Here is a 261,926-nt window from a genome sequence, read left to right as displayed (position 1 = left end):
AGAAAAAAGTCAATGGAAAAGAAAAAAAGAAAAAAAGAAAATGGAAAGGGAATGGGAAAGGAAAATAGTCCCAGAGCTTGGAGAGCATTTAGAGCTGAAGTGGACAAGCATTTATCTTTTTCACATCAAAATGATAGAACTAATTAGTACCTGATATGAAGCCTACAATTACTGAAGTGAACGGAGTTTCACCAAGGTCAGGTAAACCTAACCTTTGTCAACTGCTTTTGGATTCAGCAAACAGTTGACTTCAACTAACCTAAGAGGACTTTTTCAGATACAGTCCAGACATTACACTATCCCTAACAACTCCTATTTTCTAAATAACTCCACCTTTTTACTATTTCCCAGTGTGTAGTGCATGATGAAAAATCTGTGATAGAACAGATCATACGTGTTCACTTAGTCTTATTCAAACTAATATGAAAATCAATTAAAATGTATTTGTTTATATTTGTCACAGAGGACATGAGTAGGTCAAAAGATACAAGGAAAAACATGCAGATATTGCTATATCTACAGGCTTGCTTTAGACTAGTATCAGGTCTTGATTTATACCAAGATGACAGAAGGCCAAATATATACGTTTATGTTTCAAAGTGGAAAGTGCTCCGGCATCTTTGCATTTCCTTCAGCATTATGTCCAGCAGCATCCATTTTAAATAAGGTACCCCGGGACACTTCTCACTTGAGAACCAAACAAACATTTCCTGTTTGTTTATTTATTTTCAGACTGAGCTGCTGGCCTCCAGACAATTGTGCCATCAAATATTGATCAGGAGGACATGCAGATGAATGATGGCAGACAGAGAGGTGAGTTTGGACAGCTGGGTACTGCTTCAGTACCAGCAGAGGGCTCCACACCTCAAAGAGTTCTGCATGCTTGCAGGTTGAGGCTGGAAATCACAAGCAGAGTCTGTGACCCAGAGCACAGGTAAAACCCTTCAGCTCCTCTGTGGCTTCAGTCTTCCCTTCCCCATACTCACTGGGCAGAGAAGCTAAGAGGCATTCCCTCTTAGTAGGAAAATTTCATTCCTGATCCCACTGCAGGTGACCAGTGAGGTTTGCAGCATCCCAGCAAATACAAATTCTTGTAATACAGTTCTGTGAAAGACATCAGAAAAAAAAAAAAAAAGAAATTTGAGTGCATGCCTATAAATATTTTGGGGTGAAGAAGGAGGAAAGACAGAAATCAGAATGTATGTAAGCTCCAGAACCCTTCATTCTTTGCTGTGTTAAATCATACTTGCTACCCATGAAGTTCAAAATGAACCTTTTATCATGAAATTCTACATGTGTTTGGAAAAAAAAAAAGGACATTAAAAGCACATATCTGTGTGATTTGAGAAGAAAAAGAGTTTCTCAACTTTTACATCCATCAAGGTACATCCTTTTATTTATCTGGTGACTTAATTTGGAATTCCATACCCTAATAGCAATGACAAGGGTAGTCTGTTTGGAAAGACGAGTTAATCTGAATTTTAAAAAAGCTTGTTTCCCAGCTGGCAAAGAATCTGTAAGGTCAAATCAGCTGTTTCATTGGCCTAATGTCTCAGGCCATGAAGTGTATCTGACAGACACTCCCCAAAGGGAAAAGATGTTAGGGTAGAGGCAGCCTTATAGATGGAAAGTATGAAATAAAAATACAAGACAATAAAAAAGGAGAAGTACGGTGCTGCTGTATGTCAGGAATCCATTGGGATTTAATATATCCTAAGATAACACATACCAATTAGCAAAGGATGGATGGCATTCTGGTCACCACTCTTCTAAAACACAATTTTAAACACTTATTTGGCGGTGTGTTTTGTTCCTTAAACCATTACACAGGTAACTGCTGTTGTCACTTGGAGAAAAAACAACTTTTTAGCCCTAAATACTTTGCACTTATTGTAGCTGCAAATAGTAGCTGGAGAGAAGAGGAAAACTCCTCTCAGGAGTCTCGGAGCTCAGACAGCTCCAACTTAGATGGCTCAGACTTAACTCTCCTCAGATTTTACACAAGGTATTCCAGAACAAATGAGGAGAAAGCTTAGTCTTAAGAAGTGAAACCCTGGGAGTGTGGTAGCAGGTAAACCTTACCAGTGTGTAGAAATACCTGACATGGAGACTAAAGATGGTCAGATTCTTCCCAGGGGTACCCAGTGACAGGATGAGAAAACACTTAAATCAAAACAGAAAATTCCACTCCGAAATAATCGTGTGCATTGCTTTATATGAGGCTAGTCAAACACTAGCAGTAGTCTTCTAATAGGACTTCAGAGTCTCCCTATTGGACATGGCCATAAGCTACCTTGCTGTAGCTACTGCTCTTCTGAGCAGGGGTGTTGGACTAGACAAGCTCCTGAGGCCCCTTCTGACCTCAGCCACTCCACAATTTTGGGAAGTTTTCCACAAAGAAGAGGTTAAAATCCTAGATGGAAGTAGTTGTAAGAAGATATGCTGCATCTTTAAGTATGAAGTTGCTACATAGGTAAGAGATGAAAAGGTAGCAGAACAATGCTGACTTGCCTTTTTTTGGGAAGTTGGCTCCTGAGGTAACTTACAGGACAGTGAACTGAATTTGAGCAAAACCATCTTCAAAACAGACAAACTTTTCACAAGCAGTGACGTTTTGTTAAGTCAGTGTGACATAGAAAGCAAAGCAGAGAAAATGGACTATACAAATATTTTGGGTAAACTGATGTAGTAAGACACGGTATAGGAACTAGCTGCATAGCAGAGAACAGTCTTTTAAGTCCACAGCCATCTGCCCATTGCCATTTCAAAAATATCTAATGATACTGTTTCTCATTTGATTTTGCTAGGAACACGTCTTGCCTTTTCTAGTAAAATAGACGCTCCCCAAATTTTGGTGAACCTCAGCTGTGTTACAATTTTCACTCATCGTTTTGAGTTCTTTGCTACAGCACTGATTGGTTGCACTGTCATGATACAGTCTCATTTTTTACCCCAGAACTGATTTTGGGGAAGATGGTCCCAAAACACTGTGTAATATATTCTACAGTTGTCCAAGCCCAGTTTAAATATACCATTACCATTGAATTCCATGGAAAGAGTCAGAGCACATTTTTAGCTTTAACCTTTTTTAGCTTTGATCCTCACTCTCTCTCTTTCTCTCCAGTATTTGGGTAACAGTGCAAGCAGCCAGCAAAGAAAAACTAAATAACTCAAACAATCGGGCACTGCCACACCTTTCTTTTGTAAGTTTATGCTTGATGATTCATAAAAGGAATGTCTACGTCAAAATGAAAAACTTCCTGGTTTTGATAGAGTGTGAAAATCCCTATCTGAACTTTGGAGTTGAGGGCAACTGCAGTACTCTAGCTACTGCAATTGTTAAGAAATGGGGATACTCAGAGAAAGTAGCACTACCTCTTAAAAAGAATGGCTAAATCTTGGCCCAAAAGATATTATGAATTATGACCACACCCTGAGGGATGAAAGGATAATTCTAGTTTTAAAATAAGAATCACTGCACAGTCTTAATGCAGTGTTAACTGCTGAGCTGTAGAGACTACTAAATCTCTCAGTACACCATTTTACTTTAGTATTTTGCTATTCACTTTTAAGGATGTAACTTTTTTGCAGAAGATTAAAGAAGTCTTGTTTGTTCTAATTCAAGGCAAGCTGCAAATCACAGCAAATCCTTTTTAATAGTGATTAACTTCAGTCCAGTTTTAAACAAGTGTTTATGTATGGTTGCAGTTCTGCATAAAGGCTAAAAGCAAAAAAGATACTCTTAAAAATGCAGAATATAAGATTGCTAGACAAATTTTGAATCATGTGATTAAATTCTTAAAGAAAAACGAGGAAGACAACCATAGATAAACAACCATAGATAAAGCTGTAAAATGTCTTCAAACTTGTTTTTCACCCAAGTAAAAATACAATCTTTAAGAAAGGACACAACAGGTTTACATTTTCTGACTTCTGAAACCCAAAAATGACAAGTCATTATGACACTTGTGCTGTTATACACATGAGAAGTGCTGTCACAGCTATTAGAACTAAAGTAATCTCATGTAATTGTGCTTAAAAACAATAATCCAAGGAAAATAACTGCCACTCTGATGGACAATCTAACTGAAAGCCTTTCTTTCTTAAACTACTAAATAGTAGAAGGCAGTGATTTTAGTGACCTTGAGGCAAAGCATAGTTGGGGAAAAAAAGCAATTGAAGTTCAAAAGAAAGTAGTTTGCCTGTAGAAATATCTATATAGAAGCATTAGCACTTAAACTGGCCAGATGCTATAAAAAGCAAACAGACTTGAAGTAATCTTTGTGCACAATACAACAATTCTATCGTTTTATTGGACTAAATAAACACTGAGTATAAAACCATTTTTGTGGCATAGTAAATGAATGTGGAATGCATCTTGGAGGGGCAGACATTTTATTACATCAAGACTGATAGAGCATTGTCAAAAAAATCAAATTCACTCATAGTAATCAAAATTGCTTGAACATAATATGAACTATGGAAATTGATAATGTGACTCAAGTACTATACTACGGAGCTACGGAGCAGCCTTCAATACCGCAGTTTACAGAACAGTCTTGCAAAGCAAAAGTTAAAAAAAATCAAATGTATCTGAATGTGAGGAGCTGAAAGTCCTTTCTTCTGGATTGATATGTACAAGTAAAGGATAGTCTAGAAACAGAATTAGCCGTATGCTCCGTAAGGAGCTATGAGCTTTCGACAAGACAATTACCATAACATAAGCTTTCAGAAGAGTCATCATAATGAACAGCTTAAAAGTTTCTAAGTTAAAAAAATGAAAAACAAAATTTTGAATGTCTGTTTTATCAAAAGACTGAACACTTTGTTTCATTTCCTAGAACCTAGGAAAAAAACAATACTGATATGTTGACCCTCTACTTGTTCATCTCCCAAGCCAAGACTATTCAAACACCATACTTACTGATAAAATTCTTCTTAAGGTACTTAAGGAATGTTGAGGAATGAAGCATTCTGCATGAATACAGACTAAAATGGTAAAATAACTAGTGAAGTGATAAATTTTACTAAAATTTTACTAAATGAATTTTATAATTTATTTACGAGTCCACATAAGCAACATAGGATGTCTAAGCTAGTAACTTTTCACTGAATGAACGTGTTAGGTAGTGATAAAAGAAACCATGATTGTGTTTAAAAACCACACCAAGTACTTTTTTCTTCCCAGAGATGCTTGTTTAGACAAAAACAGAAACAAAGCAAGCTAACAGAGCTTTATAATAGTCATACAATACAGACAATTTCTTTCAAATAATCTTCATTAGATAAATCTGAATCTAGCACGTTCCTTATTTTCACTAATGGGCTGCTGCAGAACAAAGAGTTCTGTCTGAAGTGACCTTTCACATACTGCCAAGCGAGTATTCCAATTCAGAATCATTACTTATATCACTGGCATTTTCCTAATACACTTTTTTTAATCCTGTACATTGCCACTTCATTTTCTTACATTTTTCAGTAATTCATTATACAAAGGATGAATGTGTATGCACATTTAGAGAACTGTTTCCATAGCAAGTAAAGTGTTCCATAAAGGAGGAAGGAAGCAGCCAGTTCTCCATTTTAGAATCAAGATCATTAAGATACTAAAAGCCAGAACATAAAGGAGCTCCATTTGAAAGTATTTCACCATTCAACACCACGATTTTTCTACAAAGATTCATTTTATAACTATTTACTCTTATCACCACCTATCAAACAGTGACTCAGGCATTAAGTCTCTAAGAATTGCTCAAAGTATTCCCCAGCAATTAATCACTAATAATAAACAAGGATTTGCACACTTCGAGGAGACTGAATGCTATTAAGACTCAGTCTAACATTTTAAACAAAACTCCAGAGCTTAGATCATAGATTAGCTCATACTTTTTTACTACTGCAACTAAGTTACATCTAGAAAATTACATAGAGAAGGATCACTAATTACTCCAAGTCCTTTATAATTTTTTTCAAAAGTTGCAAAGTCTCATTAAACTTTTTAAACAAATTAGCTGCACAGACAGACCGCACAACTACAATACAGAATGACTATTTGCCATTTCTAGTCTTTAAGAAATAAGATAATGGAAACATGCCAAGTAAGACACTTTACTTGAAGCAGTGACTTGGATTTTTACTCAAGTCCTTTATCTCAAAATGATCCCTTAAATACAGGGACTACACGCCAGGTACTTGCTCATTTAAGATTGAAATATTTCAAATTACAAGAGGTAATGAAATACAATAGCACAGGGCTTCTGTTCATCTGATTAAATTGAGATGAATCACTATACGATATATCCCGTAGATGTAAAACAAATGTTTGATACTTCCTACTTGCCAGTCTGAAGTTAAATCAGGTCCGTCTAAGCTTCAGATATCTTTCCAAAACAAAGATCTTAGGTAAATTACAACAGGTTTTTGTGCCTAGTCTAATTGATCTTTGTAGATTGTATTTCTTAAATTGTATTTCCTAAACATCACTCAGGCTCAACTTCTCCAGTCAGTGACATAATAAATCAAAATTACTATACTCCACAGTTTGACGGTCATGGCCACTTTAAATTCATAAGGAATTTATGAAGAGAGCAAGCCACAAAGAAGATAAGGAAAGTGCTTAAACAGAACAGCAATAGCTCTTCAAACAGCCATTTAGACATTTGAAAACTAATCTGTACAGGATTACATTGCCAAGACACAGTGAAGATTCACACTCTGGTAGAGTCCCAGAGCTTCAGTCTGGTTTTCATTCTGCTGTTGAATTTGAGAACTAAGAACAGGAAAAAGCACAGAGGTTACTCAGCAAAAAAAAGTCTACCTTTACTGGCAATTTCTCCAATAAAAGAGGTATTTAAGGAACTGGAACTTGAACTTACTACACAAGCTTTTTATGACATACTAGACAGAAACCAAAAAGTGGCCTTACACCATTAGTCAGAGTGTTTATGTTAACGCATGGGTCCAGTAAGCTTACTTGTTTGAAATCAAATAAACAAATTTCATGTTTAGTCAAGAATTTTTGCTGTGTATCTATATCTATTCAAGAAGTACAAAACAAACAGACTTTGCAAATGCTCCACTAGCTACTTAGTGTATTTGTACAGATATGCTTTAAGTAGTTTAGGAGATTAAACTCGCTTGTTAAAGCGATTTACAGTCCAAGTGAACTTCTACAGGTGGCTGAACAGGAAGATTATGGTAATTCCAGGTTAGCTAGAAAGGTTAACAACCCATACAAACCAAGAAGCAAGGAACATGGTTGGGATGCAGCTTCATTTCTGGTGTGCTACAGGCTTTCAAAGAAGTTGTAGGCAGCAACCAAGCTTTAAGTGTCCAGTTCTAAGTGTCAGGTAAGTCTGCATGTCTAATGGATGCATCCCTCATAGTGCTTCAGTGGAAGGATAACAGACCATGGACAAACAAATCAAAGTTAGAGGTTCAGACTAGATAAATGCTCATGAGGATGGTTATGCTTTGAAACAACTTTCCCAGAGATCATAAAGCCTGTTGCTGAAGGTTTAAGAGCAGAAGGCCACATGAAGGCCTGAGCAACCTTGTATGACCTTGCTTGGAGAAGGATATTAAGCTTGACAACCTAAGAACCCTTTCATCTGAATTTTATAATCCTAAACTAGTTAAACCCAGTTTTAATTTGTACCAATCCTTACTATGATAAATTAAAACAAGCCTTTAACACAGCAACTACTAGAATACACGTTTTCACTGACATTTGAAAACAAGTTTATACAGGATGGCACACATGAAGATTCATTCTCAAAAGCATACACCAACAACATAAGATGCCCAAATATATTTATTGGTCTCTTAAAAAGTATGTTACTCTTTAGAAAAAAGACAGCTTAGGAAGTTTCAATGCAGATTAGAGTACATCCAGTCTGGCACATACTTCATGCAATGTTTAAACATCAGTACCATCAGACCAAACAAGATAAGACTTCTGAAGCCAGTAGCAATAAGATACCAGGACAGAAGAAACCTTTAAAATTTAAAAGGAGCTTCAAAGCCTTTCAGCCAAGCAGAGCCAGAGTTCCAGAATATATTCAAGAACTGTCGTCTCTCTACTCCTTTTGATTTTCATTTGCTGCCAGAAATGCATATGAGTTATAATAAGGAAACTTGAGCACAGAGAGCTACAAACTGGTAAGCCAGTTCACCAGCCCTGAGTAGTCAGAAGAGTGCAGCACTGTTCTAAAATTGAAAAAAGGTAGAGCTTTGTGTTTGATAGGCTAGAAAGAAATAGTTTAACTGGTTCTTTGATGACATCTCTCCTTCTCTCAGTATTCAGAACCATCTCAAGGCAGAAGAAAAGAAGCAAGTTGATTATCACAGGACAGTAAGTTATTTACTTTATGCACTCTTGCTAAAGTTTTAAGTGTTAGTGCATGAAAAGGTTTCTGGACATTTCTAGGTGTGCATATGGGTGAAATTACCATAATTATAGTTGTGTCAGAAGTACAACTGTATTCATTAATGTGTTTCACAGGTAAAGTAATAGCTGAAAATATTCTGCTTTAATTAGCTGGAGATGCATTTTTGTTATCATCTTTAACCATGCCTTTCCCATTAAATACAGTCGTTTATCCATCTTGTTCTTACTCTGTGGTGAAAGCAGTCTACTCCACTCAATCCTGGTGAACCCACTAAGGATGATATCTCCTGTCTGTCATTGTCCACTTCAAGATTTCTGGAATGTCTCGATCCAGGAGAACTAGCAATGAGACAGACCCTCATGGTGGGGATAATAAATAAGGACAGGTGTGTAGGTGAGAAATCAGGCTAAAGTGGGACATTACTGGTGACAAAGGAGAAGTATTCAGAAAAGGTGCAAGTGTCTGTTCAGCTAAAACCATGAGTGAGTCCTATTTGGAATGTACCATATGTTCTAGAAGGAAAGTAGACACTGAATGTAACTTTATTCCTTTTTCAGGAGTGTAACCACTACCTTATGTTCTCAGGTAAGAAACTAATCAGACTTAGACGCAGCCACTCAAGCAAGTGGAGTGACAGTTCACAAGTTCCAGGCTAAACAAGAATATGTAAATGCCCACATGAATCACCTGTTCAGATAATACCAGACACCCCATATGGATTGTCACAATGCAGCACCATAGCAGCAGTTTAATTTAAAGAACAGTCTTGCTGCTCATTCCATCACATTTGCTGAACAGTGGTAGCATTAGCAGCACTGTGATTTACTCTCCGCTTTCAATGGGTCTAGGTCCAGTTTTGGTTTCCCCACATCATTCTCTTCATTAGGAAAGGTTTTATAGTTGGCAAGGATGTTTTCCACCAAGAATCGAGCAGCTTCATCTATGTTGATGTTGTCCTAAAAATATTGAAAGCAAAGAAGTCAGTCTTATTTTAAGAAGGGTCATACATTCCTAGTAGAAGCTGTCCAAATACAAACTTCTCCGCAGTCACCAGCATGATGCAAACACCTTAGATGCATGAGGTTATGGCTCAAACACTTGTTCTTTTGCAAAAATCAGTCAGAAAGGTTTGATACAAAAGTAATTCACCCATATTACATATAGAATACTTTGACTCTAATCTAGTGTGCTGTCTGGGAATAAGCTTCATCTACATTTGGAAGAGTCACAAGTGCTGAATTGGATTTTTGCATCAGGAAAGACAGATGGTTACAGTGCTCATAGTAGTGAGACACCTTCTAGGGTCTTTTCCTGTTTCTGCTGCAGTTTGGATTTTATCATTTTTCGAAAAAGGACCTTTCGAATCAGCCTGAAACGCAGCTAAATCTGGGTGCCTCATCTAGCTACTCTACATTTTCTTACGCATGCTTTGAAAAGTACCTTAATTTACACTCCAAAGAAGTCATATATGTAGGATACCTAGAGTTGTATTTCAGCCTGGTGCCTCAGTTGCTGTGTACTTTCCTTATTTTAAGGCAATCAGGAGAAGACTTATTCCTCTTACAGAACTTTTAAGGAAAAGCATCTGTGCATCATGCCAGAAATGGCTATTGCTTACAAGATAACACTGTGCCAGTTTGTCAGCAGCAGCTAAAGGAAGTGGGCAAAACAAGGAAAGAGAGGGACCTTGAGGTTTAGCTTACAATGTAAAGGAGTTATCAGCCAGACCAGTAACTTGGTCTGCCAGACACATTGTCTTCATCTAGAAAGAAACCTTACATTTCAAGCAATCAGGTTTTAAACTGTTGGATTTCACTTCCAACTAAGCTACTGCAAGTTTATATGTACATTGACCAAATTGGCAGACAAAAACCAATATAAAACATTACTCATTTATTTGAATAAAGCAGCTATCTTAAGTTGCTACACTGAGCAATTTGCTTTTCCCTAGTTCAGTCTTGCTACTACCTGATAAAATAGAAGAGTAGTTTAGTAACATTATCATCAGGGTGGGTAGTAGCAAGTGAGCAAATAGCTTGTTCACTTCTGAAGTCTTACCACTTCCTTCATGCAACAGGAAAGAAAAGCTGCAATATGAAAACCAGCACCTAAAGATAACTTGCCTTTTTTTTCAGTAGTTCAATCAGTAGAACTAACATCTACTGAATGATACTGATCCTGACACACACAAGATCAAAGCAGCTTATTGAACTTGGTTAATTAAGGCTTCCAGTTAGTTTTAAAGCTGAGTTTACAGTGCAATTCTCATCTAATCCGTATATGTTGGAAGTTTTCTGTAGCTGTAAGCTATCCTGCACACCACATCTAATTTTTGTGGAACACAGTCACATCCTATATCTTAGTTTTCTTCCCCACATGGCATTAGAAGAGATGAACATAACCGATACTTAGCAGTTAAAACATCTTTATTTATGCTTACCTTGGCAGATGTTTCAAACCACCCAACAAAGCCACCTTCCCTGCAGAACTGGTCCATTTGAGAGGGATTCTGGCTGCCATCTTTCTTCTGGTCGCACTTGTTTGCAAGAAGAACAGCAGGGATGGGGCTACCATTGGGAAGTAATACTTTACTGTCCAAATCATGCTTCCATTTTGAAACAGCTTCAAAAGTGGAGCCTCTTGTGACATCAAACACCACAAATGCACCAACTGCCTCTTTGTAGTATACTCTTGTCATATTTCCAAAACGCTCCTGGCCTGAAAAGAAGGGAGTAGCAGTAGTTATATTTTTAGCATAAGCTGTAGTGAATATAAGTAGACTTCTGTACCAGGTTAGTATACATCAGTTTAGCATTTCACTCTAATAGCCTAGTCTCTTCCATCCTGTGGAAGCTGATTACAACAGGGCCATTATGTACATCATACATGACAAGCCAGATGCTAAAAGTCTGCAACTCCAGCTACCACTTAAACTTTTAAATCTTATTTGTTAAATAGTGATTTTAGGCATTACCTCTCAAAGAGCACTATCAGCGCAACTAGACAGAAGTTATTTCCACAAAAGACATTTCTGCATGATTTAGATAAACCTAGTCACTTCAGATACAAATTTAAGCAAACCCAGAGGCTTTAAGAGGGGGACAGATGTAGCTTTCTACAAGCTCTGAAGCCTAATACCCTTCAGTGGATCTTCTGAAGGAATCACCTGCATTATATATTTTTTCCTTAGGGACAAGCTTAGACAGAGCTACTTTAATAGTTCTAAGCTAAACTTCTCATCTTTGACTTTGCCTTTCAAGTCAAAGACCTTCTCTGTAATAGTTTCCAACTATAGGAATCCTACCGCAGTCCCAGGATTTGGTGCAAGGTGACCAGAATAGTTCAAGTACAATTGAACTTAATAAAAATCTGGATGAAAGCCAATGTCCGGTACTAAAAAACCCTTTTCTTCATAAATACAGCTCTTGTAGTCAGTATGCTTGAGATGTAGACTTAAAATACAGCTCAGCTTTTCTTCTGTTTGAAAAGTCACACTATGTTTATACTTGAGTGAGCAAAACAGTATCAAGTGTGAGCATATCACTTGGAAGTTTGGGCTACTAAAATGATTTTCTGCTTTGTTTAGAAGTCTCCACCGGGAAAAGTGATCCTTGCACTATGCACTTAATACACTGTAAAACTACTTTAGCTGTTAGCATTTAGTTCACATGCAGTTTTAGAACAAAGTTAGGATTTTAATTGGGAACATTGCTGTCCTTTGTTTATAAACATTTCAGTCTGTCTTTGATTACCAAGGACAGTTACCAGAAGAACTGGGTATTATCTTCTCACAAAGAACCAGAAATCACTAAGTAAAAGAACTTGACAAGTTCTGCTGCTCAACGTGATGCTTTCCTAGCTCAATTGCTTCGTTTTCATGTCAGTACTTCAGATTAGCTCATTCTTTACAGAGATTTTCAGAAGAGACAGACAAAGCATCTGCTAGAAATGCCTGAAACCAGCAGTAGCCACAAACAGTAGCTTCCATAGAACCGTGAAGTTGTAGAAAGGATCTTTTTTTCCTAACTGTTCAACTTTTAAAGTATGATGCTGCATAAAGCAGCATCACTAGCTGACACTGAGGAGGAGAACAAGTTACACGACTTTCTTACTACCAGCAGAGTATCCCATGTGAGAACAAGGAACACGCAGAAGGGGAAAGATGAACCAAGCCTGCATCTCAAACTGTCACTGAAAGATGCACATTCATTACACACTGTTTAGGAAACTTGTACACAAACAACTTGTTGCCTTTCAAGCACAAGAGAAAGCCTGGAAAGGCATAGCTAGGTAAATTTGGTATCATCACCAATTCCTGTTACGCAGGCATGTTTCCCTGCTAAAGTGCTAAATGCTAGAGGGCTAAATCCTGTCTTCAGTTCAGGAAGCATATTCCTCTGCACCAGAGGATGGGCTCACAAAACAAAAAGCATTCTCTGCATATTCTTCTATAATTCAAATTTGCATGACAGCAAACAAGAAGACACACAGCAGTGTAGTATTACAGATTAATGCCTTTTATAGATCAAATACTCCAGTCTGAAAGCTGCTCTTTTCTGAAGTAGCCCCAGCTCCAAAACAGTTCACTACAGAGCTGCCCTCCCCTCTGGAATTTGCATATGCTATGCTGTCAGACCTGCATACTAGCTTATGACTGCTCTTTCATCTGTTTCAAAGTCCTATAAGGATGGATAGGATCTTCCTATTCCATAGACAAACAATAACACACGACCTGCCTAAAAGATAATTTTTCCTGTGTTAACAGGTATGTGTCATGAGGCAGGAAGAGAGTTCAGTATAAACCAGGTAGACTTCCTGTACAATTCTGTTACCGCTGACAATGCGCAGGCTTTAGCCTGAGCCTCTTGTATTTGCAAGTTTAACAGGAATTTGACACAAAACAAGTGCTTTTTTGCTTGCAGAAAACAAGCTATAGAACACTACAAGTCTGAACATCATTCTCTATGTAAGATATTCCTATATAAGCTATTAAAACTGATTTTACTTAAATTTTGCCATGCTCAGTTCAGTCAGGGATTTCTCATTTCCTAAGTCCAGCAGGATTTTTGCTGTAGTAATCTTACACTGTGAGAACAATGTTGGCAGTACAGAAAGAGGATCATACCCACAGAGGGGAAAAGGCTAGAAGTGATCAGACAAAACTAGGCTTAAAGCCTCTAGTGCACAGAGTTGCAGAAGGAAAAGGACAGGAATGTAACTGCTTGCTTAGCACGGTGCTACAGAGAGGACATTAGAGGATAAGTCATGCTGATAGGTCTGTCATTTTGCTGTAAGCCTGGTGGTAGCACTGAGGTATCCTTTCTGTTTCAGGGGTTCAGACTAAGCTGCAGGACAGTCATGGGGATCTGAGGTTTTATTTGGGGGTACTTCCATTTATATGTAAGTAGCTGTGTGCAATGCAGAGTTCTGCATTCTCTAACCACAAAGTTTTTACATCTAAATGACTCAGCACGCATTCTCACCATATTTTCCAGTAATTGCAACAGCATCAAGTGAAATAATTGCATAACGTCCTGCACTGGGATCTAATACAGTTCCCTACAGCAGCATCACAGGAATGAAGTTTAGTTTAAACCTGCATCAGACCTTGGGAGCTACTCTTGCTTCCCAGTTTACATCAAAACAGACCTAAAGCATAGCTAGCTACATGAAAAAAGTTAGAGCCTGGTCTGATATCTGAAGCTTTCTGTCCTTTACTTAACTACAAGAGATAAAGTTATCACCATAAGATTCAGGAAGTGCCAGCCTTGCCTTGAAGTATATTTTTACAAGTTTCTACAGCAATCTTTCCCAGTGCAAGGAATATACAAGGGTGTCCTGTTTATCACAGCAGCGTGACTTATTGTGGCAGTTCTTGCCTTTAGTTAGTGGGAGATGCCCTGCATTCCTACCATTACTGGAAGTCTTAATTCCTGCTTATGAGATGAGAATTGAGACTAGAAAAAGCATGTTAAATGTGCAAGTGACTGCTAGATATGCATGGTATTGGACATGTCTGGTTCCTCCAGAAAAATTCTCCCATACCTTAAGAGTTAATAGTGGTTAATATGAACAGGAACCTACTCACTGACAGGAAAGTGGCCTATCTAGAAGTTTCCCTCAGCTGTTTTCTGCTAGGAAAGGAAATGTTTACCTCTGTCAATATCAGAAGTACAGCACAAGTTCCCCTACCTTGTAAGATCTAGTCTTAGTCTATTAAGAAGCCACACTACTCTGAGAAACCACAGCTTTGTTACTTGCATTTAAACCATTTTCTTGGCACAAGCACTACTGCTGGAGAGAGTCTCAGCTCTCTCAGACAAAACTAATTCTGACATACTCCAAGAACTATCATTAATGAGGAAGGAAGAGATGACCACAGGTTATAAAAGCCTGACAACTAGAAGAATGATGAAACAGTTTCTCTTGCTGAAGAGATCTTTGACAGGCTAATCAGCTTAATGGATGGCCAGAGCTCAAAATTTGATTTTAAACAAGTCTGGCAGTTCCACATCAAATAATCCTAGACTGGAGAAGCAGGCTAAAGTCACCCAAAAGTAAACACAACTAGATGAAAAGTTTTATTTCAGACTAACAGCAAACAACTTTGAGGACCACTGCAATGAGCTTTGCAGTTTTTCCCCTGGACACAGTCATACTGATTTGTCAGAATTCCAGCATATAGTCAAAGCCCTCAGTTTATGAATAAGGCCAAGCAGCTGTTTCAGCATTCAGCTCAGTGTCCAGTTAGTTTAAAAGGCAGTTTAAGTAGTAAAGGAACATACCACACAAGAAATCTTTAATCTATAAAACCAAGCCAAGAAATATCCAGCAATACTATAGTAGCAAAGAAAGTAAGAGACCTAGTAAATCAAATTAGGCGAGTTCAAGAAGCCTAGAAGTAGAATCCTGCAGAGGTCTTCCTGTTATTCTGCTTTTCTGTCAACAGGTGAATCTCAACTACAGTACTATATATACACACTATATCACAGGATGCTTAATTAAATCATAATGAACAGTTGTAATTGATCAATGTTAGTCTGGGAATACTTTAATGTTCTCCTTCCCTTGTGAGAAGGGTTATCAAAGACCAGGTATTCACCATGACCATCGACAGTCAATAGGAGTCATGCCAAAATTCAAGAAGTTCAGGAACGGTCACTAATGGCAGCCTGGTGAAAGAACTCCTCAACTGTCTTGGCTGATGATCTGAACAGCAGGGTAAGACCCCATGCAGGTACAGAGAATTCTGGTTTCTCTCACCACAGAGAGAAGAGAAGGAAACTTATGGTCAATGTTTAGCAAGTTAACAGATTTGGAAATACATAAGTATCTCAAAGTTGATACATGCTTCCTCCAAAACAGAGAAGTCCAGTGCAAGCCATAAGCAAAGCCCTCTAAGTAATGATTCTGCTCCACTGTCAGCATTTATCAGTGTTACAGTAGTTAGCAACAACACAGCCTGAAGTCTGTGAGGACGCTAAGAGGGGTACCTGCAGGGGCACTGTAGAACATCTAAATGCAAGTTTAAGACAACTTTTACTGAGGAAAAAAGCTGGCACTGAACTATTGTGATATAAAGAGCGTAAACACATCGGGCTACACTGCAGTCCATATGCGATGTTTTGTGTACATGCATAAACAATAGACCACTGAAAATAAATACTTTTGAAGTAGAAAAATAAGTAACCTCTAATGAACTATTCAAGTTTTAACCCAGAGTTCTGTAAACATTTAGGATAGACTCAGACTGGCACTATGCTCAGGTTTTGGTACCTGTCTCCCTTGGGGAAGTCCTAGGTCCTTTATAATGCACTAAGCATCTCAGATTTAGATCAAGAATATCCATTTCACTTCCTAGGTAGCCACTACAGTTTGAATGTCTGATGGTCCTACAGCTAGGTGTTTGACACCAGATAATAAATAGCCCGGATTGCCCCATTCTCCAGACATTTAATGTACATTTTAGCACCATGGGGTTCAGGTATGAGCTGACTGGGGCTGCTTTTTAGTGAGATATACCGATGTTACTTGCAAGCCACCACTGCTGCTGGTATTTCCCCCACCCACCCCCTGAGCCAGGACAGCTTGTCCCAGAACTGTCTTACCCAATTAGACTGGATCTGTTATTCAGCAGGAAGTAGGTTAACCAAACCACTATCAATATTACAGGACATGCTCAAGTGACTGCCTGCTTTTTCACATGGGCAGCAGCTGTAGATTGAGAAAGAGACAGAGAGACTCCGGGATAGCCAGTACTAGATGTCTTCCTGTTCCTCATCCTTACCCACATAAGCTATCAGTGCAAGACTGTCAAGTGTTTAAACTACAGAGGTGTTGAGCAAGATCAGTAGCATAGCAGGTATTAGGAACCTGTAGGAGTTGCAAAAGGCACATCAAGCTTCACTCTTACTTTTCACCACTGTGAAAGTAATACTTGGTATTTGTGGTTCTGATGACAAATGCCAAGAGGTTAAAAAGGCAAGAACATGAATATGACATTTTCCTGTATTAGACAGCACTAGAAATAGTTCCACTGCAGCTCTGGCGGTTGAGTAAAGAAAAGAAGTCTCAGATAATTTAAGTGAATTGGTAGTGTCCTTTCTTACTAAGGGTGGTATGGGAAAGATAATGACCACTGGATGGACAACTTACTGACAATAAGTGTCCCACACCCTTCAGAGAAAGGCTTTTCACTGAAAAAAAGCCAGTTAATCCCTACTTGACTGACTCCCACTTCACTATAAGAGATGACCTTTGGTACTCTGGTTATGTTTACATTAGAAAGCAGGGAAGTGCAATAAAACCAATTCTGTTGAGTGAGACAGTATTGAGACCTGCCATCCACACTGTACTGTACACTACAGGTACAGTATGTACGAGAGAGTTGTTCTAGACTATTTGTGGTCATTGAAGTAACTGATAAATGACAGCTCAGGTGAAGCAGTGTCCTGACTGCTTAGATCAGGACTTGAAGCACTTTCACGGGTTCTTAGAAGTCACTGTTTCATTCTTTAACAGAACGAAGTAGCTTGCTCTAAAGTTTCATTGCACAGCACAGCCAGAATCTGAACTAGTCGTTTATTTGTTAGTCTTTCCATTTGAAAATTCAGGTAGCTAGTCTCACCGATTTTGCTGTTTGTTATTTCTACACCTCAGGATAAAGTCGGACCAATGCAACAGCAGAATCACCTAGGTGCAAGCACTCAGAAGCTGGATACCTGATTTCTATCAGTAAAAACTGACAACATCTGCCATCCTGATAGATGGGGAAAGCACACCATTCTTTTCTACAAAGAAAAAGCTTGTATGTAGGAGGAACTTTCTTCAAGAACCTGCACAGCTCACAGGGAGGTTTACAGTAAGACTGAAACTTTTCTTTGCTGCCTGTAGCCTTAGGCTAATCCAGTGATTTAAGACTGCCTAAACTAGCTTTAACAGCTTAATATCTTGTAATCTAAGATTACCTCCTCTAAGCTTAGAGAAGATGCACTTGCAATTCAGCTAGCTTCATCCAGAATCAAGTCTACTATAGGTAAGAGACCGACAGTCCTGTTCATACAGGAAAATTTCACAGGTTAGTTTTCACTTGTTCTGCTTGCAGTTTTGACAAATTGAGAAGTTCCTGACGAAGCAGTAGATTTCTGATCCATAGAAGAGTATAGTTCAACCAAACTAAATAATTTCTAACTAAACAGATACAGCATGTATAGAAAAAACTCCTTGCATTAGAATTCACACAAAGTTGACAATCAGTGCCAGTAACAGCATGAACAGGTAGTTCCAATTTTGTTCTAAAAAGTCTTAAAACAAGTCACCTGCCAGAGTTAAACTACTTCATGCCCAACGCCCCCGATCCATCTCCTTCAGTGCACTGCCACACAGCCAGAGCTGTACTGTGTACTTAGTGATGCTGCATGGCACTGTGGCATTTCACAACACAAGAGAACAATTCTAAAGTCAGTTTGTCTCGAGATCAACTTTATCACGAGACTGAAAAAATTTTAATCTCTAAAACAGTCAGTGTGTCATGGCACATTGTGTGCCACTGGAATTTTATATCAAGTAGCTGCCACTTTGCTCTGCCCAGCACTCTAGTCTGGGAGCACTCAAAGAACAAGTTCCCATAGCTTTAACAGTGACACTCAAAGGCTTCTTTAAAAATACTTTTTGAAAAGCTGCCAAGATCCACACAATAAGGAATATTGGTTTGCACTTACTGCTAATCTAGAAGCTATCCCTACTGAAAGGGTGTTAGGGTTTTTCCAGCCCGAGTTAAGATGTTTATTTCTAAACAAGGTCCATAAAGCCCTGAAATCCTACAATTCTTCAAAGCAACACACCACCACATCTACCTTTGTTCTGCATCTCTGTAGCTAGGTGACAACTTGAAATGTTGAATATTTTACCACAGGCAGCTTGAGAAGCATGTTGCACTCCGCAGTCACTGCTTATTGCCATTCATACTAGCTTTAACACCTGCAAGAACCTCAAGGAATTATTACTATGCTTCCATAGGAAAATTAACAAGTTTCCTTACTGCAAATCACTTCCTTTTGACCTGGCATGTCACACATCAGAACTTCCAGTCTGAGTATTTGGAGGGAACAGCCTGCAAAGACAGATCAATAATCGCTGCTGAAGGTAAATATTTCCAGCAGCTCTGAAATTGAATCCCAGCTTCCTCACTCACTACTGAAGAGAAGAAACTTATTTTATACAGCATGTTGGAGACTTTTGAGCCAGGCTGCTAAGATTACCTGTCTTATGAAATACAGGTAAGAAAATAATCAGTTTTGAACAACCCCTGTACAGCACTTGTCTGCTCAAATTGTGCTTGTGTACATGCACTTCAGTGACACCCAATCGCAGCGTGCACATAAAGAAAACCAAACTGGTAAAAAGCCAAGTGGAGATGAGTAAGTAAGGCAAAATTACTGAGATTCTGAGCTGGAATACTAATGCAAAGCAAGTTGATAAAGGTCAGTCTCCATTCATGTAAGCTCCATACATTAAGAGAAAAGTGTATATTAAATGTGGTCTATACTGGTTTCTCTCTGAAGGGTAATATACTTATCAAGTAACTTCATTTCTTACTACCTGAGCTAGTAAGACTGGAATGGCAAGAATTCAGACATTTGCCTCAAAAAAGCTTGATGATCAAAGTAAGTTAATGGATTTCTGCACAGATTTCTAGTTTGTTTTATGACTTGACCCAGAAGTTAGTTAAGTCGCGTGACATATGCTATTCTTCCTCATATCTGTCTTCCCTTCCCCCATTTAATGGGCCCATCCATCCTTTGCTCCTGTACCACAGTGCTACAGAAGTATTTTTATGACCTTGTAAAAAAAAGTAAGCCTTCTGAGCAACTGCTATAAAATACAAGCCTTATCCATTTGAGAATAAGGCTGAAGCACCATTTAATCCATTGTGATTAGAAGCTCAATTACTAAGTGATGCTTTCATTGTGAATAGAAATTAAGAGTGATTGCAAAAAAAGTCAATACAGTAATCTTTCCTTTAAAGGTGTACTAGATCAGATAGCCCCATTACCTTTAGGACACCCGGAAAAGCCTATGAAGAAATTCTAAGCTTATTTCCAAGATACTGAAAGAACATCAAGTCTACCACTTAAATGAAACAACTTTGATTGTGCAAGGTACGACTGTCCAGTTACCATACTAAAACTGCCTAACACTAACTTCAAGACTGCACTATTTCCCATGTGCCTGTGAAATTCCTACTTTTAAACTACCAGCACAAAGGGTTTTAACAAGTTTAGTTTAGGACAACATACACAGTGCTGGGTGTTGCTGTATGATGTAGTACTAAGCATAAGAACCTTCAGCAGTCCGCACTGGTAGGACAAGGAAATTGCTTTATCAGCCAGACAACCAACCATAGCTTGCTGGAGAGCATCTGATAAGCAACTACTTAAACAGAAGAATTCTAAGGAAGATAGCATGTTGACACGCAGAATCTGTAGACCATGGAGAATCTTTTCACATCTGTGGTGCCCAGGGATGTCTGAAGGCTGAAGACACACCAAAAAAACAAGTTTAACATGTTTAGCAGTTACTTGGACCACTTAGCTGAAGAGTTCCAAGTACAGCAAGTCATTCTCCAGTGAAAGTTCATAAACCCAATCCTGCTGTTCCAGAGGAGTCACAGGAAAGGACACCCACACAAGATTTCCCACAGTAGGGTGGTTTCTGGAAGGAAATACATAGCACGTCTTCAGTTGTTTCTTGTCTCTACTGCCTCCAAGACAGCATTTCAAAAAGCTTTCAAAATGAGCAGGCCTACTTACCCGCCACCACCACCTTTGCTAGTCCTGCAAGTTCTCAGCCAACATCATTAAGTAATTCTTCTCCTATGAAATGTACGTTTGTGTGTGTGCATGCAAGAAGCATTCAGAGATCAGTCCCAGGTCTTTCAGATCTTTTTTGTCAGTCTGAACTTGATCACATGAGGGTCTGACCCTGACTGGGAGTTTTCTGACCTGCCTCAGCTGTCACCAGAGGGATAGTGCTCCCACCTCCATCACCAGATAAACCAGAAAACAGCTTAAAATCATTTGCCATTTTTTGAAATAAAGCTCTGACCTCCAAGTTTTGCATTCATTTCTGATACTGCTATTTATATGCACATTTTTCACTCTTCCTTTTCAATTGCACTCAGTAGATTTGAGTATTAAGAGTGAGGAAAAGCACAGATGTGGGCATGTTATGCCTACACTCTCCAGCCTCCACCCTATGCTCACCTATTCTAGGCACACAACTAGGCAATTTCTTCACGGTTTCTTTGCAGGAGCTGCCACTTCAATCCCTATGCGGACCTTCAAAACATGTTGTGGGTAAGGACAAGTTGTTACAAGACTACCACCTCCTAGCTCTATGCCTCCAACAGACCTCTCTGAGAAATAATTGCAGTATGCCTCTCTGGCACAGAATTAGGTACATATAGGAAGAAGTTTCCTTGTTACCCCCATGGGCTTTCAGGGATGCATCAACACCACTTAAGGCTTCCTTGGACCTCATTTAAAAAAAACTACAGTTAATAACAGAAGAAACAAGTTGTGCCCTGGTACATTGAAGCAGCTTGACAGTCTTCAGGCACCTCAGCAGCACAAGTACAGACTGAAAATGAAATAAAGTACACAGCTGCTTGAAGCTAGAATATTTTTCACATGGAAGCACACTATCTCACATACCCAAACAACCTGGATGTCTTTGAAACTCAGCCAACAAAACATGCAACAGTTCAAAGTTATTGTCCACAGAAAGCGCATAGCTACTAAGAAGCACACTGCCTCTCCAGCGAGACCTTCTTCCTCTGGGACAGAAAAGATTATCAGGTACAGCCTCACACTCTTGTATCTAAGCCAAAAGGCTTGCATTTTGCTTTGTCTCGCTTTGCAAATCCTCACTTTAGTTTTTCTACTTTGAAATATGTTTGAGCATTCTCCTTCTCTTCTACCACATCCATTGCTTCCTGCACTCACTTTTCCCATTTCTCATAGTTTCCTATAGATGTGAGCAAGTTAAATTCCTGAATAAATTGAAGGCTTAATATCTACTTGCATACCTAAGATCCATTTGTCTTTATGGAAAAAAGGGTTATTCCAGGTCTTCCTCAACTTTAGTATTTGAGGAAGATGCTTCATCCAATATCTCCATCTTCTTCAGGACGGGTTTACATTCTAACAAGATAGAGTTCAGATCTTTTCAAGAAGTCAGACAGGAGTTTAATAATAAATCTGCATGCTACAAGTCTTATCCATCAGCTCTTGAAAGCTTTTGCATCACATGCTTAGAATACCTAAACACAACTGTTCCTTTTCTGTTTGGCCCATTCCACAGCCACAATCTCAGTCAGAGCAATACTTCATTTTTAAACATTGATGAAGAAATTTTAACCAAGTCCTGGAAGAAGGGTACTATTGCAAAATTAATGCAGAATGCCTCACTCAAAGCTTTCAAATTTGTCTACCAGTTGTCATTTGTGACATTTTTCAGGGGAAGCCAAACTCAAGTGGTCATCTTTGACTTACCACTATTACCCTCTAGAGAGTTGCATGTTTGTACAGGCTGGTATGAGTGACAATGCTGCTCTTACTAGCTCAAATCAAAAGTTTGATTGATTCAGGGAAGTCCTTACAGTGTTCTTTCAATCATATTTGAAAGTTTCATCAATACACTATATTCACATCCTACACTGCATTGTGGTCAGTGTACTGATGAAGAGAGCATGCCTGTCAAGTATGAATCTCTAGTGTATTGAGATGGACTAAAACACACTCCCCTATCATTAAGATGCCTTTGATTTTTATCTCTTTACCACAATGACTCACTCCTATCTCCTACTTATTTCACCAGTTATTTATGTCTTTTGAAGAACGAGGTTAACCATTTAACACTTCCAGAATTTATCCTGGAAGAGAAACTTATCATAGCTTCACATGCTGAGATAAAAAACAAGAGTAATGCCCAAGGGCAGCTAAGGTTTAGAAGTTTTGCTCTGTACAGACATGCATATATATAATCTGTTCAGCTTCTTTCAGAATACTTCATACAGCAAACAAGATTATTTGACATTGACTAATCAGTCTAACTCTCAAGCCTTTTCACCTCCGTTGTTCAAAAAGCTACAGCCTGTACCTATGTAACTAAAATGCTTGAGTATTTATTGAATACGTAAATATACACACAACAGTTCCCTTCTTCCCCCTTCACTATTTGCACTGCGCCTGCCCCCCCCCCCCTTGATTTTGCATTACTTTGTACCCTACAATAGGAAGGTTATTCTCACCAGAAAAAAAAAAATTGGCAATGTAACACTGTCATGGCCTATTAGGTAATTATATGGATTTATGACTAAAAACCTGCACTAGCACAAGAAATTGAAGTCATTCATGAACCTGCTGCATTGCAATATACAGCGCAACATTCATCAGTTTGATGTTTGGCTACATTCACACCAGAAGCCAGCACAGTATCTGCATTATAATCTTCAGCTGATGGATTGAGCTACATGGTTAGTTTTTAATCATTGATTTAGTGACACAACCTTAGATTGCAGCACATGGCTCTTTGAAGAAAGCTTTTTATGATGGACTTTAAGTACAAGCTTTGATCTAGTGAAAAAATAACATGCTTTACTATGTTCAAGGGTTTGACTTGAATTCAGAAGCCTTTTTAAAGGCATCAAAATCCATTCAGAGCGCCAGCATCACATTGCTTGCAGGGAAGTCACATGTAGTGTTACTTACCATAAGATTTAGATCCCTTCAAGAGATCTAAAGCTGTTTGTCAGCACACACCAGAAGATAGTTATCTATGTGAGCTGTTGAAAGCCAGAAGACAGTTGGGCTAATGAGTTAAGAGGGAATGATTATCACATGCTCAGATACTTCATTACACACTTTAATAAAATGCTTTAGGGAACATATGCTGGGACTATGTAGAAGCCATCTTCAACCCAGTTCTCTGTAACTAATAACTTTTACATAAGCCTCATCCTCAGGTATTTAGTGTTTAGAAAGATTCATGAAGTAAAGAAAACTGCAGAACACCTTTCCAGCTCAATTACAGTAGCAGTAGTATCCATGATGGTTTCATGGTATTAATAAAATCCTTTTTATTTTAGTTTTAACAGGAGTCTGAACTATTGCTCTCATACTAGCTGAGCACAGCCCAATCAAATATCACTAGAAATACAATTACTTCTGTTCTTGGTCTCTTTTTTTCCCTACTGGAGAAGGGCTCCCAGCCCCTTGGAAACAGAACAGCCTAAGCCACCAGATTCAGCAGAAGAATTTGGATTGCAAATTGCAAGATTGTTGTATTTACCTTCGTTTTTACAAGGGAAAGGCTAGTGAGGAGATTCATATGAAAGCATGTATCAAACTGTAAGATTGGGGAAACATTGCCCATTTAGTTTAGTAGGGCATCATCTGCAGTAGGCCTGGAATTGTTATGAATAATATATAAACAGTGACAGGAGAATAAGGGAATTACTGTTCACTTTATTGGCAATATTAGCACAAGCCTCTACAGATTTATCAACAACTCCAAGATACAGTAAGGGCAATAATCAAGAGTGAAAAAAAAGTCTTCTAGGTCTTGAAATTAATGCATGGCTATATTATTAGAAGTTCCCATAATATAAAATACTTTTTTTTTTTTTTACAAGTACAGCTAAGTTTCTGCTTAGCCTGTTGAAACAGGTTGCTTTGGCAGATCACCAGTCTGCCTGTGTCTCAGAAACCAAGGGTTAAGGAGAAGTTAAACAGAAGTGTGGCAGCCTGCCAAACACCAAGACCCTGAACGGCCTTCCCTCTCTTATCTTCACAACCCCAGACTTGCTAAATTACAGCCAGAGTGTTGTAGCAGCTTGCACCAATACTGCCAATTGACTGGGGGAAAAAAAAGCTTGAAAACTGATTCGAAAAGAGAACCTATCAGGAGAGAAACCCTGCCAATATTTCCCTTGCTCTCCAAAACAAGAATTAAAAAATATTTCAGTTTGCCCTACAGCAGAAAGATCTATGGTCTGTTTCAGCATACTGCAGCAAGAAGCAGATTTTTTTAGTCTGAGGAATTCTATGTGAAGTGTTTTAAGACAGAGGTACAGCAGCTTTGTGTTACCCTTCCTGTTTCATGAACTTCCACTTAACAAAGGAGAGAGATCACAGAAACAGTAACTACCAGTTGTTATCCCAGTATCCTCCAATCTAAGGTTTAAAAACAGTAATTGAAGTTAAAAGCCTACTTGTTTTCATATCCAAGGAAACAGTCTGAAGATGGTGGAAAGGGAAGAAGAGAGCTGCAGGTTAATACCCAGGCCACACACAAAGCCAGAAATGTGGTGCAAACTTGAGATGATTAACAAGTTGAGGACATGGGCTTCTTATGAGACCACAGCAAAATAAAGTTTGCTGCATCATTTAATACCTCAGCATAAGCAGTTAAGCAAGATATGTACAGTGTTTGATTCTCTAAGACACGTGTTAGAGAACAGTTCTTAGTTATACATAAGAAAGGAATGCTGTGCTGTTTGAGAAAGCCCACAGTGCTTTTCTGCCTCTGTGTGCTCAGAGTATCTTTCTGATACACAAACCCACAATCTGAGTGCAGAACTAAGCATGACACAAGTCCCCTTCGCTCACCCCATGCTGCGGGGACACAAGTTGCATTGAAATTAAGTGGATGGCTCCAAACAACCAAAGTTTGAGCATGCCTTATGTGAGGCCAGTACTAGCTATGTGAGCACCTTGAGCCCGTAAGGCATGCTGGCTGAGCACAGCCTGCCTGGAGGAGATATGTATTTCCTCTGGAAGCATTGTGGAGCAGGGGCCACAAGCAAGCTGAAGCAGTGAGCAGCTGGAGCTGAGGCCAGGCAGTAATCAGCAAGCAGAGCAGAGCACAGCAGCTTTTTGAGGACAGCTGCAACAGCCCAGGACAAGCCAAGAGCCACTGACACCAGCTGGCAAAGGCACACACGGCCTGTGGGAAGCCAAACACTAACCTCCCCGACGGAGGCCTCACTCTGCTCAAGCCTCAAAGGCAGACAGGAGTGGCTGAATGCAGCAGGGAAGGAGAACAAACAAAAAGCCAGGCTTGAGAGCGCCCCGTCCCTCACCTGCGATGTCCCAGAGCTGCAGCCGCACCAGGGTCTTGCTGTCCCAGTTGATGACTTTAAGCGCGAAGTCCACCCCGATGGTCGCCCGGTAGTGCTGGGAGAAGAGCTGGTGCACGTACCGCTTGATGATGCTGGTCTTGCCCACGCCCAGCTCCCCGATCACCAGCACCTTGAAGAGGTGCTCCCGGCACTCCGCCGCCCCGGCCACCGGCCCCTCCCCGCCGGCCATCCCCGCCGCCTGCCTTGCCTCGGCCCGGCCCGGCTCTGCTCTGCTCAGCCCCAAAACTTTGCTGGCCGAGGTCTCGCCTCCAAGCAGCACTGCCCGCCGGGCCAGCCCGCGCCGGGCGGCAGAGGGGAGGCCTTAACCACCTGACTGCAGTCACAGGACGCGGAAACTCCGCGCTTATAAATGCCCGGGGAGGGAAGAGGCGGGCGGTGGGGAGGAGCGGCCGGGACGGGCCCCGGGAGAGGCGGTGGCTGGGGTCGCGGTGCTACAGCCCCGTGCCTGTCGCGGCCCGGGGCCCCAGCGAGCACCTCCAAGTAGCTGCGGTTCCCTCCCGCTCCCAAACTAATCCCGCCTCGTTTCGTCCTCGGTCTGGCTCTGGCCTTTCACGAGCCGCACCAGGCCAAGCAGTAAATGGGCACGCACGGCCCTGGAAGTCAGCAGCAAGTGGGGTGTCTGTCCTGCGGAGTGTCTGGTGCCACGTCTGCAGATTGCACGTGCTGGGAAAGAACAGCAGCAATAACAACAAAATAAATAACAAACAAACAAATCATCTTTGGTGTCTTGGAGCCACAGCATCCATCCCGGCCCCAAGAGAGGCAGCTGGGTGGCTCGGTCTCGGTGTCACAGCCGCTCCCCGACACCTGCGGCTGTCCGGGCACCAGTAGGCTTGGGATGTCACCAGCGGGGTTAAAACCCCTGGCAGCTGATCTGGCAAATAATCATCCGTTCACCCTGCTTCTATGCTACTTTACTGCGTACACTGATTCCTTTGCCATGCTTTCAGCTGGTGGCTTGAGTGAGACAAACCTGGCTTCCTCAGCTGGCCTGGAGCACGCTCACTTCGTTGTCACACAAAGGTGATGCATGGAGTATAAATGGAAGCAGGTGGAGAAACTGGCAAAATGAGGCAAAATAGTTAGAGTTCTTGAGCAACATTTGTATTTAGAGGTTTTGGTCTAAATTTATTAATTTAAGCTGTCATGCTCTATTAACCTCGAGACAATTGCTTTAATTAGAATTTATTTTCCAGCAGCAGCAATAACATCATCATATAAACCAAGGACAGATTGGTACTCAAAAATGGGATTTTTTTTTTTTATTTTTTTTTCCAGTGGAGGTTGGCATGGAGTAGCATAGGTTCTCCAGCAAGAGTTGGGATAGACAAGAAACATAGTCATTAGTTAGGAGGTTGGTGGTGAATGCAGGAGATGATACTTCAGGTACACACAACTTAACTAACCAGCATGGGTTCTGGTAAACATCTCTAACTGTATCAGAATTGACCTCTGTGTGCCCAGTCATTGTCTGTTCAGATTGGGATTTGGCTGGTTTCTCTCCTTCTGGCAAAATCAAGGTGGGATGGGAGTACATTGTCACACGCTCAGGTGGTGGTGTGGCTGGGGTTTAATATGGTTGCAGAGGCCTAGTTCCTCAGGCTGAGATATACACTTTGTGTCTTCGTTCCCTACATGTCAGAGGGTGATTATGGTATTTTCCAACCTTACAGGAGCATTTCATTAATGGATTGCTAGGCACACTCTGCCATTATGTAGCCCAGGGTGCAGTGCTTGCTTATTCTAATTGCAGGCTTCTGATAACATTTGATAAATTGGTTTTGCATGCGTAGATGGGATGGAACTTTTAGGCATTTCCTACCATTTGTTAGGCCTGCCCACTACCGTCTTTGTCTTACATGCCACAGAAATTCATTACTGCCATTATTTTCTTCATTCCTCCTCCTCATTTTGCAAAAGTAAGGGAACATAGATCATATCAAACAACTAAGTGAACAACTATACTATTATTAGGGAGCTGAACACAAGTACTTCAGTATACTTGAAACTTGGTATCAACAGTTCAAAAGAAGCCTGTAGGTTGTTGTTTTTCTTTTTTTTTCCTCTTTTGTCTGTTTATTTTTTTTTCTCACATACTGATTTTAAGCAATTAGAACCAACATCAAAAATAAAGAAGTCTGTAAAAATCGTGATCTGCTCACAGAAGACTCGCAAACAGAAACAAGGGCAAAATGTGACTGATAATTTTCCACAATTAATAGCTTGATCATTTCTAATTACATTACAGCATGCCAAACATATAGCAGTAGATCTTGCCTGAACTAGTAATTTGCCTTAATTTCATTATTATTCATTTCATTCAAGCTGGCTGATATCTATGTGGAGCAGCTTGGCAAAATCCAGTCATTTGCAGTCCTGTTATTACTGTTCTGCCCCTCTATGGTGCAGTATAATCAACCATGCATGAGGTTATAGAATAAAGTATAATCACCATCTGCCTAGCACAGGGTAGATAATCTTTATTCTGTGAGTTAAATTTTGGTGTCGCTTGGTCTTTTGCATGTAATTCTACTTTTTCATTGACTCCACTTTACCAGCTGAATGTCAGCAAAAATCCCCTACTGAACAAGGGTTGTTGGCATCACGGTATGGTAATTGGGATTACATTAAATTACATTGTTGCCTTCAGTTGCCTACACTGGCAGACAAGGAAAAGGTTATTATCGTGCCATTTTAACTAGCTTAGCTAGCTGGTTGCCTATAAGTAAGGTGCCTGCTTCATATTTCAAATAGCAATTGTAAAAACTGCTACTTTTTTTTTTCTTCTTTTTTTTCTTTTCTTTTTTTCTTCTCCTTTCCCTGCACTGAAGATGTCAAAAATGAGGAAGAAGAAACATAAATCTTACAAAACAGGCTTTTGGTATATTCTCAACCTTAACACTGAAGGCCGGTCCGAATAAAAACTAGCTAATTTTTTTACACTTACTGTTCCTGGCATTAGTTTGCTCATCCACTGAAGTTATTTGCTAAATTATCAGTTTATCCCTGTTTCAGAAAACTGTCTTCCCAAAGCAGTGGGTTTTGAGGAGCTGGATGCACAATGGAAATGTTTCAGACTTTTAGTAGCCTAATGATCATTACATGATGACTACCATAGGACTGGTAAAATAGCTTTACTTGTAATAAGACATTTTGGCTTCCTTTTTTTTTCTGATCCTCGATGTTTTTTTGTATCTCTCTTCCTTCAAGACAGCCTCTTCTAATCTTTCCCATGTTAGTCTATCCTCTACTTCCTCTACAACATCATTTTGCCTTATCAAACTTCTATTTTCATCATACCAACAGTAATTCTTCAATATCTTCCTTTTTGCCTTCTTTATTTTCTATTTTTATTTCCTTTTCCCTTAAATGTTCCCTTAAACCTCACCTCAGTTTAACCCTTTCATTTTTTAATTTTTTATTTCATGATTTCTCCCTTTCATACTCTCCTTCCTGTTCTTCTGAGCTTTTTATTCCCTGAGGTGAGTAAGGGTTCCTTCATATTTCTTCGTGTCAGACTGCAGTGATTAAGGGATAGCAGGTTCAGCCAGTCAGGTCAAGAAGGCTGCAGGAGGTGCTTTTTTACCTGAAGCGGAAGGATGCATTTTGTTTACTCTCTCCCGTAGTTGCATTAGAAGTGAAATTTGTAGCTGAAGGGGTGGTTAGGAGCTTAAAAAGTGGAAGCTTTGGGCATACAGCCCAAGGAAGATTTCTACATGTCCAGGCAAGGAAACACAGCTGCTTGGGTTTGAAGACTGGGCAGACTTGCACATAACATTATAGGTCTCCATGCGCTTCTCTGGCCAGGCAGAGCATACAGAGCACACTTTCTCTTTTCTGTGTAGATTTCCCAACAGTCATGAAGAAAATAAAAGAAAAAAAAATGTGTTTTAAAATAATATTGTTATAAGAGACAGATTGTACTGCCTGGAGCAGTGTAGGTGACAATGCTTTCTTTTAACTGTGCTTTTCTAGGAAAATATCCCAAAGTACTACTTTTAGTGATAGTAACATACAAACAGCAGAAATCAAAAAAAATGCACGCAAGACTGGGGGTTGGTCAGAAAAATACTGTGGCCAGTAATAATATGGCCAAAGCATATACACAAAAGGATTGAATTAAAGTTATGTGAAAATTATGTATGAGTTTACAGTCTACAAACACATAGTTAGGTTTTGACCACTGAAAATATTCTCCTTCAGTTATCAGAGAGCACCCATGAACATGAAGCTAAGATTATATGTAAGTGTTAGCCTCTGTGGGACTTCACTTCCTACATGTCAATATGATATACTGTCATCTCCTGACCACAAATGTAACTGTATTATGTAGACTTGAACCTGTAATAAGCACACAACCTACATATATAGGACAATTCTACTTACACTTGGAAGATATGACTGTGGTAATACAGATGCCATATTTCTGTCAGTTGCAGAATGTAGCTTGGTTGCCTGCAGGCAAAACTATTATTAGACAATCCTAAATATATACTGGAAAATCTAGAAGAATAAAAATATTAAGTTTTTGTTAAAACCCATAAAACAATGGGCTATACACTGAAGTAACAGATGGGTGCTTTTGTCTGGAAGAGAAAGAGAAACCAACCACAAGAAAGCCATGTCAAGCACACTCCTTGGTAAACCTCTGGAGAGAGGCCTGATGGTCTTCCAAAGAGGACAGGATATTCTCACCGAGACCAACTCCTTTGCAATCCATGCAAATAAATGGGGCAGAGCTTGGACTGCCATGGCAATTGAGTGTGCTTGTTCCCCACTTACAGGCTTCCTGGTAATCAGATTTTGAGCTATGTTTGTTTTACCATGAAGTCTGCTCTTTCAAATGGCCTTTTGTAATAGAAATTTGCAGTAATCAGGAGGTGAATGGATACAGTACTGCTGGGGCTCGAAAAGGGACTGAGAGATTGTCTAGTCTTGCTGTGACTGCTTCTGTTGATGTTGAGATAGGCAACAATGAAATGCTAAGATCTGCTGAACTTTTTCTTGCCTTCTTTTGGTAAATTCAAGTCAAGGTAGATGACAGAATGAAACAGCTTTTGAATTCTCTCTACTGCATTTTTTCCCCTCTTTGCGTGCAAGAATCCTTTGCTTTCATTACAACACTCTGAAAAAGTTAGTAGTTCAATCCTCCATTGTTGAACCAGTGTAATACTCCCCAAATGTCATTGACAGGCAGATTTGTGGCAAAACTGAAGTACTTGCAGATTATCAGTGCAGGGCTAAAGACTGAGGACCAAGAAGGAGAAAAGCAATTGAATGGAGTTCAGAGAATCAAGACAGCCTAATTTATATAGTATTGAGGGAAGTATTATTGTGTGTAGGGGCAGAAACCTCTTCCTGTACTAGCTGTTCCCTTCAGTTTGTATGAGGATTATAGTTCCACAGATTCCCCCAATACCTTTTCCAACCTTCACTAGGCATCACACAAGTTGTCCTCAGTACTGCCAAGCCATGGGATGGGAAGGGAACACAAGCTCTTCCATGCAAGGCCCTTACGTTCCATCAGGGCCTCTGCCTGGTCTCCTCCATAAAGTCAGGGTCATTCTGATCTCTTTTCAACACCGAAGACTAGATAATGGCCTACCTGATGGTGACTAATGGGACCTACAGCCAAATACCACAGCTACAAGCAGCCAAAGGTGGCGTGAGGTGAGGAGATTTACCCTAGCAGCACTGGTAACGTCTCCAGCTGTGCAATGGAGAACTCTGCAGTAGGCACCAACCAGACATGAGCTGCCCTAGGCAAACACTTTTCGTATGTTTTAAACCAGTTCTGATATTTGAGTTATCAGGAAGCAGTAGAAACTCCCAATTATTATGTTTACATTGATGAGTCACCATAATGTTTTGTGTCAATCTTATCTAAAATCCTTATCATTCTTAGCTCTTCTTGGTTGCTAAGAGTACTTTTCCTGTACTGCACTGAACAATATCTGCAGCTGCAGAAGTATGACAGAAGTAAGCTATGACTTGATACACAGATACCAAACCACAACCATACTTAATGCAAAAAGAATGAAAACCGGACACTACTATGAAGAAATACATATTGGTACACATATTTAATTTTAATTTGTTAAAACTTATTTCACTTGTAACAACCCTTTAAAGCAGCAGAATTTGTTATGTATTACATGTAGACCAAAATAGAAAAATTGAAACGAAAAGTATGTAAACTACATTAAGCTAACTCCCCATTCTGCTTGCACATCTAAGCACATGTAAAACTTCAGACGCTGTGAGTCATCCCATAAGCTCCACTTTCTAGAGGTTATTCATGTGCATGAGATTCATCACATGCAGCCAGCTTCTTGTTTTTTGTGGTGAAACACCAGAGAATAAAGAAGATCAATATTACATAAACCAGACCTGCAAATATAGCTAATACACATGTAAGAAAAAATATACATCATACTTACTCATCATGGATTCAGCAGAAAATGTGGATGCTTTCCTCTGCATCCTTTGCTACACAGTTTCACAGCTATGATAGGAGAGATGAAGAAGTATGACTGAAGTATATAATAGTTTCAATTTAATTTATATAAAGATTATGATGGAAGTTAGGTTGTAACTATGTGCCCTTCTTACGGTTGATTTTAACTGCCAATTGCTAAAATAAATGTTCAAACTGAGGTGTCTAAGAATTATGTGACCAATTTTGAATTTTTTTATTTTTTTTTAATAGAGATGTTAAATTCAGTTTGTACTACCCCTGTGCCACTGTTCATGATCCTCCTGCTGACTGTGGGAGTTCAAACCTTTCCAGTGAAAAGAAAGGCTTTTTTTTGGTTTTCTTTGTTTTGTTTTGTTTTGTTTTCCTTAACTTGGACAGTCATTTTTTTCGTCTAATTGAAATGGTTGAACAGGTCTTGCTGACAAGTTCTAGAGGTTTTCAGCCTGAGGCTGACACCTAGCATGGATAAAGCTTGCTTAACTTTCATTCAGCCTACACAGCAATAATGAAGATTGCCAGCTTTCATCATTGGGAAAGCCAATAGAATCCTCTGCAATACCATGTCACCTTAAACCCACTGCTTCTCAGGTCTGTAGGTATTTGGATAGTGGTTTTTTAGGTGTGTCACCACTCCCAAATATATACATATATAGAAATGAAACAACAACAACAACTTACCTGTTTCCATATTGCATGTTCACTCCATCCAAATATTCTGATATTCTTCCTCAGAGACCTCCAGGACTGTTGTATCTACATTAGCAAAATGTCATCATATTAATTTAACCTTCAGCATTCTTTAAGTGTGGAAATAACATGCTTGGAATATAAATAAATTGTGTGACTACCATGAGTGTGTGAGAATGAAGCTGGGTTTAACTCCCCAATTGTTCCACCTGTATTTGGAGACAAAGCAGTCTACAGGCTCTATATCATTCACTGAATAAAGCACTTTTTTTGTTGTTTTGTTTGTTTGTTTGTTTGTTTGTTTGTTTTTCTTTTCTGTGCGGGATTAGAGTGTCCTTGAAGCCAGTTTCTTTCTTGAGTGCATAATGCATCACAGTGCTCCAGTTCTTGACTTGCCCCCAGCCATAAGTGCCTTGCTTGGCAGATCCTTCCTGAGGAGCAGTGCCACTCGGTCCATGGAGAGCTGGCAGACAGGAACTGGGGCTGGGAGCTTCTGCCAGCTGGCTGATCAGCTGAGGGACAAAGACAATAGTTTATCTATCCTTGCTCTGGTTGGTTCCCAAGACATTCTTGTCCTTCAGACTGGCATGACTCTTGGATCCATGACAACTTTCATACCGTACTGCTGACCTATCTACATTTTGCTCCTTCTCACTATAAATACTTATCATTTTTCCATAATTTTACTTTCATTTGTGGGGACCATCCCAGACACTGTTGCCTTTCATCTGCATTGCTACAGTAGACAGTTACATGTAAGCCACCATCACTTCGGTCTGCCTAAGGTGCAGCATTATTCCATCAACTTCTTATTTATTCTGTGGATAACTCATTGCCTATGCATTCCTGAACTGTCTGAACATAACAGAAAATAAAGAATTTATTCTAGGCAGACGTTTTGGCAACTGGAAACCTGTGTTTAATGCTTACAATATATTCTTCTAAAAGGTAGCTGCGGGATTTTTTTTTTTTTTTAAATAATAGTTGTAAACTTTTCCATGCCTAAGTTTTCAAAAGCTCTGCTTCATTGTGGTTTTTTTTGTTTGTTTTTTTGCTTGCTTGCTTTTTTTTTTTTTTTTAATTTATTGAACTCATCAACTAGAAGGTGAGAGAAATGAACTAAGTAAACAAATTAATAAACCTAATTTTTGGAAATTGAATAACAATCAAACAGTCATCCAAGGCCAAACATTAGCAACTGTTGCTAAACCCATAAGCAGCAATGAGTAAGGAAAAGGGCACCTGGTTTATTGTTTGCTATGAAGTTATATTAGAGATTATTAAAGACTATTTATGCTGGTTTGCAAACTACCATCAAGACAGTATGTAAAACTGCTGAGTTACATTGTTCGATTTTAGGATTATTCTTGCAACTGGACAATTAGAATCCTGACCTCGCTTTCCATCTCACAATAGTAAGATTAGTTATGTAGCAAATCTCTTTACTTGCAAATACTTTGTTTTGTGAATACAGTCTGTTTATGTCTGAGATAATGTTCTCAGGCTTTACATTTTACATAATTCACAAGCAATAAATTCAGCACAGCCATCTCACAGTTCAATCATAATGGTTCCCTAGCAGCCTATGAACAAGGTTTTGACTTGCTATGAGATTCCCAACACACATTTGCCTCTAGGTTTACTAGAGGAGACTGATCACTATTAAGGAGACAGCAATTGCCTTTTACTCTAGGAATCTGGAAGATGGTATTTTCCTAGAGCTCTTTGGATGGGGGAAGAACCTTTCATCTCATAGTACTTTAGTTCAGGATAAACCTAGGGCAGCTTAAAGGCCTAGAAAATTTGAAAAGATAGCAAATACGGTGAATTCCTAAATTTGGACCAACCAACACTGCAAACAAATATAGAAGAAATGGGATGTATTCAATTACTGTCAGTTTTCAAGAAAATCAAGGGAAGAAAGACAGACAAAGGAGAGGAAAAGAAGATAACATGCACACTTGTGCCTAATCTCATAATCTTCAGTTTCAGAAAGTCATCATATTGTGAAGAGGGACCCAAAACACACAAATCAAACACACAAATCAAAACCACAAAAGAGACAGAGACAATTGTACCAGGTTCCCAAAGAAAGTAGAAAGAGAACAAGAATTTTCTGTCACTCAATGTAACTCATCACCGATTGAAAAAAAAAAAAAAAAAAAGTTATCGTGATGTTTGCCTGGCCCTCAGTCCTAAATCATCTCTCATTTCTAGGAAGCCACCACAGTGTGAAATGTCAAACTCAGAATCTTGTTTAGTGTTTTATTTTCAGCCACTATCAATTAGTCTGACATTTAATTTACAGAAACAAGAAGTTCTGGAATACTGCAGAAAAGCTGCAGTCTGTGGTTTGTTCCCTCATTTGTTTAATCTACTCTTCTAACTGCTGGTATCGATCTCAGTTTTAAGGGCATCTAACCACATTTGTCAAAGAGAAACTTCCCAACAGCACACAGCAAATTCAGTGGGACAAAGTATTTTAGGCTGCAAAGCACAAAGCCACTCCTTTCCACGCCTTGTGTCTGTGACCTTTCTCTTTTTCTACCAAAATCTTTGCACATGGCTTTCAGATGACATACATTTATTTTCCTCCTGACAATAAGCTGGCTGCCCGTCGATCTCAGGTATCAGCCCTTCTGAGCTACTTTTGCAGTTTCTTAACCAAGAAACAGGTGTAAAACATAAAAAGAATCTGGTTCTTGGCAGAAAGAAACTCACTCAAAGAACAGAGAATTTTTTGCTTTCTATACAGAAGTTCCATTTATTACTAAAGGTGTTTATTTAAAATGGCCCAAAGCTGCAGTCAAAATTACTTCCTTTTGCTGGACCTAGCAAATGGTTTCTTTCTTATATGTGCTTACACGTGCCTTGCAGATCAGAGCACCTTTCTTCAAAAATAGTTTCTCAGATACGTATGAAGTCTTAACAGCCATAAACAGTCTTTCCACATAGCACCTTGTCACATGACACATAGATACCAGCCAAGATGCTTTTTTTTTTCCTTCTTCTTCTTTTTCAAGTCTTTTTTTGTTTGGTTTGGTTTTCAATTGACCTACTATTCTGCTTCTTCCCTCCAGACAAATACCCAACGTGTTTGAAATTTAAAGAGTTTGACCTAATAGTAATTTTGATTTTTGAGAATTACAATGTTTTTGAGACTCCTTGTTTTAGTTCCAGTGATTCTTCAGTTAAGATCAACTACTGTGAAGATCTATTTAAAAAAGATGGTTGTGGCAAATTCAATAGGTTTTGAAAACTACAAGGCTAACAAAAACAGTCCTGATCAAACAATATGTTTCCATAAGCTAGGTATGTATTTAGGTATCCAGGTAAGCTGAGATAGTACTTGAGACTCATGCCTCAAAGTTTACATGTGTTTAAGTGCTTTATCAGATGACCTCTGAGAGAGCAAAGCCTACAGGCAGACCATATACAGCAATGGTTTTTTTCTCCTATTTTACTTATTTTCTGGATTGAAGAATCATTCAGCGATGTCTTGACCTCTTTCATTCAGCAATGTCTTGACCTCTTTGTTGAATATGCCATCAAGTAGTGCCAATTATACTTAATGCAAATTCTAACCAATTGTTGTCACTGTAATGGGTATTCTTCAGTGGACTTTTATGCACAGTACAATTGACTGAAACTAATTTTTGTTTTGTATTATACAGAAAATCCACCAAAAAACTTTAATTAAGAAATAATGTTTCATTTGAAAAGTAAAGCTCTCAAAGTTATGAAATGCAAAAAATGAGGCTGCCCATCCAACCTGAATTTGGAACCATATATGTACATTACAATACAGTCTTTAATAACACAACCACCTCCTTCCCTACCTTCCCCTATTGCCAACTTCATTCACTGTAGTAGGTTGTGCTTAGAGAATCCTGCATCTGTTCAGTGTTTTTATCCTCATCACTTAACTAGTGGCTACACCATGTAATGAATGCAGAATTATTCCTCTCGTTGTGATCCTTTCTAGAGCATTCTTCACAATAGTGCCCAAGTGAATCATAAACTTTAATGATTATATCTCTGCTATGAGATGAAATGCATTTTATCTCTATTTACAGTCTGTGGAAGTGGAAAAAAAATCCCTCTCTGGCAGCCATGCAGGGAATCAATAGCAGAACTGGAACCACAATTGAGGGCCCAATCCAGCGCTTGTTTTCCTGGATCAAACCACTTTGCTCTAGGAACTGCCAAGAAGCCTCAGCTCTCATTGACTTTGCAGTTTTGAGCATTTGTAATGCCTATTCATGCTCACAGAACTGGTAACCTGAAAAAGGTTGACCAGAAAATAAAAGCCCTAACAGGTAAATTTGTACCTGAACAATGAAAATAAATACTTAGATTAAGCAAGTTTTTCAATGAACTGATAAAACCCATTTAAGTTCCATGTTGTCATTGGCATAATGATTCCCTATTCTCATTTCAAAAAATGCAGCTCTTCCTTGTGATTCCTACAGTGTGCCTGCTGGGGAAGAAACCACATGTGCTAGGGCTGGCAGAGAACTACACTTGTGCTCTCAGGCCAGAGCAGATGTGACAACTGACCAGCACACCACTGACAAACTGAATGTGGGGTTGATGAACTCCATCTGCTTTCTATAATTTTGATTTTGATTTTTTTGGATCTTGGGCATGTACTCTGAATCCAGTTCCTGACTTCCATGTGACTTTTCAGGACTTATCCCTGTAATGTCACTTCCCTTTTCTTCATTTACATAAGACTAAAATGAACCAGCTTGTTCAACACCTAGTATGTTCAACACAACGAGCAAATGAATTTGTATACAACGTAAACACATAAGATGTCTTTCCTTAGCAAGCCAGAAGTGATATCAATTTCTTACCTAAATAATTTAAAAAAATAAAAAATAAAAACAAAAAACAGTAAGAGTTTCTAGCCCTGAGAAGGCAAAAATATCTGCAGTCACATAAAGAGATTTTTCTCTTTCTGCCATCTTTTCTGCCATCTTTACATGGAGGCTGCCCAGGTACTTGCAGGGATAACAACACTATAAAGTTCTGGGGTAGGTAAATAAAAGTAGTTTTATTTCAAGTCTCATGTTGTCAACATAGACAATAGAGTGTTAATTGTTTTCAGACACAAAAAAAGAAATAAATTGGTTTTAAAAAAACAGTCTAGAAACAAAAAGCTTTAAATACTTTAGTACCAGTGACTGATGTCATGCAGTTTTTTAACTTCAGAATTTATGATAAAATATGTCTTTTGATTCTTATAATATAGTTCAGTGAAACTTTGTTAAAAAATAAAGATAAAATTTCCTATGATAATCTCTGTATGATAAGTGTACAGTGACCCTGCTTTTTTTGCTAAAATGCATTCCCCAGTGTGATTAGTGTTCATATTTTTCAAAGGAATTTCAGACAGTCAACACATTTCCTGGGCTTGTCTAGAATTTACACGTTCATGGCATAAGAGCTTAGCCAGAAAATTAGTCAACCCTTCATCTTTCTGGAAGCAGATAATTGGGTTTGATGTGGTATATGCCTGAGAGATTTTTCAGATGAGACTTTAAAACTCAAAATCAGATCATATGTGCTTTGATTTCTACACATTTTGAGTAGCCATAACGGTTACATAAAAGGAAGCTTTAGTGGAGACTGGCAACACTCAAGACCAATTCTGCCTGAAAGGCATAACAAGAAGTGAAGTTATTTGGACCTTCTCCCTGTTTATCACTGACTAGCAGGTTCATTTGCTGTCTGTCTCATGCCATGGTCACTGCTCTTCCAAATAGTTCATTATGATCAAAACTTGCCACTGAATAATCATGGAATTGGATTCTGATTTTAAGTGCTTCATGTGCCATTAGATATTGCTCAAAGTTTGGATGATAACTCTGTTTGCCTTAAGCTATCACTGTATTACTTTTGTATTTTTCATTTTTCATTTCTCACACAAGAATTCTGAACATCTGTGAAAACAATAATTTTGGGGCTACTGGTGTCTGCTACAGTATTTTAAAGAGTCCCAAAATGAAACAACTAAATCATTGTTTTTTAAGTTCTTGCAGCCTGTGTACAAAGAGTGGAACTAGAGACTGTAGCATACGTGTGGCATATAATTAAACCTCTTTAGTGACACACACTAAGTTCTCAGTGGAGAAGCACCTCGCAGCAGTGGAAATATTTTCAGTTACAAGGGGAAATTACTGCCATTGTATCTGCCGAGAACTTGCAGCATGCTTGCACATAAAGAAGACAGCAAGGAAGGCAAATGTCCCACAGTATAAAGTCCAAAATATAAACAAGGCCAATGCGCAAGTCAAGCAGAACTACAAAAGGATTTTTACTTAAAGCACATCATCTACTATAATCTATTTTGCTTTATTCTGTGTTTTGCAAAGTAATAAAAACTCACTCCCTTAATTGAATTGAGCTCATAGATATAATAGTAAAAAAAGGAATTCTAAAGAGGAAATTGTTCCCAAAGAACTTAAGCAGAGTATTATTTGAAGAGAGATTGTACAATGAACATGGAAGCATTTAAAATAATTATCACACAGCATGACATGCAGATAGGTTGTTGTTCCTTGACAGCTCTGACTATTTGCAACGAAATAAATCCATTCTGAACCTAATGAGCAAGATGTGGTTGTCCTTTCTTTTCACCTCTCCTTTCTGCTAGCAATGACTGTTAGGACAAGGAATGACTTTTGTTGAATTACGGAGCTTGCTTGACATTATTCCTTGTTTGACAATGGGTTTCTTGAATTGTAGGGTTGCTGTGAAATGTAATGAGCAGACTGCAGATATGAAACTTCACACCAGAGGATCTAATTCCTTTATGTAATCATTCATTTCAACTCTGCGAGCTTTTGCTTCTACACCATGTTTCTCAGCTTTGTCACCCTGAAATTAAAAACAAGCCTGCAGGGACCTATTTCTATTTAATAATGATCTGATTTAGATGAGTCTCATAAGGTATAAGAAGTCTACGGAGAGTGTAAATCTTTCTCACATTCCAGTTCCTCTCTGTAAACTAATCATTTTTAATTTTTTTTAACTTGTTAGAAGAGGTAGCTGTAGTTATTTGAATGAATCAGTTACTTCTTCAATTCTAAAGAGTGATAAACCTTGTTCATAATTTAAAGTGCTTACACTACATTTTCCACTAAACAGCAAGGAACAATAAGGATATCATGTCTAATTGCACAGGCGAATCATTGTAAGGCTCAGGATTCCTGTTGTCACAAGTTCTTTCTGGTAATCTGATATTTTCTCCCTGTGACCTGATTTACAGAAGACTGAAGCGCCAGTGACATATCTAATTATCATGTTATCATAGCACATTGTCATTTCATTACCTGTGTTCAAAGTCTATGTGCACACATCCAACTGTTGAGCTCTTGTCAAGATCTAGGCCAGGAGAGCCATCAATTATTTTTTTTTTTTTTTCCATATGGAAGCTGTCAGGCTATTATAATTTTTAATATGTCTAAAACAGGTGGAAACAAACTTGTGCTTAATCATAAAGGAATGTAATAAATTAGAATCTATTTTCATTCTAACAGCATTTTATAATTTATACTTCCCATTTCTCCATTTCTGTGATCTTTTATTTTTATTTTTTTTTTATTTTTTTTTCCCTGAGAGCAAGACAATGATCATGCAAAAAGCAATTGCAGCATTAACCACACACTGGTTTTCTTCCATTTTCCCATCTTTACTTCTGAAGATAGTGTAAAAGTTTTTATCTTTTCTAGACTATTTTGAGATACATTGAGTCTATAGCTCAGATTCTTTTTCCTACTTATTGACAATATACACAGAGGGTTTTCCCCTTGCCCACACACCAAAAAGACACAAGATCTTCAGACAGGGGAATGGTTCCAGTTTTATGACCAATCATAACAAAACCGATTTATAACTTTCTATCGTACATATCAGACAAAAAGTGTTCTTTGTCCTTTGTTTTTTTTAACCATCATTTCTTTGGCTTTATTCACACAGTATCAGTTTTGGAGAAAGGGATACCAGCATTTCTGTTTGATCAATGAAAATCTTTTCTAAACTGTTATTTTTCTTCCTCTCACCTCACTATATTTTTTGCTATTGGCTAAAACAGGAAAAGGATCTTCTGCTAAAGCTAGGTCAGCCACTGCTGTGCTAAACAGCTCTTCCTATTGATGCGTTTGAATAGAGGATTTGAACAAAATATTTGGGTTTTTTAATAGGGTAAGTTCTAGTTTCACAGCAGTCAAGTCAAATACGTAACAATTATTTTGAGAATAACTAATCATTTATGGTTGCTGGTTTTATAGGCTGACTTACTCTTTTTCTGTGAACTGCCAAGGTTAAAGATGGGTCTGAATCCGGTGGATGCAGAGAGATATGTCCAGTCTGAATGTGTCTTTTTGGCAGGGCAGGTCTAGCGTGAGCTGCACAGGACAGCAGTGTCTGCTGGTGTTGCAGAGTTATACCACCTTACTGGATAACCCTATGCAGCCAACCCCTCCTGGCAGATGCACAGAAGGAAGAGAGTTTTTGTCAGCTCCACTTGTGTTGTTTGTGTAGCTGATACAACCAGATCAGCAGGGAAGCTATTCATATATGCTCTGTTTCCTCTCAGGGGTGTTGCAGAAAGTCTTGTTCGCAATTCAAAATTTTTGGTACCGCTTCTCCCATCAAAATCTGTGTGTGTGAAACAATAAGGATTGTCATGTCTAATTACATATTCACAAAGTATTGTTTGTATACATCAAGCCATCTGTTCTGATCAGCTTTTTTTCCACCTATATGTCAAATCCAAGCAAGACAAGGTTATGATTATCTTTATCTATAATATTACCCTCTTCTCTCTATCATGCTGACATTCACTTGTCATCTGACTTCCCACAATGTAAATTAGCTATAGCAGCAGGAACTCTGTAGTGTGAGCAAGATATCCTTGCCACACCATTCCCAAGATCTGAGGGATGAGCAATAGCTCAGTCACCTCTGTACAGCACATCTGGAGGGGAGCTTCAAAAAGCCAAGGCAGCAGCCCATGTGGCAATGAGGCAGGATCTGGGCCCTGGGTGGCAAAGACCTTTGAAGAAGGCATTTTTCAGGTGAGGCTGAGCTACACAAAGATGAGAATCCATGACTTAGATAGCATTTTGGGTCATTGTTTTTGTTATTGGCTCTATTATTATTTAAACTTTGTGAATAAAATTCCATACCACTTCCTGTGAGAATAAATATTCGAACTTTCTTATTCTTAAACAGTCCAATTTAGTTATTAATTAGGGGTGTCCCTGGACTCTGAGGGTACAATGGAAGTAATTTCTGAAGCTAATAAGAAGACAACTTTCCACAAGCAATTGGAAAGAGAAGAGGGAGCAAAGGCACAGCAAGAAACAAGTACTGAACAAATGAAGTTGAAATTGTCTGAAAGAAGGGAGTGGTTGAAAATGTTCAGCTAAGATGCAGAGCGCAATCTTAAAACTATGCAGTCTTTGCACTAAGCTAGATTAGCTTTGCACTATGTCCAAAGAGAGAAATTGTGAACCAAGTCACCAAGTCACCTTATTTTTTTTATATTCTTTTTTCTCTTTTCATTTTTCTTTTTCCTCTTTTATCTTTTTTCTTTTTTTCTCTTCTCTTTTCTCTTTTCTCTTTTCTCTTTTTACTCTTTTCTTTTATCTTTTTTTCTTTTATCTTTTTTCACTTTTCTTTTTTTTTTTTCTCTTTTCTCTTTTCTTTATTCTTTTCCAAAGGCATTTTGATCCACTTAGTGAATAAGGTAACCCAGCAATCCTGTATACTGCTGGAGTTTATTTTGCAACACACTGCACATATCTTACCAAGAATCCACAAAGTCCATTCTAGTCTATAGACACTCATGGCACTGCAATGGGCACCTTAAAGAGGAAGGTCTCAGATACAGTCAAGAAATGCAGAACTTCACAAATAATGATAACCAGATTTAATCAGTCTTACCCTTTCACATGTGAATAGATTGGTATTCAAAATACAGAGCAAGTGCAAAGAAAATATGGGAGCAGGACACAGCCCCATGTTATAACCACTGGATAATCACAAGAGGATCCAAGGATAGGCAGCACTTGTGTCTTCAAGTGAGCATTGTGTGTATGCCTTCTGGTACTTTTTAACATTGCTGCTTTTATTTTCATAAGTTGTTTACTGCTAGAGCTTATAGGCATGAATGGCATTAAGAAACTGGATTTCTTATCAGTGGAGAGAATCTTAAAATTATTAAATAATTAAGTATTGCTCTAAGCACAAAGAAATAAGTTTACTATGGAAATATTGCTCATGCCATTGTGATACTTGTATCTCTTAACCTAAGGGAATCAGTTTAATGAAGTGAAGACTCCATGTGGTTTAATGAAAACCAATATGACAAAGTCTTAACTGCATTATGAAAATAAGGTCAATAGAAAGTAGCTTTAGTCTGGAATGGCTGTCTCAGGAGCAAAAATGAAAGCTTTATTCAGTTTTAAATATACTGAGAATCTCTATGAAAATACATTCGCCAGATCAAGTTTTAGGTTCTCATCATTCCCGTAATTATTAAGAAAAAAAGAAAGGCTTTTTGTTTGTTTGTTTGTTTTTCTCCACTTGAATGATACTGAATTTATTATTATATATAGTTCAATACCACTTGCAAGATGGGCATTCCACTGTGCCAAGTGTGATGCCTGGGCATAGTGAGGAGGAGTCTCTCTAGCAAAGACAGACCAAGGGTTACAAGTCAGGATTGTTGTTCTCATTTGATACGAAGAACTGAAAGCCAAATCATATTGTTTGCAGAAAACCAGCCCTCACCAGAACAATTTTTTGAAAACAATGTTAAATTCACTTGAAGTTTGGACAAATTGAAAAATGTTTTCCAGCAAAATAAAAATATAAAGAAGATAGAAAGAAAGAAAGAAAGAAAGAAAGAAAGAAAGAAAGAAAGAAAGAAAGAAAGAAAGAAAGAGAGAAAGAAAGAAAGAAAAAGAAAAAGAGAGAAAGAAACAGTATTCTGAACATTTAGAAAATTAAGTAGAAGATAATTTAGGGAAAATAACTTTATATCAGAAAGTCAGACTATTTAACTATCAGAAAATTAAGAGAAAGTCCTAACAGAGAATAAATTTTCTCATTAAAAAAGATTATGTAAAATGTTTTTTTCTTTCCTACTATTTTCTTCTTTTTCTTGGAACAAATAGTAAAACAGTTAAACCCATATATGCTTATATAACATGGATACGTACCCAAATCAATTTCACAGCAAAAGTGTGTTTATTTATGAACTAGAGATAAACTTCAGAGCTAGGAGCTGAATGCCATATTGACCTTCAAGTTCAAGGATGTCTTACAAATCTGGTCTTTCAGCAAATTCTGAGGTTTATGTATGTATTTCCTGGATCTTGGTAATATTCATTTTTAGACAGCAGTGACTGAGAACATGTTAAGAAAACCGTTTTTGTTGGAAATTAATTAGCGGTAACTGTAAGTTGATTAAATAGTTTTGATGAAACTTTCATTAGAAAATAGTCAATAACCTGGGGGTAGCTTTCCTGTCAAAAATCAGGATAATATCACTGATACATAATTGCCAGGGATTAGGTATAGGCAGCATAATATAAAGAAGATCCTCTTGATCCATAACAGGGCCTTGAATGAAGATCCTGCACAGCTTATTATCACATGATGAATGTTAGCCAAGGATTCGCCTGGGGATGAGTATAATTTTGTATAAAAAATTTCAGTAACCAAGTGACTAAAGATAGGAAAGACAGAGGTTTCCTTGTCTACTGGTATTGGTCGCATATGTCTTGAAGTTGTCCTGTCACTGTAATCACAAGTGCTTTTTGTTGTTGCTGTTGTTTGTTTGATGATGATTTTTTTTTTTTAATATTGTTTCATCTTAAATATAATATTAAATTTAATATTGTTAAATTAAAAATAATAAAATTAAATTTAATATTGTTTCATCTTAAATATAATAAGGAAACTTCAAAAATGTGTGCATGAGCAAACACAATGAATTTGGCCATTGGTAAGCGCTGGACTGTTGAGTACTAACTGCAAGTACCAAGCCATACAGCCCATTGCATGATATGGCTCAGAGGGAAAGAGATGCTGCAATGAATTTCAACATAATGCCCCTGCGTGTTGAGCTTCTCATATCTTGTGGGGCTCATTTAACTTGAGGAATGTCTCTAGAGATGCTTTCCGTGGGCTGCTCCAAATACGCAGTATCTTTGAACGTCATTGAGAGACATTTGCATGTCTTTGACCTCTACCTCTTGGAAAAGGAGCAGATAGAGTGTTGCTATAGAAACAAACAAATAAACTAGTATGGCTACTTTTTGCTGAAAATCCACACCTTCTGAGGCCAAAGGACAAAAAAGCCCCCACGCTGCGCCTCAGGCCTTGTCCTCATGACTGCAGGTGCCTGGGCTGTCGGTCTTGGGGTAGGAGGGCATGGCCCACTTGTAAACGCTGCGCCTGCCTCCATGCACAGTCACAGGCTTCAGCTCACAACTTCACAAAGGGCAGAGAGGCTCTGATTTAGTTTTAGGGTAAAAACTGATAGGGAGGGATTGCTTTTTGCACCAATGAGGAATGCGGAAAGTGTTTTAACCAAGCAGAGTCAAAAACAGGAGTATCTGAGTGCAAGGCCTGTGTGTGCACCAGGCCTCTGCTGCTGGACACCACTGCTCTCCTGGCTGTGCCAACTCCTGTCCCTGTATCCTGGTCATACATGGTGGATAATCTGTCCTTTACACCAGGCTTTCTTTCATGCACCTGCCTCCCTTTCATATCTCTAATTTCTCCTATGTCCAGGAGTTTTGTATCAAGCTGGCCACTTTTTTTTTTTTTTTTCCCCAGAACTTCAACATCTTAACAAACCTTGAAAGCCTGCAGTGTCAATAAAAATAAATCAAAGCAGCAATGTCCATACATTAAGAGATTTATAGACTTTCAGGACAATGGAGAGTATCTGATCAACTAATCTGGTCCTTGTGTAGCATCCACAGGTCATAGTATCTTTGCAGTATCGAGCTCAGTAACCAGTTTTGACTGGTTCAGAAAATAAACTGCTTTGCTCTTAACACCAATTGATTTGGAAGTGTGGAAAAGTGCTAAAATATATATCTCCACTAAGGAGAGAAGAAAGTTTTAAAAGAGAGAGGTCTGGATAGCTCAGAGCTTGAGTAAGCACAATCTATAGCGCTTCCAGCTGTCTCCTTTTTTTGCCCAGATGTCTGCCACTATCTAGGTCCTGCTGGCACCCTTGAGCTTGAAAATGTTGTGAAATGTAAATGCCATTATTCTGAATGAAAATGATGCAAATGAGATAAGGCATAGATAGTGCCTGAAACTAGGGCCATAATAAAGCAGGCACTAACAAACCACCATCTGCACAGCCTGAAGAATAATAACACTGAAATGCTAATCTATGGATTGGTGTTGCTATCTGCTGTGGTTTCCAGCAAGCTTTCACTGAATTTTTCACTGCAGCTGATACCTATTGTCATGTATCCTTTAAAAAAGGCCAGTGATTAAGCAGAATTAAATTTTGATTTTGTGCATGACACTAAAAACACAGCAAAGTAGAGAACATCATGTTCCCACCACCATTCAGGTGCAGTCCTTTGCTCAGCTTGCTTCAGTGATTTTTGCATTTCCTTGGTTTGCAAGCTCAAACCAACTAATTTCAAGGAATAAAGAACACCATTAGTTGGTTTGGTCTTTTTTTTTTTTTTTTTCTTATGAAAAGAAATTAAGGAAGATGTCATTTCAACAACATTTAATATGAGAACCTCTGGGGATATTAAGAAAATTATATTTTTCAAATATTGAGCAGTGTAAATTAAATAGTTTCCCATTGCTTTTCACCACCAGAAAGACTTTATTTCCCTTTGAAATTTGTTCTTCACAGCACTTTTCAACCAGCTCAAATATTCTGTATAGCAGGCTCTGGCAGGGCTACAATTCTTTCAATCTACTGTGGGAGTTCTTGAAAGTAATCTGCGATGTATTTTACTCTGCACACCTTTAAATCCTGGCTGCCATGGCTCACTTGGCACTTTTAAAACCGACAGACAACACCTTACGTCTGGAATTACTTCTTGACATTACTGGGCAGCAGCCAATGCTTCAGTAACTTTTTTCCCCAGCAGGACATGGCTTTCAATAGGCTCTGACTGGGGCTCAGCTTTCTGTGGTGCAACCTGTGCTGAGAGGCATTAAAAACTGGTGTGGCCATCCTGGACAAGGGAAAGGGGAGGAGGGGACAAAGACAAAAGCCCAGGAGCATCCTGGCTTGGAGCATGAGAGAGCAGTGCCAAGCTGTGGCAGATGAGGTCTGTACCTGGGAAGGCTGAGATCTCTGCCCTCATCCCCTCCTGGAGCATGGATGGTGCAGACCAAGGCAAAGGCATCTCCCAAGCAATCCCTGGGCATGGGGCATGGGTCAGCATCATCCAGGAACCATTCCCCAAGGCAACCTGAGTACAACTCCTTCATTTTGGAGAGTAAAGGACTTTAGCTGTGGGGCTGGAGTTTAGGTCTGATTCATCTCATTAAGCACCCCTGCATCCCTTCCTGCAGGGCAGAGAATGTTTGCCCGCTATGTGCTGCTCTCTGACACTTGGACCTAGTGACTGCAGTGGTCATCTGTGCTGCCTGGTTTCAGACACCATGCTCTGAAAGCTGCTGGCTGGTTTTGCGTGGTGATTGTAGTGAGGATGAAATGAATCTGAGAGGTTGTATGGTGCCACCTACACCAAAAGCAGATCCAGTGGAAGTGGTCAACCTTGGGCACTTGGGAAGAAACAAGATCAGACCCACATTGTCCCCTGGACCTCCATGCCGGAGGGACTATTCGGTGAGGAGAGCTCTATGATGCTGATTCAGGACATGCCACCCTCTTGCCTGAGACAGACTTTCTCCTCACCCAAACACAAGGGCAAAACTGAAAACTCATTTTCCAAGTGCAAGAAGAAATCGTCTTTTAGGGTAATGTAGAGGGAAGAAACATGACTAGGAACACAGGCGAAATCAGATTCTTCATAACTCTGGTAGGCTTATGAAAGCAGTTGGTGTGCAAAAGCTAATGACCCTTTTTCTATTTAAAAAAAATATATATTTTTTTTGATTTGCCATCCCATGCTTTTGGAATCATGTTATAAATTGTTTCTGTGCCCATATTTGAAATCAGCATTCAGGGGATACTGACACCATTAATAAAAATGGTAGTTCAGATGCCACTATTAATTATGCACTTTGATCTGCGACATTTTCATATTAGTATTACAATCTATTGAACTGACATCACAGAGACAAAAGCTTTTGACAGCTGATTTTGTTCAGCTTGGATTCAAATTAAAGAGTGTTTTATCAGGAATCCAATGAGATCTGTGCCTTTTTTCAATCCTTCTGTGAAATTAATTGTCTTATAGCTAGCAGAAGCTGAATTCTGACTTCTTCCTCTTTTTTTTTGTTTGGTTTTGTTTTGTTTTATTTTGTTTTATTAATCTGAACACCAAAATAATGGTTGAATCAAAAATTGAATGCTTGAATTGTGGTCTAAATTAGAGCACATAATTAAAACATACCCACCTTTAGTAAGACTAGCATTGAAAAGTAGAATGCTAATAATTTCTATTTTTTTACTGACTTTTTTAATTATTTAAATTACATCAATGTTTTGAAACTTCATTTCTTAAACTAAAAAGAGAATGTGAAATTTGTTTCTCTCTACTCGTTATGCAGTTTGTAGACTGGATGTGTAATATTTGCCTCAGTATCTCACCATCAGGATCACATGGCAATTTAGTAAATATGACCAATGGTAGCTGGGGGTTCCAGCTAAACTAATCTCCAAAAGCAATAAGATCATCCATCATTTCTGCCTCATATTCAGGCTAGATTGGCCATTTATCTTGTTTGTTCTCAACAGGTGTTCTATCTAATACTCTGTCAATAGTGTCATTATAAATACCGATTTCCAAGAGTTTATACAAAGACCATCTTTCAGTTTCTTACGTCCCACAGATCTTTGCTGAATTTTATTTTCTGCTAAATCCATGCAGCCTCCATGGGCTGCTCAAAAACAGCAGCAGATGTTGGGGGAGAGATGGAAGATACCTTCTTTATGTTACCTAAAATGTGGTGAAAGGAAATAGTGGCTTATCAGGAAGGTTCAGGTCTAGCTACAAGGTTTTGCCTGCAGAGGATATAGAAAGCTCAAAGCATGCAAACTACAGCTCTCATCAGGAACAGACAGATGCAGACTAATAGCAAAACCACTCTAAAATGAAGCACTCTGATAATTTTTCCATGGAAAGTGATGATAGCTAGCTCCTCAGTACAGAGGAATATTCCACGTGGACAATATTAATTGAACTGAAAATTCATTTTCCTCAAATTAATCAAGGTGTACTTTCCTCGGCAGCTCTACTCACAGACACTCCCCTGTGCACTCTGTGCACCCTGTGCAAACTCTGGACATATGCATGAATTTTTACAATTAAACATTTTAATGGAGCAGCTAGTGGTCTGCTTGGCCTAGAGCATTGTCTGATTTACTTATCCTTTCATTTATTTTTTTTTCAGTTATAATATGTCCTATCTCATAACAAAGTGGTAAACTACCACAGTGGTATCTCCAAGTGTTATCATTTCACGGATTGCTCTTAATCTTCCCTTGAGTACGTTCTTTCACCTCTCAGGGTTACAAAGGCATCCAAACAGGAAGGTCCATTTTCTATTTGTGTATATTTCAATCACAGACCTTGATCCAGTCTTCACCAATAGAAACTCTATCAGCTGTACTAATTTCACATTTAATTTTTTGTCTTCAGTCACTTGTCTGACCCTGACAGAATTACTCCAATAATCTTTCTATGATGCTTTGCATAGAAAATCTACACAACTTAGTTATTTGGAATAACTTTGATTACTGGAAAAAAACAGCAGCTTGAAATCCCTAGAAAACCATCTCTTTCCTTCAGCTATTGTTCCACATGCAGCTGTGGAAATGTCTATTGTGTTCTTTTGTCAAAAGGTGCCTACCGGTGCAAGGATCTAGCTGTGCTGGTTTTACCAGCAGCCTCTTTCAAGTTAGTCACAGTGCTTAACAACAGAGGAGAGCTCAAACCTCTAGGCTCAATTCAGAATACTGCCTGTTGCTGAATATTCAGGATATTGTTGGCTACTAATAATGCCCACCTACAGGAATAATTATTCTTTTCTAAGTCTGAATGTCACATGATGAAATTCAACTCTTTTACTCGTTTCTTCTCAGTCACTCTGTGCAAGTTATTTTGCTAGTTAGCACCAATGTTCTCCCTGTTCCCATCAAGTTTCAGCATTTTATTAAATCATCATGTGACTTGCAAGTGACTGCATGCATGGAGCTTTTAATGAAGTATTTAATTGGAAGGAAAAGCTATTGCCTTTTCAGTCCCAGCTCCCACCCTTCTTTGCTAAATCCATGAGCTCTCTCTCATGTGTGTAGAGGACAGCAATTTAATAAAGAACAAGGTGATATGATGCTAATAGGCATGGCCACTCGGCAGCTTGCCAAGCTGGGCAGTTGTGTGTCCCAGCCAAAGACTGATTTTGATTAGTTACCGCAACCACACTTGCTCATGCTGCCTAGTATCATTTTTATGAATGGAAGAACCACTCATGACTTTAAACAGTATCCTTTTGTCAGATATCTGTGATATTGACTCCCTTTTCAGGAAAACAGGACTTTTCAGATGTGTCACAGTAAAATGGCAATGGAAACTGAGTAGTGATAAAAGCAACAAGTGACTTCAGAACACACTTAGCAAATGACAATTAATTAATAAATAAACTCGGAGCATTTTTCCAGAATTATTAAAACCTAATAGCTGAAAAGTAGGCTCACGTGTGCCTGCAGTCTCACTACCACAGTGAGAGATAAGCTATTGCAGGGTACATGTTGGCCTAAATCTGCAAAGCACTTACAAGCCTTGCTGGAAGAGATATCTTCAGTGCTGTGGTAGTACCACAGGAGACATGCTCAGAGCTTAGGTGTTTACAGACATTGGGTGTCCTCACTTTGGCAAAGTTTCTGTGGACCTCAGATACCAGGGCAAAGCAACACTGCTATTGTGGGACTGATATCCTCTCTGTAGTCTTCACAGTTGTGTCAGTTTGAATCATTTAATATTATTTGAATAGGTTTTTAGATATACATTGGATATTTGTCTGTGTATACAGATATTTTTATCCTACCAGAGACTTAATCCTTTGGCAGTAAACTCTGAAGTGCTTTGGAGCGCAGCCAAGATAATACTTTCTGAAATGTTTTTGAAGTTCTCCTTCTCTTCAGAACTGTGAAGATACTTTTTTTTTTTTTCCACCTCAGACTATCTTTTCTTTCTTTCTCTTATTTGGCAGCCTTGTCAGCTTTGCATTATATATCACCAAGCATGCTTTGTGAACAAACCGAGATGTAAAGAAGTCTGGCATTAAACTGAGTGTGTGCTTTGGCATCCTATGGAGAGGACATTTTCAAGGACTCCTTATGGATGACTGGGATCTGTGTGTATCATTGCAGAATAATAAAAGACTAGCTTCTTTAATGATGTTACAACACCAGAGCACCTGATAGATGACCTTTTTATGAAGATTATTGAATGTCAGTGATTTACCTGTGTCTCCCATTGACCCTGTAGACCCAGAGATGAGACATCAGCTAAAATGGATTTGTGCAACAGACTTGGCCTTCTATCTTCCCAAACCAGCAAGCTCAATTATTTGTGCAGGAATGAGTTATGTATTAATGAAATAAAAAAAAAAAATGTGCTCTGTCTATGGGATGAAAGCTTGTGTTTCAGGGAGGAGAAAAGAAGGGATGCAACACCTAAGCAAATGGCAGAAGCTTATGTTCTGGTTCTTCCTGATTACTGATAGACTTCTCTGTTGCTCCTGGTACTGACTGCTTGCTGTGCTCTCCCTCATCACATTAAATGCTTTTTTTTTTTTTTTTTTGAGGGGGAGGCACGGGGGTGACACTATTTAATTTCTTCCTATTAGATGATATATGCATCTTCTTAACTTCAAACATATAAATCAAGGGAGAGTTAGAATAATTCTAAGCTGATGAAAGGTTTAATTAAAATACTCCTGATCTTTGTGCCTTATTTCAAATAGGTTGCTGAAGCTATAAGGAAATGGCCTAAGATACCAGATTTTAAAGCATTTTCTCTTTTTTTCCTCCCTCTTTTTTTTTTTCTTTTTTTTTTTTCTTTTTTTTTTTTTCAGACAGATGCTTGTCTGTCTTAACAAACACAGGACATGATTTATCCCATTTTTGACCATAAGAAAAATGTACTTGAATTTTCCTTGCTTTCAGATTGCAGATGGAAAGAATTTTTGTTTGCCATGGAGAAGCTAACTGAATTTTATTCTGGTTGTGAGAAAAGAGTGAGCTGGCAACACTAATTATTTGTCATTCATAAATGATTCATTAAGGACTGTAATATCACATTACATCTGTCTGCATTAGATAAGTAGCATACCCTCACGAATAATGTGAATTAAGGGTTAAAATATTAGAGCTTTTTGGTGTCATCATAAATCTGCCTTATATTCCACCCACACACAGACACCGGAGACCCGAAAGCCCCTCTGTGGCTCCTTTCCCCTGCCACCCACAGCAGCTTATGCTCCTTTCCACAGAGAAGTACTCAGAAAACTAGGCCCCCACCACACAAGTACAGATTTAAAAAAGAAATGGACCTGGCACCAGATATATGACACTATCCCACATGATATCCTCGTGCCTAAATTGAAAAGAAAAGGATTTGATGGATGGACCCCTCAGTGGGTAAGGAAATTGGCTGGATGGTCGCCCTCAAAGAGTTGCAGTCAACAGCTCAATGTCCAGATGGAGATCAGTGACAAGTGGTGTTCCTCAGGGGTCAGTATTGGGACCAGCGTTGTTTAACATCTTTGTCTGTGACATGGACAGTGGAATCGAGTGCACCCTCAACAAGTTTCCCAATGACATGAAGTTGTGTGGTGTGGTCAATATGCTGGAGGGAAGGGAAGCCATCTAAAGGAACCTGGACAGGCTTGAGACAAGGGCCTGTGCCAACCTCATGAAGTTCAGCTAGGCCAAGTGCAAGGTCCTGCACCTGGGTTGGGGCAATCCTAAGTACAAATAGAGGCTGAGAGGAGAATGGATTGAGAGCAGGTCTGATGTAAAAGACTTTGGGGGGTTGGTAGATGAGAAGCTCAACATCAGCCAGCAATGTGCACTTGCAGCCCAAAAGCCAACCGTACCCTGGGCTGCATCAAAAGAAGTGTGGCCAACAAGGTGAGGGAGGGGCTTCTTCCCCTCTGTTCTGCTCTTGTGAGGTCCCACTTGGAGAGTTGTGTTCAGCTCCGGGGTCCCCAGCACAAGAAGGACATGGAAGTATTAGAACGATTCCAGAGAAGGACCATAAGTATGACTGGAGGCCTGGAGCACCTTTCCTATGAAGACAGGCTGGGGGAGTTGGGGTTATTCAGCCTGGAGAAGAGAAGGCTCCGAGGCGATATTATAGCAGTCTTCAAGTACCTAAATGGGGCCTACAGCAAAGCAGAAGAGGGACTCTGTCAGGGTGTGTGGTGGCAGGACAAGGAGTAATGGCTGTAAACTAGAAATGGGTAGATTTGGATGGGATATAAGGAAGAAATTCTTCACTATGAGGGTGGTGAGGTACTGGCACAGGTTGCCCAGAGAAGCTGTGGATGCCCCAACCCTGGGAGTGTTCAAGGCCAGGTTGGATGGGACTTTGAGCAACCTGTTCTAGTGGGAGGTGTCCCTGCCCATGTCAGGGGGTAGGAACAAGATAATCTTTAAGGTCCCTTCCCACCCAAACCATTCTGTGATTCTACGATATGGAACAGGGCTGCATAGCTGCCCCTGATAGTATGTGTGGGGAGATACGGGATAGAATAAGTTTTCTCAGTCTTTGCTTTGTATTTTATGTATGTCCTTTGTTTTGTGTCTTGTATATTGCGTCTGGGTATGTGACACAATTAAAAGCTGCTATGGAATTGTCTTTGCTAAGTTGGTGAGAAGTGACCTTATAATGGAACAGAATATCAAAATTAGCACCGCCTAGCAAAGGAAGTTGGCAGATTTCTTAGATGAACTATAGCATAAGAAAAAAATGTGATTGTCTCTCATTTGATTAATTGTAGTGGCAACAAAAGCCCCAAATAACACCATTTATATTGTCAAATGATTCCCTGATGAAAAACTTTTCTTTCATCTAAATAGCACACAGTCACAATAAATGTCAGGGGATAATGGATGCATCTAGATTTTCAATAAGACAGGCTGCTTGACAGTGGCTTAGAACTGCAAGAAATATACTGCTGAACAGAAATCAGAACAGCAAAGGTGCTTTTCTACACTTCTGAATCTGGCTGACAGTCCACCCCAACATGTGTCACTGAGGACTGCTGCCCTGACACTGAAAGCTTTACAGCATCTAGTGCTATAAGGCTTTGCTTGCTGCTGCTTGAAATTTTGTTGAACTGTTTGGGCTGTGATTTTCCAACAGTCCAATTCCAATTTTTCTCAAATTTTAAAAGACAGAATAAAATATTTCATTTTGTCAGTTAAAAAGAAAGTTCAGCAGCTTCTTTAACAAGCACTGAAATTCAGTCTGCATTGACTATGGAGACCAGGCCTGCAATGTGTGTGCCACAGGCATAGGACATAATAGAGATGGAGACCAGGACACTCTCCCCTGAGCAGGGAAGTTTTAGGAGGTCAGTGGGGAAGAAGACAGATGTGTCGGGGAGATCAGTTCTTCCAGAGGGAGCCAGAGACCTCAACACATGCCTGCAAACTCCCTGGCCAAGTGTCCCACCATCTTTAGCTACTGGGGTGAGAACCCCTTGTTGCCACCTGGTTACTGTGAGGAATCTGCAATGAGCCAGCATATTCCAGGTCACAAGCAGCAGCCACTGAGGCTGTCACTGCTCTGCTGCTGTGTGCAAACTTCAGGCTGTGCTGTGGATTGAAAAAGATGGTAAATTCTGTCCATAGAAAGAACATTAACATGGACCATCTACAAAATTAAACTCTTAAAATGCATAACATTGTTTTGCTTCCTTTGCACATACATGTGAAGACTGCTTTAAAAGATGGAGCAGACACCATTTTCCCATGGGCTACTTTCTATTCAATAACAGGATGAACTTGTTTTAGGAATGAATAAGGTTCATGTGGTAAATGAAATGCATGCACTAAATGATGAGGGAGTTTAAGGGTAGACAGAAAGACTGCCTTTCATCAACTTGAAATACTAGGCTTGATTTTCCAGCTTTGGGCAGTCATATGAGGTACTGAAGTAACTGGAAGCTGGGCTTTATGTATGACTTCTATATAACATTATAATATTATGTAAATTGAAGTAGGCTGGCCAAACTAAGAACCTAAAGTTAATGGTTTGACCTTTCTTACTCTCTGTCTCCATTTTACATACAGCTTTTTGGGACTAAAAGTGTCCTTGTGTCTTACAGGAGAGTTCTGAAATAAAATTCATTTGGTTAATTTGAATGATGCATAGTAAAGAAAGCTTGCTCACCTTCTCAACAGTGAAGAGCAAGAAAATATTGAGAAGTTATTCACTATCTGAGCACAATCCATCTTCTGCAATGAAAGAGATCCTGTAAAAATCAGCTGGTTATGTGGTGATGTAATTAAAGGCTTTGTCCCATTGAATGTCTGAAAAGAAATCAGAACTGTAGGTGAGTAAGTAGTCTGACTTTGGGCACATCTTATTATAGAATGCTAGCTGTGGGGCTAGATGGTACCAAGCTACATTACTGTAGCTTTTAATGTTCCAGATCAATACTGATAAATAATCATCCACAAGATGAAAGAGGAGAATCACTCCTGTTTCTGCTATGCTATAGGTCCCCATTTGTGCTACTGTATCCTTCTGTTGGGACAGTAGTTTGACATATTTGCTCAGAGAAGCACCTAAATCCATTTGAAGCTAGATTGACAACAAAAATTTTATATATGTGCTTAATATCTGCTGCTTCCATTAACTCCAGGAGAAAATGGGGACTGAAACAGAATTATTATTATTATTTTTCTTTAAATGTCAAAATAAGAATTTAGTGCTTAGCTTTAGGAAAATATTTGCAAATGTTGGTGTTAGTATGTGATGCATCAGCCTCCTCACCTGCCAAATGGGGAGGACAGTGCTACATCCCACACAAGCATGCTACAATGCAGACAGACTGAATCCATGACTATTTTAAATTTCTAGGAGAGGAGTGCTTGTGGACTTCCAGAAGCCAGTCTTTGCGGAGCACAAGTCCAAGATGTTCTTCAAGGCTGAATAATGACATAGATCTCAGAGGCAGAAAGGACCTGTGACTAAGCTGCTTACATGTGAACACAGCATTTTGGAAGATATCAAGTGGTCAGTTGAAAAACTCTTTGATGCATTTGTAAGAGAAAATGTAGATACTCATGAGGCTTAAATCTATCTTGAGTAACTTCAGTGTTTCACTGGGCATGATAGTAAATATTGGGTAAATATTTTTGCTCCCTCTTACAGTTTCCAATAAAAGTGCTGCTTACTGACAACCAAAAGGTGGGCTCATGTGTCTTAGTGATTAATTAAGACCAGTAACTACTTTTTCTGCATTGCTTGATGGGAATGTCGATGACGAAGACTTACCTGTACAACCATCAGCAACTGAATATTGTCTTATAAATGTCAGGCTTTCTGACTTGAGTGCTAAACCTCTCTTCCCCCCCAGGAAATCAGCTTTACCCTATTTCTTTCTGTAGGGCAAACATGTCTTGGAGGTGGTCTTTTGCTGACAAACATTGAGCATATTTCTAGGAAAAGATGCAGCAGGATGTGTAATTTTTCCATGGGCTTGCACACAGCTCTCCTCTTGAAATAAAGGAAATAAATCAAACCTACTCTTCTGTTACGGACTATTGTTCCTTGTCTGAACCTGTTTCAATGCATATCAGCCACTCATGACAGTTATGAGTTGCCAGGAAGGAAGCTACCTGTGGGGAAAGTTAGCAAAACTGGCCTGACTGGGTGATTCACACCAGGCATTGACTCACTGTGTCAGGTGTTCAACCTCAGCCAGGCAACACAGAAAGACTGCAGACTTGCATCTTTAAATACAGTCATTTTAGCAGAGAGAGAAATATTACCAAGGGCCTCAGGAAAAATACAACTGGAGAATCATCTCCATTTTCTCCTTTAAGTCAAGCAGTACAGAACAGGTGCCCAACGCCTGATGTAAGAGCTGTGAAAAAATTTCTGTGCATACCTGATGATCTTCAGGAGGCTTATTTTTTGCAACATGTAAACTAATAATAAAATAAACATCTCAGTGCTTGAGAGAGCCTTTCCAGATAGGGAGTGATACAAGTTTCCTTTGAAGTATTCTACAGATGCAGTGATGCTTTCATATCTAGGTTAAAGAAGAAAAAGACTTTTTGCCACTATCATTCTATAACTGTCATATTAGAAACAGGATCCTGATGCCACTGTCCTGGCCACTTCACATTAATCACCCTTGTGAAACCTGGGGGTTTGAGTACCACTCAAAAAATAAGAAAAAAGTTCAGATTTCCTCAAAAGTGCCAAAGATGGAGAAATCCTCAGCACAGTGTTATTGCAACACAAATATGAGATTCCTTGTTCCTCGATACCCTGCTAAGCATTGCTCTTAGGTGTGTTTGTTTGTTTGTTTGTTGCTGGACTGAGCCTAAAGCACTAGGAGGAGAATCTTAAAAAAAAAAAAAAAATTGTAACTCTTCAGCTAATAAGTTTGATATCTGATATGGTCCCCTTCAAGAATTAGCTCTTCTAGGCAAGAGATGCACTGGTTGCACCAATGGGGTTTCTTCTCCTTTTGTGTTTTGTTATTTGCAATGTGTTCCACCACAACAGTGGGTACTAACTCAAAGAAAATCACCACTGACAGGGTCATCTGAGCTTGGCCCATCAGGGACAAGACAGAAATGTCTGATGGACAGAGTGCACCCATGCGGCCTAGTCCAAACTCTGGATTTTCATGACGTAGCCCTGCTTTAACACATATCAAAGTGAAACAACTCGGAGCAGCCATTCATGCAGCAGGTACAGCCTCTCTCCCTTTGTTTCCACCTCTGTATGCTGTCACTACAACACCCACATGGAGCCAGCACCGTTGCTCTCTTCTCAGCTGGGACAGTGACAGCAGACCTCCCACTGGCTCCTGTGACCTCAAGGGCAAGCAGCAGTTCTGATTTCGGTTAGTTGCATTTTGGCCAAATAATGCATCAGCGGAGACCCCTGCAGCAAACAAAATAACCAGGCATCTTCACCCACGGCAGGGGAGAAGCCACAGGGAGCTCAGAAGCTGATTGGGCTCCTGTGGGCATGGGGAACCCTCCTGAGGGATGGGTTGCACTTCTGTAAGACAGCGTTCCTGTGCCACCTGTCCTTAAGTACTGAGAAGAAGTCTCTGCACAGAGTATCTTCTCTGTCCCCTGTTTTCTCATTCAGGCTAGCTTCTTTGTGTCACAGGTGAAGTTATTTGTGACAGAGATGATGACACAGAGGTAAGGGAAAGTCCAAGCAATTGTACTAGGGAATTGAGGTTAAAAGGTAAATATTGCTGGCTGCAGTGTTTTCTGCCAGCTGCCTGTTTTTCATGCTGTTGTGAGCAGAGGTGCTGAGGTTCCCAGCTGCCAGCAGAGCTCAGAGGGCTCCAGATGCAGGAGGAAAACGTGCACAACACAAATTTCTCAGCGCAGTGTGCTGTGCAAGGCAGCTTGTTCTCTCTTTGGGCCCTGCTCCCAGGCTGTGCAGTGCCCAGTCTCTTGTGGACAGAGCGTGCCTTGTCTTGCAGGAGATGACACCTATCTCAAAACACAGCAAGGAGAACAAAAAGGCTCTGACTGTTTTGCAAGTGGTGCTATTGCAGCTGACAATGCAGAGTTATGCTGCCTGGGCTGGAACTGGGACTCAAAGCCTAGATCTCACAGGGAAAATTACTTCTTAGATCTACTGCCATTTCTGTCCTCCTGGGAGTTAACTGTGCTGTGGATTGTGGCTTTATTTGATTATTTATATAGCTGTAGCACCTGAGCCAGCCCCAGGCGATGCATCTGTTGTGGTTTGCTTTGTGTGGCCTTTTTATTCCACAAGTTTTCACAGACCTCCAGCATCTTGCTGGTCATGAGGTAACTGGAAATATGAATGAAAGTGAGGGGTCCAATGTCCAGCTAAAACTATTGAACTAGGTGGTACCAATTCTGCAGCCATGCTATATATGCTGTTGAAAAAGGCTGGAAAAGGTAACTAAGAATGAGAAAAAGTGAAATAGCATTCAGATGGAGCTGTGAAAGAGAATAAAAGGGCTATGGAATCCCTAATGTCTTTATACACCCCTGTCTTGCATCTGGACATGAAATGGAGGGAAAGACAGTGGATGAGTTCTCAAAGGTGTCTAAAGTATTTCCATACCCAGCTTTTACTTATATTATTTGTAAACTGCCATCCAGCTCCCTTATTCAGCTTTGAAATACCTCTGTGTGGATGGATGGATGTCCTGAAGTCATTAAATGAGTCAACGGCTCTAATGGGGACAGAGCCTGTGGCCAGGCAGTGATGCACCAAATTTGTCCCCAGCAGCGTGGCTGCTGCCATATATTAGCACCATACTAATGGTTCTGTGAAAATCCTGCTGTCAGGGACAATGGAAGGGCAAAACTTTCTCATTCTGCATTTTCGAAAGTGAACAACTGTATTACCCAAGGGCAAAAAGCAGGATGGAAGGCAGGGCATGCAGCATAGCCAACTCTCTAAAAGGAAATACAGCTCAGAAGGAGAAGCTCTAAGCATCTTTGGGGGACTGCAGCCTAACACACACGGCCACCCCACAACTGAGGTTGGTGAAAGCATGGCACAAAATGATATGACTAACAAGCGCCAGCAGCAAAAAGAGAGAGATCCAAAGATCCTCATGACTGTAAAATGGAGCTTGGAGTGAGAAATGGACTGTTAGGAAACTCAGAAGTTAAGTACTCAAGGAAAATGATGTCAATCAGGGCATAGGGTGATTCATACATTTTGAGAATCACACTCTTAAAGACTTCAGCTTCTAAATGAACATTGCACAGATGCACATGGGAATCCCAGCGCAGTTACTAGTGTTGCTGGATATTCCAGGCAGTATTTTTAAGCAGAAAGAAGAAATACTTGCTGGAGTACATTTGGGTGTACATTTGAAATTACAGTTGAATGGGCTTTGCTTAGGTGTTCAATACATCCCAAGAAAACACATCAGTTCTTGCCTCCTTCCCCAAACAAAAATACTCTATTGGTCATGCCTTTTTAAGTCCATAAGGCGCATTAAAAACCTCCTATGCTATAACATGTTGAAAACATTGTTCAGATTCAGTTCCATGACAGCTGCCACCCCCAGAGGTGGTTTTTATGCATTTTGCTTTGGAAATTTTGTAGTCTGTCCATCTGAGTGTTAGCTAGCAAGGGCAGGAAGAAGGGCCACCTCTTCAGATCTGTCCGAACACGAGTCACATCAGCACAGTGGACTTTGTCAGAAGGTAGGATCTAACTGAAGCCTTTAGGCATACACTCTGGTTCCCTCTCTTCCCCTTTGCTGTTAAGTAGGGTGAAGGTTACAGGCAGCTCTCTGGGCCACTCAGACCTCCAAGTGCTGGCAGCTCAGAGGACAGCAGGCGGGACATTCCCATTGAGCGCAGGTGCAGGATCTGTGCGCACACCACAGGCATTTATTTGGCAGCCTGTGCTGCTGGGCATTCATGAAAGTGATGGTCCACCACCCCCTAAATGAGGAGAGAGGGGCTGACAGGTCTGCTCAGCTGCATTGGGGGAGACAGGTCTCACCTCAGTCTTCATGGTGTCTGTCGAAGGGAGCTGGAGAAACAGCTCTTACTCAGATATTGTCTTCTTTCGAGGCCCTCCGTAGCACTGAATCCCACATCATACATGGTGCCTGCAAGGAGAATACGCTCTTGGTGCATTGCAAAGATGCGTACTGAAAACAGTGCATCAAAGGAGTGGACCAGAGCCTCCTCCACGCCAGCCGATCCCCTGGGCAGACCACCTCTCCGGGGAGGAGGTCCCCTGGGGCCCTACCCCGACACAGATGCAGAGCAGCACAGGACACTAGGAGTCCCACACACCATACCGTGGCGTGGGTGGGGGATGGATCTCATGCCACCTACACGTTGCATGGTGTGCAATAAATAAGTAGGTGGATTGAATGTCATAGATGCATACCACTCCTAAACTCTTATCTGTCTGCACTGGTATCTGTGCCAGCTGCTTCTCCACCTACCTAGAGGCCTTCTGGTTATGGAAACCCACAACTCACAATGATATTTTACTTCTGTAGAGATACACTGCTTACGCCCACCCTTGCAATTCAGTAGATAACAGATGCTCTTTCTCGGTACCAGTGACCTGCTTTCTCAGGTTGGAGCAGTCCTTTTCTGAGTGGTTTACTAGAAACTGGAAGCTGAATTAGCAAAGACAAAGAATACCTTGCTTACTTATTGAGTTGGATAGGATTTACCTGTAGCACTGGAAATGGCAACCAGTCCAATCATACTGTGGGAAAGCATCGGAGGTAGAAGGGTGCTGTATGGAGTCCTACACAAGAGTCTGGGACACTGAAGAACAGCAAAACAACCAGCAAGTGGCTCATGCTGCTAAGACTGAAGTGGGTCAGGTGGACCTGGACTGGCAACATAAGGGTGAATTATTTATAGCTCAATGGGCCCATGACACCTCAGGCCATCAAGGGCCATCAAACAACATATAGATGGGGTCGTGATTGAGGGGTGGACCTAACCATGGACACTATTGTACAGGTTATTCATGATATTGAAACATGTCCTAAAGCAAGTCCTATGGCGACATGGCACCCTGGAAAGAATTGAGTCAAACGGGATTCATTTCCGAAAAAAAACCTCATAGACACCTGGGCCAAACAGCACGGCACTGAGTGGGTATATCACATTCCTTATCATGCACCAGCCTCTGTAAAAATCAGATGATACAGTGGACTGTTACAGCAACTAAACTACACTGAGAGCAATGGGTGCAGGGACATTCAAACATTGGGATGCACATTTTAGCAAAAGACACCTGGTTAACTAGTTAACACTAGGGGATCTGCCAATTGAACTGGCCTTGCCCAATCAAAACTCTTATGCACTGTAGAAGGGGATAAAGTCCCTATAGTGCACATAAATAACATGCTGAGGAAGACAGTTTGGTTTATTCCTGCCTTGTGCAAAGATAAACCCATCCAGGGGATTGCTTTTGTTCAAAGACCTCGGTGCACTTGGTGGGTAACGCTAAAGGATAGAGAAGTCCAATGTGTACTTCAAGGGGGTTTGACGTTGGGTGAAAATAGCCCATGATTTGAATTGTATGATGTTAAGTGCTACATAATACTGTATGTCATCACTACTATGGTTGCTATATGCCATATCAACAGTATTGCAGTAAGAATCACCCAGATTAATGAAAAATGAATTTTGACAGAACTGGAAAAGTGCAGCCATGATGGAACCAGAACCGGCTTCACCATTCAACAACCCAACACCACACACCACCTCTCCTGCCCTGAAGGACTGTTATGACAAATGGAGCCCAAAGTCATGGACTAAATGAACTCAACAGACATTTTAGGGGGGTGGCCCATAGACTAGGGGGATGATATGTGTGTGCATATATCAAAAGCCAGAAAAGATGGTGGCGATTAATTGGGATGTATTGGAAAGTCAAATAAAAAATGGTCCTGAGCATGATGTAGATGGTATGGAATAAGGGGTGGATATTGTTCTGGTTTTGGCTGGGATACAGTTAATTTTCTTCATAAGGGCTGGTATGTTCTGTGTGTTGGATTTAGAATAAAAATATTGCTGACAACACTCTGATGTTTTAGTTGCTGCAGAACCGTGCTCACACAGAGCCGAGGACTTTTCAGCTCCTTGTGCTGCCCTGCACGAGGAGGCTGGGGGTGCACCAGGAGCTGGGAGGGGACAGAACCAGGCTGTCCAGAGGGATGTCCCATGCCATGGGGCATCATGCTGAGCGATAAAACTGGGGGGGTTGCCTGGGAGAGGAAGGCATTTCTCAGGGACATGCTGGGTTTCAGTTGGAGGGTGGTGAGCGATTGCATTGTGCATCACTTGCTTTGTATATTCTTTTATCATTGTCATTATTATTTATTGTTATTATTTACCCATCCTTTTCTGTTCTGTTAAAGTATTTTTATCTCGACCCACGAGTTTTCACCATTTTTTGATTCTCTTTCCCATCTCTCTGGGGGCACTGAGCAAATGGCTGTGTGGTGCTGCGCTGCCTGCCATGTTAAACCACAGCATTTTTCGAGTTGTAGCACTGAAAATGGCAACCAGTCACTCCTGCTCTCATCCACCATCCCTGTTTGGAATCTCATAACATTTGCCAAAACGTGGGCTTGGGGCCAGCCACGGGGCCTGTGGCAGTACCACGCGCCTAGCTGCATGACACCCCGTCTCCATTTTTGCTAATATCCCTTTTGAAAATCTTATGCAGATAAAAATAGGCCTTGATATTCACTACAGAGTCTGCTTCTCCTTCCAAGTGATTTACAGACAGGTACTTGCCAAGTGTCTAGTGACTCATTTATTTGGAAAGAAAACCACCACAACAATACAATCTGCAAAACCACGCTTCTCCCACTCCCATGTAAGAAACATTTTCCACAGCCGCCCAGACCTTGGGCAGGACAGCTATTAGCAACCTGCTTCTCTCTTCCTCCCTGTGACAAACACAACTCCAGGGGCCCAATTCCCATTGCCATTTGCTGCTGGTGGCCTCTTTGTGCGAAGTGGAGGCAACACAGTTATCCTGGGCCCAGTGACCCAGCTTACCAAGCGGAGCTGGAGTGGCGTGGGCCAAGCTGGTGGAGACTCCAACACGCTGCTTGGCAGGAGGCTGAGGCTAAAGCAGAAACATGCTAAGCTGCTTTGCTGCTCCATGGTCCTGGACCAGTGATCCATTTGCTCAGTGCAAAGCTTTTGTAGATGAGCTTTTTTGGCAGCTTGTGAATATTGTGACCATTTCATCTGACCCCCCTGCATAGCAGAAGCCTAGCAAGTCTACCCTGTGAATTCTTCCCTGGTTTGAAATTTTCAAGGAAATTTGCTAAAATCTCCTAGCCATCTGCTACAGTGCCCAATTATCCTGACAATTCAGATTTGCTTATTTCTAATTGAAAGCTTTCAGACTTGTGCCTCCCCAGTTTTGGATTTCATTATGCCTTTTCTTAGTTTAGATTAAGAGAAATGCGGTTGAAGGCATGCAACTCTGTTGCCTTTCTACTTGTCACATTACCTGCTGTTGGGGCTGGGGTCAAAGGACTTTGGAAAGACTCTGTAGCACCAGAGTAGTCCTTTTCTTTGTCAGACTAAAGCACATTTAGAACTGTTCTGGAAATCTAGAGCCTAATAAAGCAGCTTTAGCAGGCTGGAGCATCTGGCCTTCTACATATTTTCCTTTAGCACTTCCACCAACTGTTGTTTGCTCATATCTACTGGAGTCTGTTTACATAGATTTTGCCCAATCTGCTCTTTCTGGTAATGTTCATATTGTTGTATGTTTATGTGGAGAAATTTAAAAAAAAAAAAAAAGTAGAGGGAGAGAGAAAGAGAGAATATGAACTGAAATATTTATGTGGTCTAAAATGACTTCAACTGAAATGATCCTCATCCATGCTGGAGGCTCAAAGCACAATACAAAAACTGTTGAAAAAAGTAAGACTTGCTGGGCTCATTACACTAGTCAGGCTGTTTGGAAAGCCATGCATAAAACAATTAGTACTAACCTCCTATGAGAATACTGCAATTTGAAAATGAACTCATTTGCACAGCGTATGTGTAGCTAGTTAGAGACCAGATAACAATTGTTATATTTCTTCAATAATTCTCAGGTGCTGCCATCATGCTTATTCCCGCATTCATCACACTGGATTTATTCTGCATGTTGGTCTAGTGACAGAATTAGCACAACTTAACATTCCTCTAGGTGAGTGAAAAAGGATTAGGTCCATGATTTCAGGCCCTTCTTAAAAATGCATATATATTTAAAGAAAAAACAGAAAAAAAGAAAAAAAAAAAAAGAAAGAAACCGCAACAAAAATTCCTGCCCCTAATAAAGCAACTTATATTTGAAAATGTTATATTCTAATATAGAAGTGCAGGTATATAGCACTGTTCATTTTCATTGGCATTTCTACAGTAGTTTTTCTTACAGATAATACTCTGTTGTATAGTAAATGTATTAGGACCTTAGAAAGTACAAGGAACTGGAGAGCTGATTAAGATACCAGACATCTGTGTAACATATGGTAATCAGTATTGAATTAGGTTTTAAGTGTTTTAGCATAGACAAGGTTAGACAAAAGCAAGATTAGGCATAAACCAGCAAAACCAAAGATGTGCACCTTCACTATTAGGCTACTTTTCACACATTTTCCAGAGATGCATTGCAGGAAGCATACTTTGTTGCTAGATGGAGCAAAGGCTGTGGGACTGTTTGCTGCTTCACCACAGTCAATTGCAGTCCGCAGGGGGCTTCACCCTGAGGGTGCTGCAGCCTGTGCTGCACTCTGTGGGTGGCCACTCTCTGCCCCTGCCCAGGAGCTTCAGCCCAGCACAAGCCTCTGCCCACAGCCCACGCTTACCTGCGAGCAGGAATAGCGTGCAAGGAGTGTGTTGGGATCCCACCCTGGGGGAGGTCACCTACAGCCCCTGTGATTACACAGCTACACAGGAGCAGCCTCCCTGAATGCTGCAGGTAAGTACTTATACATGCAGCACGGACAGGATCAACTGCTGTGGGCTTGCTCCCCCAAACTGCAACTGGTTGCAAGGGTGGTGCTGGCAGCCCGCTTGGACTGGGTGCTCTGGAGGGGAGTGGCTCTGCTGTGTTAGCCTGAGGATGTTTTTTTAATTATAAAAAATCCACTTGATCAGCAGAACCTTACTAAGAAATAGATTGCCTACACTTAAATAAATGAAATGGGAGAAAGAAAACAAAACAAAACAAAAAAATCAAAACCTCTGTAAGTAAAGAGACCAAACTTGTTGTCACTTACCACTGAGTCTAATGTCATTCTCTGTACTCCAGCAGTGCAGAAGTTGTAGGTGGACTGACTCCTCAGACGTGGGCTTCTGCAAGGCCAGGTCCAAAAAAGGGAGCCACTAGAAACATGCCTAGTTGCAAGCCTAAAGAGAAAAAGAGCTAGATTTTCTATGTTTAGAGTCACTTGGGTCTGAAAAATCTCAGCTGTGCTCCAGAAAAAAGCTTTTATACTCCCATTTTACCGATCCCCTAGATGAGGCATATTACAGTTCAGGGGTCACCAAATGTGTGTGTTGCAGAGCAGGAAGGAGTCAAGAGTCCCAGTACTTTGCTCTAAACAGTGTCAGTAAAGGAGACACAAGAAGTCTGGGATGGGTCAATGCCTATCACTTATAGCTGTCAAAAAAGCACATTCGAGCTTCTCTAATGGGAGCTGACATCACACAGAGTCAAACATACATAGAGGACTTCCAGCAAAGGGCTGATCTTTCCCTACATCCTTGGGAAGCAAAATTTCCTGTCATTTCCTATTGAATTGTCTTCCACAACTTGTCAGCCAAAATGTGCACCTCTGTTGCTCCTGCTTTTCATGAGGAAGCCAAACACCTGGTTTTGTTGTTGTTGTTGTTGCTGTTTTCTAAACAAAAATCCCCCAACCCTGCATTGTCTCACCTACATGACATAATCAATACCTACCTCCGTTTGAGCATCCCACTGTCTCTCTCACAGGATGCTGAAAAGCCCTGGAACAATGTATTACTAGACATTTCTATTTTCTACTTTGGAAGCAAAAATTAACAATCTTGGCATTCTATTTTTAAATAATAAATAGAAAATATTTATTTTACAGCATTTTCAAGATCATTTTGACAAAAAGGCAGTTTTCATCAAGCATTTGACAGACCAAAAGAAAGAACTTTTACAGAAAGCTTCATAGCTCATACAACTACATACACAAGGTGAGTTCTTGCTCTGTAGATATATTTACGTATGTGTATGTTTCCAGTTTCAACAGTTACAAACTAAAAGCTAATATACTGAATTTCAAGAAAACTCCTACTCATGATATAGTTACATTGCAGTAATAAAATCAGTGCTTAATATGTTCAAAGTAGACAGATATGAAAACCATAATACTTTGCCATGTTGCCATCTCCTCACCTATATGAGCCTTTTATGTTTCTTTTTCTCCTATATATCATTTCTTCAAAGACTGGCTTCCTATTACTATCCCTGTGCTACTGACAACATATGTTCTTGGAAAAAGCACAAGAAATCTTATGCTAAGATTATAAGGAGATAGAATTCATTGCCACTGCAGTGATCAGCAAAGAAAATACAGTATTTTTCTCATTGTTTTCATGAGTAATGTGCATTAAATAAAAATGAATAAAATAAATAAGAAACAACAAAAAAAAATTTCCCCCTAAAAGCTCCAAGCAGACAAAAATCAACCAACTGACCCTCAGGTGTCTTTAGTTCGTAATAAAGTAGAGACATCAATCTACTGACAAAGACATAACTGTGCCTTTGGGCAAAGTCAATTCATGCTTTCCACATAGGGATGATGACAGAAAATGGCCACTAGTCATATTGAAAGGAGCAAACATTGTGAAAAGAGGATGAGGAAAAAAAGAATCCATCCCATTTTGAGAATCAGCCATATCTCCCAATACCACTATTATATTAGGTCAAAGTAAAGAGATTTGGATTTTAAGAGAAGAATTGATGACTGGCAGCAGGACTTCTTAAAATTCAAGTGAAAAGAAAGAAAAAGAGTAGAAATATGATGAATTTAGGGGAAAAAATGATAGAATACTCACAGTAAACATGTTCAAAAATATTCCTTAAAAATATCTTTGGAAGTAAATTATAGAATTATGGAATATACTCAGGTAAATTCAAGATCACAAAGTTCATAGCAGCTAAAATTCTGTCCTGGATATATTTAATATGTACATTTATAAATTGGGTAATAATAATAATGATTAAATTCAAGCCGCAGCAGTTAGATCCAGACTTTGAACATGCCAGCCATTAGGGAGCTTTGGATTAGGTCCATCTCTAGGAAAATATATGAAGGATAGAGAAGGAGGAATGAATGGCAGAGTACAGCTACCTCAAAGTCACCTTTAAGATACAAGATTGTATATTAAATAGAAATGAAAATGTATAGAAAGAGCACAAAACTGAACATAACAGATTAAAAGAATGATTTAGAACAAACCATGGGAATTTATGCACACATTAAGCACTGATGAAAGTTCCTGTCCAGACATGATTTTATTTTTAATTATCTGAAGCAACAAAGTATTTTAAGTACTTTTCCTTTCTCACCTTTATAGACTTATACTGTTAAGTGCAAGATTCCTAAAACAGACTTTTTGCTTTTTCTTTTTTTCCTTTGTTAACCACACTTGCTACAAACACATAAAGTAACAAGTTCTCAGTGCACTGGTTATTAATACTGTAGGTCTACTTCATAAAATATCTGCAAAATAAAGCACCCTATTATAAGGGTAACAACTGTCTCAGCTTGTATATGAAAAAAATGTGTTAGCACGGCTTACAAACCTCCAAAGATCTATTGAATATTTGTAACAATGAGATATAAAACATGATTGAAACATAAAAATATTCATAGTATATTTATAAGACAATCTTCCAGTGGTAGTTATTGGACATTACATTTCACACATACTGTACACACGCATACAGAGACACAAACATACACTCACGCTTGCTTCAAGACTGACTCTATAGCCTGCAATGAAGAACGGCCTTTCTTTCAGAATAATAGTTTTTGCTCTAAGTATACAGCTATTTTCCAATGCATTTGATTCCAAAGTAACACAAAGGAATGATGTACTCACATGGCAAATATGTTGTATTATGAAAAGTTAGTCAATAAATATTGTTCTGCTACAGTAAATGTTGTGTAACAGTTTAGCCAACATGGTTTGCGATTGTATACAAAAGGGCAGTTTTTCTAAGTCCTTATCATATTACAAGTACTACAGCAAGGGCTTTCATCAGAAACCTCTCAAGTCTTGGTGATATTCCTCCCTCTGTTCACAATCAGCCTTAAAAAAAAAAAAGCCCAAATCCCCCAAAAAGCAGCCTAGTATGAAGAATAAATTGTTCCAACAAACGTCTTTAAGAGCCATGTGCTTTCACATTATCTCAGCTCCACTCTCTCTAACACGTTATGCATGTATACCACCAGCAGAAACCAGAAAAAGATGATTTATGCATATATGTGTTGTATACAAGTAGCTTTGTTCCTCCTCACCGTGCTCCGCCCTTCCAGCTCCCAGCCCAACTAGTGCCATTGCAGGAAGGCTGCAGTCATGAGATGCGCTAGGGACTTCTCCCAGGTCACACTTCCCAGAGTCCTTTTCAAGCATTGCCAAGAAAGGGTGTGACTAAGTGTGATTTTTTTTTCCAGTCTGTTTATTCATTTTTTGCTATAGAAGTTGTCTTTTGGGTTTGTGCTTTGTTTTTTCCTGTCATTTTCTCAAAGTACAATATTTTTAACAGCTAGAGAATTTTGAGCCCTCAGAATGGATTTTTTTTCTTTATTTATTCTTTAAGTGCAGGATAAAGTTTTTGCCCTGTCATATGTGACTTTGCTCTCCTCTCCCTCCGCTGCCTCTGGGGGATACATCTCCCCAGGACCTAACAGCGGGCAGCTGCCAACATCCTTCCCATCACGTCTCTTGCAGCGTCCGCACTCTACAGGGTGGACGAGCTTTGCTTATAATCCCTCAGGATGACAGAGGCATAGGTCATGTCTGGGGGGGTGCAGAGCACCGACTCCGACACAGGGGAGCTGGGCACGGAGCTGCCCGAAGCCACCGAATCCCGGAAAGGGGACGGGGGCGTCAGCGCCGGTGAGTCTTCCAGGGTGAGCTTGCTGGTGGCCGGCTCCTCCTCCTCCTCATCCTCCGGGTTCTTCTCATAGACATATCCCTGAATGAGCTTCAGCTTCTCACTCTCCGTTTCCTCAGACGGGGGAGACAGGGGCTCCCCGCTGAAGGCAGATGCCTGGAGAGGTGGCAGGGGCGGCGGCTGAGGAGGCCGCACACCGTTCCCCGAGCCGGGCGTGGGGAGCACGGCATTGAAGTCGGGGATGCCGGTGGCCAACTTGTTGACCACCCCTTGCAGCTGCTCCATGAGAGATCGAGGCTGCAGGGGCAGGGTCTTGGGGGACTGGTCGGGCAAGAAGAGGTGGGTCTCCTCCGCCGAGGCCTGCAGCGGGGGTGTTGTCACCACCCGCCTGTGCACCACCATGGAGGGGCTGCCTGGCTGGTTGAGGCGGACGGGCTCTCTCTCTTCTTCCTCCACCACATTGTACAGAGTCTTGCTGCTGATGTCGGTAAAAGTCAAGCTCTTGGTTTGGCCGTGGTAGCTTTTAGTGAGGGGTTTGATCACGGCTGTCTGATTGCACCCTGTCTCCTGGCTCTTCACATGCACTGAGAGTCTGTGCCACATGTGCTCGCCCTTGGGAGCTTGTCTTCCACCTGGTTCAGACCATGACACAGACTTTCCATTAGAACTATGAATAAAATAAAGATGGATTTATTTGCATTTACATTACACAGACATGGGCAATATAGAAAACAAGCTGATGTAAATCCCAATCGTTTTGCCTCTTTAACATGCTCCCCAGCCCCTGTCCCCCCTCCCAGTTCTTCATGTCCTCCCAGAAATACTACAGAAGGAAACAACAGCATCTTTTAACAGCAGCAGTTAAAGCAATTTTCATCCAAAGGCAATTACTCCACACTGCTTATGTGCCCCATGGCCACCCTGGAAAGCCCAGCCCACGGGAAGGGCTCTGGGAAGACTGGCTGTGGTTTGAGGATCCTTAGCCTTTTCATTTTTTATCTAGGTTTCCTGACTGCACCTTGCAGGGGAAAGAGAAAAAGAAGAATAACATCACAGGAAGAACTTTAATTAAGCCTGATTTACAGCTTATAGGAAACATTTTCAAACTGTTGAAAGATAAACAACCCACAGCCTTAGCCTTTGGCACCCTGGATAGCAGGAGGAAGCATTAATAACCCCTCTTTTTCTTTTTATTCTCTGCTCCCCGTCACACTTGGGAACATGTTAGCTATCACAGAAATGACAGGCACCCACCAGGGCCTCCTTCAGGTAGAAGGCTGCTCTGTCTGCCCAGTCCTTGTGTCAGCCCTTTCTCACCTTCCCATGTCCAAACAAAGCCCCAGACAGTGCCCCCTGCTTAGGGACGTGCTCTCACTGCAGGGACCCTTTGCTGGCAGTCAGGACAGACAGACCATAGTTCTTCCCCACTGACCATTATTTACAAACCAGGATAAAATGCTGGGACTGAAAACAGTCGGTTTGTGTGGGCGGAAGGAGGAACAAGCAGCAACATGATCACAGTGAGTGGAACCTGCCAACTGCTCACGTGGGCTGGATCCCAGCATTTGAATGTTTGGCTGAGGGGGAACCTGAGGGTCAGGTCCGTAGCTGAGGAGTGACAGTGCTTTTACAGCTCCCTGGGCCTTGTAGAGAGCAGCACTCAAAGCAGAGTGACATCTCATTAGCAGCTGGTGGGACAGGGAGCTGAGCTTCAGAGGACCAAGCAATTGTTTAATTGCAGGTCAGGCAGTAGAGATCATTCATAAATTATAATATGCATCACCTGGGTGGAAACCAAAGACTAAAGAGAAATCCTGAGATTATTTGTATGAAGCAGCCTTATCTCAGGGTTTCATCCCTCAGGGGGCAGAAGTAAACAAAGGATTAAAATTCAGGCCCTGTGATTGCAGTGCAGGTGGGAGGCAGTCTGGGTGGGAGGCTGGCACAGCAGTGCTGCCTCTTGGTGCTGCACACACCAGAGGAGATCACTTCCCTTACATACAGCCTGCAATATAGTTCTGAGTATTTTGCTTTTTCTTGCGCTTCTCCTTCTCAGGGAGTAAATAATTACCGGTTGAATTTTGTGAAAATATTATTGGCTAACTTTGTCGTAACTGGGAGAAATTGGTACAACACAGATAATGAAAAACTGGCAAAAAGGAAAAGAAATGTACATAATAATGTGACACTTTTCTGCTGAGCAGTAAATTTTCCTAGAGAAAAAGAGAATTTGTGCAGGATCCAAGCAGTGAGGTTCATCTCCAGCTCCAGATTTTGGACCTATGACTCATCACCTTGGTAGGAATTGGCTCACCAGAAGAGGCCAATCTAAAAAATTCATAACTCCCCCAAGCACGTAGCTGGTAGGACCTGGAGATGTTTGGATTTAGAGCTTTAACCTGGAGAAAAACAAAATAGCCAAGTTCCCAGCTGGCTAGAATGAAAACTCTTTATAGTCATTAATGAAAAGATAAGAATGAAGGTTTAGAAGCACTACAGTATTGATCAAAATGAGGTCTGATATGACATTTTTTTGAAGTGCTATAGAGATAAGCAAATGACTATAGCTGTTGGGTGTGAAAGATTTTTAAAGTAATATTTTAAAATATAGAGATTTGCAAACTCTTCACACAGAAACATTTTGTCTGCTTTGAGTTCAAAACAAGTCTGTTCTTGTAGAGAGGAAAATAAGTCAACCGCTCTCATTGTATTTTTGCTGATGCTGTTGCATACAAGTACTGCAAAAGGCTTTTCTGGAAAAACATGATGATTATCTGCTGTCTCTTATGCTAAGTCCACTTCTGCATCATTTACTTCTTCATATCTAGCTCTGGTGCATCATCGCACTTTTGAATCCCTCCTCACACCATCTGTTTAGTATCTATCTTACTTTGTTCCCAAGATCTTGTATTTTACAGCAAAGGCAAGCACTGTTATTTTAAGGAGCTCACTACCTCTGCCTTCAGATCTTCCTCCTATTCAGTTCATTTTCCTCCCCCTCACTCTCAAATTCCACTCTCCTGACTTCTTTCTTCTGTAGCACTCTCTATAACGTACTTAATTAAGTCCAAGTCAACAGCCGTACTTAAACTGTGCTGGGACTACAATACCCACCCGTGAACAAACCACTTAATCAGGTTTCGTCTGTTACCAACTTGCTCTACAAGGAAAGCTGGTGCTGCTGGCACCTTGCCTCCACCTGCCAGGCCTCCAATAGCCTTGTGACAAATAGCTTTAGAGCTGCAGTTGCTCTTCACGGGGTCATTCAGGCAATTTCCACCGGGAAAACCTTTTTCTGTTATGACTCTTCTCAGTCTTTTGTTCCGGCTCTTTCCCTCAACTTACTCTGCTTGCTGTGTCCATGCACCACAAGCCTGTCAATGACTCGTGTTTGAGATGGAGTCAGGGGATTGTCATGGCAGTACCTGGGCTCTGCCTTGCTGGGCAGTGGGCAAGCAGTCACGCCGAGTCTGCCGCATTCAGGCAGAATTAACAATTAACGTGCAAGAAAAAAACACCTGCTATCCTGAAACAAAGACTAGTCACCTTGAATGGTATTAATTGGCACTTAGGCAAAAAGTAAAGGTGGAGCGGGGAAAGCTCTGACCAGAAGCGAGTATTGGCTGGACAGGAATCAACTCACATGTGCAAAGCAATGCTGACAGTCCTAACTGCATGGTCACCATTTGTTAAGTGATTGTCACACTTTTTTTGAAGGATGTACCAACAGGAGAAAGTAAAAATCAAAATTGTCTGTCTTTCATAATGGGGGAAAGGATGCTTTTCCACACAAAGGAGAGCAGCAAGCTGGATCATGGCTGGGTTATAGAAAACGTGATACTCTCTGCCCAGTGAAAACTGGTGTCTTCTTGCTTCTGTCAATATGAGACGTCCATGCAGGTATTTATTTGCCTTTCCTAACTTTCTCTCCCCATTATAACATTTCCTACAGGATTTAGACTTCATACACAGTGCTTGGCAGTGAACTCCTTGGAGTTTCAAGTGACATTAAGGTTTATAGTTGTGTCTATCCAGCATAACTATTTCTTCATATCTTTGTATCTAGCCTAGATGTCTAGACAGGCCCTTGGATACCCTTTTAACACATAAGATGGGTTTGGTTTTACTAGATAGGCAACAACGTACATGGAATTTAGCTGCAGTTTCTGAACTTTTCTCACAGCTTTGTCTAGAGCTTTTGTATTTTAGGGGAATAGGCACAAGTACATTTCTGGTGTGAGTTTGTGTTACGTATGTGAGTTCCATCAGCAAATCTATTGCTATTTTTCCGCAGTAATTCAAAGTGCTATTTTTAATACATGTACCAATCTTTACAATGTTTTCTCTGCTGCACGACTCTGGGCTAGTCACTTTCACATATTTTCAGCTGATGATTATAGACACTAAACAAGCCAGAAAACAATTTCAAACCTTAATAGTGACTTTCAGAAAGTCTTTAAAAGAACTGATGTGCCCAAATCTGAAACAGCAATCCAAAATATCCCTGCCCAGCCATTCCTCAGCTAAGGACATGCCTACAGCTTTTTAGGTGGTTCACTGTCTTTTGCTAAGGGTCTCCTTCTGCCCAAAATCTTGCTCCTGCTTGTGTCTAGGACTGCCTCAGACCCAAGTCCTGTCACAGTCAAAGAGGAAAGTCATGCTCTTGCCGGTGCCTTGGGGATCCGACCTTGTTGGCTTCCTTGGAGCAAAACCTGGGAACCCTGCAACAGGTAGTTCCTCCTCATACAGCACAGTCCTGAAGATGTCTTGCTTCAGACATTGGATGGCAAAGGTTTCTTTATATTTTAGAGACTGAATGTTCCTGAGGTGGAACAAGGTTGCCCCATTTCCAAGAGTCTATGGTAATCTAGTCTGTACAACTCTCTGATCCTATTATCTTTTGCCAGTGAAGTTACAGCCTGAGACCCAGAGCATAAAGAATTTGGTGAATTTTCCATCCTGTGTGCCTGAACCTTTGTCTTTTTTGCCTTGATTTTTTGTGCATAAAAATCCTTAAATGACACCATAAGGAAGAGTTAAATAGAGCGATATTCACAGGTTTCTTCAATGAGGTTTGCTTTAGGAACCCACATATTGAGAAATGGCTCCTCATCTGATGTAGTGCTTGTCACTGCCAGAGTGAAACAGCTGGGGATGCAGTCAGGCAAAGTGCTTGAGGATGAAAAAGAAGGGACATTTCAGGAAATGCTAGACTTCATTCCTTGTTTCTTTTTGAGATACCAGAGCTTCGGTTGGTTACCTTTAGAGGGCAGATATATAGGATTGCTTTTTTAAAGCAGCAGTGGCAATCAATCAGCAGAAAAGATTACAGAAGAAAGAAGTTCCCTTTCTTTCATTATCAGACTGATGCTTTGGTCAAACCTACCTCCTCATAATCACTATAGTAACTGTTTGAAATGCCACAGCTGGTAGGAGGCATTGGGATAACCTAGTGTGAAACTAAAATTTTAGGAATGAACAATAAATGCAAGAGGCTGTCAATTTTGTAAACAAAAATTAGGTCCAAACCAAACCTTGAACTATCTGATCAGCAACCAGATGAGGCCAGTGTCAAGTGCTGCCCAGTCAACAAATGATGCTCTCCCCTTCACAGATTACCCTCCTGGGCAGGGGAATTTCTACACTGCCTGCAGAAAGGCAGCTAGCCATCAACAAGCTTTCTTCAACTCTGCAGACATGAAAGCAGCAATAAAGAGCCCGAGCAGAGCTCTGTCCCGCTGCAGCCTCGCCGCTCCCAGGACCCAAGCTAAATAGTTTAAGATTTAAGGCTAGTGCCTGCACTGCAGCACACTGCAGCACTTCGCTTCTGTCTCCAAGGTCTCCTCCATCGTAGTATCCACTGCAGTAAGGCCGCTGTGGCATGAAATTTGACTAAGGGAGCGAACTGTCTTTCATCCAGGTTAGGGATATCTCCCTGTGCTAAGGAGGACCCTCTCCTCAGGGCCTTTCAGCTAGTGGGAGCAGTCAGCCCCGCCACTCATTAGCAGAGGAGGTCATGTTGGTTAACATGTTCCTGCAAGACTGATTTTTAAAGCATTGCTTCCAAGGGCTCATCTTTTTTACTAACCCAGGTTTAACCTCTCTGTGGCTCACCCAAGAGTGAGGGACCCATCACCCTCCCACCACATTCCCAATCCGGTGTATGCTCACGACTTTTGCTGATAAATATCACTTTTTATCACCTAAAAGAAAAAAAAATAATCACAAAACAACTTCAGCATTAGTCCATCTACAATGCAATCTCTACTTCAGTGATAAGAGGATCTTACAACAGTTCTCACAGCGTGACTCCAACTCTTTCTGTGGTGCTGTATAATTAGAGCAAAGTTTAACCTCCCACTGGTGTTTCTGGAAATTCAAATTACTGAACTAACTTTTCTGTGTTGTTCCACTCCCTTTCTTTAGGACAAAACAAATTGCTTGCCTTGCACATGGGACACAACGTTCCATGTAAATTAGAGAGCTATTTTAAATGTACCATGGAAGTAGCTACACAAAAAGCAGGTATACACAAACTGCAGGAAAACATAATGCTGTCCCACTGTACCACAGGGGCAGAGCCTGATGAGACCTGGGGTTGCAATGGGTGAGCACAAACCCAGAGCCACCTTTCTAATCCCCTGCCTTGCCACAGGCTTGTGTCAAGTAAATCTAACCTAGTTGTTCCTTGTTACTCTGCTGTGAGAGGTAAATGTTACTTTAATAATAATATTTCAGAGAATAATTTCAGAGAATAATTCACTGATAATACCAGCAAAGGTAATTATAATTGCTAGTATTAATTTTTAGTCTCATCTGAAATGCAGAAGCTATGTCACACTTCAGTCATCTATCTAATTATTAGTGACAAAACTTTTGGTTCGCCAGTATGTTTTGTTACACAGAAATGATTAAAAATAAGTTACTGCAAATAATTTGGAGAAATATATTTGCAGAACTTGCAAAGCACTTCTAATCTGATAGCTTTGACATTATGAAAATGTCCCCAAGTTGCAAAGCAGGTTGCAGCTTGCAAACTGTTCATTAAGTATTTTGAAAAGAATAACAAGTAGCTACTAAATAAATATGTGTTGCTTGGAGAAAACAACTTATTCTAACAGATAATACAAAGTTCAGGTTAATGAACAGTTTGTCCCAAATAGCAGGCAAATTCTTCCAGTGTTCAAGAAATGAAGATCAAAAACCTGCAAATCAAAGTGAAATTAAAAAAGTATTCTTATTATTGAAAAAAAATAATAATGAAATCTGTTTATTTTGTTGTTACTGATAATTTAAAAACAGCCAATATTCAGAATGAGTACATCCTACAGGATGACCGTTGTATTTTTTTAAAGGTTTTCAAGGTTAGTTAGTGCACAAGAAATGCATGGTGTAAATCATCACAGATTCTCTGTGGAACCTCTATCATTGGAGAAGCACATTTGTATTACCTGAAGATGTGCCTCATGCTGCACATTTGAATACAGCGGTGCAGTCATTGACAATAACTGAACTGAAACATTTTTTTTCAGACAGGCTTGAAAAGGAACACAGCTAATGTGACCTGAAAACTGAAAATTACAATGTGTTGAGCAAAGGAACCTGGAAAGCTGTGGAACACGGGAAGAAAATGATAGAATGAAATTAATTTAGGAAAAGTGTAGGCAGGAGCAACTAAGACAAAATAGCCTGTAGAACTATAAAGCTATAAAGATCAACAACCTTCAAATACATTATCTTAAAAGAAGTATTGCAGAAAAAAAAATCTAGAGCTGCTGTTGAATAAGAAATCAACAAGGTTTGCACATAAACAAGCCACAAAATAGCCGACAAATTTTGTGTTCCCCACTCAAAAGCACCATACCATGGTACAGAGATTCCTTTAGGAATTTATAGGTAAGACCTTTATAAATGCAGATTAATATTAATTATGTTAGATTTTTCCTTACTTTCTTTAATCCCTCTGTGGTTCTGTGGGCACCATGTTTTTATCCAGAAAGATATTGGCAAATGGGACGTCGTGTAGAGAGCAGCAAGAAAAAGCCCCATCAGGAACAGACAAAAAAGTTCATGAGAGAAAGCTGAAATAACTGAATATGTTCAGTTTGATGAAAGAGCTCAGTAACAGATTTTAAACATCTGAAAGGCATTAACACCGAGGATGGAAGATATTCCACATAGCATGTAGATGCACAGCTGAGAGCCCTAGATGAAGTTACAAAAGGGAAAATTATTCTGAAAATCCGGAATATTTCCTAGTCAATAGCTGTATCATGACAGGACTAAATTCCTAATGATTGCTCTGGGCAGTTGTTGCCAAAAAGTGTGCAGCAGTTTTATAGCAGTAAATGAGGTCTTTCTCCACCATAATTTGGCAGATTCTCTGGTATACTTGTGAATAAAATAAACTCCCAGCAGTTTAAACAGTGCTCAAAGGACCACCAGACTTGTTTTAACATGCTGCCGGTGGGAGGGCCAGCGTTTTGAATGCAGCCTTAACCCAGTTGCCACAGGAAGCTTAGTCATGAGGCACCCCGTTTGTAATAGATCTAGCTCTAATATGCTGCAGGAGATAAACCAGCGAGCAAGGGCTGTGGGTTTTTTGGGTGTATCTAGACATTTCCATGGCAATGAACGTGCAGCTTCGGGAGAAAAGAGCCTCGAAGCTCGAAGCTGATGTTTCTGAGTTTATTAAGATGATGAGCAGTTTTTATTACTCTATATTTTCATGGCTCTGCATTTCTGGCCATCTCCAGGATCACACGGAGAATGGAGATCAATGTTAGTACAATAACTGATGCTAAGTATTGCGTGCATCAAACACAAAAGAGTTTGGGGCCCCTCCATCTATCTGCCTGTAACTGGAAGGTGAGGGAAACCGTAACAGCCTTGGTGATTTCTAGCATGTCAGGGCAGCAAAGTGAGGCTTCCCCGGAGAAATCCAGACTGGCTGACTGCTGCGGTTCTGCTGGCTGAGGCCTGGGCATGAGGCCAGGAGCTGGTGATGGGCGTCCGGTGAGATGGTGGACGCCTGACTTTGTGCAGCTCAGCCTGGTGCCAGGGCACGGGTCACCGGTGGAGGATGCCCCTTCCCCTGGCCGCAGCACAGCACTACTGGGCCTCTGAAAAGCACCAATCCCACTGGAGGGAGAGGGAAGCCTGAAGGGCAGGGGAGGGGGAAGAAACCGAAACAGCAAGCTTCTTGCTCAGGAGGTCTGAAAAGCTCATCTGCTTTTTAAAGCCTTTCTTATCTGTGCAGCTGCCACAAGTGTTTGAAGTCCCATGGACTGCTTGGCGTCTCACCAGAGGTGTTTCTCAGGAGGTCATGTGGATGAGGATTATTTTTTTTTCCAAATTAAAAAAAAAAAAAAAAAAGAAATCCCAAGAACCGTCATGCAAAGAGCAAGAGCTTCAGCCTTCCCCATGCTCAGGAATTTTATTCTTTGTATCCATGCTTTTTGAATATAATCTGTTGTTGCATTCGCCTTTCTTTGCTTCCTAATGGTCAGATTCCCATTCCATCACCCATTTCTGTCTCCAGACAGACAGTTGGCAATCTGTGCCCTGCAAATCTGCAGCATTAGCTTCACACCAGAAAAGAAGGACATATTGTTAGACAGAAGTTAATAACAAAATGTGTGTACTTTTCCTTACACTGGCTTTGCAAAATTTTTGTTTCAGGGAGGCAAATCTTGTTGCTGCCCAGGCCCTGCATAACCATCACTGCTGCACCAAGTCTATGATGTAGACTACCTGTATTTCTTCTGATCTGCGTGCGAGTCAGAGGGGCAGATTTGGTGGAATTAACATCACTGCTACCTGCCCACAAGTTGCACAGCCTGTGAAAGGGCTGGAATGTTTTGTGGCTGATCATAGGAGCTGAACGGCAGCTTGGGCTGCACAGGGACTGTGCTGCTCAAAATGTTGGGTAAGTGCCTCAGAGGCAGATTTCCACCTCGTCACTGCACAACCTTCCCTGAGGCAGGGAGCAGGACTGCTTCACATCTGTAGTTTATCAGATGGAAAAGATCATAAATCTGTCCTGGAAAATAGGAGGCGAGGCCTTTCCGTTTCTGCAAGAGCTAGCATGTTTTCTCCACTGAGTTTGTGTATGCTTAAGAGAAGGCAGTATTTGCACTTTTATTTTTGAACAGTTGAACTTTGCTCCTGTTCACTGAAGGGAGAACATTCAGAAGCTGAACGTCTTTCAAAAACTGTAACAGTAAAATTTTCTCTGCTATTCTTTAGAGATATGCTAGGGCAACTCTTTGTTCCTGTGTCAGATTCTGCAGTTTTTATTTACTGCACATCATTTCCCTGCTCTGTGAATGCCACCAAACCAGCGTTTTCTGTGTTCCCTCTGCTGGCTCTGGAGCAGCAGTTCACTAACAAGCACAGTTAGTGAGAGCTGTGCACAGCAAAGGCATCTTGCCATGAGACAGCCACTGCATTTTTGTTTAAAGCACGCAGAATAATGTCATCTCCATGCAAAACTGTAAAGAAAAAAAAAGTTGGCTAAATGGAAAAAAGAAGATACAATTAGTACAAAAAAGGATGTATTTGCAAAGTTGCAAGCATTTACAAATAAAAGTGAAGGCTTTTTTTTTTAAGTAAAAGCTGCAAAAAATTGTTGAGTGTTCTCTTCATCACATCTGGACAATCAGATTAAGGCATTGTGTGAAACAGGGGACATAAGCAACTTTCCCATCTTTAATGGCATGCACCACATTTGTCCCATCATTAGACATGATAAACCAATGAGAAAGAGAAAGCAAGGGGTAAAACCACTCTTTGTCATGCAGCTTCTCTTACACATTCACTGCAGTGTGGGATTTTTCAAAGCTGCACATGTGCCGACGGACACTGGCTGGTGGGCGAGAACTCTGGCTGCCTCTTCCTGAAGATTGAAAAGAAAAAGATACCCAGTGAGTGGTTATACACATGTGCACACATGGTGGTTATACCACTCAATAGGGTGCCTGTCCCTGACCTACGTCTAAGGCTCACGGTGGTCCTTCCCGTATTTTTTCTTCTTCCTTGGGCCAGTCATCTCGACCTCCATACAGGTTTCTCCTTGGCTCCAGCATGGTATTGTGTAAAATGGGTTCTCATGGTGTTTGACCCCATTTTGTCTGCTGAGCCCTGATGAACTTTACAGACCAGATGGCAAGGGCTGTTGTGCACTTAGCTGTCAGCGGGAACTCTCCCCTGGTATTCTCAACACGGGGTTAAATGATGAAAAAGGAGCATTTGCATTTCTCATCTTATCTACAAAAGCATCAACAAAATTTTTGTTGGTGTAGTTCTTAACACATACAGCTCCTGATTTTTCTCTGTGTCTCTTATTCCCACAATATGGTTTTCTAAGTGTTTGGGTTTTGTTTGTTTGGTTTGTTTGTTTGTTTGTTTGTTTGTTTTAGCTCTAGCTGAATAGTCACTATATGTGATTTCATTGTATGTGCTTCTTTTTTCCCATTGACACATTGGCCTTTTTGAGGTAGACATGAAATGAAGTCTCCCAGCCACTCTATCTCCAATGATAATTCCAAAAAGGATTGCAGATTGCAGTTTTGGACGTTAACATAAGACAATTTTCACTATATTTTCTCCTCTCCCTTGGCCTATAAAGCGGATGCAAGCCCTTGTTTATCTTCCCCAGTATCAATAAAAATATATAAACACGCGCGTGCTTTGACAAAAATGTCGGATATTTTTGCACATGAAATGTATCAATGAATTTCTGCAAAAAAAAAGTTGTCATTGTATTGCAAATAAAATGCAAATAAAACTCAGCATTTCTCCCCATCAAACAAATAACCATCGTGCATGCTTGCCAGACTTCTGTTTACCTCAAAACAACAGATTCATGGATGGTATGTGCACGTACTACATACTCGGTACAGCTGCCAATGAGCCAAAAAAGCCATTCTTCTCACCACATACTAAAGCACAGGAGCACAGCGTGATGTACACAGAATACATGCATACCCATTTTGGAGAGGTAGATGCCTTGAGATGGCTTCTGAACTATTATGAATAAAACACAAATAAGACACACTGCTGAGCAATTTTGTAAACCTACTCACTTTGAAGCTTCTAGAATAATTAAATTCCTTACCAGGAGTAATGACATCTCTGAGATTTGACAATTTAAAGGCGATCATAATTAGGAACTTAGCTACTGTGCTTTCTCCTACATCCTATTGAAGTTACAGATATTATTAAGCTTCTGATTAAACAGAACATCCAACATTACTACAGACCTTTGCTTTTCTTCATCTACTGACAGAACAAGAGCTTTCTACTTTCTGTGGTTGGTTTGTGAAAAGTCAGAAATTAGTAGTTTATTCAGTCACAGGAGCTAATTTTACAAAACATGTAGCAATATGTGATTGATTATCCAAGAGAAAAATACCATTCTGAACATATTTCATACATACACACATGCTGTATGCACAACAGAGGGCACACAGCCACAGAAAACCTTGCTCAAGGACCTTGGAAAAGGTGAAAAACTTCTGTTTCAGAGCACTTCTCTGAACCTGGGTCTTGGTGAGGCAACATGCTTTACTAGTTACTGTCCCTCAGCTAGTGCCATATGCTGCCACTTCTGGCTTCTTGAGCGGCATTCCTTGTTTCCCACCCTGTACTTCTCTTTATACCTCCCCAGAGTGAGCCCAGAGCATTCTGCTCTCCAAGCTCTGGGCATCTGTAGGTCTTGTTTTGAAATCCTGTTATGTGAAAGGAAGAAAGAATCCTGCTTCCTTACTCCATAATGCTTCCTACCATTCAAAACACAGTGAATTATTTTCTTACTGTGGCTGCAGATGCACTCCTCGGCCAAAATCAAACACAGATTACATATGTAGCAGTATGCAACCTCCTAAATGCCTTGTCAGGTTTGCATTCGGTGGGACACTGCTGTTTGAAGTGCTGCCATACTCCATCAAAGCAGTGGTTTGCCTTTCGGTCAAAGTCAGGGGGATCCCCACGTGGCAATACCCAGGATATGCACTACAGAAATCAGAATCTCAAGGTTCACGCTTCAGTAGAATTTGCATTTGGATTTAGAGTGAAATTTAGATTTATAGTGTTGTGGGAAATGTAGTGCGTGTGCTAATTATACTTCGGTGAACTATTCTGCCGTAATTAACCATTGTCAGCTGCATAAGTAATAATAAATGCTCTTGCAATATTCAATTTGAAGTATCCTCATAGGCTTGCTTGCTCTTACTAGTAGTTTATGGCAATACTCTCTTTACTTTTTTTTCATTCTATTTCTAATTAGGATGTATCTCCTCCCTTCTTCCTCCTGGCTTTGCAGGCAGTGATGACATTTCACACACATTCCTCTGGTTACCAGAAATTAGGTAGCCTGCTTTCCTTTAAAAAATTATGTTTAAAGGGCCATTTTGGGGGGCTGTCTTCTAAACAATAAAGGTAATTCCTGTTGAGTCAATGACACTTGTTTGTTTCATGAGCCCAGAGGCAGGATGGATCTTCTGTGTGTTTGAATGAGGATTTGCCATAGTGTAACAAAATATGTGAACAGCTTCCTGATGAAATCCTGGGTGCAGTAACAGGGAGCCTGCCAGAGGAGGCAGGGTGACAGTGCAGAGGGTTCCCAAAGGAAGAGGATTAATTACTTTACTTTATGTTCTTTGAAGCAGCAACATGTTTCTAGACAGTTGGTCAGAACTCAGGCTAGGGAGCAGGGCTGTAGTGAGGGAAGTAAAGGGTCTGAGGGAAAAGTCACTCTTGCCACTGTTTTTTCTCTTAAGTGTAAATGAATCATCCCATGAGGCAAACAGCTGTGTCAGGATCGTAGGAAAGTGTAAAATTGCTATCTATAGTGTTTTCTGTCTGAATAACTATGAAACATTCACCTTCTGCCCTGGAATTACTCTCTCTGTCCATCCAGACTCTCCACACAGATACAGACTGAATGAATCTGTCTGGCATCCAAGATAATATAAATGCAGGATTCTGTATTACCCATCATCTGAAGCCAGTCAAAGATCTTCCACACTAGATGTTGTCTAAGCTGTAAGAAAGGCTTTTGCACTTCCCATGGTCAAAAACATACGGGAAAGCACAGCCCCAGGTTTTACACAACCTAATTTGAAACATCTGAGCATTGATTACATTCGGAAGATAGTAAGTGGAGAGAATTCAAGAGAAGTGATGATGGCATCATGCTGATACTTACAGTGGCATGATAGCCCTGAATCATTTCCTAGTTTTTATTTTTTTTATTAATTTATATACAACCCTTAGCTTCAATAGAGGAAGGGAGAAGGCTTGTGCCACCTGCCCTGTGACAGACTGCCATCACAGCCTAGACTATCGCCTGCTCCAGCATTCAGACTGACTGCCCTCCTCACCCCAAAGGGGCAGCTCTGCAACAACACAAACTTTCCAGCCTGCTGTCTACATCCTTGACCCCCTAGCAGCCTACAAGGTGGCTGGGGAGGTACACATACTTTGGATGTAGAATCAGATCAGTAAAGTGCTCAAGAGAACTCCCACCCCCAATTCTCTTGCCTCTCTAAATCTAACATCTTCCGAAGCAGAAGCATCAGCTTCTGATGTTTGTGTCCTTTAAAGTTCAGGTTTTATGTATAGTTGTCATGGCTGGATCAAAAGCTATCCATTACAAAAGAAGCAAGCCCAGGTCCTTCTCCTTTAAAAAGAGGAGTTGAATTTCAATACCTTTTGCAGGAACCAGAATCTGATAGAAGATTTCTGCAATATTTAAAGCAATAGATTAAGTTGGGAAGATAGACTGGTTTTCAGTATAAATTCCTTTTTAAAACAAAAGCCCTGCCTTCTAACCGAGTGAAGGTTAGAAATAATTGCTCTGAGTTTTAACTTAATTATGCTAATCAATTGGACAGTGGCAGTTTTTGGAAAGAAAGAAATCATTCACAGCTGCAGAGCAGAGAGAGCTGTAAGTAGGAGGGAAGCTATGTTGTCATTTGCCCTTGCCAGGCAGGGTGAGGCACACAGGTAGTTACTACCCATGGAGGACAGAGGAGCAGGACAGATTTTTGCAATGCATTTTCTCTGTTGAAGTGTGGGCATCTGCTGAAGAGGACAGAGGGATCACTGGGCTGAACAAGGTCCTAGTAAGATGCTCAGAAAGACTCAGCACAAAGCTAAGGCTGCACCTCACGTCACCCCAGGCCAGCACGAGCCAGCTGTGTGCCCAGGGGAGCATCCAGCCCTCCGTGCCAGCATGGCTCTGGGTGTGATTGCTCAATGAACTGGCAGGGAATGATGGGGACGACTAATGTGGGTTGCAACTAAGACAAAAAAAGGAAGGGGGGGATGGGGGGAAGATGAGTTCCCTGCTCCAGTTAACACATCCAGGCACTTGTCCCTGTGTAAGTGAAGGGGCAGCACAGGGTAAGGAAGGCTTTGGCTGTCATTTCTGGCTTAAAGCAGCTTAAAGCATTTGTGGATTCACAGGCTATGATAGTCCAAAGCAGCTGCAGACAAATCTCCCGGCTGTCCAGGATGGCAGCAGGAGAGATTTCTGAGGTAAGATATAAAACTAAAGACTGAGCAATGTGTAGAATGGACGTTTCAGAGAGTATGAGAAAGTAAAAGAAAGACCCCACTTCCTGAGGACTACAGATATCCCTGGGGCCACACGTTGCACCTGCCTGAGCCTACACTTCCCCCCCACAAGGTCCCAAGGTCCCAGGGCACAGAGGCAAGCCCCTGCCGTGCACACATGAGCTCCAAGGACCCTTGGGAAACTGCTGGCCTGTCCCTGCACACCCACGGCATTAACCTGCCACTGGGGCACAAAAGCTGGTGGCAGCTCCCACATGCCTCGTCTGCTCACTAGACTGCTCCTGCAGTCAGCTGTGCTGCTGTGCATGCTTTCAAGCATAGCCCCTCATCACTCCCAGGTCTGCTCAAGGTGTCTAATCCCTTCATGGGAGCTTATGCAGACTTTGGGATCTGTATCAGGTTTTTGGTGGTGGTGGTGGGTGCTTTTGGGGTATTTTGCTGCTGTGTTTCTTGTTGGATGGCTGTTTTGGGGACTTTGCAATGTAGAAAAGGGGTAATGTGGAGTAAGTTCCAGTTTCCAGGCAGTCCTTTATCTGGGAATGTAAGGCTTGTAAGTCAGCTCAAAATGGGTGGACCAAACAATCTGAAAGGATCTGTTTTATGCCATGAAAAGAAATGGACATAAGAGAACCCAAAAAGAAGAACGTTTTCTATGGAAGTAGAGTGGAAGACTAATGTCCTGAGCTTGAAGTAAGAAAGTGACAAGAGCAGAAATTCCTGCCTTTAACACACCCCAAGGATAAGGAAAGATTAACAGTTTGCAGACAGCTCTGGGTTGAAAGGAGGAGGGTGTTCTGGATGGAAGGTGGCTCCTGGATGGTCATTTACACTGAGTCTGTGATTCTCTGGGGATACCTGAGACTGACTGGAGTGAAACTGCAAATACCAACAAACTACTGGCGAGTGAAGGGCTGCCAGAATCAGAGCTGGGGCACTTGTCTTGCTGGAGGGTGAGATCAATGTTGACTTCTCCAGCTGTGGTGCTGCAACAGAGCTGAGCTAATCTACTGGTTTGCTGCTGAAAGAGACAACTCTCACCCGTTACCCAAACCAGGGGCAGCAGGGACAGCCTCTCCGTTGCTGACATTAATGCTTATCTAACCCTGAGGAGATCAGGCTCAAGGACAAACTTCTCGGCAATGACTCACTTGACTCACATTTTTTTCCTCTGTATAGTTAATTTTGCAAGGTGGAAGAAAAACACATCCTGCACACCACAAAAGAAGAACCACACAACAGAGAAGGGGAAACGACTTAAGAAGAGATAACTGAAGCAGTAAGCTAGAAATGGTAAATTGTTTGTAATGCAGTAATAAGGATCCTGGAGCTTTTCATTCTCAAGTGGGCTTTTAAGTGACAAATTGTGTGATTACTTCTAGCCTGCACAATTGTTCGCTGTTTACAGTGATAATGCCTTTTAACCTATGCTTGTCAGGTGTGGGAGGCTGAATGCCAGAGCACATATATGCTTTGAAGAATTAGCTGACATGTTATTTCAAAATTAAATACTCCTTAACAACTCTAATGTGGAGGCAGATGTTCTATTGATGCAATATACTTTGCTTTCCATTTCAGCCTATACTTAAAGTGGTTTCTTAGAGTCCATAGGGTCTCTAAGAGAACATAACCCATGTTGCTTTGTCAGTGGATGACCTTCTGTGTAGACATTAACTCTGTCATAAAGTCTTTTCTGCAGACTTCCAGACTTGGGTCTGGAAACACCAAGGAAATATCTGGTAGTACTAATTTTGCCCGTTCAGAGTCTTCAGGATGCAAATCTAATAACCAGGAGAATACAGAAGAACATGGTCAGATCTCTGCTCTGGATGTGAATGGTACTCTGTGCACTTGGGGCTGATGGAAAACTGTATCAGATGGGTGTAAAACAAACCTTATTGTCTAGAAAAAGTATCAAAGTCAAGCAGGAAGTGAAGATGGAGGTTTTATAATTCCTCACTATTCTGTTTACAAACTCTTAAATCACCAGAATAAATAAATAAATAAATAAATAGAGAAATCAACAGCCAAGAAAGCTTCCCCATCACAAACAGCAGTGGGACAGGCACTTTAGCAAAGACTGCATCCAGATTTTAGGCTGAATAGTGCACCCGGAGTTAGCCTCTGCTTTGCCACACATCATAACCAGAACAAATCTCTGCATCTTCTTCTGTGTTCAATGAAAGTAAGATGAAGAATGTAAAACTTTAGGGTGGCATAAAATGTCACGGGAGGTAGTACAAATATCTGTAAATAAATGTGTCTGCGTTTTGAAGTATTTTAGGAAAAAATGAGCTTCTGCAGGTACCTGGATAATGTGCCGTGGCCTCTCCCTGCAATAGCTGGAATTCAGCTGATAATGATAAGGCACAAACATTTGGAGATTGTGGTCTCACAAAAGCTGGTGCAATTGGCAGTGGTTTGTACTGCTGGGACATACGTAAGCTGAGACTACTTGGCATTTGTTTCCAAAGTTTAGTAATACTCCCATTGCCATAAATACTTGTAGCTCTGAGAGTACCATGGGGGAAAGAGGCTGAGCTACTCCTGGTGAGAATTTTTTTCAAAACCTTCCCTGAGATAGGGAAGAGCCTTGGAAAACATCCTAAATTTACACTGATGACCTAAGTCAGGATAGACAGGTTTTTGAGTCTTGGTAACAGCGGGCATCATCCCGACAAATTTGCTCCCAAATAAATTACTGATCAACTGACAAATCAAAGTACGGACCTCTTTATCGCAGCCAACAAAATGTATGTGCTGGTTTCTTCCACCAAGGGCTTCAAAGATATTTCTTTAATAAAATATAGAGTGATATGGGACTGAGATTAATTCTTTATTATCAGCATTAAACCCTGCTCAGATTTCATGTATAACAGTGTGGTAAACCATACGTGCCTGACTAGGGAACTCTTCAGTCCCTTAGCAGAGGTGGACCATCTTCTCTCTCCAGGACTGTGATTCACCTATGCATTACAAGGGCTTTCTAAAAATCTGGTGCTCTGTCAGATGCTGTAAAAACATGCTGTAGTTTGGTTTGCAGCATTTAGTTATATGAGGGAGTTCTGCACTAAGGGGGGTGCTCATTGCAGGCATGTATAAGTTTGGTGGACAGAATATGAGGTGCCTTTTTACATCAGTAAAGAGGTGGAAGAGGTGACATATGAGATGTGGTCCTCTGTGGGCTCCTATGTGCTCATGTGTCCACAAGCACGAAAAAGGATTAAATAAATTAGCAGCAGTTCTGCATTTCACACTAGCAACTTTGCACTAAATTGTTGGAATGAATCAAGAATATTTTTCAGGCTACATCTTAACTTCAGGGGAAAAAACAATACAACAACAACAAAAATTGTATTAACTCTAGACAGTTATGTGTAGTGCTTGTGCTGTTTTATAGCTCATCCAGAGAGTATCAGAGATAGCAACTACATCCTTCAGCACCTGAATTTTTGTTCACCTCTTTATTAGCTCAAAGATGTATGAAATTGCAAGGTGGCTCAGAGATCCCCGCAGAATAAACACTTGCAGAATATCCTACGTGTTTATTCTAGCAAGTATTTGTACATGAATTATCATGTGTCCATGAAAAGTCACAGCTCCATTTCTTTCTGCTGAGGGAAGGTGAATAACTAAAGCACAGGGCTGAAACATCACACCTTTGAGGATATGAAGGAGGTAAAATGCAATCTTGACTTAAAAATCTTAAAGTAGATTCTAGGAGACTTTTCATTTTAGTTCTTTGTTCTGTTTCCATTTTAACATGCTGAATTAAATGAATAAATCTGTTATGCTTTTAAAAATGATATTTTATTCCCCCCCACTGAATATCTTTTTTCTTTTTTTTTTTTTCCCCTTAGTATGTGCTTATGGGAATTAGAGTCTGATATATGTAACACAAGGAAATATCTAGGGTTTTATGTACTTACCAGGATGCAACCTTCAACACCAATTTATTTATCTGATGCTCTGAACAGGAGAATATTCTTTCCTTATTATTCTCACAGAGAGAATTCTAACCAAAATGATGTGAGATTATGGTGCTAAACAGATAAACAGCATTTGCTTATACCTACAAGTGAAGGCAATTGTTTGTATCACTCACTGTTGAGTTAGTGCATTTTTACAGCATCCAAACTGGATTGTTATGACTGCATTTCAGAATAAAAATACAATAAATAATACATACAAGCACAAAAATACAAGGAAATGTAATAAGTGATCCAGTCAAGCAAGAAATTAAATTACAAGTGATGTTCCTATTCCTGTGTTTTATGCCAAAAAAGATGCTAGTCTCCCTCAGGCTTTCTGCAGTAGTGTGTTTGCTCCCTTTACACCAGGAAGCAGAGAAAGTGGTACATAGCTGTAAAGCTCCCCTCTGATATAATTGTGCACCTATGCATCATTGTGTTTGGGTACTAAAATTCATTATACAAGGCTGTCTGGTGCTACAGAAGTGCCCATAAGTAAAACAACGTTTTATGATTCAGCATTTTGAGTGCAGCAAAATGAGACGAGCTGTAAAGTGAAATTCTCCACAACTCCTTTGGTAAGAACCAGGTTGTATTCAGAGACCGTTCCTCAGGTCTATCTCCTGCCAAAAGCCCCTGGGAGAACAGAGTAGTGAATATCCATGAAAAAAAAGTGGCAAAGCTGCCTGGGACAAGGACTTCTGAGAAAAGGAGGAAATCACAGAAAATCTTACACAACAGTTCTTTCACCTGAGGGGACTGCCCAAATGAAATATAGTTCTGACTGGTGACGAAGAAGCATAAGGCTGGATGCGAGCCTGGAGTACAGGTTCTGTGCCCCGTACAATGAATAGTATATCTTGGGTTTTGTCTGAGGTTGGGCAGAGCGGGGAGGCTATCCTCACTGCCCTTACCGGGAGGCCACTAAAGAGCCTTACCATTTTTATATTTCTCTTAAATATAGTCTTGGCTAGCGTTTGCTTGATCACAGAAGTAAACCCAGAGGAATAAGCCTAGATCATCAGAACTCTTGTGCTGCATTGCATGTAAGCTTGTACTTAAAGACAACTGTCCCAATAGTATTGGATATCTGGTCCTGCCCCCTCTCCTCAGCTTGTCTTAGGAGTGACTTGTAATTGGTTATACATGTGTTGGGATGTTCTTTAGCTGGGATAACTTGCAAGGAAAACTTACAGTGACTTACTCAGCCTCCTCCTTATTTGTCATTAGAAGGAAAAGGTAAATTCTCTATCTTCATACTGGCTATATTACATACATATAAGCAGATACATAGCTTGATATATAATTTGGTATACACATTTGCCATATCTGATTTATAAATAAATATGATTTTTAGTATTTATTTAAATCACTAGGAAAAAAAAGTAAGTGTGGAAGATACATCTCTGACTTATTTATCACCAATTTTATGTTTTTTTCAGATGCTTGGAATAGAACTACATCATGTCTATTAAAGCAAATGCAAATTCAAGCTGCATAGCACAATATTAGCTATAACTACATAGCTCAAATTTAATGAACAATGAACAATGTTGCAGCAAGTCTAGAAAAGATTACTATTGGATTATTAAGTTTCAAATTTCCTTATTCTGTGTTTCTTTCCAATTCTTTCACATCAATTGTAAGAGACCCTTGGAAATAGTTAACTGTCTTCTGGGATTTTTAAATATTCACTTAAATCAATACACTGACAAGGACTGAACAGCTTGACTGAGTTTGTTGAATTTTCTTATTTGAAATTCACATCACATACAGGAGAGAACAGGGTAAGGGCTGCTACCTGTCACAGTGCTGTGTGTCCACAAAATCATTAATGGTTTAATCCTAGTAAATAGCCCAGCAAAGCCAGCAAACATACCAACTGCTGAGAGAGAGAGGTTTGGCATTAAAAACCTTCAATTATACCTGTGAGCATGCAGGATGCTTTCCCAAAAAGGCACTGCGACCTCAGAAAAGGGAGAAGGACTCAACTGCAGAAGAATCTAGATGGCCACTGGGGAGGGCTGCAGTGAGCACAGTGATGGGTATAAGCTGGACTGCAGTGGGTGCTGCCTGCCTTCCCCGTGACAACTGTGGCACCAGGGAACCAGACCAGAGCTACCACATCTGCATCGGCGCTGCGAAGGAAGTGGACTGCTCTGTGATATGACCTGGATGGGATGCAGGAGCCCTGTGGACACGGTGCCCTATGTCCTGATGGGGAGACAGGGGCCATGCAGCCACATGCATGCTGCCACGGAGCAGCCCTGCACCAAAAACTGGGCCTGTACTTCACAGGTTTATTGCTAGATTACTGGGGAGATCAACCATACAATGATAAATAAATCATTTAAACAAGCTACCTAACCTGTCCTGTATGATTTTTTCCCATCTTTTTTTTTTTTCTTCTCCTTTTAATCTCCGTATTATTTCCCACTTGCAGGAGCTTACGGCCTCTGCTGTTTCAAAACTCTTTCATAATCTGCCTTACTCCTCTGGGTAAACCTTAGCAGGATGGCTGTGCAGACACAGCATATTTAAAGACTTTCTTGTAAGTGCCTTGGAGTATAGTGTATTCCAAGGTCTGTAATGGTCAAAAAAAGGGCTGTTGTATTGTGCATGCAATACTACCACAGTATATGGAAAGTTTACCCACTGCATACTGCATCAATTCAATTCTCTAAACTGCAAAAGAAGCTGGCCTACCATTTCCTTTTAGATTCAGTGATTGTCTCTGTACTGATCAGCTGTACGATAAGAAGGTAAAATTACAACATACAGTAATTTGTACAACAAATATTTAAAGATAACTCTTACAGGCTAGGAGTTGCAATTTAGGACCAAAGAATAAACTCTGTATTGTAGACATCTCAGATTGGGCTCACGTCCTAAAGTGCAGGAGTCTAGAAATATATTATTTTTTGTAGGAGAAGGTACAATGGTTATTATCAGTCCTCCTTGCACTTCCCACTAAATCCTTATTTCAGATCGTTTGATGCATTTCAACCAGACAGAGTGAAATTCTTTGTACAGCTGTGCCAAGTTGAGATTGTTTTTATTTGATTTCACACATTTTAGCCTGCAGAGGTCAGAACAAAAGTCATTGTTTTCCTTACATTAAAAGTTTTTTCATCTTCTGTTCACACTTCTCTCTGTGATTCTGCTACCCCTTAGCTTCCATAATACCCTTCTTAAAGATAGCGTATTGGCTGCATGGAGTAGAGACTTGAGAATGAGAAAAGGGAATACTCCCAGGCATCTCCTCCTGTGATGAGGTGCTCCACTTGGATCAAGTGAGAAGCTGTGAAAGATCTGCATGTGTATGACTGCAACTGAACATGCTGAACATTTACTCTCTGTTTCTGGAAGCTCCAACTCTTGCCATGCTGCACAGTGCAGTTGCCTCCTCCCACCACCATAAAAACAGTGAAACAAAATGTCCTACCTTCTGGCCATACTTATGCTAAGATTCCCCTCACTGCTTGTCTGTGGGAGGCTTTGAAACGGAAGGAGCTGAAGAGCCCAAAAGCCTTTTTGGACTGTGAGTCGTCAAGTGAAATGCGTCCCAGAAAAACGTGGCATGTCAGCACGGCTTGCTCAAGATGAAATGGCAACTCAGCAAGTCAGTTTAAAGAGAAGGGGTAACTTAAGAATACCTGGAGAAAATTTTATAACTTGCAAGACAAAAAAGCAGTTGGTTTCTAAGTCCTGGTAAGGGAGCACACATGAGTTACTAGAGGTAGCTGAGAAACATGATTCCCAGCTAAAGTTCCCAGTACACACAAGAAAGGATGAAGAACAGAACAGGCTCATGTATAGAAAGCCAGAGACAATGTACGAGGAGATGCTGGGTTACCCAACCCTTTTTATTGGAATAAAATACAGCCACTTTGAAAGACTTTTGGTCCAAGTGACTGCCTGGACACTGCTTAGAGATGCCTGTGTGAGCAGACTAGAGGCATGGACAGCCAAAACAAGTCAAAAGGATAAATAAAAAGTATGTGCTTAGAAATATTTTAAAACAACCATTCATTTCTCAGTGCAGGCAGCTGGAGTAAAAATAACTGAATGCAAGTGTATTAAAATTAGACAAGGGTATACAGGTGGCTCGGGCACTAATGTGGAGTCCTGGCCACACAGTGAGTCTTGCTAGTTCCCTTCCCATCACCTCATATTTTGCCACACAACTTATGCTGACAGCTAAATCCTTGCTTATTCTGATTCAAAATGTACTAAAATGGTTTCCAGACCTGGGCTCTCAACCAAAAATTTAAAATAATTTATATTTGAGGACTGAGGCAGTAGCTCAGCATCACCACAAAAATGGCAGCTAATTACTCAAAGGTGCACAAAGAACTTAACTCCTGTGTCCTCCTCAGCAATCCTCCTCCACTGATCCTTTCTTGTGCAGCCCACAAGAAGTCTCGGGTCTTGCTGTGTGTCTCAAGCTCCATATGAAGTGCAGGTGTGGACTACAGAAAAGCCATGCAAGAGACCCAGCTCCAACCTCCTGTACGCTGAGCAGGGTCCATTTGAATCAGTGGCTGGAGAAGGCTGGAGAAGGCCTCAAGATCAGTATCTTCAATATCACTGGCTACTTTTTTCTGCATGTAGCCCAGAAAGGAGCACTGCTTCCTTGGGGAGATATGTCATAGGCTGGAAGCAATTATGGTGAGGATGGAGGGAGCACACAACAGAGTGAGAGCCACACCAGGCAGGGCTGCATCCCACCTCAGCCCTCCCTCCTTTATACCTGCCCTTGGTATCTTACAGGCACTTTCTCAGAGTGCTACTCTTCAAGCTGATTGACCCTCATAGGCCAAAGTAACATTCATGGTCAAGTACTAGGCTAATGATCACAGCAAGACCCATACCAGAAAGTTCCAATCTCACAGGTGGGAAAAAAAAAAAAAAAAAGATTAAAAAGGCTCTACTAAAAATGCTGTAACAGCCACGATCTTATAATGCCACCAAGCAGCACACTCTAACAATAACAGCCCCCCCACAGCTTCAATAAATGTAGCAGAGATCACTGTCTCGATCTCTCCTGATGGAGCTGTTCCATTTTTTATAAATATTTAAATATTCATTTGACAAGAGGAAGAGACTGACAATATCTCAGTACTGAAGACATTCACAAGGGATCTCTCAGACCCAGATTTGAGTTGTCTCACAGAATAATACAGGGTATTTCTCTAGGGTTTGCATCAGGATTTTTTTCCTCTTTTCCAGGACACACTGCTGCTCAAGAACAGAGAGAAGGGGGAGACTTGCCCTGGAGCGATGTGTTGTCCAGCTATAGGACATCAACCTGGGATGTGAAGGAGATGTTCTTAACCTAAGTGAATATCTTAGCTATTGTCCTACTGGCTATTGGGGTAAAGATCCCTTACACCCTACCAACTCCTTCATCCCTGCATAGGGAAAAAAAAGTCATCCTGGCCCGGAGAGGATCTTTCCCATCAAAATCCAATTCTATGAAACATTTTGAGAGGCCAGAATTTTCTGATGGGAAACATACCCTACTGGAAAGTTCCCAGCCAGCTCTATTTAAAACAGTGCTGTCTATAATCACTCACAGTTCAACTCAGCCAAGTAAGAGAGAGTTCACACCTTCATGATTGCACACAGAATCTTTGGAGTGCCACAGATCAGTAAAAGCAGCACGCTTTGTTATTTTTGTAAAGACCAATGTTACTGAACAATTTATTTTCATTGAAATTGTGTTGGTAGTTCAGCTGGGACATCCATTTTTCAAGTTGACCTCTGTATCAGCACAAGATGTAGCTGAAGGTTTTCTATTGACTAATAGATCCTATGTTAATGGACTTCCCTAGTTAATTCTTCTGCTCTACTTTACAAAGGAGAAAGGAAGAGCAGGTTGGCTGGCTCTGCTTCTAAAGCTAGTAGTTAAACTAACAGCATAACATTGGAGGTTGGTCTTTTAACAAGGTTTATATAAGTTTGATTTGCCCTTGTAAATCTAAACTAGTTTCCTCTGTTAAAGTTAACTCAATTTAACTCTATATCTGCACGCTAATTTAATTTAAATGGATGCCACTTTTCTGTTTAGAGGAAGGAATTGGAATTTACTGGATTAGCAGAAGAGAGGTTCAATGCAGACAGGAAGAGAAGGATGAAAATTGAAAAGTAGTAAAAGAAAAGCAATCTAGCAAGAGAAAGAGGAGATGACAAGAAAATTGAAAGTTTGTGGAAAACAGCTGGAAAACAGATCCTTTGAGTGAAACTGATAGCCATTTACAGGGAGGGACATGTGGCTATAGGGACAGAAAATTACAGTATCAAGAAACATCACCACAGTCAGAGATCTGACTTATTGAAGGAAAACTGGAATATAAATCCCAAGTTTCAATGGGAAAAGAAAAACATTGAAAATCAGTCTGGAGGCCGTTTCTGTTGGCATTAAGCATATTTCAGTTCTTTCAAGCCTTTTTTTAGGAAGGACCTGAACACACATTTTAGTTAGCTGGGTGTTTGCAAAGCTCCAGTGAATTCTACCCTTTCCTTCTTGGTTTCCTCAGTGGCTCCCAGTTCTGTGCCTGTCAGCACATTGTCCTTAGAAGCTTTGCAACAGACTCTGTTAGGAGATAAAATATCCTCCCAAACCCTAAAATGACCTTTTGTACTTCTTTGTGCCCGTGTATGGAGAGGTGTGCTGTCCTTCCTCATAAGCAAGCCTAGTATACCCCTACCTCTGTGTTGGTTTAGGTGAGGAACATAGCAGTAACTGTGCAGGAGGTTTAGATCAGAGATTGACATTTTGCTTTGTAAAATAGCTGGCTGCTTGACCTGAGACAAAAGAGCAAAATTCATAGTAACTAGGTTTTGAGTTTTCAGTTGAGAAGAGTACCTTAAAACTCTGTGTTGGCTTTCTGGCTCCATTCCACTCACTGATGCTCAACAGAGGCACAGAAATGCTTACAAAAAATTATGCATCAAAGAATTTGATAAAAAGCTCAGGAAAGCTCTATTGTTTTATTGAAGTGACAATGCTGAGGGCGAAGCTGTTTTCTCAAGAAGAAGAAATATTTTCTTATATTGTGAACTCTATTCTAAATTTACTATATTTAGATATTTTTAAGCACATTTTTTTGTTGTTTTGTGTTGTTTTGTTTTGTGTTTTTTTTTCTTGTTTGTTTGTTTGTTTGTTTGTTTCGGGAAGGTAAAAGAACAGTGAGGACTCCATGGCACATTGAGTTGCATATTTGGGTTATTTATGTTTCCATTCACTTTTTTTCCAACCGCTTTTCTAGTAACAAAATAAACTGTACTGAAGTAGCATAAAGGAAAAATTAATTACAGCATCAATTCTGTATGGTATTACCTTCATCCTTATCCTTTCCATCTCCAGGACATATGAAAACAGTTCTTATGCAAACTGAATGAAAACCAATTCTCGAGTGACTCAGAGAAACCTACAGATCCTAAAGAGATGGAAATTAACCGAATTTTAATTCTGTCAGGAAACTCACTGATTCTTCATTATTTTGATAAGTTTTTTTAAATTGTGACAAAAAAAAATCTAAGCTCATGTCTAGCCCCATGGTGCTTCTTTAAAGATTAAGAAGCAATAAGATAATAAAGATTGCAAACATTCTGACAGCTGCTCAGAGGGAGATGATGTTTGAAGTTCTCTCTCCCCCTCTGCTGCAGCTGGCTTGTGTTTATTCTTTAACAAGGAGAATAACAGGCTCAACTGATGTGGATGTAAGCTCGTGTTCACCTTCAGTTGACCTCTACAACTTTTCACACCAACACTGGTTTTGGGAACATGGACAAGTTCACACTGCTGATGATTAGGAGACTTGTTCATAATTCTGAATATTAAATAGAGCACAGGCATAGTATGAAGGGTGCTTTTGGATGACAATCATGAGGACTGTAACAAAACACTACCTTACAAACTAATGTTCAAACCCCAGCTTTCACACACAGATCCCAGTGGTCTCAGACAAGTACATGTGATTTACAACCACTCAGACACAGATTTCTGCTCCCCTTTCCCAAAAGGCTACATTTATACTTCAGTTTGGAGAGTAATGCAGAGCATCTGCTCATAGGGGTTTGTGACCCCTGTCGTATGGAGAGAGATGGGAGAAGATGGAATTGGAACTTGGTTACTCCGCCACTGCCTGAGCCACCCCAGTGGTAGAGGGGGTTGTGAACAGGGCTGCCTTTAGAGCAGGAGAGAAAATGAGAAGCAACATGTCAACATCCATCCGAGATTTATATCTAAAGGATCATTTCTACCTTTTCTGCTACATGTGAGATGAAAAAACTTTACATACCTTACTATTCAGCAAACTATGGTCAACCAAGAGAGGACGGCAAAAAGAGGGACATAAAATACGGACAGATCTGTACCTGCAGTCAATCACTTACTTTGGATTTCCAGCCCCTGGTTTCTTTCTCCGGAATATGTTGAGGAAAGTGTTGGACTTGCAAGGTGCCTTGCCATCCCCGACATGCATACGCACCACATCTGAGGTGGTGAAGGCACTGCGGACATTCCTCTCGGGCTTGGCTATGATGATGTACATCTTAGGAGTGAACATGCACCCCAGGGCCACTGTCACACTCAGGCTCACTGCGAAACAAGTGGTGATGATCTTGTAGTTGCTCCCAAAATAGATAGGCACAAAGGCCAGCCAGATGATACAAGTGGTGTACATGGTGAATGCAATGTACTTGGCCTCATTGAAATTGGCAGGCACATTACGAGTCTTGAAGGCATAGTATGTGCAGCTCATGATGAGGAGCCCATTGTAGCCCACAGGAGCCACAACTCCTAGGTTGCTGGTGTTGCAGATAAGGTAAACTTCCTTAATACTGGGGTAGGAGAGGATGGGCATGGGGGGCTCCAGGATGATCAGCGTGACCACCAGTGTCAGCTGCACACTGATCAAAATGGAGGCAATGACCACTTGGGCCCACGCACTCATGAAACGTGGCTTGCGGGTACAGATCTTCTTTTTGCTGCCTGCCAGGATGCGTGCAATGCGGTTGGTTTTGGTCACAAGGGCAGAATAACACATGGCAGAGGAGAGACCCACCAGAAGGCGCTGGAGGTAGCAGGATGTCGTGGTGGGTTTAGCTATAAGGGTGAAAGGGCAGACGTAACCCAGAAAGATGCCAGCAAGGATTATGTAGCAGAGCTCCCGACTGGAAGATTTGACAACAGGGGTGTCCCTGTAGAGCACAAAGATAAGGGTGACAAACATGGTGACCAGGATCCCCAGGCAGGAAAAGACCACAGCCACAATAGACTCTATATTGCTCCACTGGAGGTACTTTACAGGGATGGGTTCACAGCCTGCAGTGTATAGAAAAGAAACAGAGTGTTAGAAAAGTATCTGCTTGAAGAAAGAACTTTTTTTTTTTTTCTGGCTACCAATATAATCTAAATATTAGCTTATGCCTATGTGCCATGGATTATTAAAACCATTTTATAAATGACTGAATAGCAGCATGGAAAGCTTTAGAATAAATATGTTCAAAAACATAGCCATCAATTTTGGGTGACCCAAACATTTGCTTATGATGCTATAAAGGGAAATGAGATTTAGAAAATATCTTCTAATTCATGTTGGAAGGACTGCTGACAAGCCCAGCACATCAAAGGCACAACCCAACACCATCACTTCATTTCAGCATGGATGGGATTATTTCAAATCACAATGGCAGCTTTTTAACCTCCTCAGACTAATTTATTTTAATCTGCATCAAAACAAGAATAAAAACCCACTACATTTTTCTGAGGGTGATTTTATACAGAAAACAGAGTATTTGGATATCTTTTACAGGCAGAAAAATCATAAATCCAAAGTCATAACAGGACTGCAACATGGATACCATACCTTCTCATTATATTTCTGCTTTTTTTTTTCCCTTAACATTACCTTATTTTCACTTTTTCAAACTCTCTGCTCCTTGTTTTTCATCTACACTCCTTTCATCAGCTCCACTAAATAATGTAATTCATTTCTTATGGAAAAGTCAAACCCACAAAACCTCTCTGCCTTCAGAAAATAAATGGAAAAGGACTCCTTTACGACTAGTACAGATGTGCGAGTATAGGTATCAGTTTAAATGGTGTTTAACTGTCAGAGCTCTCTTCCACACCACTCACCCCACAAAGGAGTCTGTGCTGGAGATATAATATCATCAATGAATATTACATAGCAAATAAAATCCTTTATGTTAATGGGATGTTAAGGTTGGGAAGCTGAGCTACTCAGAACTTTCATTCTGGCATTTCCTGATTTCTGTTCTTGACTTAGCAGTGTTAACATGCTTTTTACGTGTTTATGGGTATTTTCTGAGGTTTAAAATAAAACCGTAATGAACAAGAGATCAGTACCTCCATGAGCCATTGGCAGAGCTGGGGCTGTCAGGCCACCAAACTAAAGGTGGTGCTAGTTACCTTGCAAGAGAAACATTTTTTAACTCGGTTTTATTGCTGAATCTTAGCAAGTGTCCCGATATTGTGATGAGCAAAAGTCATGCTCAGCCTTTTCCTCTTCAATATGGAGTATATCTTCAGAAATCATCCTGTATGAGCTAAGAGCTTCTGAGGCCCAGAATTCTGCTCAGTCTAAATGTATCTTCCACATGTTGAAAAAAAATTACCAATTAATACTTATACCAAAATGTAAAGTCCTCCCTTCTAAATACAGAATAAGTAAGCAGAGGTATGGATCAGGGCTGAGCAAACAGAGTTTTGCTGTAACCTCATTGTGAGAAAGAAAAAAATTGTGTTTTTTCTGTTGAAATTAAAAAAAAAAAAAAAAAGAGTAAGCCTGAGGCAAAGTCCTGACATGGAAAATTTCTGCACGAACTTTTAATGTCTTCCAATGTCATATGAACTGAAAGAATGCCTTATAATTCTGTACTCCTTTTATCTAAGAGTGCCAGGCTGACTTAACTACAGGTAACACTATCACCTGTAACATCAAAAACAACAGGAATGATAGTGTGTGCATCTGGATATCTTATTTTATAAAGGAAAGGGATTCTCTTTTGCTCAAAAAGATCTGTTCAAGACTCAGATGGGTGAGGAAAAACTGTTCTTCCAATCAGTATTTTTCTGGTGAAATGTAATTAAGGAAAAGCTTTTTATTAGAAGTAGGAGCCTCTGGCCATTAGCTGCAGCAGCCCTGAGCAGGAATTAGCTATTATTTTCATTTAATAGTGGACTAACAGTCAGAAGCTACTGTTCTTTGATTAATACATGCAGAGGTCTTTTCTTAAACCAGAAGACAGTCTGTGGTTGCTGGGAGGCTTAAGTTTCAATGTGTACTTTAAGCTTAGCAACATAAGCCATACTCATATTATTCTACCTTAACACGTTTGGAGACTTAGCCCTGATTCAGCATGTAGGTAAGTCTATTGATTGCTTTAAGCTTATCCTGTGCAAGGTTTTAGAAACATGTTTTGTTATATCAGTGCAATTCCTGTGCATTGTCAAGCCCCAAGAGCCACATATGCTACAAACATTGCAAAAAACAGCCTGCACTGCTTATATCAGCAAACAGTTGTTGGTTGTCAGCATCTGTGAAGGTGGGTCATTTCCCAGCTAGGAGACAGTAGGCTCAGGAAGCTTGTCAAGACAGGGGGAGGATAGTCAGGAAACAGTGTACTTACAAATTGCATACATGAAATAAATAATAATAATAGCAATGATGATTTTAAAAGAGAGAGAATCAGTGGCAAAAACTTAAGTTACAAGTTTCTAGTAAAAAGCTGTTTGTTAGTTTTCATCTTCTATTGTCCCTGCAATTTAACCATGAATCATTTCCCAGAGCAGAAGACTAATCAATTTTTCTTTATTAAATTTTATTTTTAAATTATGTTCATACTGCAAGGCCAATAAGACACTCCAAGATATTTTCTGAGGTCATTAACACATCCCAGGTAGCTGATGGCCCCAAACCTTTGTAATTCGTTTCATAATAGCTCTATAAAACTTCCTCTCTTATCTTGTTTTATTGCTTGTTCAAGACGGAGAAAAGTGGGTTTACTAGCTTGACATTCATTGCTCTTATACAATTTCTGTTACTATAAAAGATCTCTCTTCTTCTTTGCACAAGACCTTAAGATACTAGTTTTAGTGACAATTTGTCAGGTCAGTCTAAATGTACAGTTTACATCATTTATGGAGAGAAATTTCTTTCTGCCTGCTGACTCCACCTCGCTGAATGCATATTTAGTGGATGTAATCTAAAAAATATTTTATATTTAAAACTAAAATTTAAATCTCTGCAAAGGATTGCTGAGCAGCAGAGACTGATTTCAAATGGAGAAAATGAACATCTCAAAAAGCACGTCTTAGGAAATGGGTTAGTATGCAATCCATGTTTCTTAAAAGGACTAAGGATTTTAAAACCTCCATCTGTGATGGAAAATACGACTAAAACTGCATACATGTTTAGCATTTATGATTTAAGGTAAAGGGAAAAACAATCTGGAATGTGAGATGTTAACGTCTGTGTCTAGATGCTGCAGTGACTGGCAGGGTATGAATACAACACACAAAACCAAATTATAAAAACATATTTGATGGGGGAAATGCTGGCAAGAAAAGAGATTTTCATACTAAATAGTACCAATAGTGACTCCAGCAAAGCCCAAAAGTCAGAGTTTGTGTAGCTCAATTTCCCTTTCTGTAACCCTGATATAAGGGTTAAAAAAGAATCTTTCTCCTCGATTAGAAGGAATGAAGAATCTGTGCAGAAACAGACTGCCATTTTGATGTTCTCTAGGAAATCAGTCGATGGCTATGCTGTCATTTGACTGATGCCACTGTGATTTTAGAACAGCAGCAGCCCAGTCTCCTTGCTGAGAAGAAACACAAATCAGCAGGTCACTTACTGATTTCATTAAAAGTTAATAGATTGCAACATGCCCCTGAGATTTTTTCCAGCACTCATGCTTTCTTCAACTCCTTTCGGCAGTGCCTGTCATTTTGACATGCCCCCTTTCGAGCTATTTTGGGCAGCTGGTAGCACTGAACCATATTCGCTCAAGTGCACATTGATCTCTCACTATGTTCTTGTTCTGCCTTATTGATTGAAAAGAAGTCCTAGTTTTCTTCCCTGAATAGTAGATACAAACAATTCTGTGAACCTCCAAGAATGTGGTTCTCTGTGGATATCCGCTTTAAAATTAGCAGACTTTGGTATCTCAGAAGGTGGGGGTTGAATCTGAGCTTTTCCAGTGATCAGCACATTTATAAAGGATGCTGTAGATTTTCTAGTGTCTAGAAAAGCAATATGTTTTTCCACAACTGGGGAGCTTGTAGAAGGTTTTTTTTAAAAACTCCTCTTCCTTCAACCCATTTACATGAAACTTAAAGGAACTGAATGACCATTGACATCTCTGTATCCTGATAAATATGTTTGAACTAGGTTTTGTTGCACACCACAGAAAGAGGGAAGGAGACTTTTGGGGTCAGAGGTATGGGGTACAGACACACATCTGTGAACTTGGATAGCTTATTTTCCATTCAAAAAACAAAACAAAACAAAACAAAAAAATGGGTCAAATTTTCCATTTTGTTGTGATTAATAATACACTTATTAGCTGGAAAAGTGGCCAGCTTTCCCTCCCAAAAGAAAACCCCTTAAAATTCACTTGGCTTCAGTGACTAGCTATGTGTTTGGTGCTGCAGGAACATCCAGTTGCCACCCAGTTATATTGAAGGACAATGATGTGATAAGTTGTATAGTTGATCTTCAGCTAGGTAGTGAAATTGTTTCTCTGACTATACTCTGATGAATACTGGCAGCAAAATTTTGCAGATGCAGCATGAGGCAAGGTCTTTCATAGTGATACAAAGCAAACCCCAAGGTCAAGGTGGTGCTTCTCAATGCACTATGTGTATTTTCTTGAGGTAATAGTTACTGTAAAGCCCAGAGCAGGTGTGAGCAGTTGACCTTGGTAGGTAGAAAAGATCAGAAGGATGCCATAGCATACGACTCATTCATATTCACATATTCACAGGGGAGACAAATTCTAATTTTCCCTTTCCAAATTTTCCCTTTCTTCTGCCAGCCTTTTTTAAGATTTTATTGATGTTCCTTTTGCTGGTGGATGTAGAGAGAATGATCTTTATAAAAAAAGGAAATTCTGATAGTTACTTCAAGCCTAGAAATCCCAAACAAAGTATTACTAATTGCAAGATAGAACAAGAGGAAAGACTATCATGTCAAACTGACAAAGATGCACCGAGCTCCTGTGATATTCACTGCTAAAATTGCAGCAAATGCTGCTAAGTTCATTGGTAGTTTTAACAGCTTTATTGATGCTTTTGTTAACTAAAGTGGAGGAACAGACAGAATATGTCATTTCTTCTTGGTACAAATTTCACTGTCTTTATTGTCATGTGTCCTTAAATATGTCCCTTTACTATCTTTGCATGCTATCACCTTACTCTCCACCAGATGCCATTCTCATTGTGCCCTGTCAAATGGGAATGCATTGGGAGGGACACATCCCTACCTGTCAGTTCAGCATTCGGCCACCAGCCAAGCTCACAGGCTTTACAAGTGAATTCATCCTGAACAAATTCATTCTCCTTGCAAGCAGTGCAAATCCAGCAGCAGCTCACTTCTCCTTTCCTGATCACCTGTAATGCAGAACATATCCTCAGTGATGAGCCTCTATAAGAGAACACAGAAGCCCCCACAGCAAACAGGTACCACCTGCATTGTTTAAATGACAGGATTCCTGCATGTGGGACATTGCAAACAAATAGAAAATGTGTCCTGGATTTATATCTAACCCTTTGTATTAAAAATTGTGCTTACAAGTTCAAGGATAATCTCTTAGGACAATTTCATTTTTTATTTATTTATGTTTTTTTTTTTCCTGAGTTAAAAGTGTAAAACCATTTTCCCTTTTGGTACAGTGTCACAGTGTTACATTTTCAATCAAACTTGAGAAGAGGTTTAGTCTGAGAGATGACTCAGGTTGGGACAAAGTCTTTCAGCTCACACTTAATATCTGTTGAATAGTAAAAAGCAGTAAATAAAGTCAAATATTAGAATGAAGACTGATTCATGCATTTACATATATATTTCATAATATTATTTAATATATTTTATATATTATGTATATATTATATATATATACAAGCACGAGCACATAATTTCTAATTTACAATGAAAAAGATTCTTGTCAGAAAGGAAGAATCCAGCCTTCTCTCCAGAATCTTCCTATCCATCTATATGCAGAACTAAGAAAAATACAAAATGTTTGTTTCATTGAATGAGATATGTATATATATTTTTTTGGTTAGCATTTCCTCTGGCATTCTGTGGAAAGAGTCCAATAGACTTCAATGGGAGATGAAGCTGGCATTTTGTATGCATGTTGTTTACATATACACACATACACAAACTGCACAATCTCAAAAACAGAGAAAAGATATTTTGGAGGGCAGTAAATACCAGTACTGTTTCCCCTCCAAGACTGCTGGAGTATGTCACTAAGCCTTTGCCAAATCATCAATCATCTATGGCTCATAGTAGCAATATACGATTTAAAAGCCACAGATATGTTTATTAAATGAAATTAGAAAGGAGAATCTTTTTTAAGGTGATATTCCTGAATCAGCTTCTTGCTATTTTAAACTTACTGCATCCATAGCATTTTGATAGTGGTAGAACATGTCTTTATGTCATCCAGATATGGCAGGTGGAAAAGTACTTGTAGCTTGATACAAGTGCTACTGTTTGGTAAACAGAGAGTGATTTCATTTGTTTTTCCATACCTCCTGTTGTGAACATGAGATATAAATGTGCTTTTTAATTATTTTTTTTCTCACAGGTGCTATTTTTGGAACAAAATACTGGATTCCCATGGGTTACATTATTTTAAGGCCCCTGAGTGAATCCCAGCCACTTACCAGTGTAGGCAATGACTAAGTGAAAATCTTGTTCTTTCTCACATAAGGTGAAATTTAATTCAAATCTTGTCATACTGGAAGATTCTGCATCAATGGCAATTTTAGAAAGTATGGGCCTTTATATGGGATTTTAAGAATAAAATGTTGATCTAGGAGTCTTTCTATAATTTTGGCTTTCCTGCAGAAAAGAAAGTTCTAAGTAACACCCTCTGTTTCCCTTGGCTTGAAAGAAGATTGCTCGGATTTAGTGAAAAAGCACTGCCTGGTTATTCACATTTATACGGAAAAAAGGATCTGATGCAAACCTTAATTTGCCCCTTCAAGCAAGGCTCGCTGCACACTGATCGGACCATCCCACTCTTGTTCATCTGAATCCTGTAGTCGTCGATGTTGAGTACACCCTCGTGCCAAGTTCCGATGAGGACATAGTCATAGCGGTTGGGCTCTATGTATTGCAGGTTCATGATGTCGTACCTGAAAGGGAAAAAATAGAAAGCTAGTCACTGCCCTGCAATATGAAGGATAAAAACTTACTATAGACTAGAGTTTCATGGAATCATCAAATAATGTAAGATCTGCAGTAAATAACAGCTCTGATTGTCATGTAATTACTGATTGACTGCCCTATTTACATAAAACTGTGGGTAAAAAGTTGTGTGTCCAGGAAGGACTGTATACCAAAGAAAGCAAGCTCTGCTAAAGATTCACCTGTACTGTTGTACTGTTTGGATGGTGTGTTTTCCAGCCATTTTTCAGAACCTTTAACATACACTTGGTGCCTACATATAGGTTGCTTGCAGTATTTCTTCTGCTGAGAACCCTGAAGTAATCATCCAGTAGAAATATTTGAACTAACTAAACTGGTGTGCCATAAGTTAACTGTAAGCACTAGTTCGCTATTTTCCTCACCTAACTCAGTGAAACTGTGAGGAAAAGTTAGCAGCCCAGGAACAATATTTACTTCCTTGCCCTAGGCATATAGCACAGAACTTCCCAGGACTAATATAGAAGAACCATAAAACACTGTTACAAAAGCATTCAATTTCCCTACTTCCATCATTGCCCTCCATGTGATGTACCTGATGTGTGCACATCCCTTACTGCTAAGTGTTTGTCTCCTTCTTTTACCTACAGAATGTGGCTTGTGCAAAGCAGTAATTGCAGTAATTAACTGTGGTAATTTCATAATAGGAAATAAGCAAGAATGGGAGAATGAATAGTGGAGAGAGGGAAAAAAAAAAAAAAACACAGAAGAGGATGGATCTACAGGCTGGCCTCCTCAGACAAGAAGGTAGGTAACAGGTATGTGTGGGAGGGCTTTAGAAAAAGAGGGTTGCAAACCAGTAATCAGTATTGGTGCTGAAAATCACAAAGCGTCTTCTGTTTTACAAGCCTGGGAATTAGTTACTACCTTGTTTTTCTCAACTGGATTGTCTCAGTCTCTGGACAAAAAATTCTTTAGCTTATAATGAGTGTTGCTAATCTGTATGCACATTAGGAATGAAAGGTAAGAAAAACATGAGCTGTAAATAAAACCAGGATGCTTGTTTGTGGGCAAAGTGGGAGAAATATCCAATTCTTTCTTTTCCTTTATTGAGGTTCAAACACGCAAAATTTCAACTCTGCAGTTCACAGAGGAAAGGTGCTCAAACTACTCTCTAGATGCCTAGTTTTGGTAATTGAATCTTTGAGATCTCTCTAGTGAAAGATAATTTAATGAAGTGCTTACTTACAACTGTATTTAGATCTCAGTCTTGCCAACGTGCATGCTCAGACGATGTCAGTGCCACTGCATGGCTCCACTGAACCATGCAGGAAAAGGGACTCCTGCCATTGACTTCAATGGAGCTCCAAGCAGGTGCTTAAAAAGCAGCTCTACAGCTCCATGGTTAGCAACTGGGTCTTAACCGAGGAGTTGCTATGGAAAGGGGTAAATTTCAAAGTCACCAGAAAACAATTCCTTCTCATTTCACATCTCATACAAAGGAATAACATAAAAAGTCATTCTTTTTTTCAGCATCATGAAGAGTCAGCATAGCAAGAAGCAGTAACAGCAGGGCACTTTATAATGTAGATTCAACAAACAGGAGTAAAATTGAGCAGGGGTGTACATGCTTCTTGCTAGCAAGCAGAACCTACTTTTTTTTTGGTGTGATGTTGAATTAGACCAATACAAAATCAGTTAAAATGGACTGGAAAATGAATTCAGGAAGGGGAATAAAAGATTACTAAAACTTCATATTCCCTTAATAGAATTTTCTAGCCTACATAGATTGTTTTAATTTTTGCAAAAATATATTATAAGGCACAAAGGGGCATTCATTTAATATCATTCAAGAGCTGGCAAATTCAGGGATATGATTTTATTTTAGGTTGGAAGCCATTCTTATGTTTTCCTATAACACTGTTCCCTTTTCTATCAGTTAACCGTCAAAGAATAAAGTATGCACACTAAAAGATCTTACACAGTCTTGCATATGACAAGATGTAGTACAATACTTGCAGCTTTGATATGCAGCTTGAATTTTAAGTGGAAAAATGTGATCTAACAAATATACTTGGCATGGAGACATGCATAAGTTCTTTATCCTTTCCTTCTTTTCTTAAATGAAAAATTCCATCTTTGAGTAAGGACAAGTTCAGTGCTTCAATAACTCCCTGTCACCATTCCCCCAGGTACACATATACAACTTTAGCAGTTTGGGGCTGTGTCCAAGCTACAAATGATTACCCCAAAATAAGTGAATTTGAGAGCTGTGAAGCTCTAAGAAAGTGAGGACTGTGGAGGCAGCTGGAAGCTACATGCATACAGCAGCATTTTCAGAAGCTATGAAAACATTCTGCACATAAGAAAACAAACCTTTATTTTAATGTAAGGACAAGGTCTCAGGTATATTGGGGAATGCTATGACCAAGTCATTGAGGTCATATGAACAAGTTACTTGTGAGCCAGACCATGAGCCAGCTGGTCACGGACACACACATACCCTGAGGTAAATGCTGGTTAGCCTGAAATAGCTGAAGTTACTTTTCTCCACAGCCATAACATAAAGCTGGCAGTAAGTTCGGTATTCTGGAAGGCAGAATGGTAAACAGGATTGCTGAACCATGTTGGATTGTAACTGGACAAAACAACTACCCATGGAGCTAAACTCCAATAATGAATATTTGCCTCACAGTTCTTTATATACTATATGTGTTTTAAGTCTCTGCACTATGCATTAATAATTTACACAAAGCATTGCAGTAGATGGATTCACCAGATTTGAAGCCAGAACAGCTACTGGGTAGAGTTACATGGGTCTATATCTAAGTTTAGTTAGGGTAAAATGAATAACAATGCTTCTGTTAGCTTGTGAACACAAGCATTTCTCCACACATGCAAGGTCAAGCGTTGGGGCTGGACACTGACAGTTCCTGTCAGTTGTCCCATAGCATTTTATGGTCAGAGGCCTAAGCACATTTTTTGTCCTTGAAGGGTAAGTTTCTTCCTACTAGCCATAAGGTAAAAGTAGGCAGTTACCCTAGAACAGACAAGAACTTGAGATGTTCTGTCCTGAAATACATGGCTGTCCTCTGCCCCTTGCACAGGCCCAAAGAAGGATGTGGTGTGGACTTCTGCATCCCTCACAGCTTCTCCAGCCATTTCTTGGAATTTGGGTGATATGATTAATATTGAGCAAGCAAATGGGATGTACTCTATGAAAGTCAAATGTTGACAAAGCCGTAAGGGATTCAAAACAAAATTTTATGAGTGTCAGCCAAGCATAACTACAGGCATCTCTATCTGATCTACCCACGACAACCATAAACAGGAGGTTATGAGGATCTGTTGCTCAAAGAACCTTACAGATCTTGCAAGTAATTCCTGGCTTTTAAGAAGGAACATTGCCTTATTCCATCTTGTGAAGCTGATTTGTTTACATTATATAGTAACAAAACATTTAAAAACTTTGTACATATTTATGATGCATTCTTTCACTGGCATAGAAAAGCTGACAAACCAAATCTGTCTCTCTCTGCTTTATTTAGGTGTCATATGTGGCGTATAGCTTTTCATTTTGCTGAGGTACAGAAGTTCTTTGGAGTATTGATACTGTGGTGTGGCACATTCACTTACCCACAATGAACTTTACTGTGTGGGACACTAGAAACTCTAGGATGAATCTAGAGTGACATACTGATACATACAGTTCTACATGGGCATAAACTACTGCTGGTGTACAAAGATTGGACCAGCTGTACAGATATAAATGCCACAGACTGATACAAGGATTACAGCATGAATAACAAAAAGATTGTCTGAATTCTCTTGCCCAAACTAATGCTAACTCTCCAGCTGTGAAAATATAAATGAGAACCAAAAAAAAAAAAAAAAGTAAAAAACCTCTACCAAAAATAACTCATCAAATTCTAAATAGGCCAGGAAAGCAAGAGAAATGAACCTTGCTACAGACCAAAATGATAGAAGGGAGAAATTCTATCATCCTGACCTACTCTGGAAAATATCCTGATATAAACCCTTCTATATTTTGAATTCGGGAACTGTTTGTTCTAATTCTGGAATTTATACTGATGAGAGTTGATGGGAGTCTCAGGTTACAAGCTAATGTATAATATGGGATAAAATTGGAAAATTACACCTAAACATCAAACTACATAGCTAAAAACTAGATAAAGCAGCATATGCAAAGCTGGAGCAATGCTTTTATGGAGATAAATAGTGTATATAAAGTTTAAAGATATACTAAACAGTACTTTCTCAGTATTATCTAAACTATATGTACAAATATCTGATTTATACATTTGTGTTAATAAGTGTGTGCAAGAATGTAAGGGAATTGCTTGCCTCTAGTTTCAAAGTCTGACTTAGCTCATTTATACCTTTGACTAAAAAAAATACAGTATGCAGCACTTTATGAGAAACAAGACCAAACTGACCAGGTTTTTTCTTATTTTAAATGTAATGAGCTGATTAAATGTATATACTGTGTTAATATAACAAGAAATGTAAATAGAAAATGGTAAAAAAGTTGGTCAGTTTTGATAACAAAAGATAGCAAGAGGAGTAAGAGTTGCTTTAAGGCCACCGTGTCTTGCAAATACTCTTTGAAGGCATACACCAGGCTGCACACTCTTGTTTATTCCAGAGCACTCTTTGTGCAGTGTTGGCACTCAGATGCATTTATGCAATAAGCCCAAAGATGGAGTGAGAGAGTCTTTTATAACACTTTAATAACTCAGTAGCAAAACTAACTTAAATGAAGTAACCCCTGAGTAGGATTCAGTTAATAATGAATCATGTACACCAGCAGCTGAATTAAATTTATTTAAAACAAATAAATAAATTCATCTGGGAGATGCCTCACTTAAAAGAATTGGACAGAGTCCACAGACCTAAATGAAGAGGAAAAGATTTATCAGCTGTCTCCCTTAAGAGAAACAAAGGTGATGTCTAAGTCCACAAAATTGCTGTCTCTCTCATTGCTTGGGTACATATTGTGTCTGCTAGGGAGGGGTAGACAGCAGCAGCTAACAAAGCTGGAATTTACTGGACCCCAAATGAGTGAAACCCAGTACCTTCTGGCAAACACTATTACTTATCCTGTTCTATTCTGACCTATCTTTGAACTCTGGGACAGCTGAGCTTATCTGAAGCAAGATAAGGAAAGCACACAGGAGTTCAGCAAGCAAGACTAAATACTGTCTGGCACAGATGCACGGCTGTCTCCTGGGGCACTTGGAGTAGCTGAGATCCAGTTGGAAAAGGATGTGCGCTACAGCCCTACCTTCAAAACCTCAGCAAGCAAATGCTTTGTTAAATTCCAAGCAATTGCATTAGGCCTTTTACGTAATAAAGCCCTGGTGGTGAGCCCCAGTGCTAGCTTAGACACCAAAAGTCTGTGAGATACATGGTCCGTCCTCTCCCAAAACACTAGAAATGTTACAGGGTTTATTATAACTCCTGTGTCAGTACAAGCTGTAGCTACCAATGCATCATGTGTTACCAGTGTTATTTCTACCTGCTAGTAAGACTAACCTAGATAACTCTGTTTCTGTCTCACACTATGCATGCTTTTAGCAAAGCAGCCAGAGAAATCTCCATCACCAAATCCAGGAACACTGCCCCCTTCCCAACATCTGGTACAATTAGTTGAGATAAAAAATCTCTTTACCTTCCAGGGGCATCTCCCTTTTCATCAAACCAAACTTCTTCTCCAGAAACACCGATGAATGTGGACTTCAGGAGAAACTCCAACAGCTTGCTGCCGTCGATTGGCTTCATAGCATCACACAGCCCAACGTGTCCAGGACAAAGGGAATGATGCATATTTTGGAGTCCATGAGCCATGGCATATATAGCATTGATGACAAATCCCATTTTACTGTCCTGAACATAGTTTTCTTCTAGGCTCTCATTGCCTGTTTGTAAAAAAAAAAAAAAAAAGAAAAGTTATAAACAAAAAAGGAATATGAAATAACAGAAAATACGGAAAAAGCAGTGAGAAGTAAAAAAAAAAAAAGTTTTCTTTTTCTCTTATAAAGTTTTACATATTTAAGAAACATAAACAAGGTGCCATCAAGGAATTAAAACAATAATTAAAAAATGAAATAAAGTGAAATTGGCTCTTTAGAAAACCCCATTTTAATCAAATTGTCAGCTTTAATTTGTTCATTCTGGAACTTTTGCTTGTCATTCCACAATGTTATTTATGGATAAAAGGGTTAAACAGCCCAGCATCAGAACAACACATTTAATCTAGTACAATTTTTATAAGCAATTTGCCTAAAGTTTGATTTTTTGTCACATTTGAAGACTATTTTTGAAATCTCATTTTTTGGGGGGCAAAGATAGTAATGCCTGTTTCAGTGTAAATAAGCAAACAGTGTAAATCAGCAACACTTCTCAAGTTATCAGAAATAATCATGGTAGATAAAAGTAGTAGTAGGCGCACCAATTTGGGATTACTAGAGAGCCATACAAAGCTGGTCACACTAAGAGACATTTTATGTAACTGTGGCTTAGAAGATCCAGCCTGGGCTGGCATTGAAGTCTCTGTCCATTGATCAGGAACAATGTGGCAGTGAAGGCTTTCCCCTTTTAGCCCCGATCTGCTGACGTTCAGGCCCTGCCAGAGGGTGCCGTTTGTGGCTGCATTCCAAGCCAGGGCCCGCCAAGACCGGGCCATCCCCCAGTTTCCTGTCACAAGCTGCTGGACGCTGCCAGTGCCAACCCCGAGTCACAGAGGACCCAAACCGCATGGGTCCTGAGGGCGTAAGAAACCTCCCTGTTTTGTTTCCTTTCCCCTGAGTCATCCTATTTCAATATGCTCAAAACTGCAAGATGCTGTCATCTGTAGGCCTCCCACGTTACGCAGTGTTAACAGGCGTTTGCAACCCAGTCTCTGGTACTTTGTCTAAGTAACACCTTGTCTGCGCTAGGAAAGTAGGATGTGTGAGAGACTAGGTGTTAACTGACACTTCTCAAAGCCAGGTTGGAGAAGGTAGCTGTCATTTTCATATGAAGAAAAGAGGAAAAACTACAAGTTCACTGAAACTTTCAAGTTAAAAACCAGCTCCTTCTCCCAGTGCAGATATTGTATGGCTTTCAAAGCAGGTAATCAAGACAAACCTTACATTCATCCTTGGGAAAGACTCAGATTTGGGAGGCCTTCTCCATTTGTTTGCCCTACAACTCAGAAACATCACCTGGGGATTAGCACAGATTCCGAAGAAAGGGATTTCTAGGTTTTGTTCTCTGGGTTTCCCTTGCACAGGACATTGGTTGCAACTGGGCAAGGAAGTCTTGCTTCAGTAGCTATTTTCCAGATGAGCAGAGCATAGCAAGCAGTTGTGATGGTGAAGAAAGAAAGCATTGTGAAAATACACATAATCTGACTGACTGGGTTTGTATGTTCCTCACACTGAGATGCACTCGCTGCCAGCACCACCAAACAAGGAGCAGCCAGATAAATATTTCCCAGAGGCAACATATCTGCCACTTTCCTTGCAGGAAAAGATTCGTAACTCCCTTCAAATCACATCCCATTCAGATCCATGTTATAAAATACAGTGAGAATAGAAACCTTATATGTACACCGACAGAATATTTAACCAGGGAAACAAACACTATGGCACTGCATGTACTACTCACTTACAGTACGCATGGCACAGTCTAGGCATTTGTTCCCCAAACTAGTTTATGTGTGGTCTGAATATATTATCCCTAGGTGTGTTTTATCTGCTGATTAGTCCCTTAGGACTAACACAGTGTGAATTTACCACTGCTTCTGCCTTCCTGTAGAGGAAAATGAATGTAGAAAATGAATGTGTTCTCCATCCTGACATGAAAGAGAGGTGGAAAGACCCTGAACTCAGCACTGCAGTTCTCTGCCATGGTAGCCTCTTGGTGGCCAGCAGCTGAAGAGATCACAAAATGACAAAAAGAGGTCACAATGGTTTTCTACCTGAGAGTTTATCTGAGATGCCTTCCTAATTTCTCAATTAATGAAAAAAATGTATAGGAACATACACTTCAGTGACCCTTTCAGGAGATAATGGCAGTATCCATACACTTTTCCTGAGACAAACATTCAGATGGCTGCCAGAGGTAGAAATGTTTTAAAATGAGACTATTTTCCTCAAGTATGTATGACCTTAGCAAAGCACAGATTTGGTTTCTCGTATTTCAATATAATATGCGTACCTCCAAAGAGAATAAATATTTGATGGTGGGAGGATTTGCTTTCGACTAAGTATGAGTGAATAGCTTGCATTGAGGCTTGAAACGTAGCCCCACACTGCAGAGGTGACTGCCTTTCTGCACTTGCAGAAATAGTTGCACTCTAGTGGAAAGTACCATAAGAAGCCTCATCTGGTAATGAATTGTCCACAGATCAGTAATATAAAATTCCCTATGTGCAAATAAGCTATTTCACAGTAAATCTACCATGAGAAGTCACGCTTTATCTAAATTTAACTTCCTGCTGGCAAAATCCAATTTATTTCATTTCCACCATTATAAGTTATTGATATACTCACGTATTTGGGCTTGTAAAAATTCACTTACAACAATAAGTAAGAACTGTTTTTTTAAGAAAGTGAGATCATGTAATTATGTTTAGCCAGAGATAAAATACAGGAAATCAATGATCAATTAAACTTTCACAGGACAGCTTTTTAAGAAATGCAAGAACTATATTTTTTTTGTTATGAGCCTTGTCTATAAAGTTGCTATTTTTCCCTTAATGAGTCTTTGAAAAGAGCAAAGCAGAACTCTGGACTGTGAAACTTTCACTTTTACTTCTTCTCTCTCAAAAATATTACTGATCTACAAAAACTAACCTGAACACTAGGGTGAATTAACATTAAAAATAAAAAAGTATTTTGTTACCTTTCTTATTTATTTATATTTTCAAGGGACCTTAGTTTTTACTACGCAAAGAAAAATTGTAAGTCATGTTAGTATCGGATTAATTGAAATCACTTGAATTAGGCCATTACCTTTTTGAATGACATTGAAGTATTCAGGTGTCCTAAATTTCACACTTACTTATTTTTCTATTGGATGCAATGCAAATCTTCCTTTAATAATTTCCTTTAAACAATTCCTCAAAGGTTTGGGTCATTTTTTCTTATCAAAATTTTGTTTTTATTCTCTTTTATTTGTCAGTCATCATATGAAAGACGAAAAAAAGAGGGAGTCTATACACACGTAGTCTACTTAAAAAAAAAAAAATCACAACAACATCAAAAAACACCCTGACTGTACACAACTGAAAAATGCTCCCAGCACATCTAAACGTAATACCTAAGTAGATGCAGGACAGAATAAAATCTCATGAAACAAATTGTTAGTCTTTCCTTTTACTGTAATGTGCCTCAAAATTAACTAGTATTATCTCCAGGTAGGTACTTACAAGGAGCTGAATGTAAAGCAACCATGAATACAGTCTAATGCCTTTGCTGTGAAGTAGGTGTGCAACTATTGGTGTTCTCAAGAGCAGAGAGGGTACTCATACAAATCTCACTTGATAAACTGAAATTGAGAAAAACTATAATACCAAATGAGGGCTAGAAGTGACGTAAACTTTAAGGTAGAAGGTGAAGACAGGAAAAGCCTATACTAATATTCAGCAAGAAATTAAGCACGAATGATTACTTGTTTGTGGTCCTCAGAAAGGTTAGGGCAGGAAGGAATTTGGGATGGAAAGAAATGTAAAAACATTTTGGTTGGAGAATTGGATCAATACCTAGCCAGTTGGTAAATTTTGAACAAATATGCACATTTGATAAAGAACACAGTCTGTTCACAGATGACTCCTGATTAGAATAAAAAGACAAAAAAAAAGACAAAATCTGTTGAATAAAATTGTTATAAATGATAATGTTTGATCTGGAATAAGCAGATATTTTTATAGTTTGTTGCAGACTGCAAAACGAACTGTCATATGCTGAATATTTAATATCATATAAAAAGATATTTTGTTCTCTTGGTCCAGTTAGTATCTCTTATGAAAGCTATCATCTTTTCTGGCAGTCATGACAGAAGAATGAAGGTCTTAGAAATGGTACACACTGCCTTCTTCAACTGTAGTGGTCCTTCCCAGGACTGAAATGCTTTGTGGGTAAACCATATGAGATTTTAGCTTTATTACCAGTTGCGTGGTGGGGGGCTACTTTCAATATGAGTGCTCATTTAAGCAAAGAAATGATTTTGGAAGTACAACCAGGGCTAAATTTCCCTGGGAAGATGAAAAAAAGAAGTCTGCCATACTTGGGCTGTGTGCAAAACAACCTGGCACAAAGCCACACCAAAGAGTGAAGAGTGCTTCCCTGACAAGATGCCAGGCAGCAGATCATGGTAACTCCATGATCTGGTAGAGCGGTACCCAGGTTTGCAGCAAATGTCCCCATGTGTTGGAGAAATCGTGGAGGCAGATTTCCTATCCTCTCTTTCAGTCCCAGCATACACTGCCTTACCAATGACTCCGAGCAAACATGACCATCTGGCTCTGTACAAGTTTGTGAGTGATATAACATGCCCTTGGCAAATAATGGAAGTCACATATCTTGCAGTGTCTTATAAGAGAAGACCTGACAAACTTGGACCCCACCAAATTTGTGCCATAGGATCTTGCAGGGAGCAGGGCAGAAGGCCAACATGCTGAAAAGTTAGGTCATTTCAAATCTGGGTCCCTAACAGTAGCAGCTAAAGATTATTTTGGCAACTAAACGGCACATGAAAGGTGATGAACAGACTTAGCTCAATTTTTTTTGGTTTGTTTTTGTTTTAATTTTAGGATATCTGTCTCCTTGGAAAAAATAGGGCACTTTTATTTAGATGAATAACTATCTAATTAGAGCTTTATCTTTGGACACATAGGAGAGAAAATGCAATTAATTCTACATTTCTCTTTTGTCACATATTCCTTGTATATTTTTTCTTTTCCTTTTTTGGGATCATTTTATCTTGTTATTTATCATGTTATTAAGAGCCAAATTAAGATTCTATTAAATAACTTTTGCAAAAGGCTTCTTTTGTTTAAGCTCATTTGGCATTATGAGTTCAGGTATTTTACAAATATTGCCAGTTCTTTCTTTCTCACGTTCTATTTATAACATCTCTTATGTTATCTAACAACAAGGATAACAACATAATTATTTAACAAAATTCACCTTAAGGCATTGCAAAATGGTTACTAAAGATTATAATGCCTCTAATTGTAATTAGTATAGAGATGATGTGTTCACAACCTGCACAGTAAATGGCTTTCTCTGCATATCATCTTTTTAAAAGCAAATGCATTCTGTTCATTAATATTATATGGCAATGGAATCTGAATAAAATCTTCATTTATTGATGGTATAGAGAGGAATTTGTTGACTCCACTGCTCTCATTAAGTCCAAATGTAGTTAGAGCTAAGGTGTCGGATTCATAAAAGTTATTTGTTGTATACAAAAACATCCAAATGCCCATCTGTTTCAGCCCACAATCAAATAAGCAGCTACAAAATTAAAAAAAAAAAAATTATCTGAAGTTGTGTTTTCAAAAGTAACTGCCTGTTATCCAGGCAATTCCAGCTGTAGCTGCCTGCCTGAGAAGGAGAGGCCAGTAAATGTTAGTGAGTGATCAGAACAAGTAATTGTGGATCAGGGCTGCAGACTTTGCTTAGATTATTGTAATGGACTGTCTCAATGACCTTGGTGGCTCTATGTACAAGCTAATGAGACTGCTGGAAATTTGTGCAAAACTGATTTTGTTTGTTTGTTTCACCAACCAAAAATAGGATAAGAAAATAAAAGGCTTTGTTTCAATCTGAATTTAAAAATTACTTGCAATTTTCATGAGACAGAATGATAGACTGAAAAATTTGCCACAGACCATAATAAATGTTTCATTTAACCTACAACAGATAATCCTATCATGGTAAATTATTTTCTCAAGTATGGTTTCTGCCCCCAGAAAGCAGCTCTTTTATTGTTTTCAAACAAAAGCAGACCATATGTGTAATGGTCACTTCCCACATTGATGTCCGCATGTTTGCAGCAGGGAAGCAAGTTCAAGAAGCAACTAAATACAGCGAGATGAGAGGGTCCTGACTGATAGGACACACAGGAAGGATGGTAGAAGAGCTATCAAAAAGACACAAGATAAAACAGATAATTGATTCCCATTGTAATGTAAACTATTTGTTTGACTGGATGAAACTCTACTACTTGTCAGGTAAGGGTCAGGAAGGAAGTATTATTTAAGAAAAAGGATCTTTCCCTAACTGCCTCCTGTCACCGATCTATACAAAATAGTGCAGTGCTCTCAATAGAATAGCAAGTGGCTCTGCCATTTGGCAAGAGTACAGAAAGCTTTCACCAGGGCAGGTGAGAGGGGGAATATCCTACAATGTGAGGGTTTGATTTGAAAACACACCAATAAACATTGGAAATTTTACAGTACTCATGAAGCAATAAATGGAGTTCACAGGGTTACAGAATTCATTTTCAGGCTGTCATTAAATCAGAAATGTTTCACTTCCATTCTTTAAATGTTTTTATTTCCCCAAGCAAAGAGATTCTCTTCATGCAATTATATTTGATGCACTTTTTTCCCTGAAAAGCTAGGATACGATTACAGTTACCGGTTGAGATACCCTGCTATTTTCTTTTTGAGCACAAGGAAACCTACGGGTCTGCCAGATACTACTGCTACGCCTGGTGAAAGTTGCCTTTTAATTGGGATTGGTGTATTTCTAGTTTTAGATAAAACTACAGAGAGAAGTGAAAACAATTCAAAGGCCACGGCATTAACTGGATGCTGACTGCAGCAAAAGCTGTGTGCAAGGAGTTATATATTTTCACTAGCAAAGTTAGACAAATAACTAATGACCTTTTTTCTCCTGGAATAAAGCTGAGCTGGTGAATATATGAGGGTCTTTTTTTCCCTTACTTTCACCTACATATCTTTCATGGATATCAACTCAATCACTAAAGAAAACCAAGATAAGAATTCAGCCATCAAGAGGCGCAGGTTCCTCTTTGGTTCAGATGTCTAACACTTAAACCTTAAAAGATCAGTCCTCTTTTTAGACACACTACACAACATCAGTGTCTTCAGCTTCCCTGCCTGTTTTTGTAAGGATGCCACATTATCCTTCAGTGTTCAAAAAGACGTGTCTTCCTTTTGTCTCGCCCTGTGTGTTAGAAGCAGTAGGGAAATTTTTAATTAAATTTACTTTCTTGGTTCTCCATATCACGTTATGTAAGCACATCAGGGCTTTAAGAGCTTAGTGTCAAAGACTCTAGAATGAGGCTGGCATACACAAATACGACAGTGCCACAGTGAAGCTGAAATATTATGAGGGGAAATGTCTGCACAAGCTGCTGACTCACTCATTAATCAGATGCAGGAGAGTCTCAGAGTCACTAGGCTCTGGGCAGGGGACTGAGCAGTGCTGCCAGCCCTTAGCCAATGCTGAACTCACAGGTCCAGCCCTTACACAACACAACTTAAGAGCAAAACAAAAGGAAACAGATCTCCTAACTGCTATTGTCTTCCACAGTCTGCAAACTTTGCTAAGCAGACAGAGGAGTCTGAAGCTCCCTTCGCCTCCCTGCCTTTTCTGCCTCTCTCTATGGACATTCAGACTCTCACACAGCCATATGACTCCAGGAAAAGCAGATTTAAGATGTAAACACCAAGTGACAATGCACATAACTCATGCTCACATTGTGGGAGATGACAAACCCGTGTTCCAATGTGCCTGTGCCCAAGAGAGCAGAGAGAACTTTCCTTTTACATCTCATTTTTACTGACCCACAGGAGCTAGGCAGAAGATGAGACCGTCATTTCCCAAAGGCTGGCTGCAGCTTCACGCGAAGAGGAAGCGGGGCCATGCCTGATGTCAGTACGTGACAGTGCTCAGGTGAGCAAGCAAGCATGCCTGGGTGAGATATTATACATTCACTGACACTCCCAGATGGTGCGCAGTGCTGCAGCCTTTCTCTGGCTTTGGGAGAGGCTAGGGGGAAGCTGGAGACCTCTGAGCAGCTAGCAGCGTGACTGTGCCAGCACTGCATCACTGGAGAGGGAGGCAGGGGAGTGAAAAACAGGCCTGCAGTGGAGAAAAAGTTCTTTTTCCCTTTCTCCATAAATCTGCATTGCCTATTCTCTCTCTTGTGTTGGCTAGCAGAAAAGAAAGGGCTCAAAAGGAAATATAACATGCTACCTAAGGGCCATGCCAACAGCAGAGCTGCCTGCATGGCAGCCACACCAGGAGAGGGCTGCCCCCGGCAAGGTTGTTACTGCCAGTAAGAGCTAAAAGAAACTGGTCACACACACACACACGAAAAAAAAAAAAAAAAAGTTGCAAGGATACATGGCCACAGAAAGTATAGCAAGAGGAACATAAGCAGAAAGCTGGATAACTAGGAGAGAACTTTCTCTACAAGTTAATGAATATGGCACGTGGTGTTAAATACAGGTCTAGAGATAAATACTTACACCAGATGGCTTGAGAGAAGCTCAACAGCCTAATAAAGCTTCTGTTGGGGATGACAGTATGGCCCAAAGCCTCTCTGTTTCTTCCTTCTGGGTTAAAATTCTGTTGATGTTATAAAGAATTTTACTGAAGAAAAAAAAATAGGGTATATGGCCATATGAGGATGACTTGCTAAGATTCTTTCTCCTCTAAACACATCTGCAAGGCAGCGTTTGAAACCTCTTCTGACACGACTGTACATATCCTCTCCTATAAGCTGTCAAAGACCTAGAAAGAAATCTTTGCACTGCTTCTCTTTGTTCCTAGCTTTTAGTAGAATGACCATCATGAAATAGCTCTGCAGTGATGACTGTTTTTTTAATGAAACAGACTGATAGATGTACAAGATGTACGGAGTATAGCTCAGTGAAGGGAAAAAGAAAACCTGTCTGCCTTACCCCCCCCCCCCAAATAAAAAGGATCCATGCTCACGACCTTTGTGTGTGTTCTTGCGAGGCAATCAGCTTGAGAAATTCAATTCACATAACGTCCAGTAGTGAAGGAACATTACCAAAAATTGACAAGAAGGTTAATTTTTAAGGTTATTGATTACCTCATTTAGGCTATTGTCTTAATTCCAGTACTTTGGAATTAATAGACTGGAAAACAACAGAGGAAAATAATTGTTTTTATTTGAGATAAATCAATTTCTGTGTCTTGGACTCCCAGGTAAACACAGGTCAGATTTTTTAGCATCAGTTCAAATGGTTTGAAAAGAAACATTACTTTGTATTTATGTGCCACCTTTTTCATGGCTGCCTTTATGAGCCAAATTGAGACAATACATACAACTCCCATAATGCACATAAAATTATGAACTTTCATTTTTATGCACATTCTAGTGATGATGATTGGAATTAATTCTATCATGAACAGAGTGAGCTGTAGATACTTAACCCACTGAATGGTTAGAAGAACATCTATATGTGGCCCTTCTACCTTCTGGTCATTCATCACCAAATAAAATACTGTGATCAACTATTGGAAGACTCACGGAATTGACCAGAAATCTGTCATGAAATTACAGTGACTTATTAGTAGCTATGATCAAATACCTAAATATAATGAATGATCATATTCAAGTCTTAAAATTAGAAATCAATAAAACTCTACTTGCTATTCTGAACTTGGAGAATTCATCAAGTTGGAAGCAGTTTAGACTTAAAAAAAACCTACTCTAATGCAGATAGTAAGGACATTAACACTGTGCTTGTTAATAACACTAATTGACATGTTTATTATAGAAATAGGCAACACAGGAGATAAACTGAAGTGATTCCAGTGCCTTTCTTAGAGACAGACAGTAATTATTATGAGAGCTTGACAAATAATTATTATGATTAATTTGTTTTTCTTAAAAGCTGGACTGTGTACAAACTGCCTGCAAAATGACCACAGCATATTCTATTATTTATTTGAGATTATTATTTAACTTCTACAGCAAGTCATTATTTCTCAGCTCCTATTTTAATTAGAAATGAATATTTCATCTTATAAGCAGGAATAATATATGCAAGCAGATTTGTGTTGTTGTTGTTCCTTGATTGAATGGTTTGTACATGTAATCAGCAAAGACACTGATTTCAAATCCAGATATAGCATCTGAAATCCATCTTATTATTTCATTAACTGACTAAAATTTAATGCTGGCAAAGATATTTGAACAGCCAAGCTCAACCTTTGATTTTAAAGGACATATGCAATAACAATTATTTTAATGGAAGATTCACAAACAGTATGAATGGAAAGGAGGCAATTTACCCTGCCTGATCCAGAACAGGCCATACTCTGATCTGGCATCCCAATCCCCCCATCCCAAGACATTCTTTGACTGCTTTTTGTTTGTTTGTTTCAATTCTTTTATTTTCTTCTGTCCTATTTCTTGGCAATATGACAGCAGGGAATTCAATTTGTTACTCCTACTGCATATTCTGTAGTTGCTGCTGTCATTCGCAGTTCAACCATAACCTGTCTCCGAGCCCCTTTTTCAGACTTTGCAGGGTTCCACGAATGCCCTCAATATGCTCTCAAAGCCTCAGGCGCCATTTTAATATGATTGGTTATTATCACAGAGACCTTGAATGCATCTGCTTTTCTTGATTTCTTTACAAATTGCTCAGCTAACTTCTTCCTCTATTGCCATCCTAGATCCTGACACAGTCTTTCTAAAGGCTGGATTCTACAGAGAACATTTTCTAAACGAAATGATTTCAAAAAAGAGAAAACCCAACCTTCAGTTTTACCCTCTCCCTTAGGTAACTATGTAACCTTGCTGCCTTACTTGCATACTCCATTAAAGACATATTTAGAACTACTATTCTTAACAGATCTGTTATTTGGAACAAGTCTAGCAGATAATGAGTTGCTGCTACTCTTACAGGAGACAGGAATGAGCACACTTAAAATCAAACTAATTTAGAAATCTAAAGAAACATTTGCAGATTTTGATGTTATTTGGCTAGCTTCAATCATGATTTTCACCATTAATAAATGAAATTGTTGAGTCAGATGCCCTTACAGATATCCTATTATAGCATACAGAGAAGGAGCAAATGAAAAGGACAGGAAACAGGACTGATTAAATTTCAAGTGTCATGCTATTCATACAAAGCCTGAGACTTTGCAAGAGGAAGACAAAACTCAGTAATTGTGCTGCAGCTTTCAGAACATTAACCATCCTGGATACTTAAATTAGGAACCTGAATACATACTCAGGCAACTAATTAATTGATGCGATTAATACCTGAATTTCTCTAGTTGCTGTTGACTTCCATGGGAATTACAGGAGATCAGTACCTTTAGAATCAGGCCAATTTATCTAGGTCTCAGAGTGTGCACTTCAGGAGCCTAATTTTGAGCATGTTCGTTGGAAAATGCAGGCTCAGAGCAGAAAACAAACAACCTTCATATAAAGCATAGAAGGTATTACCACTGAACAGGGCAAAGAAGTTAACAAGAATCCAGTATCATTATATGTTAAATATTCTACACCAGTACAACACACAAACTACTAATCACAGTCTTTACATCAGGGTAGAAAAATATGATGAAAATAATAAAATACATGTTATTCTTTAACCTATTCTCTCTGGAGATCTCTGCTTCAATCTGACATGGAGATGGCAAAACAGAAAAAAATGCATAAACTATTCTCAGTTCATTGATCTAGACCTGTAAATAACTAAGTTTTAGTTTCCAGTTGTCAGTGTATGGGCATGAGATCCTAACACCGTCAAAGGTGTGGGTCAATAACGCATGTTAACATTGGACAAAGTACTTCATACATGGTAGGAGACTCTGTGGCTGGCAGGCACAGAGTGGCTGGCCTAACAGATCTTTTCCTAATTTAAATTCCAGTGGTTCTGTGTGAGTCTGAAGAACAGTCAGGAGAGGTACCTAATATTTATCTGTGTTAGGGACTGACCACAGCCCCCATTCCCCATTCCTCTGTGCCACTCAGGTGGAGGACGTAGAGAAGGGTGGATGGGCGACGGTGTTTGTAGTTTGATTTTTGTTTCTCACTGCTCTAGCTTGTTAGTAATATGTAATAAATTATATTAATTTCCCTATGCTGTGTCTGTTTTGCCTGTCACAATAACTGTTGAGTGATCTCCCTGTCCTTATCTCAACCCCTGAGCCCTTTCCATTGTATTTTCTCCCCCTTTCCCTTTGAGGAGGGGAAGTGAGAGAGTGGTGTGGTGGAGCTCAGCTGCCCAGCTGGGTAAAAACACCTCACAGTGTCTCTCTCATCAGCCAGTACTAGTCGTTTTCTTTTTCTTTTATTATTACCATGAAAAAAACAAACCACTTTTTCCTTATTTCTGTTCTTAGCATTAAGGTGGTATTAAGAACACCATCATTAACTTACCAAAAACAAATTAATGTGAACACCAATGTGTATCACCAAATTCCCCGCATTTATTGATTTTTTTTTATTATTTTATTTTAAATATACCATCTCCTCACACAAGAAACCTCCTGTTTGTGGGACTGGCTTCCTAGGACCACAAGGTTGCATGCTGATGGGTGGACTTCACATGTGCGAGGTAACTGCTGCCCACCCAGACAAGGCTGCAGCCCTGCAGCCACAGTTGCCCTCAGAGACTGCTCTTGTCTCCTGCGATCAAAGGCAGCTGCTGCAGCTGCTCTGGCACTGGGGGTGAGCAAAGTGGCCTCAGCCACTCTAACCAGAACCTAGCTGGATCATATATTTTAGCAGAGCACACTCACAGTTTTCTTTTTAAATTAAGGGTGGGTTTCAAATGACTGGTAGAGTTATCCAGATATTTCCTTGCAACCCTTGCAATATGCAATGCATTAATCACACATGCACAGATCAGAAAGATCCACTACATTTTCCCCTTAACAAGCCGACTGGACATATGCCCAGAGTTGTGTTCAAGTACTGTATCACAGAAAAAATTCATTTTAATGCAAAGCTAAGATTAGCAGCTTCTGAGTGACGTCTGCACAAGGACAATGCAGCACTGATTAGTAGCGAACTAGAGCTAAGCAAATCAGAAGACAAAATAAGTGGGCCTAATCTTTATTCATGCATTTAAAAAAACAGAAGCTGGTCTTTCAGATCTGAAAGAATTTCAAAAGCATTCATTTTAGTGCACCTCCTTTTTTCCTCAGTGTAGCCAGATATGACAATGCAGCAAAAAAAGGTCTATCTAGCCCAGCCAAAACCACATTACTAAAGTACTTGGGATTTCATAAGAAAACTGGTCCTTGTGATGTGAACTCCTAGACAAAATAAGCCTGGAAAAATAGGCAGAACAAACTGGCTTTTGCAGAAAGTAGATGACACACTGCATAGCATGCTGCATTGAGTGCTTTTCCTTTGAAGGGAATAGCCCTGAGTTTCTGTCCCTGTAAAGCTAAGTTTGAACCAAGAACTGAATTAAAGGTTTGAACTTGCAGGTTCCTCCAAAGTTGTTTTCTACTATACAAATTATAAAAATCCAAGCTGAAAGATACCTCTGGAAATCATCGTCTCACACCTTGCTGTGCTGCAGTAGCCCTCTCTGGCTCAGTCAGCAACCCAGCCTAGCTCAAGAAGCTGTTTTCATTATTTTTCCCCAGTTCCTTCCACGGAACTAGCAGAGTTCTGCACTTCCCAGGTCCTCCCAGTATAAGTGGAAAAGCAGCAGTTTGCTCTGGCAGCCCTACTCTTTGGAGCATGCATCTTCCATCAGATTTTTCTCCTTATGGATATGAGTATAGTTTATTCTAGTAGGAAGGTTTGTAATTTTTACGGTTCCCGTTTTACTACTCTGGCTCATAATTTATCGTTCTTTACACCACTGTTCACCCAAGATCTATTAAGAGGACCCTGTTCATTTTAAGAATTCTATTGCCTATTTTTCAGCAAATATCCTTGTGCACAAAGAGTATCTCTGGGCTGCAGCCAGATGTGTGAGTGTATGGGTGCACACCTACACATTAGATCCTGCTGTATCTCCTTTGCACCTGTATTTATGGGGTAATGAATGCCAGTAATAAAAACCTGTAAAACAGCTAGATGAGTTTAACAACTTTCCACCTCCAGGTAAATGAGAAAAGAGAAGAAACAATCTAATAAAATACCAGGAGGGCTGACGGAAGGCAGCTGGCCTTGTTTTCTGATCAGTTAGCATTATTATTTCATCAGGTTTATTTACAGATTTGGTTAAATGCTTATATCTAGGGTAATTGGTCTGATGCGTGAACTGCACAAAAAATTGATTTCTAGGAAAAAGTCAATTAATTTTAATTGCATCCTTTTGTCCTCCCCACACTGCAGGTACAAGTTCAAAGCGTCTGTGACAGTCTGAGCAGCCAGGAGTGCCCCTGTATCTCTCCAGGCACGGCAGACAGGAGCACAGAGGAGGCACCAGGGAGCATGATTCATATGTCCTGTTCCTTTGCAGCTCCATCGGTTTACTCATGTAATGGAGAAGGCTGAATGTCACAAGCCTACATAAGGATTGTTTTAATCCCAGAAGTGGGAATTTTGACTGTTAAAATCCACAATGGGAAATGTACATGTAAATAATAGAGTGAGAAAACTTTTGTGATATCCCACTATAGTACGAATATGCTCTGTAAACTGTCTTCTGTGCTGTTACAATGGCATATGTATACTATTCCTTTCCTTTATTTGATGATGATCTAATTTTTTCATGGATTCCAAAAGAAGAAAAACAGGTATTGTGATTGTATTTTGATTGACAGCCTGGTTAAAATTTTTGGAAATATATAATATTGGATAAATGAAGCTACTTTCTTCAAAAAATAAGCTGGGAGCAAATGAACAAAAACCTGACTGCAGGTAATGTCTTCTCTTAATTATGCCTATGATTTATCACATATAAGGACATTATTAAACTTCCTCCTCTTTAAACCTTAAAAGCCATCTGTTACTTTGTCTGGGAAATAAAATGAGCCTCCAGCTCTCCTGTCTTATCTGCTTTAAAAAAGCTTTGACTAAAAAGTGTAGCAGCCATAGTTCTTTCAGATAAGTTGTCCTTAATATGCTTCATTATAGGTGCCCAAGAGATTGAGATCAGAGAGTTTTGACCCCTTCTGTGGGATGAAGCTTAGATCTCCTGCCTTATACTGAGAACATAAAGGAAGAACTTCATCTGCTTCTCTACTCCACAGTATAAAAGTACGATGGAAATCCAAAGCAGTGGTTAGGAAGGGTGAGTCAGGATACATAAAGTACAACAGATCTTGAAGAAGTCATGGTATGTCAATAGCTTGATTCTATTGCTCTATGAGGTGCTCTGTGAGATAGCTTTATAGGATTAAAGGAATTTTCTCAGAGAAGCGCCTATGGACACCTCTGACACAGCAGAATGAGTTCTAATAACATCTGCTGGATTTAATTTCTCCAGTACACAACATAACCTTAAACATTCTGAAAAATACTCAAATCAACTCTCAGTAGAAATTCATTCCTGCTTTCTGTAAAGGATAAAAACAATGAAGTACATAGCCTAAAGTGTTTTGCTCACTATATGAGAAAATTAGGGCTCCATGCCATCTCATATAAATTAATCAAAACTAAAATTGGTCTTGAGAAAAAGTTCATGATGAAGAGAAGTTCTGAAGCTCCTGAGCTACCTTCCAGCCTTAGTGATTATGTAATTCTGTGACTTTGGCTGCACTCAATCTGATTGCTGGTCTTTCTGTTGTACCCAGACAGGAATTAGCAGATAAAGCAATCCTTTTGGCATGTCCAAGGTATGAGTAATCATCCAAGGGAACTTGGCCTGCAATCTCCTTTGGAATAATAATAAAAAAAAAATCTACATTTCTTGTTCTTGTCTGCCACAAATAGGTTCACAGACAAATAATCCTTCTCCTCAAAGATCAATTGAATCAATGAATGAATCATGAATTGCCCACTTTGTTTCACTTCACTCTGTCGAAAAATGTCTGTGCTGATTGCCTGCCAATGTATTTTGTTGTCCCAGCAGATGAACTGCTGTGAGCATAATCTGATGTTTGCATGAGTTCCATAACCAATTTCATAACTGTCTCCTGTGGTGCAGAGGAGTACTCATCCCACCCAGTTCACACAAATGGCAGCCATTGTATTATCTGCCAAGAGGTGAGCAGGCATTTTGTAAATCAGCAGTTAGACCTCCACACAAGTGATTGAACTGTACTGAGTTCTACACCCTCTCCATGTGAGAATTGCATTTAACTCTGGTCTATGTGGGCTTGCCAAGTCCAACAGAGAAACATTTGTCACTGTCATTTTTTGGGGAGAAAAGGACTTCTATTCAGGCTATTTCTATCAGATCAGAGAGCAGAAAACATCCTACAGAGCTGTTGGAAGGGTGTTTGTCACTTGATAGGTACAGTCTATCACCTAATGTCGCTGTCAGCATACAATCTTCAAAATGTTGAAACAACTGAGTTTGATGAGCCGAGACAAGTTCTGACTGCTGCTTGGAGCAGTGCCTGAGGTTGAGCACTAAGGAAACTCAGTGTCAGGTCCATCCTGAGCTGGGTAGCTTCTTAGCATCTCAAATTCAGAAGCAGTTTTTTTCTGCTCGTGTTAAAATGGACTACTCTGTTCTGACTTTTCATCTGAAGGGTATGAAGAATGGTGTGAAGTTCTAAACCTCCCATTGAGTCAGCAGTCCATACAAAGATGCAGGACATGCTTGGTTTCCTGAAGTATGTAGTTACTAAATGGAAAACACTGAAAATACGTTAGTGGCATAAACAGTTGAAGAAAAGTAACTTGGTACTGGAAGTGGTTTTGGCCTTCTAGAAATCAAAGAAACTACAAGAGAAGATCATACAAAAATCTCTTTTCTGTTTACAAGAAAAATTCTATGCTTGAATCTTGTGTTGAGAAGAGTATCTTCTATAGCCATGAGAAAGAGAGGGAGACAGAGAGGTAGACACTTATGAGAGGCATATGGCTATAACATTAGCAAAGAATGAGTCAAAAATAGCTCCCACTCATTTGGCTGCCACCCAAATGGGAAAAGTAGTGTGTTGTTGTTTTTGCTGTTTTTTTTTTCTTATTATACAAAACAAAGGAATGATCCAAAGGAGCAGGTTGTTTTCTCTTCCCAAGAACTTGTGCTACTACTACATAGTACTAGTACATCCAGGTAAAATATTTTGAAAATATGGTCAATTTTTAGGCAGCCCTCAGACTTCACAAATAGAAGGCACTTGGATTTGCTTCCTTCCAGTAATTCTTAGCCCACATAGACTTTTTTTTTCCTAAAAAAAAAAAAAAAAAAAAAAAGCATGTACAGAGTTAATTGCAACATGAGAATTCCTGAAGGAGAACATCAGTGTTCTCAGGGATTGAGTGAGAGAATTAAAGTAGTAATTCCTGCCATTAGGGAAGGGCGATTTCTAGGAACTTCTTTTTCGTTGCTTCCTAGAAAGCCTGCAATCCCGAGCAAGTGCTGACTTGACAGTAATGGTGTGTGAGAACTTGCAAATGCAGCAGCTGTAATTGCTTGAAGAAAAGTCCTTGCCTATCCATAAATGTTAGAAACTGAACTCCACATTTCAGTGGCAATTCTGAATAAATTACCCAATAAAGTGATTAGGTTGTATATGAGAAAATTATACTGGGCAAGCAGTAATTGAAGATGTTCAACCACAAACTTTATAATCTTTTCAAACTGTATTTGTCCAAGGATTTTGAATCTTTTTGAATAAGGTAGTTACCTCTCTTCTCATTTTTTTGTTTGTGGTGCTCCTAGGGATCCCACTGATGGATAACTACAAATACACTATGATCTCTTAGACAACAAAAGTATCTTTTGCCCTTGGTTTTCTTTTTCGTTAAGTAGCTTCCTGACATAATAACTCTCCAGTGACTGAAGATGAATCTACTACCTTTGAATCAATTCCTGTTTATACAAAAGTGCAGGTGTGCTATGTTCTCAGTAATGACTACCAGTGCACTTCTGGAATACAGAACAGATCAGGACCAGACATAATCACAATGTGTGCTAATAATGTGCATGGAGTTCTGGGAGTACAGGGGACTCAGCTTTTTCCATAATACAGGATCCTATGTAAGTTGTTACAGGAATACTGATGGCATACTGTGAGGTGAGAGTGAAAGCTCTCACATATAATGGAGTTGAGGAGCTCGATACTAGTGTTCAATATTGATAACTTTCCTGGGGTGATGGAGTAGGACTTTAATTTGTAGTACAACAAGGAAGTCAGAACTTAGTCTATTGGTACTTTTAATGGATTTCAAATTCTACTGTCTATTATTTATTGAGCAATACGGATTCTCTCCTTCAAATCTGTGCATGGAGCCTTCTTTGTGAAGGACAGAAGAGGCATTTCAGACTTCTTTTTTTTTTTTTTCCCAGAGAACTTGTGAAGAGGCCTGTCTCCAAACCTGTGATAGGTAAAGAAGGCAGTTTCTTGGTGCTGCCATAGTAGACCTTGGAGATTAAGGCTTCATCAGCAAGCATTGGAGCTTCTAGTATTTGGAGTAGCACTCTTAACCCTGCAGAAAGGTCAGGTAAAGATATGTGTGTAGAAAACTGGTGGTACCAGACAGTCACCAGTCAGCTCTGTGCAGTTAAAGAAAAATACAACAACAAAAAAAATTGTACTGATCCCATACTCGCTGGGGACATGCATGTCTCCTGGTTCTGTAGATATACCGTTATTAAGAATAGATACCTTGTGGTGTTTCCCTTTTGTGATCTGAGACATTTATGAACTTCTCTGTTCTATGTGATAAGCCTGAGGGTTATCAGTGGTTCATCCCCAAATGTAAGAATTGAACGCTTTTCAGAAAAGCCTAAGAAATATCACCTTTTGAAGTTTCGTGCAAAAACTTACAGCTTCTTAGAGAAGGGAATCATAGAATCATAGAATGGCCTGGGTTAAAAAGGACCCTAAAGATCATCTAGTTTCAAACCCCCCTGCTCTCGGCAGGGTTGCCAACCACTAGAGCAGGCTGCCCAGAGCCTGGAAAGATGTTAGATTGCCTAAATTATGACTATTAACTGTCAGAGTTTACCAATCCTTATGTATTTCTGTAGTATTGTCCAAATGTAGCCATTTCTGCCTCTGATACCTGTTGTCTTGAGAAGGACAAATCACTAGGGCAGGCATGTAATGATACCTCTGCAACATCCTCTCCAATGTCCAGTGCCTTCAGCCCTGGGACGTCCTCAGACAGATTAGTGTGCTATTGTTGTTTTCTCTCCCATAAAAATACCCTTATTCATTTATTTGTTTATTTTTCATAAAACAGCTCTAATTGTGGGTTGTTTTTTTTTTGTGTGTGTGTGTGTGTGTATGGTTTGGTTTTTTTTGGCATGAATTTGTTTAACTGCTTTTTGACTCAAGTACAAATTTAGAGTCCGCAGCAACCTGTGTCTACTAACTCATCTGCGTGTTCTGTGAAGAAGTACCCTGTTTAGTCCAGTTTGAACTTGGCACCTGGTATTTGTCTTTGATGAAGCAAATGAAAAACGACCATGCTGGTTCTGACTAAAGTTCATAGTTTTATAACCAGAGGCTGCAAAACTACTTGTGCTTACAACAGCCACTGAGATTCCTCAGAAACTAGATGTTTTTATAGGGTCAGCTTGAAACATATTTATGTGAATGGAATGACCAAAACAAAGCAATTTTAAGCATCATTTCTTAAGAAAGAAGGCCACGTATTTTCATTGTGTGTACATCATTCAATCTCCTCTTTGTAATTTCTGACCTTGTTGGCCTATATCTCCTTTGTCTGAGGTGAAGCAGTCTCAAAAACAATTAAATATATATAACATGAAGGAACATTCTGGTAGAATATGAAATTAATTATTGCTTTGAGGAAAACATATCAGTACAAACTCAAGAATTACTTAGCCAGTACATCCTTCCACTAGCCTCTAAGCACCCAGATGTGCTAGCCAGTCTGCCAGTCAGCATGTCAGACCAGTTTTGAGTCAGCCACAATATTTTTTGATATGACTCAACTGTAATAAGAGAACTGAGGGGAAACTAAAGGTAATGTAGAAGGTGTTGTTAAAAAAGTGCCACTGATAGAGAAGGGAAGAACTAGAAATACTGTGGGCAGTCAGCTCAGGGAGCTGAATATCAATGGAGATTAATGCCATCACATAAAGGGGATGGAGATGTAAAGAACAGGACAAAAAACCATGGGAAGCCAGACTTCATTATTTTTATTTATCATGGGGTAACTTCCTTGCTATCAAAATGTACCGTTTTGACTAGAAATGAAATACTTACAAATTACAAACTAAAGGTTTATATTTGTTCCATTTTTTGTTAAAATGTAACTGTTACTTATTTTATCTCAGTCGTGGCCAGGTAGCCATATTACACTCCTCTCAGTGTCAACATAGCTCTAAAACCTGAAAGGGGAACAATTTGCTCTATGACAGAACAGATCTATATTGAGAGGAGGCTGTGCCGGACATACTCCTACCAGAGTTCAGATTTATATCTGCACAATTTGGGACTGTTACTTTTCACCAGTGATTTATACATTAAAAACAAACAAACAAACAAGCAAAGCAAAGACAAATTTTGCCTGAGCACAGATTCAAATAGGAAAACAGTTGACAGGTTACCAGTGCAGTTCTTCTGGAAGTTGGGATTCTCTAGTGGGTGCCCTGGGATGCGACACTGAAATCTGTGCTGCCAGAACTCAGGAAACCAGGGGTTGCGGGTGTTGGTGTCCAGACGCAGCTTCAGATAGTAGTCATCAAAAGACAAGACCTCTGGAGATTGCAGTTTGATAGTGATGCCTCCGTTTGCTTCAGGTTCATAACCTTCAATGACTTCATCTCTGTCTGCCCAACCATCACTGAAAAAAGGCAAAAAAAAATTATTACCCAGAGACAGGAAACATGTTTTGAAAAAGTAACTAGCCAAAGGCAGGCCAGCAACCCTGGAAACAAGCAATTCAGGAGGAATGTAATGGCATATCTAAAATTCAGACTGAGTGGGAAAGAAGAAAGCACAGTGATACAGACTTGTAATGAGCAGTCTGACTGACTTCATGCCAAGCCCTCATTAACTCATCTGAAATGAAGAGGATTTAGCCTTGTCCCTCTGGAAAGATTTTTTGGGCATAGCTTCTAGTGTGATCTCTTTATGACTGAATCTCTTTGCCTTATTTAGGCTATCCTGTGAAGGTAGAATGAAAGAATTAACGTCAACGGAAGGGAAACTAAAACAGGATCCTGGGTGTTTTGCAGGAGAGATCTGAGCGTGTATGGATTGTACAGCTAGAAGAGTAATTGAAATTAAACATAAAGTGAGGAATATATTGTGTTGGAAGAGAATGGAATACTCTATTTATTAAGAATACTCGATAAAGTTGAACAAACTAAAAAGAAAACCACACGCTATTCTCATACTGTATAGGGATCTGTGATAATGTTCTTTCTTTTTTTCTTTCTTTTTCACTGTTTTTTTTATTGTTTTTATTATTATTATTATTATTATAAACAATGGCTTTCAATTTTACTTCTCTGTTTATTCACTTAGAGACATTCCTCAAAATCTGAAGATAAAACTCTTTCTTGAAAACATTATTTCATGGAACATCTATTTTAACAGGTTTGAACAAAGTCAATTTTGCTTAACATTTGAGTTTTAGTTTAATTCTTTTAACTAGAAGTCCATTGATTTAGTGTCATTCTCCCATACCTATTAGGGTCCCTAAGAATAGCGGTATTATGGTCTAATTTAAGTGCAAACATGTCAGCCATTGCTTAGTTTTAATATACTGGGCATGTCATTAGAGAAATAGATTAATCTGGCATCTCAGATCTATCTGTATCTGGTCAGAATCAAAACAGCAGCACTGCTGCTGTGAAAATCAGACAGATGAAGCACTTTCAGCATGAAAAATATGACTGACCACTAAGTAACAAGCCCTTCTTCCACTCAAAAGTGTCTCTGCATCCTGCATTCCAGACAGACAAAAAAAAAAGTTCCTTGTTAGGAGGCTCTTGCACACAGCATTGAGAAGAGCATCAGAATGCACAACACACCAACCAAGAGCTTTTATGAGGCACCTGGCATGGATGTGACTGGGAGTCCTAAATGGAAAACAGACCAGATATGAAGTAGCAAGCTCTGTCACAGTCCTCGTCAAACAAATGTAGAGTGACTATGCATTGGTCATGTGTGAGTCTTTGGTCCCCAGCCACCGGACTGAGCACACGTTTAGCTAGCTGGGCTGCAGACATCTGGAAAAAAAAAAAATAGCAGCTCTCCATGGAAATACAGGAAAGCCTACGTACGGAGTGATTTTCACACAGGACCGAAGACCCAAGCCTTTATTACAGGAAGTAATTTAAAACAGGGACATGTGGCAGCACTCTTACTGAGTGATCAACACATTCCTTTCCACCTGAGCCGGGAGTTGCCACACTTGAAGACAGAACTACATGGCCCCTTTGAGCCAAGATTTCTTTGTTTCACCATTTGCCAAGGCCTTGCAGTAGAACTGGCCAAATGTTCTGGACATACCTACCACTGACCAAAATCCTCTTATAGCCAAGCAGCATAAGATACATACCTAGTATGCATGTTGTATCTCATATGTGGTATGAGAGCAGAGAGCAGGAGAAGGCACAGGGAAGGAGTTCATGGGAAGAAGGCAGCAATGGCTTATGAGTCCCTTTGTGAAATGGCGGTGGGCATGAGGCTGAGCCCCAGAGACCATCCTTCCTGCAGGCTGAAGCCAGCAGCATCTGCTGGGTAACCCTCCTGCAGCCTGTGGGTTGCCTGGGTCCCTTCGTACCAGCACAGCCCTAAGGATAACCACGTGGCGTGGCCTAGGCTTGACAGCTGCCGTTGAATGTCATGAAAGTGCACGGAGTTCAAAGGCCACAAATTGCCTGTTCCTGCTCCCTGCCCCACTAGATTGTCTTGAGTTTTGGAGAGGGAAAGAAACCACAGCTCAGCCACTCCTCATTTGTCCACATGCTCAGTGCAGCTAGTAAAATGTACAGTGTGCCCCCTTGCTACCTCATAGCAGGACACAGTCCAGATAACAAAAAGGTAAAGGTAAAACCAGGAGACCAAGCTTGTGGGATTTCACATAATTCAAGCCAGCAATTAGCACCAAAGAGAAGAAAAAGACACATTATTTATTTTTAGGTGGGGGAAAAACAAGCAAGAGGTCACTCTTACAGCATAAGTTATTGAGTCCTAATTGCATGATTACTTCATTATTTGTCACAATGTTTATGGCTTGCAAACTCTAGACTCAAGCAAAAACATTACTGAGTCAAAAAGATTAAGTAAATCAGGACATTTTTAACTAGATTTTCTAGAAAGGAGGTAGCTTCTCTAGTGGTTGGATTCCTACCAGCCAAACATTACAAGTGATTTATTTTCTCTCCCCTCCAAGTTTGCCTTGGAAAAGTGCCACACTCACTCTGAAGGCAAAGCAGAGAAATTCTGCAAAGGCAAAAGAAAGTGTATTTCAAGTTCTTCGAGTGCAGCTGATGGAAAAGTTCCCCTAAATTGGAACAGGGACTGTCACCTAATGTTTCTTTGTCTCTTCCTAGCCCCAAATGTTTTTTGTTCTTTCTTCAGCTTCCTCAGATTATTAAATCTCTCTGTTAAGTTTTTGTTCTGAACCAAATGTGAAGAAAAGGCACTGGAATCAGAGATAAAAGTTCATATGTATTGAAGATCATACGGGAGCTTTGCTCTACTTTCAGTAAAGTCAAGGAAGCAGAAAGGAGTCCTCTGGTCTCTGAGGGCACCCCTGCCATCCTGGCTGGCTGTGCTGAAAAGTGCCCTAGGGGGGCCATGCAGCCCCATGAGCAGCAGTGGGAGGAGGATTATCAGAGACCTAAGGCCTTTTTACAGTCTCTAATTAAATTCTTTTTTATTGTGAAAAAGAAACAAATAGAAAAAAATGTCTGGAAACTGTGCATAAAGGTGCTATATGAATAAACAGGCAGTACTGCAGAAAACAATGTTAAAAATAAAATGACCTTTCTAAAGATGAGCAACAGTATGGTCCTGAAGCCCAGGTAACAGTGTACATGGCAATGGCAAAAACACAAAACCAATAGCTGACAGAGGGGAAAAATGAAATCTCATTTAAAAGAGCAGTGCATGCTGCTCTTTTATTGTCAGAATCCAGTACTTTCCACCTACTTTCCTTTTCTATCCTGCTGAGTACAAAGTAGTACTGCATGTTACCACTGCATCTCTCCTGTGTGCCTCTACTGCAGATTTCACGATGTGGCCCAATGTCCTTCACCCAAACTGCCTGCCCCTGTGACTGTCCACTGTGGCTTTTGTGTGACTGTAGGGTGTCCTGTGCAACAGTTAATCAAAAGCTCTGTGAAAGTGTTCAAAGCATGAAGACAGAAACAGTGAGGGACAGAAAAGTGTGTGGGTTTCAAACCAGCAACCACCCTGTTCACTGTTATGAGGAAAAGAACCAACTGCTTTTTTTACAGTATTGGGGTGTTTATCACAATTGAAATGGCCACTAATATTTTGTAAGCTACTCAGTCCAAGTCCCATTTCAGAGGCCAACATGATGCCAAATCCAAATCTCAGCATTCAGTCGTCATCCCCCCACACCCAAAAGAAAAAAAAAAAATAATAATCAGCCAGAAAGGGAAAAACTCAGAGTTACTCTGTCCAGCTTTGGAAGTCCTATTTACCATCACCACAGACCGAGTTTGAAGAAATTCAAGAGGGAAGGGATGCTATCCAGAGGGACCTAGGCAGGCTTGAGAGGTGGGCAAGTGTGAACCTCATGAAGTTCAACAAGGCCAAGTGCAAGGTCCTGCACCTGGGTTGGGGCAATCTCAAGCACAAATACAGGCTGGGAGGAGAATGGATTGAAGGCAGGCCTGATGTAAAGGACTTTGGGGTGTTGGTAGTTGAGAAGCTCAACATGAGCCAGCAGTGTGCACTTGCAGCCCAAAAGCCAACCACACCCTGGGCTGCATCAAAACAAGCTTGGCCAGCAGGTCAAGGGAAGGAATTCTGCCCCTCTGCTCTGGTCTTGTGAGTCTGCACCTGGAGCACTGCATTCAGCTCTGGGGCCCCCAGCACAAGAAGGACATGGAAGTATTAGAACAAGTCCAAAGGAAGGTCACAAATATGATCAAAGATCTGGAGCACCTCTCCTATGAAGACAGGCTGAGAGACTTGGGGTTGTTTAGTCTGGGGAAGAGAAGACTCCAAGGAGACCGTATAGTGGTCTTCCAGTACCTAAAGAGGGCCTACAGAAAAGCTGGAGAGGGTCTTTTTATAAGGGCATATAGTGATAGGACAAGGAGTAATGACTTTAAACTAAAAGAGAGTAGACTTTGATTAGACATGAAGAAAGTATTTACTCTGAGGGTAATGAAGCACTGGAACAGGTTGCCCAGAGAAGTTGTGAATGCCCCATCCCCGGAAGTGTTTAAGGGATGGACAGGGCTTTGAGCAACCTGGTCTAATGGGAGATGTCCCTTCCCTTGGCAGGGGGATTGAACTGGGTGATCTTTAAGGTCCATTCCAACACAAACCGTTCTGTGATTCTATGGTTCTATGAAACAAAGCTATTTTTTTCTTAATTAACTTACCATTCTATTACTGTATTAGAATAGACATTTACAAATTGTGGCTTAAGTTGAATTGTTGAACTGAAGTCACGTATATTCTTGTGACTGAAATACCAGGAGAAATGTAATGGATTTCCAGTTTCGTCTCCTCTTCCAATCATGAACACCATCAGCTGCTTTTCACAAGGGCTGATGAGACAACCAGAAATCAAGCACTCTATTTTCATCTCTCCAGGACTTAACTCTTAAACCATGCGGCAGCAGTTCATACCCAGAGCATTACTGTTCCAGATGCTTTTTCCAAATAGGCAAATAAGTACGCAGAAAAGTAACACGCTATTGCTTATGAAAACTACTTGGAAGCTGTTCTGTGATTATTGTGGAAGGTAGCATTCTTTCACACGAAAGGAAAAACAAATACGTTTGTCTGTCATGGAAACTGACTGGCACTTTGAACCCTGCACCTTTATAGGGCTTGATTTGATGGACCAAAGGTATAGAGGGCAACTGATGTGTGCTCTTGTGTCTGGAGTATGGCATCATTGACAGCTTTGTCAACGCCATTTGCACTGGCTTAAGTAATGTTTTCTTAAGAAGTCTGCATTCACGATAACTTTTTTTTCCTGCTGTGCTGGACAAGTCATATAAAATAAATTAAAGAAATTAAGAGCACAAAGCCCTTTATAAATGTCAAATAAATTATTTTCTGCAATAATCCTCCTGTCCGGGACAGATATTCTTTTTATTTTAAAATGAAATTAAGCAGATATCCCCCTCAGGTATGGCAGCAGGGTCTCAGGTAACCAACCATAACTGTCACACAAATGGTCAGAATATATATTCTTGCCTTTCTCTCCTTTCCACAAAACTAAAGCACATGTCAATATACTTTCCTTATAACGTCAATACACAGCCTTACAAAGCATGTTTCTAAATGCCTTTTTACCATTGCTCTCAAGGCTGCCAGCTGGCCTGCTGCTATGTTAAATTTCTAATAGGTTTAAATATGAGGACAGCACCACTTAAAGAATTCAACACTCAATAAAGTGCCGTGGCCATTTTGTTATTTATGTCAATAACTTTAATGAAAATCATTATATGCTGCAATATTTTGATGCTTTATTTGGAAGGTGCTTTTTGCACACTATCTTTCTGTGTGGTGAACAGACACTGCTTGTTTAGATTTTCAGATACAGCTTACTTAGAGGCATTTCAAAATGCTACAGCCCTCCAAATAGTGATAAGTGGAGTTTAAATAATTTGTAATTTGTTTCTGATTAATGCCAGTCCTCTCGGTGGCTGGTCAGACCCAGAAGCCTATAAATTGTGTTTCTCTATCTCATTATAAAAATCTCTTCTGATAGTGCCCTAGTGGAAAATCCAGCATGGATTCTCACCTCTGGCTGCAGGAATATGATCTTAACGGCCTCCTGTGTGCTCTTCTGGAAGAACATAAGGAAATCTAGATCTCAGTGTAAGAGCAGCCCAGGAAGTACCAGTGTATCAGGTGGGATAATTTCACAGGCTGTTCCACCAAAAAGTCAGTGTTGTTTTGATATGAGCAAAGATGGCAGAATCAGGCCTAGAGTAATTCGCAAACACCATTGCAACTGGCTACTCAGCTGCCCTCTTCTGGGAATAGACATTTAAAAAAAAAAAAAATTTGCCAGCCTGGTGTACTGGAAAGAAAAAAAAAATAGCTTATTGTGAAGGAGGATGAAACTATCCTCTTCTCTGGCAATAAGGAGCTCTATCAGAGATACACAGTGTTTGTGTAACAAAATTCAAACAGAAGATGTCACGTGAAGAAAATGGAAACTATCCAATATTCACAAGTCAGCAGCTAGCAAAGTGACTTTCCTCCTTCAGCTTATGCATTGTGAGTCAATCCCACTGGTCACCAATATTAACTGGAAGGTGCTGAGCATTACTGTTAATGAGTATTAGGTCAAACCTGAGAAGCAAAAAGCCATTTTTTTGCACTCATTCATTCAGCTAATTCAGCGGTACTACATACATGTATTGAAAGGTGGGAGAGCTTTCCTCAGTTGCAAAATTATAAACTCTTAAACATAGTCTTACTTTTACATGTTTGATGAGTCCTGATAATCTTAGTAGATTAGTCCAATGGCTACAGTGAAGCTCGTATCTCACTGTTGCAAGATCAGGCTGAAAGGCTGTCTGTTATCATGCTATAATCTGGGGTTGCTGAGCATTGTCTGACCTCAAAACGAGAAGAATCAAATTCACTAGCTCTTGTCAACTGGAAGAAAAAACAGGGTAAATAGGTCAGTACTTTTGCTTCTGCAAGCATAGATGGAGGTGGGCAAGAGGCACCACTTTCCCAAACTGCCTGTCTTTTACAGAATGCATCACAAGGTACTGTGGGATTTGTACCTGGTCCCTTTCCACAAGCTGTATTGGGCTGAAATGTACCTTAAATTCCAGCCTTTAGATTTGTCCTAGATGTTGACCTTCACAGGTCAGTCCAGACTCAAATCAGCTGAAAGCATTGTGAGAATATCAGCTCTGCAAACTGGAAGCAGGACAAGAAAACCACTGAAGCATCTTCTTGGAGAGCAATGGAAAGTAAAAGGGAGAGAGAAGATCACTGCCTTGACAATCTCCCCCATGCACAAGAGAAGGTACAAGAGGAGCAATTAAGGATCATTAGGTGCCAGACTGCAGTTACCGATTTTAGACTCATAATTCAACTAGTGCTAATATGCCACTGTAGGTTGTACTCCTGTCAGGGACTGTTAACTGAAGAACATATCAAACTTGGTCAGGACTTGATAGGTATCTCTAGAGAGCACCAATGTGACTCAGGAAGAACCCAGTGTGATTTATCCATTAACTCTGATGCCTTTGAGACAGGTATGTGTTACCTATCAGGGTCTGAACTCTGACATCCTACAGGAGGTGCTGTTTTCTCAGTGAAATTGAAAGATGAGGTCTAAAAAAAATCACCAGGGCCACTTTCTTCAAGCATTTAGTCATAATTCTTAGTAAATTTTCTGTTCTTGCCAGTTTCATTTCATAACACTGCATATACAATTTTTCACTTCCTGTCCGTGATAACTGATGCTGCACAGTCGTAGTAGCACATTACTTCTTATATTTTACACCAGCACAAACTGTTGGTAGGAGCTTCCAATTTTTATTTAGTGAATCAGTGGATTTTTTGAATGAATGACACTCTGTACAGAACCAAAGTTGATAAATGATATGTCATTATGTTTCACATGGTTATCATCCACTTCTGTGTGAATTTTAAGAGTTTTTGCACCATTCATTTCAAAAATGTAGATTATAACCTCATGGACCATGCCGGATTGTCTATTTTGTAAATATGTATTTAGGAAGGCTTTAATTATCGTATGCAGTGCATATATTTACATGTCATTTACATAAGGAAATTTAACTGTCTATCATGCAGGCATCTATCTTGGGGAGTCATTGCTGTGAAGATTTGTGACACGGTTGGCATGTACACCTTTTTGTAAATGTAGTGGCTGCTTTTATGCAGGAAAGGTTTTACCATTCTCAAGGGTACACAATGGTGCATATCTTGGAAAATCAGCAACCATACATAAATTCTCTAAGGTAATAGCTGATTTTCAAAAGGTGTACATATGCTTCCACCCCAGACTGTCAAGAGGATTGAATCCTTGCTCTGCATATTTGAAATTCACAACATGAGGCTCTATGAGTGCACAGTATCTTTTCCAAGTGAAAGCATATGGGAAGGTAGGGGGAGAGAGTCCAATTTTAAACAAATACACAAATTTAGGAAGCTGTAATCTTAGCATTGCGCATCATATAAGGTGATCCTGGGCTCTAATATTTGCAACTAAATCCAAGATTTTTAACAATTTATTAATACACACCAATCTGAAAATAGAGAGATATTTCTTTTATTCTCTGTACCAGTTCCTAGGGATTTCTTTTTTATCCCCTTGCTGCTGCTGTACTGCAAATTACATTCAAGGAGACTCCATTGCAGAACGAATACTGATAGTAAGGGGTAGTTCCTGCTAGGCAGAACTCAACTGTAGCCCATTTTCAGGGAGAATAGTAATATTCCTGGTAAGACTTCCATTCTGTTTGAAAGTCTTATAGACTGAAGCTTTTTTTCTGTCCAACTGTGCAAAATATAAAGGGGAATAGTAGAGTGGTTCCTACCAGTACTCCAGTCGCCTACAAACTATTCAAGTCTCGGGGCTAGATCTGAAGAATTGGAAAGAGAGATCTCTTATGGAGAGAAAACAGCCTAGAAATTCATGGAAAGGTATAGGAATATATACAGGAATGAGAATGGGTGAAGACATGGCCCTGTCTACTTCTTCCCACTCCAGCAGATCTTGCTGAATGTTTGGATGTGATTCTGTTGTACTTCCTACAAGATTACTATAGATATCTTCCTTAACCACGAGCAGGAAAAGTAGAAACATTTCCATCCTTCTCTCGTTTTCTGTTTTGAGGTGCTGAGGAACAGGGAAATAGGAAAACATCTTAGAATCAAATTTTCTTCTCTGTTTTTCAGACAAACTGTGCTGAACGAAAAAACACCTTGAATTCCAGACTTTAGATTTCCCCAAGAGGGTGACTTTCATAGGATAGTCCAGAATTTTCCTTCAGTGGCTTATATTCTTGTGATTCCCTCAAGGTACCCCTTAATGTAACCCTCTCATATGACAATGCTTAAGAGAAATATACACAGAGTTTATAGTCCTTTTCCCAAATTAAATTTCAAATACACAGATCTAAAGAGGACAACCTATATCTTACATCAAGTTCTTATTACTGGTTCGCATATGTCCTATTTCAATACCTGTACAAGGTTTCTGAAATGCTATTTCTGCACTAGTGTGAAAACCAAACCTTTACACACTTTTATGCAAGAACTGCTCATTGTTTTGATAGCTCTTAATTGAAATCATTTCTGTAGAAGAACAGGTAGTGTAGATAAAAGCATACTATCCGCTCCATACCAAAGCATACTGCCATGGGCTTCAAAATATCAAATCCAATAAAGTGGAAAACAAAAGGTGAAATATTATGAAACCCGTGATAGAATCACAACAGTTGTGAAGCTGTTAATCAAAGCTAAACATATATCAGAAACAAATACTACAACAAAGCTAAACAAATATTAGAAGGATATTTCCACAACAGATTTTTCTACAAAAGTTGTTTTAAATTTGTCCTCATCTGCAATTCTTCCTTCTTCACCTTTTGTGGATACTTGAATGCTCAGGTTAGTATGATTGTTTATAAGATTTTCTCCACTCACATATTCAAAAATTGTTCATTTGAAGTTATATATTCATAAGTAAAGTAACCAATTCATACTATATCAGTGAGCCACCTAAGCACCTAAACCTTTCCAGAGAGAGAATCAATACTTTAAGGTTTTTACAGAATGAATAAAGCAAAATTTGGGTAGCCTGCTAGCACAGCATTGCATTGTGCCTGCAATGAACAGCACATGAACCATTTGCAAACCAAGAAACTGATGAAAAATGTGAATAAAGAATTCACCTGAAAATCAAGCAATCTGTTCAAAAATGGTTACTGAACATAAAAATATGTGTAATATCTTGAATAATATTTTTTTTTAGTAACCCACTTTGCTCAAGCAATACCGTTATAATTGACCCAAAGCAACTATTATAGAGTATTTTCAGTATATATAAAAGCATTATAAAAGCATTATGGATTTACTCTTCTGCACTTAATGCTTAAAATTGTAAATGTTTATTCGTGTAGCTACACAAATGTGAAATAAGAAATCTAAGTACAACCTAAGTACAATGCACCAAACTTAGTTCTATATCACACAGTTAACCTCTACTCCTTAAGAGCATTTGCCTTATCAAGCAGATGTACAGTAGGACACTAGCAGCTTTTTAGGTATTTAAGTGTATGGCATCCAATCTAAATTAAATCAAAATATGCCCAGAATACATCTGGAAATGATCAGGTATTTTGCTTAGAGGAACCACTGAAATGCACCATCTTGCTTAAATGCTACTTATTTACTGCTGTTCATATTGTTCAAGCGTGACTCATTCTAGGTATCATGCTGGCATTGAGAGAGCTAGGGTGACATATAGTCTCTGATGTAAGGAAAAGGTTCAGACAGAATCCTGCTAGCATGCAGTAGCTGAATAATATCACAGTGCGCCCCACAGTAACCTCATTTTGTAGCATCGGGGGCACAGAATAGCTGTAACGAGGTGAGTGCTTAAATACAAACTTTGGATACAGCAATACCTCCCTACCAGTCTGGCTATCTAGGAATTAGAAAAATCACTCATTGAATAATTTTATTCTATGTAAAATAATAATAATAATAATAATAATAATAAATATATAAAAAAGACTACTATGCAGACCTATCCAATTGCTTGAGACAACTATGCAGACCTATCCAATTGTTTGAGACAACAACATTACATTTTCTAAAAGCTATAGGTTTCATCGTAGGTTATATTAATCATGAAAGTATACTGAAGATATATTCTTTGTTATTTCTGTACTGGAGATAGTGGGGGTAACTGTTTTCCTTCAAGATTTCGTCTTGTATTTGAATTGGAAGACTTCTTCTTCAATCATTACAGATATCTTTTCCAGTATTAGATGTTCTCTTTATGGTACCAAAAGTGCTGTGTGACTTTATTTAAATCCTTGAATCACTGAGTAACCACTCCACAAGTAGTTTGTACCCTCATTTCACCCTCCACAACTCAGGGGTTACCTCATGCTCTGGGGCTGGGGTGCTTCTGTGATATGCGAAAGTGCCCCAAACTTCACATACAGTAAATCTCCCCTTCTACCATCTTGTCTACCCACATTGTCTCTGTGATGGATTTTCTTAATCTGCCACTTTCTTAGCTGGCCTCAGCCAGTTTCTTATTGGATAAACATTCTTCTTTACTTTTGCATGCTTCCTTTAATATGAATTTGGGGGAAAATGGAAATACCTTAACTGCACAATCCAAAACATCTACAATTAGCAAGTTGTTTTCTCAAACCTGAAATACAAGCCTGTTACAAGTACAGGCTCCATCCTCAGCATCACATCAATCCCCTGGGCCTGCTGCAAATGTTCGTGGGATTTTAACAGACACTTGCCTGGTTGAATGTTCACAATATAATGGTTAAATGAACTGCACAAGATTTGAACTAAAAATGCAACATGCATTGTATATGTACTCTTGAATACCTATAATGTGGTTCAACAATTACTTTCAGTATTTATTGGGGCAGTTCTAACATTGCCTCAAGGGCCTCCAGCCATTTCAGCCTGAACACCAGGGCACCATGGGGACCAGCAGCTCTTTGGGGGTGTTAGAGCTGCCCATGGGCACATCAGGGTAGGGCCTGGCAGACTGTCCCATCCCCTCACCCCACAAGGAACAGGACACTGGGGGCACTGGGGCAGAACCAGCCCTGGCACCAGGTATCTCCCTGGGAACAAGGACAGGCCGAGGCTAGAACAGGTTGTGGGCTGTGGGACTGTGGCCAGGCAGGACAGCTATGGGAGATAGCAGGAGCAGCTCTGCCTGGATGAGCCCCCAGGAGACCAGCTAGACCAGGGCCTGTGAGCATGCATCCCCAGGCCACTGGGGAAGTCCACCCTCAGCTGTGCCCTCCCTAAGCTGTCTCTGAGCCCATGCTGACAGAGGCCAACAGGGGCGTGCCCATGGCCACGATGTCAGCCTTCATTAGGTCCTCAGGCATGGCTGAACCATCAGGTAGGCCCAGACAGCATGGTGTGCACAGCGAGGGTGTCCAAGTGTGGCCATGAAATCACACTGGCTAGTCCCTCAGTCCAACGTGCATTTGTCACAGCTTTTCTTACTACTACTACAGGTTTAAAATCTCTCTAAATCTACAGTAATTCTTCCTTTCCTCTTTCACTCACACAAACAATCCACAGAGCTTCAAAAGCCTGATTAAAAAGAGAATTAGAAACACATAAGCACTGGCAACATAACTGAATCTTGAAGGTATCCCTTGTTTTAAATGACAGATGTAGAAGTTTAGGTTTTAGCTTTAGTGAGCAACTGACAATACTATTTTCCTACAGACAGACAGAAATTCTCTGCACAGTGGCAGAGCAAAGGCTATGGTCCTCCAAGCAGACAGAAGGAGGATAAAAATCACATTTTCTGTTCTGGAGCTTCCATTTTTTTAAGATATATGTATGTTCCTACAGCCACTGATCCCATATAATTGGTTCTTCAGAAAGCCTGATATCAAACCATTTGATTTAAGAGGTAGTTGGAGTGTTTTACCTCCTCTTGATGCTCATCTTTACCAAGAAAGGGATGGGAGCTTTGCTTCTAATGTGGCGCTATGCTTTTGCACTTTATTTATGGAATCATGGAATACTTTAGGTTGGAAGAGATACTTAGAGACATTACATTTCATCAAGCTATATGGTCCATGTAATCTCCCTTCAAGTAATGTGACACATTCCTGTCATTGTCTGTAGGTCTTTATAGAAAATGTGAGTCACGTAACGAGGCAACAAATCTGCTACTATAACTTAAGCTCTATGCTTTTAATTAGGGAGCAAAAACTTCTTTTACATTTTATTATCCTATTGAGCTTGAAACAAGCAAGAACTCCTAGGATCAAATTTTAATAGTGATGATGCCACAACTTACTAATGGAAAACTGAAGTAAGATTTTTCAAAATAGAACCTGATTTTTTTCAGCTTTTGTCCACAGGCACAATGGGGAAAGAGTGTGTGTGCAGCCTTTCCTCTTACATGACACAGTGAGAGATAAATATTTTTCCTTTTCTACTCTTGAATATTTCCATCATGTATAGCTTTCCCAGGCAGAGAAGAGGGATGGGTATGGATCCAGATAAAATAAATAATTGCTTCATGCAGTAGTGTGGAGATATACAAAGAAAATCTGAAAGACACAGTGCAGAAACTTCCCTTCAATAAAACTGCTGCATTTACAGGCAAGGAAAGGTGGAAGAGTGAAAGCCAAGGGACACCCCCAGGCTGGGCAGGGCCCCAAGACAGGGCTCAGTCTGACTGTGCCCAAGCGAGGGCAGCCAAGGAGACCCAGTGGTCGTGGTTGTGCTCAGCCAAGAGATGAGATCACTGGGCAGAGCATCTGAGGGTATTAATCCAAGATCGTACAGGAAAACCTTCCTTTCTGTTTTCAGCTTTTATTTAGAGATTTTTTAAATCTCTTAAATAGAAACAGGAAATATGCTTTCTCAATATTTCTCTTCCACAAAATTGCTATAGTCATCACAAATATGCAACACATGCAGACGGAAGAGAGAATGACCCCACAACAACAAATTGGACCAAATGCCATTATCTGGTGATCAGAAAGAAAAGAGAATTCAAAACCATGGAGAAGTTGACAAGTCCCCAGTGTTATTATTTCCTTTTCGTTTGTCTGAGTAGTATGTAAGAATACATCTCAAAGGAAATAGACATAGTCTATCCACAAAATCTGAAAGGAACATTTTAAATCCATGTTTATACATGGAAACTGGAAATAAGCAGTTAATTCTCGAGAAATATTTAAAATAAAAAGCAGTTATTTGTATTCATCCAATGGAAAACCAGTAAAATCTACAATCCTCAAGAGAAGTCACAGGTGCGTTTTAAAAAAATGAACAGTGGAAAAAAGAAAGGAAAATGGCTTCTTCATCAAAAAATACTGTTGTGGGGCAGTCTGAATTTTTGAGTAGTTTGGATACAAGGACTCGTGCTCACAAAAAAGATAGAAGAGCTGAGGGAAGAAAAAATATGGAGAGGACAGAGCCAAATAAAGAGTTCTACACATTTTGTGTATTATTTTCTATGAGCTTGCATGGTTGGCACTAACAGGAGAAGCCTGGGATGTGATTAAAAACTAAACAGGCAGTGTTTTCAGCTGCTTCCAGCTGTGTTAGAAAGGAAAATTATTTGAGTTTTTCAAGGTTCCTTTAACCTTCTCTTGATTACACACTGTGCTTAGTCTTCTACTTTTCTGTGTACTTGAATCCTGGTGCTTTAAAACTCCTTGTTTTGCACCCCACTGGGAACTGAAGTATGGGTAGGCTTAATGTATACATGCAAAAGGAGTGAAGATGCAGGAGTCTTATAGTAGCCTGAGTCCTTTCTGTTTGAGGGATCAGCTATTTTATATGGAGCAAATGACTCATCTTTAGTGAATCCCATTCACTTATTGATCCTGACTCCTCTGACTGTGGTCTGGTAGCACTTACTTATCTGTGTGATACAATAAAAAATAAAAGATATTGCTCATCATTAATAAATATTGGTCAATTAGAGAAAAAAAGGCACATGAAGATAATTTTGCCATTAAGCTTTTGGAAAATCCATCACAGGCAGAACACACAACTGTTGGGAAAGGGTGTGGATGAGAAGACATTTGGAGAGTTTTTAAGTAAGAAGAGTGTAACAAACAGATATATAAGTACACTGGCAAAACCATAATTTTCCAAATGACATTAAAACTAATGGAGGAGGAGGAGAAGGGAAGGAAGGAAGTAAATTACTACAGGGAAGTCAATGCTCTTTGAAATAAAAACAATTCATAATCTATCCAATAGGTATTAGTCCTATTTCCAGTTTTAAGAAATGAAAATTATTTAGCCCAATGTCCATTTTGACAACATTTAGGAAATAATGCCGATGAAAAGAAAGAAAATCAGTGTTTTGTTTGTGGGTTTTTTTCCAATATCTTATTGAAATGCAGCAGTTGTTGTTTTTGTGTTTTTTTTTTTTACTTACATTAGAGTTGAAATGTAGCTCTTCAGCAAATAAAACCTTATTTAAAATCAGAATATGTTTACTAATTAATTAGAAATAGTCATATATTTTCAAACTTTAGCAGTAAACTTCACTCTGCAGTTGTTACTGGGGAAGAGGAAGGGTAGCTGTGCAGATATGAAACCCGTAGTAACCACAGATATAAGCCAAAGGGGAATTCACATGAATGGGAAATAACTCTATTTGCCATTCAGTTTTCCTCATGTGATACTTGCCCTCTCACTTAGAAGGACACTTTCCCATGCTGTGATATAGGGCTGACTGTCTTCTGCCTAGTGACTCCTGCTGTGGCCAAGCAACCCCTTCTCACCCCATTCTTTTCTCTTTCCCATCTGCTTGTCTGTTATCTTCTCAGTTACTCTTCTTTTCTGCACTGCGCAACCTCCAACATTTCACATTGTCTAGCTAATGGGGCTTCCTTTGAAGAAACCCCTTGGGTGTTGCCATAATGTAAATGATAGAGAAACGTAAAACTTCACCAAGTATGAAGAAAAGGACATTTTTTATTAGTTACTATTTTTTGTATGATGTCTCTGTATGTACAGCCAGTGATTGCATGTTGGAAACTATGTTTTAGTCCCCAATGAAATACAACAAAGTCGAAATATGCCATATCAGTTAAAAAGAATTATCTGTGAAAGAGTGGCATTATATTAATGGTAGCTATGTAGTTTTGGCAGAGGAAGAACAGAACTGTTCCTGGAAGACTGACTAAGCATGAAGAATGAGATCACTACAAGAATGTTATTTATTTCCTTTGATACAGTAACATTAAGTTTAACTGCATTACAAGATGCACGAACTCCAACAAATTTATTAATTTTATATTTGCCTATTGCTAAGATTGGTCTTATAATAAATACACATTTGCATTCTAAATTTAAACAAAAATGTAAATACATCTGTAAATACAAATTAGAATTTGATCCACTACCGGTTGAGGAGATGCTTGAACTCTCTAAAATACGAGTGATAGAACATCATAACACTTTCACTGAGAACTCAGTTAGGACTTGGAAACCATATTTTTTGCACAGAGAATAGAAGGAAAATTGGAACTATGTCATCAAGATGGAACTGAAATATCATTCCCAAAAAAGACACCCTTCTGTCATATTATAGTCATGTATATATATTATATATGTGTGCCAAGTAATTCTGTTAGGCAAGAAAACAGGAAAATAAGAAAGGGTCTAGGGAAAAAGCAATGACATTAGCAGATAATGAAAGCAATATTTGCTAGCTAAGTTTTCATTACCCTTTTGGGGAAGTCTCTACCTCAGGACTCAAAATCTACAGGCATCAATGAATTCAGGCTTGGGAATACATTTTCTAATATCCAAAGAAAGGAGAGGCATTTCTTTGTTATGAGCCTGTCTAATCAATGGCCAGAAAAATAGCAAGGATTATTTTGCAGGGAAGGTTTGACAGGGAAGTGTCTGATGGGAATTGGTTTAATAAGATAGCCTTTTAAAATGGTATATTCAGGAAATCCTTAGAGAAGCACATACCAATGTTAATTTGACAGGCTTTTCTGTAGAAATCTTTTTTTCTTAAAAGAAAATAAAAATAAAATAATGAAGCTCAGTAGGGACAGATTCATTTTTATCTCTTCTTATTTTTTTTAGTAAAATCCCAGGGTCTAATTAACCAAACATGTTGTTTGTTGTATTGAAACATAAGCTGTATTTGAAACATAAAAGGCTGCTTAACAATAATGGAAAGGGATACTGCTGCTCCTTTATCCTCTCACAGACCTTCTTTTCCAACCTCCATCTCATCAACATAAACCACCCAATAATAGTTCACATTGGTCATTAGCTGCTTTGCAAAAATTCTATTTTCTCATTTATTAAAAGTAAAAATGAAATCAGGAGAAAATACTTTTTTACTGCCTCAGAAATTGAGATAAGGGTATTTCCTACCTATGACACAACAATAACTTCTTCTGTCTCTGTTCCAGTGTACAGTACCCAAAGACACAGTGATTCATCCTTATAAATATTGCATACAGAATAGGATATAAAGTCTGTTTATTGTCAGCTCTTCACATCTTATTCGAGTATATTGTCCCTGTGATTTTTGCATTGCCATTAACCCAAATATTTGATGAGTAGACTATAAAATTGCAAGGTGTTCACAAATTAAGAGATATTAAAATATACAATATTTTCAGAGACTTTTTAGAGCCTTCATGATTTACATATTTCATTCTTTGAAGATTTCTTTGAAAACACAAGAGTTAAACAATTATTTTATGTTAAATGAAAATCAAGATTCTTATAGTGTTGCATGCCTTCAGGAACTAGACCTGAATAGAAATCCAGAATAATCTATAAATCATGCACACAAAGCAGCTCTGCTCCTCCTGCCAAGACCAGAGAAACATACTTAATAAGCAAAGTGCAGACACACAACGCTAGGGCTAGGAAAAACTAGAGTGTTTTATTCCACAGTTTGCTCAAGTCTATTTTCCAGAAAATCTATTCACAAATACCAGAAAATATTCATGGAAGATATACCTGCTGATCTGTACTGCACTCGTAATATAAATTCATTCTAAATTCAACTTAGGTTTGCATCTTCACAGAGCAAAGCAACTTGGGTTTTCAGACTGGTCCTACAGACTCATCACAGGTTTTTTCTTGTTTCAGAAAAATTCTTTGGAACCAAAAGTGCATGTGAGATCTGACATCTAAAGAGTATGCAGGAACACAAAAGGAGAAGAAAATACTGTTAGTGATCGTTTTTACTCTTCAAAAAAATGCTGCACAATGTAAAGTGTATGCTGAAAGATTTTTGTTGATTTCAAACCTCACATTCATGTAGAAATGCACTCAAAATTCTTCTCATGCTATCTTTATATGTATTCTATCCTTAAATTATCTCCCTCGCTATATATTTTTAAATGTTTTTATACACAAAACGTAAATTTTCATCTCTCCTTCTCCTGCCTAACAGTTTACATCCTTGACATTTGTCTATTTGTTCATTTCTATATTTCATTTCTTCCCTTACATCAACAGCTATATTTGAAATGCCCTTCAATACTTTTAGATGCCTGTGTGCCTCATCTTCATTTCTCTTGAGACAAATTTAAACAGCAGCTAGTTTAGTCATTTTAAACTCATTATTTTCTATCTTTATTCATGAGTTTATTTCCTTCCTGCTATTTATTTTTCCTCATTGTAATTTTATAAGCCTCTCTGATTTCTCTTAACACAGTAGCTATCTCTTTCTATATGTGTTGCAATTTCCTTTCTTTGCTCATTGTTCTTGTTTGGCTTACTGTCATATCCTTCCACTTGGCAGAAAACAAGAATGCTCAAATAGCCAGGCTGAACAAGTCATATTCTGCAGAACATGTAGCACCTTGTTGAGATGCATTTCTTATATACATTTTGAAATAATTGCTCTTGTAATTTATACTGCAGTTTCTGAGGATAGAAAAAAAAAAAGTCTTTGGAATTTCAGTGTTTAATTTGAAATAATGCAAATCAGAAACAAGGCTTCTAATACATATTTGATTTAATCTTCAGACATATGTATATTACTTAGTACTTGAGGGGATGGGAAAGATGAGTATACAACAGCTCTAGGAGCAAATTAAGCATTGGTCTTGAGAGGATCTAACAATTTTTGTATTACTGTTTCTGTGTATTTCTATATGTGTTTGGATTACACATTTCTATGCACCTATATTTAATTAAAATAAAATAAAATAAAATGTGTTACCTACTTGCTGTAGCCACTCCTTTCAGAACAGCCCCTACGTTCCCCACCTGCACAAAGAAGTTGAAGGCCTCCCCTCTCCGCTCAGCTCCGCTCCTCCTGGAGCTTGCCCAGTACCTGCCCTAGAAGAGTTGTCAGCACGCATGCTGCTGTGCTTACACCAGGCTCAAACGGACCTGCTCTTGCCTAGCAGACCAAAGGAGGAACTACAGGACGTGACTTCTGGCAGTTAGTCTATTTCCAACACACACCATGCTCCAGGCAAAGCTACAAACTTTAACCCTACACTGTTCAACTCAAAATATACATTAAATCCATCCATGCACGCAGAGAGGTGTGGGCTCGCAGGGAAAGGAGCAAGGGAAGGCAAAAATGCTCTGGACTGAATGTTCCTATGTGGGTACCTTGGTTGAAGAGGTACTGTGCATGGGAAATGGCTGCCTTCACCCTGTGGATTGAGTGAAATCAGCTCTTTGCTAGTGTTAAATGTCTCTGAAAAATGAAGTGACTGGCTTTGAATATTTTCTCTTCAGAACTTTGGTCACTGAGCTGAAAAAAAAATTATTAGGATAGTGCTGTGCTCAGAACGAACGCAGACCCTTTCTCTCAGTCTCTTTCCTGAGAGATACAGAAATCACACTGAGCTGGGTTGTGGGATTCCAGCTTATCTTGCTTCTCTACAGCATTTAGGCAGAGATACTGAGAGATGAAGAAAAGGGGAGAAAATGGCACTGGGTAGTGGAAGGGGAGATGGTCTTGGGCAAAGGATTACGGAAACAAAATCCGTTCCTTTTTGCCTTTCTCTAGTGAAGAGCTTGTTTCCTTGTGCATAGCTGGCTGTGGATGGTATAGATCCTTTATACTTAACAAAAGTATACAAAGCTTTGTATATCCTTATACAAAAAAAAATTAAAAAATAAAAAATAGTACATTGAGGTTAGCAAGGCATGTCAGACCCAAGTGAGCAGCAGCCATATGTGGTAGCAACAGAAACATTAGGACAAGTGAGCATAGGGCTCTGGTTCCATCCTCATCTTGTCGTCTCCAGCTGTAACAAGGCAGATGTATGTATAGCAGGAGTTTAAATCAGTGAACGCCAAAATATTACAGATTTTTCCTACAGTGTCTTTTGAATTTATGTATTGGCACATGTACTGGTTATCTGGTGTGGGTTTTGGATGGGTTGTTCTTAAGTGTGTGGTCCCAAGGCTTCCCCATGACATTTCCAGTCCTGCTACTTCTCAGATATTTGCTCTTGCCCCCAGAATACTTGGCAAGGTACTTGTAGGGACTACTGGAAGATACGTGTAGGGACTTTGTAATGCGAAAGCGTCTGTGGGCCAGTGTTTGTAACAGGAGAATGAGCTGAAATTGAGTAATAAACTTGTTACTATTCTTCAGGCATTGTATGAAAAGGTTATAAAAAGAGTGAGGAGGGGAAAAAAGGAAAAAAAAAAAACAGAGTTGGAAATCAAAATACATAGTAGAAAGTCCAGTAAAACTGAGAGATTATAATGGGAAGCTAAAAAGAGAAACTGTATGGTCTTGAATTGAGAGTCAAAGTGAAACTGATTCAACTATAAGATCAGTGGGAACAAATATTTTGGTCTAAAACCAATTTTTTTAATTTTAAAACATGTTGCAGGCAGCAGAGGCTGTATGTGGTGAAAGAACCCAGAAACGGTAACGTAGAAGACCAGATATCCTTAACAGCATGTGTACATTGGTCCTTGATCCTGTTCATTTAGAAATCTCTAAATCAGAAATAGTCTTCTAGTCATCAGACAAACTCAAAGAGAAACTCGACCGTTTAGTTAACAAGTGAAGAGAGAGAATAGAAAAGTCCGTTGAACATCTACTATTAACACTGAAAGAAAGTCTGCATTACTCAGTTTGTGTTTAGATCTAAGATAACTAAATAGGTTGTTAAAACTTTTTTTCCCTGAAGTGACGTGTTAATCTTTTAACTACATTAAATATATCTGCCTTGCTCTTACAAATCTCCATGGATAAGAGGAGTTCAAGGCAAGCCACTTTCAATGCACTATGCAGGATGTGGTACTTTCAAAGCTTCCTTTGGACTTAAATATACTCCTGAGAATTTTCACTACATATTATCTAAAGGAATTGAATCTATCTAACGAAATGTATATTGATGATGTTCTGACTTGTGAAAAAACAGCAGCAGAACATCATAACAGACAAAAAAGTGCATTTGACAGGACTATGAAATAGGACCCAAATTATAGAACAAATGTAAAGCTTCAGGCTCCAGAAAATGTTTGAAAGAAGGGTTAAAGAAGATGGTACAAAGAAGAGAGTCAACTCCAGGCTATTCCAGACTTCAAAAATTGAAAGGCAAAGGAGTGTGCAAAATGGGAGGGATGATAGAATCTGTGAAAAAATTCATATGAAACTTGACAGTCTTTATTAGTAGCTGTCAAGCGCTTGTAAAGAAGACCATACAATGGAACTCAAATGCCAAGTTGGACAGAGACTTTCAAATCTTACAGCATTAATAAAGTTCCTATCTTCAAGTATTTTGTTACCAGTACACAGAACTTTTTCAGATACTTTGGGAAACAGTTAAATGACATGATTCCTACAGAATATGCAGAATACCAGACACTCACCAAATTGCATTAGCACGGAGAAAAAAGAGTAGCTGAAAGAAGTTTCACATATTCATTTATGGAAAATTATCAATAGCAGGAATTAGTCACATAACATTTGTGCCCATAGCAAGGGTGGCACTTGTTATAACTGCAAAAACAGAGGGGGGGGAGGGTGTTCTTCAGCATATTTTATAATATACAGTATTCAGTATATTTTATAATATACCATAAACCTGGAAAAATACTGATAGATATTACCTAGTGATGAGTTAGTTCATAATGGAGTCTTACGCACATGGGAATACTAAATAAAGTCCACCTCACAAACTATACAGTTGTATTATTATTTGTGGTACCATAAGGCTACATGGAGAAATTTGTATCAAAAAAAATTATCAGGGGAAGCATTAAAGCTCTATTTGCCAGACACAGAATCCTAGAAATTGTTTTGTCTGATCATGGTCCACTGCTCAGTTTGTGGAACAGTCGCAGAGGATTATGGATTTCAACATGTAACATATCAATTCCCAAACACCCTAAACTGAATGGTCTGGTGGAAAACAACATTAATATAGGTAAAAGGTTTTTCCCGAGCAGCTCTTTGACAGATATGTGCTTACTGCTGCTAAGTGTATGAGCAACATCTCTAAAATGATCTATCATTAGCTGAAGTTTTGTTTAACAGAAAAATCAAGAGCTTAGTCAAAAATACAATGGCAGACAAAACTGGTCTGAATGTTAAATGTTACAAGCTTAGTATGACAGGAGTTCTAGGGTATTAAAGTTTTGGAAACCTGGCTCTGCAGGCTATATGCATAATGTCATCTGATGTACTCAAGGCTGCAGTGACTAGGGAAACTGTGCTTTGCTCACCTTGTAGAAACTTGGGAACATACTTTTAAAGACATTACAATGTCTTTCTGAAAAAAAAAAAATCAAAATAAAAGAGGAGGGGATCCGAAAGCTACTTTTCCCTGAAAGCAAACTATAAGCAGGATTCTCTCAGCTATTACTCTTTAGCTGCTACATAGTGTACTTGACTTTTGCTTTATGCATATAGCACATGGAAACACCAAGAGTGAAAATGCTTCCTACTTGTAATAGAAGAGTATAATTTTGAATACAGCTACAGTTGCAAAGCCTTAGTTGCAAGTAGATGTCTGGCTCCCCAGCAGCCAGAGCAACTGCAGCTAGACCAGTAACCTCCCCAATACCAGAGTACAACAAAGATTTTTTGGGTACCTCAAGCTACACTGATGTGACATTACTGGAAGGGATAAGACAGCTGTGGAAATGTGAAACTGGTTGGATTCAAAATATAAAAAATAATTAAAAAAAAAATCTGCAATAATTATACAGTTGGTTCTCATTCAAAAATGCTAGGAAATTGAAACTTCTCATTATCTGTACAACCATTTTAACTCCATGTCCAACATGGAAAGTGAATTCTCACCTCACTGAGACTAGAGTCACCCTAGAGCCATTGAAACCAATGGGGACACAGGACAATGTAGTGTTAAAAGTTTCACCAGGATTTACATCTATCTTCAAAATTGGATTTTTTTTAAAATTTAGACTTTCAAAAGCTTCTTGAGATGACAGTGAAACAATACACCAGGATGGTATTAGTCCCTAGCATTCAGCTGCACTCAGCATTAACCTGCTCTCTAGTCTGTATCTGCTCAGGATAGCCCAGAGCCAAGAGGTAACACAGTACAGCAAGCTGGTATTCAAAGACAATAAACAGAGACGAGCAGATTATGATGGCTACTGCTAGTGTGCCCTTTTGGCCTGATCAGGCATTTAAAGACACCTTTTCCCATAAACATGACAAATCCTTTGTGGAGGATATATGCGTAGGTTATCTAGGGGATACTGTGTTCATGCAAAAATGTGTAGAAGAGCAGAATCATGCTATCTCGAGAAAATGTCTTTTCCTATCCTGAAGAACTATATTAGGTCTCAAAGCAGAAAAGAGTAAAAACTGAGACGATAAAAACAGAAAGACCTGAGAATATGGAAGACTATGTCCTTAAGCCAAGAAAAGAATCTAAGCCCATGTTACTTGTGGCATCATGAAAAATAGCAGCTAGACATACAAAAAGGAAGAGAGGTAGAAAAAGCTTTATTGGGCAGTGTCAGGATGAGTAAATGTCAAAAAAAAAAAAAAAAAAAAAAAAAACACCTCACCCAGTCTTCATAAAAGAAAAGATCAGTACTGAAAAAAAAAACATCTCCCAGAGGTTGAAAATAGCAGGATAACCTTACAGGAATAAGTGTCCCACTTTTCTGAAAGTGACCTGTAGGATGAATTACTAAGATTTTAGCATAGGAAGCTGAAGATTAGGAAGACAGCATGTGGCTATAACTGAGCATGTACAGAACTAAGGATCTTAAAATATGTGACTGAGGAAAGTCACAGAATAAGTCTTAATCCATTTAATAGGCTTTAGATGTGAAAGGACAGCAGCAACAGGTAGAATATCTATAATGTGATGCTATATTTAAAGATAGATAACAAACACAGTAAATTAAGGGAAATTTTTGTTCCCTTATGAAATAAGGTTATGAAATAGAATTATGAAATATGAAATAGAATTCAAAGATAGTTTGGCCCATTTAAGAAGATCCACTAAAGGTTGTAGCATCATATGAAAGGGGCCAAATTAAAAATAAATTATTAAATAAGTCTGATAGTGGATTAAAACAAAAAGAAATTCAGAAACAACTGTATTTAGAGTCAGTTCTAGTTTCAGACCTTTCATAGATACATGCACTTCTCCTAGTTTTTGATTTTCTTCCGGAGTATGACAATCTGGTCAGCAAATGCTCAACCCTGGTCCCTCTTTCAGCTGGATCTTCTGTAGCCTGTGAATTCTGTACCTGAAAGAGCTTGCCTAATCCAGTTCTGCTGCTTTTCAAGGAACAGTGCTAACTTTGCTATCTCAGTGGTGTCTATATTCCTCTCATTAAACTGAAAGCATTTCCAGAGGTCAGCAGGAGTTTGAAGACTCACCAAATTCCTCATTGTGGTGTCAAGGAGGCCTCACAGTTTTAACCTGGAGAAGACTTCAAATTATAACCATCTCATTATTAAGTCTGGAATTAAAGAACTTAAAACACAGTTACATTATGTCTCCTCAGCAGGAAGCCCAGGGAAAGGAAGTAAAAACACAATCACTGAGAGGAGAGAACATTACAGTGTGTAATGATCTAGTGTGTCCTGCCCAGTCCTAGGAAGCACCACATTAGGTTATGAAGCAAAGCATATGTACTTAATCTAGCCACTGAAATGTGAAATTGAATAGAAAGCTTGCTTGAGAAGAGCCTTCTTGACATTAACATTAAAATAGCCTGGAGTAAGTACTGAATATGTGCATGTTACTGGTTATACATGTTTGGCTAAATGAATTGAAAACACATAGAGCACCCACACAGTTTTTCCAAGGTGCTGGGGCACCATATGATTATTTATGTCTTCATCTTTAAATGGAACTAAATTCCCAGAAAGTAAGTGTGTGAGATCTGGCTAGAGACAGCATCATTGTTCCTTCTACTTCCTCCCTTCATTTATTCCAGAATACATGCTCACACCAAACCCTTTTCTGAAAAGCTGTTAGTAAGCACTTTGTTGAGTGATGAAGGGAATTGCTACAATTTTCAAGGCTGCATTAATTTATGGTCAAAGATAAAGCCCTATCTGACAGAGCCGAGGACCAGGTAGAACACAGATGATATACATAGCTGTTCATTAAAATCTCTGGTAGCTATATGATAAAAAATAATCACCTGTATTTCCTTGGATTAAAGTTTACCACAATAATGCAAATCTTGTAAACAGGGTCTCAAAATCTTATCAGAGGAAACTGAACTTTCCCAGAACATACTCTTATAAATTTGATTAAAAATATAGCAAAATTACTGTTCTTTTTCAGAGATGTTCTGATTACAAGCAATATCGCAGAGACATGCAAATAATGCATCATTTAAAACTTAAAAACATTTCCAACTTGGTAAGGACAAAAATGTGTAATCAATATTTAAGCTGAACTATTTTACTAATCTCTACTCAAAAATCAATAGCAAATATATCCTCTAAATTTCTTTTTTTTAGAAAAACAAACAAACAAAAACAACTCTCCAGATCTAAGAAGCTAACAGAAGCTAACACAGAACAGCTGAGAAAGAGATATCTCTGCAAACAGCAACAAAGGTCCTCAGGTCTGAGGTGATAAAATCCAGTCAGCTTTTTGGAGCATAACTACTAGAGGTCTTTTTCTAGTATACGGTCAGTATGATATTTCACATCAAATCAAGGCAAATATTTTTAAATGGTGCTAATGTGTTAGGACAGTCAAGTGCCACTAAGATTTTCAAATATTGTCACTTTTTATAAGCAGTATTGTATAAGCATGATCACAAAGATCCCGTAAAGACAATTTTCTGAGTCTAACTTTTGAAAAACTAGAGTTGTTAACTGGCTCACAATGTCGTTTTTAACCACTGGGTATCTCAATTTGGTTCTGCAACCCTTCATATCACAGAGAATAGTAAACTTGAACTGGTAGATTCACAGTCAGCAAAATATGATTAGAGCTGTAACATATGAAGAGGAAATCATGCATAGAGGAAAATGTTAGAGAAAAAGCCTCACGGGTCCTGGTGGACGACAGGTTGACCATGAGCTGGCAGTGTGCCCTCGTGGCCAAGAGGGCCAATGGGATCCTGGCATGCATTAAAAGGAGCGTGGCCAGCAGGTCAAGGGAGGCGATCCTCCCCCTCTACTCCGCCCTGGTCAGGCCCCACCTGGAGCACTGTGTCCAGTTCTGGGCTCCCCGGTGCAAAAAAGACAGGGATCTCCTGGAAAGAGTCCAGCGGAGGGCCACAAAGATGATACGGGGCCTGGAGCATCTTCCCTATGAGGAAAGGCTGAGAGACCTGGGTCTGTTCAGCCTGGAGAAGAGAAGACTGAGAGGGGATCTCATCAATGTGTATAAATACCTGAGGTGTGGGAGACAGAGGGATTTGGCCAACCTCTTCTCAGTGGTTTGTGGGGATAGGACAAGGGGCAATGGCCACAAGATAGAGCACAGGAAGTTCCACACCAGCATGCAAAAGAACTTCTTCACGGTGAGGGTGACAAAGCACTGGAACAGGCTCCCTAGGGAGGTTGTAGAGTCTCCCTCTCTGGAGATATTCAAGGCCTGTCTGGACGCCTACCTGGGCAGCCTGCTCTAAGGAGCCTTCTTTGGCAGGGGGGTTGGACCCGATGATCTTTCAAGGTCCCTTCCAACCCCTTCGATTCTGTGATTCTGTGATTCTGTATAGTCAGAGATGTGTAACATTATTTCTGTTATAATTTTACAAAATTATGGGACACACATAGTTTAGCACAATGAAAGCTCACCATCCAAATCCATCATAATAAAGTCTTAAAGTGACAGAGCTAGAGAAGTTGTGACATTAATTGTTATTTTTAATGCTGCATAGCTGAATCTGATAGCAGAATACAGAAAATACAGAAGCTAAAGAGAAGGACATATCAAAATATAACCTTCCTGGCAAGTTGCAAAGTAAAGCAGGGATCTCAGAACTTGAGATGCATCCAACCATTTCAAGCCCATGAAATACAAAGGATGCAAATAAACCATAATGACACTGGATTATAAAAGGAATGGTCTACAGCCATATAAAAAAATGCCACCTAGCAGCAGTGGAGGACAAGAAACTTTCCATCACATTAACTACTGAGGGAAAGAAGAATCCAAAGAAAAAGAGTCTGTCTGTTTTGTAACATAATGACGTATTTTCAATTTACAGAGAAAAAAAATCCTACATCTTTTATGCTTCAGGTCATTTGATGTTCTTTATTGTCTTTGATGGTCATTTCAATAGAAGCTTATGAAAAAAGTCTTCCCTTTCCAGTATGCTCGCCAGGGTAAGTGTCCCTGGGGATTCGTGCAGTGTTGTGTGTGTATACATACTCAGATCTGCTGTAACCAGTGTGTGTGGGAAGGTGGCTAACTAGTGGAACAGAGAGGCATAACAACATTTGCTGAATTTATCAAGCTGTATTCATGATGAAGTTCTTATGGTTACACACTTCAGAGGGCTCCTTGTCTGCATCTCCTAGCAATTTCACCTAATCACATGTGCATTTTTATTGGTATTGGGAGCCAAGCTTTACTTAACCCGTTGTTTTTTATTCAGGCTCTCATTCCTGATACCTCTCTCATAAATGCTGAGCTCATTTTCCCTCTGGATCAGGCACCAGTAACTTTTCCCATTCAACAAGATCTCATTTTGAGCAGCCTTAAATGAAAAACCTACCAAGCAGTCCAAATAAGGAGATTGTATAAAAATTGGTAAATAAACTAACTGACCAACACATCTAGACTCAGCCCTACCAAACTGACAACCATTAAAGCATACAGATTGCTTGAATTATCTCACACTTTTTAATCCCACTGGAAACAGCTTCTAGCAAATCCTTTTGCTCAGCTTGCACATCCTGAATGTTTACCAAAACTTGGGCTGATCTCTCTGCTTATTACTAAAATTGCCTGTTACTTCCTAGGGTAAGATTTTGTTTACAGTAATTTGTAACTTGGAAAAATACCTGTGTGGATGGAAACTCTCTTTGCCTGCTGTTTTCCTCCAGCTCTCCTTTTTTAAATACTTTTTAAAATGTCATCCAGAACAGTTTTGTTGTTTCTAGTATAATGGCTGAGGAAAAAGATAGTTTTGGCTTTGCAAAAATTCACTCATGACCTTCTGAAAAATTCTTGCAAACTTCACCTTGAAATTTGCAAGGGGATACACTGCAAAAACACTGCTGGGGGTACACTGCTCAAAACAGGGCCAGCTCTGAGATTAGACCAGACTGAATCCCATGGGAGGGAGAAGCGCTGGGATCAGGGTTGGATCTCTCTGGCAGATCAATAGGCTCCTCGTCCCAACAGTGATCTCCACAAGCATAAATTTTATTTTTATGTGGGGTGGCATTGCTGCTTCTGGGGTTTTCTAGTTTGCTAACACCTAAGAATTAAATCCCCTTCTCCAATGAAAACAATTTTTAAAAGAACAGCAATATCAAGGCATCCATTAGATAATGAGTTATAAGCTCTTAAAGACATCACTGCCCATTTCAGGATGCACTGCTGAAATCCTGCTCTGAAGAAAGAATGATGACTTTTCCAGTGGTTAGTTATTGGCCAAAAAAAAAAAAGAAAAAGCATTTGTCAGTTGTGTTGAGATTGTTCATCAAATCTTCACAAATTTTTGTTTTTGACTCCCCAAAATAACAGCTTCAGTATTAAAAAAGGCCTTCCAATACTACCTATGCATTTTTCCCATTGTGTAACTACAGAATATGGGGAATTTCTTAACAATGGATTTATCTTCACAACACCCTTGCAAGAGGAGAGGGTTCAGTTATCACTTCTTAATAGAAGCTGAGCTAAAACATAAGAGACAGTAAGACAGTAAGTACAAAGTAATTTAGGCATCTGATATGGACAACTAGGACATGATCTTTCAAACTACATAGAATTGTATATTTAAAAACATGTTCTGTATGTGTTTTCCATTGATTTCAATTATAATTGATTGCACTCAGCACTTTTCAAAAATCTCATTCCAAGAGTTCAGAGCATGGCCACCTACTAAAAGCTTATTCTAAATTACTTGGTCAGCATCATATGGAAAAGTGATGACTCTTATCTTTAATGTTGTCACTAAACTGTTGAAAGCAACAGACTATCCGTCCTTGTCCTATTTTCCTCTGTTTTATTTACTACATACTTGATATTTTCCTCTATGTCCCCTGAGGCAGAGTTATTCCAAACAGCACTTGCCTTCTGACACAGCCTTGCCTGTCCCCAGCAGAGGTCTGCAGCATGTACTGAATAAGGCAGCCTCTTATGGAGAAAGAACCTTGTGGCTAAGTAATTCAGTATTGCTTCATTGCACACATGTAGACAGCCTTAATGCTGGCACTTCTTAACTTCAAGGTGATTAACGTCATAACTTCAGGAATAAACTTTTAAATTAATTCCCCGTGGGTGCATCTGTGTGTGTGCCTGTGTGCACATTATGGATGTCCTTTTCTACCAATTATTTCCTTTCTTTTTAAGGAAGCATTTCCCAACAACACTATATAATAGCACTTAACTAGCTGAATGTTATCTCCCCTTCTGAAAACGTATCAGGCAAGAAAAAAATTAAGGATTTGAACACAGCTTTGATGATTCATGCATCTTTCTATTCCTTCACAGTTATGTTCAAGATCCTTTTCTTGTTTTCATTATTTTTACAAAATAAGGAAGGATCCTCATAACAAGAAATCAGGCCAAGTATATGCAGGCCAGCATAAATAAGTGTATGACATTGAATATGTAGATTTTGCCCCATATTCCATGGGGAATCCATTTGATCTGTAAATATAATCATTTGGTGAACAACATCAGTTTTGACAGTTTAGAAAAATTAAAATGGAAAGCACATGAACTGTAAAAATGTCTGTCAGGATCAAATAATAATCTCTTTTTTGCATGAATGAGATGCCTCCAGAGGTCCTGACAGGTACTGATATGCCTGGGGGAAGGCGTAGGTGGTAGTTAATCCCTATCTTTTTGGATAGCATCTGCACACTGGCCAGCAAGGAGATAATTTTGGGTTTGATTTTGCTTTGTTTTTTATTAACCATGGGGCATTTGACTGCCAGAGATTGCTCCATGCTAGCATTATTAACTAAGTATTAATACACTTCTATAAATGCATTAATTTGGTCTTAGGTAACGTGGTCATATGGGGCCTCCGAAGGATTCTTCCCAGCCTTGAATACGCTGCCTGCCTAGAAGTGAAATACAGTCCCTCTAGGAAGACAGATCCTACCTAAATGCATGTTCTAACATTGTCTAGTATGCTCTCTATGCTTTATGTCACTGACATAAAATTTGTTCTCTGCCATTACGAGGTGAATGTTTATTGCTTCTTATTATCAGTCTAAGGGCATCTACTATTGTCAGATTAATCCTTTTTTATTATTATTTATTTATTTGTTTATTTATTTCTTGTTCATACCAGAAGTTATCTTCAAAACTCTCAACACTGCAGTGTGAAAGAAAAGTTCACTGCTCACTGCCACTGAGGACAGGAAAGCGTTAGCTTGGAAAAAATATGCAAAATTAAATGGGAAAATAGTGCTATGCAGAAGTAAATCTCAGGTCTTAAACTCAGGAGGTTTAGTTTCATGTTCTGAGTTAGACAATAAAATTCTCAAGGAAGAGTGTTGGTTTTTTTTCCTCAAAATCTACACAGTTTAGAAAAATGTTGATTCTAATTATCCATGTGAGAAACACAGAGGAAAGAAAGTATTGCTTAGGGTATAGCAATTAGGAAAAGAATAGCACTGAGTTTTATTTGTTTTCTTCTTTTGATTTCCTTTTCATTGTTGAATCTTGATTCTCATTAAAAAAATTAAACAGCCATTTTCTTCAAAGCACAGTAAGGAAGAAAAAAGAAAATCCATTTCAATCTTTGATGTAGGTTAAAGTCTTTTTTTATCAGCTCAGAGCTGATAATGCAGTAGGGGCCTATTGTTTTCAGATCAAGTCTGACTACCACAAAGGTTAATGAGCAGATTCTTCTTTTTAATAGGACATATGCACTGGAATACTCCCTGAGATTAGGAAGTTTGCTTTCAGATTTTTCTTTACAGTGTCTGCTGAGGCTTTACCAGCATTTTCTGCTGCTTTGTTTGTCCTTAATGAGTATCTTTTTAAAGGAATGAGTGAAATGACTGCAAAATAGATATTACAATTAGGCTGATAAATTTGTGTGCTAATTTTGCAAATTCATACTAAATATTTATTAAGTAGCAATGTCCAGAAATATTTTTCCCTTTGTGTGGTTTGACTGCTAGAGGCTGTTTGCATGACTTTGTTGCTATGTTCTTCCACCTCCTCAGCACAAATTTAAAGCTGCTGGCCTTGACTCACAGTAATATTGTGAGAAGAAAATCAAATTCCAGCTGCTTTCATCAATACTTAGATATTTAAGGAAGGGATCCAACAGGAAATTACAGTTGATAAATGAACACCTTTGACTTACCGCTTATGGCTATAATAAAGAAACTGATGCTCAGGTGAGATGTGTAAGTGAACAGTCTAACTCATTAAAAATAGCAACACACACACACAAAATGTGTTGCTTTCTTCTGTTCATTATCAACCAAAGTTTAAAAAATCCAAGTACTTTCTGTATGCTAAATGGTGGCTTGTACTATTTCAGCATCCAAGCAGCAGCTTCAGCACCTCTTTAACTTTTTCCTAAAAAAAAATGTGTACAGTATCTGACAACACATTTAATACTTAATAGTGAAAATATGCATATTTTTTAGTTTTAGGAAATATTTTGAATGGATAAAAGTTGGGAAAGGATATGATTGCGAGGCTGAACTGCTTATGTACCACTCAGAACAGAGCTTACGTTTTGATTTTTTTTTTCTCTCACTGACCTTCTCTTTTTCTCATGATAATGGGCATAAATCCACTCTTGATAACAAGAATCACAAGAACTGGTAATTCGAATATATCCTATTGTCTAGCAAATTGGTTTCCTCCTATGTTTACCACTCAGTCTGTAGGGATGGATTTACAAAATAACACATGGAAAATAAAGAGAAATTAAGCTATTGTACTTCCATTAAAATCACCAGGAGTCAAAGAGCTAAAACCTTGGGCGCTGTTTTCAAAACATCAGGGTGAGAATCAATTGAATGGGTACTGCTGATATCTGGCAAAGGATCTGGATTTCAACATAATTGAGACAGCATGGGTTCTCTCAACAGTAAATTACAATGGGTAAAATCGGAGATCACCCACTGCAATAGCCATCCCACAAAATTAGCTTTCAGGACGATCCCAAGTATATGAACTCTGTCTCCTCTGTGAACTGCCCTCACCACTCAGCAGTCAAATGACTAAAACACGTAGCACTGTTGTACTCTCTGCAGTGGTCTTTGTGAGCCAGAATCAATTTATCAAATGGGATAAGTGTATAGAATTGTCCAGCTGATGAAAATGGTTTCTGGACAATACCAGTACAGAGAGATATTTATTGCTAGTTATTCCTTTCTTTATATGGGGAAAGAATAAATTGAAAATGAAGTCCCAGGAACCATTAGAGAGAGTTTTCCAAGAAGAACTTAGCCTTGCAAATATTTCTCACATGAAAAACTAGAAATTACTTTCTGCGGATGAGAGAGAAAGAAGCCTGTAGCATCTCCTGTTTCAGTTTGGGCATTCTGAATACTGAGATGGTCCTATGGTTGTAAAACAGATTGCTTCTCCCTTGAAATACTCTCACTCTGTATGCTGGCACACTATAATACGTGAGGAATATGCAATAATGAACAATAGCAAAACTTATAACAATAAAAAGCCAGTGCACCTACAAAATACACCTTGCACAAGGTTTGAAAGTGCTATGTACCAAAAACAATTAATACATCTGGGTAAAGTTCTGCAATATTTTAAGAAGAATAATCATGCCCTTTCCGACTGCCCCACAAAGAACTTAGATTTTCTATTCGCCTTTTTAACATATTAATCATTGAAATGCTGGAATCTATAAATAATGTGGCTTAAATAGCTATATTTTAGACCTTTCTCACAGAGAGAATATTAGATATCTCTCTTGGACGGACATTCTTCCCTAATTTATACAAGTCATGAATTTTTTAAAATTCACTAGCAACAATGTATAGTTGGAGAAATCATAACACAACAGTAGCATCTAATCAGAGGCAAATGTTCAAGAACATGAAGATGTTGAACCTGATTCAAAGTGCATATGTTTTTTTCTGGTGATCTCAGAGAGGTCTGGATCAGCTTCAGAAACCAGAAGCAACCTAGAACTAATGAACAGAAAGTGACATCCACATTATGGAGCTGCTGGTAAAGTGCATGGAATGAAGTAAAAGCAACAGTAAGGAAATTTGAAAAAGAAGGTTAAAAAAAAATCTACCAGTAATAGTTATACAATTGTAAACAATATAGTTTGCATTAGACCAGATTTTCCCTCTTTTAGCAGCTGTTGAATGCAAAAACTAAAAGCAGAATATTAAAAACAGGGAGCTCTGCTGAATCACAACATGCCACAGCTGAAACAGGTACCTACCCTACAGCAACAAATTTAAGAGTCAGAAAATATTAGCATGGGTGCATATTTCTAAGGAATTCTCATTACAAAATTTGGTCCAAGTATAGCTATTTATTCCTACAGCAAATATAAAACATTTAAAATTTCCAAGTATGAGTAGTAAGGCATATTTACACCTAACTGAGGAGTTTTAAAGATGAATACTTGTCACTACTGATATTGGTCTAATCCTGCAAAAAAATCCACACAAAACCTTTATGGTCCTGCACAGACTCGCTGATTTCAGTGGTTTCTCTACAGGCCGATTCAATAGATCATTATTACATTACAAGTTCAGGTCTCTGTTCAGCAGAATATTTAAGACCACACTTAAATCTGTACTTGTTCATCAGAACACTTACCTTTAGGCATGGACTCAAGCCCCTCCAGAATCAATTTGACTTAAATGCTTTACTGATTATGGGTAGATGTCTCAGCTGGGGCATTGTGTGTATATGCCAGCACATTGTGTTTCTTTTCTGCAGCTAGTAATATATAATATTTATTGACACTGTGACTCATACTACTAATATTGTTGGATTTGGTTTAAAAAAATGTTAGATGATATTTGACCTAATATATTTATATCTTTACTATCCAAGATGTTTATTGAAAACATTAGTCTAATAGAGATTTTCTGTGATGGTTTTCACAGGAATTCAGTATGACCACGCTTTGTATTACATTAACAAATTTGCTAGAAACAAATGGAAAGATGACCCACCAATTTTCACTGTCCACTTTAAAACAAATGCCAGCCCAAAATTAATTTAGACAAATGTGCATAGAAATAGCTAAGAAACTCAAAAAATATGATTTTTTTAAGCTGATTCAATAGTGATTTGCTCTGGTTTTAAACTAGAGTAAGTGTTCTGAGAACTGAATATCTGAGGCAGAAAATACAGTAAGATCAGGAGTGCTAACTTGAAACCATTTCCTATGATTAGTTAAATACTGAATTAAAAAAAAAAGGTAAAATCTCTCTTTTCAATTTTCAACTTGAACACTTTTTGAAAGGTTGCTAGAATAAATTTACCCACGTAATTGCTTTAAAATAAAATATGCACCTCCAAACCTAGAGGTTGAAAGAAATGTCATTATTTCTGTTGATAAGGGAAGTGGAAGATACATAAAATACCACAATATATATTTTATGGTTTATATATTTTTAATGCAATTGGATTGTAGCCAGGGGATAAGGATGCTGCATCAGTTTGTGAAACAGGAAGAGCTTTGGAAAGACAGACCAAAAAATACAAGAACTTTTCAAAACAAATAATCTGCAAACCACTCAAAATGAAGGAGTCTTTGAGTTTAATATGATTCAGTTAAAAATTGAATGAAACTACCATGCAATCAGAGTAAAAAAAAAAATGTTCTTTGTTCAGAATGTGAAAAGCAGTTATACTCCTCTATGTAATGATAGCCGAAGTCTCTACAAAAATCAGCTGCATCCGTCACAACACATAGCAAAGACCACTTTCATCTCTCTTCTTGCCACAAACTTTCCAGTGAAACAGTTCTCTGGACTCCTAAAATTGCTATCAGCATTTCAATGTGTCTTTTTAGTTCTATAAAGTCATTTATAATGTTAGCATTTTGATTGTATTTCAAGGGTATGTCAGCTGTAGTTGTAATTGCAGCAGTGAGTAATACACAGTACTACAACTTGCCTGCTACTGTTACAACACTAACGTAGAATGTGGAACAGCTGAAATAGCTGGAAAAACTCATTTAAAAGCAGCTCGGGCCCATAACTAGTTAATGCTGATTGCAGGTTATCTTCTTGTGTCTCTTGCTTGTGTTGGAATGAACTGGGGCAACAATTGCATCCAAGTGAGACAAGAGACCCTGTACCATATGCACTGACCAACAGCCAGAAGCAGACCCCACCAGAGTCTCCTCATTTGTTGCTGTGTGGGTGTCTGCAGTTGCTCTTTTCCCCTTCCCCAGAACAGACAGGTAGCTTTGGGTAAAATTTGTAGATAATATTGTTGCAATGTTGAAGACAAAACCATATTTTTTGAAGTTACTGAACTTATTTATACATTAAGACAATGTTCTTCAATGTTTGCAAAACAGGGAACGGTATGCAGACGTTGCAAAGGATAGTCCCTATCATTACACAATATGAGTACCTTACCCCTGCAAGCTCGAACAGAGTTAATTACCAGTTTTGCAGTCTGCAGGTACAGCTGCAAAGTCATTAAGAGACCAGATATTCTAGCCAATATTATACTTGCAGCAGAGGGAAAAACCTTAGTTTCTCTTAAATAGCATTAATAGCAGAAGTGAAGCCGTTCAAAGTCCAGACTCTCTTCTCCCATGCAAGGGGCTGAGGTAGTACCTAGCTGTGCGTTGGCACCACTCGGAGAACAGGAATCCTCCCTTGCTTGGGGCATCCTGGTTCCTCCTGGGGCAGCCCTACCAGAATTGTAGAAAACCCTAACCACGTTAAAATCAGTTTCAGTGGCTGGAAACTTAGATATAAATGGCTGATTTAATTTTCAAAAAGATGAAGCTCCATATCCACAAATTACTTTTGACATAAAACTAGCAACATTGAAAGTCTTTAAAAAAAGAAAAAATAAATAAAATTATTTTTACCTTTCTGTGGATGCATCAGTATAGAATAGATAGTTTATATAGACACAGAAGAAATAATTTTCAAACAACTAATATGAATTTTTGTCTTATCTATGTGACTTAACTTCCCAGAAGACTTATGTTTATTTTTCATAAGTATTGTTCTAACACATAAGAACAACTTAAATAATTGATACAATAAATTCTGAGGGACTGTCAGTACTTCCAAACCTTTGCATTAACAAGACGTGTATCATTTTTAAAGGTGCAATTTTGAAGTTCTTAACAAACTAATCACTGAGTTGTTCTCTATAAGAGTGACTGCATAGCAGAGAGGCTATGGGGTCTCCCTCCTTGAAGATCTTCAAAAGCCACTTGGATGTGGTACTGGACAGCCTGCTCTGGGTGTCCCTGCTTGAGCAGAGGGTAGGACCAGGGGATCTCCAGAGGTCCCTGCCAACCTCACCTAGTCTGAGTCTGATTCTGTGGTAGGTCTTGAGTTTCTTGTCATTCCTATTCCCCTCTTTATCCATGAATACTCAACTAAACTTTTTTGAAAAAATTCTTGGACAAAAACCTATTCATGCAATACAAATTCAGCCTTTGAATACTATTTCATGTCCTTTTTCACTAAGCAGAAAGTAGTCTAAGCCTACAGATGCTATAAACAATATGGGATGACTCCTCAGTCTTTTAAGGTGCTTTTGCACTGTTGACAGCATGAGGCATGTCAGCACAGTGCTTTCTGGGTGCTCCAAGAAACCCCTTCATCAGATTGCCAAGTAAGCTTGAATAGTCTCTCAGGATCACGTCTGGATGATCTCCTTGTTGTTATTTGTCATGTTTATATTAGGAACTATTCCAGGAGAACTAGCAAGCCACTCGGAGAAGTCATTTGGAGAAGGCATCAATGAGGGCTTTGTGCAAAGGGCAGTTCACCTTGAAATGACTGCAAAAAAATTATGACTGAAACACAAGGAGGCACCAAGACAGTAATGTGCTTTTGCTTCTTGTATTCTACAGACAAAAACCTGTCTCAAAAGAAAGAAGAGCAATGAGCTACATCCACCTGGTCCCTCCGGCCTAAGGTATTGTTAGTCGTAAAATATGCCGAGCAAGTCCCTCAGATTCAGTGCTGAGCTATGGGACAAGTGCAACCCAACAAAGAATTGTGCCATTCTGTGTGGCTTCCTCTTGTGGAAAAGAAAGCAGGGGGGACTGACAGTAAAATGAAATTAAGAAAGGAAATGTTCAACAAAGCACTGCTGACATCAATAGAAAGCACTGTGCAGCCAAAGGAAACAAGACCCTTTTAGTCCCCTACAGTCCTTATATTTCATTGTTTTCTTTCTGGTAGTTGAAGACTCAAGGCCTTGACAACCATCCTTGTTGAACAGCTCAGTGCTAAATCAGTCCAGAATGGCTAAAAACTTGCCAGGAACTGTAATAAACTCCCTCCCAACTGAATGTACTTTTAGTAGATGCAGTAGACAGCTTTTAGTCATACACAGAAGCACTACACAGCAGTTTAAATAGAGAAAACAGAGAAGGAAAATTACACTCAGTAACAAAATTCTAAAGGCGTGTAATACAGCTACACAAAATGTTCAGATTCAGGTAGCGGGTTCAAAGGAGACTCTATAGGCTTTGTACAGGCTTGTTTCACTCCGCAAGGAACAGCAGAGAAACAGGAGATCAGAGCATAAATCTGGGACACTTAAAGCTCCACTTGAACTGCAAGATCCAGGAGTACCTTCAGGCTCTGGGGTTCAGGTCAATGTGCAGCTCGTGTCCTGCTCTATAGTGGGGACGAGGCCAAGCATGGACCTTAGCAGGTGTCTGCCAACAGCTTAGACACAGCCTAAGTCGTCCTGTAAGGTATGTTGCTTGCAGAACTACAGGATATAATAATTTTTAAAAAATAAATAATAAATGAGGAAAAAAAAAAAAAAGAAAAGGCCTAATAACACTGAACACAGGTGAGAAATGAGCTCTAGGGGCTGTGCTCCAGCTGACATTAAATTTCAAAATTTAAGTCTGCAAGATTCACAATGATTTGGCAATGAAAAAGTACAAGGTGGGAATTTTACTAAGCTAGGTTATTAAATAGCTGACAAATACATCAAAGAGTGCTCATCAGCCAATGGAATACATACAGGCAGAAAAGAAATGAATTTTGTCCTGCTCTGCCCTTTGGAAAGGCAAAATCTCACAGACTAACATTTGCTTCTCACATTCTGATGTCTTTGCGATACACAGGGTTGAATCACCACAATTACAAGACTGGATACAAGAACTGTCTGCATAAACTCACATCTACATCAAGAATTTCTGTGCTGGAGTACACGGGTTCTCCTGGAAGTGCCATAGTCAGGCTCTTTTCTCACATTATTTACATCTCACCTATTTATGTTTTTGTCTAGATCTCTTCTGAAAGGCTTCCCATGCCAAAAACATCCAAATCCATGGAAGAAACAGTTCCCTACCATCGACAGCACCCAGCCAGCTCCTTTGAAGCATCCCAGAGTGCACAAGGTGCTTGAGTTTAGTGTTGGGGAAAAATATGTGACCCAGAGATACAAGCTCAAGCGCCGATAACTGCTCAGAGCCTACCAGCACTTACAGTTCCCAGAAGGAGTCATGATTCACAGCATTTCTTGGGCACTGGCATGCAATTTTTATCTTCTGTGTGTTTGACTGGAAAAAATATCAGTAGTTTTGCTGCTTCCACTCTCCAACTTGTCGTAAACAAGTGAATTTATGAAGACAAAATAATCCTCCTTCGTTGGACTGAGCGTGTTGTTCCGCAGCATTAACAGGGTGCTCCACAACGTGTAGCACTGTAAGACAGACACTCCGTGGTACCAAAAATGTGTTGAGCACTACAATAACTGGTCTTCTGTAGCTCCAGTATTTCAACTTTATTTTGGGGGCTGGAAGGGGAGGGCTCATTGCTGTTTGGATCTTCGTACAAATGCAGCACCCACCAAAACTGTAAATGGGGGTTGCTTGGCAACTGCTTTAAAGAGTGTTATTTGCTCTCAAAGAGACAAGCTGTTATTTCTTTCCTTTTAAAACAAAAACATAAAAGAAGAAAGAAAAAAAAAGGGACTAAGAAAAAGAAAAAAGGAATAAGGTAATTACTTCACCAAATAATAGTGTAAAAAACTCCATTATACACAAGCGGTGGTGATGTGCAAGGTCTTCCTTGTTACCATGATATGATTTCCAACAGAGAACCTGCAGCAAAGAAGTTGTTTTTACAAGAAGTGCAGTCAAGTGGAACTGACATCTCATAGCAAGTCAGAAAAAATAAATTACATACAAGACGATATATCTCACGGAGAAAAAAAAAAAAAGGATGTTAGAGACCATTGGTCAGATCTGTTCAAAATTCTTTTTTTTTTCTTTTAACATGCTTGATAGGAACTGCTTCTGGAAAAGCTGCACTCCCCCCAGTCCTCAATGGTTAATTTCCCCAACATAGAAAAGACAACAAATTGGCAGCGTACTCTGCACTGCTCTAATGCTGGGCCCGCAGGGCTCGTGGGCTGGATGCAGCAGCAGGGTCAGGATGAGGCCATTGCAGACATGAGCATCCCCCATCACGGCATATGCAGGCCTGGCACAGGTGCTCCCTGTGGCAGTGTCACAAGGGGCAGGACAGCCCTGGGCTCCGAAGAAGGACACCCCTCATCCAGGAAGCTTTCACAGGCTTTCACACATCCTTCTATCAGTGCCTGTCTACACATCTGTTTCTACATCATAAAAATACCCCAAGTGTAAGAGATCTAAAGCATTTACTCTTCACTCCTCCAAGCATTGTGGTTGAGATGGCCCTAACCCTGTCAGAGCAGATAAAACCAGTATGCAAGTAATGCATTTAATGGAGCAGCAGCTACCAGTTGTACATCAAATCCCGGTATCCACCTATGTTGCCTGCCTCAAGCCATCATCTGACAGCAGCAATAGGAGCTCCTAACTTGATTTAAAATGTAATAGATGGATAACTCTCTGACTTCTAATCAAAATAATCCAAAGACTGTACATGGGTTTTGGCATATGTGATATTCTAAAAATAGCGGAAAAACACTAAAAAACAAGTATTTTTTAAAATACTTCCACTAAAGTGGTCTTTTGTCTTTATTCCTTGTAATAATCTTTGGCCTTTTCTGTAAATATTAATTCCTTGGAGCTCACTGAACTTCTTACTTTTGCAAGCAATAACTGACAAGGATCTGTTCTAATTGTACTCAACATCAAGAAGAAAAAAAAAAAGCAAAAAAATATATCTTTTTTCAGGAATATCATAAAACTTAAAAAGAGTAAAACATTACTTGTTTCTGAATCTTCTTGGTAAAAGCAAAATATTGCATGCAAAAGAGGATGTAGGTAATATTACCAAGATGCCTGTATATGATTAGGACTCTTACTTGCCATAGGAAGGCTTCAGTTCAGAATGTCACCACCCCCACCCCTCCCCACCCCCCCCCCAAATGCACAGCAGGAATCTGATGTGATATTTGGGTTGCTGCCATGTGCAGAAAGAAACTTCATCACCATGCTGGTCTTTTTTTCTTTTTGTGTTAATTCATGCTGTTTCTAATGTGCAGTTGAACATTACAAGTAAATGCTCACTGAGTAAATGAGATTTGCCATAAAGCCTGGTAGTTGTGGCAAGACATCATGTTTTTTTATAGGAGTTTACATGAAGTGAAACAACTTCAGTGGGAGAAAGCAAGAGGGCAGGCCATCTCACTGCCTGTAAGACAAAACGTGCAAGTTTCTGCTTGGATTTCATAAGCACGGCTGGATTTCATCCCTGAAAAAAGCACAATGCCCCAGTACAAGAAAAGTGGGAAATTTGGTTTACACCCATTCTCTGGCTCTGACATGTCTCATCTCTCTGACATGTGTAGAGGTAGTCTGGTTAGCCTTGGGTGACTGATCTAACGACTGTCTTATAAGAAGCCTTATCAGTTCACCCTGTCTGGCTTTGTGAATGGTAGCTAACTCCCCAAACATTTCAGTCAACCTGAAATTATCAATTAAATTTAGCTCACAAAACTTGAATCAAGCTTAAATTAATTTTGAGATGACTGAAACCATGCTTTCCTGTTCAGCTTATAATTTGCTGAACCCTAGAGGAGACTGGCAGTGGTACAGCTCTACCACTTATGGTTTGCACCAGGCCTAACAGCATCACGATTATTTGAACAGCTGAAAAATGAATTCTGTTGTTGGTCAGGAGAAAGGCCCTGCTATTGTGTCATACTTTGATCACTGCTGCATTGATGCTGGAGAATGTTAGAAGCCTGATTCTTTCTTTCCTTGTGCTCAGATTATGCCCAACAAAATGCCACTTGAAACTGAAGACCACAAAAACAAATTATTGATGACTGCTTGAGACAAACATGTTGCACGTCTGTAGGTTCCACTACTTCCATCTGCCTCCCTTTTCCTCCTTAGCAAGTAAATGACATCTTGAAAATGCCTTAGCTGAATTTTGCATGACTTCTCGTTGCTCAGTGAGCATCATATTACATCTTAAGAGCACTACTATTGGTTATCACTTCATTGTGTAAAAAGACAGATAATTTACAGAAAAGAGGCACGCTGAAGAGACCACAAAGTGATTCAAATAAGATATTTGCAGATTTGCTTGAAATACTCAGTTTGGATTGCAATGTGGCATGACAGAATGTGCAGTTCATAAAGAAAACACAATTCTTTTGGACAAATATCATTGTAGGGTAGAGGTCCAGTTCAGAAAAAAGAGTTTAACTTTTCTAAAGAAAGCAGTCTAGGTACATATATGCCTTCAAGTGGTCTTCAACACAAGGATATATATGTGTTTGTTTGTTTGTTTTATCTACTCTGAGAAAGCAAGCATCAGCTATCTGAATGTCTCTGCACAACAAATAGCAAGGAGGAGAATTGCTGATAAAATTAATTTGTATGTTTGAGTAAATATATTAGAAAGCTTTAAATTTGTGGGCTACAGCTCTTAAATAAACTAGCAAGAAGAGGGAATATACAGCAGCTTAATATTCTTGTAATACTGACAGATGACTGGAGGTTAATAGTAATCAGGTTTTTGTTAAGAATACCCTGCAGACGGTGAGAGTTCCCAAGTCAAAATGCAACAACTAGCTCAGCTAGTCTTCTGAAAGATTGAGTTACTTGAAAACACTGTATGACTAGAGTTTGCAGATTTCATTTAATCTACCTAGAAAGCTTTGTGCACAGTGAATTTTAATACCTGCTATCTAGCAAGAAAAAACATGTAATAATGGAGGCATAGGTAGAAGTCGATACAAAGGCCAAGATTCATCAATTAGGCCTGTCTGAATACTTTGCATTACAAAGTATACCGATTGTGTTGCACCAGAGAAAATTTGTATTCAAGTAACTGACCTGTATCACTCTCAATTCTAAAGCTGGGCCACTGCAGCATAGGTCACTTTGACTGCGTGAGGATTTATCTTCATTTATCCTTTTTTTTTTTCAATAACTTTTCCTGTGTAAGAATGCACTTCTAGATGCAATATCTTAAATATTCTGTAGTGTCTGATGAACCCCAAACCAGAGCCTGATTCCCATGTATTATATTCTCAAACGAGATTTTGAGATGACATTTTAGGATAAAATTTACTCCTGCAGAGGGGAACTAAGATGTTCTCACCACAGAAAAAGAATTATATTAAATGTCTTTCCTGATCTGGTTCCAACAGTAGAAGTAAGAACATGTTTTCTGATATACACTAGAAAAAGTTCTTAAATTAATGACCTTAAAGATTTGCCTATTTTATGAAAAATGTAAAGAAAGCCCAACAGCACTATTAAAGTGACATCAAACATGTACTTTTATTCGAGGAGGGTGGGATTTTTGTTTTGTCTTGTTGTTGTTGTTTTGTTTTTGTTTTGGCTTGTCATTCAGAAGTATATTTTCTATAACTCTTTCCTCAGAAAAAAATGTTTCACATAACTACAAGAAGTAGCAGGAAAGGTAGATGCATGAAGTTATATAGCTTTGATCCTTCACAACCTTCTCAGTGCCCCACCAGTGACAACCAGAAGTAATATCACTAGAACAGCTCTTTGCTGCCCCTGTTAATAGTGCAGAATCTGCAATCATCACTGCCAACTTTTAATTTGTTGGGGTGTTTTGTAAGGACTTAATGATTATACCAGACATTAGCAAAATGTAGCAGCGCATACGCATCAGACGGGCAACTGAGCAGCTGGCTAGCTGCCAGCTCTCTAAACACAGCAGCGGTAAAGTTACAAGGACATTTCAATTCAATTTTGTTTTAATCTAAAGCAATATGCAAGGGAGGTGCATGAGGGACTGTGGTGAGAAGTAATAAACTGCTTTTCCTTCTGTGCAAGTCATAACTGACTCCAATAAAGCCAGCAGTGCTTCATCGCTGTGATCCTAGTGTCAGTCAATCAGATGGCAGGCACCTTAGTCCCCAGACAGGTTTTTTCCTCATAAAACTGTCAATAACATTAGGAAAAACATAATATGTGCAGTAGTTACTTTTTCAGAAAGCAATTTGTATTTCAGACTGCCAGAATTGGCTCCAACAAGTTACAGAGTTCCTTCCCAGAGCTGGAATTACAGTAAATATGTATCTCTTTAGACTGCTCAGCTCTTTATAACACATGTACATTATAATGAGGGCCAAATTCAGAGCACTTACTTCACCATTCAAATTCTGTTATGCAGGGAGGGGAAAAAAATCAGAGCAATTTTAAGTGCTCAGTTTAAACACTGTATACAGTCAAACAGAGGCGTAAACACCTTTACTGGACAGTTGGAGGCTCCTTGACTCATCCTGACCAGTAGACCAGGAATGGGCTTGGCTGGTCCTCTCAGAGGACACCTGCTTCAGGCCTCCCCAGGCGGGCAGGAGCCACAACACCACATTTGGAGGGCAGGACTCGGTCTGAGCAGGGCCAACATCCACCTTTGCACACTGACCTACCGATAAAGCCATTCATGCAAGCGGTGACAGAAACCCGGGTTCATGTTGTTTCTCAGTCTAGGGATATTTTAAAGGCTGTACTCCTTTCCAGGTGTGTCTCAAGCCATTGGTGAAGCCAGTGTGCACATTCAATTGCAGTACCTTCAGCTAGACCAAAGTCTGTAAAAGAAGCTAAAAACGAGAGCATGCAATTGGAGGCCATTTCCATATCCTGGAACTAGGCTACTAGGGTGAGAGGCAAGAAAGATTCCTAGCTTTCCATCTCTGTTTCCTGGACTCCTTATGCATTCTATTTTACTGCTTTTTTTCTTATTACAAATGAAACAAGACAGGAAATTCTTAATTAAAGGTATTCTGCGTTGAACTTTACCATTACATATTCAGTAAAGCAGAGTGAGAAAGTCGGATAAATTATGGAACTCTCTATACCGTGGGATTTGGGGCATATTTTTAGGAGGTGGAAAATGTGCCTGGGTATAAGATTCAGAATGCAAGCAGGCAAAGAAAGGAAATAATCTGCATCTGCCACACACAAAGCAAGTGACCTAAGTACTGAGCATTGGATGTGGTGGTCATTCGGATGCCACAAACCATTACTGGTGGGAGGGGGGGAGTGCTGTGTGCCCTTTGCTGTTAGCATGTCCCCAAAGCAAAAGTGCAGAGTGCAAGATGAAAGTGTTTGGACAGAAAATTTCAGAAATTCAATTTTCCTCTTGCCTGAAATGATAAATCTGACTTGATGAGTTACATCAGATTATTTGTTGTTGTTTTTTGCTTGTTTGTTTTGTTTTGCATTGTTTTCCTGTTAAGCCAGAAGTGTTTTGAGATTAAAGAAAAAAAAATACAAAATGGTAATAACTTATTCTTCAAAAACATAGGGGTAAAGTTGCTGGTCTTTGCACTTTGTTTTTGTTTTATAAACATTTTCACTGGGCAGTGTTTTATTTCTGCTCAAAAACTATACTCTTTTCTCAAGTGGCACCACGAGCCAACATCTGGGGCTTTCATATTTTTAAGGATTGCAGCTGACCTGCTGCAGTAGAATTTTAAAATACCGTCCTTGAAACTAAAAGATTACCTCAATATGCACTACATGCCAGCTCGAAAATATTAACATTTATATAAGTTTATTAATTAATTGCAGTTAATTTAACCTTCTTACCATAGGAGGCACATCTATTAGCAAACACATTCTGTACTGTTTCAGTGATTCCATCCAAAGCTTAAAGATCTTAGGTCTTGATACTGTTTTGACTTTTGGATGACATTCAGACTTTAAATTAGGTATTTTTTATTGAGGTATCTTCCCTGTCTGGAAGCTGGCAGCTGTATTTGTTATCGTTCCAGTAACAGTCTATATTGAACACGGATTTGTACTTCAGTTTAAGTAAATATTATCTGTTGATAATGAAAAAATACATGTAATGAAGAAAGATGCTTGAGTCAACACAATGCGTGAGCAATAATCTAAAGTATGTATGGTTCCAAAATACTATTGCAGGGATAGAGAGGGAAAGAAGGCTGACACATCCCTGAGCTGATCAGACCCTTTGAAATGCAGCCAGTCCCTTTTCCTTCATCTTGAAAAAATAAGCCAAAAGAAGCTGTTTCCAGCCTTCCAGGCTGATGTTTCATCAGACCATTGGAGGACACTGTCACAGTGGCATGGCTCCTGCAAGGGAGGAAACTTCTAACTGTTGGACCAGTCTGAGTGACAGAAACTACAGGGATGCTTTTCCAGCCTTGCCATAGTAAGTTCCCTTCCTTCCCTTTTGAAACTGCTGTCCCCTCTGAAGACATCCCAATCCCATTTTGCTTCTTCCAGGCTTTGGGAACATCCAGACACCTCTCCAGCACTAAGCCTGACTCTCACAGCAGGGCAGAATTTCAGCGCAGCCCAGAGTGCAGCAAGCAGTATGAAATACAAACACCTCTTCTTCCTCTCCTACCCACCTGAAATATTAACAGTACATACAATGCGCAGCAAACTAGGAACAACCAACTGAGCATAGACCACTCAAGTGGACAACAGTATGACTGAGTGAAAGAAACTAAATTAGGAAAGTGTCTTTAAAAGAATTTAAATGAAAATTAAATATTTGGCAAAGCAGAGACCTTTGATCAACCTGAAGCATCTTTCACAGAAAACAGCTGCTTCTCATTTTCTGTTCCATGCTGGAATAAAAAGCTGCTGAATGGCTCAGACAAGCAGAATTTCTCCTCTTTCAGTTCCCCATTGTAAAGCTAATTGTTAGAAGTTCTGTTAAGGTGATACTGAAAAAAGACCACACAGGCTTTTCTTAACTGTATTTTTTGCCCTGTCAGGATGAGCCATTCAAGAACATGCTGCTGCTGCTTCTCTTTTCAAGGATTTTTCCTGTTGACAGGAGCATTTACATGAGAATACAGAACAGGCACTGACTGACACTATGTTGAGGCTCATATAACTATCAAATTATGTTAGATTAGAATAAATGTCATTGACATACAGGAACATTATATGCTCAGTAAAGCCTCTGCAATAACAAGTTTGAATATTTACTGAAGACTATTTAAAGGTAGTACAGCAATCTGTTCAAAATTAAGGGGGTTTGGGAGGGGCTTTGTTTGTGCATTGTAGAGAAAGGGAAACTATCATTTATTTAAACTATTATGACAGGTGACATCTGATCAGTTTTGTCCCATCTCACATTTCTGCTGAAGACAGGATTGAAAAGTATGCTGAAAAATGTATTCCAGAGATGAGGAAGATATTTCTCTCTATGCTTTATTATTTCCTGCACACATGTACACCTATGCATGTGGACAATATGATGTGAATGAACATTAAAATACAGGGGGTAAACTGCTAATAAAAATCTAAATTTTTTTGGACTATTTATAGTCAAAATGCTGTATGGTTGAATATCAGATTTCTAAGATACACAGGAAAGATCTGCAAAGCTCACAGCAATAAGCAATTCCTATTTCTGGCAAGGCTGGGAATGACTTCTAAAATTCAGGATGCAGTTAGAGGAATACTTGTCCAATATGCTGTGATTATATAAAAGGAATTGGAACAATACACATAAAGCCCACTGACTAGAAACTATTTGATCCAAAGATGGTGGTTGATACGTTTGTGGAGGATAGAGGCACGGAGACTGGTAGTATTCTTTGCATGGGAAAGTGGAAGAAGTCACTTCGCAAATGACATTTTAAAGTCATTTCCAGCTAATAATGAAGAATTGTTTGAGATTGCCGAGATTATAAATTTGGGTCAAAGCATTCATGAATTGATACAGAGGGCTGTCATGTCACAAGGACAGAATGAGAGCTGTTGGGAAAGGTGGGATACTTACAAAAGCCTTAATCAGCTCAGGGGACAGATAGGTATCTTGGTAGGATAATGTAATGTATAAAGAAGTGTGAAAAATGCCATATACTGAGAGACAAACTGTTAAATTCAGAATGGCATGATCTCCTTGGTGCTGTGAAAAATAGTGAAAAACAAACAACCAAAAACTTCAACTATTCAATAACAAGAAAAATTAAGTAGAAATTGTACATAAATTGCATGTGTCATGTGTGGAAATATAAAGAACAGTACCCAAAAAATAATGATAAACAGTTTACTGGATATGATGTAAGACAGACAGAATGGGTCATTTACCAGGGGATTAATGCACTTACTACAGAAGGATGTCATGTTTACCGAGCAGGAAAAAATAAGTGTACTACTTCATTTCTAACGAGGTCCATCCCCAGATCTCTGCATTTAACCATGTTATCAGAAAGACCAAAGAACTGGAGGACAATGTAAAGAACTAGAAAAATAAACAAATAAATAATGATAAAAGAATAAATAATTACATATGAACAGCTAGACTAAGAGATAGCTATAGTTTGGAAAGAACACACCTAATGTATAAATACACTAAACAATAATGGCAGTTAAAAACCTGTGGCAATACTGAGCAGTGGAAAGGAACTGGCTAAAATAAAGCCTGAGATGTGTATCATGAGCATTGGACAGTTCATCTGGCTGTGGAACAGCTCATAGGAAATGGCAGAAACCAGCAAAGCCACTGCTTGCAATACTTCAGCCATTTTTGGCAAATAACAAAAATGTGTTGTGAGGAACATTTCCTTGCACTAGCCACAAAATGGACTGCATGATTTACAGAGATTTTTCAACTCTAAGTTCTATGATAAAATCTACAGCTCTTCAAAGTGCAACAAAGCTATATCATTCTTGAAGGAATACACTCTAACCTTTGCAAAGACAGATGTCTTTTAAAGTTATGTGGGACCTTATAAGGATTTTTTTTGCTCTTAGGAGGATAAGCCATGATTGTTATAAGGGGTAAAAACATCGAATTAACGAGAAGGAACATCATATAAACAAATGATTAGGAAGAAATTCACAACCTGTGTTTCTTAGTCAGGAGGCAATCTCACATAACTAATGGCAATATAGCCTTTGAAAATACAAAGTGTCAGTCAACAATCATGCCTAGTCTTTCACTGCTTTGAGAAACACTGATATTTAGCATATGAGTACACACAGAAAATATCCAAAATTCATAGTTTTCCTGGAAAAATAAAAAAAAAGTTTCATATCTATTATAATGTATCATATAGTTGTGATTATCATTCTTGTATTAGTTTTGTTGCATTATTAGTTTTGTTCATTTGCTTTTGAAACATCATTTGTTCTTATTTCTCTTGTACAACTTTAAACACAGTAGAAACATACTACCTCTTCACAACTTTCTCTGAGCTTTTGTTGTTGTTGTTCAATATGGCATTCATCTTCACTTCTATTATAACCTGTTCTGAAACAGTGTAAGTTCTGAGCTTTCACTTTATGTGATTTTTCATTCTAAGAGAATTTCTGGAACAAGCAAGAATTGAAGGATTTCACTGGAGATTAAGAGTCAACGAAGCCATAATTATTAGCTTTTTTTGATTTAGGAATAAATGTGAAATGTCACACTCTAGGAAAAACATAGTATCTTCAAGCAATGCAGTCCACAAGAGTACAATTGCATAAAAGTATTGCTACAGGTGATATAACCCAAAATACTGAATACTCATTACCTGAAGCAATTAGCATAGGTAAGATCGTTCCCACTTTACCAGTTAGGTAAACCCAGCTCTGATTTAGAAGCACAAGAATGTGGTTCTAAAAAATTTGGAAAACACAGAAAATTTGGCAGAGGTCAAAAAGCCCAATCTCTAGACGATCAATTTGTCTTCAGAATGGAACACGGAAAACTTTTCTTATCTGAATTTGTGCTCAGATCCATGAAGACTTTAGTCTGGGATTTCTAGTGTAAAATGCCTTTCAGTGAGAGAGAGAGGCTTATCCTGAGCGTAGTATCAACAATGAGGGAGGATATATATCAGTATATCTCCCTGATATCTCACAGAGAGAAACACATAAAGCATCTGCTTAAAGTAAGATAATAGCCTTAGCTTAAATTGTAAAGCCGGTATGGACAATTTATATCTTGACTGTCTAATATAAAAGATATGATGAGCTTCATCCTGAAGCTCCCTGTTCTCCCAACATCTGAGTCTGATACTTGGCCAGAGGAGAAATATTTGCTCTACTTGCTGAAGCAATTATGAGGACTAAATTAAAATGTCAGCATTAGGAAGAATATGCCTGTTACCTATCTTCAGCTTAAGGTAAAAACAAGTGTGATGAATATCACACAGGGAAAATGCCCAGTTTCATATTAAAATAAATAAATAAAAGTGAGATGAGGTAAAATACAAGAAATACTGTAAAAGAGGACACACTGATGACATTTTTCTCAGAGCTTCAGTCTGCAACATGCCGTAAACACCAGTTTTTGTGATTCTGTAAGACTTAAAAGTAAGGCTACAGTTTAGATTTTAAATATTTAGAAGGTGTCTGGTTCTTTAACACACTGAGAAAATTATAACGTATATCAGTGGGTTGCTCAGGTCTTCAATGTACAATGCAAGATTTTAGAGAGCAAAAAAAAAATGACAAAAAATGGCAGTCTTCACTACTGCAAAATGATGTTAAACAAGAATATAAGATTCTGTTTTGAGACATGAAATTGTTGATTATCAGTCTAAATATACATTATATGATTGAGAGTCACTACTATTCTGAATTTAAAGTCCTTGTTATTTTTCCCGTTTTAGTGCTTATGTCTAGAAAAGTTTGTCCAATGGACAACAGAAGAAGCTCTTAGGCTGGTTTAAGAACAAAAGAAACCTGTTATCCATGGATGCCCATTTCCTGAAGTGAATTAAGACCTCTTGAAACTTTACCTGGCAGGTAAGGAAGGGAGGCTCTGCCACAAGAACTCTGTTCTTTGTAAAGGATGGTATATATCAGCAGAGCATTGGGTCACTGAAATGTGTAAAATAGCAATCCACAATGTTTTCTGATATGAACTGTGTCTGTGCTTGTCAGATAACTTTTTTTTCCACAGTAGTCATTCATAAAACACATTATGTGATGATGATCTGGTAACTAACAGAACTCATGCTCAGCCCAGGCCAAGCTCACATTCCTAAGAAAGTGCGTGGGAAGAAAAGCAGTGGTATTCTTTCTTCCATACAACCAGTATTATTACTAACATGATCCTGAAGGTTATCCTCAGCAGCATGTATAAAGTAAGGACAGAAACTGGAAAAAAAGAAGCAGCAGGACACGAGGGTTGTCATAGAATGAAAAAATGTTACTGACCATATGAGCCTCTGTGGGCATATCCAGGCCCTGTTCTGCCTGCCCTTCATTCTCTGATAGGAAAGAGCAGGCAACAGACCTATTTGCAAATATATTCTTAGACCAATTTGATTTTCACAGCACTGTGATGCCAGCTAACAGCAGTATAAACGTGTATCAGCAACAAAAGTTGATAAGCAGTAGCTGTTGCTCAGAGAGCATGACCAAGTGCTGATGAGACACAGTTAAACCTTCTGAAGGCAGTGAATGAAAAGGAAGTGAAAATCAACAGCAGTGGGCATTCCTTCTTTCACTGATTATCTCATGGGTTTCTCATTTTGTTCTTTCATTTCCTGTTTTACTTCCATTCTTCACACATCTCCCATAACAATATGTCAATAATTTACCAATCTACCACTTAGATCCCAACATAATTCTTTCAACTCATTTCCACACTTCAGTTTCCTTAGAAATTCATTTGCACATCTCCCCAGAAGTTTAAACAAAACGTGGTGCATTGATGTCCAGCTTTCTGCTCCCCTCCATTCCTCCTATCACTCTTGACCCCGGTAGCCCTTTCTTTGCAACCCCAGTTCCCAATCTACGTTCATTTACAACTCTCCCCTTTACTTTTCTGCTTCAATAACATTCTTAGATGTTCAGTTCGTGTATGCTTGCAGAGCTCATGTCTTGATCAGACTGCTGCTTTTCTTTTTGTTTGCTCCATTCAATCAAAACTATACTACAGAACCTTTCTAGTCAGTTGATTTAATCAATTTTCTCTACTAGTTCCTCTACATTAACTTTCCTTATGCCAGCTTTCCTTTCTGTCCCTTGCCATACTACCTAGTTCTTTCCCCTCCACCAGATTTCTTCACACCTACTTTCCCACAGCCTCTTCTCTGCTTTTTCCACAAGGCTCACTCTAACTATCCTCCTGTAAGTGTGCTGCCTTTGCCACTTGTGTGTTCACGAAGGCCCATTTATGGCTTGACAAGTGCATACAACAAATTGTAACATTTTCTGGATACAGGAAAAAAAAATACTTCCCACTGTTCTATGACCTTGATAAGCAATCAAATTTTACAGCTATAGCATCTTCTCTGTGTGTCATCTCCATTCTTCTGGTTGCTTTCTCTATTATAGCATTTTTTTCTCTTTTAATAAGCCCTTTATATTAAAGATCACATCAATATATTTGCACTTTGCCATTCTTGCTTATATTATGTTCCCAGACTAATGCAATAATTGGAATTATTACGGTTGAAGTAGCCATAAAAAAAAGTCCAGAATCACAATATTAGGGTGTAGGTGGGGTAGTTGTATTCAATATTAAGAGAGAGAAACCAAGGCAGTTCTAGAGACAGATACTGAAAAGCCAAGCTGTATCAGAACAAAATTGCTGACTTACAACTAGGATGAGAACAGAAGCAAAGAGATATGGAGATGAAGCAAATTCAAAGGATAGATCAAAGGAAAGAATAGACAAAAAGCAAGATTAGGAAATTTAGGCTGAAAACGAAAAGAAGGAAGAAGAAAAAGTAGGGGAACGCTGAACAGACATCTTGCTGTGGTGAGAGGCAAAGCTATGTACCACTATGCACCTCAGCCTCTCTGAAGCTCCTTCTCTGGGACACTCAACAAAAACACAACAAGACAACTGAGGAGCTTGTGTTTACATTCCCCACTGTGAAAGGAACAGAATTCTTTGACAGAGAAGTAAAAGTCTGTCAAAGTAAGGGCCACAAATCTCTTCAAATATTTATAGTCACTTAGCATACTGAGAGGACTAGTGATTAATCAGCAAATTAATTTACTCCAAATGAAAGCACAAAAGGACATACGAGGAAGAGTCAAGCAGGCTTTGATCATAAATGCCAAGATTTTTCTTAACAGGCTTATAGGAAGAGCTGAGAAAAGAATGATAATGTCAGATACAGAAGTGTAGGTATATGGCAGTGAACATCTACCAGAAAGACTGAAACTTTTTTTAGAGTGTCTGTTTGGAAAAAGAGGCTTATAGATTTCTAGCCCAGTCTCAGTTGGATGAGAAATGGCTGGAAATTGTACCCAATGGTGAGAGAGAAACCCATAAGTTAGGGAGAGAAGAAAGCATTCCTAATAAAAGCCTTACACATCTCTTCTATACAAACTTAGCAGAAAAGTGTTCAATCATCTTGCTACCAAGTTAATAAAGCATGTTAAGCATTGTTCTAAATTTTGACTGACTCTTTCCACTTGTCCACTTGACAATAATAAGAGGAAAATGATGGTTTCACCTTACATAAGCAAATAGTTCCTTCCAAAATTTGAGGATAAACTGACCTCTTTGCTTAAAAGGTATCTGGCAAAGAAGAGTATCAAGCAGCAACTCTTGTGTCCAGTGCTGGGTTCGCACATCATTTGGAAAGCTCCACTCTACAGAGCCAGCCACGTGCTACTGTGACCAATGATTTAGTTTGAGTAATTATTTTCATAGGCCTTTTTGGCTAAAGATGCAAATATTTCCCAGAATTCACATGTAGCACCCCAGAAAGTTTTTCAAGTTGACTACAAACACAAAAAAATATATATATATTTTCAGCAATTCTCTATATTTCACATACTTGAAAAGAACACAGTTTGACAACAAAGACATTTCCCCCTCTTCCAAATTACTGCGTGTGGTTACTGTTTTGACCAGTCAGGTATGAGTCCTTTTCTTCCATGTAGTAAATTGTTAAGGAAGGTGGGAGCATTATTCATACTAGCAATTAGATGATTCAATGTTTGTTTGTATTCAGTATTTGCAATAAGGTGATTTGCATTTTAGCTGGTTGTTGAGTGATGACATCATTACTGGTCCACTGCAGTTGCCATAGAAACACAACTGGATTTTTCACAGGCCAGGCAATTGAAAAGCTTTAGAGATGTGCTTGTTTCTGGTTTTAATAAATGGCTTGTCAGTCACAGTGTTAACGTCTAATACCTTTTACCTTTTAGAGAATAGAAATAGTGAAGAGTAAATTATCTATACCCTAAGAAGTGTGGATTTGATAAGACTGATGCTAAATGATAAGTTTATCTTGCAGTTCAACCCTGTAAACAGATCACAGTTCCAACAGTGGAAGGACTTGTACCCAAAGCAAGCAGAATACTCTCACATGTAAGCATCCTCACTCTGGCTTAAACAGGAAAGTCCTAGTCATGGTTATCTTATACCTCTCTGCTGCATCTATATTTAGATGTTACTAGCTGTGCTTATTACATTACCATTGTAATGTAAAAAAACAAACAACAACAAAAAAATGCCAAGCCAAGAAGTGAACATTCAGACATATCCTCCTATTTAAATCTCCCATGAAATTAGAAGTACCTCAGAGACCCTTTGTGAATTTGACTCTGCCACTACACCCTGAATTTCTGCAAAGCTCACATTGCATATTCTCCAGGGCTATATTCCCTGAGCGTGGCACACTTTTGGAGTATGCAACATTCGGTATTTGCAGTTCAAGAGAGAACCTGGGTTGACCCTTTGCAAGATATGTTCAAAAACGAAAGCATACTTTTATGCTTGCATGGTTCTCTATAGCAATGCTAATCATAATTGTGAGAGGAGGCAATTATACAGGTGATTTCCCAGTTTACTGTTGAACTATGTAGGTTTTAAATTTAAAACACAAAACATTTTGAAATTTTCTCTTTTCAATAAAATAATGTTTAATCTTGGTTTAGATATTTTATAGTAAATAGTAATTTACATTTTTTAAGTTGCTTTGAAAAGAAAACCTAAGAGTCCATGCTTTCATAGAAGGTATAAAAGTGTCACTTCACCCCATCAGCCTCTTGAAAAATCTTTCAGAAACACTTTTCATCAAAACCAGCGCGATCTTAATTCCTTACATTGTATTGAATGCTACAAATTTCAAAATAGACATGCTGGTTGGGATTCAGACTCACAGTATGAAGGCCTTATTTATGAGTGTATGTGAAGGCATGTTTACTCATATGCCTGTGTGTGAGGTAGGTGTCAAAGTTGTCATTGCAAACAAAGCAAATTCAATAAAATGTAGACAACACAGACTAAGCAGTGGTTTAGACAGCCAGGCAGTACGTCTGCTTTAGGGAGACTGAACCTGTTTCTAGCTTGTATTGACTTGCTCTCCAGTAACTACAATGGGATCTTAGTCAAGTGGCGGACACCCACACAGAGCCGCTTTAGCTTAGGTGTCAACCTTAGGTACATCTCCACCATACATTTAAAAAATGGTTTAATCCTTCCATATTGAAATAAACATAATAAAGAGGGCAATGGTAAAGTAATGCATTGTGTTCTCACTTGGAAAAGCAAAACTTGTGTGAGTGTATGAAAAAGCAGCCTCCTACGCAGGAGTAAACTTAGTGTCAGGGATGGCTTTAAGGGAAAGAGGGCCTAAGTGGACCGTTAAATTTGTCATGCAGTGAACAAGCTACTGGAGAGCCTTGCTCTCTTTACCCACACCGTAACAGCTCTGGCTGACTCAGTTCAACCCTAGGAACATTCATTTGCCTCCACAGCTCAAAACAGTTTAAAAAGGAAGAAAATCAAGCACTATGTGTTTCAAACCTTTATGCCTTGACACTATTCAAACTTACTATTTTCCTAAAATAAATGTTAAACAGACTTGCCAAAGTACATTTCTTTTCTGAGGAAAAAGTAGAGTTCCAGTGCAGACACTGGCATTTGTCTGTTCCAGAAATGAATCCTAAACCCACAGGAAACTTTCAGCAATTAAAAACAACAGCCAACCTAGCATATCTGCACTATCATTACTTAGCTCAGAAATGTTTCAAGGAAAGGCTGCATTTCCTTTTTTATTACCAAGTATAAACACTCATGCTTGGGACTGAACAAGCAACTTCACATTTCTTTTAATCACTGAGTTACTAGAAAGCAGCTTATCAGTACTTTAAAATGGAAAAAAAAAAAAAAGCATTACAGTATGATTTGCATGCCTGGGTAATAATACTCAATGGTTTATTAAGGACTCTCAAGCTTTAAGCCATTCTGCAAAAAGCATCAGGTAATTACTTCCCTTGCTTAAGGAGATTATATGAGCATTTCTAAAACTGTGCAAAGAAATATATCCTATATTAAATTCTATTGGTTACAATTCGATATTCTTTCAATGGTGAACAATTACATGAACGTTTCTACTGAAGTCATCATGACCACTTCAGTAATGAAGTGTTCATCTAGATAACTAAGGGAAAAACTGCATTTTATTATTGCAATAATGTGAATAAAGCCTGATATTCTGTCAGATTTTTCTGCTATGAATATAACAATATAACCACTTCTGTGTGCACACAGAAGATGAGAAATTTTGTCCACTAGGATTTCAAAAAATGTTTTCCAAGTGCCTACAAAGAAGGATTTAGAGAAAATACCAACTCTGATGTAATTGCAGTGATGCCACTCCTGTGTATCCATGTATCTGCTACGGTACTTAAGCAATGGTGCCTCCCAAAATGAATAGGATGGAGTGGCATAGTAGAACAGCAGATAATAAATAATAAAAATAATTCTCCATTCAAAACCCTTTTGCAAAACATGTTTCCTCTCTACTTTAATTATAACCATTCTAATCCCAGCATTTCCATTTTTCTAATTGTTTACATGTTTTATTTAACACTGAAATCTTTTATTTATACAGGGTTGTGTGGGTAATTTATTTATGACAGAGGTTACTTAACTGAACCAGCAGTGAATCATGCATAAACGCACCTGTGTCTGCAGGGAGCTCAAGTGAAGCCACTCAGATCCAACACAGCTCAAAGATCTACTCTGATGCAGTGATGCTTTGGGATATGACCTTCCTCACGGCACTTAGCTTTTCCTTTTAAAAGAGTGTTAAAAGAACGTTGAGGTGCAGAGTGTGCCACCTGATATACAGTGTCCACTGTAGCTGTGTGTATCCCACTCCCTTCCAAGTTACAGGTTTATTAACTCCCGGTTGTAGTTCTGGAGCCTCCAGTACCAATCTGTGCCTGTGCTTTAAGATCTCTGCTGTCACCCCGTGGCTTTTCTGCTCTGTGCTGCAGTTTATTCTACACTTACAGGCGCTTCATTCCACATAGAACAAGTAAGTATCTGTTAGCTGTAAAAATAACAAGAAGCATTGCAACTGCACAACCATAGAGAGCTAAACAAAAGCTAAACAAAGTAGGTAATAGTCACCTGGTCATTAAATAATTGGATAATTAGATTTAACTGCAAGCTAAAACATATCACCAGGAAGGCCAAGACAAATCTGGTAAAACCTGTGCTCTTAGCCTAGCAGGAAGCCTATGGCCCTTTACAAGCTCTAATATCACCAAATTTACTGAGCTACAGCATTATGTATGTCATCAGAAAGGACACAGGTAAACTTAGCTGATGGTCTCCAAGTCAGAGAAAAAAAAAATCAGCAACAGTTTTTGTGTTTTTTTTTTTCCCTGTAGTAAGAATGGATCTAGAATCTACCTTTGAACACCATATGTGATAAGGCTGACAAAATAACATGCTTGAAGTTAAATCTACTGAAGTTATGAGTTATACAGGAAATAAGGTAAGACTTGTATCTGCTTACAGATATACATACATAGGAGGGTATATTTACATGCTTAATTGTCTGTATTATAACCCAGAGTAACAAGCCACATATGTATAATGTGTACATGCCTAGTCTCTCCCTAGTCCTTCCTGACCTGTCTGCTCAGCCAAACAATCCAACAACCAAATCCCAAAGGAAACATCTACAAAAGGATTTTGAACCCTGCCTTCAGAAATCTTTATGGAGAATCACTGTTCTAATCTTCTATTCAATCCTACATGGTCACCACAAACCCAACACACTTCACTGCAGGATGCCACCTGGGTGATAGGAAATTTTTCATTCTACAACGTGGCAGGCAAGATCACAACTTCTCATGCAAGGCTTTTCTTATGTTGATCACTATATGTTGTTGATACCATCATGTGACTTCTTCTGTATATGATTGCTTCCTTTCTGCTGTTTGCATCACCTTCCATCTATGTTCATCTCTATCTTCATTGTTTAAATATTAAATTTTTAAAACAATCCCATTTTAATCTTGGTCTTTTATTAAAACATTTATGAATATTGCATAGATGCTATGGGAACCAAAGAGTGAAGCAATGATTTGTATATCCACCAAGCTGGTGAGCAAAGAAGCATCTTTTCCATTACATTCTGTATGACTGCAGGAAAGATTTAGGGAAGATGCATTCCCTATGGGAAGGAAACCTACAGGTTGTGAGGTAAGAATAACTTACTCGAGGTTATATGAAAGCTTTCTGTTTCAATACAATTTTTGTTTGGGGGAGGGGGGGGGAGGTGGGGAAAAGAAGTAAGAGTGCACTGTGGAAGGTTCCACTTTCTTATATCAAATTGTTCCATATTCTATTCACACTATCTGAAAGAAACAGTTTATTTTCACATTATGGTATTGTCCTTTATAATACAGACCTTCACAGAAGGTGATCTTCTCAAAAGGGAACAGGAAACCAAAAATATTCAAAGGAAAATCCTTCACATTTGAGACAGCTATGACTAGCATATTTGAAATTTCAAACAAACTGTTGGTATGGCAACAAAAACATTCATAGTTCAAAGGTAGAATTGGTAGTGTGAGATATGCCACAAAAATACATTTTGAAGCCTCTGTTATTTGATTAGTTTTAAGGACAGATGCTCCTTGTTAGATATTTTCCAAAGAATAAATACCAAAAAGAGATATTTAAAAATAATGATTGTAAATGATTACCATTCCCTCCAAAGCAGCTAGGAAAACATTTTCCTGACCAGTCTCATATAACTTAAGTTGATCATACGCATTTGTGAACATAACTTGTGTGTTGGTTTGCTTTTTTTTTTTTTCCCTTCTTTCCTTTGGTGCAGTTTCTGAAGTTTCACAGCAGGGGAATTTGACTGTAGAATAAAAAAATGATCACATACAGCACACACATGGGCACCTTGTAGATACAAACATATACTTGTAAGCATCAAGCAAAAAAGGCATTTATGAAAACTAGCCTTCATCTCAAATTAACTTCAGTTATAGTCTGACTTCCAAAATCCTTTTGATATGATAGAGCAAAAGATTCATCTAGACGTTCTCTGAAACACACGGCACATGGAAGCTCGCTCCTTCTTGTACCGTGTGTCTGCCTCGTTTGCCTATGCATGTCCTGAACATGCTTCACTAGAAGAGATGTTGCCAAATCTATGATTTAGCCCTCTTACATTAAAAAGCAATAGTCATTTTATTGTTTATAGCTGTACTAAGAGCACATACAGACAGATGTTTAGGCAGATGTGCTCATTCTCCCTGTACAAAATTAAAAACTGGTATAAGGCACCCTGGCACATCTATCTGATGTTCCCCACATGATGATCTTAGCCAAAAACACTCATCATCCCTGAGCAGAGAGCATTCAGCACCCCACTTAGGTGAAGCTACACTGTGCCGTTTTTAAGGATGATCCAAAAGGCTGTGTCACTATCTTTTCTTCTCAATGAATGAGAAAGCAGCTGTAAGAGTAAAATCCAGCATCTGAATTCCACCTACTGTGACAGAGCACGGCCAGATGATTAAGTCTGTGAACTGCATCTATCATGTCCAAGTACACTGGTAAAACGGATCCCAGAACTGTCTTCTACCCTCTTTACAAAAGTAACTAAACACCGCAGTGTAGTTCTTTAAATGTCCTTATCCACCTACTCTTAATGAAAGCATTATCAATGCCACAAAAGGTAACCTCATGATCATCATATATCACCAGTAACTGTCTATCTCATTTTCATTCAGTGCAAATATTTCACCTCACCGATACATTACTAAAGCATATTAGATAAGCAGATAACGTGAATTTGCTGTATAGAGTACTCTAGTAATGTAAACACTCCAAGAAAACTGGCAAAAGGTATAGTTTGTGATGCTTGGCAAGATAAAGCAGTACACGAAAGCAACACATCTTCAGAGAAAACAAACAAGCAAACCAACAACACGCATTTCATCGTTTTCAGTACTTATTTTCCTCTAAGACATTTACTTCCATTACCTGTATAGTATCCGTATAGAGAGAAGGGGTGGAGGGAGAGTCACTCCAGCAAGCTTTCTGGTAAACTCTGCTTCTACACTATGCTCTGCAATTTAGCCAAATCCTTAACTGGAATTCTGTGATGCAAGGCCTCTTGAGAGTAATCAACCACTTGCTTTGTTAAATCACATTTTAAACTTATGCTATAGTGGGCAGATACCGGTTCTCAACAGTCAGCAAATCTCATTTATTGTGTCCAAGGTCACATTTTCTACTGTGAACCAAATAATCCATCTCTTCCTTCACTTTGTCCAAAGCTGTTACTGTGCTTAATTTCAGTCTGTCAGTCTGTGTGTACACCAATGAGTCTCCTTCAGGTTTAACAGGCCTTGCTAAGCTCTTTAAGTAATAAATGTAAAAAGAAAGAAATTTCCAATTTTTTGAAGAGTTAAGAGTGTTTACAACCCAGCTCAGTATCCACTTTTTTGGAGTGCAAATGAAATGTTGGAAAGCTGAAGGAATAGCAAACTCCATTTGCAATGCTAATTGCATTACATTAAAAAAAAAATACCATTTTTATCTTTTCTTATATCCTCTTTATGCCAGAATTCCATGTATTTTTTCAGATTATGGAGTGAAACACTCCTTTCTTAATGGATATGCAGTACTAAGTAATTTATACAAATTTATTTCAGTAACAAATCATTTCCACAAGCACCACAACTAACAAAGCATCAATTCCCTACCTATCAGGGTTCTGCATTCCTAGACAGCTCCCCCAAGGAATACCTGCTGATTTTCTGCTACTTCCGTCTTTTCTGTGACCTCACACTCAACAGAATTACCTCTGGTCCACCTTTCCTAAGCCCTTTCTTTGTTTCTGCAGCTCCTCCCACAGCCCATGGCTACCAGCTGGGAAAGAGGGAGTCAGCACTGTGTGCTGCTTCCAAGCCCCATCCATGCTACCTGCCTGGCCAGGGATGAGGTGTCCTTGGAGAGCCAGAGGGCACAAGTGGCCAGGTGAGCTCCTGCCATGTTCTTCCCTCCAGTAAGGGCACTGCTTTGGCATTTCCCCTCTGCACAGATACTGATTGTGGTCAGGCTGGTAGGGACTTAAATCCTGATGAACTCCACTTCTCTGCCAAATCTCTTTGGAACTGCCAAGAGCCTCAATACTTATTCTAGGCTGCCTGGTAGGCAGGCAGATGGGCTGATCAGCCAACTTTTTTCTTCTGTAGAAGCTAGGTCAAGAAAGAGAGTGAATTTCAGCTGAATTAATTCCCTTTCACATTCACTTTTCTAGCTAAAATTTTAAAACTACATTTGATTTTCCATAATGTAAAAGTAAACCTGCCCTCAATGTCTTCCATTTGAAATGTTCATCTGAACATGAGCTAACCCACTGCTAGCAAAGCAGCAGCAGTGTCTGCTCTAAGAGCAAAAGGGATGGGCACTGCAAATACCTGTGTCAATAGATTACCTACCCCTTCCTCCTCCAGTCTGCCACCTTTTCCTAGATGAATATTGCTATTAACCAGTCCTTCCTGACCCACAGGAGTTAAAACAAGCTGCTGCTAGTCACAGACTCTGCTGGAGCTAAACCCACATTTTTTCACTGAAACAGAGCAGGTAGTATTCAAATGATCAGCTCCACCAGTAAATCTGCAGGCCTGCAAAGTTGGGTGATGGGCCAACCAATTTTGTTCTCTGTATATTCAGATTCAACAGATCTCTCTCCACAAACCTACACTATATGAGCTTGCATGAAGCACTGGAAGAATCCTCTACAGAGGATATCAGCGTGGTGATAGTGGTAATGATAATTTCCAGCTAAGGGAAAAGAAAACAGTTGAGCAGTTGTAGCATCATTAGCTGGCATAACCGTAAAGCAAATATGTAAGATATACTATATATTATTTTTAAAAGCATGCAAGAGTATTTCTGAGTTTTTTCTTGTGAAGTGGAATTGTATGTTAAGTTTAAGGGCATTCCAGCAGGACAGTGAAATAAGAACTTCAGCAATCTCATAAATGCAATCATTCTAGGTAATGAAATGCCCCAGATTCTAAAGCTTCTCCAGGACACAGTCAACTGTTTTCTTAATTATACTTTTTTATTCTTACAGACAAATAGATCACAAATATTTATGTTTCTGCTTGTATCTCTCTCACCATTATCCAGAGTCATATCCTTTTTATTTCACACAGAATATTTCCTATTACTGACTAATGGTACATTTCTTGCTAATGTGAGATGCTCACTTCAGTTCAGAAACAAGTAGCATATCTTTATTTTTTCCTCCCTCCCCAGTTTTTCCTTTCATGAAAAAGCTATTTTTATTTTAAAATATATGATTGGGAAGCCTTTGAACATTGTTGTGGGAGACAAAGTAATCTTAGTGCATTCAAATAATTTCTTTTAAAAATAAATACCCATAAGAACCAGATAGTTTACAGAATTGGGATGTGAAGCTTTCTATCAGCAGTCAAGTTCAGTCTTACTGTAGAAAGTAGAAACTTACTGAGTAGATTACCATATCAGTGACTGCTACCGAAGGTTTACAGACGTGAATCCATTTTTTAATGAAAAAGAGTACCACTGAACCACAAACACATCTGACGTCAATTGATATCACCATACAGAAAGCCAAAGATGGTTCTCCTCTTTAATTTTGAGCATTACGTTGTCAGGTGTTACACTATATCTGTTTTGTACATAAAGGAAAGATTTCTTACTGATTCCCTTTAGTATCCCACATGACAACTATCTTCACTTTTTTTTTCCAAAAATAGTTTGAAAAATGAATTAATATATTTTGATTAGATAGCACACATTTATCCCCTGTGATCTTCCTTATATAACCAAATTGTCATTTGACTTTCAGCATGTTTTTACTTCAGGACAGCTGAGAGAAATATACAGGAGCAATCAGTATTCATAGGTAACACCTGATTACACAGAGCTCTTCTAATCTATAAAGCAACAGCAAATCATTAATACATTAATTCTCTCAACATTCCTGTGGATATGCAAAGACAAGAAAGCAATACTAGACCCATTTCACAGACTGCAAAAAGACCTGGCATTTACATGGGTGATTTATGCAGGGCCACAAAGTAGAAAGAATAATGATAACTCAGCATTTTCTTTGCATCAAGCTTCAGCTAAAGACTACTATCTTCCTTCTCTAAGCTGAAAATAACATACAGCCCCTAGTCTGCAATCCATAAAACTAGTCAAATAGAAGTAGCAGTACAATCCTAATTTTTCCTGGAAAAAATAGGCCAATAATGTAGCTCATATCGTGGTACAATTAGAATCACTGAAGGTTACTGCTTTAAAAGGTGCTGCGAAAAAAAAAAAAAGGCAAAGAACAGGTGTTTGTGCTGACAGGGATCAGTATGAAATTCAATATGTGTTTCTGTTCTCTTGGTAACCCCTACTTCATAATTTTTCATGTCCAATTTTAATGACCGTAGATGTTCTGAAAGTCAGCTATTCCAAAAATATCAAGCAGTGATTCAAAAAGTGTTCCCTAGTAATGCAGCAGCACCCTACCACAAAATTTAGGATTCAGAGTGTCTCATGACTTGGTTTCATCTAAAGAAAACACTACCCGTGTTTGTCAGTCACCTCCTAAGCAAGTAGAAGCCACAGAGCATGAACATGCCCATAAAGACCAGTCTCTAACAAGTGTATTCTATTGTATTAATTTTTTTTTAAAGTACATTTGATTGCACTTGTTCTCTATTGAATGGTCTATGCTGCCATAAGTGAAACACTTGCCAGACTGCAAGGCAGTAAGATTCTTTATGAAGCAAACATGCAGTAGCCAGGATAGCCAGCAGCTGTTCCTTAACTTTGGTCTATGAAACACAGTAAGTAGTCCTTACCATGTCATAACCAACCAGGAGAACAAGTCTGCAGCTGTGCTCCCAGCACAGCACTGCAGTCCCTCCCTCACCACATATGCTGACACATCAAATACATCATCTGGGTTCAGCAAAATTTTTATCAGGTCCTGCTCATACACGATGGTCTGGTGAAAAAGAAAAGTTAGGGAACAACTCATCTGTAATAATCACAATTGTGGAAGAAACTGCTGGTTAAAAACCTCAGTGCTTGAGATTCTTGACAGGCTCACTCCATTATTAGAACATGTTAATTAGTGTATGCTCTCTGGTTTTCTCCCTGCTACTCTTCTTGGCATGTAGGAAAAAAAGAAGTTGAAAATAAGCGTTAATTCACCTTGTAAATTAACACGTACCCAATAGAGAGGTGTTATTTGACTATTTTCAGTTTGACTAACTCCATAACACTTTAAAAACAAAAACAAGAACAAAACCTGCATGAAATTAGCTGCCAGTAAGAATCTTGTATCAAATATCACAGCCACAATGTGTTGATGAACAGGGTTTTTCATTTTGATGCAAGTAGGGAGAGTGTCAGCTGGTAATCAAGAAAGTGCTTAGCAAGATTTTCTTTCTTGCAATAAATTCCAAAAGAGAAGGGAGGTGTCTGGTGTGAGACAAACCGAGAAGGGAGAGGAGAAAAGAAATTCTTGCTCATCAGCAGACCAGAAGTCTTGAAAGATTCAATAATAGTAGCCATGATAGTTCACGGCTTCTTTTAGAACAATGTTCCTGGTGCTGTGTATCCAGGCACCAGGTTACTTCTGGGCCTTTCTGATAACTATTAATCTTCTAGCTCAGAGCAGAGCAGTTCCCAGTATGGGAGTTACAGGAGACGTTCAAAAGAGCTAAGCACATGGAGAAAAGTCTAGCCTTGTTTAGGAATGCTGAGCAGTTCTGAAATCTTTCCTACACTGCTAAAATCCTGACCGGTATGACATGGGTTAGAAGGAAAGAGAAGGAAGGAAAACTGATGGCTTTCCTTCTCAAAGTAGAACAGAATTATTCTGAAGTATTTGTGAGCCAGCCATATGTGCCTAGCAAACATGTCTTTTGACTCTGGCAATACACCAGAGAGAACCCTGCAGAGAATACCAACCCAGGGCAAGGGGACCTTGCCTGGGGATGTGGGACCTGGGCAGGTTGTACCTGGCCAACAGTGCCAAGCCACTGATAATTAAAATGGCATCGACAGCTTTTATGCAAGTGGCAGCTTGAAATACACTATTATACATTGTCTGTGAAAGTCTTTCTGTACCCCCGCCCAAAAAAAAAAAAAGAAAAAAAAAAAGAAAAAGAAAACAACAGCAATGTTTTCCAGATTTTGATTGGTGAAATTGTAATTCTGGAGGACCAACCGGAGACAGTTGCTGCTAACTACAGAGATAATGACACTGATGATATGCTGTCTTTTGCTGTAAATATCACCCTTTGTTCCTCAGAATAAAGGGCTGCTATTTACTTGTTTGTTGCAGCCAAGGTTCAGTTTCTCCTGTAGGTCAGAGCAGAAGATTACTTAATTACATCCTTTTATGACAGAAAGTCACTGATTCACATCTGCCTTTGTATCAGAGTATATCCGCCTTTCATCTAGCTATATTAATTGCATCAAATATACAGTCTGCATGCTGGTGTAAATGAAAAGTACATCTAATTTTCTAATACAAACAATAGATTCAGGAAATTTGTCATATTTTAAATTGAAAAGTTAGGACACTGTTCGTTAAATAATTTAAAATTTGTTTTCATATCACGGTTGATTGTCAACATGAAGCCAAATTACTTTTCTATTACCACGAATACGAACTCAATCTTTAAGCATGTCCAAAGAAGGGCAAAAAAGCTGGTGAAGGGTCTAGAGAACAAGTCTTATGAGGAGTAGCTGAGGGAGCTGGGGTTGTTTAGCCTGGAGAAAAGGAGGCTCAGGGTAGACCTTACTGTACTCTACAGCGAGTACACTACTTGTAGCGAGGTGGGGACTGGTCTCTTCTCCCAAGCACCAAGTGATAAGACAAGAGGAAATGGCCTTAAGTTGATCCAGGGGAGGTTTTGGTTGGATATTAGGAAAAAATTCTTCACTGAAAGGGTTGTGAAGTGTTGGAACAAGCTGCCCAGGGAAATAGTTGAGTCACCATCCCTGGAGGTCTTCAGAAAAAGTGTAAATATAGAACTTAGTGACATGGCTTAATGGTGGACTTGGCAGTGCTAAGTTAAAGGTTGGACTTGATGATCTTAGAGGTCTTTTCCAGCCTGCATGATTCTCTCCCTCTCTTTAAACCTAAATGTAAATTAGGTCCTCTTCTCTGTCTAAAATAGCTCCAAGGTTACTTATAGCATTCATTAGCTCTGAAAAACTTCCAACACTAAACTTTAGAAGCTAGTATTAAACGCCTAAAACTTTTCAAGGAAAACTAAATTGTAAGGAAGCTGAACAGACCATGTCAGTGACAAGTTCTGTATCCATAGGTTTGCAAGCTTAAGGAGCTCTCTAGCTTTTAGTACATAGGAGAAGTTGGTTGTTCTGTGACACTCAATAGAAACCACAAACAAAAAAGGAGTCCAGAGGTATCAAAGCAGTTGCCAAGGCCCCGGAGATTTACAGAGCTCTCGGAGATCCCTCTCCTGAGCTTCTGCAAGGACAGAAGAGCCTCCAATGCTGTTGGCCTTAGCTATGGTCCCATTTCTGAACCAGCACACTTGGGCCAGCTCTCCTCACCCTAACTATGCCAAGCAAAAAACTCACTGGAGACAAATTCAGGCTTTTCTTTTCCTGTAAGTCCCAGTTTCAACATTTTTCTCCTCCCCAGGGTTTGTCAAGTACAACTTAATCACCTTGAGACTCTTATGCCTTTGGAAACAAAATACTCCCATCTCACAACTAAATTTAACATTAATCAGGACAAAAACGTCTCAGCATTATAACTCTTGGTTTCTGTACCAATAAAGAGCTTGTGTGCTACTGTAGATATGACAAAGAAGGTATGTGAATTGTACATATTTATCTTTTCCAACATTAAGCTCATTTTATGAAGAGACATAGAAATGTAGATAATATGAAGTATAAGGCTGGAAAAAATGACAAGGAAGAACATGGCTGCACTGGCTACTCTACTAACATAAATTTATACACTTGCTAAAAAACGTTTTGATGTACAGACATCCCCTTCTCCTCTCAAAACATCATCACATTTTTTAGCCACGAGATATATGATAGAAACGAACAGAGAAACTGAAAGTTCAGTTAACTCACCCCTCAGAAAGCTCAGTTCTTAAATCATAAGACTAAATAGAATTTAAATAAAACCCTAAACATGGTACATGGTGAGTAAATAAAGAACAATGAGATAACTTTTGTCGTCATGACAAGTATATCGCATATGTTAACAGTATGAAATACATGATTATATAGACACTGTAAGAGAAAGGAAAAGATTAGACCAAGGTCAAATTCTACTAATATAAACTAGTGAATAATGTTTTCAGAATCCTCTTAGCTTTTTAACACTGACATAAAACTGTATCACTCTCTTCCATGACTACTGTGTTGAATACTTAGTTATCCTTGAATATATCAGTTAACAAACCTATGTCTAACAAGAAGTCATTTTATGCCATACAATTGTTACAAACACCTCTGCTAGCTTTTTGATCAAACTCATTTCCTGACCTTTGTGACTGGCATGTCTTAGCTTATTTCTTGTTTCTGAATTTTTCTGCCTTTCTTTGTTTTCGAGTCATGTTTAATTAGAGTGACTAAAGCCAATCTAGAGGTATTTTGGCTATAACCTTTACTCACTCTTTGCTAAGCCACTGTTATTGTAGGCTGCTTCTTAAACTATAACAATCTTATTGCTAACATTTTATACTTGTAATAACTTAATTAGTAGCCCAGAATATAAGGTTAAACTATAAGTGCATGCTTTTCATCATTACCACACAACATCTTGAAACCCTTTATTTACCTTTGCCTTTATAAGCCCTTTCAAGAAATCAGCATTAAACACAGACCATGTGTGCTCTATAATATCTCAGTTAAATCACTATCAAGGTCTCAATTTTATTTTATTTTTTTCCCCCAACAGTAACCAGACAGACATTTTCCAAAATTTTATTCTGTGGAATCTTAAGTGCACACTTGAGAGTTTTTCTGGACAGTAGCAACATCATCTCCTTGACCTTGCAAACTGAAGCCTTAAACGAGTTACTGAGAAATACCCCTTCACTCTCACCACATTTAGGATCCAGTTTTAACAGACTTTATATGGGAGACCATGGAGTTCACAGTAAGCAGCTTCTCTCAAAATGATTGATGGCAAAGCAAGGAGGTGGGGTTTGTTTGTTTTAAATGGGACTAATCTATTACTTTTGCTTTCCAAATGGTTAGTTTGTGGTAGCTGTGGTGGGCAACCAAGTTATCTCATCTGTTCCTAAAGGAGTTCCATATCACTGGTGGTCATTACTTTTCTGTGCTATCCAGCTAAAGGATTAGAGTGTAAATTCACCATTAGATACAGGGATAACAGTATCCAAAATAACCAATCAGCCAGCTTAACATGTCAAAGCTGAGGGACAGTATCAACTTAAGTCCATTACTTATTATGAAGATGCACTGACTAGAAAATCTTTACCTTTTCCTATTAAAACTTAGGTATAACAGCTGTCAGAAAATAAATATCATGTACTGGAATAATCATTAGAAACTAGACCCTAAATCAAGTTCAGATTTAAGTTTTTGTTTGTTTGTTTTTTCTCCAGCTTCAATATTTTTGAAATAAGTATTTCCAGTGTTGCTGGCCTCTTCATTGCACAGAGAAGTATCCTTCAGCATTTTATTCTAATTTTTAAATATATATATTTTTTCAGCAACTTAGAAGTCAATATGATGCACAGACTGTTTTGAAACAACAGTTACTGGTACATCCAGCCTTCAAAGGGCCAAAGACTATGCATGACCAGCTTCATAGTACCAGCACCTCCATGAAAGGGCTCTGTATCCTATTTCAGTCTAGATACAGTCTGACTTCATTTAAACATCACTAGCATAAGAAGGCAAGAATTACACAACTGGGACACTGCCTATCAACAGTCTCCACAGGTTTCTGTACTGCAGTGGCTATAATCGTATCAGAACTGAACTGTGAATCAATGTGAAGGTTTAGCATGCAGGATGCAGGCTTAATAAGCTGGATTTTGTGAAGTGGAGTGAAGCCGCGGAGTTAAAAAACAGGCAGCTGTAACACAATAGTTTTATATGATCTAAAATACAAGAATCTGGGAAAAAAAATAAGTTAGCGAAGAGGCACTGAGTCAGAAAACAATGTGAAAATGACCAACTCAACAGAGTATACAAACAGACAACAAAAGGAAGTAAAATAGGGCATGGGAATATTCAGTGAAATGAAAGACCAGATGTGCTGTGCAAGTGCCTTTTTTAAAATAAAGCTATTCAGAACAGGAACATTGCCCCTGCTCCAACCTGTACAGCCCCAATAAGAAATGCAAGGACAGAAATGGGAAGCCCACATGGGAGAAACAACCACATTTCTCAGAAGACTGAAGTGACAGAGAACAAGTAAAACTACACCAAAACGTGATCTCCAGCTCACACCTGATTTAAAAGAGACCCCTCTGGTAACAGGGGAGGTTGTTGCCTCCTCACTGAGGACCTTCTCTCCCTCCTCAGCAACAGATCTACTGCTATCGACACAGGATCCTTCCCTGCCCTGACAGACAGAAGTCTTTCATGTAAAGCCTCTTTCTTCCCCGTTCTATAAATGTCTTCAAATCCCCATGTCAGATGCAGGAATTGGAAGTCTGGTTTTCTCTTCCTTAATTTTGGGTACGTGTTTCCCCAGTAACCAGTGGAGTGGCAATAGGGAGACAGAGGGACGGACAGACAGACAGCTGCCCTCAGGGAGCAGCTCCAACAGTTGTAGGGAGCTCACAGTGACTGCTTTTTCTTGCTCAGGTAGTACAGGAAAGAGCTTAACCTTTAACAGGAGGACTGTGGGCCTGAGCAACCTCCTCTGAGTCTATTCTGTCTCTAACAGAGTACTGTGTATATATTTATATACATATATGTATATATATACACACACACATAGAATCTTTCTAGGGAGTTGTTTATTTAGGGAGCATTCACTCTGTGCTCTCATCATGCATATATTTTTATCAATATTTATGAGAGAAGCCAGCACTGAAGTCATATATGTTACACTCTACATCTTAAGGCCATTCTCAGACAGAAGTGCTGCATTTTGCACAAAGCTGCTTCACACTATTACAGAAAAAAACTTTTCTGCCATTTGGGCGAACGCACTGGCCACTGGTTTTACCCCAAAAGGGTTTGGATGCCTTGTAGATAGCTTTGTCACAGATCACCAAGTTCCTTAAGGATAAACAGAAACTGACCTTCAGTAAGGATTTTGAAGCCAAGTCACTATTCTGTGGGAAGTCAATGCAAATAGATTGATGGATTTGATGTGCCCATGGTAACCTGAGCTGCTGAGGAAGTGTGTCACAGCGTCTCATACTCATAAGGACTTGAGTCTATGTAATTACATTGTGTTGCAGTAGTTCACAAAGCAAAAATTTTAAGGTTTATATTACTATCATTATCCACAAGAACACGATGGAGTCTCAGACTACAGAAAATGGTGGGAGATTTTGGTACGTGGAGTCACTATCAGCAGGGATTTCAAAAGCATTATTGAAACTACAAAGAAATGGATGAATAATACATCTGCTAGAAATTACACTTGAGGGAAGATCAAAATTATTCACCAATTTGGAAATCATGGAGGGTTAAATATTATGACAATTTATTTTGACATTCTCTGGAAGAAATAGTTTCAATATTTTCAAAATAGGAACATTCTGACTTTCTATTTTGAAATAGCATATTTGTTTTGAAATTGACACAACATTGTTTTGGATTTAACAAAAATGTTTCAGGTTGGCAAAGAATAAAATTATTCTTCCTGCTGGGAAAAGGAAACAAACTATTAAACTCATTTAAAGTTGTTTCAACTTGTTGTTATAAGCATTGCCTCCAAAGTGTTTAGTTCAGCCACTAGACTTTCAAAAAGATCAAATGCATCATTCCTACAGCTCTTTGACCAAAAAAAAAAAAAAAGGAAAAAAAGGAAAACAAACAACAAACAAAAAAAACTGGAGACGTATAACTTTAAAGGACCCCAGTTCTGTGGCATCCTTTCCCTTGACTACTATCCCACTGCCACATAAATTGAATTCCTAGATTTTAAAACCAAGATAAGCAGATGCGTATCACCTAGAGTACTGTACAGCCGTTTCTCCCACTGTACATTTGCCCTTATCATTTAGCTCCCCTTGTACCCCATAATAGTCAACAGACTCTGGCTCCTTCAAGAAGGATGTAAATCTCTACCTACCTTGTGGGGGGATTTCAGTTACACAGCAAGACTCCTGCTTTCCAGACTAAAAATTTGTGGCAATTTCATTTAAATGAATCACAGAGCTTTATATTAAGTTACATACAACGTGGGATAATGCAGTCAATACAACAGTTCATGTCTTATTTTTATGTTAAATTCAATTTATTCTAACAACATCTCCACTATTTCAGCTTTTCAACATGCTGCAGACTTAGGCATTAACAATGCATGAAGTTTATTTTAGAGGCTGCCAGGAACAGAGCATTGGAGAATCTGGGCAGGTAAGAGGCAGATACATGAAGCCCTCCTTACCTGGGGACACATGAAAGTGATTTGGGATTAACAAGAGAAGTAAATTTGAATCTGGTAAAATACTTGGCAATGAAACAGTGACTCTAAGATTGTAAAGCCTAGTTCTGCAGGGAACCATGGTCTCAAAGTCATAGACTACATAGAGCTCTGAATATTACTACTGACTCAAAAATAGTTTTCTCTAACAGAAGTATTCTGGAATAAGGAAAGCTTGAGTTTTTAAAAAGATGAAGGAGTAGATTCTGTACTATAGTTCTTCTTGGCTCAAGCCAGGGAAAGGAGGAGGATGACATAAGGTAGTTCTCTGTCATTTTGAAGTATCTGTTTTTGGAGCTCTGTCAGAGAAACTGAAGCTTTACTCAGTGCGCCCATACAGTTCGAAAGAACTGTACCACTTGAATACAGACATATTCCTTTCCACTCTCCTAGCAAACATTCTTCCAGGGTCATCAGGACAGGTGGCACAGCTGCTCATGCTGATCCTGAACACCTCCTTCACTGAAGCACTGAGGCTGCTGCCTCCAAGCTGAGTCAAAAAGGGGCTTCAGTAAGTATGTAGAATTTATCCTAACACTGTAGCAAGTAGCTTTTCAAAACACAGAGAGGGAAACACACCTCTTCTGCTTGGTGTTCAATCTTTCTTGTGTATTCCTTCCCAAGTCATTTGTGGTTCGGTTTTATGTAGTGACCAGCAAACCCAGTCCTGGGCCAAGGTCCCCCCTGAGCATGGCGCTTTGCACAGACCTTGAAGACTGTTCCATTCCTAAAGCATTTGTAGTCTGTAGAACCTTAGAAACAGTGCATTTACTCACAAAGATACGCGAGGACAAACATGATGTTATGTCTAACAAACGATGAAAATAAATCCAAGTAGACTCCTGTTCTCTTTCCCATTAGGAAGACATGATTAAATTTAAAGCCAACAAATGTAAAGTACACTGAAGACATACTCTTATATTCAGACTAATGTGTGGAACTCACAGACGCCACTGAGTTTTTGTGGAAGTAAATAGCTTGGGATGCTCTCAACAAGAATCAGGTATTAACAAACAAGCATATCATCTCTAATGTCCGTACTGAGGATGAAAATTATAAGGAACGTCAGTCATCTGGCTTGAGACAAATCAGCCAGTCAGCAAATACACTTGAGAGATGTTTTTTCACAAAGGAGAAAAAATGGAAGTGAAAGATTTCCTTTGAATCAGAAACACTGAATATTCACCTCTGATAAAAGCACAGTCCTAGAAGACATGGACAATTTTCTCTCTTAACAGGTGAGCACTATGTATCAGAAAGTTGTTCTCAATTCACACCCACCTTAGCAGCACTCCTGACCAGACAGTTGTTCATGATTCACAGCACCATGAAAACAGAATTCATCCCTTAATGCTGGAGAGCTCTAGCAACTACAGCAGTGTTCCTGTATTGAATCCTGATGGGCTAACAGCACACTGCTTTCTCCAGTTTGGAGTCATGATTCTGCTTCCATTACTCAGAAGTGCAATTTATAGAGACTCAGCTTGTTTCATTTATCTAACACATCTCAGGTTTGACCAGCATTGACAATCCTTGCCTGAAACCAAAACCCTATCACTCACCATCTCCTCATTACTTACAGAATATCGTAATTCATCTTCTCTCACTTCCACATTCTATTTGCCTTCTTACCTACATTGTGTGTTTTCTTTCTCACATCTTATCACCACCTCTTCTCCTTTCTAAGCCTTTTACCTTTCCTACTTTTTAATTCTGCCTGCCTCTCTCTGTGATTGCAACTCTTACCACTGCTGGAGTAGCGGCTTGTGCAATTACTTAAGTTTATGCTTCCCATCTAAAAAGTTTTCCAAAAAAACACACTGGCAAACAGAAAAAATAAATCAGTCATATTTCAACAGAGCTCCAGAGAGACTTTATTGTGCTCTGTCATCCTCTATTTCTATTCTCATGCTTACCAGAGAAGTGGTGGCAAGCTTCTTGTGAAGGCTTTAAACTCTCCATTCCCTTTCTGGGTTCATTTAACATACATTGTAATCACACTGCTGAGACAAATTCATTTGAAATGCATGCAGATTAACGCATCTAATTTTGTACTCTAGGTGTTCTAGCCTTGGCATTGGCCTTAGCAGTGGTACTTTCAATAACATGCAGTATCTCATTTGTTTGCTTACATTATAATACCTCTGAGTAAGTCCTCACATTTACTCAGTTTGCAACTCTGAAAATGATCAACTGCCAGCCTGCAAAATCAGAACAACTGTCTAGTCTTTCGCTTTATATCATTGCCTATCCTCAAAAATTATTTTAAAATGTTATGATAATGTGTGAGACCAGTCACCCATATGGCATTTCAGGTCTGTAAAGGCAATAGCGCTTAAAATGGTAAAGGCTTCATGCTATATTTTTCTCATGGCAATAGCGATACAAGGTCCCATCAAGAATCTATGGAAAGACAAAGGTGTCAGCCTTACATAGCTGCATAGTTACTTGTTGTTTGTTTGTTTTTTTGTTTTGTTTTTTTTTTGGGTGGGGAGGAGGTCTTTTCTTTTTTGCAAAGAATATAAAGCAATAAAGAGGCAGAGTAAAAGCGCATATTCAGAGATTTATTAGGGGAAAAGCAGAGAAAATTTATAGACTTCCCATAAGAAATAGCAGTTTACAACGATTCAGCCTGCTGTGAGAAATCAGCTGAAACTGTAACTGGAGTCATATACAGGTTGTCAGTCCTGCATACAGTGTACTTAAATCTGACCTATTATGCAGGTTTCCTAATCCTCATGTTAACATGAAAGAGCTGATATTCAGCCTCTTCCTTGTGATGCCTTCATCAGAAATCAAAGAATTCACTTTTATTCTTTAAAGCAGAAAAATAACACATTCCGTTTCTACCAAACTAAACAACAGTAGGTTTTTTTTGTGGTTTTTTATTTTTTTCTCTAGCTAAATTGGACTTGTATTGAATCCCTGCAGTCTTTTAGGCAAAGAAGGACAGGGGAAAAACTTAAACTTCCTCCCCACAGAACTAATAAATACAGCCAAATCACCAGCATGGAAAATAACTGTGTGAGCCCTAGGTACCAAAGCTTACCCACAAATAGCTCATAGTGAATAATGCATACGGCTTAAAGCCAGTTAAAATAAGTGCCAGGTCAGTTATCAGGCAGCAGTGAATTTGCAAGGCTTTGAAACAAAATTCTTTTTTTTTTTTCCCTCCCTCTCTGAGGTACAAATAACTGAACTAAGATGCAGGCAATAATGACTGAAGTGAGGTGTGGGCAAGAGTTGGCCACTCAGTAGAACTGGAGTGTTTCAGTCCTACATCAAAACAGACTGGTGGTGCTGAAGAGGCAATAGTAACATGAAAGAGCCAGCTTTCACTCTGAAGTGAGTTCTTGACATCATTTTGGGTCCTAAAGCATTACCATATCACAGAAATGGAAGGAATTTGTCTTGGCTGAAAATTTCAGCAGAAAAACAAGAGACTAAGGATCTATCACTGTTGCTTTGATTCCAGTTTAATTTCAGCTTTAAAATCACTATGGTTTTGTCAGCCAGATTACAATATGTGAATGATGTGAAACTTCCAGTTTGCATGTTCATACCGATGAGTTATGGCTGGACTGAATTCACATGAATTCAGCTTCTCTGAGTGCTGAGGACATTTATAAAAACAATAAATAAGTAAATAAATAAATCAGGAAATATGTGGTCTTTCCCCACAACATTGTAACCTGCTCTTTATTCTGCCTTCTCTGTAAGAAATATTTCTACTTGAGCACTGACACAATTCTGAAAGTAAATTGCAGAAATTCCATAGGTCACTGCATTAGGATCTTGGCTTAACTGCTGCAAGTAGAAATATAACTGCTTAGTTTCCTAAACATTTATAAGGAATTCCAGTCTTACAGAGGCATGCCTGAAAAACATCTGGCCTCTAGCAAATTACGCAAAAATCCTTGATGTAACATCATTCTGTATGATTCATTCACATAGAATTACAAAATATTCTTCCAGGTGAGCAGCAACAATCCAGCTACTGGTTTCTGCAGCTGCCTGGTAAAACATGCATTAAGTAATAAATAACACAGAGCACAACGCATTAACTCAAAGATTCTAATGTCCATACTAATTCATATACAAAATGCAGACACTGAGCTGTTGCACTTCTTTCAGTACTGGAAGACTTTGCAGAAAATGTAAAGGTAAATATATTTACTGCCAAGGATGTTCTTTCTTGGCATTTTGTTACTAGCATAGATAACTCTCTCTGCAGAATCCATCCCAAAACTATCTGGAACCACTGAACCAGGTTGTAGCTTTCCTTTGCTAAGGAAGAAACATGAAGTGCTACGGAATCATCTAAGTTTTTACCAGAAATCTGGAAACAAGATTTTTTTCCCCACAAGTTTTACTATTGTCAATTTTAAGCTTTGCAATTTGTGCCACACTTCAAGGTACTTAATTGTCTGCTAAGTAAACCTTAGTCTTATACTTAATTCAATATCATTATCACCAAGCAATATCCATGTTTCCTTTACTTTAAGCTTTTGAACCACTACTAGTTTTCTCACTCAGACTATGGTCCCCCCAAAAAAACAGCACGTTGCATTCCAGTGGTTTGGATTACATGCATTTTGTTATGCTGGATTACTACCAGTTTTCTTAACACCACATTTCCACTCATGGAAAATTGGCAGAAAGCACTAGCATCAGCAACACTGTTATATCTGCTATTTTCACCAGATTTACAAGGTCCAAACCTATCCTAGAGAAGCTAGGCTTGCACAAGGCATTTTTTTCCCCATTGCCATCATAATGTTAGCCATTACTTATTACTTTGTAATCACTTACATACTTAAAAAGAACCAATATTTTGGGGGGAAATGGATCTAAAAACATTGGCCCTGCAAAACATTTCCACTCCTTTGGGTAAGGTAGACCCTTCTCACTGATTTTTCATGAACTTGGGGCAGCCCCTGCAGTAAATGAAGACACTGCATTAGAGTACAGCATTTTTCTTTCAGCTAGTCTAACTTTAAAGAACAGTAACACACTCAGATTGTCATCTTTATGAAAAACTTCCCAATCTAGCAGCAGTATATTCTCAGACACTTTGTAGGTAGTGCATGAATCACTAGCACCAGAAACTCATCTGGGGGAAAGATCCAAGTAGTCTTTTTAGCTAGATATAGAAGGTGATACTGATGATACCTCATGATGTTTATGATATTTGTGATGTTAGAACCAAAAGAAAGAAAGAGAACTGCCTGTCATTACATTGCTGGCAGTGCAGTCCATGTCATCTGTGGTGGGTTAGCCTTGGCTAGCAACTAAATGCCCACCCACAGCCACTTGTCAATTCCCCCTTCTCAACAACACTGGGGTAGAAAACAGAATAAAAAAGTCTCATGGGTCATGATAAAGACAGTGAGATTGGTTAACTGTTACCACCACAGGCAAAACATTCAGAACTTGGAGCAAATTAAATCAATTTGTTACGGATTAAAACTGTATTTGGACAATGAGAAAAAAAAATAATAGTTAAAAGGGAACTTACCCCAGTGGTGGTCTACTTCCATCACTAATTTATATGATGATCTGTGAAGGGATACTTCACCACCACACTCAACAAGAACTACCTCCAGAAGCCATGGATTGTTGCCTCTCTACCAATTTCTTTGGCCTTCCCCCCATTCCATAGCGAGGGATATCAGCTTACCTTTTAATTTCTGATTGTCATCCCCAGCATCCCAACACCAAAGCAGCCAAGCAGCAATCCATTCACCTGGCTAACAAATGTAATCTTTCTGCTTATATCAAAGTTCACATAGGGTCACTCCTGGTTTTTGACTGTTAGGTGACTTCTGTCATTTCCTCCTCCCATTTTCTTGCCAAAGGACCAGCTTCCTAATCAGACCCTTCCTCCTTTTCCCTTACTAATGGATTGTATGGACCCGTCAATCTCTGCTTTCAGTTTTTCTTTTTGACTCCTAGAGTGATTATTGTAGATAGGGTTTGTGTCCCTGTCTTAACCTGAGGCATTCTCATATCCTGAGGCCCTTCTTCCCTTGCTCCTGTGATGGAGCTGGAAGGAGGCTCAATCACAAGGCAAGCCCCACATCAGTGCTATGAATCAGTAGCTCCCAATGGGGTAGGCAAGTCATCTTTCTGTCAAATGGTTCTCCATTTCAATGGGATTACATGTCTCTTCAGCCATAAAATTGTAGGCTATCAAACGTGATAACTGCCCTGCACACCTGCTCAAATCCTCCCATACACCTTGTCATCCAGGGATCATCCTCCCAAGGGCACATTTCTCTGTTGCCTCACCAACAAGTTGTTCACTCTTATATCAGGTTGATGAAATCAGGTTCCACATACCCAATGAAAAGCCAACAAAAGATAATGGGACCAAACAGCTTTTGTACAGATGTACAAAAACCTCAGAAGACCATGCAACAAAGCTAGCAACACCAATGCCAGAGGCAAGAAGGGAGGTGTAATCCCTCATTCTCTCCACAAGATAGCTCACCCAGCAAAAGAACATGATCCATGCCTGGGCCATATGCCAACACAAGTGCACGGCCATTGCTTTTATCAATATGTTCACAGGCACAACAAAATAGAGTGATAAGCAGCCCAGAGAACAGCAAAAGCCAAAAATGGCCACTAGCCTCTAGACTCTAATACACAGTAAAGCAAGCAAGCTCCATGACCAGCACAGAATCCTGCCAATTAACAGCCACAATGGCTACAGCACACAATCAGATCAAAGCTGTCGTTATCTCAGGCCACACATTAGGCACCAAAAATGACTGTGGTGAGTTGACCCTGGCCAACAGCCAAACACCCAGCCAATCTAAATCCCCTCTCCCACAGGACAGAGGGGAAATAGAAACCTGTGGATCAAAATAATGAGAGTTTAAGAAGGCAAGTAAAAGTTGAGTGTATAAGCAAAGTGAAAAGAGGAATTAATTCCTCTCCATGGACAGGCAGATGTCCAGTCACTTGCTGAAAAGTAGAGCATCAACACATACAAAAGTTGCTTCAGAAGCATCATAACCACAAATGTGCCCCCTACATTCTCTTTTCACTGAGCTTGTACTGCTGAACACTACATCATATAGAATAGAATATTCCTTTGGTCAGTTTGGGTCAGCTTCATCCCCTCCCAGTGCCTTGCCCACCTCCATCCTGCTACCTGAGAGGGCTTGGGAGGAAGAGAGAAAACCTTGACACTGTTCAAACACTGCTCAAGAGTCAAAACATTGGTGTTATAAACAGTGTGGTGTTCCCACTCTGTTTTAGCCACAGATGAAAGCACAGCACCATACAGGCTGCTATGAAGTTAACGCCATCCCCACCAGACCCACCTACATCATTTCATCATATTCCCCAAAGCTGTCAAGGGGCTGATGAACAAGAGTGGTGACAGAATTGAGCCCTCAGGATGTTTGTGGGAAGGAGAACCTGCCCATCGTGCCCACTGGGAAGAAATAAGTGAAACCAGGTTAAGAAATCTCTTAAATCCTACCAGGGCATGCTGCCATGTCAACAGGACTTCGTTATCAATCACAGAAATTTAATAATAGGCCAGTATTACCTAGGCTGTCTCTGATCTGGCCAGCACCAAAAGCAATTCATTCATAAGTTTTACACTGGTGTTTTGCCTTGCAAAGTAAAATTGAATTGGGTCCAGCATATCAATTAGTGAGATCTGCTAAATAACATTTTCTTGAGGATGCATTCACTTCCCCAAGAAACCAGAAAATTGTTGGTTGTTTCTGAGTGTCTCCATATTTAATGAAATGCAGGCCAAACTTCAAAGACTTAGTTGTTAGAGTCTCCATTTCTGTGTCCTAGCAGAAGACTTTTCTTGGTCACTGGTGTCATACGTGACCATAAAATTGTTTTCTCCCCTGCTGAACTTGAAAACCTCAGCAACATTTCACAAAGTGTGAAGTTAAATGCCAGAAACACCATTATTAATACTGACTTGTGAAGGGAGGGCAGTCAGGGAAAATGTCATCACACCATCCACCTTGAAAGTTTTGTCACCCTATGCTGAAAGAGCTTTATTAGGTAGAAAAAGAACTCACTTTTCCCTCTGAAAATGCACTACGTTCACAACAGAGGTGCCAACCATACCTTCACTGCCAAGTGTTTAAATTTTCATAAGACATCACCCTACCAGCACTTCAAATTCATGGTTCTACAACAGCCTATAGAGCAATACAAATGAATACCATAAAACATCAGAAAGCCTAGAGAAACAAAGCAATATATATTCCATTACTTGGTGTTATATTGAAACTGCAGGTACATTAACGTATCTCTTCCTTCCTAAAACTCCTCACACATTTACACAAACCATTTTGTGTAGGAGTTTAAGAAATTTTGAAATTACAAAAGAGCATTTTCATTTCCAACTATTTATCTAACATGTCAGTTCTCCATTGATCTCAGAGTAACTGTTGAACTCTGGGATTTTGTTTGCATCTTTCATTTGCTTTGCATTACTCAGAGATGCTGGCCAGTCAGTTACATGCTTTGACTTGATGTATCATTTCAGATGATGTACAGGAGATTCATCCATCTTGAAAGATTCTCACAAAGCCTAATTTATGCTTATTAAGTAATATAAAACCTAGTGGTCTATGTAAACATAATTAGAAGCATGTTGTTGAGCATCTTTCTATATAGTTACTTCATATAAAAACTAATTTCTGTTAAAAGAGCTATCACCTGAATTTTCCTTAAGAGAGCAGCTTAATTTCTTAATAGAATTTTTGCCTTTGGTTACAGCAATACTAATGCAATCACTGTTTTTAAATAAAGCCATTTCATTTTTTTACTTCCTTTCCTGTATATTATCAGCCTGTTGTTTTCTCAGCTTTCTGGTCCTTAATTTTAAAGCTTAATATTTTTCTTACTGGATTCTTCACTACATTGGGACACTGTATTAGTTTCAGAATCATCTGCTATTCTCCCTCAGGTGGGATTATAACCCCTTCTTCTGTCATGTCTTAGCCTTGCTTCCTTCCAGATTCAGAAATAGGTATTCCCTTTCTTCTCACTAATACAACAGACTCCCACTTCCAGTGGCAAAGTAGACTGAACTTCTAGTCAGATCTTTGATCTGAATTTAGGAACACTTGCTTAGATATGGCACAAATAGGCTCCTAACTCCATGCCTGAGAATAGTCAGCCCATCCTGGAAAATTCCCCAGTAAATGACAACCCAGTCCCGGTTCAGTGTAACCCCCTATAATTCCCAAAGTATCATTCCCAATTTAAACTAAAGTCAAATTTAGTTCTCAGCTCTCTTTCTGATACCTTGAACTTAGTTGAGCTTGTCAATGCCTGTCTGCTTTCACCAATAGCAATACTGAAGATATAGCAGGAAGAGCACTATTTAGCCAGGTGTCCTTTTGTAAAGGCTTCCTCTTTACAGTGAGTCAGAGTAGATTATGGAGTTGATATAGTGTAGCTGATAATGAACCTGTGGGTACATTAAAGGCTTTGTTTAGCTCGCTATTGCAAAAAGTCTTGATTTTACATTCAGTCCCACTTCCCTCAATAAAAAGAATGCTCTTAAAAGGCTTTTGGTTTTTTGCTTAGCTGGGTACTTGAATGAGAATGACTAAACAGCATGTCAGAGCAATGTTAATACATGCCTCAGTTCCTGTTTGTATACAGATGACCAAATTCATAGCACTGCAGTTTCACTGCAACTTACTTGTGAATAAGTTTGCTAGATTTGCCATTTTTTTTAATCTCTTAATCAGAACAATTCAAAGAAAATGTCTTTTCTTTTAGTTCTGTGAGCACTTATAAAACATGTGCAAGCCCTATAATATTTTTTTAATTTCAACCATCTGTTGAGCACAATCCAGACTGTGCACAGCCAGTCTGTTTTACAACCAGATCACCTAAAAAGGCAGATCTGACCCAGTCCTAAAAATGGTTCTCACATACTCTATTACCAGCATAAAATAAGACTATGTTGAAGCCTATCTGAAAAATGTATTGTGATTTCCAAAGAAATTCTATTAACATTTAATAGTTGAGAGGTTCTGACAAAGTTCAGAGCAATGCTGTAGGGCAGATTCTAAGACAAACAATTGAACCAGAGTATCATAATGTTTTGTTAAGGCTTTTAGTCAAATTCTGAAGCTAAAATGTTTTATATATTATCCATAAATAAGGGGATCACGTAAATGACCTAATAAGAAACTGATGTTTGTACTACCATCATACTGAGTTTTGGTGCTTAAAGTAAGAGACTTATTTCCTTTGGCTCTTTGTATGGCCAGAGTCAGAGAAAGCACCAAAATCAGGTTAACAATAAGACACTACTACAAAGCAACAACGCATGAATACGGTACACTGCCTAAAGCTGCCAGGGTATTTACAGAATGACCAGGGATGCGGTGATCCAGACTAATTTTATTACAGTCAGGTTCTTCAATTCACTGAAATATGTCAGTCCTGAAAGGTTCCACTATTCATTGCATATTATTTGGTGCATATTGAATGATGCAGATGAAAAGCACATGCACAAATCTAAATCAGAATATCATTTTCCGTACTACTTTAATTTTAATGCTGAGGGCTTTCCAAATGCACTGCATCTTGTCTACACACTCTTCTAGAGACACAATCTCTGCTTTAAATAGATTGGAATCAAAAAATGTAACAAAAAAAGGAACAATGAAAGGAGAACCATTGATTGCTTTCAGATGATTACTAAGGTAAGGTTAGCTATCATGGGAATCATGGGAATCATAGTCATGGGAATCATAATTGTGATTTTTGAGGAGTGATGCAAGAAAAGAACAATATTATAGTACAGGGCTAAAGGACAACATTGCAGCCACAAGAGTGACAGACAGAAAAACTTCAGGGAGAGAAAGGGACAAAAAAGTTTGATAGATCAAAATGACAACAGAATAATAAGAAAACAGAAGCTAAGTAGGTAAAACTGTCAAAAACCTTGAAGGAGTGGTATTTAAACAATAGATAAGAGAGAAACAAAGCGTGAATAGAAAGATTAAAAAAGACATTATCAATCTAACAGACGAGACAGAATATGTCAGCCCTCATCATCAGAACAAGATTCACTGAAATGGAAAACCAGACATAAAGACATTGAAAAAAAAAAAAAGGTGAAAGAGATTCCTCGAAATAAGAATTTTCACAAAAATGGGAATGTGGATAGATCACGTATGATAGAAATAAAATGACCATATTCCAGTGGATATCTAATAAAGAACTGATAAATTCTAGAGGAAATAAGTCAGTCTTTGCCTGTCCAATACACACCAGCACTGTTCAGTAATGTAAGTGCAAACATATCAATCTTGCTGATGGCCAAATCAGTATGTATTTTAAAAAATAAACATATCCTTGTAATCTTGGTGCCCTAACTCCAACAGCAAAGCTCAGAATAAAGTATACCATGGCGAATGCCAGTTTGTAACCATAAGGCTGTGAAAAAAGTTCAAGTAATCAAAAACATTTGAAAATTTATGTTTTCAAATTACCAAAGTATAGTTAGTATCTCCTTCATAAAACCACATGAAATGCTATCATGTATCACATTTCCAGCTCACATTCTGAAATCAGAATTCTTCATCCCATATTTTGCTTCTAAAATCTGCATATGAAACATTTCTCCAGAGTGCGTGGAAGCATAAAAACACTAATGCCTTATGTCTGTAAAAAACAGATAATAATTAACATTTACTTCAGCAAAAGTTAACAACAGCAATTAAGTTGCTACTCATCTTCACATCCTTTTCCCAAGATCTGCTCTACCATCTTGCCACTTCTTTTCATTCATTAGAAAAGTAAATACTAGAACTATGAGTAGCCTGAACTGCACAGTTCTGAAACAGAACTGCCTGCAGGATGAGATGGAGAAGAGCTGCGGTGAAATCCACTCACAGCCTTACCTTCCAATTAGCAGAAATTCCCCAAGCACTCCCAGGCGTCTCATGGCGATGAGGATCCCCCGCACCGTCATTCCCTCACAGAAGCAAACCACCACTCTAGCCTTGGGTAACCTTTCTCGTAGCTTGCGCAGCAGGCGATCAAAGCTCTTTTCCCCAGCATTGCTGTAGATTTTGTCAGAATGAGCAATGCAGAGACCCTCTTGGGCAGCCAGCTCTTTGAAGGCCTCCATTCCACTTTCCCCATAATTGCCTGTTTTAAAAGAAAAAGAAAAAAAGGTATTATAACATGCACTTACCAAATTAAGGGTGGGGAGTCAACTAGAAAGAGCAAAGGAGGTCCTCCAAAGTGAACACGCTCAGAGTTCAGTGAAACAATGAGATACCTGTGGATCAGTAGGTCTTAAGTGACCTGGAGACTGCAGGTTTCTTTTCTTACATTGATTTACCAGTGGATATTAAAGGTAAATAAGGTGTGGAGAGGTAGAAAAGGGGACAGAGAGAGCTTAGACAGTAAATATAAAGTTGTATTAACATTTCTCTGGCAATAATCACAGTTGTTCTATTCCAGAAAACCAGTCACAAGAAAAAGAAAAAACAATTTCATTCTAAGCTGTTCTGTACCACATGTAGTCCTCAATAATAAAAATGAATGAAAAATGGTTGCAAACATAAAACATTCTGATCTGGTAACATTTTAAAAGCCACGTGCACTAATCTGACTGACCAGTGTTCATGACAGTTAAAATTTAGACCTGATGTTTCTCTCATAATAGGAAACCATCTGTAAAAACTTCCAAAATATCTCTAATACAGAAAGATTTTGACTTTGTTGTTCAGATAATATCAAAGTTGATTCTAAAATTCCTTTTATTTTTTCTATTCATATATTTTTGAATCCCTAAACCAGCTTTGTAAAACTCAAACTGCCTTCAGCTATGGAGACAGGTGAAATCTCAAGTTTTCTTTGAATATTTTATGCCTGCCATGAGCACAGGATTTATGATGAACATCAATCAGACAAGAGGAGCAGATGGATTACAATAAATTGTCTATTAACAGTAACAAGAAATCATTCAAAAAGAGAAGCCCAATTTTTTCGCTATCCACATTTGTAACATTTGCTCAGTTTCTTGAGGGAGTAACATCAAATATGTTCAATACTTCTAGACACAGACTTTTCCAAACCTGTGGTAACTGAAGAGATGCAACTCTCCTCTTTGCAGAGACAGCTTCAAATACCAAATTGCAATGAGAAGGACTACTGAATCAGCCTAAATACATTCACCAGAAAAAAACATACAACACCCCAAAATGCACAGCAACAACACAGAAAATTCAGCAAGAGACAGATCAGACATTCTGTATAAATCCAACAAAAATAAGTACATTTTTCCAGAAATGTGAATTATTTGCAGCAGATCCAACAAACTGTGCAGTTTCATATAGTCATAATTGTACTAGGATATAGCCAAACCTTCCATGTCTAGTTTCAAGTACAAAATTCAACTTGCAAAGCCTTTTGCACTGAGCTGCCCTAGTTCCTCACAAATTTGCAGCACAGAGGCATGGCCTCTTTTCCAATCTGTGACTCGATGACAGATACAGCACGCAGGTCTGTCTACTCTGCTGCCTGTGAGCCAGACGTACTCTAGAACGGGAGCAGCCTGCACGGCTGTGGGGAGAGGAGAGGAAGGGCTGTGCCTGGTGGGAACGCACCAGCAAGCAGCCCCACACTGCTCAGCCCTGCCCCATGCCCCTGTACCTGGGGAAGCACCATTGCCTCTCGCAGGGGTTGTCACGCTGAGATGGATGCTCAGAGGAGACACTGTCGAGGTATTTCCTTATATTTATAGGACATAACTCACAGTTGCCAAGGGATTTACTGCAGGACCTGAGGCTGGGCAGTTTGAGCTACAATACTTTTATGACCTGTCTCAGGCCCCAGGCTGCAGCAGGACAGCCTTGCTGCCAACTTGCATTAGCAAGCACCTCTTACTTTGGAAAGAAATTGGAATATAATGCCCAGTTTCACAGAATCACAGTATTGTAGGGGTTGGAAGGGACCTCAAGAGATCATTGGATCCAACCCCCCTCCAGTTTCATGTGGAACTTCATGCAACGGGTAAACTCATTTGAAGTCAGTGGGATTATTACTGAAGTAAAATCTTACCTAAGCTGAGCCACTGGAGTAAACTGAATCTTCCTAGATATTTAGGCAATGTGTACAAAACAAATATAATATGTGTACAAAACAAATATAATAGGTTTCCTACCTAAATTAATAATGCCCTAAATGTAAGGGTAGGATGGGATTTTATCATACATCAGACAACACAAACTCTGAAGTGAACTGAAGCCAATGATTTCAAAAAATACAAAATTAAATTCACTTGGGATGCTTTTACCTAGCTTTAATTTGATGGAATAACAATCATCTCAAACACACAGCCACACCTGCACTAACAGTAAAAGAGCCTACAAAAACTAGGCTAAGAGGAAGTAGGAGCGTTGCCTATAAATTCAATAAAGGCAATTAAGAGCCTAGAAGGTATAAAAGCTCATTAAGAACAAGAACCACACAGACACAAGATCAAATAAGCAAAAACAAAGCAGAAAATTTGAGGCTGAAAAGAAAAACTTTCTAACCCTTCTATGAAGTTGTGAAACAGCTTTCCAATAGCAGTACAAGGAAAGAAATCTTATTTTAGAATGGAGCTGGTAAGCTCACAAGAGCATTACATAATTGTAGACGTCTGCAACAGACGGAGATGAAACTTGATGAACCAGGTCCTTTTGAAGCCTGTTTCCTGCACTCCCGAAGCAAGACAGCACACTGCACACCTTCCTCCTCCAGGGGAAATGACCAGGAAGAAAATGAACATGTGGCAGATGTTAGACGCATTGTTCGGTGCACTCAGCTACTGGGGTAAGCACATCATAAGGGTATATATAAAATAGAAAACACTAATTAATTCTGTGCAACAGCCAAGAATATATCCATCTGTACCAGCTTGCTGGGTACATCAGTTTCAATCAACACATGCAACAGCTGAGAAGGGAAACGTGTAATGATAGAAATCTGCACAGTATGGCAGTCAGTGAAGAGCTACAACAGGATCAACAATTACAACACCACCATGGACTGAGGGTCATTTTTCCTTTGAAAGAGCAATCGAAAATCCAATCTCATTCATAACTGTCTTTTTGTTACTAGAATAAACTGGGAAATGACAAAGTATTTATTATCTTGAGGCTACAAACAACCGAGTTTCATTCTGAACTGTACCCAAATGCTAACTGAGCCAGGAACATATTTTAAGCCCCATGGTACCTTGCTATTTTTTTATTTACTTATTTATTTTTTAAGATTTGCTGTTTTTTTTTAATCCCTCTTAAATAATAATAAAAAAGTTCTGTTCAACTTGTGTCCTGTTCAGAGAATGAGATATTCTCCTTTCATGCTTCAAGTAGAGTCTGTACAGCACTGTAAAGGTAAATTCTAACCCTATCATGACTACAATTGTACTAAGAGCACTGTTCTCTCAGTGACAGACAGCTTTGCTTCACCACTCTAAGAATCCTACATGAGGCTATTCCAGCTGAAGGATTCATGTACCTGAAGATGCTGGTGAGAGCTACACACAGTGGGAATTATTCTAACTCTCTGCATTCTATGCAGTTAAATAACAAAAATATGAAGATGAAGCTTTGGTAGAAATCAAAGATGTCACCCTAATGAAAAGAATGACATTTTCAGGTATACACTTAACAATCAACTTGTATAACTCTTTGTTTCAAAGCCCCCCAAAGTAATTCAGAAATTTAGCTTCATAAAATGCTCCTGTGAGACATTCAAGTCACAGCTGCCAACGGAAGTTACACTATTTGCTTGTATTAGCACTTCAGCAGTGTGGGGAGCAGAGCCCAGGAGCTTCATCTGAAAGGTTTATACTGTTCTTTTTATTATAGTTGTCTGGCAATTTTACTTCCATCCTCTTTGTCAAGAGAGCCATTTTTTTCCATGTATGAAATGAAGCGGAAATGTAGCCTTAGCAATCAGATGCTTATGAGAACCCTGGATATTGTCTTTTTGAGGGATGCACAGAGTGTGGATCCGCCTGAGCCATGTGACAAAGTGCTGCATTTCCAAGGGGGTTATAACCAAAACAGAGCACCCCATGTAATACAATGTCTGATTTCATTCAAGGATAGCAATTATCTGTGGGGCAGCATAAGGCAACATGAACCACTCATATTTGTGCTACAGAAAGCATTCTGTTGAAATCTGTAGGTTAGCACCTGTTCTATTAAATATATATATATATATATACGTATAATCTTAAAAGAGAAAGGAAACCATAATGCTGAAGAGGAAAATTATGAGACTCTTCTCCTACTCAGCTTTCAGGGTCAATAGGAAATACCAGCTTCCTTCTTAGACTCTCCCCCCCTTTAAAGAGAGAGAGAGAGAGAGAGAGAGAGAGAGAGGAAAAGAGATCAGGAGAAAGATGTCTGTGCATGAAAGAATGTTCCAATGCATTTAAATAGCAAAAGGCAAGAAGCAAGAGATACTTCATCTACATGGGCAATGAGCAACACCTTCAGGTGAGGTGACCTATTCTGTGCTAACAGTGACGTACTGTCCACATTTATGCTTCTCAACAGCAGCAGTAATGACAATCTAGCTGAAAAGTGAATAAAAAGAAGCATACCCTGCAAACACACAGTGAAGGAAGTGCACCAATAAGAACCACAAAGTCTAGCTTCACTGCAGGGTATTTCAGAAGCCTGTCAAAACACAGGAAGGTCCCTCTTTTCACAAATAAGTCAGAAACTATTCTTGGTCCTCTTCTTTCCTCTCTTCACATTATGATGTTTGTTCACCTCTCCCAAGCTTGTACTCATACTGCCCAAAGTACAAACTTCATTTCAGTTTCAGTATCAAATCACTGTAAAAAAGTCTATTTCTTCAGCTGATTAATGTTTTTTTGGCAGAGAGAAAATTAAAATAAATAAATAAATAAATAAATAATTTTTTAAAAAGTAAGAGAGCTGCATGACTTAACAACAAGGAATAACTACTCAAAATCTTCTCTAGTGCAAAGACAGATTAGCTGTGAAGAGTAGAACAGGGACATAATCTAATTACTAAATTGCTTCCTGATATATTCCAATAGCTATTTCAAAAAAAAAAAAATCTAGAGGCAATGTTAAATATAACAATAACTGTACAGTTTCCAAATACATGTCCAGAAGGTTTTGAACCACTTAACAGATTTAAAATAAAGTTTTTTAAAAAGTGTCAGTTTTCTCCCCTACAAAATACATTATTTCCTTTCACCATCAGGGTTATCTTTGAATAGGGTCAGTTAATGAGAAACGATTGAGTTGTCTCATTTTAATGTGTTTCTTATCAAACCATATTAAATAAGCATGTGCATACTCCTCGTCCATTGCAAACTAAAATTAAAAAGGCCAACAATCAGATTTAAATTAGCATGTTTGTAATAGGCTGGGAGTGTATACGCCATTGGCTAATGTGGCTCAGCTGATAAGCAGTCAGTTTCTAAGCTGTAGAAATTCAACCCTTTACACCCATTTGTCAACACTTTTGATCTACAGAGTTAAAAATAAAAGCCTAAGTCTAAAGCCATTCTATCAGTGCAATAGATTGGCAAAAAACGAGATGCTGAAGAGTGGATCTGCCCACCTATCTTATTTCTGTTCTTCCCATGTGTAAGTATTATACTCACAACAAGAGTAATACCTTCTTCTGGGGAAGCAAAAGCAGCCCTGTTGGCACAGGTCTTCCAGGACAATTGTGCCAACACAGCCCCCCTCTGCCAGATTTCCCTGTCACTGTGGAAAGCGTAGAAATAAAACACTAAAACACTTTTCCCTAGAAAATATTTTTCAAGGCTAAAATCAATCTGTTGTCAAAGGGGCTACATCTTATGAGTTATCAGTTATTCCAAATAGAATTTGTCTTTCCTTTTCAGTGAACGTTCTTCACGTAATGTTGACTTCACTGCCTAAAGCCCTTTACCACACAGTTTCTTTTCAGAGTCCAGATAGCTTTTTCAACACCACTTTCTTCACTGAGTATATTTCAGCTCACATGTTTTTAAGAGGAAACTTCAAAGCAGAAGAGTTAGGCTATGAGAGTACTTTAGAAACGCTAAGGGATAGGCCACTTTACAATAAGAAGAACACTGAATGGATATGAACTCCAGTTCTGATATCAGTCAGAACAGAACAGTGGAGAAAGCATCAAAAGAAAAAAAAAAAAGTCAGTAAACCTAAAATCCCACTCTAACACTCAAAGCTTAAAAGGAAAACCCTACCTCTTATTTATTCTAACTAGCTTGCAAATAAATCAGCAAAGAAATAAATTGTTCAACAAATAATGCCAAAGTAGCTGTTTCAATTTCTCTAAGTACAACGGTGTTTGGAGACCAGCTGGATTGCCCACTACTCCCTGGGCGCCTTTCACTCAGCTCATGTCCCAGCTGCTTGGTTGTAAAGTTGCTTTTAGCCTGGTACCACCCATGGGTATTGGAGACCTCCTTACCACCACTAGTTTGCATCCCAGGCCAACTCATGGATCTGTGGAAGTCGGACTTTCCCTCATCTTTCCATGCTCATTTTTCTTTGACAGCACTGGAGAGATTTTGCATTGGGTGGAGGCCTCACTCTCTTTTCAATGACAGAGGGCAACTCATTATCAGAAATTGAGGTAGCAGTGTAAACATTCCACATTCTTTTAAAGTACCTTGGCAAAGTTTCCTGTGCTTACCATGGATTTCAAACCAACAGCACTCCAGCCTGATGAAAGCCAGAAGGATGCGTTAAATGAATGAACTGAGTCATCTCTGGTGCTCTACAATACTCTGCCATCTGTGCTTATGGCCTATTTTCTTCCAAATTTCAGGCCCTTGTAGAAATGCAGAAAGGGAGCTGTTGAGACAAGACTAGTCTTTTCATTTTCTGAACTCACATAAAACTGAATACAAGGGAGAAAATAAAAACAGTAAATGAGAGGTTGGTGTTTGATGATTGCTGTAGCCATAAAATAATACAGCATTCCTATCATAGTTCAACTTTTCAGAGAAATGAAACTATATTTCAGATAAGAAATTATTTTATTAAATGCTAGGTTACCTCTTGTCATTAATTACAAAGCATGCACACTCTGCCAACAGCTCACCGTAGCTATGTATTATCTCCATAAAGTAGACCCAAACATAGGTAAAACATTGCTGACAGATGAAATGGTTATATTTAAGCCTTCATCTTGAATGAGACAGGTGCATCATCTTGAACAACTAATTGATATTCTTGTCAGAAATACAAGCACAGGTGAAGTCAGTCTTGATGTGATGAGAGTAATGCTAAATAACATTCCCAAAACAAGAAAAATGCCCCAAATTGTTAATTTTTTCCCTAAATTTATTCAAAGAATACTCCTAGTGCTTATTTATTTCATTTATAACAAGGAGGAGCTTTAGAGATTTATTTATATTCTAATGGAACGTTTTTAGATAAATCCTTGGCTGATATACAATACTTGTAAAAAAAAAAAAATTTACTCACTGAACCTATTCTTTTGTTGTTGTTCGTGAGTTATCAGTAGCTTCCAGTTTTCTTTAGAATTTATTGAAAGTAATCTAACGACCCCTAACAATAACCATTGGTTAGGGCTGTTCTTTGGCAATGATTGGACAGTGGTCACAGATGTTTTCTCTTTCTTGATAAGACAGAAGAAAGTAAACACAAGAATAAGTTCCAGTGAGAATGCTCTCCTATGAATAATCTATTGTTTCTTCAAAGCTCTCTGTGATTATTACCGTTGGTAAAGTTATTTGCAAAAATACTTCTGGAAAGAATACTCAAAAGGCACATCAAAGTAGGAGAACCATATTCTCTCTCTTATTTTATTTTTAAATATGAGCAGATGTTTCAAAAAGAAAGAATGGAATTAATGCTCAGTTCTGTTCATGCTTTGGCAATTATGCAATTAGTTTAGCTCACATTTCAAGCACAAGATTTAAAACACTGATGGCAACCCTGAGCAATCAAAAATTACACATGTACCCTACTATGAATGAAGCTTTGAACATAAAGAAATGAATGGAAATCTAAAAATAAAAAATTAAAAATTAAAAATAAGAAGACATTTCTACTGACTGTCTAGTTTCTGAACCTGAGGGCACAGAGAAATCAGTTTATTAATTTAAATTTATTATTTTTTAAGAGGGAAAAACAAACTATTAAATTTTATTACTTACTGTCTGTTAACATTGAAAAAAAATATCTAAAAAGCTACTGACCTCAACTATAATACCATATGTAAATGTTCATGGCCTTTAGAGCAATTTTGGCTTATATATGATTTTAGACACCTAAATTTTCTGTTTATGGGAGCCACGGCTCCTGATGTTAATTATGTCAATTTTGGAATACTATGTAAGTGATAAATCTTAGTGTCGTGTGTAAGAAGCTACACCTAATCAGTTTATCCATCACCAGAGAAATTGTTCATGTAAATGGAATAAACTTCTGGGGTTTATTGCAAATGAGAAGAAAGACTTTTCTGATGTATGCTTAATCAAATCCCTTGATATTATAACATAATTATTCAGAAGACAATTATGTAATTTTAGAAATAATTGTGTTTTAATTTAAATTCATTTACAAAAGATACTGCTTTGCCTTTTATGTCCATTAAAGAATTTGATGAAAATAAATATAATTTTCTAATATTATCTGAACTATCTACTCTAACTCACAGACTACTTTTGACTTTGATTACTATGATTAATCATCTGTAATAAATATCAGCACAGCTGGAAGAAACCCAGAATAACTTATTTAATAATTCTGCCTCTTAGATTTATACAAAAAGAAAGAAAGAAACATAAAAAGGTTTAGATGCTGAGTCTGAAAGCTAGAGATAAGGAGCAAAAACACATTTTTAATAATTTAAGAACAAGGCCTAGGAAAAGAGAACTGCATAAGCAAAAATAAAATTTATCTAAAGAGAAGTGTTTCACTTTTAGAGAATCAACATTTTCAAAAAGATTGAATTTAACTTTATAAATATTTTTCAGCAACAACCCCCCACCAAATAAAACATTTAGTCAAAATATTTCCAATTACTCTAAGCTGAAATCCATGTTCTGCAAACACTGTCACATATGGTGATTCCAGTACTCACAGTAATGCTTTAAAAGACTTACAGCAGAGCAGTCGAATACATAGCAGAAGTGTTTGCAAGATTTGCGCCTAACAGAAATAAACTGAAAACAAACAAACAAAAAAATAAAATCCTAATTTTGAGTAGTTCTTCCATCAATAAAGTTGAGGTAAGATATTGATGCCAGTATTTCCAACTGAGTTAATAACCTCAAGGATTAACACAATATAAATGTTTAAATTCCACAGTGTCAAAACGCGTTTCTGATGCTGCTTGATGAAATGTTTGAAATACCTTTCCCTACAGGCTACTGTAGTATCTGCAGGTGAAAAGGTGAATAATGCTGAGAATCTAGGCAGCCCATACAGGAAATGAATGTACAGGCTGAATTACCACAAGGAGAGAATTGTTAGTTTACTTTGTGTAGCTCCCACTGAGGTAATTTAAAAGACTGAGCTTCAGAAGGGCACACTTGTGAGATAGAAAAACTGGCTAAATGCAATTAGGACAAAGTTATAAAGCTGAAAATGTGAGATATTATAGAACACTTAAAATACTACTTGTGAATTAAATGCAAAAATGAACAGTTCATCTTCTCTTCTCTGAATTGCCATTAAGCTACAGAAGCACAAACTGGGATTGAGCGTAGGCATTGAGTTAGACAAGTCCTAAGAGAACAAAACTGTCACAACTGTCAGAAAATTAACAACAAACTCTATGACTGACAGTCTTGCATTCTTGATTGGTTTGCTTTTATCTCTGTCTCTTTATCCCCATGTTATGGCTAATTGGGATCAGAATAACAAACCTAAACTATTCAGGAATTTCAAAGTAAATTTAAAACCTTCAGTGCCAGTTCTCCCCTACTGGAAAATATTACAACTGGGAAAGAAAATCCTAGCTGAGCAGCATGACGACTTGATGCATCAACATCACTGAAGTCCTATGACACATGCAAGAATGCATCTCATTCTTTAGCACGCACCTCTTTGGAAAAAAAACAGAGCATTTCAGTTATTCACAATTTCTGATTTCTGAAGGCTGAAAGAAATGTGTCATTCATAAAGTTCTTGAAGTCAGACACACCTGCTATCCCATGACTTTTTTTTACTAAGGCAAGTACTAAGCAATTGTTTGAACTGATCCCCTAGGTGAATGAAGAAAAAGCAACATTGCCAAGTCCCTCCTGCCTTTTTTCTGTCTTACAAGAAGAATGAAATCTTTTTTGTGCTGGAAAAAATAAAAAGATACACAAATTTCATGAAGACAAACAAGAGAGATGCCACCTCAGCAGGTGCTCCAGAACAATCAGATACCATCTATTGTATGTCCTTATGCTGCCTCTTAGCCATTCTATTTGCACACTGCTATTGATAATAAAAAGTCAAGAAAAATGGAAATTAAAGATTAAGAGAGATTAAATGTGGATTTATGAAATACTTGGCTTGTTTAATTCAGTAAGAATGAGGTAGGGCTTTTCCTGCATTTTTATTGATTGATTTCTTGTGGCCTGTTAGTCGTGACACTCATCTCCCCCCCCCCCCCAAAAAAAAATAATAATTTAGTTTTTATTCCTCCTCTTCTGTTTTCACACTTATTGTTTTCACACCAGAAATACCTACCTCATTCATAGTCCCTTTCTTTCCCTGATACTTCTTACTCAAGTTTCCCTAGATGCTAAGGAAAGGTTTTAAAGAACAGTGACCCAAGAAAAACTTGGAAAAAATAGTGAAATGACCTGACTGTTACACAAATTTGGCAGCCAGGAACTACAGGCTCTGTCTGTCAGAGCTTTGCATACCAACCTAGAAGCGCAGTGGTCCTGTGTACAAGTGGCTTTGTCAAGCTGTACTCCAGCAGGGACACCTTGGACCACCCGAGTCCTCTGGCACCCACATGTGAACCACAAGGACACTCCCAGATCACCTCCAGCACCTTCCTTTCTGCAAATTCATGGGGCAAGGCTTCTGGGATAAGAGGCCTTTGCAGCACACCTTATGAATGCCTTCTCACATCGTGTGTCTCACAGAGATGTATGTAGCACTGCTATGCAGACCAGTAACACAGCTGGCTGGAGGGAGAAAGGAAAGACTCTTTCCCAGGTTTTGAGGCAGAAGACAATTCATGGACAAAGTGTTAAAGTTGTTTGTTTGTTTTTTCCCCTACACAACATGAATTTGCTTTCTCCATACTCACAGCCCTTTGGCTTGCAGACAGCTCCTGAGCTATGACATCTTGGTACTCAACAAGGAGTGCTATTATCCAGAAGGCCCTAGCAGTCTCCTGACCCCAGTTTAAAACAACATGAACCCAAATACATAACCCAAGCACAGCTTCATCTGCTCACCCTTCATGTAAAAGCCCCCAGAAGGGGCCACTAGGTGAAGAAAGAAGCCCCCTGCTGAAGTCTCATGAGCTGCCTGCACCCCCTGGGGTCTGCGCTGGGTGGTGGTCAGCACAGAAGGAGGGCACAGCCCTGTGTGCTCGTACTGCCACATCTTTTCCCAAATCACACCTGTGGGGGCTGAAGCACTCAGAGAAACTAAGCGCTGGAGAACAGGGCTGGCAGAGAGGCCACTGGCAGGCCCTGGAAATGGGGCAGAGCCCCAAGATGGGCTGCAGGCTTGTGTGGCAGGAGCAAGCAGCACGTCAGCCCTCCTGCCCTATTTCCTGGAGGCTGCTGCCAGCAGGGTGGGTGTCTCAGCTGGGCCTCATCTGGTTTATTGGCATGGTGACTCAGGCTGAGAGGAAAATGGGGAGAGAGGGAGGGCTCAGGTAGGCGGGTGAGCCTGGACAGCAGGTTCCTGGTGGGGACAAGCTTCTGGTGGCTGGTGGAAATGTGAGGAGAGAGGCTGATGCCGAGCACAAGCCAAACACATCCAAGCACAGCAGCTGCTGAGGGCAGGGCAAGCTATTCACATACCCCTCACTGCATGTGAGCTCTCCAGGAAGACTGTAATTAACCACTGTCAGAGCAGGCAGCGAGATGGCAGACCGCAAGGCAGATCTGGGCTGTTACCAGCCTCAGCGCTGGCACCTCGCTGGCAGCATGAAGCAAGGCTCTGGCAGAGGAGCCAGCTGTCTGTAAAAGCTGACGGGCTGCTTCAGTGCAGCGGGTACTGATCTCACAGCCATGGGAATGTGGAGAAATCTGCCTACAGACATGGTACCCGCCTGTCTTCTTCCTGGTGAGACTCCTCAGGAAGACCCAGCCAGTGCTCTGGCACAGTGAAGCTGGGCAGCCCCACATGTGAGGGACATCTTTGACAAGGGTCTCTATCAAGGATGTAAGGGGACAATGGGGCTTTTCAGGATGTCATACGTGTCTACCTTGGCGGAGTCAATAAATGGCCACATGGAGGCTTCTTGTTCTTGTGACAGCAAGTCTGGTGGATCTAATCTGTGCAAGCATGGCACTAAAACGTTCCACGTATTTCTACCCAGCAATAAAAGACCTACTTTTGACAAAAAGGAATACAGAAGTTCAATGGATGTGCTTCTACAATTGCGAGTATTAGAAAATCAATCCCCAAGGTCCTGACTGGACACCATGGGTATGTGACCCAAAAAAAAATAGAGACTTCGAACTCTATTTTGACATTGCATAACCCAGCATCCTTAACATGCCTCTGGTATAAAATAACATAATATTCTGTGACAAGATGTAAGCAACACAGAGTGAAAAGATACCAAATCCCTCAGATGCATAGAATGTTTTCAGGCCAGATATCATCTGCCTCTTGTACCTAATCCAAATATAATCAACTAAATTGAAGCTGATACCAAAACACATGTGAGTTCCAAAATAAACAAAATTTTAGTTGCTAATTATGCTGGACAATTTTCTTTCTTCTTTCTTTATATCTTTATATCTTTTTGTTGTTGTTGTTACAATAAACAACCAGGTTATTTTTGACAAAGAGCTCATAAAATTTTCATAATAGTGGTAGATATATGGACAGGCAGAATGAGTCTTCTTAGAGAAAAAAATCATCACTGCAAATTCTGTATACCACTGAAGAGCCACATATACTCTTTTTCTCCTTGTCAAAGTATATCCAGCACTAAAGTGAAGACCTGGTAGTCCTTTGTATGAGTCTCACATAACCTCCTCTTCTCCAAAGTAAGCAAGATACTTAAGTTAGATTTTATGGTTCTTAGTACAGTATCAAGATTTCACCAAGAGAACAAAAGTATGCTTCCCACACTTTTATAGAAAGAAGCTGATTCCTTATAACGAAGAGATATGCCAGTCACATTCCATTTTGTCTGGCAATGATATGTCCCTTTTATTGATTTTAATTTTTCTCTTTCTTAGTACTATTTTTCATGCAGCTGAGTAGTTTGTGTGATTTGCATGCACTTTCCCATTTGAGTAGCTGATCATAATGCAGTGATCCTACGGGGCAATTTTAATTAAATGAGATTTGCCTTAGAGAGGCTGTTTTGAAGAACACTCTCCTATTAGACCTCCAATGATGTTTCTGTAAGTATGTGATTCTATATAGAAACAAAACCACAGATGATTGGAATAGGGAAGTTCAGGGCATCTGTGAACCTGTATTACATGAGAGCAGAGACACTCAGGGACTGAGTAAAGCTCATTTTCATACTAAGGGAACTGTGTAGAAACTGTTTAGCTGTTACATTAGCAGCAGGATTTCTATTGTTTCTAAAATGCTGCTATGAATTCCACCATCCATGTCTTCAATAGAAAAACTAACTGTTTTTATTTAAAATGCAGTCTGAATGCAAATCTGTCTTTACCTTCCTTGAAACTGTTTGGAGCCTCAGAAGGTTATATTGAAATTAGCCACTGCTCATTTCCTTTGATGCCATCAGGATCCAATTCAAGCCTCTTTCTGGTTGCATAGACGTAAAAATATCAACAGCTATTGATAAACAAAACTATACACAAACTGTGGTCACAGATTTCAGCATATTTCCTCTATGGATTCAGCTCATACCTCTCTAGGATGCTTACACAGAAGAATAAGGAGATAAGAAAGTCTGTCATGTATACAGTGTGCACAACTTCCATGAGCAATGCAAAGCAACTAATTCTATGCTGTTACTCTTCTGTATGGAGAGAGAGGAAAAGTGCCCATCAAGAACCATCTGACCCTCACTCTGTCCTTTTGATGCAATGGTTTCTCCTCCATCACCACTACAGCCCCACAAAAGAGGGTTTTGATGTGTTTTTGTTGCATTTGAGAGGGTGAGTACAAATGCAGAAGGCTGCTCTTGAAATATCAGCCTGTTGACAGGAATTACTGGCACAACTGTGAGAAAGCTCATTCCTGCAAAATCTTTGGCAACAATGAATATCAAAATCATGGACAGAATTTGTATAAATACATATATCTTTTGAACATTTGTTAGATTCTTCAGTGGTCCCATCTCCTTTATAACACGGGTTAGGTTAAGTTTTGTATTTTATGTGTATGAGATTTTCTGTCTAAGATCAGTTTTATCCTTAAAAACATCTCCCGCATTGCTATGGTATTTTCAAAGGAACTACAATCTTATCATATACATCTGTCCAGGTTTTAATATAATCAGAAAAGCATATGGTTATGCATATTAACATATTATGAAAAGGAGATGCTTTAGGCAGACCTCAGTTTTCAGCTTTATAATTTGACTGGTTATATGCCATTGGAAAGCACATTAAATGATACAGTGAGGGCCAATATCTACTCTGTGAAACTGAATTTCTATGGATTTTATTTTAAAAAACAGAGGTTCAAGCAAATGATTGCTGATAAAATTGAAGGTTACTAGCTTACGTAATACCTCTGAGAATTTTTACAATATAGAATAGCAATATTTCTGAGCCATCTTATTGCATCTTCCTTAGCTTACAAAGAAGGCATATCAAACCAATAAGACATGCTAGAAATGAAATGAGGTGATAAAGAAAAAAAAAGAAAAAAAAACAGGATCTGACAAAAAATGTAAACCACTAGACTCTTCTAGAGGTAAATTTAACTTCTTTATTATAGATACTATTTAAAGGTAGTGTTTTTTAACAACGCACTCGACAGCTTACTTACAGAAATTATTTTTAAAAGGAAAAACAGTCAGATCATTAGTTTACTGAGTTAATATACAGGATCTTCTGAAATAAATATTTTTTTGCACAGCAGTCTGTAGTGAAAAGAACTATATCTGATGACTCTTTTCCTTTCTGTCCTCTGCTCACTAAGATCATTATTCATACATTCAGTTGTCGGTGGGGAGGAGGAAACATATTCAGAAAGACAGCTGAGTAACCAAATATTTACTGGAACTAGGACTATCTTTGGTGGTGGCACACTGTTAATACACATGCCCAAAGAGAATTACCTCTTCTCATGAAGGCATTCATAGGTCCCTAACTGGTGCCATGGCTGTTCAGCTTTTTGCCCTGTAGTGCTTGCTAAGAGTAGTTGCATTTGATGCTTTCCTTGGAAAAGGAAAGTTCCTTTCAGTTCATAAGTACTAGAGAAGCTTCATCATAACCTCTAAAGAAAAGCTCAGGAATGGCAGGACCTTGATCAGGACATAAATCCTTTTGGTGTGATGAGTCTCACTGGGCACTTCTTGGCTGCAGCAGAGATTAGAGTTTATCTCAGTAACCAGCAAACAAAACATTATGAGTGATAATTAGATCTGAAATACTTTGCTGGAATACCTCTGAAATATCTTGCTGGAACACATCTGCCAACCTTGCTTTCAACCCTGCATCTCAAAGACAGCTGTAACTGAAGTTTTACAAGAAACTAGCTTGCAAGTGTTCCCCCCATAGCAATCTATCTTGTTAAATCTCATCAACATTTATAATAAGATGTTTGTATCTCCAATGAAAGACTCCAACTTGAGACAGAAAAGGCTGTTAACAAAAGTCATGCTTTAAAATGTCACCTCACACACTGCCTAGGAAAAGAGGTTAGACATTTCTGTTTTCCCTGGCAATGTTAATCAAATTAATTACTTAATTTTGTGTGTAATCTAAGAAGCTACTGTTTTCACTGCTTTTGTAGGTAGATATCTATCCTATAACAAAAAGATAAAAAATAAATTGATTTAAGAAAAGAAACCCAAATGTGAATTATATATGTCAATGACATCATAGAGCTAGGAAAAAAATTAAAGCGTTGCTTCCTGAATTGCATCCACTTTAGTCACATTTTGTTATAGGTGTCAACTCTGTCAGAATATCATCTGTCAAAACGAATTAGTGGAAAATTTAGTACTTCACTTTTAATGAAGAATAAGATTGTAATGCATTTTCAATTTTCCTTCATCCTCTTGTTAGCACTTGATAAATGCTCATTCAGAAGCACTGCTGCTCTTCTGACATGATGCCTGTTCTCTCACCTAGCAAATCTAAAGAAAGTCAGAAGCAGAAAGAATTCTGGTTTTCTTAACATTTCATGAGATCTCTGCAAGCTATTTTCCATCTTGATTGCTTAATTTTAAGTGGATTAGTTGCTTTTTTTCTCCCCTATTAAATAATGTCTTTATTTTGAGTGGATAGCCATGTTAACAGATATTAATGAACAAAAAACAATATGTAAATAAAAACATCTGAAGCATTTCAGTATGTTCATGTGGGTATATACATCAGAAAAAAGATGAACTATTTTGTCTTTTCTTAATGGGGTGCTGTGAAGAATTTTAATTTAATCACAAAGGACCATTTGCCTTTATTTTTTTTTCAGGGGGTTGAGATCCATTATAATACTACATGGGGAATAAACACTTTCCCTTGTGATGTTTACTGTACTTATTATCATTGAGAAACAAAAGATATTTTTCTTCAATGCAAAACCCATTGGGTTTTTCACTCACTGATTGAAGTGGCTCAAATGTTGGCTGGGCAACCTTTCTGATTGACACCATCAGGCATTTGCCATCTTCTGGCAAAAGGGAAGGGAAGGGAAGGGAAGGGAAGGGAAGGGAAGGGAAGGGAAGGGAAGGGAAGGGAAGGGAAGGGAAGGGAAGGGAAGGGAAGGGAAGGGAAGGGAAGGGAAGGGAAGGGAAGGGAAGGGAAGGGAAGGGAAGGGAAGGGAAGGGAAGGGAAGGGAAGGGAAGGGAAGGGAAGGGAAGGGAAGGGAAGGGAAGGGAAGGGAAGGGAAGGGAAGGGAAGGGAAGGGAAGGGAAGGGAAGGGAAGGGAAGGGAAGGGAAGGGAAGGGAAGGGAAGGGAGAATGCTGATAAAGGATTATGACATTGTGTCACTTCTGGAAGGGACTCTGCAGAACAGGAAGAAGCATTCGGCAAGTTTTTATGTTCTGTATTTTCTGAAAGACACAGACAGTATATACATACCAGAAGATGATGATGGTGTTGATGATGATGATGAATAGATAATTTGCTTTCCCAGCTCAGAAGGAAATGAAGTGGAAGCTCCAAAAAGCAAGCATTTTAACATGCATGTGTTCAGATAACTTCTGAAAGAAGTGGCTGATGAGTTCTCTGAACTACTAGAAATTATATTCAATAACTGTTGGAAGTCATAAAGTGCTAGAGGACTGCAACAAAGGCAGTGTTGTGCAATACTTTAAAAGGAAAAGTGAGTTAACCTGAGTAATTATAGATCTGTCAGCCTGACATCCATTCTGGACAAAATAACTCAGGAGCTGACATGAAACTTAAGTGATAAAAAATAAAAATAAATAAGAAAGGGGGCATGATAATGTAAGAGGTGCCAATTATGTATATGTGGAAACCAGAGTTTTCAAATTCAGTTATCTAAAATATCTTTAATCCATGGATTTGTAAGTTTGGCTATTAAAAGTAATAATGCAGGACATCTAACTTTATTTTACATTACATATTTGCTATGGACCTGCAATGATAGGAATCAACGTTGCATGCATAAAATAGATTAAAGTCTGGATGTTAGGTTCCAACATATACTAGCAGTGAAGGAACACTCATAGAATGGTTGTCTTTGTATTGTGTCCCACAAGACTCTGTTCTTAGATTTTACTAGTTAACATTAATCAGTGACTTGGAAAAAAAAAAAAGTATAAAAACATTATCAATAACACTCACAAATTACAAAGATTGGGAGACAAGTTACTAATACAGCATGATCTAGGTCATTCATTAAACTGGGCATGAACAAAAAAATTATGCAGAAAAATACACATACATATAAACTCCCAGGAACTTAAAATTCTGTACACAAAAGATATTTTATCCCATCATGGGACAAAATTACTGGCTTGGGGATTATAATATATGAGCACTAAACATAACGCTCTGACTAAATATATAGAGAGAATTGTTTGTTTTTTTTTTCATGTATGTAAACAAATACAATACTGTAGTAACAGAGAGATCATACTACCTTCATTCTATTTGGCAGCAGTATGACTGCTTCTGCAATAATATCCAGTACTAAAAGATATTGAAAAATTGGTGAAGATTTAATGAGTAGCCATCAAGACAATGCAAGAGAGGAAGACGTTACTTAAGGTAAGCTATTCAAGGATTCAATCTCCTCAGATCAAAACAAGAACAAAAAGCATGAAGCAGCTTTTAACTGTAGGTAGAATGAAATTCTAGGACAATATTCCAAGAGACGCATTGGTATTAAGGAGCCTACCAGGCTGGATTTTAAAATGGGTTAAGTACACACACCATTATATCATGTGGGGAGTCCATAAAGAAGATGTGGGAATAATTGCATGAGTTTGAATTGGACTGTACCTTCAGAACCTGCTCCAATGGCACACAAGCTGGACCTCTGCCTTTACTCTACATTCCTAAAATATGTATCCTACTTCAAAACACTTGAAGTTCTCAATGCAAATGTAACATGTCTTTAGCTGTAACATGTCCCTATAACTTGTCAGCACAGTTGTTAACATGAATATCCAGACTACTACATCCGAGCTGGGAACTGTTCAAGAGAGTGCTCTATGTGGTAAATCCAGATTAAATATTACACTTCTCAGTACTTGACTAGCTATAGTCTGTAAGGCTAATGCTATTAAATCTAACGTGTTAGTTTTGAAAGCTTCAGTATGCCAACATTACAAACTCAATGAGGGCTCTGCAGACATAAAAGTTTAATTCAAGCAGTTCAGAGTTTAGACCACTCATCAAAGAAGTGGACAATACAGGTTCACTTTTGACTTTCTCTCAGGAAAGTGACATAATCACTGAAATCACTGAAATGGATATTCCATATTATATTACATGCTATCATGCTCAGCAATAAAAACTGAGGTAGAAGAGGGTTGGGGTCATTGAAGAGGGTAGAAGATGGTTATTGTTTGGAGACTGGCAAGGTATAAGTCTGCCTGCCCAAGGTGGTGAGAAATTTCCTTTGTTTTGCTTGTTTATTTTTGTTTGTTTGTTCACTTTCTTGCATCTATTAAGTTGTCTTCATTTCGACCCAAGAGTTTTCTCACTTTTTTCCTTCTTATTTTCTCCTCCTGTCCTGTTGGCACGGGATGAAGAGGAGTGAGTGAGCAGCTGTGTGGGTGACTGGTTGCTGTCAAGGGTCAACCCAGCACATGGACCAATGAACACATTAAAACATCTTGCAGAACACAGCAGTGTAATATTTGACAGTAAAGCTTCACAAAATGATATTCCAGTCTTCTCAGAGGAAATGACCCAGAATCTCCTCCAGTTAGTCTGATCCGAGAGATAATGTTTCCCTCCCTAGCTTTTTTTTGAAAAAGTACCCCAGAATAAAACATTTTTAATACTGCAATAATTTATTTTCACTAGCCCAAAGCACTTTTTTGCACAATTAATACATGAATGAATCACCCAGCTCTACAGCAGAGCCAATCACCCTTTCAAGGTGAATTAGGATTAGGGCAAAATGTCCACATTTTTTTTTGTTTCTCTCATATAACTGAGTTATACTTGGATCCCTCTTTTCTACCAGATCTATTCCTTAATTAGCAGTGAAGCAGAACTTGATGCATAACTTATATGCTCTAGAAATTAAGGGTAAAACATCTGTGTTTGCAGGTGTGCATCATCCCCACCCTCTTGTTGATTAAAATGTATGCCTTTGTCTATTGGTGCTCTTGATTACAACATATCAAACACCCTTTCCCTTTATTCTAAGCAACAATGGCCTTTGTCACCACAAAGATAATTAGTAGCAGCATAAAACCAAGTTTCCCTGAGACCGAAATTCAAATGTGCATTACCATGAAGAAATTCTTTGTAAAGATTTACACTTTTTATAATGCAACCCTGGAATACTTCTACATAAAAAGAAGGCAGACTGATGAAATATTGTTTCTATTAGTCAGGTATATAGGCTTTCCCTCAGCTCTCCTCTTTTCTTAGTGTTTTCCCTCATATACATAGGGACGTACATTTGCATTGGAATTGTGTAATAATTATACCCCAAACCACTTCCTAAAGAAATCAGTGGCAAATCCATTTACAACAATGGAATCAGGTTGAAAGCAAATTCTACTTTTAGTTTAAAATATCTTACAAGAATAAGAGGCTAATTATGATCTAACTGTAACGAAAACTAAACCATTTTCAAATTCTTCGCCTTTGCCTGCCTGAAAACTAAGCTTGCATGTCAGCTCAGACGGATTTTTTTTTCCTAGTTAGAAGAAAATATACTTTGCTAGTTAGAAGAAAATATACAATAGACTGAGGATAGCACATCAGTTCTGTATGGTTCAGGGATGCTTACATCTGGCTGTTCAAATTAATGTAACACGTTTCTTTGTGGTTTTTTGTAGTTGTTGTTGTTGTTTTGGTTTGGTTTTTGTTTCTTTGTCTGTCCCAGAGAACTGGGAGAGGAAGCTGTGGGAAAGAATAAGAGAAGCTGGTACAGAAAGGTGCATGCTGTGATTTTTAGAGGATGGATGATGAGACAGTTAGAGGTGGAGCCAGCTTGAAGATGCGTATAGAAAATTTCCTCCTTTCGAAGGTGTTGATCCAGTGCAATCAAATGATTCTACAAGAACCTCTTTAACAAATTTCTCCCCCACACAAGGCAGCCCCGTATGCTTTCATGCCAGCCCCCCATCAACCACCTTCTGTGTTCTTCTGGATGTGCAATGAAACCTGCCTACTGAGCAAAGAAGCGTACATAGTCCTTGTTCTACGAGTCAGTTGCAATTCGTAATATATAATATATATATATATATGGTTCACTAAATATTGTGCATTCTTTAACTTAATACCTAGATAATTTAAGAAAGCTTCCTTGCAAGTTGCGAAAGTTTGTATTAGCATAAGGCAATACCAAAGGGCCAGCAGCCTTCTGCAAGGGAAGTCTTCACATGATACAGACACAGAAATAATTCCTTTCTTTTTCTACTTCTGATGCTATTCTTCTCGCATGTATTATGATAAAAGTGTTATATGAGCTTGTGAATTTAAGCACATACAAATCAGCACTCTAAAAATATCATTAAAAATGAGAGATGGAAAAAAAAATCTACATGAAATTTAGCCCTGATGTCACCTGAACTAACAAATGGACAAAAAAGCAAAACAAATAACATACTCAAAAATGAGTCCCAATTCTCACATGGGCAGATGCAATGAAGTTTCAGCATTCAGTTAGCTCCTTACTGATCTTGATCTTCTATTTACAAAATTAAAAAGATGGCCAAGCTTATCAGCTATTTCAGCATTCCACTTTAAATTAAGCAAGAAAGTAGCAAATAAATTTCTACCTGTCTCTTCAAAGCAGCACATCCAAAATCTTGCCCTTTTTCTCCAGTGGGCTTCAGCTTTCTGTCAGCCTACTGCTCCATTTTCATGATTCTCTGAAACACAGAATTCTGAGGCCATTTGGTTTCCCTCTAGCCTAACCTACTACACAGAACTTAAAAAGGTTTATAAATATTAATTTTATCCGTAGAAAGCCTATCTTTACTGTGAGATAAAGCACCCAGTGCCTAAACTTGTAATGTGCTAGACACTTCTGTGATGTAACCAATCCTCAGAAACTATGTTCTGTAAGTATATGGTTAATTTTTGTCTTCCATAATTCAAGCACTTGAAGTTGAGTCAGTGTTCACGTGCCTTTTTGGATCAAGCAAGAGTGTTTTGCACCTTAAAGTTTCTCTCCACAGAGTCAGATGCATAGCTAAATTTCAGTCAATAGTTAATCTCCCATTGACTTCATTAAGGCAGAATCATAGGTCTGAATGTAAATACAGATGTATAGCCAGAATTTTAAAGAGCGTTTTATTATTCATATGTCCTCAGGATATGAACTATAAAAAGCAGTGATGCGTCTAAGGATATTTGTCGCACCAGCACATTTCTGCTTCATACTTCATGGGCAACACCACAGCTACGACAAAAGTAGAATACATTTTTTTACATATATTTGGACTCAGTAGAATAGACAGAAGTAACTATGACAAACTCATTAAGATTTCAAGCATAACTATATTTGAAATTGCCTTGTAAGAGCACATTAAGATGCTCCCTGCATGAAGGGATAGCATCTATAACATGCTAGTTATATTCTGAAACAACAGAAGACATCAATGCCTATGTTTTGCCTATTAAAATTACAGGACATATTCACAAAATTCACTACGGCATTCCTTTCTAGAAAAACTGTGGTGTAAAAATGTTAATTGTACTAGCTACCAATTTCTTGTTTTCTTCCTTAGTGTTTTGTTTTGTTGTTTTACTTGGCATGTGCTGTCAGATGAATTATATCATTTTAGATTCAATGTAGTGTTCAATGTAGTGTTCAAATTAATGACACCATGAGAAAAACATCACTGCATCCTTTTAGAAAACTCGCTGGTTTTTTCACTCACAAGGGACAATATTCTGTCATAAGTAAGAGAACAGGGCAGTATAAAATCTGCATGAAAACTGAAATTTCCACCAAGCAAACAAAAATAGTAGGAACTAAAAGGCTCTGTAAACTAAGGATAAAATGCATAACAAAGCACCAATTGCTTGTAAATGAACAAATATCGACTCGAAATAAAGCGTGGAAATTACATCAATGGACTAACTTTGACTAAAGGGGTTGTTTAGTCCTAAATTTATTTTCCCATAGGATCAATATCAACAGCACAGGATTCTTTTAATTTTCCAAGGCAGCTGAGACAATTAGTGAACACATGAATGTTAAGGTACTCTTTAAATTAAATGTTTCTCCTCTCTGCTTACATAATCAGAAGTATCAATAAATGCATAGGATTTAGTGTTAGAAAGAACCATCAGCTTATCATACCTTACCACCTGTATAGCGCCAGCCCGCACGTTCACTCTGTGTGAACTGTGCTGTGTCCAGTGATTTACATTTGAGAAAAACTGGTCTGGAACATCTGCAGCACATTTTGGTTAGACAACATTGAAAGACTGGAAATGTATCATTTTCCTCAGTCATTTGTCACAGTGGTTAATCATCTTCAAAAGTACAAGTGTTTGTCTTGTTTCTAATTGAAGTTTTTTTCACCTACCAGCATTTGGCACCTGCTATGCATTTAACCATTAGGATACAGAGCCCTTTAGTTCCTAGTGGTTTTGTTTGTTTGGAGAAAATTAAACATTTTTGAGGGGTAAAATAGGCTGTATATATATATATAGGCAAACCAGATAGAATAAATGGTTTTAGGTTCCTTCTATAAGGCAGTCTTTCAGCCCTCAAATCCTTTAGAGAATTTTACCCTTATCTCTTCAATATTTAACTTTCTTTCTTCCTAAAATGTTGATAACAGAACTGAACAGAGAATAGCAAGGCTAATAAAAATAATTCTTAGACTGAGGTCAAATTCCCTCTCTCTCAAGAATGATATTAGCTTTTTGAATTTTGAGGTTGTTTTGTCGTATTTTTGATGCAGCTTCTCTGTAACTTTACACTGCATTTAAGACTACTTTCAGAGGCACGATTCTTATCCTGTGCAAGTGGCACGTGTGCCTTAATCCTGCATATACGGTTGGCATTTGACTGTATTAGCATGCATTTTCTTAGACTGTGCCTAGCTTCCCAAGAGACATGAATCTTTTCTTTTTTCCCCAGTACTTATCTTTCCACAAACCTGTATATCTTATCAGCAATTATGCTTTTTATATCATTGATGAAGACAGCGAAGCATTAGACACTTTGCTGATCTCTGTGCAATGCAGTTAAAATAACCCCATTTGATGGGGACACTGGTGCTGTCACTTAACACACACAGGCTGAGCAGCTGGATGTTGGACTCCTGGCCAAATCTGGCAGTGAAGGAAGACTGGTTTGACACAGCCAGGTACCCACATGAAAGAGGAAGACTAATCCTATATTTACAAGGTAATTCAGTGACACCCGAGGACCATGATCCTAGTGCCTTAAGGAGGAAGGAAAGAAGAAATGACTAATGAAGGAGCTGACTGAAGGAGCTACTAACAGGTACGCTGTGGCTGAGTGATACCCAGGCTGCCAAGGCTCCTGCCTGGCTCCTTCCCCCTTCTCAAAATCTTGAACACTTTTGTTCCAGCACAGTGATTTGATTGTCCCAGCACAGCACGTCACTTCACATAGAGATGGACCTTCTAATCTGATCCTGAATATGAGTTCATGATCCCAGGGAACTGTGGCCTGGCAAATAAAGGCATTCTCTGAAAAAACATTGTTGTCCCAGGGCTGTAACCCATTCTACCCAGTTCAGTAGTAGTGGATTTCAACTTTCCAGTCTCTCACATCATCCTCCCAGTTTTAGCAATGCTGATAATATAGCATTCCTTTACAAAGCTGTCAATATTTCATTTTTTTGCTGCTCAGGCAAGAGACTGAGATTTATACATGTGGAGCCTGCAGTCAGAGAAATACATTCTCACTAGGAGAATTACCATCTTTCAATATCCAGCACTTAACAAAATCACTACTATGGCCTACATGCCAAATTTCCTTGCACTCGAGCCTCTCCACCAAGCACCATATGGGTAAGATGGGTATAAATAAGTATGAAATGTTTCCTCAATTCCTGATAATTAATGATAATTATCTTTCATATTCTACTCTACATTGGACAAAACATTCAATGTTCAGTTGAGCCTAGCCAGATGTTTTAAGAAAGTATTTATGAATATCTATTCAGATTTCCAATGACTGTCACTTCAGCAGTTTTCATGCCATGTTCTTATTGTTGCTTCCAGGATGAGTTTTGTTTGAAAAAAATGTTTGAGGAATAAGGATGAAAGATGATAGTCAAACAACTGCAAATTGTGACTGCATTTAAGAAAATGAAAGTTTGTTCCACAAACAATGTGCAGAGAGAAAGAAGAGTTAAATTCACTGGAGAATTTGTATTAAGAAGTGAACTAGATTCAACCTTCTTCTAGTTGGAAGGAAAAAAAAAAATATGTATATGAATGTCTTTTAATATCTATGCAAATTCAGTAAACTGTTTGTCTTCACACAGTTTTACACTACTTTCCTTTAACTACGAGATGCTTCTAACTGCAGGATTCACAAGCCCTGGGGATTTTTAGTGCTCTCTGAGGAGTGACACTTCCATAACATGAAAAGATAATATATGATAGCCATGTTAAGCCCCATTCAGGATCCACTGAACTCAAATAGAGGACCATCAGCCAACTTCAATGCGCACTGGATCGAGAGCCCTACAGCTGCGCTTACTCTCTGCACCAGCACAGGACACAATATATTCTGCTTTGTCTAGCAGAACTGTCAATTGCCTTTCCTTACAATATTTCAATCAGATTTCAAAGGGATTTATAAATCATTGTTGTCTGTTAATATAATGCAGATATTCTTTAATTTACTTGTTCAAAAACATTCAACAGAAAATACAAATGGAAATTGTTCAAAACTAGGAGCACTGCATCGTATAACAAACAACATGACTTTTCAGTAAAATGAAATATCTGTCACACTGGTTCTTGATAGACACAAACAATCCAGATAGTGGCAGGTAGCAAGAGGAAAGGACAGCTTGTGATAAACAGTACTTTTCGTTAAAAAAAAAGTCACAAAACACTATTAACATGTCACAAAACACTATTAACACACCCTCGATCTGTATGCAGTACTGCAAAGCTGTAGGTTAACTAATGGAAAATGAAGGCAAATCTTACATGCTGTGTATTGATTTACTTTTCGTGTGTGTTGACTCATCTGCTCACTGACTTCACAAAAGAGTAAGCAAGTCTTGCTTACTCTTGAGCAGTATACAAGGCCTTATTAAGAACTAAGTATCAAAAAGAAAAGTCTGTAATTGTGGCTCTGTTAATATTTGGAAAGAAAGAACTGTGAGTGAAATAAAAATTACTTACAGTAATATTTGATTGAAAACAAAATTAATTATAAAAAAGGAGAAATCTAATTTCAAGAAAGTTAAAAGGAGCAGCTAAAAAAATAAAATACTAAGAAATTATGTGGAAACTACTTAGATATATGTAAGAGTCTGAGAGCATTTTTATAAGTCACCATTCAAAAAAAAAAAAAAAAGTTCCAAGAAGATCAAAAAAAAAACCAGCATGATAGAACAGAAAAGTAAGTTTCCTAAAGCTATTAAAAATAAATAAATAATAATAATTAAAAAAAACTTTAAAAAGTGGAATTTGTGTCCTAATGAGGAAAAGAGAACAGAGCATACCTTGTCAAATAAAATATAAAACCACAATAAAACAATATGAAACAGTTTTCAGACATAAAGATGTAGAATATAATAATCCACCATTCTGCAAATATTCCAGAAATGGGAAACTTGCCTGATATTCAGTGATAACCAGATATATAAAAAGAGCACTCAGGGAAGATAAAACCATAGCAGAGAAGTTTAATTCTCTGGATCTGCCCTGTCTGTGAAGGGGGATAGGATGGTTCTCATAGAAAGGTCATTCCTTTTGTAGACAAGTCTGAACAGTTGTCTCAGAGTGTCAATATTTTATTACAAATCCATAAGATGGATTTGACAATTTGCCAATACCAGCTAATTTTCAAAGCAGAATTCTGCTGTGATACATTGCCACCAATTAAACTGGCCTTGATACCAAAACAGATGGCAATGGTAAAGTAGAAAAAGTAATTTTATATTTTCACATATCAGCTTTATTTTTTTAACGGAATTTATAGAGCATTTAGAGGCATGGGGGGTAAGTGGATGAACAACAGACTTGTGAGATTTCTGCCCAAAGCTAACTGGTAAGAACCATAACAAAAACTGTTTTAATGCATACATAAATAAATATGCCATATTTAGGAAGAACCAAAACAGCTTTTACAGAGAAAATACATACCTCAGAAGATTACTAGCATCCTTTGCTGGAGCAGATAACCATTGAATGATACAGAAACTATGAAGTACTTGGAATTTAAGAAAGCTTTTGATAAGGTTCCTTACTATGGCTCTCATAGAAGCAGAGGTAATATGGGATAAGACAGAAGGTGCTGCTATGGATTAATAATTGGCCAAGAGAAAGGAACAAAACTGTAAGAAATATATTGTGTGCTAACATATGAAGAGTAACGCACATGTGTAAGCTCCTGTGTATGATGGCCTCTGAAATAGGCTTTGCCATTTAAGAGAAAGTCTTTGTGGTAATTTCAAAGCATTTTCTGATGGCATCCATTCAGTGCATTGTGGTAGCTAAAAAGGTAATGGACAGCTAGAAGTTTCTCAGGAAAGGTCTGAGAGCAATACAGAACATGTTACTTTATGAGTGAGTTTAACCATGGTGCACCCCTGCCTACACTGCATACAGCTCTGTTGGCTCACACTTCCTATTGAAATTAGAAGAACAGGATAATGATCAGGATTAACAAATGATGATAAATTTTGTACAAATGTATGAATGTAATGCAGGCATTAAGCAACAGGTTTAACTGAATAACAGGAAACACTTGTTCATACAACATAGGATTAAGTTATAGAGTTCTCTGTCATGACACTAGGGAGACTGACATATAAATAGACGCAAAAAAAGGATTAGACAAATTCACAAAGCAAAGGTCTGTTGGTGGCTGGTAATCTGGTATTTGGGAAGTTCCTACACACAGGAGCTGTGAAGGTGTGCTCCATGCATGCCCTGCTCCTTTTAATATTCACCCACTGCTGAAGGAGCAGTACAGCAATTTTAATATTTCCCTACATGTAAACGGAGTACTCAGCCAAAGACAGTTTATTTTTAAAGAACCTCTTTAAGTTATACATTAATAGTAATAATAATGCAATATTAGGTTTGGGAAAAGATCCAGTCTGACAAGTTACCCAGCAAAACCAATCTGGTGATACACTGGATGGCTTTCATTTGTTGTGCATATCCTCCCACCCACCTTTGGCGTTATTCCTTAGCAAAGAGATGGAGGGATGGTTTCCTTCGGTGAAAAACTGTTGCAGTTCATGTCCAATCAGTCTCAGGCCTTCCTGATCAGACTGTCAGCACAGGTGTTAATTAGTGTTATGGGTGATGGTGGCTTATGCTGTGAACACCTGCCACACAGAAAATATACTGAAATCGCTGGTTTGTTTCATGTGGTCCAGTGAGCACCAGTTATAATGACTTTGACCATTACTTTTCTGGATTTTGTGTGGCAGGTGCAATGCTTCTGGTCTCCAACAGTTACCAACTCACTGGTTCATCAGACCCCTGAAAAATCTTTCTCGATGGGTGACACTACTCCTAGTCATATTACACATCACACAGTTGTTTTTTTTTCTGTCTGAGAAACCTAAAAACAAGCACCTTCATATTACAAACTACAGTTCAAAGGAATACTATAGAGGTATTTTCATGTGGCCTTTTGAGAAAACACAGTTCATTTTCTTAAAACAATATTCACTGAGACAAGTACCCTGCAGAAGTTTCCAAGAAATGTGGGACATACAAATATGAAAACAAGGAGATAATGAAAAAAAAATAGAAGTAAAGCACAAATGAACATATGGTATCTACCGATAAATATGAACTCTAATAATATTGCTAGAAGGTGGGCATAGAAGTTAGATGATTCTTCTGAGATGATTTAACTCATGCAGCTGCCAGTTGTGCAGTTGAAAAGTTCAATTATTTGTGAATTTAGGAGTACTGCAAAGCAATAAGTTTTCCAGAACAAATTTCTCTTGATTCTCTATGGCATTTGTCACCTGCAATAATTTTGTCACCATCAATCAATGTAAATGATTCTCCCAGCACCTTCTAATAAATACAATAAATTTGTCCTATACAGGGAATACTCTAGTCTTCACTTGCTTTTAAATCAATTTCTATCCCCCTCGGGACATTTCCCTCTCCTTTTTTCCCTACCCTGAAGCTTCTGGTGAAGGTAGGTGAAGCAAGGTAAACAGAGAAAGAAATAGATTGGGGTATTCATTTGTGACCGCACATCTCAGACACAGGTCACAACACATTATGAGGTTTAAGAGAATTGTTATAGCTGTTGATAGAAACATTTGTAAACTCTGAAATTTCAAGCATATGAATTGGAGTTGCTGTTCACTATTGCCTGACCAGAATTTTATCAGAAAGTATCAATCAGCCAGTAATGCTATGGAATTAATAATATACCATTGTTAGGAATAACTGCAAGAACAGCTTGTGAGAAATTAAACACAGTCCTATTATATGAAAATTATTCCTTTGAACCATCTGGTGGATATTGCCCCACTTATCTTTAAATGGGAGTATTATTTTCTAGCACATCTAAAGCTACTTTAGTGAGTCCTACCAAAAGAAATTATTTCCTATGAAAACTGCAATTAAGTGCAAGGCTTACGTCCTGCCATTCTCGTTCCAGCATATATGACCATGCATATGAGTTCCCTATATGTTACTACAATGCAGTGTGCGGCAGTCAGATTATCAAAAATCATTATGAAGATGACTAAATACCCTACTGTCTACTTTGAGCTGAAAGCCTTTACAGTTGTGCCATCTGTTTCATCATAGTTCATTTCAAGCCTTTTACTCAAGCAAAAGGAACAGCCTTGTAATATATATCTGGCAAATTTGATCATGACCGGAAACATGTCAGTGTTATCAGTGAAATTCATCTATAAATAAGCAGAATTTGGTACAATTAACTTAAATGGTTCATTTCTAAAGATATTTCTACAAAGTCCGTATGTTAATCTGCTGGAATTAAAATTTTATTTATAAAGGGGTATTTGTACACTAAAGTGCAAGAATAGTCCATAAATATTCTTTGACATTGGCAAAGAGATCTAGTCTGCACATTTGTATTTTGCATTCACAAAATAAAAAAAAAAAATCTTACATACATTTTATAAGGCCAAAACATATGCCATGATTGAAATGAAAAGCAAGGCACGGGCATGAAGTATTTCTATTTGATTTTTCAGAAGTGATCTCCTTGGAAAATGAGATGATAAAAGGGCTTCTTACGCCCTCATCTTGTCTGCTTTAAAGGTGAGGGAATAAAGGTGAGGGAATTGCTGGAGACTGTGTGCTGGTTACCAGCCAGTGTGTAGGCGTCTTGTGGTTTTGGATGGTGGTGTAATGCACTGTAATCTCATAGCTGTTCTATGCTTTCTGGAGACAGCCCTGCTACCTTCTGTGCCTTCAGAGTCACACAGAGCAGAGGTCGTGCTCGCCATCTCCGCTCGACATTTCTGGCCTTGTCCCAGGACAGCCGAGGGGCTGTTCTCCAGCCAAGGAAGAAGGTAGCCCCCATCATTCTTCCCAGTTCTACCACATGTAGAACTGGTGGCTGCCTGGTGAGGTGAAAATAATACCTGTCTCTGAAGGTATCTCATGTGACAAGTAACCCTTAGCAAGCAAGACTCCTTCTGCCCTTATCACACCCGCTATGTGTGAATACAACCTGAATTCAGGAGCACCCCTAGGATTGTGCCTAACTCCATGCAGGTGCTTTTAATCCCTTTGATTTCCACAGGACGCCTTGGCTTGGCATTAGACATACACTTATCTGCATTTCTAGATAAGGATGCCTTCCAAGCCCAAGAGCTGAGAAGATGTACCCATGCCAAGAGCTCCAATACTGAAGGACCTTTGAAGAGTCCTTAAAAAAAATAGTAGTCTTGGAAATGCCTTGCAGCTACTCTGTAGTCACACAGCCTTCCACAGGCAGACGCACAGATTTCTCACATCATTTCATGACTGCTGCCTACTCTGAAGTAAATGTGCTCTCATGATGTGTAACTCTGCTCAGCTGAGATACACAATAACCAAGCATAGTAACTTGACTTTGTTTTTTTCTCCAATGTGGAGCTCTATGTGCCAAGCTTAAATCTAAAAGGAGTTATGTGGGCCTTTGAAAACAGATTGTATTCACTAACTGAGAAGTTTCTAGCCAAGTGCAATGTTTATGTATCTTAATAAACAACGGTGAAAAGAAAAAGAAATGGTACAGCATACCTCCATGCAATGTCATGTAACAGTATGTAGAGATTGTGTATATTGTTAAATGTCGTCACCAATAATGGCATTAACACAAGAAGAATGAACCTTCACATCAAATGCAAAGAAGGATACCGAGGACTACTTTAAAGACATCATGCTACAGATCGGGTGACTTTATTGTCCTGATTCTCATGGCAAGTGTAGGCTCCATGTTAAGAAATGTGCGCACCAAATAGTATGCTATTGATTTCTGACTTTCATTAGAAGCATATTTCTATAGACTAGTGTTGTTCTGGGCATTTGGATAACTCCAGACAGAGTGTAGGAGCAGAGGAAGGGGACTGGAGGAGTTGAATGGTTCAGACTGCCTGAGAAAGAGCTCATCACCTCTGGGTTATTTCTGTGACCCTGCCCTGGGTCAGGGTTGACTGAGGAGCACGGCTACCTGACACAGGTAGGCAAGTTTGTGGTCTCATTGCATCCCCTTGTGGCTGGGTGGCTACAAGAGCTGAGGATTGTCTACCCTATCAGAACGAGGGACTGGGTGGAGAGACTGGTTGGATGCTCCAAACCCATGGTACCCTGGAATTCCTCCCAACACATTTTGCAGCCCACCATAAAGACAGCATGGAGGCCTGTGAGTAAGTGTGGAGGAGGAATGTTTCCAACTACACTTTATTCCTGTATTTCCAAACATAGCATGGCTGGAGCAGCTCCGATTCACACAGACTACTATTCAGAGTGGCTCTGAGTTGTCTGTGAAGCATGAGCCCACCTTTAACACACCACCAAGCAGCAATCTCACAGTGAATGCATGAGATTTCAGGCAACTTAAATGGAATAATTCACATTGATTTTCATGTGTACTAATTTCACTTCACACGGGAAAAAAAAAAAATCTTTGAAATTCATCCAACAGCAATTGCAATGGGGGTTAATGACATCTTCCTGAAAGGAACAAAGAAGTTGAAGTTTATTAAACATATTGCCAGTGGAATAAGTATCTTGACTCTAACAATAAAGGTATGGCAGATACAGCTTTTTATTACGAGACCAAAAAGGTATGGCAGATACAGCTTTTTATTACGAGACCAAAAAGAGAGAGAGAGAGAAACTTGAGCTGCATAATCTGCAAAATCCTGATGACACTTCCTAAGAGAAGACTGTTACCTTGTGGGGTACAACCGATCCACTATCTTCAAAAGTATCACTCTAAATCCTACAAAAATATCTTGCAGCAAGCATTTTTCATCACTTGGGAGCTTATTTGTAAAAACAGATATTGAATTAAAATTTCTCACAAGCAGTGAATAGAATTGCTACTTATGGTCTTTAAAAAAAATAAAAATAAAAATAACTTTCATAATCTATTGTCTTTTCCAAAAGAGATAAATCCCACTAGTGTTAACACGAGTTACATCTACAGAGAGAGAAAGAGAGAGCAGATCCCTTAAGGCAGATCCTCAGCCAATGTGAATTAGCAAAGCTCCCAGGAAGTGCACTGAAGGGAGATGTGGCAATTTATATCCACAAAGAATTTACCCCTTTGATGTTTATTTTTCACCCTGGCCTGCCACAAGATCTAATCCTATCTGTCAGCAATAGGGAAACTTAACAGCTCATATATGCAACTCTTTATAGCAGCTCCTTTTCTCATCTGTGACAGGGCAGAAAATGAACTGCAAATGTCAGGTCATTGCTTCCTGCTCTTGCATATGGTTTTTGAGAACTGCTGCACTTTCATCTCTTAAGGGTCCAGTTTAATCCATTTCACCTTTGCATGTTGTATACGCAACTCTTAGTGGAGACTTTTATTTATTCATAACAGTGTTTGTTCTTAGCACTTCTTACTTTGCCATCTCTGTGAGGATAGAAGGTGTGGAGTCAGATCACAAAGGAGGAGAGAGAATCGTTAATCAAACCCAGGAAAGAGATACACTCAGATAAAGCGAATAGGTGCACAACTACAACAGCAATACCCCCAGCTTTGCAGTTTCTTACTTAAAAAAATCCCCTTTTAGGGCGATAGCTGGACTGCAGAAATGCCACAGAAAGACGTTAGGAGAGCTCGCTTTCTCCCTAAAGACGAATCCCACCATTTACGTCGGTGCAGCTCGCCTGGCTGCAATCCCCCGGCTCCTTTCCGAGCATCCTCAACCTCGGAGCCCCTCTCGCCGCCCGGAGCGGCCGCGGCCTGTCGGGTGCCGGCGGCAGGACCGGGGCAGCGCCGCCGGGGGCTGGTGGGACCCTCGCTCGGGGGCTGCCGGAGCCGCCCCCAGCCCCGGGGCCGCCGGTCCCCGGGGACCATCCCGCGGGCGTGGGGCTGCGCGACCCCGGCCCTTTTCCACGCGGGACCTTCTCTCGCGTGTCGCCCGGGGGGGGCTGCGGGAGCCGCCCCGCACCTACCTTCCGTGTGGACGGCGGAGACGTAGGTCCAGTTGTAGCGCTTGACGATGTCGAGCATGGCCCGGGCTTGCAGCGTGTCGGAGGGGACCACCCGCAGGAAGTACTTGTAGAGCGTTTTGTCGCTCAGGTCGATGCTGGTGGCCGAGTAGGCGATCTGCGGGATGTCGAAGAGCTGCAGCAGGTTCTGCACCTGGATGGCCACCGAGCTGGAGCCCGGGCCGATGACCCCCGCGATGGGCTTTTTCAGCCTGCTCTGGGGCTGGGGCTGCGAGTCCGATAGGCAGCGGCTGCCGCCCTCCCTGTCGTCCCTGATGGAGATGAGGGAGTCCCGTATGAACTCGATGCTCTGCTCCAGGGCCACCGAGGAGTGCCAGCACGAGTCCCGGATCTCGCTGCCCAGGGTGATGTTGGGCAGCAGGACCGGGTCGGCGTTGATCTTATCCAAAGTGTGGAACATGGCTTCCACCCGCTGGATGCCGTACTGCTCGCGGATTTCCCCGCACTTCCTCTCGGGCACTTTCTCGGCCGGGGGCTGGTGGTGGACGGAGAAGAGGGCTCCGATGATGACATCGCCGTCCATGCGGGCCACCGAGCGCTGCGAGGAGGCGGCGGAGAGCAGCGCCCTGCGCCCCGCGCCCCGGGGCAGCACCTCCGCCTCCAGCAGCAGCGCGGGGACGAAGACCAGCAGCACGCCGATCATTTTGTTGCACGACGTCGTCCAGACCCAGGCGACGAATTTCAAGGGCTCCCCTTGCCTGCACATGGCTTAAGGGCGTGTAGGAAATGGCATCCGCTCGCCCCCGCCGGCTCCCGGCTCGCTCCGAGCAGCATCACAGCGAGGTCCCTCTCGCAGCGCCAGGCAGCCGTCAGCCTAGGGACTTCCAACCTGGTGGCACAGAAACGGGGGACAAAACACGCTAGCGGGGGGCGCTCTCAAACCCCGCCACTCTCGCAAACGCCCGGCTCAATCCGCTTCATCCGAGGCTCCCGGGAGCAACTTTCCGGAGGGAAATGGAAATAAAGCGTGAGCCTATTTCCCTCGGCACGCCACCGGGCACACCGGCACGCGTGGGGCTGGGGGATCCGCGTCCTCCTTGCAGCCAAAGCTCCCGTTTCGAGCCGTGTCCCCCCCCCGCCGGTTCTGCCCCGCTCCCCCCAAGTTGGGAAGTTTCCCCGGGCACCCGGCGTCGCTCGGCCCCGGCGGCCGCAGCCCCGGCGGCGGGAGGCGGCGCTGCCCTCCTCGCCTTGGGGCTCCCCGAAGGCATCCTTCCCCGGCTCAGGGGGGGTCCTCTCCCAGGGGAGACGAGGGGGTGGAAAGAGAGCCGAGGAATCTGCCCCGCCGCCGCCGGGAAATGTCATTTAAAGGTCAGCGGAGGGAAGGAGCGGAAGGGAGCCCCTTTGCAGTTTACCTGAACTTTTCCGTGCGGAAGGGGCGAACCCGTAATGCAGCCGGGGACACACACACACACATGCCACGGGGAGGGGGGGGGAATCCATGCTAGTTACTACGGCAACGGCGGGCAAAGTCCCGCTGCGCTTTACCGGCACGCCTGCCTCGCAGCCAGGCTCCGGGCCGGGAGAGGCGGCGAGAGCGGCGGCGGCGAGCGGAGACCTCGAGAGCGGCGGGCACGGGCACCGGCACCGGGAGCCGGGAGCGCGGTGCGCGGCCGGGCCGGGTCCCTGTTGCTCGGCGGCGCCGTCAGCACCCGGGACAGCGCCCGGCTCCCGGTGCCCCCGCCCCTGCCCCGCCGCCCGGCGGCGAGCACCCCTGGGTGCTTCCCCCAAACTTCTGCCCCCCTGCTGCCGCGGTCCCCCCCGCATGCACCGAAACCCCGACACACGGACGCCCCGACACCCCGACCCACCGACACACGGACATACCGACACCCCGCCGCACTGACACACGGACATACCGATACACCGACACACCGACACCCCGATACACCGACCCCCCGGCGCCCCGCCACACACCCCCCGGTGCACGCAGCCTGTCCGTCCCGGTGCTCGTCCAGCCGGGCGGGCAGCCCCGCTGGAGGGAGGCTTCCCCCGCCCGCAGCCCCCCGGCCGCCGCCCCCCGGCCGCAGCCCGGTGCCGGTGGGGCCGTGCCGGGCCGTACCTGTCCCGGTGGGGCGGCCGCTCCCCGGGCGCCCCGAGCAGGCACCGGCGGCTCCCCGGGCGCCCCGAGCTGGCGCGCTGGCGGCGGGGCGATGGCTGTGGGCTGGGCGCTGGTGCCCTCTGTCTTCAGCGCCGCTCCACCGCAAGGAAAAAAACAGGTCATCCCGGGCTCATCCATTATCTCACACGGAAGGATCAGGCATTTTCTCCCCCTCCTTAATTTCTTCCCCTGTTCGCCTCGTAAGCGAGCAAGGGAGCGTCACCCGGAGCACGCAGCCGCTGCAGGGGGGGTTCTGTCTCTCCTCCCCCCAGGCTCTTTATTCATTACCCGCTGGTCACGCTTAGCAAGAGCAGAGGCGAGGGACGGGGCCTCGAAGGGCGACCCCGACCACGCTCGGGGGACCTGAGATGGTGAAATGTGCCGAGCTGCCTCGCAGGCACGGTTTCGCTATTCAAACAAATGCACGTATATTTACACACACATATATATGCACATACATGTATATAACAAGATACTGCAACGGCATAAATCACCTGTAAGGATAAAGGTATTGAGATTACAGTTTTCAGGTCAAGATGAAGCTAAATGAAGCACGTGAGAGGCATGTCAGATTAAAATAATACCAGATTGAGTAATCATAATTCAGACGACCTGCTTGCATCCCTCACGCGGGTCTCGGGTGTTTTACTTGACTGTACGAAAGTTAAAGTTAGATTACCTCCCCGCTGGGAACTCTATAGATATTTGTCCTACTTTTGAAAGAAAGAGGCAAGGACAAACATTTAACTATTCCTCATTCAGCGAAGGGTTTGCAGCGAAGGCTGCCTCAGGGGTGTCTTCTCCCTGTGTCAATATTTGTGCTTTTTCTCCTGTCACGCAGCTAGTTATTTGCCTTCCTCGTGTGTCGATCCGTGAGGCACGCTCGTTGTGGAAGACCCAGCACGAGGCTCCTGCAGGGCCCCCAGGCCCAGCCCGGGGCAGGTCCGCCAGCACCAGGCCCGGGGGCACCGAGCTGTGTGGGGTGGGAACACGGAGGGGAGCTGAGGGGGTCTGGGGCTCCTGTGAGGACGCTTGGGATGTCCAGAGGCTTTGGGAAGGGATCTCCAGAGCCCAAAGAGGGCAGTGGGACCACAGGGGCCCCAGTCTGCCTCTTCTTGCTGGCACCTCCCTCACAGGCAGCCTGGCATGCCCGAGGTTCCCCAGAGGACCAGCAGAGTGAGCGATATTGTCCTTTTGGTGTTGGTACTCTGGTCTGCATGAAGTGTCACCATGTGCCACCCTGACCCTGTCACTGCCCACAGATCCAGCACTTCTGCCCTCACAAACAGCCCGTGCCCCCCGTCTCACTGTCTCCCCATATCTCTGTACACATGTTCATTCACCATGCAGTAACCATCCTTGGGGCACCGCACAGGACTGCATTTTTTGCAGAGCTATGAGCTGCCATCAGACAATAGAAGGATCAGGGTGATAACAGAGCAGGGGCTGTAAGCAGTACTCGTTTTCTGTGGAAAACTACCTGATGTGGAATATTATTCGTTCATGAAACAGAGCAAAAGTGAACAATTTCCAGTCTCCTATGAAACGCAATTTGAAAATCACTTGGAGGTTGATTGAAATATTCTATTTTGATAGCATCAAAAGTGTTTTGTTCTTATTTCAGTTTAAACATTTTATACTACGTAGCACAGAGTGTCATTATTTTTACTTGAAATGAAATCAATCATCAGCTTAAAATGGAAGCTTTTTTCCAGTATTTCTCCAAAAGATATGATTTTGTCTACAAAAGACATACTCCTGTTAAATGTTTCCATTTCAACAATATGGCCTCTTTCATCAGAGAATCTTCTATAGGAAAAGTTCTGGTCATCTGTAAAGAGAAAGGCCATAATATTGTAGAACACATTTTGAAAGGGAATAGGTTCGGAGTAGCAAGGACTGAAGCTTGGTAACTTGGCTTGCTGAGACCCCGTTTTGGTCCTCCCTCCTCTGCTTTCTACCAAGAGCAAAAATTCAGGTTGACTGTTTAATTGTGCAGACTCTCCAGCTACATTACTGGGCAGACTTAAAGCTATTCTGCAAGGATCAGTGCCTCTAAAATTATGTAGTTTTATTCTGCCTTGAAAACAAGAGGAGATTTCATATTTTCCTGTTTGAAGTCAGTTAACACATACACACTAGCTATGTCATAAATTCTCAGTAATCCTTTCCATTCTGCTCACTCAAAGGCTTTCCTTTCATGATTTACACAAGCCACCTACTATATATACAGAGTATGCATGCAAAACATGCACAGGTATCCCTCTGTTGTAGCATTTCATTTCAGTATCGTGTTTGCTTGTGAACAAGGATTTAGAGTCATCTTATCATCAGGCAGGCTCGTTCAGTAGAAACAAGGATTTTAATCTTCCTAATATATTCAGCATGTTTTCTCCTCTTCTCTTAGCAAAGCCAATGCTTCTCATTGGTTTCACTTAAAAAAATGTGCCAGCTACAGCATCATTTTTACCCTCTTTCTTATATTTAAGCTATGAAGTCACCCTATCTGTTAAGAAGCAAAGAAACAGCATTTTAAACAGTTTGATTACTTACCCTTATTTGCTTCAATTGCTAGGAAGTGAACATTAAAGGATCGATGTCAGTATATACGGAGCTTCATAAAGGTCTGATTGCTCAGCTGTTCCTTGTACCAGTAGATCCATTAAAATTAAATAGGATTAACCCATGAAATTTAGGTCTCACTTCTGTGATATTTAGAATCTAGCAACAGCATCCAGACTGACCTACAGTTTTATTGGGCTACTCTCCTCTGCTCTTTTTTTTGACAGGCATACACACCCCTCGACCACAAGGATCCCCAGAAATATGAAAGCTTCTATTGCTAGTCATTCAACTCCTGCTTATCCCCTGTCTCAAGTCACAGCATCCTGAGCACATTTCACGGGCTTAGGAGATTTCACATCCTTTTAAAATAACCAAAATACCTCCTCAGAGATTTAGTCAGGAGGTTATGAATTCAAACGTCTTTCAAATAAGTGTGAGATCCAAATCAGTGCAAAACTCAGCACTCAGGGACGTCTTGCAGATTTTTGACACTCTCTAAGGATTATAGGCTTCATGATGTGATGAACAGACTAGATTTATTCATACATTCAGCAGTTTCAATCTCTGGCTAGCAGATCTGTTAATAAGTTTAAAATAATTCTTTTTTGCATTTTTAAATAAATGACTGATTGTTTATAAGGTCATATTAAAAATACTCTCAGCCAAAGTTTTTCATTAAGACTGTCAAGGAGAGGGATCACACCACCATGCTCCCGAAGGGAAAAGGCCTGGCTTTTCCTGAAGGAAAGCTCACCTCTTAAATTGTTTCTCAACATGAACACATGCCATCCAAACAATGAAATGTGACAGGCAAAAGCACCCCTTTTCCCTTCACCGCAAGAAGAGCCACGTGCCTCAAAGGCTGCATGCCTGCCCTGGGTCTCCCTGTTGTGCAGGTGTCTCGAGAATTTTGTCCTTCTGGTTCTTGTGGACATGCTCATGACGAAGGAACAAGAAGCCAGAAGAATGTCTCCAGCACAAAGGAAGGTGAATACTCAGTTCTGGATAACGTTCCAAGCCATCCCTGTATTTATTTATTTCTTAACTGCAAAAATGTACTTATGGTGCCCTCTAGACCAAAATGCTGAGCAATATTCATAATAAATTCTTACACACATCAATTCTATCTGGCTTAATTAGTTTTGATTAAGCTCTCTTGTCTCGAAATCCTCTGATTTCCCTGAAATAATCCGCTAAGAAACAACCTGAGTAAATAGATAAATCTGTGCTGGGTCCTGCATACCAACAAGCTTGTGTTACAACAGGCCAAAGAGAAAAGTGCATTCCAAAGTCAAAGGTCCACCATTTCTGAGCTTCAGACTCTCCTTTTAAAATATACAAATCCCTCACTTCATTTGGGAATGTCAGTCTGAATCTCTCTGGCAAGACTCACCAGACAGGAACTTACACTGTGTGAGTGTGATGGGAGAGAAGCTACCTTTGCAATATGGGGTTAATTCAGGTTAGCTAGAGGCATCTGCTGAGCTAGACTGCTAACAAACAGAGCACCGAGTTTAGCTAGAAGTCCCTGTACTCTGTGGAGAACAATTTAGTGCTGTGTTTGTGGGAAGCCTGACAGTTAAAGCATCTGCAGGCTGGAATTTTTCAGTGATTTTCAAGGACAGTTCTGCATAAAGCCACCTGCAGGAATCCAATCTGGTGCCACAAAAAACTGGTAAAATCTACACATGGAAAGAAGGTCTTTGCAGTGCAGGTGAGAAAACGGTATTCCTGCTCCTTCTGCCATCCAGACTTTCAGGCTGGAGCTGTGGGTCAGTAAGCCCTTACACTGCAAAATTTAGTTACAAAAGGAAAAAGTAACTCAAGAAGAGCAAAAGTTCACTCTAAGATTGCAGCATAAGACAACACATCTCTGCACCACTCAGAGGGGAACCTGCAAGTACGTACTAATTTCTGAAAATTCCCCAGTAACCACAGCCAGCACTGAAGAAAGCAGCTCTGTATTTACCAGATGATATTTTTGTCCTTCATTTCACCACATATTTCCCTTCCAGATATTTTGTATAACAAAAAGGGGGAAAAAAAAGTCTCATTAAAAATCACAAATGTCAGAGACAGAAAAGGCTAGCAGTCTTTCCAAAACAGGATCATTTTACACTTGACTAAAGAATCAATGGAGGTTTTGCAAATGTCATTTTAGCAATCAAACCATGTGTAAGAAATCTCTGACACATTTTTAAGAACCTATCCAATGCTCCAAAAATAAAAAGTAAAAATAAAATAAATAAATAAAATTAATGGGTCAAAAGTGGTACACTGACTTAGGCTGATTATCCCAGGCAGTTACTTTTGCCATTGACAGTCTATTCCCATTTACGTAGCACTGTGTACAAGAGACACCATCATCTTTCATAAGTACCTGTTTTTGAAGTCTTTGCGATAGCAAATAAATAGGAGAATTGAAAACCTTAAAGATAAATAGGGTTTTATGATGACCTTTAACTGAAATGATCTCATTTTCTACCTTGCACCTTCTTTATGCATTTACATTTGTTCAGAACGGATGGAAAGTATGCCTGAAAATCACTGACGTCAGACAGGTTGCTTTTATTCACTCTCACTGTACATGGGTGTAAATGAACAGAGAGGAAGAAAGTTTAGAAGAAAAGGCGTATCTCAGAGTGAGCCACAGAGATGTGAGTGGATTCAAAGACTGAGGTGCCATGGCTTTCCCCTCTTTGAGGTTGTATTGGTCTTGCCTGCATTATATAAATCTGTAGTTTGAACACTATGGATTGAGAAGAGTGATTGAACTGATTAACAGGCTGAAGAAAACACAGTTTGGATTCATATTACAATGAACCAGAGAGAAAGAGGTATCAGAAATGCACCGCATCCTGTAAACAACAGCAGAAAAATACCTCCTGCCAGAAAAAGGAAAGGGGAGAAGCTATGTTTTTTTATAAAATCCATATGGCTGCCTGCAGCCAACGTATTTATATCCATGCAGTTTACACGCTTCCAATGCTTTAGGCTGAACCTAATGGTTAAGTGAAGAAAACATGACAAAATATTAGGCAATACTGTATTTATTTTTAATACATAGCTGTATTAGGTGACTTTAAGCATAACTTACAGAATAAAGAAGCTGATACCCAATTACAATGTACAAACTTTATTACTTGCAAACTGCTTGATTCATTTGTTCAAAAAATTGATACATTAAAGCACCACAACTGCAAAATAAGAGGCTAGTTCAGAGAAAATACAAAACAGTTCTTATTAAGTGTCTACATGTCCTGACACCTTCTTTGCTGTCATAAAAAACAAGAACAATATCTGAGTACATATGTTTCTTTTAAGTACTTCTTTTATTTATAGTCCTCATGAGGAATTGCCTAGATAACAGGATTTCCATACAGACTTTATCACTTTGACTTTCTAGCTAGGCAAAGCATTTCTGGAAGCATTTCATTACTTCAAGATCTATTAGGATCATTGTAATAACTCTCTTTCCTCTCACTTCCCTGACAGTATGCTGCTGTGGTTTGGTGACACATTAATTGCTTTTTCTCTGCCATTTCCTTCTGGTCAAGTGGCTGCACTGTCTCATGGGCCATTTCAGGGATGCCAAGTCCCCTCTTCTCACCTGGGGTGCCTGGCTCCTTAGCCACAAGCTGTAACTGACTGGTCCTTACGGTGCTTCATATCCCAGTTACTCTAGAATCAGACTTTTTTACTCTTGCTCAGCTATGCAGCTATATTTAACATTGGATTTATCACAAAATTGTCTTCATTAAGGTAGGATAAGAAATGTCAAGTATAACACTGCCATGGGTGATGAAATGGCTGAGGTCCACGTGATGCTTGAATGCATTGACTGTGAATGCTGGTTCTCAGTATGTATATTCAAATGCTTTTTGTCTTGCATTTCTATCAGCTATTTGCCTTTTGCTGCCCATTCTCTAACTAGGTAATATTTCCTTTATTTCTCTAGTCCACTTATGAGTAATGGATTGTATTTGGTTCATGCATTAGGTCACACAGCTTCAAACACCATACTTGGATGTTTGTTCTCCGGCAAATCCTCCTTAACGAATTCTCTTTTTCATGAATGATACAGGTCAGATCCCAGAGTTTTTGGATCCCAGACCCCATCAGTTAATCCTGCTGTGATTAACTCAGGCTCAAGTACTTCTCTGAAGTACCTCACAACCATTGCAGTACCATGTTGGTACTGATGACAGTGCAGCTGTACTTTAAATCCCCATAAAGGATCAGCAATCCTCTACTGTGTTAGAGTTTGCTGTATAGTTCTTGTTCTAACGAATACTCTTTTTTGATAGCACATCTTTGAAAATTACTAGAGCTGGAAACATAACTGCGTAACTCTGAGAGTAGTCTCAGGCAGACCACTTCCTCAGGCAGACCTCCCCCTGGATGAAGGGTGGTAGTCACCCTCTGAGAGGGCAGCTTTGGGACCAAGCTACACCACTGCTCTGAGATGTCCAGTGGCAGCCTGTAGGTCTTGGCAAGACATTTTAGATGTTGGTCTACAGGTCCAAAGAGCTGCCTACTGGAGAAATCATTTTTCTCCCTATGCTGTGCTGCTACGGAGGTGATCAAGATGTTGCTGAAAACAGGAGGGGTACACTCTGTAAAGTTGCTGAGACACTAGAACTTGTAATACACCTTTAGGGCAATTTTCACGTTACAATACAGAAGACATTTGTTTGCCATTGCCTCTGGAAGGGACATCCTAAATAATGAAGGAACCAGGTGGTGACTTGGGTGACCTGCTGAAGTTCTTTGTAATCAAAGCTGAAGCAGTCTATATTTACTTACTAAATAACTGGCAATGCTACAGAACCAAAAGCCTGGACACACATCAATACGCTAAAACTAATTAAACTGAACAGAATACAAGTTATTTGTCTTTTTTAACATGTCATTGGAAATTGTTGATAACAAGCAAACCTGTCCATTTGGAAACTTCAGAGCACTTGTTTGACCATCATAGTCTTGCAATTTAAACTATTCACCTATGCCCAAAAGCATATTTGATTTCACATTTTGCTGTTAAATTTTTTTGTTGTTGTTCTTGTTGAGCAAAGCATAGTTATCAAGACATAAACTGGTCCTGATTTTCTGTAAACACTGGAATAACAATGCTCTGAAATTCCAGACTCCCTCATATACTTTGAAATGGACATTAAGAAAAACAATGCACCTAAAACCATTAGTTTCTTTAGGAAAACTTACTGTCTGTAGCCAGGAGGTTGAACTGAAAATGATCAAAAAGGAAGGCCAGGAGCATTGAATAAAACCCAAAGAGAAGTACCTCACATATTATTAATTACAGAACACTTTATCTTAGTTGTCTAAGCAGATAAAAGCTGCGGTGTTTGCTCTGCCTACTGATGTAAACCTCCTCCCCAGAATACCAGTAACTATTCAGACTAAAACTGGAAAAAAATTATCACTGAAATTTGAAAAAGTCTCAAAGATAAATACATTTTTTCAACTGTCTTGAAGGTCCATAGCTGACTAGAAGTAGACCTGTATAAATAGGCATATTGGAAGAGAAGCAGGAAAAGTAACACCAGCGACAACCAAGTGCCAGTTGGCATTGTGTTGGGCCAGCCACAGAATGGGATTTCTTTGCCCTGGGGACTAAAGAGAGGTGACTACCAGAGTTTGGAGTGATCGTGAGGCAGATGGATCATATGCACATAATTACTAGAGTTGGGTATGAAGGTGGGTTCCTCGCAGAAACACTAATACCCTCATGTGTGTAAATTGCATTTATAGATTATTAACCATAGCTCATAAGGTGACTCTGGAAACTTGATTCACAATGGATGAAGGGACAGGAAGAATACATGACTGAAGTTTTCTGCCATCCATCATACTACAAATCAAAAAGCATTTAGGTAATCATTACTTGCTTCACTGAATGAAGAGAACTCACTTAAGGGAAAATTTCTAAATATCAGTTAGTTGTATTATTTAGAGAACATCTGCATATTCACAATGATGAGTTTAAGGTAAAGTGGCCTTGTGGTTTTCAAACCATCTGTACATGCCTATTGTGTGAGCACATATTATTTTAATGGTATAGCCTTTTATTTTTATTCTGGA

At 39.4% G+C, this 261,926-nt stretch overlaps 2 protein-coding genes and 2 long non-coding RNA genes across 10 annotated transcripts; 2 read left to right on the top strand and 2 right to left on the bottom strand.

Annotated features, from left to right (window-relative positions):
• Nucleotides 1-7,795: 7,795 nt before the first annotated feature.
• On the bottom strand, nucleotides 7,796-26,414 carry RAB32 (RAB32, member RAS oncogene family). Its single transcript, XM_080585376.1, has 3 exons — nucleotides 26,035-26,414; nucleotides 10,831-11,108; nucleotides 7,796-9,346 (listed from the first exon to the last, which is right to left on the bottom strand). Exons 1-3 carry the CDS (start codon nucleotides 26,261-26,263, stop codon nucleotides 9,197-9,199), a joined length of 657 nt encoding a protein of 218 aa, XP_080441502.1. The 5' UTR covers nucleotides 26,264-26,414; the 3' UTR covers nucleotides 7,796-9,196.
• Nucleotides 26,415-67,244: 40,830 nt separating this feature from the next.
• GRM1 (glutamate metabotropic receptor 1) lies at nucleotides 67,245-253,793 on the bottom strand. Of its 7 annotated transcripts, none has more exons than XM_080587288.1 (10): nucleotides 251,105-252,033; nucleotides 217,208-217,457; nucleotides 132,936-133,171; nucleotides 111,981-112,227; nucleotides 106,110-106,278; nucleotides 104,397-104,523; nucleotides 98,280-99,210; nucleotides 82,315-82,353; nucleotides 81,139-81,223; nucleotides 70,860-70,993 (listed from the first exon to the last, which is right to left on the bottom strand). In XM_080587288.1, the coding sequence occupies exons 1-9, from the start codon at nucleotides 251,865-251,867 to the stop codon at nucleotides 81,163-81,165; spliced, it is 2,823 nt and encodes a 940-aa protein (XP_080443414.1). In that variant the 5' UTR covers nucleotides 251,868-252,033; the 3' UTR covers nucleotides 70,860-70,993; nucleotides 81,139-81,162. The 7 variants fall into 7 exon arrangements, with proteins under 7 accessions (XP_080443411.1, XP_080443413.1, XP_080443414.1 ...); XM_080587289.1 differs by having other exon boundaries at nucleotides 70,870-70,958; nucleotides 251,105-252,034; XM_080587285.1 differs by lacking the exons at nucleotides 81,139-81,223; nucleotides 82,315-82,353 and adding an exon at nucleotides 253,221-253,793 and having other exon boundaries at nucleotides 67,245-70,993; nucleotides 251,105-251,990.
• LOC308193073 lies at nucleotides 101,205-112,124 on the top strand. Its single transcript, XR_013949359.1, has 3 exons — nucleotides 101,205-101,276; nucleotides 106,996-107,095; nucleotides 111,988-112,124. It is a non-coding gene; the product is annotated as an uncharacterized lncRNA (long non-coding RNA).
• Nucleotides 183,880-191,550, top strand: LOC308192758. The gene is made up of 3 exons (XR_013949119.1): nucleotides 183,880-184,158; nucleotides 191,014-191,120; nucleotides 191,238-191,550. It is a non-coding gene; the product is annotated as an uncharacterized lncRNA (long non-coding RNA).
• Nucleotides 253,794-261,926: the final 8,133 nt, after the last annotated feature.

The sequence above is a fragment of the Anser brachyrhynchus genome (assembly GCF_964034855.1).
Source record: "Anser brachyrhynchus genome assembly, chromosome: 3".
NCBI lineage: Eukaryota > Metazoa > Chordata > Aves > Anseriformes > Anatidae > Anser > Anser brachyrhynchus.
Note: the sequence above shows the minus strand (reverse complement) of the source record. Positions and strands in the feature narration are given on the sequence as shown.

Bases quoted from the DNA above. Each gene is read 5' to 3' on its own strand.
- RAB32 (XM_080585376.1), bottom strand. From the start codon at position 26,263: ATGGCCGGCGGGGAGGGGCCGGTGGCCGGGGCGGCGGAGTGCCGGGAG. The intron at 11,109-26,034 runs GTGAGGGACGGG...CCTTCTTTTCAG, and splicing joins GCAGCTCTGGGACATCGCAG to GCCAGGAGCGTTTTGGAAAT. The intron at 9,347-10,830 runs GTAAGCATAAAT...CAATATTTTTAG, and splicing joins GGTTTGAAACATCTGCCAAG to GACAACATCAACATAGATGA.
- GRM1 (XM_080587285.1), bottom strand. From the start codon at position 251,867: ATGTGCAGGCAAGGGGAGCCCTTGAAATTCGTCGCCTGGGTCTGGACG. The intron at 106,279-111,980 runs GTAAAGAGATTT...TTTCCCTTTCAG, and splicing joins AAGGGAGATGCCCCTGGAAG to GTACGACATCATGAACCTGC. The intron at 104,524-106,109 runs GTTTGCATCAGA...TCTGCATTACAG, and splicing joins GCTTGAAGGGGCAAATTAAG to GTGATCAGGAAAGGAGAAGT.